This window comes from Anolis sagrei, chromosome 1 (assembly GCF_037176765.1).
Source record: "Anolis sagrei isolate rAnoSag1 chromosome 1, rAnoSag1.mat, whole genome shotgun sequence".
Classification (NCBI taxonomy): Eukaryota; Metazoa; Chordata; class Lepidosauria; order Squamata; family Dactyloidae; genus Anolis; species Anolis sagrei.
This window is the reverse complement of record NC_090021.1, coordinates 150158870-150413869: the sequence shown is the minus strand read 5'-3', so window position 1 is coordinate 150413869 and position 255000 is coordinate 150158870. Positions and strand designations below refer to the sequence as shown.

The following is a 255000-nucleotide window of genomic DNA, read 5'->3' as shown; positions in this document are numbered from 1 at the left end:
TTGTAGTTCACCTACAATCACAGAGCATTCTGAACCCGACCAACAATAGCATTGGGCTAAACCTCCCACACAGAACTGCCATGACCACCAGAGTGGGCCACAGCAACGCGTGGCAGGGGACAGCTAGTAATAATAATAATAATGTTATAGAGAATGAACACGCCAAACTTCTCTGGGACTTCCGGATTCAGATACACAGAGTTTTGGAGCATAATACTCCTGACCTCACGGTTGTGTTAAAAAACAAAGTTGATGTCGCAGTACCAGGATTGCAGAGAAACAACTGGAAAAGCTGACACGATATGAGGGTTTAAAAATCGAAATGCAAAGACTCTGGCACAAACCAGTAAAGGTGGTCCCAGTGGTGATCGGCACACTGGGTGCAGTGCCAAAGACCTTGGCCTATACTTAAACACAATCGGCGCTGACAAAATTACCATCTGCCAGCTGCAGAAGGCTACCCTACTGGGATGTGCATGTATGATTCGCCGAAACATCACACAGTCCTAGACACTTGGGAAGTGTCCGACGTGTGATCCAATTCAACAGCCAGCAGAGTGTCTGCTGTGGACTCAATGCCCGAATACAACAACACATCCATACTAACAAAATTCACATAACCCGACATATAAATACGAATTATAACTTAACAAACTAAAATTAAATAAAAAGCACAGCCTGTTATAACAGACATAAGGCAATCCCACTTGCTACTCACCCTGGCAATATCTGAGCTGATCTGGTCCTGACTGCGAAGAGAAGAATATTCCTGTGCTATGAAGGCAGCGGCTTCCTCAGTCAAGACAGGCTTGAGCATCTTGGCGAAATGTATATATTTCCTCATGAATGCCACGCTTACTATTTTCTCTCTGTGTGACAAAGCAATCCAAGTTTCATAAATAAATGAGCCCCACTTGCAAAGATACCAGGTTTAACACTTCTAAGAATCAAATACGCATAGCTCAAGGAGTGTCCCAATACGTAAGAACAACAAAGCAATAAATAAATAAATACACTTCCTTAGGATTACATGTAAAACATTCAACTTCCCTCCCTCATTCACTTTCTTCAACACTTATCAGTTTCATTTCAAGTTGAGAAAATTCTGAATTAGTACACGTGGTAGATCATTGACCAGCTGCCCTGGCCTCAGAGTGAGAGAAGAGGAGACAGGTACAGCTCCACCATGCCTTGGCCCAGAAGCAGATGAAAGTCCCTCCCTCCCCCCACCCCCAAGTGCCTGACTGTGGAGGGAGAAGAAGCAGGCTCAGCTCTATCAGGCCCAGAAGCAAATGATAGCTCCCTCTCCATCCAAGAGGCCACTACCGTAAAGCATACTGACTCCATCAAAGAGCTAGTATCTGCTGGGCTTAATCCTCTCCCTCAGTGCCATCCCATTTTCTTGTGTCCTATTTCAATTGTAAGCCAGAGGTCATGGAACTGTTAAATTAACGATCTGTAAAGCTCTGAGAGTCTACATGGTGACCGCATTTCTGTGTATGAACCACACGATCTCTTCGATCATCTGGAGAAGCCCTGCTTGCGCTCCTGCCTCCTTCGCAGGCGCAATTGGTGGGGACGAGGGAGAGGGCCTTCTCGGTGGTGGCCCCCCGATTCCGGAACTCACTTCCCAAGGACATCAGGCATGCCCCAACATTGGTAGTCTTTAAGAGGAACCTGAAAATGTGGCCGTTCCAGTGTGCCTTCCCAGAATAAGGAAAATTCCCAGCAATATGTCCTCAGAATGCACTTTACTACTGGTTTAGGATTGACTGCACTCCCTCATCTCTTTTAAAACCCTATACCAGATATATCCTACCTTGTTCATGCCCAGTGTTTATTTTTTAAAATTTTTGATTTTTTTTAACTATTACATTTGGCCTGGCCACAGGTTTTTAATTCTTTATGTGTTGTTGTTTATTGGTTATTGTTATATGTGATTTATATTAATTGTATTGTATTTATTATTTTGTGTTTATTGCCTTTTGTTTTATTGATGTGGTGTTTGGGCTTGGCCTCATGTAAGCCACTCCGAGTCCCTTGGGGAGATGGTGGCGGGGTATAAATAAAGTTTATTATTATTATTATTATTATTATTACATGGTGAAATATCTGAGTAATTAATATTCTTAACAAATAAATGCACACAGACTATCCTCAATGAAGAAGGCTACTGAAGAAAGTGCTTACTTCCGCCTCTTAGGCCCGTGCAGCAGGTCATCATGTTTCTCATACACTTGTACCTCCTGGTCCTCCTCTACAGCAAAAGCAGGATCGTCAGTAGCCAAAAGGTCTACTGTGCTTCCTAGCGGCATGGCTGCAAATATAAAGGAAGAGTTCCTGAATGATATCCAACTAGGCCACTGGACCACATGATAACATGCACAAGCTGCACTTTTCGCACACGAAAAACACATCGTTCTTTATTGCTATAGTAGGGAGAGAGCAATTGTTTTTAGTAAAAACAGTGAAAACATTTGGGATATACTGACATGTCTCTGCAAAGTCTGCTTTAAAATGAAGCACATCGTGCTGATAGGAAATAAACTTTGGGCCTAATTGTATAGTTCTCATGCCTCTAATAATTACATTTAACGTTTAGAGTTCTGCAGCTTGTCCTAGAGAGGAAAGAGCCCCACTTGTCTGAACTCATTCTAATAATCAAATATGTCTAACTGAAACAAGAATGTATCCACTTCTTTTTCCAATTATCGATACAGAAAATTCTGTTTCCCTGTGCCTGTTGTAGACTGTAAGCCTCTTAGGGCAACAAATCTATTTTGTCAACCATCACATACATTCATCACATGAAGGATCAGGGTCATCCTCAAGTTGTCCTCCTCAAATAAGGTCAGGGCTGCTCACCCCATCCTTATGCCAGGAGGAAAACAAGACATGCGGTGAGTCCCGATCCTCCTCCCTCAATCTTTAGGCTGTCCTCTTGGCATTATGCTGGGAGGAAGCAAAACAGGCAATGGCCGAGAACACTCGGAGGTCTCTTAGCCACTGTGTGCCTTCCTTAGGCCATCCTCTCGACATAAGAACGTCTTCTGTATTCTGTTCCACTCTGCTGTTGCTAATGGACCCTGAGACCTCTATTTTATAGAAGCTTTACCAGAGGTCTTCAAACCTTTTAAACAGAAGGCCAGGTCACAGTCCCTCAAAATGTTGGAAGGCCGGATTATAATTTGGAAAAAAAATGAATGAATTCCTTAGTTTGAGGACCCCTGAGCTTTACTAAAGCTTACAATTGATCCATCTAGTGTGAAACACAATTTTCATCATCTGCCCATGCAGTGAAGCTCCACTTCAGCTACAAGTCCTGCTTTTTATTCAGATCTTTTTATCAGAATCGGAAAGTTTATTGCAAGCACAGCTGTACTTCCATAGTTGCAGGGACTGTTCCCTTGCTTATAGCAGGGAGGAGTCTTCCATTTTTCTATGTATTCAATATCAATGTGACACACATAGGCAAAATCTGATTTCCCCTTTCCCTCCCAGGCTGGATTTTGGTTAGGTGGGGCTAAATTGTCCTTTGGGCTATTATGTTAAGGAAACCTTCCTTGACTGCACACAGGCAATATAACATCTATGACGATTGGGAAAACAAAATGAAGGGCCAGAAAATTATAACTTTGCGTAACATTTTGACATATTTGTCAACACAGAAAGGAACAGGGAACACTCACCATCCCCATCCTGTTCATCAGCCGCCCTGAAACGATGCATTCGCAAGACATGGTCTGAGATCTCTCTATCTCGTTCTGGATCCATTTGATCCAAAACGATGAACAGCAAGTCAAAGCGAGACAGTAAAGAGTCTTGAAGGCCAATATTCTCCATGGGAGTTTTGTACTGATCATACTGTAAGGAGGAATCAAAAACGGCAATTTTACTGCTTGACTCTTGGAAAGTAAAATAAAATGTGTAGTGTCAAAGATGTATGGCTTATATTCAGGTTGGCTTATACTAGAGTATATATGGTACTTACTCTGCCATACACTGGATTGGCAGCTGCCAGGACGCTGCAGCGTGCGTTGAGCTGAGCCTGAATGCCTGCTTTGGCAATGGTAACACGGCCTTGCTCCATAACCTCATGGATAGCTGTACGGTCAATATCAGACATTTTATCAAATTCGTCAATGCAAACCACACCCCGATCAGCCAGGACCATGGCACCTGCCTCAAGACAGCGCTCCCCTGAAGAGAGAATATTAAGACCATGTTTCTGTATACACACATGAACACAGGCATTTTTATTTGAGTGAATATGCATTCATTGTGAAAAGAAATGTAGAAGCTCCACTAGGTGGCAGAATTACAAGGCAGATAAGTCCCAATACTGTCACAAATGTTTATCATTCCAAGTCTATGACACAAAAACAAAGAGTGGCAGAACGTGTTGTTGTTATTGTTAGTTATTGTTGTTGTTATTATTATTATTATTGCTCTAGACCAGGGCTTATTAAACATTTTCTACTCATGACCCCTTTCCACTCAAGAAATTTGTGCATGACTCAAGGTTTATAGGTATCTATATAAATAAAAATGTAATGTTCGTTTGTGGGATTAACAGAACTCAAAAACCATTGGACGAATTGACACCAAATTTGGAGACAAGACACCTAACAACCCAATATAAGTCCTTCACTAAAAAAAAATGGTTTTGTCATTTGGGAGTTGTAGTTGCTGGGATTTATAGTTCACCTACAATCAAAGAGCATTCTGAACTCCACCAACGATGGAATTGAACCAAACTTGACACACAGAACTCCCATGACCAACAGAAAATACTAGAAGGTTTTGGTGGGCCTTGACCTTGAGTTTGGTAGTTGTAGTTCAAAGAGCACTGTGGACTCAAACAATGATGGATCTGGAACAAACTTGGCACGAATCCTCAATTTGCCCCAATGTGAATACTGGTGGAGTTTGGGTGAAACAGACCCTGACATTTGGGAGTTGTAGTTTCTGGGATTTATAGTTCACCTACAATCAAAGAGCATGCTGAATCACACCAACAACAGAATTGGGGCAAACTTCCCACACAGAACCACCATACTTAAAGCCATCCAGTCCAAATCCCTTCATCAGGGCAAGAAAACATAATCAAAGCCCTCCTGACCAAGAGCCATCCAGCCATATATATATATATATATATATATATATATATGTGTATGATTCACACACAGATATAGTATCATAGATTTGAAAAGGACCCTTAAAGAAGGACAACTATATGTTGCACGTTCCAGAGAAGGCAAACCAGACAATCTCCACATCAACATTGACACAGAAACAACAAGGAATACTGTTTACCCACAAGCATAAAGATATTACATATATTACAAACCATTACTTTATTTTCCAGATCACCAGACTGGGCCACAGCAATGCGTGGCAGGGGATGGCAAGTAAAACATAAGTATACAAACACTTGTCCACTTTCTCAAGCAGCAGCCCAATTCCTTCTCTTTGTCCACATGCTTTTTGGTGAAATGTTTTGCAACCCCCTACTACCCATTTACGTGACTCTGTTTGGGGTTAAGACCCCTACTTTAAGAAGCTTTTCTCTAAGACCAGTGGTTCTCAGCCCATGGGTCCCCAGATGTTTTGGTCTCCAACTCCCAGAAATCCCAGCCAGTTTACCTGCTGTTATTTATTTATTTATTTATTTACAGTATTTATATACCGCCTTTCTCACCCCTGGGGGGACTCAAAGTGGTTTACACACAAATAATGAAAAAATTCAATGCCTTACATACGGCAACGATACGATGCCAATACAATACAATTACAATAGTAAAACCATAATTAAACATAAATCATAATTAAAACAATATGTCCACAAGCATTAATAAAACAGTCTGTTAGGGAGGTTTCTGGGAGTTGAAGGCCAAAACATCTGGGCACCCCCAGGCTGAAACTACTGGTCTAGACAAAATAAAAACAAATCAGCCTAGATGCACTGAAATGCTCATTTATTGCAATCAATGAATATTTAAGCTCCATATTCATGGCAGAAACTAAGATGCCTCATGTTGACCAAAGAATATTCAATCAGACCAGTGCAAGGCCCACAGAGGCTTGATCAGCAAAAAACAAAAATTGCCCTAAAAGTCAATTTCCAACTGTAATAGATGCCAACATCCACTTGGTTTCTTGACATAACGGAGTATGTATTTCTGATATTCAATACAAACACTTTACTGAACCTTCATTTCTGCTTTTTTTAAAAAAAACATGAAAGGGTTCAAAAAGGAAAAAAGGAAAAATATGAAAACTGAAGTATAACAAAAACATCCAAATCACCATCTATTTATGACAAAAGGCAGTATGAGTCTAACAAGTGGCAGACCAAGAAATTGGCTGCTTCAGCATTAACAGTAGTCCACTGCAGGGCTTTGTAAATAGTATGTCTCAAACTCAAATTCATGTTGGGATTCCCAAAAAAAAAGGGGGGGGGGGACAGTAAAAGGTTTCTGAGTGCCATTCATTTACACTGTCAGCAACTCTGCAGAAAATATTTCAGATGAACTTCACAAAAAGGGAAATCTGCCTGCTTAGTACGCCTTGCAAATGCTAATGTGAGTAGATCAATAGGTACTGCTTCGGCGGGAAGGTAACGGCACTCCATGCAGTCATGCCGGCCACATGACCTTGGAGGTGTCTACAGACAATGGCGGCTCTTTGGCTTAGAAATGGAGATGAGCACCACAACACAGAGTCGGACACAACTGGACTTAAAGTCATGCTAATGTGATAAAGGAAAACCTTTACCTTTATCTATACACCCATATACGTAAATTCTTGTAAACACTCCTTGAGCAGATAGGGGTCATGAGTCGGAAAAAATTAAGAAGCCCTGTTCTAGTGCCCAAAAGCAAATCTTCTGCCACTAATTCCCTGTGAGCTCTACGCTCACTGCTATATTAAGTTCCCACCCAAGAAGCAAATCAAAAGAGAACTTGAGAGCCAAACACCAGTTATTTTTCCAGCTGCAGTCAATGTTTTGTCTTACAATCCAACATGCTTCTTACCAGTTTCTTGATCTGTGGTGACTGCAGCAGTCAGACCAACCCCGGAAGAGCCCCTGCCTGTCGTTGGGATGGCTCGGGGAGCTGTACACAATACGTAACGGAGCAACTGAGACTTTGCCACAGAAGGATCACCTGAAAAAGAGGATATGGTGGCTGGATGCTCTGAGAAAACCTTCCCATTAATCAGTCCCCAAAGATTCCCATCACTAGAAATGTTACCCAAAGTTTTTTCCCTCCAGTGCCCAGCCATACCAATGAGCAGGATGTTAATGTCTCCTCTGAGGCGGCTTCTGTTTTCCAGCACTTTCTCCACACCCCCCAGAAGCATGCACAGAATGGCCTTCTTGATATATTCATGCCCATGGATACTGGGAGCCAGAGACCTGGAGAGCTGGTCGAACACATCCTATGGCACAGGAAGGAAAGAGGAATCCGTGACTACAGAGTGAAAAATAATCATTTCAAGTAGCACCAAAAATCAATGTTTTTATTTCAAAGTATAAAGCAGCATATTCAGAGAAGGAGAATAATACCATTACTGTGCTGAGTAATTTGCCACAAAAAAATCCTGAACTAAATAAAATTAAGCTCTCAGGCTAAAAAACTTTTTGAATCAGGCAGGCTTTTTAAAAAGGAAATGTTTAAGATCACGTCAGGGGGTGCAGTGATTTTAGCAACGAATAGGTTTTTAATCGGTTCTAACTGTTTATTTTTAATACTGTTAATATTTAATTCTATTGTAATATTTGGTTGAATCTTTAAGTGTTAAATGGTATTGTATTGGTTTCACTATAAGTTGCTTTTGGCCTCTTTTTAGAGGGAAGAAGTGGGTACAAATAAACAAAATAATAACATTTTATTTATTGTGTTATTTTAAAAAAAATCTTTGATGTAGCTTTGTTTTTTTTTCGGATTTTTATTGTGAGCATTGTGGGCATTTTTGACTGCTCTGAAAGCTGCCTCAAGGAGAAAGGCGGCACATAAATGATATACATATAGATTGAAAACAGGAAGCATTACTCACAGGGGACTGTCATTCTGAGAGAATAATGTAGAAGTAAACATTGATTCAATATTCCTTTTATTTATTATAGGCCACCATCTTACAAAATTCTAGGAGCAGCTTCTGATTAAAAAAAATACTTTTATTTATTTATTTATTTATTTATTGCATTTATATACCGCCTTTCTCACCCCTGGGGTGAGAACCTGACATTGCTATCTTAAGAAAGTCAGATCTGCCATACTGTCAACTTAACAGTATTTTTTTTAACTGAAAACTGTTCCAAGAATGTTGTTAAATGCTGGCCTATGTGCTGTATTCCTAACACCATCGATCTCTAACATACCTTTGGGTGGCTTCTGCTGAATTTCTTAATCTTGTTAATATCACTGGAAGAAAATTCGGGCTGAACTTCCTTGTTCATTTGCTTCACCTGGCAAGCAATCAGAATGGTCCTGGGGATGGCAAAGGGAGAAAATGACATCCTATTACGACCTTTCTAGAGTCAGTCTTGCAGTGTAGTGGTAAATATCTTCCAATCCAGTCACTTCCAACACAACTTGCAAACAAATATATTAATTTTCAGACACTTTAGAGCAGTGGCTCTCAACCTGTGGGTCCCCAGGTGTTTTGGCCTACAATTTCTAGAAATCCCATCCAGTTTACCAGCTATTAGGATTTCTGGGAGTTGAAGGCCAAAACATCTGGGGACCCACAGGTTGAGAACCACTGCTTTAGAAGAAACTTTTGTTTTAATGCCACACTCCAGGTCTATCTCCAGTGAACGCTTCTGGACTTCAATTATTTATAAAAGTAGGAAAAGTATAACTAGACAAAAGGACTTTTTTCTGTGATACCTTTTACACTGATAATTGAATGCAGCTCAAAGCTAGCTTCCAACTACAATGGCCAGACAACAAAACCCCACACAAGTGTGTGACAGAAATACCTTAAAGGTCTGTGGTTTGTGCTTTACTGTTGCAGTTGGTTCAAGCTCTATCGTACTCCCCAACAGCCAGACTCAGCTATATGTCTTTATATATACAGTTGGAGCCTCTGGTGGCGCAATGGGTTAAATTCTTGTGCTAGGACAGCTGACCAATAGGTCAGTGGTTTGAATCCAAGGAGAGCGGGCTGAACTCCCTGTCAGCTCCAGCTCCCCATGCGGGAACATGAAAGAAGCCTCCCACAAGGAATGTAAAACATCCAGGCGTCTCCTTGGCAACATCCTTGCAGACGGCCAATTCCTTCACACCAGAAGCGACTTGTTTCTCAAGTCGCTCCTGACATGAATGTGTGTGTGCAACAACACAGAGAGAGAGAGGGAGAGAGGGAGAGTTGCTGTATATGGCAAGAATATAGTTTTGCTTTTTAAAGCTAATGCTTCACATTACTAGTAAGCCGCTCTAAGTCCCCTTCAGGGTGAGAAGGGCAGCATGTAAATGTCGTAAATAACTAAATAAAAACAAAACAGCCAGGTATTTGGGAACTTTTCAGGCCAAAAACAACACTGACATGAAAAGAAAAGAAATCATCATTTTATTGCTATCTAGTTTCCTACTAGATAGCAATGAGAAGTACACATTGCAGTGGTGCTCCACAGCAGTTATGCACTAAGCCAACAGCAAGCGACTGTCTCGGATCTTGCTGAGAAACTGAAATTTATGGTATCGAGTCAAGGGACCTCTGCACACAGCACAGTTTACCTAAATGTTCCTGAAGTGTAGCCCCCTTTCTTCCCAGGGAGGCAGCGAAATGTCCCAATGACCTGCACTCGATCCCCTGGTTTGACCATATCCACCAAGTCGTCATCTAAAATTATGTCTACGGAGCGAGGGAGCTGTCCAGCTGGTGCTTTTTCTGGCATCTCTTGAATTGTGATGGTTTGATGGTCCTTGTAGGTAGACAGGCCAAATTCTGTTTCAAGAGGATTGTTTTCTTCATCCTAAACAACACACATTTTTAAAGGGTTACTTTGCATTATTTGGGAATAAGAGCTCTGAAAACGTGTTCAGGGCATAAAGACAGAAGAGTGCTTTTCTTTTCCTGTGCCCAAGAATACAGTCATTGCAAGCACTATAAGGCAAAATATTTACATCTGGGAAAATGGAAGGTTAATGGCATCTATTCCTTCTAGCTATAAAATAAAGCAAGTGGAAGGGGGATCAAAGCTGGAAGCAACAACACACTGGATTTCAGTTCAGAGGAGGGCAGTTGCAGGTTTGGGGAGACTCCACAACTTCTATAAACTCATAGAATTTGTATATTAGTTCCAGGTGAAATGGAATGTGCTCCTAGACTCCATAGAAATTAGAATATTGAGGCATTCAAAACATTTAATGTCAGTGACATACTTTTTAGACATTTCATAACACAGCAATTCAGTGGGTAAAACAACTCCTTACAAGAGTGTTGTCAAAGGCTTCCATGGCTAGAATCACTGGGTTGCTGTGAGTTTCTGGACTATATGACCACGTTCCAGAAGCATTCTCTCCTACATCTATGGCAAGCATCCTCAGACGTTGTGAGAAGAACATATTGCAGTTGTGCTTTCAAGTCTCTTGAAAACTAAGCAAGTGGGGTTTATATATCTATGGAACAATATCCAGGGTGGGAGAAAGAACTGTCTGCTTGAGGCAAGTGTGAATGTTGCAATTGGTTAGCTTTTATTAGTATTGAAGGTGTCAGGAGAAAATACTTCTGGAACATCGCCATGCAGCCCAGAAAACTCCTTACAAGAGGTTTGGACGCATACATGAATTGCAATAATGAAATGTATGGGGACACAACTTATCAAATGAAAACCTTACATTTATATTTTCAAAAATATATTATTTGTAAGACATACATATATTTCCAAGATTTTTGTCATTTCTCATGATGTTTGTGAATGCAACTACACACTGCAGCTGACACACAAGAGTTTGGAAAGCTCTGGTATAGGATATAATATGATGTAATTAGGCCTATTTTAAAACAGTAATTCTCAAGCAACCAGAAACTACATTTATCTACCAATCCCCATGGGTGTTAGTTATCTGAGTCTACTTTATTTCAGTTTTCTGGATAACGGGTGTTCAACTCGTAGAAAGAATATAGCTCAATTAAGCATAATTGAATAAAAGACCCTACGAAGAACTTCTTTTTTAATTCAAAGGGATGATTTGAGAACATTAAATCAACTCAGTTCACCTTAGTGGGATAAGAAGCTGTGGAAGGAAACGCTTCCAGGGATGTCATGTCTGTATAACGACGCTCTATAGTTTTCTTTGTAGCAGGGCAGTAATGTACACTGCGGACTATCTTTGGGCGTATCAAGGAGCCTGTGTTTGGATGAGAAGGAAGCAAAGTCTGAAGTTTGTACAATTAACACCCATCCCAACTGAAGATGTCAGATAAGACAGTTCATGACGAAATTCTACTTCACAGTATATCATTTTGTATTCTGACATATTAATTCAGATTCCCTGAAAACTAAATCCCTCTAATTGTAGTGTAGTTTAACCTTAAGCAGAGATGCAAAGCATTACAGGACTCTCATACCTTAGCTTTTAAATAGAGGATAAGTGATATAAAATCTTCTGGACACAAAATCTTATGGCACCCACAGAGGAAATGGTTCCTACCTAATAACCAAATGATAGTGTCTCCCACATAAACACATGACCAATATACCCACCAGAACTGGGGACCATTCTCTCCCAGGATTCAAAATAATAATAATTAGAAGTAGTATTTTATTTCTTTCCTGTCTCTCCTCGTGGCTCGAGGGAAGCCACAACATAGCTATGCTTAGCTTTCTCTATCAAAGCTTGATCATCTACCTAGTCTTCGTCCCTAACGTTTGGAAAGTACAAAACACACTTTGGAAGGTGAATAAGGTAAAGAATGTATGATTAAAAAGGCAAAACTTTGGATATTATATTGAAGAAATGGGGGGGGGGGAAGCACCCTAAAAGATTGAAAGACATACTGTGCTATTATCCTGAAAAAAAACCTTCATAAAATGATGTGCAGTGTCTGAACCCCATAAGACTACCTAAGGTGCATAAATGGTCTAATACATGCTGGAAATGTAAACTACAGGACAGAATACAAAATATAAGCAGGAACTATCATACGTTGATGATATGTGATAACAGTAAGAAGTAATTCTTGGGCGAGTGGGCTTACTAGCAAAAGACCCTCCCCATGAATGTACAGCAGAGTAACTTATTAGCAGCAGAGTGACCCAGCACAATTAGCCCAAGTGATGAAAAAACAAAAACACAGAGACCAACGTTATCTCTTCCATAGGCGGCTTTTTTTCTTTGTAGTAAAATAATATGGTTGTACTATTTACAAGAATAAGGTTTCCATAACACAAAGTTCAATCTTCACCTGGAGCTTTACATAGTAACTTTACACACAGTGCCTTCAACCTGGGGCTTCTCTCACACAATGGCCTTCTCACAGAGGTTTACCTCACACTCTTCAAACACTAACTTTGGCCAACTGACTCTAACAGACTTTGGCCTACTAACACTTTCAGTGCTTGACTCACACTTTTGTAATCAAAATTACCCAGTTAATTTTTAATATTTCTGACAGTAATGGAAGCAGACTATGCAAAATATATTTAAAACAAGAATACAGTTGAGACCAGAGTTGTTTTAAATCGAGTTTCCAAATAAGAAGATCAGGGGCTTAGATTGTTCTATGCTCAAAAATAGAAAAACTAGACAGTACCAACAAAAGATGATACTGAAGATTTTTGAAGAGCTCCTTAAACAGAAGTCTTTAGATATTTTTTCATAAATATTATTTCACAGTATTTTATGACTGTTTTAATTGTTTTTTAATTGTTGTGGCATCAAATTGTTGCTGATTGTGAACCGCCTTGAGCTGCCTCCAGGCTGAGAATATGGTAAATAAATAAATAGATGAATAAATAAATATTGGGAAGTATTCTTATCTTTTATAAAGAAAGAACTCTTGTGGGTTTTGAATACTGGTTAATTAATATGCTAGTTAATTAATAAAGAGGAAGCAAACAATACCAAAGTGTCTTTGGTATGGATTGCAGAAGTCAATTCGTATACTGTTTTGTTTGTCGGTATGGATGGAGAGTAGATCAGTGTTTGTTTCTTTTATATTGCTCTTTCTGGTTTGTGTGTGTGTGTGTTATAATAAAGAAAACTGCAGAAGTCTAGGCGCGTTGAAGAAAATGCCTCCTTCTTGGAAAAATCAGTTCAAATCAATGGGACCATGCAATGTAGATCAGGCTTCTTCCCTTCCTCTCCTTTCCTTTTTAACTTTATTGTAAACATGTTAGCAAAGAGGGGAATACCCTACGATAAGGTCTCCAACAATGAGAGCCAGAAGTGAAAGATAAAACCAACTGAGGCCCCTTCTATGCTGCCATATAACCCAGATTATCAAATCAAATCATCCAAATCATCTGCTTTGAACTGGGTTATCTGAGTCTACACTGCCGTGTAATCCAGTTCAAAGCAGATAATATGGATTTTATATGGCAGTGTAGAAGGGGCCTGAGAAATTTTCAAAATGAACTATATCACAAGACCACCACTGGGCATTCCCCCCAACCCTTTTCACTCACATTTTGTAACAATGCCCTCCACACAGACGATGCAGCTGAGAAACTGTGATGTCAACGTCCGAGGTGTCACATGTTTGGAACCAAAACTGCCTTCAAGCCCAATGTAAAAATCTTCATACTGCTTCGAATAGGTTGCATCAATAGAAGCAACGAAGTCCTTCAGGGCACGCTGGAATGCCACCATCTCTTCAAAGGCACTGTTCAGCAAACTGAAAGAAATAGGAGTCAGAATTGGACCTCTTCTACTTTTCCATATAATCCGGGTTATCAAAGAAGATAATCCACATTCTCTGCTTCGAACTGGATACAGAATACAATTACATGTAATACAATTTTTGACAACACATGTATGTATGCATGTAGCAACGTGCAAATGACTTACCGCCTGGCTCTTTTTTCATTCTTTCTTCGGAGGTCATTGATATTCACAATCAGACGGTACTGATTGTCACTGATCATGTTGCGGACTTTACTCTGGTAAATTCCTCGATCCTCCTGCAATGGAGTAAGTATTATTAAGGTTTTTGCATCAGATCTCTCTGAAAGAAATTTCTTTAGGGCACAAATTAACACCGTTTCCCTGTTTTATTAAAGGTTATTCTTAAATACCACCTCCCCCCACCCACCCGACCACTGAAAATTGAATACAACCACCTCCCTTTTCTGCTGATGATAAACAGTTTAAAGAACTACACAAACTATTATATGAGAAATAGCAGGATACAATGGGCCCTCACAAGGCCTTCTTGAAGAGTGACGTCCACATTGTCCATTAGTTCTCAGAACACCTGGATTTCTTTATCAATGACTTGGGCGCTGTAATAGGCATGCTTATCAAATTTGCAGATAACAAATTGGGAAGGGGAGATAATACTCCAGAAAACAGGATCAAAAATCTCAAACAGCCTTAACAGATAAGAGCTGGGCCAATACTAACAAATTAATTTTGACAAGGAGAAATGTAAGATACTACATTTAGGTGGGAAACAATGAAATGAACAAATGTGACACCTAGTTCAGCAACAGTCTATGTGAAAGGCCACAATTCAAAGCCCTATACGGCTCCGGTCCAGCGTACCTGCCCAGCGTTCCTGGAAGAACTGATGAGTTTTACATACATTGTTTGGATCAGAATCCAATGGTAACAGTTCAAGTGGTCAGCTTTGGTGCCAGTGCTCGCTTGTCAGCAAAAAATGACATCATAAATTTAAGGGAATTTTAACTGTATTAAAAGGTATTGTTTTTGTATGATATAGTTATTTATAGTGTTTGTTTGGATCTACTTGTATTGTCTGATCTGTTGATTGCAATAAATTTCATTCAGCTAAAAAAGCCAATGGAATTCAAGTTTTCATCAATAAGAGTAGAGTGTTGTTTTCTGCTGCTCTAGAGACTAGGTAATGGGTTCAAATTTTGGGGAAAAAGGTTCCACCTAAGTGTTAGGAAGGACTTTCTGACAGGAAGGGCTATCTGCTGCCTGGGAAGTCTGGTGGAGTCCCCTTGAAATGTTTAAGCAGAGACTGGATTGCCATCTGTCAGGGGTCTTTTGATTGTATCCTCCCACATGGCAAAATGGGGCTGGAGTGAGTGGCCCTTGGAAGTCTCTGTCAATTTTGGCCCCTTTCACACAGCTGTATCAAATCCATATTGAACTGGATTATATGGCAGTGTGTACTCAGATAACCCAGTTCAAAGCAGATATTATGGGATTTATGCCTTGATTTTCTGCCTATTGAATATCAAGGCAAAAATATTTTGTATTGTTTTATTGCATTCTTATGTTTTCATTTATTTAATTGTGATGTTTGTTTTGATTTTATTTTGTTGTAATGTACTGTCGGGCTTGGCCTTATGTAAGCCGCCCCAAGTCCCCTTTGGGGAGATGGTGGCGGGCTATAAATAAAGATTATTATTATTATTATTATTATTATTATTATTATTATATGTCAGTGTGGATTCTAAGATTTTGATGCCAATGCTTTTATAGAAGTGGAAAAGGGAAACTGAGAACAGGATTCTCAAGACATTAGAAACCACCCTCCATCGAGTGCATTCCAAGCCCCTTCAACATTGCCTTATAACCCAGATTATCAAAACAGATAATCCACATTACGTGCTTTGAATTGGAATTAAGAGTCTACACTGCCACATAATTCAGTTCAAAGCAAATAATCTGAACTTTATATGGCCCCAGCCCCTTCCATACAGCTGAGTAAAATCCCAAATTATCTGCTTTGAACTGGAATATATGGCAGTGTGGACTCAGATAACCCAGTTCAAAGCAGATATTGTGGGATTTATGCCTTGATTTTCTGCCTATTGAACATCAAGGCAAAACAATATTTTGTATTGTTTCATTGCATTCTTATATTTTTATTTATTTAATTGTGATGTTTGTTTTAATTTTATTTTGTTGTAATGTACTGTCGGGTTTGGACTCATGTAAACCGCCCCGAGTCCCCTTTGGGGAGATGGTGGCGGGCTACAAATAAAGATTATTATTATTATTATTATTATTACATGTCAGTGTGGATTCTAAGATATTGATGCCAATGCTTTTATAAAAGTGGAAAAGGGAAACTGAGAACAGGAATAATTATAATGAAATAATAATAATAATAATAATAATAATAAAAAAGTTTATTTATACCCCGCTCCATCTCCCCCAGGGGGACTCGGTGAGGCTTACCTGTCCGAACGTATTCTCCCCTATGAACCATCTAGGTTGTTAAGATCGTCTGGAGGGGCCCTGCTCTCGGTCCCACTGGCCGCACAAGCGCGTCTGGTGGGGACGAGGGACAGGGCCTTCTCGGTGGTGGCCCCTCAACTCTGGAACTCTCTCCCACTGGAGATTAGGACTGCTCCCTCCATTCTGACGTTCAGAAAACGGGTGAAAACCTGGCTATGGAATTTGGCTTTTGACTAGTCAATCAATATTTCTGCGTTTGGTTGGATGACGACGAATGACGAACAACAAATTTATTATGACGACTGACCATTGTTATTATGTGATTGCATTTTGCTGTTTTAACGTTTTAATGTGAATATGTTATATGATGTTTTTAACTTTTGTTTTGTGATATTACTGTTGGAAACCGGCCCGAGTCCCCCGATGGAGGGGAGAAGACCGGTATACAAAATTGTTGCTAAATAATAAATAAATAAATTACATGAGGCCACGCCCATCAGTATAGGTAAAGGTAAAGATAGTCCCCTGACATTAAGTCCAGTCATGTCTGACTCTGGGGTGTGGTGCTCATCTCCATTTCTAAGCCGAAGAGCCAGCGTTGTCCGTAGACACCTCCAAGGTCATGTGGCCGGCATGACTGCATGGAGCGCCGTTACCTTCCCACCGGAGCGGTACCTATTGATCTACTCACATTTGCATGTTTTCGAACTGCTAGGTTGGCAGAAGCTAGGGCTGACAGCGGAAGCTCACGCCGCTCCCTGGAATCGAACCTGCGACCTTTTGGTCAACAAGCTCAGCAGCTCAGTGCTTTAACCCACTGCGCCATCAGTATAGTAAACACAATATAACACAAAAGCATAACAAAACCAAAACATAAAATGCAAAACCAATATAATAAGTAACACAGCAAAATCCAATCAAATTCTCAAAACATTAGAAACCACCCTCCATCGAGTGCATTTCAGGCCCCTTCGACATTGCCTTATAACCCAGATTATCAAAATACATAATCCACATTACGTGCTTTGAATTGGAATCAAGACTCTACACTGCCAGTTCAAAGTAAATAATCTGAATTTTATATGGCCCCTTCCACACAGCTGAATAAAATCCCACATTATCTGCTTTGAACTGGAATAGATGGCAGCGTGGACTCAAATAACCCAGTTCAAAGCAGATATTGTGGGATTTTCTGCCTTGAAATTCTGGGTTATAGGGCTGTGTAGAAGGGCCCCCAGTCTCCCTATGGGTGGCTCGACTACAAAGTAATGACGATGAAGCTTGCAGTATTAGAAATGGGTAAAGGAAGCCTGAGGAAGGCTGCATCAATGCCTCGGTCGCGCCAAACGCCCTCCTCCTTTGCCGGAAAGGACTGCTCTCTACATGGCGCTGGGAGGCTTCCTTTCCCGCCTTTTTCTCTGCGCTCACCTCGTCGTCCAAGAAATCCAGGTAGTCTCGTTGAGCCTCTCGCAGCTCCGCGTCATCCAGCGTGGCTGCCGTGGGGAGAGCCATGGCGACAGGAAACGATTATTCTTTCCTTGGGCGAGAAGTCACTTGTGCTCAGCTCCTCCAAGGCCCTTGGCGCGAAAACCCGAGACTTTTTCCCGCCAAGGGAGGAGCCCAGGCGCCGCCTCGAACGTCGCCGCCCCCCCATTGGTCTAGGCAACGGGACTGCCGGCCAATGGCGTGCCACAAATCGGAAACGCTCCCGCCTTTCGAAAGAGTAGCCAATTGGTGAATCTGTATCTTTAAGGTTAGCTGCTCTTTTAACTGTAGCTATGCCAAACTGGAGGTCCTCCCACACAGCTGTATAACATCCACATTGAACTGGGTTATATAGCAGACAACCCAGGGCCCTTCCACACAGCCCTATATCCCAGGATATCAAGACAGAAAATCCCACAATATCTGCTTTGAACTGGGTTTTCTGAGTCCACACTCAGATAATGTGGGTTTTTCTGCCTTGATATTCTGAGATATAGGGCTGTGTGGAAGGGCCCCCAGTTCAAAGCAGATATTGTGGGATTTTCTGCCTTGACATTCTGTGTTATAGGACTGTGTGGAAAGGCCCTGGGTTATCCACATAGCCCTATATCCCAGAATGTCAAGGCAGAGTAACCTACAATATCTACTTTGAATTGGATTATCTGAGTCCACACTGCCATATTGTTGTTGTTCATTCGTTCAGTCATTTCAGACTCTTCATGACCTCCTGGACCAGCTCACGCCAGAGCTCCCTGTGGGCCGTCACCACTCCAGCTCCTTCAAGGTCAATCTAGTTACTTCAAGGATGCCATCCATCCATCTTGCCCTTGGTCGGCCCCTCTTCCTTTTTCCTTCCATTTCCCCCAGCATCATTGTCTTCTCTAAGCTTTCCTGTCTCCTCATGATGTGGCCAAAGTACTTCATCTTTGCCTCTACTAGTATTTATTTATTATTTATTAACTTTATTTGTACCCTGCTAGCATCTCCCCAAGGGACTCGGTGCGGCTTACATGAGGCCAAGCCCAAACACAATAATACAAGCAATAAAACATCAATACAAGCAATTAAAAACATAGACAATAAAATACACAACATTATCAAAAAAGCAGCACATAATTAAAACAGTGGGAAGGCCAAATGTAGAGTTAAAATTGGAAATAATGCTGGGCAATGAACGAAAGGTGAGACTGGTGTTTGTGGGGGCATACAAGCAGACTCGGGGAAATGTAAAGTGCTTTGGAGGACAAAGTGCTATGGGATCATTATCCTTCCCTCCAATGAGCAGTCGGGCTCTATTTCCTGGAGTATGGACTGGTTGGATCTTCTCGTGGTCCAAGGCACTCTCAGCACTTTCCTCCAACACCACAGTTCAAAAGCATCTATCTTCCTTCGCTCAGCCTTCCCTAAGGTCCAGCTCTCACATCCGTAGGTTACTACAGGGAATACCATGGCTTTGACTAGGCGGATCTTTGTTGCCAGTCTGATGTCTCTACTCTTCACTATTTTATCGAGATTGGACATTGCTCTCCTCCCAAGAAGTGTCTCCTGATTTCCTGGCTGCAGTCTGCATTTGCAGTAATCTTTGCATCTAGAAATATAAACTCTGTCACTGACTCTATGTTTCCCCCCTCTATTTCCCAGTTGTCAATCATTCTTGTTGCCATAATCTTGTTTTTTTTTTTTAATGTTTAACTGCAACCCAGCTTTTGCACTTTCTTCTTTCACCTTGGTTAGAAGGCTCCCCAGCTCCTCCTCACTTTCGGCCATCAAAGTGGTGTCATCTGCATATCTAAGGTTGTTAATGTCTCTTCCAGCAATTTGACCCCAGCCTTGCATTTGTCAAGCCCTACATTGCCATATATCCCAGTTCTACACAGATAATGTGGGATTTGTGTGTTGTCTTATTGATAATGTTGTATATTTTATTGTCTATGTTTTGTTTTAATTGCTTGTATTGTTGTTTTGCTTGTACTGTTGTATTCGGGCTTGGCCTCATGTAAGCCGCACCGAGTCCCTTGGGGAGATGGTAGCGGGGTACAAATAAATATTATTATTATTATTATTATTATTATTATTATTATTTTATTCAGCTGTGTGGAAAGGGCCCCAGAATATCAAGGCAGAAAATCCCTCAATATCTGCCTTGAAGTGGATTGAGTCCACACTGCCATATGTCCCAGTTCAAAGCAGATAATGTGGGATTTTATTCACCTAGAAGGGACCTTTGAATATAGCAGAAATTGCTTAAGCAAATGGAGCTTCCGGGTGGTTGCAGGAAGTGTTGGCGGCGAGACAGGAAAACTGGCGAGGCGCGCGCTGTCTAGTCTAAGGGAGGGCGCATGCGCACTCAGGATGTGTATCGTTACCAAGGAAACGGGGGGAGCGCGTGGACATGGCAACCCGCAGCCGCCGCGCGACAGTCCCTCCGCTGCCGGCTGCCCGCCGCCATGAGTTCCCAGCCGGTGCAAGGGCTTCCCATCCTGCCAGGCTCGACGTTTCGAGACCCCACGGTGAGGATACCTAAAAGCCTAGCTCTCTGCCTCGCCGCCCCGTTTCCCGCGGCGGGGCGGCGTTTCTCCCTTCAGGAGCCGCCAGAAGGCCCAAAGGGAGGCGCGGCGAGAGAAGCCCCTCAGCTCTGTCTGAGCATGCGCAGTTTGAACATCCCTGGGACAGAAGGGGAAACCACTGAGGAAATACGGACAAGCTCGTTTGCGCGAGCTTGAAGGCACAGAACACACAGCTTTATGGCCGGGGACATGGTTTGTTCTTGTGTGCCTTGAGAGAGTCCTCCACTAGTGTCACTCCCCACTACTGCTGCATTCTAATAGCTCATTGGCATATGTAGTCTGACCTCTCAGCTGTGTAACATGAGGTACACTTACTTACCATGTATAAATATGTGAGAGGAAGTCACAGGGAGGAGGGAGCAAGCTTGTTTTCTGCTTCCTTGGAGACTAGGACGGGGAACAATGGCTTCAAACTACAAGAGAGGAGATTCCATCTGAACATTAGGAAGAACTTGTGAGACTGACTGTGAGAGCCGTTCAGCGGTGGAACTCTCTGCCCCGGAGTGTGGTGGAGGCTCCTTCTTTGGAAGCTTTTAAACAGAGGCTGGATGGCCATCTGTCAGAGGTGCTTTGAATGCAATATTCCTGCTTCTTTGCAGGGGGTTGGACTGGATGGCCCGTAAGGTCTCTTCCAACTCTAGGATTCTATGATTCTACTTAGGCAATCCCTCATAGTCTGTGGATGATGGTCCTCCAAGATTGGTGTGCTGGCGGTGGGTCCGTAGGTGGCTGTGGAGCCCTATTCTTGACCTGCATCGTCTCCCGCAGTGAGGGCATCGGTTTCCAGGTGGAAGGCGGTCCGAGTCAAAGTTGGCTTGATACCCTTTCTTCTTCGCACGTTTCTCCCTTTCGCCCTCCATCTGTGCCTCTTCAAATTCTGCAGCACAGCTGGTCACAGCTGACCTCCAGCAGGGGCACTCAAGGGCCAGGGCTTCCCAGTTCTTAGTGTCTATGCCAGAGTTTTAAAGGTTGGCTTTCAGCCCATCCTTAAATCTCTTTTCCTGCCCACCAACATTCCTTTATCCGTTCTTGAGTTCGGAGTAGAGCAACTGCTTTGGGAGACGGTGGTCGGGCATCTGGACAACGGATGTTGATGGCGGAGGACCATCACTTCAATGCTGGTGGTCTTTGCTTCTTTCAGCACGCTGACATTTGTCCACTTGTCTTCCCAAGAGATTTGCAGGATTTTCCGGAGGCAGCGCTGATGGAATCGTTCCAGGAGTTGCATGTGACGTCTGTAGACAGTCCATGTTTCACTAGCATATAGCAGGGTTGGGAGGACAATAGCTTTATAAACAAGCACCTTGGTATCCCTACAGATGTCCCAGTCCTCAAACACTCTCTGTTTCATTCGGGAAAATGCTGCACTCGCAGAGCTCAGGAAATGTTGAATTTCAGTGTCAGTGTTGACTTTGGTGGAGAGGTGCCTGTCAAGGTAGTGGAAATGGTCAACATTTTCTAATGTTACACCATTAAGTTGTATTTCTGGCATTGGAGAGGGATTAAGTTGTATTTATGGCATTAGAGAGGCATTTGGTGACTGCTGGAAAAGCACCTTGGTTTTCTCAATGTTTAATGACAAGCTGAGCTGCTCGTATGCTTCTGCAAAGGTGTTTAGAGTGGCTTGTAGGTCTTCTTCTGAATGCGCACATGAGGTACTCTACTAGCAACCTCAAAAAAGCACACAATCTCACCACCACAGATAGTTTCATGGTGGGGAAATTGTTATATCATAAGCCTATCTTCAAAAGTTATGACTCATTAGGACAGGCAATAATGTTTCGTAAAGTGTAAGCTAACAGGAAAAGAGACAGACTGCATTATAAATAGATTGACTCTATTAAAGAGACCATAGCGCTGAGTTTGGAAGACCTGAGCAGGACAGTCATGGATCTTGGGGCCTGTCATTCATAGGGTCACCATAAGTCAAAGTGAGCTTGATGGCTCACTATTTAACATACTTAGAGGTTCCTATTCATCGGAGGGCTTTCACCCTGGCCCGATGCCACGCTCTCCCATCAGCTGTACTCGAAGGCCGCTACCGGAAGATCCCTTTCCCAGAGAGACTCTGCCCCTGTGACTCGGGTCATGTAGAAACAATAGAACATGTGCTCCTTCAGTGCCCGTTCTACAGGGATACCCATGCCAGGCTTATCTTACCCCTGATAGACAAGCACCCAGGCCATTCAGGACAATTTTATACCTCCCTGCTACTTGCGGATACTAATTCAGCTACAACCTACAATGTCGCAAAGTTTTGTGCAGCAGCATACAAAATCCGCCAGGGAATGACTAGTTCCAAAAGTCAACTGTGTGTCCAGTAATCGTCTTCCCTGAATCTACAATTTGGTGATGGATCTGGACATTGTATGATTTTACCCTGTTTCCCCTTCTGCTCCCTCACCCATATTGTGTTTTTAGTAGTTGTATTTATATTTTTAATGTACCAAACATGCCAGGTTTGTAAGGAAACGTGACACTATTTCCTGTGCTGGTCAATGACCGAAATAAATGTTTTGATTGATTTGGTTTTGAGCTTGATGGCAATTAATAACAAACTCTTATCAAAAGGCAAAATATAACAAAGCTTACAGCGTAGTGTCGAAAGCTTTCATGGCCAGAATCACTGGGTAGTTGTAGGTTTTTTCAGGCTATATGTTCATGTTCTAGAAGCATTCTCTCCTAATGTTTTTCCTGTATCTATGGCAGCATCCTCAGAAGTTGTGACCTCTCTACCTCTGAGGATGCAGGCAAAACATCAGAAGAGAATGCCTCTAGAACATGGCCATATAGCCCGAAAAAACCTACAACAACCCAAAGCTTACAGCTTTACAATCAAATAGGATACTTTTTTTGAAAACCCTTGGAAGAATGAGAAGCCTTTGCCTTTTTGTAACTGAGCATATTTGCCTTGTCAATCATCTATATATCATATAACTTTTTTTTCTTTCCATAGAAAACTTCTTTTCATCGTTCTCAGACCCTAGGTTATAAAAATGGTTTTGCCTTTAAGCAAACTCCAACTGTGGGCATAGGTGGAACACGACTTTATGTAAATCAGCTGTCCCAAGCTGAACTGGATGAACTCGCCAACAAGAGACCCACATTAACGTATGGTCAACCGAAGCAAGCTCCGCCATCCGATTTCATTCCTGCACATGTGGCTTTTGACAAAAAGGTATTTCAGAATAACATTATTTTATTTATTTATTTATTTATGGTATTTATAGCCCGCCTTTCTCAATCATAAGACAACTCAAGGTGGCTTACAGACTTGGCAGCAATTCGATGCCATACATTCATAAAAATACAATTAAAATATACAACATAATATTATAAAACCATATAAAACCATTAAAAACATGATCACCAGTGTTTCCTGTTAAACTCATTGTCCAGTAGCATTGTCTTGCTGTTCCATGTTCATTCTTCATAGTTCATAATTATTTACTGCACTGCATTTCCAAACTTACTCGAAGAGCCAAGTTTTTACTCGTTTTCGGAAAGTCAAGAGGGAGGAGGCTGATCTAATATCCCTAAGGAGGGAATTCCAGAGCCGAGGGGCAACCACTGAGAAGGCCCCAACAGATGGTGGGGAGATGGTTATATCAGAAGCCTATCTTCAAATGTTATGATTGTAAGATGCACCCTAATTTCAGTCCCACTACCACCAACAAAAATACGCACCCCATTTTTAGAGATGTTCACATAGGAAAAAGGTGTGTCTTAGAACTGAAAAAATACAGTAATTGGTATCACTGAAACACGATTCCTGAGGTCCTCTGGGAAGGCCCTTCTCTCACTTCCGCCTCCAACACAAGCCCAGTTGGTGGGGACTAGAAAGAGGGCCTTTTCGGTTGTTGCCCCCTGGCCCTGGATTTCCGTTCCCAGGGAGATCAGACTAGCCCCCTCCCTATCCACTTTTTGGAAATAATTGAAGGCATGGATTTGGTTAAACATTTCCTTTGACAATTGTCCTTAGTCAGGACCCAAAAATTTGTCTATGCACTTTGCTACCATAGAATCCAGTTCAAAACAGATGATCTGGATTTTATTCAGTTGTATAGAAGGGGACAGGTTTATTTTAAAGTCAATGTGGGTTTTTCAAACATTAATCATGTCAGTGTTTCTCTTTACGAGCTTGATAGATGAAGGGAATTATATAGATGTAACATATCTTTATTTCAGTAAGACCTTTAACAAGGTTCCCCATGACATTCTCACAAAGAAACTAATAAAATATTACCTAAGTTTTCACTTCCCCAAAGCAATGTATATGGGACTCCAGACATATAGCTATATAAAGTAGGTATAAAAATCAAATATTTACTGATAATAAATAAGCATTTGCAAGGCTTGCTAAACAGGCTTGTTTTCCATTTTATGGAATATAGCTCAAGCATTTTCCACAAGGCCTACTGTAAACAGTACATGTTGTTGCTAACATTTGTGTAAATGGGTGTGTTCCAAAATCTTTTACAGTTTTCAATGTTTGTGTGTGTGTGACATTGAACTAAGAGGATTCCATTTGGGGCTCGGACCCATATTTTAAGAAGCAGTGAACTGAACAATGCTACAGTTAGGTGGACTGGGAATTGGTTGATTGGCCGAACTCAAAGGGGGCTTCCCAATGGCTTCTCTTCATCCTGGAGAATAGTGACCAGTGTTGTGCCACAGGGTTCTGACCTGGACTCAAGTGCTATTCAACATCTTTATCAGTGACTTCGACAGTGGAATAGAAGGGATGCTTATCAAATTTGCAGATGACACAACATTGGGATTCCCAAACTGTGTGCCATGGAACCCTCATAAGGTTTTCACAAAAGACAGCTTTAAAAAAATTAAATCCCATGCCAGAGAATAAAGGTTTTATTAAAATGTAATGTGCATCTGTTTTAAAAACAAAATTTGAATTTATGCCACAGAATGATCATTGGATAGGACTGATATATGTAAAGCATTCAGTAGCCTGAAAGGCTCTCTGAATATCCCCCTTCATGTCCCCTATCGATGTAATTCAGGATTTTTAGCTTATTCTTACACCAATGGATGCCTTTCCGATTTTACATATTCAGCTTCCAGACATAAAGCCCATTTTCAAAACTATTTTAAATACAAAAGTGAAACAATTTCATTTGTCCCATTAAGTGTGAATCCAGTATTTCTCTGTACCAAAATTTATGTTTAAGGGTATATTTAAAATGTGTTCTGTTTATTTCCAAGCCTACTATACTGTAGGTTTGGTATCCTTGAAGTGATTGGCTTGACCTTGAAGGTACTGGGGGTGGTGGTGGCCGACAGGGAGCTTTGGCGTGGGCTGGTCCATGGGGTCGCGAAGAGTTGGAAGCAACTGAACTATATTGTACAGAACATACACGCAATGGAAGCAGATGAAAGAAGGAAGAACTTTGTGGGTTCACAGTGCTTGCGGGTTGACAGTATTGTGAAATATATTTAGGAACATTAGGGGGAAAGATCTTCTGGAAGGGTTCCATGACAAAAAGTTTGGGAACTACTGCCCCAGAGGATTAGACAATTCTACTGTTAGGTGAATTAGGAACTGGTTGAACCCAAAGGATGCCTTCCAATGGCTCCTCTTCATCCTGAAGAGAAGTGACCAGTGGGGTGCTACAGGGTTCTGTACTGGGCCCAGTGCTATTCAACACCTCTATCAATGACTTGAACACTGGAATGGAAGGCATGCTTATCAACTTTATGGATGACCCAAATTGGTAGGGATAGCTAATAGCACAGAGGACAGGATCAGAATCTAAAATGGTCATAACAGATTAGAGAGCTGCGCCAAAAGTAGCAAAATTAATTTCAGTGGGAAGAATCTAAGGTACTACACTTAGACAGAAAAAATGAAATGCATAGGTATAGAAGTTTGACTCCTGGTTTTATAACAATATATATGAAAGTGATTTCGTAGACTTAATAAACCACAAGCTAAATATGAATCAGCAATATGATGCAGCACAATCTGAATCAATCTGATTCCAAATTGCATCAAAAGGAGTATAGTGTCGAGATCGAGGAAAGTCATGGTGGCCCTCTATTCTGCTATGGTCAGACCTTACCTGGACTACTCTGTCTAGTTCTGGGCACCAAAAAGAAAGATATTGACAAAATGGAGTGTGTCCAGAAAAGGGCAAGGATCTTTTATAATTGTATAATTCACATCCTGATTGAGGCTCCTTTTTTTCAGGTGCTGAAGTTTGATGGTTACTTTCAAGAAGATGTCCCTATATCTACAGAAGAGCATTTCCGCATCCGCCAAGTGGGCATATATTATTATCTGGAAGATGATAGTATGTCTGTCATGGAACCAATCGTGGAAAACTCTGGGATTCCTCAGGGCAAACTGATCAAACGGCAACGCCTACCCAAGAATGACTGTGGGGACCATTATCACTGGAAAGATCTGAACCGAGGAATCAACATTACTATCTATGGCAAGACTTTCCGGATAGTTGATTGTGATGCATTCACAGAGGTACTGTAAACTTGTACACAATTTACAGAATCAACTTGGCATGACATTGTTAAAAAAGATAATTAAACTAAAATACTTCGAAGGCTAGCTGTATCACAATACTTGTCCATCCATAATGTCAGAAAAGAGGTGGATGTGTTTTACAGGCTGTTAGGGGAATCATTGAATATTTGTTTCTGTTTTATGTTGTTGTTCACTATGTAAAAGGCATTGAATGTTTGCCTCACATGTATATTGTAATCTTCTCTGAGTCTCTCCAGCGATATAAAGGGGAACATAAATAAAGATTATTATTATTATTAAATGAATCTCTGTCAGTATGCTATTTAAAAATATATTTTACAGTTATTTTTTACATCTGAAAACATAATTGTGTAAAATATATCTAGGAATTTATCTAGATTAAAAAAGAATTATATAGACAAAAAAACTGCCTAGGAATAACTAAGGCATTGGTTAACGTTTTAAAATGCATCTTCATAACCAAAAATTACTTTACAGGGAGCTAAAAAAAAGATGAAGTAAAATCTGAAGTCCATTTCAGTCGTAAGATTCCAGCATTTCTATGGAACAGATAAATAAAAAATACGGTTTTATTTATTTGTTTATATCCCACTTTCATCTCCTAAAAGAAACTCAGAATGATTTTTAAAAAACCCCAAACAATATAATTTACAATTTTAACCCTATGACATTCAAATACTAAAATAGAATTAAACTATTTAAAATAAATAGTTACAAGAAAATATAAGCACTAAAAACTATCAAAATATTTAACCCACCATGTAGTGCCCTGTGGCTCATTTTTAAAAACCTCCTTCTTTAAAAGCTTCCCTGAATAAAAAGGTTTAGCCTGCTGCTGGAAAGACAGCAGGGAGGAAGCTATTCAGCTTCCATGGGCAGAGTTCCAGAACTGCGGCATCACCAATCCATTCAGATCTATCAACCTCCTGGAAGGGTCCATCCTAATAGGCTTCCCACTCCTACAAAAGACAAAGTATAGGTAATCAGAAATAGGTCTCATTTTTTTTCTCTTTACTCATGCCTCAATTTCTCCCTTTCTTTGTTGTGTCTATTATAGTGGATAAACAGTTGGCGTAAGGACATGCCATGCCTCTTTTCTGTTAAAAAAACCCAGATATTGCTATGTAAATTAGTATTATTGACATTATTGTCTTTCTCTAGACTTTTCTGCAGAGCCAAGGAATTGAGCTGAATCCTCCAGAGAAAATGATTTTTGACCCTTATACAGAACTCCGTAATATGCCTCTGCGCATGTATATCACACCTTCTGATTTTGACCAGCTCAAACAATTTTTAACTTTTGACAAAAAGGTGGGCCTGAGATTTGTTGCACTTGTTTTACACTGAATATTAAGCCAGAGTGTTCCAACTTGGCACCACGTCTTTTCTGGTGGGGAAACCTTAAAGGGATAGTTATATGTGTATGTTGGGGAATGGGAGAAGAATCTTCACCACTTATCAGATAGCAACAAAAGTTCACATGTAATCATTGCCCTGTCATTTCATAGCATTTGACATAGTTTTAATGTCATTAATGTTATATTGCTGCTTACCACTGTTTCAGGAAGATGACATTTTATTTGGTTTTTTTGTGCTGTTGTGTAAACTATTTTGATTATATATTTAATAGAAAGAGGTATAAATATTGACTACATTTTTCATGTGTGACATTTTTCCTTTCTTACCATGACCATGTATGAACTCTTTGAAAGTTTTTCAGCATATCCTCTTTTTATTGGTTTTTAATATGATTTCTGTCCAGAATGTGTCTTCAGCATAATGTCTCTAATCTATTTGGCGAGTCCCTGTCCCTAAAACATTTTATGACTGTTCTCAGTTTTAGTGTGATTGTGATAATAATTATTTTGGGATTCTACAGTCTGGCTATATAAAAAAGAAAATGTGACTGGTGAAGGGTACTGGTTAAAGGGAACAACTTGTTAAAAGCAAGTTTGGAGAACATTATTTGGTTGAAATACAAGTCCAATCTATCATTAAAATACATCTTCGAAAACTTTTCTGTTTGTAACACAGTTTGGGAAAAACTGAGTTTTTTTCCTCTTCTGTTTGGTTAAGGCCACTTGTTTTTTATTTGAATAACATGTTCTGAAGAGCTCTAGATCTTTTTCTGAGATCTATAGTAACAACAAACCCATGCCATAAACAAGCCAATAGACAATGGCATAGCAAAAGACATTGCAAGCCCCACCATTGTCATGGCAGAATTTTAGTATTCTGACAAAACACATACACCATGGAAATTACAAAGTGTACCATAATACATCACTAATAGATCACATTTCTTGGCAGATTCATTCTTGGCAAACTACGTAGGCACCCCAAAGGACCTTTTCACTGGCTGCACCAAGACTGCAGAATGACCAGCCAGAAGAGCTCCAGTAGTGAAGTCATCTGTTAGAATTTGAGGGCCCTTCTACTCAGGCCAATAATCCAAGAGGAATTGGGATTTTAAATCCCACTTCCTCTCTTGATGGAGGCAACACAGCTGGCCCAAACCCCCAGATTTTGCTGGGGGGGGGCTAGATGTTCTCCCATGCTGATCTCAGATCAGCACGGGTGGGCATTGGCACTTCCAGCCTCCCACACCCTGCCCTCCATTTCCCCCACCACTTAACAGGAAAAGCCTCTCCCCCCAGAGATGAAAAGGGGCTTTGGTTAGGGGAAGAGGGGATTTCTCCTTGAGTGTTTCAGGGCAAAGGGAGAGGGGGGAAAGGCTCCAGGCCTGCATCGGAGGCTTCCTCTAGTAAGTTGAGAGGAAAATAGGGCCACTGAAGGAGTCTGTGGGGGGAGGAAAAGAAAGCACATGTTTTCCATGCCTGAATGTCCAATTTAACCTGGGTTATAATGCATGTGTTGATTATAAAGAACTGCTTTGAACTCTGTCAAGTCATTTGATACAGTACTATCTCCTCTACTCTGTACCATCAAGATTTCTTTCTCAGTTTTGTTCCTCAAGTTTCTTTTAAATGAAGATGTTGCAGATTTATATTCATAACTTATATGACCAAAACATGCTGTGTCACACTATGCTCTGGTCTCACAGGTCCTTCGTTTCTATGCCATATGGGATGACACAGTGAACATGTTTGGCGAGAACCGTTGTTTCATCATCCACTATTATTTGGCGGATGATACAGTGGAGGTGCGGGAAGTCCATGAGCGGAACAACGGCAGAGATCCTTTCCCAGTCTTGATAAAACGCCAGCGCCTGCCCAAAAGAATTGTGGAAAACAAAGGTGATAAGGGCATTAATCCCTTCCATTTAAGGATTTTCAGGGTTAGGGCATATAATGATATGTAAATTGCAGTGCATGTAGATATAAGAATGCTGTTAAACATTGTCATGTCTGGAACATAGGAATCAAATTATATGATAGACATAGAATCGATTCAGATCAAATTATCAATTTTGCCACTAATACATTTAATGCTAATCTTAGTCTTTGACCTATATACTATACTATGTATCTATATAAATAAAAATGTAATGTTCGTTTGTGGTATTAACATAACTCAAAAACCACTGGACAAATTGACACCAAATTTGGACACAAGACACCTATCAGGCCAACGAGTGACCATCACTCATAAAAACACTGAAAAACACAGCGGAAGGGGCTTAAAGGAAAACAACAACAACAACAACATTACAATGCATGCACAAAACCACATATATATACGCAAACACACATGTACACACACATACACACACACAAAACACATATACACAGACTGGGCCACAGCAACGCGTGGCAGGGGATGACTAGTACTAAATAAAATGTACATACACACACTAGATATACTACATTTCATCCTACATCTAGTTTTCTCTAAATGTTATATGTTCTTTAGAATCTTGTTAAATATTGCCTTATTATATTTCATGCACCTGTTTGAATTACTTCCAGAATCAACATATGATGTGAACAGTTTCTTTCTTAATATGTCAAATTAAAGAAAGCTTAGTTATTTTCAGTTGTTTCTGGAAAAGGTCTGTCCTTCTTTCTGATATTTTTTTTCTGGAATTTACACAAGGCTAATCCATATATCTTCCTTTGAAAAGGAACCTTCCCATCCTGTGTCCTTGAGATCTCTGATCAAGAGGTCTTGGAATGGTTTACAGCTAAAGATTTTGCTGTAGGCAAATCTACTACTCTTCTTGGGCGCTCCTTTTTTATATACAATTGTGATGAATTCACTCGGCAATACTATCAAGATAAGTTTGGCATCACTGATTTCCAGCCAGTCGATATAAAGAAACAGCCTCCAGAAGAAATCAAACAGGTAACAGATAGATGGGAGAGCCATCACTTAAGGATAAAGCTTAGTTTCAAGCTTATTTTCTTGCAAAAAGATTTCAGTGGGTCATATTTCTAAATGGTGAGCTCTATCTAGTTTTAAAACTATTTTAAAAGTTTAAGCTAATCAGTTTTTAGTTTTTACCCAATTTGAGTCCCCAGATATTATTGCATGACAATTCTCCTCACTTTTGATGATCCTCCATGTGGTCTGGGGATGATGGGAATTGCAACCGAATAGTCTTTGTGGCTCTGAGTTTGGGAAAAGATTAAATGACAGTGTCAGACATCATATCCAGAAGCTTTGTATTTCAATTCATACCCCACTATCCTAACCAAACAGAACAAACTGCAACTTTCCAGGAGCCTTATCAGATGCAGTCTTCTCTGCGCCTCCCCAGAGTGCCTTTGGAGGAGTCTGGTGTTACCTCACTCCTAATTGGAGAACATGGCTCCTTTACTTCTACACCAAAGCCATTTTTTATTTACATATGCTTTCTAGAACTGGGTCTTTTACATTGGGGGTGCTATAATTTTTGTCAAGGGCTGCAGCGTTCCGAATGTAGTCAGTCCAGAATTTCAAGCCATATTCAATCCAATTAACAGGATCAAGCAAGTGAATTCCAATGTCCGTTCCACTAGGTCTAATACACAGATTTTCACCAACAAGTCCAAGTCCGATATCCAAAAACATAGTCCGAGGTTCAAGGCACAAGGCCACCAAAGATTACCAGCTGTTGCACTAACCCAACAATTGCTTCCAGCAGTCAACTGTTCCAAACACCAGCCTTTTATGCTGCTCCTGAAAAGTGTTTATAACTGTGAGATTCTCTTTGCGCCAGCTAACTGGACCTCTGCAACTGGATAGCTTCAACCCTGAGCTGGAGCCGGGTGGGGCGAGTTAATGCCTGCTCTTTTTCTTCCTGCTCCGACTCAGATGCTTCCATTCCTGAAAGGTCCTGCTCCTGCTCAGCCTTAGTAGTATAATGCTGTTCCTCTTCCAGGGGCTCCGATTCTGCTGCTGGGAGGAAACCCTCTTTTCCATTGTCCTCATCTTGCCCCATGGTTCTATAATTTTAATCTCAGCAGTTAAATGCTTTAAGCTGTTTTCAATTAATGTTTTAATAGTACAGCTTAATTGTTTTTTGACTTTTTAGTACAATATGTGGTTGTTACTAAGGTTTTTGTCAGAAGATATAAGTATCTGGGAATTAGAATTTTGCAATTCTGTAGTGTCCATATTCATTAAACAGCTGCTGTTATTTTACTACATAGAAAGCCAGCAAAATACTTCATTCCTGTTGTGCATCAGGGGCACTGACTAGATCAGTGGTTCCCAACCAGTGGTCCCCAAGAACTAAAATATGGTCCACGGCCTCACCATTACTACGAGAGCAACTGGTTTTGTGAAACCCTCTTATAGTGCTGAGGCAATGGGGATGTCGGGAGGGGAAAAGCTGACTACCCACAAAAAGCATGAGAAAAAACCTCCCGACTGCTGCTTCTCCCCTTCCTTTCTCCCCCTGAGCAGAGCTGTTCCATGTGGTGCCTGAAAGCAGAGGCGCCTTGGTGTCTTCATTTTTAGACCTGTACCTGGGGTTATTTGGGGTGCTGATTCAGAAAATTGCAGTGGATAGACTACAACATCTCTAGATTATTAAATACGGTTTTCTGTGGGCGAACAAATGGCAACTACTGAATGGCATATGTTCTATATCAGAGACTAGAGCTGATGTGATCTATCAAATGCAATTTTCTGAATCAGCACCCCAAATAACCAAAACAATTCTGAGGTTGACGAAAAACTGATTCGTAACCCTTTTGGTACTAATGTTGGAGAGTGGTCCCTCGTCAAAAAAAGGTTGGGAACCACTGGACTAGAGAATGGTTTGCTTTTACCAGTTTCCCATTATGCATCTTTCGACTTTACAAACAGTTTCTTAGTGCCTCAGCTATGTAACTAAATATATTGGAGTCTCTCCCTTTTTTAACCTATATTTTGGTTAAATCTATACTGTAAACCACATTTGATCTTATGTTGACAGAAATATGATATATATGTATTAAATATATAATAATAAAATATTATTCTTTCTCCTTGGCTTTTTAAAATCTGTAGGTAATCCCACCTTACAATGGTTATGGTTTCCTGGAGGACTCTCTCCAGAACTGCTTCAGCCTGGTTCCACAACCACCTAGGAAAAATATTATTAGGATGCTAGAGAATGACCGTAAAGTGTTGCGCTATGCTGTTAGATTGGTGAGACATTCTAATATGTGATGTGCTTTCTGGAAACCATCCAGTTTGCAAACTTCTCTGAATTTCAGCTCCTTAAACGCAGTGGGTTTTCAAGCAGTTGCTACTACCTATCTAATTCACGTCTTCTCTAAATTGCTACAGGAATCGCCACGCCCTGAGGATGAGAAACGTCAGTTTGTCCTCTCTTATTGCCTTGCTACTGACATGATCAGTATCTATGAACCCCCTGTGCGTAATTCAGGAATTATCGGGGGCAAATACCTAGGGAAGACCCGTGTTCCCAAGCCAGGGTCTTCTACAGAAAACCCTGTTTATTATGAACCATCTGACTTCGTAGTTGGAGCTATGGTTGAAGGTATGTAGAAAGTGGAAGGTAACTAAAAGATAGAGTGAATATTTCAAATTAAATATGGAATCGTTTTAGTTCATTCTTCATTATATCCCATTTATTTATCAGAACTGGAAGTCAACCTATGCATCATATATTTATAGGTTGTGCAGTTCACATACTTCAAATGCTATTTGTTGAAACATATATTACACATTTTTCAATTTTTTCATCATTGGTCAGGTAATTAAAACATTCCCACTCTGTTCCCACTCTCTCAACTTGCACTTGAGAAAGACCTTGGGTAGTTTCTTCTCCAAACAAAAACCACCAGTTAACCCAAACTTGATATGCCTGCATTCCTAGCTAATGAGATTTTGCTATTCCAGCTTCCAGAAAGCAATTGCTTTTCTAACAAGCTGTTTTCTCATATACCCCAATTCTCAATTACATATTTGAACATTAAATAATTTAGAGTGTATAAAGCTATAGCTGAATATATATGGTAATGCAGTAAAAAACCAAAGCATGTTTGACATAGCCTTAGTGGCCACTGTGGTTATACATAATAACAGCACATGGCAGAAAAATGAAGATCATGGCAGGATCTAAGGATAGGGTCCTGACATTTGCACCTTTGAAAATAAACATTCCCCTCCAAATAATTTTAGTGGCTTGGACTTCACAGTATATTTATCATGAATTTTCTAGTTAGGACTGGGGATTGAGCATTTTTGGAGTCACTCCACTCACATTCATCCGAGTGGAAATGTTTCTGTCGAAGGCTTTCATGGCCGGGATCACTGGGTTGTTGTAGGTTTTTCCGGGCTATATACAACAACCCAGGAAATGTTTCCCTTTAACAAAGTATTGTAGTTTTCCTTGATAGATATAAGAATCCAATATTAAGTATTGATCTCTGTCAGTCATCAATGATGGGGTGGAGTTTTGCTTGAATTCCACAGGTTTGACTCTAGCACAGGTTTCAACAAGCTGAAATGAATGACAGGATTCAAATGTTTATAGTTGTTTGGGAGATTTACTCAGCCAACACAGAATTAATTAATCTCTTGACCACAAAAGAGTCCACTTATTTCAAAGCTAGGTTTTTTGGACAGTTGCTGAATCTTTGAACACCTTGCAGATAAATAAGGAAAACTGTCCAGGTTTTAAACTCCAATTCACTCCCCATATTTTTAATCCATTTACAATTTTTTGTATATCTCTTTGGCAAGTTCCAATGCCTCTATGAAAGACCAGGCAGTGCACAGTCCAATAATGCCATAGGGCCAGACTGGATGATTTAAGGCAGGGGTCCACAAACTTTTTAAACAGAGGGCCAGGTCACAGTCCCTCAAACAGTTGGAGGGCCGGATTATAATTTGAAAAAAAAAAGAATTAATTCCTATGCACACTGCACATATCTTATTTGTAGTGCAAAAAAAACACTTTAAAGCAATATAATAGTTAAAATGAAGAACAATTTTAACAAATATAAGCTTATTAGTATTTCAGTGAGAAGTGTGGACCTACTTGTGACTGATAAGATAGGATTGTTGTTGTTATTGTGTGCTTTCAAGTCGTTTCAGACTTAGATTGACTCTGAGCGAGGGCCAGGTAAATTACCTTGGAGGGCCGTATCCAGCCCCCGGGCCTTAGTTTGAGGACCCCTGATTTAAGGATTTGGTAAAGCTGAAAGTTTCAATTTCAAATGGTGAGTGTCCAGTGCTAGAATGTACATAGTTATTTTAGGACATCTCAGCAAGAGATAACAACTCCAACCAATTGTCTTTTTGAAAGTTAATGAAGCAGTGCAAATATTATTCAAAAATCTGGTGTAGTCTTTCAATTTGGCCATAATTTCTAGGGTGATAAGCAATCCTCATAGCTTGCTCTATCCCCAACAGTCTTAAGAATAGTTTCCAAAATTGGGAGGTGAATTGTGGGCTCTGATCTGAAATGACCTTGTGTTTTGTGCCATGTGCTTGAATATGTTATCAATAAACAATTCTTTTCTGTTTTTGGAAGTATTGTGAACAGTATTCATGATAATTATTTATTGGTTCTCTTTCATCCAGTATTTGGCCACAGGTTCATCATTGTAGATGTTGATGAATATGTCATGAATTATATTGAAGAAAATTTGGAGAGCTTCCCAGCAGCTGTTGTGGAGTCTATGAGGAATCACTTTGCACCTCGCCGGGCAGCAAAAGAAGCACTAAAAAAGTGAGCTCCGAAAGAAAATATTGAGATTTTAGTCATTACTTTGTTTGGATTTCTTAGCATGACACAGTGACTGTGAGGCTTTCGTAGACATTATATAGACTCATTCCCTTCATTGTGGTGAAGGCAGGCCTCAAGCCATATGAGAGAAACATAGGCTATGGTTCCTTTACCTGTTTTGGGGCCACAAAAATACAAACCAGGAGAAGACTATTGTCTTATTTGTAAATCTGAAAGTATCTGTCTGGTACAATGGGAAACAGGATACTGGATGAGATTAATGTTGTTGCAGGAGGGCTCATCATCTGTTGTTTCTGTTTGTGTTTTAATTCTGCAACAGTTAGACTCATGTTTACTCAGACTTAACCAAGATAAACAATAACTAATCAATGTGTAAGACATTCCAAGCATCATGTCATGTCTGCATAATGTACTTTACTCAGAAAGGAGAAAGAAAAGCAGATAGTATGCCTGTTTTTTGTTATTAGAAAGAAATTGCTGAAGATGGAAATGGTATTGGTTATATTTAAAATGATTTCAGAGGCATAATGCTAAACTTTTCTCCCTGTTCTGCTCATTTTTACATGCATAGGAGTGTTTTCTGTTGGGGAGCACACAAATGCATTTTTCCAGCTATGCTGTACCGAGTCCATCTCCCATGTAGACCACCACACTAAAATATCTTGCTGCTAAAAAACCAGCAGTAAAATATAGTAGGGGAGAAATTATTGCAAACAAGCTTGCCCAGTTTGTTCCATTTAATCCATCTCAGGTATTGTGTGACAGATGTTGTTAATGGTTGTTAACAGATGTTAACAGTTGGTTAACAGTTTGTGTGACAGATGTTGTTATGACAATTCAATTTGAGGAATCATGTACTTTAACCAGAAAATGTTAATATCTATCAGAATGTAGCTTGAAAGTTTTGAAATTTAGTTGTTCATAGAATCATATAGTTGGAAGAGACCCTCAGGGCCATCCAGTCCAACCCATTCTGCAATACAGGAAGAATCAGTCAAAGCACTCCTGCCTGATAGCCATTCATCCTCTGTTTAAAAACCTCCAGAGGAGATTCCATCAGACTCTGAGACCGTGTGTTTAACTACTGCTCTTGTTGTTGATGATTTAAAGAGATTTGTGATTTGCAGGGTTGGAAAGTTTATTTTATAAGCTTGATTGATAAGATGATTACTTACAAATTTAGTAAACTCATATTTGGTGATGAATTTTAAGCTGGTATTTAGGGGAAATGTGTGAACTTCATGTTGCTTACATTAAAGCATTGAAAGTCCCTTGGGCCAGATTTGGTTTTTGGACCTTTTGTTTTAAATGTTTGCACTAGAGGATAGAAATAAAGGCCCCAGAAGGGAGAGAACATATTATTGCTTGTCAGAATGCAACCTACCACTATCACCATGTTTTAAAAAACTGTTCTCTTTACTTGAAAGATTGTAGATGCATTAAACAAACAATGTTTGCCCTGTATTTGTATGGTCAATAAATAGAATATGGTCAAGTTTTCTCTTATCCACATCAGCCACATATCTCCCCTTTTTCTTGGATCTTCTCACTTCCTTGTTGTTTCTTCTTAAGATTTTCACTCCCTGAAGGCAGGGAGGAAAGATTTTGCAGTTACACCATCAAATCAAAACTACCCATCTTTTACACATCCATAGTTCAATAACAGAATCTTTGTCTCCATACAGAATACCTTCACACGAGTCTTATACACAGGAGCTGGATGCATTAATTGAACAGATACAGGAACATATGAGGCGACATAATTACTTGCCAGACAGCAACATGCATGCAGCCTTTCTTGAGCTAGACAAAAATGGCACAGGCCTACTGAACAAAGGAGAGTTCTGTGCTCTCTGTGACCATTTTAAAGTGCCTATTGATGACCCCATTTTTCAACAGGTAAATAGTTATAGCAGTAATAATAGTTAGTGTATCTTAACTCTAGCAGAAAAGCTGTATCTTTTTTGTATACATGCTTCTTAAACCTGGCGACCCCTTTTTACCCAATATTTTTTTAATGTGAAACTGGGATATGTATGTACAGTAGAGTCTCGCTTATCCAACATAAACGGGCCAGCAGAACGTTGGATAAGCGAAAATGTTGGATAATAAAGTGGGATTAAGGAAAAGCCTATTAAATGTCAAATTATGTTATGATTTTACATATTAAGCACCAAAACATCATGTTTTACAACAAATTAATAGAAAAGGCAGTTCAATACATGGTAATGTTGTGTAGTAATTACTGTATTATGAATTTAGCATCAAAACATGTAATATAATAAATATAATAAATGTAATGTAATGGACTGGTTGCTCTGACACGACAAGCATCAAAACATCGCAATGTATTGAAACAACTGTGGATCCGGACAGAAGGCAGACTGTGTTGGATAATACAGAATGTTGGATGAGCGAAGGTTGGATAAGTGAGACTCTACTGTAGATAAAATAGGCATACAAATCAAACATATTTTGAATGTTGGAGGGTTAAATCTGTGGATATGGAGGACCAGTTGTACCACAGCAATAATATTTAGGGCATACCTAATTTCAAAGTATGTAAAAATAAACTCTTAAAATAAAACACAGTGGCTCTCAGCATCTGCTGGCATTTGGTTTCAGGACTTTCAGTGGATACTCTTGGATGTTCAAAAATGATGTCCTTTATATAAAATGGAAACGTCAAAAGTTTATATTGAAGTGGGAATGGTTGAAATTGTAGGTGCAGGGGGCTCATACTATTGCAAGCCAAACTCTGTACAAAAATCAAGGTGTATACAAAAAAAATCATATTTCCTTCAAGCAAGGGAGTGAGTTTGGGGAGAAGGAAGGGCAGTAAAATACCTGAAGAGAATGGCAGTATTCCATTGCCTCTTCTTCCTCCTCCCATGTTGCCCTGCCTACTTTTTTTCACTCTCCTCCATGTGGTTGGTTGCCTAGTTAGGCCTGTTTCCCTTCCCTTAGCAGTTTGAGCTGGGCTTTTTATTTCCTTCCTTCAAGAGAAGGAGCAGCTGCCACTCCTCTGTGGTGGTGGTGGTGGCGGTGGGGGACAGTGAAGCCTTTCACAACCCCTGTACTGAGCTAAGGAGACAACATTTGGGATCAGGACCCACAATTTAAGAAGCTCTGAGTTAGAAGAAAGGTAGAAAACTGCAGTTGAAAACCTTGTAGACTGGACTGAACTGCAGCCAGCATTTTGTAATTAGAAGGTAAAATGGGAGCCTTACTGGAATGAATGAAGTTCAGGAATGAAGCAAGGATTTAGCTGGGCCCCCTTGGAACAGGGCAAACCCCCTTCTGCGAGGGAAGAGGTCTTACTTTCTGCAGCTCATACACCGTTCTGCCATTTCAGTACTAAGCAGAAGCTTAAACTCCCGCTGCTGGAAAAGTAAAGTCCAGTTTCCCCAGTTGCTTTTTTTATTAATGGGGTGAAAGCTGCAGAAATGTTAGTATTTCAGGGAATGGAATAATGCTGAGTATGTTGATTCCTTAACCAACTTAATACTTCCCTCCAGTGTAGTCATTTTTTTGCTGTGTGAGTGTAGTAAAGAAAGTATCCAGTGTAGTGTTTTTTCCTTATATCGTACATACCCTTGGAATCTGCTCCTTGGGGAAACTATCCCTTACTTTTTGGCACCAGCTGAAGACTGCGGTCTGCTTTTTAAGGATGTTTAATTCAATGGATTTGGATTTATTAGAGGCTTTAAAATGTTCCTCCAGTACATTCTTCTTCAGTAATTATTATTTTGATACTGTATAATTTCATAATTTTGTAAAATAAAAGTTTGGTGCTTGTTTACTTTATAAGTCATGTATACATATTGGGGAAAAATTCAACAGTTTTACCCTGTACAAATCACACAGAAGAGCAAGCCAAACATGTCAAAATTCCGATCCACTGATTTATTCCCACCATGAAGTGAGAGGGGGAGATGTTTGTTGTATTTCTTTCAGTGCAGGAAACCTTTATATCTGAAGAGTTGTAACTGACCTAGTATTTCTGTTCATTGAACAACAATGTAAATAACGGAGACTGAAAGAAATGCATGTCTTATTGAGACCTAGCCAAGGATATTTATGTGCGTTGGTCATATTTTGGCCCTCAAACCCTGGTCTGTGATTTGGTAGGAGGAAGGTTGTTAGGTGATCTTAGAAATGTTCTTTTTGGGAAATAGAAGAGAACCCACCCATTATATTGGTCACTTGTAGATCCATCACAGAAATATCTGATGGGAGAAAACATGTGTTGCAATATATATAGCACTTTGGGTACATATGCTAGAAATCCAACATCTGTTCACAGAAAACTACTCACAGAAAGAAAAGAAGCAATCGGTTTCCACTAACTATGGGTAATCAGTTCTTCATCCATGGGGAAGCCATGCATATTTTTTTTCCTATAATGATAGCCAACACATTTTAAGCCTAATGAAACAATAGCATTTCCCATTTTTCAATCACTTGGCATCTCTTGCTTTTCTCTTCCAGCTTATCGAACTGTGTTCTCATGGGGAAGACCAGATAAAATATCCCAGCTTTCTGAAAGCTTTCCAGTGCCAATTGCCATGAAAAAATACAAGAAGCAGAAACCTTATAGATCAATGTGTATTAAAAGGTGATCATTCTTGAGTATTGGTCTAGTCTCTGTCATCCAACAGAACAGTTTTCAGGTTGAGAGCAGTTTGTAACATGGCTAGAACTCCCACTGGCCTACATACGTTTGGGTGCTTCAGATGTTAGCAGTTTCTGGGTCTATTTGATGTATTGATTCCAAAAATGGCACACGTTTCTCATATCCCTTATCTAGTTTTTGAGATAGAGAACATATGCCATCTACCAGTTGCCATCTGCTTGCCCATAGAAAATCATTATAACCATATCTAAGGAATTAGAGCTGATACAGTCTATCTAATGCAATTTTGTGAGAACACAAATAACCACAGGAACAGGCCCAAAAATCAAGACTCCAAGATATTTTTTGGTCGAGCTGTGCAAGTAAATCTATGTGACAGCCACCTCACGCTGGTAGTGTTGCAATTTTATTGACAGAAGGGAAGCATATGGGATTTTCTGTTTTGAGCACCAAAAAAATTGATCAGCATTTCTTCCTGTGGCTATGCACTTTGATTTGGAGAAGGTAGATGTGCCCTTTGCTCTGGCAGCCAAATTTTTGGAGTTGACCTTTGCAGGAAGCAGGACTTTTTATTATGAATGAGCACTCCACATCTTCTCAAGGGATATTTTCAAAATCCTGCTACTATTAGTGTCAGACAGTGTGAAGAAACATGGGATTCTCAAGTGCAGAATGGAACAGGCCTCTAGGCCTCTCCCGCTAAGCACCCTGTATGCCTCACTCTAGGAATGGAGTGTCCTTTGTAGGTTACGTTGCTTATCAAAGAAACATCCATATAAAATGATCTAAAATACCCTTTCCTTTAACCTCATTTTGTAGGCAAATACTGACAGAACATGTTTTTTCTGGCTAAAATGATCTCAGAAAGGAGGGTGATTTAGGGACTGAACCGGTAATCTCCATTCTATAGCCTTTACCAGTTCTAAAGCTGTTGCTCTATTTCAGGAAGAGAAACTGGAGATTAACCACAATGTCATAAGGGCACATTTACTATAGCAACCTTCAAGAAGAAGCCATGTTTTCTGAAGAGATGGATTTTTACCAGTGTCTGTGTAACAGTTCTTGAATTAACAATTTTGATCATTCTATGCTTTTTTATTTCAGAAAATATTGTGTCACAGATAGCTTTTATAAAAACTGGATTAACAACAATAAAAATCTATACACAAAAATACAACCTTGAATTGTCAGGGGCAGAATTGAAAGAATTGAAGTAAAATTGGAAAAGAACTGTTGCTTTTCCTTCCAGGAACCATTCAGATTAAACTTAAAAATAGAAAAGCAGGTTCCCAGTTTAAATCTGGACTAAAATTAGAGACATTTGTGACAGCCATGTACACACACGATTTTCAGGTATATCCCTCCCTGTTGTCATTTTGCATAAAAATGGTAACAGTATTGAAGATTAACAAAACATATTGAGCAATTAATAATCCTGATGTAGCTGTGTTTTTAGAATGACGCATGTTCCTTTGGAAGACACAAAATCATCTTCTACATACAGCCATAGAATAGCTGTTTTTCACCATTAGCAACAATTAGCAACAAAAAGTCAATCTGTACTGAAATCCTCACAACTCATTTTTTTTTATCCAGCTTCTGCATTTTGTTTCAGAAGTGTGCACTGAATACATTAAATTTCAGTGGGCAGGACAGTGAAAGGAAATTCACTTTTCTTAACCGTTTTACTAGATGAGTAGTTAAACACAAACTCCAGATTAAGCTGTTTTTAAAATAATGCCCTGCTGTGGATAGATCTATGTATTGAGCTTTGGAAAGTTTATTGCTGAACCTGAAAATGCTGCTACGGATCTTCTGAGACATCTAGGACAGGACAGACAGGAAGGACTACAACAGTGGTTCTCAACCAGGGGTCCCCGGTTGTTTTTGGCCTTCAACTCCCAGAAATCCTAACAGTTGGTAAACTGGCTGGGATTTTTGGGAGTTGTAGGCCAAAACACCTGGGGACCCACAGGTTGAGAACCACTGGACTATGAGATTCCCTTTCTCCATACAGAGAAGAGGAACATTGGTACGTTCAAAACAAATATGTCACCTCCCTCACAGAAACCTGATCACATTAAAGATGAACCATCCTAATTCCTTTCCCATAGTGACATTACTTCCAAGGCATATCAAACCTTGGCGAACTTTTAAATTAGCCAGCCTTAAAGGCCATTGCAATGCAACCCTGGTTCATTTCTATATGAACAAGGCTATGCCTGTTTTCCTCTCCGCATACAGAAGAATCTCAGGTGGAAACAGATGTACATAACATTATGTGATGCTTCTGGAAAGCAATTTTCACACATGTTTGCACACAGACATGTGGTGGCCAAGACAGACTACCTGTGCAGGTTTGGGAAGATTCTCCCAGATGTCTGTTCACAAGCTGCCTTTACTTCTACTGTAATAAGTCTGCATCTTTTCCCTTTGAAGTGTGAAAGCAGTGGATTTGTGGAAGGCAATTTTCAGTGGAAAAGTGAAACAAGGGGAGACAGCTATATGCACCTTCCCTTATAAATTGCAGCTTCCACAAACACAGACTATACAAAATGCATCCACAGCAAAATCGCAAAACTAGCTATAAAAGTTCGGTCAACAGCACTTTCTGCTAGAGGACCTCAGAACAGAAATTGGACTCTTGCGCTTTCTGCGATTTTAGAAATAGTTACCTGAAATTAAAAGCAGGAAACAAATTGCTCTGCAAAGGAAGTGAGAAATCATATGGCTTGTATGGTATTTTGCTATACCAGAACAAATAGTAATATATCTAGCAGTCCTCCAATGAGAAGAAAGCTTGTAGTTACCAAGAAGGATTGACTGACAAGTCAAAAAGGCATAGAAACTGAGGCAATTCTGTTTAGCAAAGACAGTCCCTTTTATAAAAAGCTAAACTAGTGTATATACGTGAAACATATCAAAACATACAAGAAAGGCATAAATGAAAGATAAAAAAGTACTAAAGGCAATGTAAGGCACTTTCAAAAACTGTAAATACACTATACTGTGGCATAATAACCTTGTGCATGTCAAAGGTAATTGAGCAAATTGAGCTAGTGGAAGACTATTTTCTGCCGGTTTTATTGCAATCCTCTGAAAAGCCTTGGAAGATGTTAGACTGGTGTTTGCTGCAAAACAGGCAAAACCCCTTTGATAAATGTGAGTTCAGTCACATTAGCTCAAGATCCAAATGAAATGGGAACAGCTCCCAATGTAGAAATGTGATCTCTGTCTTTGGAATAGTGTCCAATTCCTTGTAGCAAGGAGGGTGGCAGAAGGAAAGCAGGATTGTTTCCATCAGTATGCCAAGGGATCTTGTATCATGTTTCAGACCTAGGCTCCACCTACACTGTCATATAATGCAGATTGAACTGCATTGGATTATATAAGTCTACACTGCTATATAATCCAGCTGAATGCAAGTAATCTGTATTCTGAAACTTCATTATACGGCAGTGCTGATGGGACCTAACTGAAGTAAAAGAAGTTAGTAGCAAAAGCTTTCACACATTTAAGTTTTTCAGTTTCAAAAATGCTACAAAATCCCTTCACATACCGATTCAGCCTAACATGGCTATGTCTTTGGTTTCCAACAGGTTGTACTGACAGAACTGGTTCACTACTCCACCATACTAACTTGATCACACCCCACCTGACTTACATAGCACCATTCAGTTTAACCCCTTCACTCCTACATATAGAAATTAATACAGATGAGGTATATTTGGGACTCAACAAGAGCTTAGAGGTGACAGGCACAATGTGGGAAAATTTGCTTCAGCTCAAATATTCCAAGGATCTGAAGAGGAGAAAAAAAATCAGCATAATACTTTCCAAAAAGTGCAAGCAGAACTAGAATGTACAGGAAAAGGGCGAGGAAAGAGCTGCACACAGTGCCAGATCAGTCAAATGCAATAAGCAATTTAGGCAGTTTTGTTCATCTCATAATGTAGTTAACACTCCTTAGTGCAGCCCCGCGCCTGGGACCCATCAAGATGGCTTAACCTTACCAGCTACACATTATGGTTTAACAGCAATCTACAAGGTACGTATCTCCAGAGAAAAGTAATTGATGACTTGCAACACATGGCTGATGTTGTGAATCACAAGTTGCACTTAGTTTAGGAACATGAAATAGGAACGGAAAAACAACCTGAAAATGAAATCTTTATCATTTACTAACAGATTCCAATTTTGCTAAAATAATTAAAAACCTGTAAAATGGGTGCTTTTCATTGGCCTGAGGTTGTTGTTGTTTTGCATCAGCCAAAAGGCTAACTTTCAGTAAAATGAAGAAGTATTCACTACTGTGAATTAACAGTCCCATAATTCCATAACCCTGTTCTCTCATGAAAAACAAATTGTCCTTAATGTGTATCAGTCAGAACTGTATTGCGTCAAGGAATAAAAGGAGAGCTCTAAAGAAAAAAATCTGTTAAAAAGGTATGGCCAAGAAGAGAGAGAAAATGTCCTTTCTTTGGATTAAGTGATGATCTAAAATTCAGGGGAGCTTCACAGAGAAAACATTCATAATGTACCCAGTTGCATTTGATCTCAAGGTGGCCCTTAGGACAATCATAATACTCAGACCTAAATCTGCTGAATGAACCTCAACTAAGGATATTCCTTTTAAAAAAGGAAACACTACGGCAGTACAAATAACCCATCATTCCTGTGTCACTTCTAATTCTGTTTTAAGAGCAAGAAGCAATGAAAATAAAAACAGAAAGCAGTGGCCTTTGAGGTAGAGTTCATACTTAACACTAATCACCACCTTTTAGGAAATGATGGCCAAATAGCTGGAGAAATCCCCCCTTATTCAATAATATCCCTCTTATCATATACATAATTCAGGCAAATTATTAGGAAACAATCCATGCAAGTCTCATTAGCAGGGGAAGAATATGACTGACAGCCACAGATCCTCTTAGGCAAAAGTTATGAAGAGGGAGATGTGGAAATGATAAAAGCCAAAGGTTGCAATCCCGAAGGGCAATTTCTAGGATGGAAATTCATTTGAATATAGCGGGGCATATCTCTGAGTAAATGTGAATAGGGCCATACTACATGCACAACAATATTGCTATCCTGTGTTTGGTTGGGCTCAGGCGTGCAAATCACACCACCATTATGTTGAAGAACACTGCTACTTAGGAATAAATGATTTAAGGAAGCTGTCCCATTGTTCAATAAAAAAGCCAGAGGCTATATGTAAAGACCTATGTAGAGTATGAACCCTATCCAAGGGAGGATATATTTCTGAACTTACTGTGAAAATAGGAATCTGTGGATAAAAGCAAACCCTACTGAAATGGGCATTTTCTGCAAAAGTTACCACAGAAGCACCCTGAAGGACCTAAGACATTCTAGGATTTTTTTTTAGGTGTTCCAAGACAACTCCATGGAGTTGTCTTGGAACAACTTCCTTCATTGGAAGCATACCATAGAATCACCAGGAGGACCCAGAGAGGACACATTTGTCAGGTAGGTGAAACACTGGGTACTTGTATAGAGACCATGCTATATTGCCTGAATGGCTTTGAATTAATGATGACACTGCTCCCTTCACTAAGGCACTGTAGGTTAAGCAAAATTATCTGAGCGAGTGGAGATTGAAAGTGCTCCACACACATACTAAGAGTTAGGCCAGCAGGTCATCATTTTGGTGTTTTAAGAGGATTTCCATTCTTGCTAAGACATTAGCAAATCTATTTTATGTTAGCCAGAAGAAGCATACAAAAGATGCTTGAATCTGCCTAACTTTCCAGAATTCAACAGAAGTCACAGGTTAATGTTTCACTCTCTGAAATATGCACTGTACATTTTTCTCACTGTTGGTAGGACCTGCAGCACCCTAAATATTTGCTCTGTCTCCAGTAGAAAGTATTGCTAGATGCAATCAGAAAGGAAGAGTGGATGGAGTAAGGAATAGATTTCTGGAGAAAAGAAATGCCTGTCAAATGTTTCCAAGTAAAGGAAAACGAGGCAAAAAAGCATGTTGAAGGATAGAGGAAAAAATACACAATAAGGTAATACACCAAATGGAGTAAGTGTTCTTAAACCTCAATATAAAAGGAGAAGGTTTTTTTGGTTTTCGCAACTGATAAAGAGAAAATGAGATAATTCCATAATGTGTCTTCAAGCTACTTGAGGTGGAACTTGGTAAGGCCAAAAGAGAGGAATATGTTCCTCTTCCCAGAGTCCTCCATCTCACTTTTGCCACATCCTCGTCAAAATATCTCTTGCAAGCGGTGGTTTGGCTCTATGGAGACTTGAGTTTCTTGGTCCGCGGTGAGGTACCATTTTCTGCTTTTACAACTCCATTTTCATGGTAACCTATGATGGGTAAGGGGACAAAAAAGACAATTAGCTTTTAGCTTTTCAAAGAAAACAACGGGATGTTGAACCCTATATATCAGTGGTGTCAAACTTGTGACCCTCCAGGTATTTGGGCTTCATCTCCTACAATTACTGAACAAGCTGGATAAGCCTTCTGGGAGTTGGAGGCCCAAACACCTGGATGTCCACAAATTGAACACCTCTGCTCTATGTTGTCCTGGGACTTCATCCAATTTACAACAGCACATCAGCAACTTCCTGTGACTGTGAACTACTTTCTGAACTATCAGATCTGATCACTTGCCACAGAATCATGGTGACAAAAACTGCAGGGAAGTTGGTGGGCATATTTAGGCCACTGATATACCACAACAGAGTCCTGCAGCTAGCCCCACTGAAGTTGGCCCCATTTGCCATTAGCATCTATCTCACAGGGAAAAAAAACCTAAGCAACCAGAACAAGTCTAAAGTAGGATTGTCACCTTATTAAAATAATCATAATTAATTGTATGTCTTTCATATGGAAGGCTGGCACACAAATCAAGTAAATGTTTAAAAATATAAATAAAATCCACATATATTAACATGTTAATGAAAACAACAGTTTTGTTGCACTCCAGGCCGGGAAACACCTCTGTACTTAACCACCACGCTCCAGTCCAAGTTAAATCAGCAAAGATTATATAAAAAACACTTCAGCAAAAATAGTAAAAACTTCAACGTTTATATGTGTAAAATAGTCCACAAGGTTCAACATACAAAAGTAATTCAAAATCCTAACGCAACAGGACATCCAGCATAGGAATGCAAGGAAACCAGGAAATGCAAGGCAGCATAAAATCCAATATAAAAATCCAGGAACAATCCTTCAAACTTGGAAGCATGAAACAGGAGCAAAGACATGAAACTAGAAAGTTTGACTAGGACTTGGCAAGAGCTGTTGTCTCAATTACCAATGTTGACCAGACTGGCCAGGAAACAATCCCGGCCCCTCTAATGAAGACATGAAGTTGTGCCTCCTCCCATGAGTTTCTGCTACGGGTTTCTTCTGTAAGAAGCACTGTGACCTTAGGAGGTTCTGCTGAGCAGCCCAAAGTTTGTGAAAACTAACACTCCTATCTACCAGTTCATTATCTTGCAACTCATTTTCTGCTCCTGGGATTTCAGCCTCTGAACTCTTTTCCCTAGAGAACAGCTCCACTGCCCCATGTGGAATGTGACCTTCACTGACTGTTGGAAGCACAGACTGTTCATTTTCAGGACTTAAAATCTCATTATGGCTCACAAGCCCAGAATCCCCACATTAGTATGAGTACATAATCATGGGCTGCACTACAATAAGTTTGAAGAAGGTGCATATTCTTCTATATGCTCCAAACAATGGTAGAAGCACCTCTTAAGATTCCACCATCCAGTCCAACCCCCTGCCATGCAGGAGAATCAAAATCAAAGTATCCACAACAGATGACCATCCAGCCTGTTTAAAAGCCTCCAAAGAAGCTCCCACCACACTCCGAAGTGGAGAGTTCCACTGTGGAACAGCTCTTATGCTTTTGCAATTTTGATAAATATTTGTTTCAAAAAGATCATTTTTAAAAACAAAAATCTGCTATTTAATAAATCTGTTTAATTGATGGAAATATTTTTTCAGTGGTTTATATAACTAAGTTGACTGACTATGACACACACAGAATCGGGCATGATGCTCACCAGACTCCCTTTTCATGGCCTTCAATTGTTGTTTGGCATGGACAGTGGCTGCAGTTCTTTTTCTCGCACTCTGTTCATTCCAGTACTCCCGCCAGCGCCGTAGCTGGAAGTGGATGAAATGCCACATCATCCAGGCCTGCGAGAAGCACACCAGAAGCAACACACACATCCTGGGAGAAGACAAGAGAGGCAGGCTGGGAATGAACTATGGCCCACCCAATAACTTCTAAGGAGCTATCAAAGGGAAGCACCTTGAGCCTCCAAACCAATGAAATAATCCATATGGATGAATCTACTTCTGAGTCATCTTTCCAGTAACCCAAATCTTTTTCTGCCCAACAAACTAAAATATTGGTAGATAAAGACCTTTATTTTGATTTACAGCAAGCTATCCATAAAACCTTCAAAACAAGGCTTCTTCACACAAAAATAATTCATTTATTACTGTTGCTATTGTGAAGGCCAACTCTTTTTTAAAAACAAAGAATCTCATATTAAAGATATATCAATCCTGTGCATTACCACATAAAAGTAATAGGTCACAGTATTTAGTAGTGTTTTAAATGCCCACCCAATTTTGATGGTAATAATAGGATCAGGAAGGTTATCTGTGTAATGTACCTGATTATTTATCAGAAACATCATGCATTCCTAAGGTAAAGAAACTGAACTAAATGAGAGGCTGGAGATCCCTCCATCATCTTCTGGAAGAAATGTATACCATCTCTTCTTCAGGTAGCCTTAATCACTGGTAACCGCTATGTCAGAACAATCACAGAACAAGATTTGCTAATAGAACACTGATTTGAAATACTAACCAAAAAGGCTCTTTAATATGTAGCTGTGTTTAAAACAAGGATGGGAAATATGGAGACAGAACATCTAACCCTGCAGCCAGCTCCCAATCTAAATCACTGGAAAGGAGGACATATATTTGCACCAGCACTACTGTAAGTGCCAAATGGATGAATTCGAATCCCTAATCCCCTACGTGCTAAAACCATCCTTTCTTTGGCTGTTGGAATAAAAGTCTTACCTCAAAAGCAAAGTGTTGAAATTTCCTTTCTCAGGGTCAAACGCTTGGTTTTCTTCCCGAGCCAATCCAAAACCAATGACCAACACAGAAAGGGTAAGAGTGAAAAGCCGAGTGATGACAAACACCACTGCCCATGCATGGAACCTTATGAACAGAAACAGAAATTCATTTCACTACTAGCAACTGCAAGTGAAAATATACCATTCTTGTGTGGTCCTACAATCACCAACACGTACAGTCCAAATGTATTCAGAAGGTAACTATCGGCTTCTGCATCACAATATCATGCAGCTCAAGGTAATTAGCCTTGGCTGCTGATTATGGAGATCTACCAATAATAAGCACGGATATAGAATAGTTAGTTAGTTGCTTATTATAGTGAGCTCACTGAACCACCAGCTCTAGAAAGTAGAAGGAATATTTGGCTGGTGTTCTGCATGGATTGAGGTGTTGTTTACTTCCATCTGCTTTCCTGCCAATATATATGCCTTTCTTTGATATTAAGCACAGCCAAGTGAGCTTGTTTCTTATTTTTTTTAAATAGAAAAGTCTTAGGAAACTGCAAAAACATACTCTGATGAAAAAGCATTTGGGGAAAGGAAGGCTAATGATATTTAGGCCATAAAGAAAGCAGAGAATCCCATAATTCCAAGATTTGCATCAGATTTAACAGGTACATAAAATATACAATTCTTGTTGTGAGAAGCCTCTAGCTCAGTGGTATTCAACCTGGGGTCCCCAGATGTTTTGGGCCTACCACTCCCAGAAATTTATTTATTATTTATTTATTGTTCTTATACCCCGCTACCATCTCCCGCAGGACTCGGTGCGGCTTACAAGAGGCCAAGCCCAACAACATCATAAAAACAACATCAACGATAAATAACTCAAAAAAGCAAAACAATACAATAATGACACAACACATTTTAAAACATAAGGCAGGGCCAAATGTGGAAATTTTGAAAGATAAAAGCTGGGAAGTTTAAAGGGGATAGGAGGTATGTTTTGAGAAAGGTGGACGTGCAGACAGTTCTAAATCTCTCATAAAGTGCATTGAGGACATATTGCTAGGATTCCTTATTCTGGGAAGGCACACTGGAACATCCACGTTTTCAAGCTCCTTCTAAAGACTGCCAATGTTGGGGCTTGCCTGATGTCTTTGGGGAGGGAGTTCCAGAGTCGCGGGGCTACCACTGAGAAGGCCCTGTCCCTCGTCCCCACCAATCACGAGTTTACCAGCTGTTAGGATTTCTGGGAGTTGAAGGCCAAAAACATCTGGGGACCCCAGGTTGAGAACCACTGCTATTTAACAATTATATTAGCAGCTATCATTATGTGATTTTAAATCCAAAACGCAGCAGTTACTGGATTGAGGAATCTGCCCAAGGAATCAGTGAAAACTTTGCTAGTTGCCTTCAGAAGCTGTGCCCAACCATGAAAAGGAAAAGTGTATCTTCAGCTCAAGCACACTCCAAAGCACTTACAGCTTTTCATTGTTTTCATCTGTGAAATAGAAAAGGCGAGCCATGTGGAAGAGGAATTCAGCCACGTACTGCAGCAGTAGCAAGATTAGTCCCAGGCGTGTGAGGCTGGAAAAATGGAAGACAAATGCTTAGTCTGATAAAGCGACCAATATTTAATGAACTTTCTCTCCAGCCACATCACTCTGGACAGCCCCATTCCCAATGTTTGTCCCTATTGTCAAGATGTGTCTTGATCAACACAGTTTAACACACACTTTACAACTCTACAGTAACAAAAACACAAACAGTAAAATATTCAAAAATATGCATTTGTAATGTTTGCTAATTCTGTAGTGTGTGCTAGTTTCTCCAAAGTCACATCACATGAGCCTCCACAAGCCCTGCAAAAACACATAATGAAGCTACAGTTCTATAACGGTGTGCAGGAGCTTCTCGAGATGATGGGGCTACCTTGTTCCTGAAGAACATTTGGTATGCCCCCATGTTGGCTGCATAGCCTGATAGCGTAGCCAGGAACGAGGATGATGAAAAGACATTGTCATCCTGATTGTCCAGCTTCCCTGCTCTTTAATTATGGTGTTAAATGGACTTATAACCCAGTCAAGGCAGATGTCATCTTTCCCCCCCTTTCCTCCTCTTCTTTGATGATTCTTGTGGGTGAGAAGAGTAATGTTCGCATGAAGAAGAAAAATCCTGAGTGATGACAAGAGAGTCCAGGATCTGTGGTTTCCTTGTTAACAAGCAAGCCATCCAAGTTTCCAAAGGAAGAAAGTGCAAAAGTTTGGAAGGTTTCTTGTTCATATCCAACAAGATTAGAAGGTAATGGAACACAGAAAAGAGATGTTGGAAGTTCTAACAGGCTTATACAGGGTCTTACCCAAGGCCTGGACCCAAGGCATATAAGTTTCTGAATTGTGCCCAGAAACAGAAGTGTTTTCAGTGGGGCTTTACTACAAGGGGGTTATGTGCTTCCCTTAGCCAGCCCCAATCAACAATCTGGTAGCAATTCTTTATGCCAAGTGAAGTTTCTGAACATATTCTGGAAGATGTTTTGAATCTCCTTGTGAAGATAAAAAGCGGGGTATAAATAAACATAATAAAAGCAATTAATAATAATTTCAAATGCATATAAAGCACATTATAGTATTCTGAACAGGATGTAAACAAAGAGCTATTTTTCACAGCCAGATCAGACTTCTGCAAGAAACAGCCTTTTAAAGGGTAACTCACCTAGCAAAATTGAATTCAAAGAAATGTGAAGAAAAGGGGGGAAACGAAAATACTTTTTATAAATTTGCATATATGCCTTTTTGGAAAAATGTGAGCTCAGAAGCACTTACTTTAAGAGGTATGCTCCAGCTATATGCACCAAATAAAGGCTGATATATTGCAGCTGACGAGGAATCTCCTCCTGGAAAACAAGAAAAAAGACCCAATGATCATTCTAAGCCACAATAAATGGGTGCAGAGCCCTGGCTGCTCCCAATTAGATTTTGAGGCTAGATTCAGGACTTTTACAGCTCTCCCACCAAAACAATAGGTGCACCATTACATGAAAAGGTTGTAATTCTAGAAGGAGTCATTTCAATGTAGTACTGAGAATCTGAAGTTGCAAGAGCTAGGTAAACAAAGGCAACTAGATACATTTCATATCACATTAGAATCTGGATGAGAAGTTTGAAAGACATTTTCACAATCAGGCACATCTAATCACCTTTCAACAAAAAATTCCCCCAGGCACTGCCAAGCCATCAAATGCTAATTAAGGTGGTCAGTTGAAACATTCACACCTAGCTCCAGCAGACAATAGTCCTTTGTCTTACTCTGGTCATTCCACAGATATATAAACCCATTTTCCTACTTCCAACAGACCTCACTACCTCTGAGGATGCTTGCCATAGCTGCAGGCGAAACGTAAGGAGAAAATGCCTCCAGAACATGGCCATGTAACCCAGAAAAACCTACAACCCATTTTCAAAATACTTTCTGCAAAGGAGACAATTAATTTGTGGATTTTCTTGTCTCAAGTTCGACATTTATTTGAGACATAATTTCATTTGAAATACTGTTGATTTTTGTCAAATTTCTTTCCAAAGGCAATGAAGATTTCCATATATACAAATGAACTGGCTGATGACAGAGAAACACACTTCTTCTGTCTGTTTGCCTGGTTTCCAGACTGACTGAAGAGGAAGGGGAGCCACTCTCTCAGCTCAGTCAACATTTGTTATAGAACTCATTTCACTGCTTCCATTAGCCTACTAATAGCAGTTCCCTAGATAATTTTGGCCCCATCTATGATCTAAAACCCAGTCTTTGTACATTATCACTCTTCCCTCACCAGAGATATAGTGCTATTTTTCATTACCTTCCATTCCCTAGCCTTGGCATCTCACTCCAGCACTTTATCCATCAGCCCTGTCCTTGCAAATGATTTGCAACAGCCCGCTGCCTGAGCTCAAAAACTGTTTACCACTTAGACCAGTGGTGGTTTGTTTGAAAATTGTTTTATATTGTGTCATGTTTGGTTTGTTTTATATTGTTTCAGAAGTTTTTTTTAAAAAAAAAAACCATTGTGTTATATTTTAACCATGTTGATGGGGCTAGTCCCCATGTAAGCCACCCTAAGTCCCTTCGGGGAGATGGAGGCAGGGTACAAAAATGAAGTTGTTGTTGTTGGTATTATTATTATTATTATTATTATTATTATTATATTATTACAATCCGAATACCGTATTTTTCAGAAGGAAGACAGGGGTGCTTTCTGCAGCCAGCATTAAAAAGGAATTTTAGGCTTGGAACCTTGTGGGCTTCTTTACAATATTAATTTAAAATATTTATATCCTAACATACAGCTTTCTGAGTTACTCAAATAAAATGGGACAATAACAAACAAAAAACCTAAATAAGCTAAAGCAATGTGGTAGACAAAATATTCACTGCAGTTGGCCCTCCATAGTTGCAATTTCTGCATCCATGGCACAAAAATACTTTGGGGGGGGGGGGTCCAAAAACCAAACTTGCCATTACACTGATGTGTAGACATGTCCTGCAGAAGCCTCCCACCATCTCAAAGATCATTAGGAACTCTCTGGCACTTGTTTAAGTTGCTTGCCATTTCATATTAGAGACACCACATGACTTGGGACTTGAGCATCCATGGATTTTGGCATCCACAGGAGGTTCTGGAATCAAACCCCACTGGATATCAAGAGCCCACTGTATTATATATTTCTGTCAATTTAATTATAATGTACCTTCATCAGAAAAATCTACAAATAATACACAGCATTCCAGTCCTTCTCCTCAAACTCAGCTATATAACCCCTCAGTTCTGTAGACTAGTGGTTGCCAACACAGACCCAATTCCAAGATCCTCTAATGATGCCAGCCACAGAAACAGGCAAAACCTCAGGAGAAAATACTGCTAGAACACAGTCATACAGCCCAGAAACTACACAACACCACAGACCCAATTGAGTTAGTTCTTCATTCATTCTCAATGGGAGTCCTGCCTCTTTAAACTATGTGATTAGAGAAATGCCATGATCAAAACAAGCCCTCAAACAACTCAACCTTCAAATAATTCATTCTAATTATCAGCCTTGATCCTCAAAACACAATCTCATCCTCTTTTGCCTCTTCAAAACTGAGCTACAGAAACTCAGGCAGAAGCTCTTATCACTCTGAGATATCATTTTAGATCAGTGGTCCTCAACCGTTGGGTCCCCAGATGTTTTGGCCTTCAACTCCCAGAAATCTTAACAGCTGGTAAACTGGCTGGGATTTCTGGGAGTTGTAGGCCAAAACACGAGGGGACCCACAGGTTGTGAACCACTGCTTTAGATAAAGTGGTCTGTACATGAATTTAGTTAAATCATAAATATGTAACTCTAACTATGTAACAGGCTGGCACTCACCTTCCGCACCTTCTGGAAATATAGTTCAGGTAGTGCATGAAGCCAATAGGATAGCTGGCAAAGATAGAAAAACTTCACCTGGAACCTATTATTTAAGAATAACAAAGAGAAGCATGATTTATTTTACTCATTTACATCAATCAACACAACATCTCAGTTAAACATTTTAAATATTTTCTTACTTAAATGCAAGATGACTTGTCTCATGTTTCACAGCAACAAGCTAAATGAAATTATACAGCAGATAAAGACAAATACATTTCAATATAAATGAAAGCTTTCAGAAGAATTAAAGTAGTGCGCTCCTCAGTATTCTCAAGGAAAAAGACATAGTTCCTTAAGTATAAATGAGGGGTGATTTGGAGTGATCCTTTAGAGGAATCAACGTCTAGGTAAAGGGAACATGCCTACGTACTTCTCTCTTGTTTCAAGATTAAATCCTTGGATTTTCCTATGTGGTTATTCATGTTTTGAATATCAAGTGCTTTTTCATAGTTTCTTATATTGCTCCTAGAATCAAGTAGCTTCATGGACTCATGAACTTTTGGGATCTTTGCTAGACCTTTCATGTACCTTTGATCCTTAGGATTGTTATGTTCGTCAAAACTCCAGTTTAAAGATATCTCCTGTATCTTGGTCTTTTGGATTATTGCTTTCAAGTTTTCTAAGTGCCTGTTTTTACATGGACTATATTTTATATTACTTCTAATACTTTTATTCTTTTTGCTGAAGCCACATTTATTCTTTAATAAACTGCTTTGCTTATACATTGAACTCTGGAGTGTGAGATTGGTTCAGAAGTGCCTTTCCAGCCCTGGGGTGTGGCAATGAAAGGCACCATAGGCTACTTCAACCAGAGAAGTCAGCCATAGCACAGCACCTGATGAACCAACCTGGGACACAGCATATTATTTCAGAACACAGAAATGCTGGACCACTCGAACAACCACCATGTCAGTCTACACAGGGAAGCCATTAAAATCCACAAGCATGTAGACAATTTCAACAGAAAGGAGGAAACCATGAAAATTCCAACAGACCTCACAACCTCTGAGGATGTCTGCCATAGATGTGGACAAAATGTCAGGACAGAATGCTTCTGGAACATAGCCATACAGCCCAGAAAACTCACAGCAACCCAATTAAAGAGAGTCCCAAATTATTGTTTTAAACACTAGCATGCAGCTATTCATAATAAAATAAATTCTGTTCCGCCTTGAAAGGATTTTGTTTGCAATAAAGTACAGTTCACTGGAAGGGGCTTTGACATCATTTTTTGGGGTGTGAAGAAAATATAGAAGCATTTGATGAAGTATTATTGTAATCATTATCTTCTCACTAATATAGACAAACTAAACCAGGAGGAAGGAGTAGTGCTTCATAATATAAAGATTACTCTATGGCTACTTACGGGAGATGAACATGTGGGTAGCTCTCCCACAGACTCTTAGGATTTGATAAGTATCCTTCCTGAATCGAGAGGGAGGAGAGAGGGAAAGATATGTAAATTAAGTCAGCAGCCATGTTTTGGTTTAGTAACAGCCTTCCCAAGTTCTTCTGGGTCGTAATGAGGCAAACCAATGATAGGCAGGATCTCCAGACAGAACATCCCTAACAGGTAGATGTCGTGCCTCTTTCAGAAGGCATCAATAAAAGGAGACACCTACATCTCTCTAGGCATTGGTTCTGTTGCTGAACTGCTCTATAAAAAATCCTTCTAGGATTAATTTGAAATCCACCTTCCTGGAACTTAAAAACCATTGAATCAAGTTCTGCCCTCTGAAGGAGCAATGATTCAGAGGATCTTATGATCCTCTGAATACACCCCTACTTGTTTATACCCTTAAAATAAGGTATACAGAATTGAAAAGAGTACTCCAAATGAGGTGTGACCAGCACAGAATAGAGGGCAAATATGCTTCCTTAAAATCATAGAGCCGGAAGAGATCACAAGGGTCATTCAGTCCTATCTCATGCCATGCAGGAAAACACAATCAAAACACTCTTTATCAGATATTCATCCAGTCTCCATTTAAAAACCTCCAAAGGAGACTCCATGGCAATGTATTCCACTGTCAAACAGCTCTTACTGTGAGGAAAGTCTTCATAATTTTCAGATGGAATCTCTGTTGCTGTAGTTTGAATCCACTGACCCCAAATTTCTTAAGCATCAGAAAATAATCCTGCTCCATTTTCAAAATGTCATCTTTTAATATATTTAAACCAGGGATCCTCAGACTTTTTAAACAGAGGGCCAGGTCACAGTTCCTCAAACTGTTGGAGAGCCGGATTATAATTTGAAAAAAACATGAATGCACTTCACATATCTTATTTGTTGTGCAAAAACACTTGAAAACAATACAATAATTAAAATGAAAAAGAATTTTAACAAATATAAACTTATTAGTATTTCAGTGAGAAGTATGGACCTGCTTTTGGTGGATGAGATAAGATTGTTGTTGTTGTTGTTGTTGTTGTTGTGTGCTTTCAAGACATTTCAGACTTAGGTTGACCCTGAGCAACGGCCGGGTAAATGACCTTGGAGGGCCGTATCGGGCCCCCGGGCCTTAGTTTGGTACCCCTGCCTTGAATAGATTAGGAATGTGTATATTGAAATCCATAAGCTCTGCGTAATATTAAAGGAGACAAGGATGATAGTCATAGCGACTCATAGCAGACTTTGTTCTACTTTACTAACTTATTAATAGACTACCTTGAATTTTTAGATTCCTTAGGTCAGGGGTCTTCAAACTTTCTAAACAGAGGGCCAGGTCACAGTTCCTCAAAATATTGGAGGGCCGGATTATAATTTGGAAAAAAAAAAAACATGAATGAATTCCTATGCACACTGCACATATCTTATTTGTAGTGCAAAAAAACAACAATTCTAAAACAACACAATTAAAATGAAGAACAATTTTAACAAATATAAACTTATTAGTATTTCAATGGGAAGTGTGGGCCTGCATTTGGCTGATGAGATAGGATTGTTGTTGTTGTTATGTGCTTATAAGTCATTTCAGACTTAGGTTGACCCTGAGCGAGGGCCAGGTAAATGACCTTGGAGGGCAGTATTGGACCCTCGGCCCTTAGTTTGCGGACCCCTGATTTAAATGTTGTCATCATGTGTCCTCTCAACTCTCTCTTCCCCAGGCTAAAGATATGCAGATCTCTAAACCACTCCTAACAGAATTAACAATAATCCCAATATTTTATGTAGTACTGCTAAGCCGAGAGTTCCCCATTATATACCTGTGGATTTGGATTTTCTTGTTTAAATGGAAAATTTCACACTGTCTTCATTAAATTTTATTTTATTAATTTCAACCCGGCTTTTTAGTTTAGCAAGAACTTATTGCATTCTATTATTTCCTATGTGTTAGCCACCCTCTCAATTTTGTATCATCTGCAACTTTGATAAGAATTCCATCCACCTCATCATCTAAACAATTGAGAAAAAGAGTGAAGAGTGACAGCCCCAGGTCATTCTGAGAAGACAGGTGGAGTCCATTTCAATTTACCATAAACTCTTTTTCTTAAAATTAACTGTTTTGGAATAAAAGGAAGGAACTGTCAAACCAGCTCTGAGTATTCCCTGCTTAAGAAAAGGCCAGGCTGCTAACCTGTAACAGTAGTTCTTTGAGTGGTCATCTGTGTGGGCCTCCCATCTTTGCAGATCCATCCACAGAATGTTTCAGAGCTGAGTAGCTTCTGGCAGAAACCCCACCCATTTTAGGCGCCAGCTACTACCTCTCATTTGCACCTTTTGCTATGAGTAGACTAGACCTGCAGAAAGAAAGGAGAGGAGGAAGGGTTGTGTGAGGGCACTGATGACCACTAGAAGAACTATAGTTATAGGTAAGCAACATGCCCTCTTTCTTCAGGTTCTCTGTGCCTCATACATTTGGGTTTACCATTAAAGGTAGGGCAGATCAAACAAGAATAGACAACAGCACTTCCCTTTCTAAGCAAGACATCAGCTGAGCTTGAAATCTATTCAACAGAGCCAGATGAAAGTAGACAGATGAGTCCAAGTAGCTGCTCTGCCAACCTCTAACAGAGAGTCTTTCCTTAGATGTGTGTTAGGAATAGAGGCTGCTCAGCTGAATGGGATCTGAGGACTAATGGTTGAAGTTTATTGGCTAGTTGGTATGTCTAATTGATCATTTTGACAACCCATGTTGACAGTGTCTAGGCAGAAACAAGGAAGCTGGCTTTCCCTTCTCCGTAGCATATGAATAATCTGGGGAACTATAAATAGGCCAAGCAATACATCCAAGAAATGCAAAGTCTTTTTCAGGTAGGATGAAGGGCCCTGGTGGAAGGCCCTGAAATGTCTTGGTGAAAGTACAGTGAAGACATCACCTTAGGAAAAAAAAATACTAGGTCAAAGTGCAGCTTCACACTGTCCCTGTGAAACACTATAAAGGACTGGTTTATCCACAAGCCGCAGAGTTCCCCAAGCCACTTAATGAAGATGGAAGTCACTAGGAAGACTAGCTTGAGTGTAAGAATTTTATAATACACTGTAGCCATTGGTTTGAAGGGTTTCCAGATACGATTGTGAGAAGAAGAGTGAAGTCAACTATGGCAGAACAGGATCACTGACAAGTGGGTAGAGGTGAGATAAACCTGCGTAGAAACCTCTTGACAGTCACATTTTAAAGTCTGCCAACATGCTACTATGGCTGCCAAGTAAGTCCTCAGAGAAGAGACAAGAGAACCATCTCTTGAGGTATAGCAAGAACATCATTGCTGCCTTCATATTTATGTGACTGGCAATAGACTGACCTTGGACCTATGATTCTTAACTGATGGAACTTTTTAAAACTGAATGTTTATAACTGTTTTTATTTGCTGTTTTAATTGTAATTGTCTATTTTAATGTAATTGTTTGGCATTTAACAGCTGCCTGTTCTAAAGCCGCCCTGAGTCCCCCTCTGGGGGTGAGAAGGACAGGGCACAAATGCGCAAATTAAATAAATAAATAAATAAATATTAGTAGTGTCAAGAATCCTGAAGCCCAGGCCAAGTAGCAAAAGCATAGTCATTTGGGACTATAAAACTAATAAATGGAGGGTTTACATGAGGCCAGTAGTAAATGTACAGTTCTAGTACCCGTGAAGCCACCAACTGACCAGGAAAAAAGGTTTGAGATCCAGCTGCTTCACTTCCCTGCCTTGAGTGAGTAAAATGGAGTAAAAATTCGGGAGACAGAGTTACTCATGATAGGACACTTCCAAAAGTATCACAAGACCTTTGCCACCAATTAATAAAGACACAGAAATGTCCTCCTGAATCTTGATCACCATTCTCATGCTCAGGGGAAATAGTGGAAACAGGAATATTAGAGACCTCAGCTAATGTACAATAAAACAGGGACCATGCTAGGACAGGGACCATGATTGTCTGAAAGTACCTGCACCACGACTCCCAAGATGAAGCCTTCAAACACCCTGAAGGCTTTTGTGACTGCGATCTTCTCCAAGGTAGCAGATCTCCTTCCCATACCATTTTCCCTGCACTGTGAGGATGTACAGTAATGCCCTAAGTCAACCAGGAATCATCCAACATCATGAGGATTGTAGGCTGAGGGGATCAAAGGGCATGCATTTGGCTCAGATGACAGGCAGGAGCCATCAGCACAGTGTGTCAACCAGTAGAATTTATCTTTTACTGAGGTAATAATCAGTCAATATCCTAATATGGGAAAGTCCTTAGCCCCTCGATTTGGAAGTGAAAGGTGAACACTGTCATTACATTTGTGAAAACCTGGGAGTGGTAGCCAAACGGAAGGGAAGGAACTTGTACTGGTACAGCTTGTAACCAATCATGAAATCCAGTTAGTTCCAGTGCTGAGAGAAGATGTAAATATGGAAGTAGACTTCTTGTAGCTCCAGAGAGACAAACCAGTCTTCGTGTTTCAGGAAGGGAAGAATGATGGATAGCATGACCATTCACAGACTTTTGGCCCAAATGTAATGGTTTACAGACCTCCGCAAACCACATCTCTTTGGTATGGTGAAATACCGGGAGAAAGAAAAACTAGATACGAGTATATGGTGAGGAAACTGTTGGATAGCATCCTTTAGGAACAGTGGCATGATCTCTTGCCTGGTGATCTGTAAATGGCAGGTGTAGTGGAAGATGCTTGATGAAGACAGTAAGCACAGTCAACTGCATAGTTCAGGAGCAATTTGGGAGCAATGACAGATGACGAGGGGAGTTGTAGTTTACCCATATCCCTATATATTTTCTAATGAATCCATTCATAAAATCCAAAGCCAAACGATGACTACTTCTAATGTTTCTCCTTACCAGATACCTAACATGGGCATCGCGAGGTATGTAAGCTAGTCAACTAATAAATAAAATCCACATAACATTTAAAAATCAACATAATTAAAAACAAAAACAGCATAATAAAAAGACCAACTGAAAGCAGTACAAACAAGAACCATAGGTGACACAAGAATATCTGAAAAAGAAAAACCAGAGATGGTATGATCCATTCTGGTCATTTTTCTTATTTAGAAAGCTCCACTGAAAGTTACCAACTGCCATGAAATACACTGTACTTGGATTTTTTAAATAAAATTCATTTTTGCAATGAAGTTTTTGTACAAAACCAACTATTCACACAGAAATATTTTTCGCCGAAGTAATTTTTTTTGGCAAAAAAACTCTCAAGTGATTGTAACATGCATCAAAAATCTCCTGCAATGGGGATTTGTGTGTGTGTGTGTATCAGGAGCCACTTGGGAAACTGCAAGTCACTTCTGCTGTGATAATGTTTTGAAAATAATGGGGATAAACAGGGATAAAGTTTTTTTAAAAAAAAAAATCATTCCTGCATGTGGGAAGGAACTGTGGAAAGAACCCTGTTGAGTTCGACTCAATGGAAAGAAGGAAAGGAAAGGTGGACAGAATAAGCCTTTCTTCATGCTTCCTCTCTGCAGCAGCTCCTTGGCAAAGGTCTCCTCCTTCTAGTGAGCCTCATTTCTCTCCTGAACAGACAGAATCCATCCTCCATCGAAAAGAGGAAGCTGGTTGCACCCTTCTCCACTCCAGTAGGTCAGAGGGTCCTTCTTCCATTGAGTGAAGCATGAGATGTGGGTTAAGCTGGATGGGCTCCTCTCCTATTGGAGACACTTTCCTTGGCCAAGAAAACCAGGGGAAGCCTGCTGGGCCCTTCTCAGCCAAACATATAAAGATAACTGAGCTGCATTCAGTCAAACTCAGTTGAACAAATATAGGAGGCTGGCTGCATCCCTCTCCAGTGAAGTGTTGTACAGCAACAGCAGCAATGGAGACAACAGTGACAAGTCATTCCCAAATAATCAGTCTCTGCAAGTTAAACTCACAAGTGTTGAGGTCCAACTATACTTGTGTTGATGCAGACTATAATCTCATTGATTGCTTTTTTTTCTGCCACTGCAGATTCATTTTTAGCTTGTTAACTTTTGACCTTCCCTATCAGCTAAAACTTATTTAGAACTCGCAATAGCTTAAATGCCAAATTGACACTGGATGAAATCAATGGTGCAAGATCTATTAAAATACAAGCAACATCACTACAGTTGATGAATATCAGTCAACACATTGTGCTTTTTATTAGCATCAGTGCATGTATATATACCTACATACCTATACATATGAAGAATTATTATTCTTTTTTGAGATTAACATTTCAAAGTGATGAAGGGTCATATCAGGATAAATTGGCTTCCAAATGTCCAGGGGATGCATGTGCCTCCACCAGAGCTTGCAAAATGGCACTCTCTATTCCTGGGGGATGGGAAGCAATACTGCTGTTTTCCCCTCCCTCTTCCATTATTACAAGGCTGGAGGAGGCTTTTTTCAGAACTAGATTGGCAGTTGAAGAATAATAACAACAACCCACTTCTCCCCACCAATTTTTTGTTTGGAGAAACACATCACCATAGGGGGGACAACAACATAGGAAACATCAAATTAATTGCCCACATTTTAAAAAGGAAATTAAATATCCTACCGTTATTACCACATATAAGCACCAGGCCACGGAGGCAAGATGGAATGCTATTAGCTGTCCAGACTCATTGAACTTGCTGTGCTTGATCTTAGAGAGATGGAGCCTCCGGTTGATTTTCTAGAGGGGAAAAAAAGGAAATGAGAAAAAATAAAGGTAAGAAAAAATTACACCCCATCAAGTCTCTCATAAAAGTGCACAATCCTTCGGTCAATATGCCATCATAACAACTTTTGAAATATTACATCAGGTCACCATACAAGGCCTTTGCATTTTTGACATCACACTACCTGACAGCCATTATCTTGCCTGCTATTTCTTTTCCCATTTCCTGATGTAAAAAGGAAAGAACACAAATACACCAGAAAGGCAGTCAGTCTATGGGCATCTCTAGATGGAGAAAACTCTCTGAAAATCCCAGGTTTTGTTCCTGTACAAAACCATTTTATTCAGGTGATTTATATAATGTCTACCCCATTCTGAAGCATTTCATTCTGAACTTATTAACCTGATCCTTCCTAAAATTAATTATATCTGGATTTGTGTGTGTATCAAAACCTTTTTGGACTGTAAAAGGTGGTTGCAAAGTAAAAACGGCTATTATTTTCAGGACACAGATTCAGCGGACACCAAGCAAGGGAAAGACTAATGTTAGTACGAAAACAAAATTATCCTAATGCTTAATTAGTACAATAGTGTTAAAGCACTTTAGCAATTTGCTTATAACTCCCCAATTATAACAAAAATGGCTCAGTGGAAATGAGTGAAAATTTGTTCCTGAAATGCTGCATGAGACTACATTGGCACATGATCAATGGCAAGAGGAAGTGGGTGGAAAGAAAAAAAAATCAAGAAAGATGAAGGGACAAAAAAGAACGGAAAAGTCTTGCAACTTAGTGAGATTTTCTTACTCATCTGGAATCACCCTAAGCCTTCATTGAATCATAGAGTTGGAGGAGACCACAAGGGCCAATCAGTCCAATCCCCTGCCATGCAGAAGCATACAAAGCACTCACAACGAGTGCTATCTAGCCTCCATTGTGGGAGTGGTTCCAACACAGCTACTCTGTTATTTTCACTGGAAAAAATGAAGTTTGCACACATCTCCTGTACAACAGTCTTCACTTATCACCCATGCAAGGTTGCCTTTGACACCTGCCCTGGAACGGGAAGAAAAAAGTATTAAATATTCCTACAGACACTAACAGCATCCAATTATTCCTGCCAAAAGGGGGAGCATATTTTTAAATAAAGGAATATTTGATTGTGAGAGTAAGCAGAAGATGAAATGAGAAACTAAACTGTGCCACAGACAAGGAAAAACAGAAATAGGAATGACAGAAAAAGGTTATTAAAGCAGTTGCTAGCTCAAAAGGCAACACATTCAGGTCCATGCTTTAATTAACATCTAAACAAATCAATGGGAGATAAGGAGCCATCGGTAGCGCAGTGGGTTAAACCGCTGAGCTACTAAACTTGTTGACTGAAAGGTTGCAGGTTCGAATCCGGGGAGCGGCGTGAACTCTCACTGTCAGCCCCAGCTTCTGCCAACCTAGCAGTTCAAAAACATGCAAATGTGAGTAGATCAATAGGTACCACTCCAGTGGGAAGGTAACGGTGCTCCACGCAGTCATGCTGGCCGCATGACCTTGGAGGTGTCTACGGACAACGCTGGCTCTTCAGCTTAGAAATGGAGATGAGCACCAACCCCCAGAGTCGGACACGACTGGACTTAATGTCAGGGGAAAATCTTTACCTTAATGTGAAACAAAGACTGCCAGTTTCCTGCAACTTCATTCAACTAGAAAATGGAACCATTCTGGCTTTATAGGGACACTGTGAAAAACCAATACCACATTTTCAATAGCCCCCTAAGACAAGAAAAAAGTAGGTGTGTAGTAGCTTGTTTTGAAAGCAAAACTTACATCCAATATATATTCCTGCACCACAGCGTGCAAAATTATTGCTATGAAGATGTAGAAGAGTATTGTGACCAAATCCTTTAGCCCATAGTGATAAAGAACAAGTTCACCATCTAAAGAAAATGAATTGAAATGAAATTAATATTAACATTTAAGTTCAGAAGCCTCAACTGTTGAGACTTAAAATTGTTATGATTGATGCAGAAAGCAAAAACAAAGTAAAACAAAATTGACAAGCTTGTATTTTTCTTTGCAAATAGTTGTGGTTTGGGGCATAAGGGAAAAAAGAGTATCATGCAGAAACTGATATTGTACCATTCATTAGTGTGTAGATTTCAACATTTTAGTCCAAAATACAAATGTGAATACCCAGGAAGCACATCCAAAACTGCATATGTTCCATAATTGGAAAGCCCAGTCAAAGCTAGAAGTGATACAGCTCAGGTACAAATAAGACTTCCTTCACTGTCCACTCATATTGGCTGGAAATCAAGGGAACAATTGGCATAGCTATGAGATATGGCTAAGAAGCAGTACCAAAATTACTATTGTGCTGATGAGACCCTTATCTTATGGTATCAACAGTTTTTTGTAAGATTCAGCTGGGTTTTACAATTTAGCAAGAATGAGAAGGAATGTCAGCATCTAGAAGTCAATGTCATCAAAGAACTTTCATAATAATCCTTAATTTCTGCTTTGCAGAAATGTATCTTACCTGTGAGATTATCCTTTCCTGTGAAGAGTGACTGAACATCCTAAATGTGGGGTAGTCCCCCAGTTCCATATAGGCAGGAACAACTGAACCCTTTGAAAGTGACCACTAGGAAGAACCCCATGTGGCAGTTCAATGATCTGGTGCAGAAGAAAATTGTGAGCCTCTCTCATAGATAAGAATGAACCTCACACTACCAATTTATTATCTTTCTCTCTATTTTTTAGAGTAGGGAGCTATCATAATGTAACAAAAAGAGACAGAGACTGAAGAATGCAAACAGAAGAAAAACCAGACCGACACAATAGGTAAGAAATGGTCAAGAGGATAACTACCCCCGTCTCTGTCCCCATGAGAACTATGTACAAAATCTACTCAAATTCCAGGCCTGTGAAAAGGGAGGAAGGCGCCTTTCACAGGAAAATACTATCTCACGGGCAAGACAAACAGTCCTGTTCCCTGTGGAGGGGAGCTGAATATCCTTAAATGTCTGAAGCAGCAAAGTATCTAGCTGGGTGAGAAGACTGGAGCTCAATTCGAATTACTGATCTGCTATGTGCTGGAAAACCCACCTTCCTAAGCCCTCTTGGCTGATGCAATCACATCATGTTTGTAGTATCTTACTAAGATAGAGAGTGATTTCCAAATCGTCAAAGATCTGAACTAGTGATGACTTGGTTCTAAAAGCAGCCAAAGTTGCTGCACCACCACTCCTCCCCCTCCTCCTCCTCCTCCTCCTCCTCCTCCTCCTCCTCCTCCTCCTCCTCGGTGCACCAGCACAGGTCTTAGTAATGGCACATCCATGGAAGCGTGAAAACCTTCTTTTCTAGTGAATGCTGACTGTGAGAGATGACGACGAAGTCCATCATCTTTAAGTACACTTTAATGGTATGAAGCATATGCAGCATGTGCCAAATCCTCTCCAATTTTTGGAAGGCAAAAGAAATGCAGTAAGACCTCCGGTTCCTCAGGGAATGGGGAGTTCACTTTCAGAATGAAGATAGGATCCTACCTCAGGAGAATAGAGTCGGGCCTTATGATGCTTTAACTCCCCCCAGTGGCTCCCCAGTATAGAAACTCAGGGTGCTGAAGGAAATGCTGTTAACAGGAGATACTTCTAGTTGAGATACTGTAGTGATATCTTTATGACAGGCACAAACAATGACACAGTGAGTACTTTCGAAACAGTATGGTGATCCCAAGAAGAAAATCTGTGAGTTGTTGTGTGAGCCAGAAATTTTAGCCCCTGGACAAAATGATGTGATTGAGATGAAATTCGAAGACCCTTCTGAGGAAAATGGATCGATGTGATAGCAACAGCCTATATCTTGATTGTATTGGGTCTCAACCCTCTTTCTACTCCCCCTTAAATAAACTTCAGGAGCAAGGAAACTGAAACTTCAGGGAAATCCCGCTTCTTATATTTTTACTAATGTCTGAATATTCAAAAGGTGTATCCATATACTCTGTTCTCAATGCCAAAATAGTTTCTGCAACGTATTGTCAAAGGCTTTCATGGCCAGAATCAGTGGGTTGTTGTAGGTTTTTCGGGCTATATGGCCATGTTCTAGAGGCATTCTCTCCGGACGTTTCACCTGCATCTATGGCAAGCATCCTCAGATGTAGTGAGGTCTGTTGGAACTAGGAAAAAGGGTTTATATATCTGTGGAATGACCAGGGTGGGACAAAGGACTCTTGTCTGTTGGAGCTAGGTGTGAATGTTTCAACTGACCACCTTGATTAGCATTTCTAGTGGGACCCTCAAAAGTTTCCATGTTCCTGCCTATAGAAAACTGCAAGATCAATTCCCACATTAGATTATTCCCCCTTTGCAGGAAAATATCAATTGAGAGAATCTGAATCTGAAATATGAATTGAGAGGATCTGAATAGCAAATCTTTTCCTCTTATTCTTCCAAAACGAAGTTAACACTAGCTCATCTTTTCAAATTGAGTTCTCACCAATATATCTTGCCCGTACCATTCCAGACTGAAAATTTATTTTTACAGATTTTTTTAAAAAGACAGTCAGGTGGAAGATAGCAGAGGAATTATCTTGGATAAGTAGTTGTATTGTACGGAATAGTCCAAAGTTTGTTGTGGAGTTTAAACTTAATTTCCTCATATGCAACTATCACCTCAGGGTTTTCCTGTACCTGTGTCTGTTGCACAAAAATGAATGATTTGATAGAAAAGTAATTCAATTGCACTGATATATGGTATGAGGTAATCCCAGAATTAGGGGGGAGGGAAAATGTAGGTCTTTATATATAAATTAAAACAGATGGTTCTGTTTCAAATGTTTACACAAATAAAAACAATGGTTTATTAAAGTAAATCATCTGGAACTGGCAACAAGGGTCAGCATCACATGTTAATAAAAATATGCATAGGTACTCTTACCTGTTGTAGGCACACTAACATTATACTGAGGTAAGATAAACAAGAAGGCAGTCTTGGCTGTAGCCTGTAAAGATAAATATTCCACATTAGTTTGAGTCCCTTAATACCAAAAAGTAAACATTTTTACTGCCAGCATATTGCCAGCATGGTGTCAAAGGTTTGGGTAGCCATTGGATCAGAAATGACTTAAATCACACATCATCATCAACAATAACAACTCAAACTGCTAAGTCAACCCTTCAAACATCTTTGATATGAAACTTTGAAAATCTTAAGAAAAGAGAGCACCACCAAAAATGTGTCCCCAAAATCAGGAAATTTGTTATTTTTCTCTTTTAACCATTTCAGAAATATAATCAACATAAATTCAAAGAATTACATTTTCCCAGTTTACAGATTTCATTTCATTTCAACCTTTAGAATAAATAAAATTCTCTCAAAGGACAAATAGTTGTTTTTTCTTTGCTTTCAGGTGATTTCAGTTTAACTGGAAATGCTAGAGATTGAAGTACTGAACCATTTCCTCAATGTTAATCCATACAAATGTACATCAGGTGTCCATGGAGGAAAGAAGCAACAGCCAAGACTCCACTAGCTGGAGACAAGCTCTGGTCAGCAATTTAATTTCATGAATGAATGAAGGAAGGACCTAAGGGAATATCCAAAAAGGGCTTTCTTCCCCTCCTCCCCCCTAGGATAAAAGAGTTTTAAAAAAGAAAAAACAAAACAAAAAAATTGCAAATATCATATCTAAAGTGCACAATATTTTGAAGCCCCTTAAATGAGAAAAAGTGTGCCTGATATACAGTAATAAATACAGAAAACAAAATAGAGGCCCTCATTTCCTTTAAGTACCAAGAGAACTGGAGATTCTCAGATTCACCAGCATAGACATAAAATTATATTCTCCATCAGACACTACACTTCTGTGAAACATCTGCCTGGGTTATGTGAATCACAATTTATTCTCATGCTGGAAGTTTATATTGCTGCCTAAGCAGTAACTCATATGATCAGATGTTAATTTGTTATTCTGAATAAGCCAAGGTTAAACAAGAAAAATCACAGCTTTGCATTCATGATGGGATTTTGTCCATTATGAAACCTCTGGTCATTTAAAAAGGAGTCCTTGTTCCTTCCAAGAAATTCGAGAAAACCACCATAAGAAAACTCCCCACACCCTAACACTCACTTCTTTGAAAAGCAAAAGGATTTATCATTCTTACAGATATACCCAAAATAGGTTAGACCCAACAGCACTCTTGACTTGAATGTTCTGAACGCTACAATCTGGTTGGGTGACCAGAAGGGTGGGGCAGGGGTTGAGAATATAAAGTTATATATTGTACCTCTTCTTCCACAAAAGCAATATGCCCACTTACAAATAAAAATGAAAAACTCAGCAAAACTAAATGAATAACACTATACACCCATAATATAAATCAACTTCAAATGCCTTAGCAAAGTCATTTACCAGCCATCAAAGGTATGAGTGAAAGTGCAGAATATAGTCAAGCTTCAACTTTTGCAGACTTAACTTTTGCAGATTTCATTATGCGCAAGTTTACCATTAATAATAGGGTTTTTAAAATGTGGTCTACCGTGGAAAATCACCAACTACAGATGCAGACTAAAAATGTTTAAAAAATCAAGTTTAATAAGTCATAAATACATATGATACACATAATGTACTTTCTTTGTGTTTGTTAAATACAGTCGACAGTATTCAGAGTAAAGGTTTGAGGATAAGACTAATATTTGCAGAGTTTCAACTTTTGCAAGAGTCCTGCACTTTTAAATTCTAGTAATGTGGAGGGTTAACTGTACACAATCCTTTATAACTGTGGCAAAGACAAAGGAACCTTTTTAAATGAATCCACAGTTCCAGAAAATGAAATGCAAGCTACTCTCAAAGTACAGTAGTCTTGCTTATCCAACATAAATGGACCAAGAGAACATTGGATAAGCAAAAATGTTGGATATTAAGGAGAGATCAAGAAAAAGCCTATTAAACATCAAATTGCATTATGATTTTACAAATTAAGCACCAAAACATCATGTTTTACAACAAATCAACAGAAAAGGCTGTTCAATCCACGGTAATGTTATGTAATAATTACTATATTTACAAAATTAGCACCAAAACATCGCAATGTATTAAAACAGCTGTGGATCTGGGTGGGAGGCAGACTGCGTTGGATAATACAGAACGTTGGATGAACAAAGGTTGGATAAGCGAGACTCCACTGTACATGGAAAATCTAACCCACCAGGAATAGATAGCATGCCAATAGAGTTGTTTCAAGCTACAAAGGCATAATCCATTAAACTTAGTCAGTCCTCCACATTCGCAAGTTTAGTCATTAAACTTAGATAATTTAGTTAGTTCTCCACATTCGCAAGTTTGACATTTGTGGATTTGATTATTCACAGCTTTTCAATCCCTTCCAGAGACAGCTAGGAAGTAAGTTTCAGTGGCAGTTGGGATGCTCTTCATTCCTTCCCCCACTCTCTCTATGTCCCAGGAAAGCCCTCCAAAGTCTCAAACCAGCAGACTTCAGGAGCAAGGAGGGGTGAAGCCACCACAACACCACAACTGAAGCCACAGGAAGCAGTGGTGCAGTGATTTCAATCACCATCCACCCCCCACCCCACCGATTTGTAGACTTGTTTGGGTGGAGGGGTGAATGGCAACTTCACTACTCTGCTCCCTTAAGACCATAATATGAGATATACTCTAGTCCTGCCAATGTCTGCTAGTTCATAGACTTCTGAGGTAAGGGTGCTGCTGAGAGGTGTAAGGGTGCTGCTGTGCTTCCCCCAAAAGTCATAACGAACAGAGTATCAGTCATATCAGTCACCAAACACCCCTATCCACAAAAACACAGAGCATTCGCAAATTCTGTTTCAGCTCTTGGAGGAATCTGTTTGATACATTTTTACCTTGTCTTTTATTCAATGACTGCAAAACAGTATACACTGACATCTTCACATCAGTCCTAAGAAGTACTGTACAAGCATCTCCTGCTAGACTGAAAGATTTTCCAAGAAGTCTTAACTGATCAAACTGTATCCCCCTTCTAGTTCTGCAACATCTCTATAATGGCATCAAAGTAATCTCCAGAATAAAGCACAATATGGTGATATGTTCAATTCCTTGTCATTTTAGCTCACTCACATCAAGAATGACTACCTCTATATGTGCCATTTCTTATTTCACGAGTTCCGCATTTCTCTGATTTATGCTTTCCACATTCCATGTTCTGGCTGCATGCACTGTGCATTGTTATACTTTTTTTCACCGCTGAGTACATCAGCAGCTGAAGGCCTTTTAACTTAAAGCCAAGTGTATCAGCTCTGCTCATACTTTTCCTATGCTCTTCATTTTGGAGTTTTCAAGGTAACACACATTCAGGAATGGTTTATCGCTGACTGCTTTTAGAGTTATTTTATATTATTAATTTATTGTTGTGTTTTTATGACACTGAATGTTTGCCTTTTATGCTGTGAGCCGCCCTGAGTCCACATAGGGAGACAGGACGGGACAGAAATAAAGTTTTATTTACTTACTTATGTAAAGTGCTACTGACTTCACGTCTGAAAGATTGTCTGTCCATTTCATAGAATCACGGAGTTGGAAGAGACCAGGCCCTCTCACACTGGAAATCGCAATAAAAAGAACCTATGCTTCCAAGTTATTGAAAAGTCCATTCATGACAGTTCCTCCTAACATTTCTAAAAAGAGTTAAAGCCTGGCTTTTTGAGCAAGCATTTGCAAATGCAGTGTAACAGACTAATCGAGATGAACGGGATGATTGGACGATGAGACTCTGAGGACTTGTGTTTTATGGCTTTTATTGTTTCTACTGCTTTTATATGGTCTATCTATAAATGCTCTGTGCATAATGAGTACCTTAAAAACAAAAGAACCAATGAACAAAATCACACCAAATTTGGCAACAAAACGTCTCACAACACAAGGAGTGACCATCACTCCAAAAAATATGATTTTGTCATTTGGGAGTTGTAGTTGCTGAGATTTATAGTTCACCTACAATCAAAGAGCATTCTGAACTCCATCAACGATAGAATTGAACCAAACTTGGCACACAGAACTCCCAAATACCAACAGAAAATATTGGAAGGGTTTGGTGGGCATTGACCTTGAGTTTGGGAGTTGTAGTTCACTTACATCCAGAGAACACTGTGGACTCAAACAATGATGGATCTGGACCAAACTTGACACAAGCACTCAATACGCCCAAATATGAACACAGATGGAGTTTGGGGGAAATAGACCTTGACATTTGGGAGTTGTAGTCACTGGGACCCCACGAATGACAGAATCGGGGCAAACTTCCCACACAGAACCCCCATGACCAATAGAAAATACTTAAGGCCATTCAATCCAACTCCCTTCATCAGGGCAAGAAAACGTAATCAAAGTCCTCCTGACAAAGAGCCATCCAGCCATAGATATAGATAGAGAGATAGATATGATTCACACAGAGAGATATAGTATCATAGATTTGAAAGGGACCCTTAAAGAAGGACAATGATACGTTGCATGTTCCAGGGAGGGCAAACCAGACACTCTCCACATCAAGACTGACAAAGAAACAGCAAGAAATACTGTTTAGCCACAAGCATCAAGACATTACATATATTAGAAACCAACACTTTCTCATTACTTTATTTTCCAAATCAACAGACTGGGCCACAGCAACGCGTAGCAGGGGACAGCTAGTATTATATGTTAATGTTTTTAATTATATTTTATGTTGTTGGTGGCATTGATTGCCGATTGTAAACCGCCTTGATTCGCCTTCAAGCTGAGAGAGGTGGTATATAAATATGGTAAATAAATGGGTCATCAAGTCCAACCCCCTGCCATGCATGAAAAGCAGAAGCAAAGTACCCCCGACAGATGGGCATTCATCTGTTGGGGGTACTTTGTGGACATACAGATGGCCATCCATCTGTATGTCTATGATACATACAGTGGCTACAGTCCAATAGCTGCTTGGTACATTTAGTATGAATCAGGAAGAGTCTCTTTAGCTTGGAAGAGCCTACCAACAGCAATCCTCCCGCCAACTTGCGTCTTACTTGACTGGAGCATGCAAACCCAACACTACAGGAAGGTGGTGCCAAGCTCGGAAGCCTTTGGCATGGTTATTGCAAACCAGAGAGCTGGCATATTGTGCTATTTTAAGGTTGAATCCAGTGACTCCTGCTCTCTCCTCAGAGACCCTCTTGAACTGTGAGTCTCTGAACTGGACATAGGATTCCACATCTGGTCTGACCAGATAAGAATAGAGAATTACTTCCCATGATCTAGAACACTATACTCCTATTATTGCAACCCAGAATTGCATTGGCTTTTTTCCTGCTGCTTCACACTCATGTTTAACTTGTGGTCTACCAAGAGCACAAGATCTTATGTACTGCTTTCAAGCCAGGGGCCATCCATCATATATTTGTTGACTTCCTGCCTAAATGTAGTGCTTTGCTGAAATTCATTTTGTTAGTTTGGAGCCAGCTCTTCTGTATTTCAAATTCATTTTAAATTCTGATTTCTTGCTCCCCCCTTATGTTGTATTATCTGCAAATTTGATAAGAAGTGTTCTGTTACACCACCTAAGTAATTTATAAAGATGCTCAACAATGCCAGATCCGTCCCTGGCTGAATCCTTATGCCCAGATCCACCTTTCAAATGTTTGTAAGCATCTGTGTCCTTTTTGGATTAAGCTTCAGCTAGTTCCCCTGATCCAATCCCTAACAGATGCTCTAGACCAGTGGTCCTCAACCTGTGGGTCCCAGATGTTTTGGCCTTCAACTCCCAGAAATCCTAACAGCTGGTAAACTGGAGGAGATTTCTGGGAGTTGTAGGCCAAAACACATGGGGACCCAGAGGTTGAGAACCACTGCTCTAGGCAATCCCACCCAGTGGCTGCATGTATAAATGCAGGACTGAACCAAGCAGGGAGGGACCCAGGAATCAACAGCCCAGTGAATAGGAGTCTTTCTGCACTGCATCTAAATTTGCTTCTCCACCACAATACAGTATGTCCAGGTCCCATCCCTATAAGGCAGCAGCCCTAAAGGATATTATGGCATATATTATTTATTTATTTCATATACTTGTACCCCGAGGGGGGACTCAGGGTGGCCTCACAGCAAACACCATTTGGTGCCATCATAATGACAAGAACAATCAACAAATTCATTAAAACAAAACTTTAAATAAACAGTTGTTAAAACACACCAATTAAAATCCAGTTCCAGGTCAATTCGTTGTCACTTCGAAATTGCTTATGTCTTCTTCATACAAGTCACTATTCAATGGTCAAATGCAAGGTCCCACAACCAAGTCTTGAGTTTCCTTTTAAAGGAGAGGAGGGAGGTGGCCAATCTGATGTCTTTGGGGAGAGAATTCCACAGACGGGGAGCCACTGTTGAGAAGGCCCTGTCTCTCGTCTCGACTAATCGTGTTTGTGACGGTGGTGGGATCAAGAGCAGGGCTTCTCCAGATGATCTTAAATTTTGTGATAATTTGTAGTAGGAGATACATTCAGACATGTAGTCTGGGCCAAAACCATTTAGAACTTTAAAGATTAAAACCAGCACTTTGAATTGTGCTCGGTAGCACATTGGCAACCAGTGGAGCTGGCATAACAGAGGAGTTGTATGCTCCCTGTACGCCGCTCCAGTGAGCAACCTGGCTGTTGACCGTTGGACTAATTGAAGCTTCTGGGCAGTCTTCAAAGGCAACCCCACGTAGAGCGCATTGCAGTAGTCTAATCAGGATGTAACAAGAGCGTGGACCACCGTGGCCAAGTCAGACTTCCCATGGTACGGGCGCAGCTGGTGCACAAGTTTTAATTGTGCAAAAGCTCCCCTGGCTGCTGCTGAGACCTGGGGTTTGAGGCTCAACGATGGATCCAGGATCACTCCCAAGCTGCGAACCTCCGTTTTCAGGAGGAGTGTTACCCCGTCAAGTACAGGCTGTAACTCTATGCCCTGTTCGGCCTTTCGACTGACCAGGATGACCTCTGTCTTGTGTGTGTGTGTGTGTATGTGTGTGTGTGTGTATTTGTGCATCTACCTATAATGTTAGACCCAATAGTACCCTAAAGCTATGGGCATGGTCCAAAACCTGAGGATCTTGTTCTAGGTTTATAATTTTCTTAGCTCTATCAGGCTAATAGGGAAGAGTTATTTCATGTAGAATAGGACATACCACAGTTTCAACTCTTACCTGAATTTTCATGAAAATCCAGTTTTTGTGAAGTAAATATGTTTTAATAGCCATTTAAATTAATCTTATGAATATGGGCTTGTTCCTACAATAAACCTTTTGACTGAGATTTATTTTCTCATGGAAGAAAATCTATCATCAAGGTCCAGCTCATCTCTCATGCTCTAAATAAAAAAAAATGACCAAATGGTACAGTCTTTATACCAAATTTAAAAAACTGTATGGAGAAACACCTAATGTATTTTACTTTAATAGCTCTCTTCATTGGTCAACCATATGAAACTGAGATCATCTCCAAGTGAAAACTATCATTTCTTACCTTATACAGAGGTCAACTCCAATCATGTTGTATCATATTTGTTTATCCCTGAATATTTCACCTGAAGGTTGAGTCAAACTTCCCTTCCAGGCTAATAAGATTCACAGCATTCACAAAATACAAAGTTTTGAAATATTTCATTTTTTTAATGTAGCTACAAAACTTGGAGCCAATATTTGCATGTGGTTTTGAAATTCATGTCCCTGCCAGCTGGATTTCTGGCTAATTAAATCAGCTCCCTTCAACCTCTCTCCCTCAGACCATTAAAGTTTCTGTGTATATGTTCATCCAAATGAATGGAAATCAGGAAGGCTAGAAATGTGCTAGGCAAAGCAGTTAAAATTTCCTTTCCTTTAATTTGCTAGTTCAAAACTCCCAGCTTTGCCTCCCCTTCCCTCCCCTCCCGACACCAGTTTGCTTTGAAACGTGGCACTGAGCTGGAAAATAGAAGGTGCCTTTTTAATTCTGAATGCCTAAATCAGTCAACAGAGCTAGACATGGGTGTACACTTATACACACACACACACACCATTGCTATTGGCAAGGCTACCCTACAATTCATGTCAGGAGAATATGATAGATCAAGTTCGCAAGAAATGTTACTCTGCCTAGAAAGGCAGAAAGAGGAGACATGAGAGGGGGAGGGAGCTAGAAAGATGGAAGGAAGAGCTCAGCATTCCTGGCATTTCTATGCAAAGTGCCAGGACTGCTGAGGCAAAAAGCATACAGTTACACAAGAGAAAGAACTTGAAAGGAACCACAAGAGGGAGGGAGAGAAAGTCTCCATTCACAACTACCCAAGTCTAACTATATGGCTGCAGTTTGGGACTGTATAAAGATCAGAAAGGAAGCTTTCTGCTGCATGCCACAAAAAAGCAAGTCTGCACAGTAATCTTACAGAGAATATTCTCATATCAATTTAGCAGTAAAATGTCCAAAAGAGTCCACCAGGAAGGAGATGAGACATCAGAGGATAAGAAACCCATAGGAAATGTGGCATTGGATCCCAGGCATCCGTTACAGAGAAATGCTGTTGAAGAAACTGAGAAAAGAGTAAAGCAAGAAAGCCAGGATTCTACCAAGTAGCAAATCCTCACAACAAACGGCATCAAAGGGAAAAAAGAGAAAAAAATATTTTATTACTGTAGTTTGGTACTGCTTTAACTGGGTTTCAGATCTACTCTATTTGGTTTTGAGACTATTGTAGAATTTATTGTTAGTACTTGGTTTTTGTTATTTTATGGTTATGGTACACTTTGGTAAACCTCTTGTTATACTAGAACGTGCCTTGAGAGGTTTTTATTCAGAAAGAAAGTAATATTTTAAAGCTTGCTCAGGAACTCTTCTGATTGTAGGTGATCACTGCTACATGTGGAACCTATAGTGTGCATGCAGCCTTACATGGAAGGTATGCTTTATTTCAGCTTACACAGAAGCCCCTAAAAAGCTTCTGAGGCTTAGTTTTATAAACAATGACACATACAGAGGTTGTTAATCACAGTACACTCCTTAAATCAATGGGAGTTACCTGTTTGTTAACTTACCATTCAACAATTGATTGAATGGATCTACTCTAGTTGTAAGTAACCAACAGGATGCCAGTCATAGATGACAAAACTTCATGACCCATTGACTAAAGACAGCTGCATCAGTGTGGCAACTTCAATAGGGCTACTCTGTTTTATGACAAAATAAGAAATGCAGCAAACATGGAAGACCACACAAACTAAAGAAGTTATAAAGCCAACAGAGCCTCCTCCTTAAGTATGGACAATATCCTTATAACGATACAGAATATAGATTAATAAACCCCAGAAATTCACCCATGGACCAGGAGAGTATTGAGAAGGAATTCAGAATTAACATTCCACAGATACACCAAATAGGGGACAGAGAGCAAAACGAATGTCTTCATGGAAAGCTTTTACACTTTAAAAACAAAGCAAAAGAACAACTGCTCTTTGCCCCCAGGTTAAAGTGCTCTGTTTCTATTTTGGTCCTTGGGTATTTTGGAAAAGACTTCAGAATTAAGTGAAAAGGAAAACAGATAGGACAGTAATAATAGAAGGTGAGACTTTGTCTAACTGCAGAGAACTGTTAGGACAGGACAGAATAGCACAATTGTACAAAGGTGAACATAGGATGCATCCTGAAAAGGGCATCATCTGTAGCTGTGAAGTAAACATGGGAGGAAGGGCAACTTGTGGAATTCCATCCTCCTCACTCCTCTTCTGTCTCCCGTACCCTGCTTTGGAAAACTAGGCACTTATAACTTGTACCTGCTGTGCCACAGAGAAGGAACAGCACAACAAGCAAAGGCAACATCTTTTCCCTGCAAAATTCTTTTTGCATGAAAAAGTAGCAAAAGGATGAGCTGACAGATCAAGAAAACAGCTATTTGGGAGTGGTAATGAGCAGATGCTACTGGTAACCTGGCTGGGATTTCTGGGAGTTGTAGACCAAAACACCTGGGGACCCACAGGTTGAGAACCACTGATTTATTGTAAGGTCCTGGCCTGCTGAACCCTGCCTTAACAGGTGCACCTTTCCTAAAACACAGACGCCACTGCTGCTTCGCTTCACAGCCACCTGTAGAGCCCCCAGTGGTACAATGGATTAAACCCTTGTGCCAGCAGGACTGAAGACCAACCAGTCAGAGAGCGCGGATGAGTTCCCCCTGTCAGTTCCAGCTCCCCATGCAGGGACATGAGAGAAGCCTCCCATAAGGATGGTAAAAAATCCCGGTGTCCCCTGGGCAACATCCTTGCAGACAGTCAATTCTCTCACACCAGAAGCAACTTGCAGTTTCTCAAGTCGCTCCTGACATGAAAAAACAAAACAAAAACAAAACCAGCCAGCTGTATTACTTTATTCACATGGACACCAGCAAGGAGCAGTACCTGTAAGATTCTCTGCTTGTTTACTCTCACTCAGCAGCATTTTAGGTAAAATTAGGTCCAAGTCTATCAGTTCCACAAGCAACAGAGAAGAATAAATCGACAAGAGTGAGTAGAAGCAGTTCCTTTTGCTTGTCCACTTGCTTTGCCTCTGCAAGTGACCAGGCAACAGACCATCAGCAGCCAGGCACTCATTTCCCCTTTCTCTGGGCAACACAATAGAAGAATCAGTACCAGTAGATCTACACTGTACAGACCAACCCAAAGTCTTGGGATTTGATGAAGGGAGGGAAATAGCTGTATTGATCAGAGTTTTTTCTATATCTACACAAAGTTCTTCCTTTATCATTGTTTTTCTCATGAAATTCCACTCTCTTTTTTCCCCTTCTCTTCCCCCTTTTCCCCCATATCACTAGGAAGTAGTAATTAGGAATTGGTATTTCTATCTATCTCTCTATATCATTTTCCCCTTTTTTCTTATATTGTACATTTCTATACTAATCCCCCCCTTAGAAGTGTTAGGGCTACCTACTTCTGCCCTTAAACTCTTCCTTAACCCCCATTTTTATGATATTGTATTAAATTTGTTCATTAATAACAATTTTTTAAAATTCCACTCATAGCCCCATCCTTTTATGTACATAGCAGAAGGTACAGATTTTTGTTGCGGGTTTTTTTTCTGTCTCTGAAGTTCTGATACAGCCAAAGATAATTTTCACATGGCCCTTGTGGCATATTTCTAGGGTGCTCCACTGATGGCCTTTTAAATGGGATGTGAGCTTCACTACTGACCTGCATTCCCTCATTACATTTCAAGTTACAGATCAATCTGTCTTTCTCCCCAACCACCACACTTTGCAGATATATAGTGCTAATGTGGTACAGTATTACTATAGAATTATCATTTTTCCAAAAAAAAAAAAAAAAACCCTGAACAAATAGAAAATTAAAAATAATGTATGATGTTCATATCTGCACAATCCAGTCACCGGACAAAACTTTTCTTTTCAGAGTCGCAATACCACTTTATGTGCAGGACTAGGGGTGCAGAATACTGGGGAGAGAAAGAAGTATTTGGGAGAAGGTGATGAATTTCCAGTGGGAATGGCAAAGTTGTCAGGAAACAAATCAGAGCTTAGACATACCTCAAAGAGAAAATTGCCATGTTTACATCAGGAATAACAATAAACCCCAGCAGCAACAAGCAAGGGTCAAAGCCCTGGGATTTGTAAGTCATTACTGGTTTGTGGGAGCACAAATAAGTATTGCAAAGAATTACAATCAGTGAAATCCCACACCTGAACACCCCACTACCTGCCAGAACCACTGGGAAGTCTAGAAAAAGCCCTAAAGCACATGTATCAAACTTAAGGCCTGTGGGCCAAATTTGGCCCTCCGTGTCATCTTAGGTGGACCTCCAGATGCTGGGCAACAACTCAATACGGCATTTAACAAAGTCCCCCATGATATTCTTGCAAAAAAGTCAAATATGGTCTAGTAGCCAATGCTATTGTTAGGTGGACCTGTGATTGGTTAAGCAACCAAACCCAAAGAGTTCCTCTGCATCCTGGAAAGGAGTACTGGGCTCAGGTTCTCTCCTGAGCCCAGTCCTATTCAATATTTCTATTAACGACTTAGTTTAGAGGGCATGCTTATCAAGTTTACAGATGACACCAAATTAGAAGGGACAGCTAATACCCTAGAAGACAGGCACAGAATTCAAAATGATCTCAAAAGATTAGAGAGATGGGTCCAAACTAACAAAATGAATTTCAACAAGGAGAAATGTAGGCTACTACACTTAGGCAAAAAAATAATAATTAAATGCACAGATACAGGTTGGGAGACACTTGTCTCGACAAATGTGAAAAAGATCTTGGAGTCTTAGCGGCCAAGAAGTTGAACATCAGCCAATAATGTGATGCAGCAGTTTAAAAATCCAATGGGATTTTGGGCTGCATCAAAAGGAATTTAGTGTCTATATGGAGGGAAATCATGGTGGATCTCTATTCTGCTTTGGTTAGACCTCATCTGGAATACTGTGTCCAATTTAATAATTTAAGAGAGATCATGACAAGCTGGAATGTGTCCTCAGAAGGGCAACTAAAATGAGAGCATGAATCTCTATGAAGAGCGACTTAAAGAGCTGGGGATGTTTAGCATGCAGAAGGGAAGGTTGAGAGGAGACATGATATTAAAGGTAAAGCTTTCCCATAAAATTAAATCTAGTCATGTCCGAATCTGAGGGTGGTGCTCATGTCCATTTCTAAACCAAAGAGCGGGCTTTGTCCATAGATGCCCCCAAGGTCATGTGGCTAGCATGACTGCATCAAGTGCTGTTACCTTCCCACAGAAGTGGTACCTATTGACTACTCATATTTGCATGTTTTCAGATTACTAGCTTGGCAGAAGCTGGGGCTAACAGCGGGAGCTCACCCCCGCTCCCCCGATTCGAAACGCCAACCTTTCAGTCAGCAAGGTCAGCAGGTTTAACCCGCTGCGCCACTGATATCATGATACATGATAGTCATGTTTTAATATGTGAATGGCTGTCATAAGGCAAAGGGAACAGGATTGCTTTCTGCAGCCCTGGAAACTAGGACTCAAGCAATGGATTCAAATGACAGGAAAGGAGATTCCACCTTCACTGTGAGAGCTGTTCAGCAGTAGAGTTCTCTGCCTCTGAGTCTGATGGAAGCTCCATTCTTGAAAGCTTTTAAACAGAGACTGGATAGCAATCTGTCGGGGGTGCTTTGATTGTTCTTTTCCTGCCTGGAGGGAGTTGGACTGGATGCCCATGTGGTTATGCTGGTGACTTTCTACCACTGTGATATGGAGAGTGTTCTAACCTACTACATCTGCACATGGTTTGGTAGCTGCACATAGTTTGGTAGTGGCAGAAAGGAAGGCGCTTCAATGGGTCACCACTTCTGAACAGAAAATCACTGGTTGCCCTCTCCCTCTTTGAAATAACTTTTTAATTCCCGCTGCCTTAAAAAAGCTCAGAGCATTCTTGGGGATCCATCTCACCTGGCATATATTTTTTAAAAAATTATTGCCATCTGGCAGACAGTACAGGGTGACAAAGACAAGGACAAAGAGATTGAAATATTTATCCTAGAGCTGTGGTTATGTTGAATGCAATATTGAATGCAATGTTTAGATGTTTTAATGTGCATTTAATTTTAACGTTTAGCTTAAATGTTTGCTATCCAAAGGCAGTGAATAGTTGCCATATGTAATGCTGACTTTTCAGGGTAGAGAAAGGCAGGATACAAATAGAGTACAACAACCCAAATAGAGCCCCCGGTGGAGGAGTGGGTTAAACCCCTGTGCCGGCAGGACTGAAGACCAACAGGTCGCAGGTTCGAATCCGGGGAGAGGCGGATGAGCTCCCTCCATCAGCTCCAGCTCCTCATATGGGGACATGAGAGAAGCCTCCCACAAGGATGATAAAAACATTAAATCATCCGGGCATCCCCCTGGGCAACGTCCTTGCAGATGGCCAATTCTCTCACACCAGAAGCGATTTGCAGTTTCTCAAGTCACTCCTGACACCGCAATGAGTCGCCCTTGGGCTGAGAATTGCGGTATATAAGAGCAGTAAATAAATAAATAAATAAATAACAACAACAACAGAAAGCAACCCAAATAGAGGGTTGCTGTAAGTTTTTCGGGCTGTATGGCCATGGTCTAGAGACATTCCCTCCTGACATTTCGCCTGCAACTATGGCAAGCATCCCCAGAGGTTGTGAAGTCTGTTGTAAACTAGGAAGATGGCCACTTGAAGTCCCATAAGCACTTTATCAGAACCAATGATCGCTGCACATCGCACTTGCCCTGGAAGCCCTATATACACCTCCTGTCACATCAGCACTTTTAATCTTGTACCCATTACTCTGGCCCGGCCCGGCCCAGTTTTATTGTGTTTAGTGTATTGTGCCTGTTGTTTATTTTGCTTTATTCTGTATTTAATTGTTTGATTTGCTTAGATTGTATTGTTGTGTTGTGTGTTGAGGCCTCGGCCTGTGTAAGCCGCATCGAATCCTTCGGGAGATGCTAGCGGGGTACAAATAAAGTTTAATAATAATAATAACTTGAAACATTCACACCTGCCTCCCACAGACAAGAGTTCTTTATCCCACCCTGGACATTCCACAGATATATAAAGCCGATTTTCCTAGTTTCCAACAGACCTCACAACCTCTGAGGATGCCTGCCACAGATGCAGGCGAAACGTCAGGAGAGAATGCTTCTGGAACATGGCCATACAGCCCGGAAAATTCACAGTAACCCAGCCATGAAAAGCTTCGACCAAACAGAGTAAACTCTGTGGAACTCCATGGTTTCACGTTGATGTGGTGTTGGGAGTGTGGCAGTGTCACATCGGAAGGCAGGCTGCGGCCCTGAGTGGGCGGCCTTGGCCTTCCCTGAGGGGAGCCTCTCACCTCAAACATGAGCGAGACCAGGACGCAGAGCACCAGGCAGAAGCCGATGTCGGCGTGGTTGTGGATGAGGAACTCCTGGCTGAAGAGTGGGTGGCTCTTGGTCCGCCTCCGGAACGCCATAGCGGGCGACCGTGCGGGCAGACCGCGGCCCCGGCGCCGCCAACTTCTCCCTGGCCGCCCCGGGGCAACTTCGCCAGCGGCTCAGACCGCGCCTCAAGCACCAGCCACTCTGCGCAGGCGCGGCGGGCGGGCGCCTGGTTGGCTGGCCGTCTGGCCAGAGGCCCCGCCCACTTCCGCTTAACCCCTGCCCTGCCAGAACGGGCCCAGGAGGCAGCCCGGCAGCTCCGACGGAACGCCGCGTGGCAGGAGCAGCCCCTCCCTCCTTCTCCCTCTCTCGCTCTCCCCCTCCATCGCGGCAGGAAGTCTCGCGCGGACGACGCCCGGCTCACGAGCTCTAGATCCCTTGCTCTGCGCTCATGTCTCCAGCGCTGCTTTCGAACCCGGCTCTTTTGCGGCCTGTGTCCTTCCTTGGGCCTTTCCACGTAGTCATATAACATAGAATATCGAGGCAGATACTCGACAGTATTTGCTCTGAACTGGGTTGTTAGAACAAATCAAGAACTTTGACCCAAAAGCAAGGCACTGGCTGCTGGAGCTGATGAACAACTGGACTGCATCCTGTCAGATCCCCAAAATCTGGAGGAAAGCAAGAGTCATTGCCATCTTGAAGCCAGGCAAAGACCGCAATGACCCAAAAAGCTACAGACCAATCTCCCTGCTGTGCCACCTCTACAAAGTTCTGGAGAGACTTACAAGAAGCATTGCCTGAACATCAAGCAAAAAGTGGGTGCTAGAAACAATATCATATGAAGGCTGACTGGCACAACTTGGGGTTCACAACCAGATACAGTGCAGACATCTGCCCTTGCGCGATGCTACTCTGCTGCTGAGTATGCATGCCCAGTGTGGAACACATCTCACCACACTAAAACAGTGGATGTGGCTCTTAATGAGACATGCCGCATTATCACGGGGTGTCTGCGCCCTACACCACTGGAGAAATTACACTGCTTAGCCGGTATTGCACCACCTGACATCCGCCGGGAAGTAGCAGCCAATAGTGAAAGGACCAAGGCAGAGACATCTCCTGCTCATCCCCTGTTTGGGTATCAGCCAACACATCAACGACTTAAATCAGCAAATAGTTTTCTAAGATCTACAGAGACACTCGCTGGAACACCCCAGCAACGAGAGTCCAAAAGTGGCAGGCTCAAACCCAGAACCTCAACCAACGGCTGATACCAAATGAGAGACTCCCCCCTGGGCACACAGAGGACTGGGCAACTTGGAAGGCGATGAACAGACTGCGCTCTGGCACCACGAGATGCAGAGCCAACCTCAAGAAATGGGGCTACAAAGTGGAATCCACAACATGCGAGTGTGGAGAGGAGCAAACCACGGACCACCTGCTGCAATGCAACCTGAGCCCAGCCACATGCACAATGGAGGACCTTCTTGCAGCAACACCAAAAGCACTCCAAGTGGCCAGATACTGGTCAAAGGACATTTAATCAACTACCAAACTCACAAATTTTGTATTTTGTCTGCTTGTTTGCTTTGTTCTGTTAGAAATGTAATATAATTGACTGGTTGCCCTGACACGACAAATAAATAGAGGTCCCTTCCACACAGCTGAATAAAATCCCACATTATCTGCTTTGAACTGGCTTATATGGCAGTGTGGACTCAAGATAACCCAGTTCAAAGCACGTATTGTGGGTTATTCTGCCTTGATCTTCTGAGTTTTATTTATTTATTTGCCACCATTCTATCCCGCCCTTCTCACCCCGAAGGGGACTCAGAGCAGCTTACAAGTTGTATGTACATACAATATATTATATTATTATCACTAGCTGTCCCTGCCACGCGTTGCTGTGGCCCAGTCTGTTGATCTGGAAAATAAAATAATGAGAAAGTGTTGGTTTCTAATATATGTAATTGCTTTATGCTTGTGGGTAAACAGTATTTCTTGCTGTTTCTTTGCCAGTGTTGATGTGGAGAGTGTGTGGTTTGCCTACTCTGAAATATGCAACATATCATAGTCCTTCTTTAAGGGTACCTTTCAAATCTATGATACTATATCTCTGTGTGTGTGAAACATATCTATCTATCTATATCTGTGGCTGGATGGCTCTTTGTCAGGACAACTTTGATTACATTTTCTTGTCCTGATGAAGGGAGTTGGATTGGATGGCCTTAAGTATTTTCTGTTGGTCATGGGGGTTCTGTGTGGGGAGTTTGCCCCGATTCTGTTGTTCGTGGGATTCAGAATGCTCTTTGATTGTAGGTGAACTGTGAATCCCAGTGACTACAACTCCCAAATGCCAAAGTCTATTTCCCCCAAACTCCATCTGTGTTCATATTTGGGTGCATTGAGTGCTTGTGCCAAGTTTGGTCCAGATCCATGATTGTTTGAGTCCACAGTGCTCTCGATGTAGGTGAACTATAACTCCCAAACTTAAGGTCAGTGTCCACCAAACACTTCCAGTATTTTCTGTTGGCCAAGGGAGTTCTGTGCACCAAGTTTGGCTCTATTCCATCGTTGGTTGAGTTCAGAATGCTCTTTGATTGTAGGTGAACTATAAATCCCAGAAACTACAACTCCCAAATGACAAAACCATAATTTTTTGAGTGATGGTCACTCCTTGTGTTGTGAGGCATTTTGTTGCCAAATTTGGTGTGATTTCGTTCATTGGATCTTTTGTTTTCAAGGTACTCATTATGCACAGAGCATTTATATATATATAGATAGCATAATACTACTATTATTATATTGTACTATACCACTATGCTGTAATATTATTAGTAATATTACATGTAATCTGTTGTTCATTTGTTCGGTCATGTCCAACTTTTAGTGACCTCATGGACCAGCCACGTGAGAGCTCCCTGTTGGCCGTCACCACCCCCAGCTTCTTCAAGGTCAATCCAGTCACTTCAAGGATGCCATCCATCCAACTTTCCCTTGGTCAGCCCCTCTTCCTCTTTCCTGCCATTTTCCCTAGCATTGTTGTCTTCTCCATCGTCTTCTCCTCATGATGTGACCAAAGTACTTGAGATGTGTTTCAAATTTCAACAGCGCATTTAGATGCAAAAGCTCCACAGGAAGGTTGTTCCACAATCGTGGAGCAGCCAATGAAAAGGTCTCCTGTGGTTGCCAGTCAGGTTTTCGCTAGTTGGAGTAACTGCCCCCTGAGGACCTAAGTGTGTGGGGCAGATTGTACAGGAGAAGGTGATCCTTTAGGTAACCTGGATCCAAACCATGTAGGGCTTTAAAGGTCAAAACCAACACCCTGTACTTTGCCTGGAAACTAATTGGCAGCCAGTGGAGTGACTGTAGGACAAATGTAATATGCTCACTCCTAGCTGTTCCCGTAATCAGTCTGGCTGGTGTATTTTGAAAAAGCTGAAGTTCCCAAACTTGGTACAAGGGTAGCCCATAGTATGAAATGTATACATACATTATACATGATATGTAAGATCTCATATATATATTTAGAAGAGTTTCATACAATTTTATATATATATATATATATATATATATATATATATATTAGGCTTGGGTAACAACGCAAAAATTTGTTTCTAAAATCGATTTGTAATTGGGGTGTTTTTTTGTTTCGATATTTAAAATAATTACAAAATTTTCCTTTTTAAAAGTTCGGTATTTACGAAATTTCGTTATTATTAACGAATCAATTCGTTAAAATGGCGGACGCGGTTGTGCAACATGAAAATATTAGTTTTAAATAATAGTTTTAATAATAATAGTTTTTAATAATAGTTTTAGTCCGCCCCCTCTCTATCCCTCCCTCCCACCCGCGCGGTCGCCTCCGTCTTGCGCACGCAGCGCGCGCACAGCCAGAGATAGAGGCGGCACACATACACACACTTTAGAGAGAGGGAGAGAGAAGAATCGGGTGGTTGCTCCGCTGCTGTTGCTGCGCCTCCTCCTGCGTTTCCTTTTCCCGGCGGGGGAGGCGATCGGGGGAGTCAGCGGCCTTGCCGCTGCTGCTGGGCGGGGGTCTTTCTCTTTCCCAGGGCGGCAGATGCCAGGGCCCCGCTGAGTGGGCACGCCGGACCACCCCTGCGCCGGGCCGGGCATGTGTGGGGTGTGCATGCCCAGGTGAGCCGGGAAAAGGGGGAAGAAGGGGGCGGGGGGAGCCAGGGGAGCCAGGGGAGGAAGCCAGGCCGGGAAGGGAGCTTGTTCGCTCAGTCTCTCTCTCGCCTGCCTTCCCTTCTCCTTGCCCCTGCTCGGGCCCCTTTGCAGCCAGGAGCTGAAATAATAACGAAACAATTACAAAACAATTACAAAATAGCTTTAAAAATTCGTTTTTTAAAAAAGTTGCTCCAGACTGATTCGTTATCGTTTTGTAATTTAAAAATTAATGAATTTTTTAACGAATTACGAATTAACGAAACGAATTGCCCAGCCCTAATAGCCAGTGTGGTGTAGTAGGTTGGCCATGGGATTACAACTCTGGAGACCAGGGTTTGAATCCTGGCTATGGAAACTCACTAGTTGACTTTGGACAAATCACATTATCTCAGCCTTAGAGAGAGGAAAAGGCAAAATCTCTTCGAACAAATCCTGCCATTTTTTTATTTATCGTGTCAGGGCAACCAGTCAATTATATTACATTTCTAACAGAACAAAGCAAGAAAAACAGGCAAAATACAAAGTTTGTGAGTTTGGTAGTTGATTAAATGTCCTTTGACCAGTATCTGGCCACTTGGAGTGCTTCTGGTGTTGCTGCAAGAAGGTCCTCCATGGTGCATGTGGCAGGGCTCAGGTTGCATTGCAGCAGGTGGTCAGTGGTTCGCTCTTCTCCACACTCGCATGTCCAGGATTCCACTTTGTAGCCCCATTTCTGAAGGTTGGCTCTGCATCTCATGGTGCCAGAGCGCAGTCTGTTCAGCGCCTTCCAAGTCGCCCAGTCCTCTGTGTGCCCAGGAGGGATTTTCTCATTTGGTATCAGCCATTGGTTGAGGTTCTGGGTTTGGGCCTGCCACTTTTGGGCTCTCACTTGCTGAGGTGTTCCGGCGAGTGTCTCTGTAGATCTTAGAAAACTATTTCTAGATTTAAGTCGTTGACGTGCTAGTTGATACCCAAACAGGGGATGAGCTGGAGATGTCTCTGCCTTGGTCCTTTCACTATTGGCTGCTACTTCCCGGTGGATGTCAGGTGGTGCAATACCGGCTAAGCAGTGTAATTTCTCCAGTGGTGTAGGGCGCAGACACCCCGTGATAATGCAGCATGTCTCATTAAGAGCCACATCCACTGTTTTAGTGTGGTGAGATGTGTTCCACACTGGGCATGCATACTAGCACAGCGCAAGGGAAGATGTCTTCACTGTATCTGGTTTTGATCCCCAGGTTGTGCCAGTCAGCTTTCGTATGATATTGTTTCTAGCACCCACTTTTTGCTTGATGTTCAGGCAGTGCTTCTTGTAGGTAAAAGCTCTTACCTACAATCCTGCCATGAAAAGCCTGGCAGGATTGTCACTTAGAGTCACCATAAGTTAGGAACAATTTGCAGGCTCATAACAATAGGAATACTTTATTTAAAAGAAAAATAGTCAGATAATGGAAATAAAAAAGACGTCTTGGTAGATGTGTAATTGTGACAACAAGAATAGGCGAGGAAATGATCTGCAGTTTGTTTTAACTATGCCAAATTTTCCATTTTGCCACTTTTCTGCCTTCCACCCTATCCATTACCGCCAATCTTTCAAACACTCATTACTGGGCCCTCTGTTTGCAGTTTTTTGGTGTTCCTTTGCTGCCACCCAGTGGTTGTCCACAAGATGATCTGAAGAAGCATTACCGTACACACAAAATTCCACAAAAGCAAAACTAGAGTTGTGATTAGTTTTTACCAGGCTTGATGTTCACATCAAAATTTGTTCTTCGAAGGGAGCAGGTTTGATTCCTTATAATAGAGTCATGAGCTTTCTTAAATCGGTTTTACAAACAAAATGTGCATGCCATTCCTATTTGTGCTCACTGACAGTTACAACTCAAAGCAAAAATGAGAGCCACATGTGGAGAGAGGAAGGAGTGCATATTATCCTTATTATTGCTTGTGCCATTCCCAGTACAAGTGCCACAAAGGGAAATGCATGAAGCAAAGCTGATTGTACATTACACATGTGTACAAATATACAGGGGAAACTCAGAGCTTGGTAAACTCCCTTATGAACTTCTTTTTTTTTTATCATGTCAGGAGCGACTTGAGAAACTGCAAGTCGCTTCTGGTCAGGCCCGTAGCCAGGATTTCGTTTCGGGGGGGGGGGGCTAAAAAAATTTCAGGGGGGGTTTCGGGGGGGGGGCTGAGTTTTGGGGGGGGCTGAGTCTGAGTGAAAGAGGGTCTAGCCTAGCAAACCTTTTGTATCATTACCCGAATATCCCCATGCATATGGGATATATTGAGTATGGTGATCAGATCATGATATGAATAAACATAACAGTTTAAATAGTGCACCAGTAAGGCCTTTTCGCGAACCACCATGAGAATTTCGGGGGGGGCTGAAGCCCCCCGAGCCCCCCCCCCCCCCGGCTACATGCCTGCTTCTGGTATGAGAGAATTGGCCGTCTGCAAGGACGTTGCCTAGGGGACGCCCGGATGATTTTGATGTTTTTATCGTCCTTGTGGGAGGCTTCTCACATGTCCCCGCATGAGGAGCTGGAGCTGATAGAGGGAGCTCATCCGCCTCTCCCCGGATTCGAACCTGTGACCTGTCGGTCTTCAGTCCTGCCGGCACAGGGGTTTAACCCACTGTGTCACCGGGGGCTCCTCCTTATGAACCAGAACATCGTGAATCCCACCAGGAAAGCCATGCTGGGGATTTTGGAAGCTGCAGGTCAAAATGTAATTTCTCCATGCTTTGAATAATCCTTCCTTCCTTCCTCTCTCTTTCTCCTTCCCTCCCTTTCTCTAAAGATGCATCTGTTATGTAGAATGAGTGCAGTTTGACACCAATTCTACAAAACTCCATTGGACAACTCTGCTGAACCAGCCATGTTGTCTAGATGCCCAACCACCGTCTCCCAAAGCAGTTGCTCTACTCCGAACTCAAGAACGGAAAACGGAATGTTGGAGGACAGGAAAAGAGATTTAAAGATGGGCTCAAAGCCAACCTTAAAAACTCTGGCATAGACACTGAGAACTGGGAAGCCCTGGCCCTTGAGCACTCCAGCTGGAGGTCAGCAGTGCTGTAGAATTTGAAGATGCGCGAATGGAGGGCGAAAGAGAGAAACGTGCCAAGAGGAAGGCGTGTCAAGTCCACTCCAACTGGGACCGCCTTCCACCTGGAAACCAATGCCCTCACTGCGGGAGAAGATGCAGATCAAGAATAATGCTCCACAGTCACCTACGGACCCACCGCCAGTGCACCGATCTTGGAAGACAATCCTACTCGGACAACGAGGGATTGCCTAAGTAAGTAAGTAAGCAGTTTGACACCTCTTTAACTCTATGCAATGGAATGTTGGGAGTTGTAGTTTGGTGAAGCCTGAGCATTATTTGATAAAGAAGGCTAAAGACTTTATAAAACTATAACTCCCTTGATTCCATAGCATTGAGCCATGGCAGTTAAAGTGGTGTCAAACTCCATTAATTCTACAGTGTAGTTGCACCCTAGGTGGTTTGTTGTGGGCAGATAACTTTTGCATATTTTAAAAAAGCTCTATGAGTGAAGTTTTTCTAATGTTCAGTTGTAAATTTGCCTTTGCACTTTTCTTCCTTGACTTCTTCAGTAATCATTTTTTCTATTTTCTGGTAGTTGTAGAAGTAGTATGGTGTCATCTGCATATCGTAAATGGTTGATGTTCCCTCCTCCAGTTCTGCATCTAATCCTGCTTTACGTATAAATATAAATATGTGAGAGGAAGCCACAGAGAGGAGGGAGCAAGCTTGTTTTCTGCTTCCCTGGAGACTAGGACGAGGAACAGTGACTTCAAACTACAAGAAAGGAGATTCCATCTGAACATTAGGAAGAACTTCCTGACTGTGAGAGCCGTTCAGCAGTGGAACTCTCTGCCCCGGAGTGTGGTGGAGGCTCCTTCTTTGGAAGCTTTTAAACAGAGGCTGGATGGCCATCTGTCAGGGGTGATTTGAATGCAATATTCCTGCTTCTTGGCAGGGGGTTGGACTGGATGGCCCATGAGGTCTCTTCCAACTCTTTGAGTCTATGATTCCATGAGCTATTCTGTGTAAACGTTAAGCAAATAGGGTGATGAAATGCATACTTTCCTGCCTCTTTTCTGATAGGAAACCATTCCTTTTCTTCATATTCTGCCCCAAGTACAGGTTACACTTAAAACAATTATATGTGGCATTCTCATTTCTTTAATCCATAGTTTCCCATGATCTGTAACATCAAAGGCTTTCCTATAATCTATAAAGAAGAAGCTGATTTTAATTCTAAAATTCTTTGGTGATTATTTTGTCAAGAATGAGGGCAAGTGGTTTTGAGAGTATGCCAGCAAGTTTCTTTGATACTCTGGGGTTCAGTTCATATTGTGCTATAGATTTGAATTTATTTAGCTAACTCCTTATCTATCCTGATTCCTTACCAATGTTTTTGCACACAGTCCTCCTTTTTTGAGAAGGAAACTGAAGTGAAATAGGTATTGAGCACTTCTGTCTTTTCATTGTGATCTGTTAGCATTTTACCATCTTTGGGGAGCATTTCTTTCATCACTCTCTTACTCCAAACATACTTGAAAACAAATATTTTGGCTGCTTTTTGATTGCCTTTCCTATCACAGCTCATGTTGAGCTTTCCTTACACTTTTCCTGCAAGCTTGGGCTGCACATATCTGTATTCTTTCTTGATGGTTCCTCTTTCCTTTCATTGAGGAATTATATATGCTCTTTCTTGAGTTTACTGTGCAGGCAAGTTGGGATTTTCTAAGATGTTTCTAAGATGATGTGTGCTGGAGCTAGGTGTGAATGTTTCAGCTGACCACCTTAATTAGCATTTGATGGCCTGGCTGTGCCTGGGGGAATCTTTTGTTGAGAGGTGATTAGTAGGGCTGGGTAACCACGGAAAAATTTGTTACTAAACTCGATTCGTTTTTAAGGGGTCCATCACGTTTCATTTCTTTAAAGAATTCCGAAATTTTCCTTTTAAAAATTTCGAAATATACGAAATTTCGTAAATTTCAAATCGATTCGTTAATGGCGGTTGCGCAATATGCTAAAAAAAACCTCCAAATATGCTACAAATATGCTGAAAAAACCTCCAAATGGGACAGGAGGAACTTCTGAAGCTTCCCTCTCCCTCTGTTGTTGACTGTTGGTGTGATAAAACAAACAACAACTATAAAACTTGCACCAGGCATGCGAAAATAATTACGAAACAATTTCGAAACAATTTCGAAACAATTTCGAAATAGTTACGAAATAAATTATAAAATTGTTTCGAATCTATTTAACTCCTCACACTATTCCAAAATGGCTCAATATCGGATCGTAAGCTAATTTAAATACGAATTAATAATGAATTACGAAATTAACGAACGAAACCGCCCAGCCCTAGTGATTAGATGTGCCTGATTCTTTCCCCTCTGCTGTTTTGCTGTTGTAATTTTAGAGTTTTTTTAATACTGGTAGCCAAATTTTGTTCATTTTCATGGTCTCCTCCTTTCTGTTGAAATTGTCCAGCAGACAAAAGTCCTTTCTCCCACCCTGGTCATTCCACAGATATATAAACCCACTTTCCTAGTTCCAACAGACCTCGCTACCTCTGAGGATGCTTGCCATAGATGCAGGCGAAACGTCAGGAGAAAATGCCTCTAGAACATGGCCATATAGCCCGAAAAAGCCTACAACAACCTAGTGATTCCAGCCATGAAAGCCTTCGACAATATTTGTCATCTGTTTCCAAAAAGGAAGAGAAGGACAGGTGGAGAGATCTTCAGCCTTCTCTGCCAAAGGAGTTCTCAAGAAATATGTGTTTTCTGATGCTCTTTGGTGACCCCCTCTGAAATCCCCTCATCCCGACCCCGAGATTGAGAAACACTGTTCTATGAATCCTTGCACCACCTGGCACAAATTCAACAAAAAAAGACAGGAACATTATACTACTTTTAATTTTTTTATTTAAAAAATAAATAAAATATTATTATTATTTGTCTCTTATTACCATTACTGTAATGTAAAAAGTTACCTTTTGAAGAGATTTAAAATCAGCATTGTATGAGAGTTTTCCTACAGCATCTATACAGTTGATTCAGACATTTACATCAATCCCTTAACAATTAAATATCACAAACCTACATGTAAACATAAAACATTTTTAAAATTCAGAATTTATAGCTCAGCATCCAAATTGAGAGTGTTGAAGGCTCCACGTTAAATGCCACGTCTGGATTACCAGACTGAACCATCAGGACCAATTCAGAAATACATCTATAGAATCTGCTATGTTGAATACAAGAAACCGACTTTTGAACGATTACCAGTAACTATAATTCCACTTCAGTTCATCTTATCATTTATAAATACACAATGTTCACATCTTTGTTCAATAAAAATCTAACAAATCTTAAACCTAAACTCTGTTATAAATCTTTAATGTAAGTAAAACGACCAGTAACTATAATTCCACTTCAGTTTATCTTATCATTTAGCCCTAGTGCTTTTGGCACAGGAAACAAACTCTTGCAGTTCTGCAGTTTCAAAGTATAAACACACAACGTTCAATAAAAATCTGATAAATCTTAAACCTAAACTCTGTTACAAATGTTTAATGTAAGTAAAACTGCTTAAATATGATACACAGATATACGTAGATTACCACCAAAGGCATCCCAGTCAGATATGACACAGTCTCTTTGGGGTTTTTTTCCCATCAGGTGACTTTTCATCAGTCTTCATGGTGAGCAAGACATTTTTTCCTGCCCAATTCCAATTAAGCCGATCACACTCCAGTATACAAAGAAAAAATAAATAAATGTACAATAGAAAGATGGGGTAGATCAAGAGGGGCTTCATCGTTTTGAATTCTTCTCCAACTAATAAGGAAGCAGCACTGTCCGCAGCCCAAAAAACTCCCAAAAGTTTTGTTAGAGTAGAAACAACTTCAGATGATCCGACCACCAGAAACACAGGTGCTATTACAATAAGAGGGAGTAAAGAATATCCAATCACTCCAAGAACCCGACCGTAAGCGACCTCTCCTCCAAGAACTCTGGCTGGTAGGAAGATGGTCAAGGATCCGAATATCCAAATAGTTATAATCCACCTTGAGGTGTCCATATAACGAAATCATCCAAATATCCAAATAGTTATAATCCACGATACAACCTCGAACTGTCCATATAACGAGATCATTGAGAAGAACAGAACAACTGCTAGAGGACTCCAAAAGTCAGGATTATCTCTTAATACTTGTCTATTAAATCCAAAGGAAGTCATAGGCATCAAGACACACCGAATTTTGTAGTAGATGTCCTTCAGATCAATGTCTAACTCCTCCAAGAGAGGTTTATTATCTTCAGGGTTGTCATCTTCTACTTCCAAATGCCAGCCATATCCTCTCAGGAATGTAGTTGCTGTAGATTCGTTACCAAATTCACCATTTCCTCCTCCAAGATTGAGCTTCACATCTGGAGATGCGATTGAACCACTCAGATCTGCAGCCTCGGCTGAAGAGACGAAAGTGAAGTCCCCGTTGCCTGGGGCGTAGAGCGGAGGTTGCTGCTGCTGGAGTTAAGCCTGTTGGGATATAAACATTTACATGAATCTTGGGTAAGGAACGTAAGTATTATACTACTTTTTACATTTTCAATTAGAAATAAAGAAACTATAGAAATCACTCACAATATAAAACAGCTCTGTTGCTGTAACATTTCTGTATGGTATCAGCGCCGCAGCCAAGCCGGGAGGCAAGGAGTGAGGACCCCGTTCCAGAGGAGTCCAATGAGTCCTGGGTGGGGAGCGATGGACAGACGATGGAGCCAGCTGTCCCAGGGGTTCTTTATTCCAGATCTTCGATAATGATATCTGTTGCTGGTCTAAGAGAAAGAAAAAGACATGTAAGAACATAATACCCAAATACTCCTCCAACTCAACAAAGGACCCAACCCCCACCCAAACAGTTACTTCTCTCCCTGGGGCAGCGGGCTCCATGGTCCGTCCATGCTCCCGTCATCCGATAGATTGGTAATGGTGACCTGTGAAAGAAAGAGAAGATCAAAGTGATTATTCAGAGACTTTCTCTGAAAGCTTGCCCCCCCCCCTTCCCCTTGCCAGAAAGACAGTACTCCTGCCTCTCACTCCTTACCCAGGACTCAAAGGACTCCATGCGAAGGGGGTCCTCAGGCCTGTCATCCGGGCGTGGCTGCGGCGCCGATACCATACAGAAATGCTGTAGAGAAAAAAGAAGAGACATCATTCAAATCCCGATCCCCTCCTCTTTGCAGAAGTACAATCCTCCTGCCTTCCCCTCCTTACCCAAGTCTCCAAATCCAGATCATCGGAGGAGGACTCCTCAATTTGTTCTGGGGTGCTAGAGAAGGAGAGAAAACAGCACAATGTTAGCAACAGATCAAAGGTGCTCACTAAAACACCCGTGAATTAAATTATAACAAGCAGAAGAAAAGAAGGAAGGGGGATACCTGATAGGGTACACCCTGATTGATGTCCTCCTCCTACAACAAGAAAAAAATTCTTGGCAGATGTTCCTAATGTTCTGCAAAGGAGAGAAGAGGACAAGGTCAGAGGGAAGAGGACGGAGATGCTTTGGGAGAGCGGCTGTTTTAGGGCCATTGCTCTTCCCATAGCAGCTTCGTTTTTGTGACATACATGATTTTTGAAACTATTTAGCTTACTAACAACAACAATAATAAAATAATAAAGTTTATTTATACCCCGCCAGGCCCAAAATTACAGCAAATAAAATACAAGTAAACAAAATACATTCAAAATAAATACATTATGACCCTAACCCTAACCCTAAAGATCCCAACCAGGCATGTAGCCGAGGGGGGGGGGGGTTCGGGGGGCTTCAGCACCCCCCCCCCCCAAATTCTCATGGTGGTTCGCAAAAGGCCTTACTGGTGCATTATTTAAACTGTTATGTTTATTCATATTTATTTATTTATTTACTTTACTTTACTTGTATACCGCAGTTTCTCAGCCCAACAGGCGACTCAACGCGGTTTACAACAAGGATAAAAACCAATCAGTGATATACAATTTAAAACCATAAGAGCTTAGTATACAATATTGACACAACAATAAACAACACAATACATCTCATAACTAGAGTCGTGATCCAATTCGTCGTCCATATTTCCATTCCTGTAATCATCACATTCATTGCACTGTTGATCCGAATGCCCGTTCAAACATCCAAGTTTTTAATCTTCTACAAAACACCATTAGCGAGGGGGCTGATCTAACCTCCATAGGAAGGGCGTTCCACAGCGGAGGGGCCACCACAGAAAAGGCCCTGTCTCTCGTCCCTGCCAGCTGCACCTGTGAAGCAGGCGGGATAGAGAGCAGGGCCTCCCCAGAAGATCTTAGGGTCCTGACGGGCTGATAGGCAGAGATACGTTCGGATAGGTAGCTTGGGCCAGAACCGTTTAGGGCTGATCTGATCACCATACTCAATATATCCCATATATATATCCCATATCATGATCTGATCACCATACTCAATATATCCCATATATATATCCCATATCATGATCTGATCACCATACTCAATATATCCCATATGCATGGGGGTATTGGGGTAACAATACAAAATGTTTGCTAGGTTAGACCCTCTTTCACTCAGACTCAGCCCACCCCAAAACTCAGCCCCCCCCGAAACCCCCCCTGAAATTTTTTTACCGCCCCCCCCCCCCCCGAAAAGAAATCCTGGCTATGAGCCTGTCCCAACACTTACATTAATAAGCCTTCGGAAAGACATCTTTGATGATTGCAGGTTAAACACAAAGCCAAAACCTGCCTTCGGCTTAGAAATCAGCAACGGATCTGGTTTGAACATTCTTATTCTTATGGCAACGGTGGAACACGAAGCTCCAGGGAAGCCATGGGCCCTTTCCATTGAATCCATAGAAATAGGGGAGTTGCCCAACAAAATTTGAAATTAGTAATATTAGAATCCATAGAAATAGGGGAGTTGCCCAACAAAATTTGAAATTAGTAATATTTATTTCCTGCATTTATATACTGCCTTCCTCACCCCTGGAGGACTCAAAGTAATGGCATCAAGTAATGGCAAGATTCAATGCCAACATATATACAAAACCAAGCATAATAACTAAAACGATAACATATGACTATAAATTAAACCAGTTGAGATCATATTAAACATCCAATACATTATATATTGTCTGCAAAATCAAGATCCAAAGATTTCTTGGAAGAAAAAAGCCTCCTCCCATTTGTGGGAAAACATTAAAGGGATGCCTGGATCCCCTTAATGTTTGGGAAGCCACTGGGAAGGCCCTCTCCCATGTTCCCACCAAATGGGCCCATCAGGTACAAGTACATGTTTAGTTATTAGGCTTGGGTAACAACGCAAAAATTTGTTTCTAAAATCGATTTGTAATTGGGGTGTTTTTTTGTTTCGATATTTAAAATAATTACAAAATTTTCCTTTTTAAAAGTTCGGTATTTACGAAATCAATTCGTTAAAATGGCGGACGCGGTTGTGCAACATGAAAATATTAGTTTTAAATAATAGTTTTAATAATAATAGTTTTTAATAATAGTTTTAGTCCGCCCCCTCTCTATCCCTCCCTCCCACCCGCGCGGTCGCCTCCGTCTCGCGCACGCAGCACGCGCACAGCCAGAGATAGAGGCGGCACACATACACACACTTTAGAGAGAGGGAGAGAGAAGAATCGGGTGGTTGCTCCGCTGCTGTTGCTGCGCCTCCTCCTGCATTTCTTTTTCCCGGCGGGGGAGGCGATCGGGGGAGTCAGCGGCCTTGCCGCTGCTGCTGGGCGGGGGTCTTTCTCTTTCCCAGGACCTGGCATGTGTGGGGTGTGCATGCCCAGGTGAGCCGGGAAAAGGGGGAAGAAGGGGGCGGGGGGAGCCAGGGGAGCGAGGGGAGGAAGCCAGGCCGGGAAGGGAGCTTGCTCACTCAGTCTCTCTCTCTCGCCTGCCTTCCCTTCTCCTTGCCCCTGCTCGGGCCCCTTTGCAGCAGGAGCTGAAATAATAACGAAACAATTACAAAACAATTACAAAATAGCTTTAAAAATTCGTTTTTTTAAAAAATTGCTCCAGACTGATTCGTTATCGTTTTGTAATTTAAAAATTAACGAATTTTTTAACGAATTACGAATTAACGAAATGAATTGCCCAGCCCTATTAGTTATATCACGCAAAAGTGAGTGGAGTGGTCTAACCTACCGTTGTCTCTGTTGGGCAGACTCACCATTCCCCAAGGCCAGCTTTCACCTAGATTTGTGTTCTTGTTTCAGGCCATTCCAGGGTCAATCCTGGAGTCAAATTTGGCAGGATGACAAAAACTCACAGAAAAGTTGGTAAAAGCTTCATAAATAGTACAAGTACAGTCAAACTTCACAGGGAAGTTAAACTCTACCCAATTTAAAGCAATATTAGAATATCTTTGAATTGGTCCCCAAGGTTTAATTCTTAAAGCCAAAAACCATCCAGAGAATAAAGGTCCAAAGCCTTCATACCACTACCATTGTCCCTTTGCTATTTCTTAGGAATCACTTCTTTTAAACCAAAAAGTGAATACAATCAATTTTGGGGATGGGGAAAGAAAGGAAAAGCCAAGATAAAGGTTCTGCTACTTTAAATAGTGCCCCACTAACTTGGTTTTTGAGAGATGACATAGATTGCAGCTCAGAATTGGACCCTATGAGATAGAGATAGTTTGGCTATAGAACCAAATGAGAAATAGAAAGATATGGAATTGATGGGCACTGACTAACTGGAATGGCTAGAGTACGCTTAATGGATCATGTGATTAACTCTGAATGTATTGTTTTATATTTTTTTTATACTGTTTCAGTGTATTTTATACCTCTATTTATATATTTGTAATTGTATATACCCCATTGACAGCCTTTGACTGTGTGGATCATAATAAATTGTGGCAAGTTCTTGGTGGGATGGACATCCCAAGCCACCTTGTCTCTCTCCTGAGGAATCTGTACAAGGACCAAGTCGCAACAGTCAGAACTGACCACGGAACAACAGACTGGTTCAAGATTGGGAAAGGCGTACGGCAAGGCTGCATACTCTCACCCAACCTTTTTAACTTGTATGCAGAACACATCATGCGATGTGCGGGGCTGGATGAATGCAAAGCTGGGATGAAAATTGCTGGAAGAAACATTAACAACCTCAGATATGCAGATTACACCACTCTGATGGCCGAAAGCGAGAAGGAGCTGAGGAGCCTTCTAATCAAGGTGAAAGAAGAAAGCTAAACGTCAAAAAAACCAAGATTATGGCAACAAGAATGATTGACAACTGGGAAATAGAGGGAGAAAATGTGGAGGCCGTGACAGACTTTGTATTTCTAGGCGCAAAGATTACTGCAGATGGAGACTGTGGCCAGGAAATCAGAAGACGCTTACTTCATGGGAGAAGAGTAATGTCCAATCTCGATCAAATAGTAAAGAGTAGAGACATCAGACTGGCAACAAAGATCCGCCTAGTCAAAGCCATGGTATTCCCTGTAGTCACCTACGGATGTGAGAGCTGGACCTTAGGGAAGGCTGAGCGAAGGAAGATCGATGCTTTTGAACTGTGGTGTTCTGAAAGTGCCTTGGACTGCGAGAAGAAAGTTCTGAGAGTGCCTTGGACTGCGAGAAGATCCAACCAGTCCATCCTTCAGGAAATAAAGCCCGGCTGCTCACTGGAGGGAAGGATACTAGAGGCAAAATTGAAGTACTTTGGCCACATCATGAGGAGACAGCAAAGCCTAGAGAAGACAATTATGCTGGGGAAAGTGGAAGGCAAAAGGAAGAGGGGCCGACCAAGGGCAAGATGGATGGATGGCATCCTTGAAGTGACTGGACTGACCTTGAAGGAGCTGGGGGTGGTGACGGCTGACAGGGAGCTCTGGCGTGGACTGGTCCATGAGGTCACGAAGAGTCGGAGACGACTGAACGAATGAACAACAACAACAACATATCCTATGTCTTCATATGGTTGCCAACTTGTAAGCCGCCTGGAGTCCCCTCTGGGGTAGAGAAAAGCGGGGTAGAAACACCGTCAATAAGTCAATAAATAAATAAACCAAAGTGCTTCTGTCATTTTGTACAAGTGTCTTTTTATTATCCTCTCTTTAAGATAACTGTGAAGAGCACAGACACATGCACTGAGGTCTGTGTTTACATGTCTGTTCCTCCTCACTTTTACACATAGAAAACGTAACTACTGAAGTAAAGAATTGAATCGCCTTGTAGCCAGGGACCATTTCAACCTCCGTCCTTTTCTTTTCCTTTGATGGCATCACTTTATCTACGAGGACTGCACTAATCTTTATCCGCACACGCACCGAACGTTGTATGGTGGCACTGTGAACTCAAAAAACCCCTTGTGAATGTCCGTAAACTGTTTCTCTAGTCATTATAAAAAAAAACCCCACTCTGATTTCTTGTTCTAGAAGTGAGCGTCTTAATCAAAGTTTAGTTAACTTTCAAAATTGGTTTATAGCATTTACATTTGTATGAAAGTGCCAGGAGAGATCATCTGGAGGCATGGGGCAGGGTGCTATCAGTACACTAATGACACCAAAATATATTTCTCCATGCCTTGAAAAATAGTTTTAGCTAAGGAAATGTACTTTACTTACTTAGGCAATCTCTCATACCTCGAACATGATTATCTTCCGGATGTGGTGTCTTGGCGGTGGGTCCGTAGGTGGCTGTGGAGCCCTATTCTTGATCCGCATGTTCTCCTGCAGTAAGGACATCGGTTTCCAGATGGAAGGCGGTCCCAGTAAGGGTTGGCTTGTCATGCCTTCCTCTTGGCACGTTTCTCCCTTTCACCCTCCATTCATGCCTCTTTGAATTCTGCAGCACTGCTGGTCATAGCTGTCCTCCAGCTAGAAAGCTCAAGGACCAGGGCTTCCAAGTTATCAGTGTCTATGCCACGGTTTTTAAGGTTGCTTTGAGTCCATCTTTAAATCTCTTTTCCTGTCCTCCAACGTTCCGTTTTCCATTCTTGAGTTCGGAGTAGAGCAACTGCTTTGGGAGACGGTGGTCGGGAACAGGGGTGGCTCAACCCATTACGCTAAGTAAGCATTTGCAGTATAGTTGATTTTGCCCAGGGGCACTCTTGAGGCACTCTTGGGGGGAAATAGACCTTGACATATGCGAGTTGTAGTTACTGGGATGTATAGTTCACCTACAATCAAAGAGCATTCTGAACTCTACAATGATGGAATTGAACCAAATATGGCACACAGAACTCCCATGACAAACAGAATATATATATCAGTGATTGGTTGGAGCGGGGGAGGCAAAGTACTGTTTGCTTACCATTGAAAATTACTTAGGTCCACCTCTGGTCGGGAATTCGGACAATGCAGCGGAGTTGATGGCAGAGGACCATCGCTTCAATGCTGGTGGTCTTTACTTCTTCTAGCATGCTGACTTTTGACCACTTGTCTTCCCAAGAGATTTGCAGGATTTTTTGGAGGCAACGCTGATGGAATCATTCCAGAAGTTGTGTATGACGTCTGTAGACTGTCCATGTTTCACAGGCGTATAGCAGGGTTGGGAGGACAATAGCTTTATAAACAAGCACCTTGGTCTCCCTACGGATGTCCCAATCCTCAAACACTCTGTGCTTCATTTGTAAAAATGCTGCACTTGCAGAGCTCGGGTAGTGTTGTATTTCAGTGTCAATGTCGACTTTTGTGGAATGGTGGCTGCCAAGTTAGCGGAAATAGTCAACAGTTTCTAATGTTACACCATTAAGCAGTATTTCTGACATTGCAGAGGAATTGGCTGGTGACTGCTGGAAGAGCACTTTGGTTTTCTCGATGTTCCATGACAGGCCGAGCTTCTCGTATGCTTCTGCGAAGGTGTTTAGAGTGGCTTACAAGACTTCTTCTGAATGCGCACAGACGATGTTGTCACCAGCATATTGGAGTTCTATAATAGATGTTGTTGTGACCTTGGTTTTGGCTTTCAGTCTGCTGAGGTTAAATATCTTACCATCTGTCCGATAGATGATTTCCACTCCAGTGGGAATAATCAATAAGATGAAGTATCATAGCAATGAAGATGGAAAATAAGGTTGGGCCAATAACACATCCCTATTTGACACCTGATTCCACCTTAAATGGGTCACCTTGAGAGCCTTTGCTGTCCAAGACTGTTGCCATCATGTCATCATGGAGAAGCCACAGGATGTTCACAATTTTGTCAGAGCACCCCATTTTTTGGAGGATGGTCCAGGCACCACTGCGATTCACTGTGCCAGATGTCTTTGCAAGGTCGATGAATGCCATGTACAGAGGTTGATTTTGTTCCTTGCATTTTTCTTGGAGCTGTCGTGCAATGAATATCATGTCCACGGTTCCTCTGGAGGGGTGGAGGCCGTTCTGGGATTCTGGGGGGGGTGTCTTCTGAGATGGGCAGAAAGCGGTTTGCAAGGATTCTTGCGAGGATTTTCCCAGCAGAGGTTAGAAGGGAGATACCTTGATAGTTTCTGCAGTCTGTTCATTTCCCTTTTTTGAAGAGGGTGATGATGCTGGCATCCTTGAAGTCTGTTGGGATTTTCTCAGTCACTCACCCTTTTTTTAATGAACTTGTTCTGTCACTGCTGGGCTCGAAATGAAGAGCCTTTAAAACAGGACGTGCACCTTTTGGCCCAACAGGAAGCCAAAGGGCCCGAAGAGAAATTTTAAAGGATTTTCACCATAAACAGGCTTTAGAAGGCTTGTGAAATAACAAAGTTTTTATTGGTGAACAATCAACAGAAACTCCTTTTGTCTTCAAAGGGTTGAACAAATACTTTCAGGCTTCAAACAACTGGTGGCTTCTAACTGATTCTTTGCTTTACTTTAAAGGAAAACCCCTTTCTAAATTTCTCCCAGGCTAACTATGAACTTAAACCTTATGGATGTGGATTCACTACCGGGCTGAACTGCGTCTCAACACCGAGCGAACCTATCAAAAGGCTTGTAATCACTTAGCTGGAGATCTTGATGTTTAAAGCTGTTATTCCCTCTGGAATTCTTCAGGGCTGTAAAGCTGTTTCCCTGGAACCTTCAAGAATCTTTAGATGATCTTAAGACTGGTTCTTCCTCGGGAGGTCTTAAGGGTCGAAGCCTTTTTACAGGAGGAAATCTGTTCACATCCTGTACATTGACTTCCCCGTAGAAAACTAATTGAAATGATTCCTCCCTCTTCCCAAAACCCAGAAAAAGGGGCGGAACCAAAGCTAAATGAAGATGGACAGGGGGCTTGCCCTATGACTGCAAAGTGTAACAGGAAGCCACGCTGCTGCAAAATCTCAAGCCTGAAATGGCAAACAAACCTTTAGTTCCAAGCAAATAAAATTGGAGCTCCTGGAATGGCTGTTCCAGAACAAACTGGTGGAGTTGTTTGTCAGCTCAGGTTAAAGCGTCCTAGCTCCTTTGCAATGATAGCAGCCCTGCATTTGGGGCATTCACTGTCAGTGTTGTCCAACAGCGTCCATGACCGCATCTCCACAGTCTCCACAGTCACTTACGGACCCAACACCAGCACACCAATCTTGGAGGACCATCATCCTCAGACAACGAGGGATCACCTAAGTAAGTAAGTAAGCAGTTTGATAACTCTTTAACTGCCATGGCCCTATGCAATGGAATCCTGGGAGTTGTAGTTTGGTGAGGCATGAGCATTATTTGGTAAAGAAGGATAAAGACTTTATAAAACTATAACTCCCCTGATTCCATAGTATTGAGCAGTTAAAGTGGTGTCAAACTCCATTAATTCTACAGTGTAGTTGCACCCTAGGTGGTTTATTGTGGGCAGATAACTCTTGCATATTTTAAATAAGCTCTGTGAGTGGAGTTTTTCTAATGTTCAGTTGTAAATTTGCCTTTACACTTTTCTTCCTTGACTTCTTCAGTAATCATTTTTTCTATTTTCTGGTAGTTGCAAAAGTAGTATGGTGTCATCTGCATATCTTAAATGGTCGATGTTCCTTCCTCCAGTTCTGCATCTAATCCTGATTTATGTATAAATACGTGGAACACCCTTCCCGTGGACATCAGGCTAGCCCCCTCCCTGTTGATATTCCGCAGGAAGTTAAAGACCTGGCTGTTTAAGAAGGCATTTGATTAAGAAGTGCAATGACTGGTAATTTGACCATAGGAATGGAACAACGGAAATGATATCGGATTGTGGGTTTGACGATGAGACGACTCGGAATGGCTTTTGTAGTAATGTGATGTTTTGATAAGATGTTTTTCTGATAATGATGAATTGTGGATTATTTTACACTATGTTTTGTAATTTGCACTTGTTTTTCCATGTTGTACACCGCAATGAGTCGCCCTAGGGGTGAGAATTGCGGTTTATAAGCGCAGTAAATAAATAAATAAATATAAATATGTGAGAGGAAGTCATAGGGAGGAGGAAGCAAGCTTGTTTTCTGCTTCCATGGAGACTAGGACGCGAAACAATGGCTTCAAACTACAAGAGAGGAAATTCCATCTGAACATGAGGAAGAACATCCTGACTGTGAGAGCCGTTCAGCAGTGGAACTCTCTGCCCCAGAGTGTGGTGGAGGCTCCTTCTTTGGAAGCTTTTAAACAGAGGCTGGATGGCCATCTGTCAGGGGTGATTTAAATGCAACATTCCTGCTTCTTGGCAGGGGGTTGGACTGGATGGCCCATGAGGATGGCCCAACTCTTTGATTCTATGATTCTATGAGCCATTCTGTGTAAACGTTAAGCAAATAGGGTGATGAAATGCATACTTTCCTGCCTCTTTTCTGATAGGAAACCATTCCTTTTCCTCATATTCTGCCCTGAGTACAGGTTACACTTAAAACAATTATATGTGGCATTCTCATTTCTTTAAGAACAATCCATAGTTTCCCATGATCTGTAACATCAAAGGCTTTCCTATAATCTATGAAGAAGAAGCTGATTTTAATTCTAATTTTTTTTGGTGATTATTTTGTCAAGAATGAGGGCAAGTGGTTTTGAGAGTATGCCAGCTAATTTCTTTGCTACTCTGGGGTTCAGTTCATATTGTGCTATAGATTTGAATTTATTTAGCTAACTGTGATTCCTAGCTAACGCCTTATCAGTCCTGATTCCTTATCAATGTCTTTGCACACAGTCCTCTTTTTTGAGAGGGAAACTGAAGTAAAATAGGTATTGATCACTTCTGTCTTTTCATTGTGATCTGTTAGCATTTTACCATCTTTGGGGAGCATTTCTTTCATCACTCTCTTACTCCAAACATACTTGAAAACAAATATTTGGGCTGCTTTTTGATTGCCTTTCCTATCACAGCTCATGTTGAGCTTTCCTTACACTTTTCCTGCAAGCTTGGGCTGCACATATCTGTATTCTTTCTTAATGGTTCATCTTTCCTTTCATTGATGAATTATATATGCTCTTTCTTGAGTTTACTGTGCAGGCAAGTTGGGATTTTTTAAGATGTTTCTAAGATGATGTCTGCTGGAGCTAGGTGTGAATGTTTCAGCTGACCACCTTAATTAGCATTTGATGACCTGGCTGTGCCTGGGGGAATCTTTTGTTGAGAGGTGATTAGTAGGGCTGGGTAACCACGGAAAAATTTGTTTCTAAACTCGCTTCGTTTTTAAGGGGTGCATCACGTTTCGTTTCTTTAAAGAATTCCGAAATTTTCCTTTTAAAAATTTTGAAATATACAAAATTTCATAAATTTCAAATCGATTCGTTAATGGCGGACGTGATTGCGCAATATGCTAAAAAAACCCTCCAAATATGCTAAAAATATGCTGAAAAAACCTCCAAATGGGACAGGAGGAACTTCTGAAGCTTCCCTCTCCCTCTGTTGTTGACTGTTGGTGTGATAAAACAAACAACTATAAAACTTGCACCAGGCATGCGAAAATAATTACGAAAAAATTTTGAAACAATTTCGAAATAGTTACGAAATAAATTGAAAAATTGTTTCAAATCTATTTAACTCCTCACACTATTCCAAAATGGCTCAATATCGGATCGTAAGCTAATTTAAATACGAATTAATAATGAATTACGAAATTAACGAACGAAACCGCCCAGCCCTAGTGATTAGATGTGCCTGATTCTTTCCCCTCTGCTGTTTTGCTGTTGTAATTTTAGAGTTTTTTAATACTGGTAGCCAGATTTTGTTCATGTTCATGGTCTCCTCCTTTCTGTTGAAATTGTCCAGCAGACAAGAGTTCTTTGCCCCACCCTAGTCATTCCACAGATATATAAACCCACTTTCCTAGTTCCAACAGACCTCACTACCTCCGAGGATGCTTGCCATAGATGCAGGCGAAACGTCAGGAGAAAATGCCTCTAGAACATGGCCATATAGCCCGAAAAAGCCTACAACAACCTTGTGATTCCAGCCATGAAAACCTTCGACAATATTTGTCATCTGTTTCCAAAAAGGAAGAGAAGGACAGGTGGAGAGATCTTCAGCCTTCTCTGCCAAAGGAGTTCCTAAGAAATATGTGTTTTCTGATGCTCTTTGACGACCCCCTCTGAAATCCCCTCATCCCGACCCCGAGATTGAGAAACGCTGTTCTATGAATCCTTGCACCACCTGGCACAAATTCAACAAAAAAGACAGGAACATTATACTACTTTTAATTTTTTTATTTAAAAAATAAATAAAATATTATTATTATTATTATTTCTCTCTTATTACCATTACTGTAATGTAAAAAGTTACCTTTTGAAGAGATTTAAAATCAGCGTTGTATGAGAGTTTTCCTACAGTACCTACACAGTTGATTCAGACATTAACATCAATCCCTTAACAATTAAATATCATAAACCTACATGTAAACATAAAACATTTTTAAAATTCAGAACTTATAACTCAGCATCCAAATTGAGAGTGTTGAAGGCTCCGCGTTAAATGCCATGTCTGGATTACCAGACTGAACCATCAGGACCAATTCAGAAATACATCTAGAGAATCTGCTATGTTGAATACAAGAAACCGACTTTTGAACTATTACCAGTAACTATAATTCCACTTCCGTTCATCTTATCATTTATAAATACACAATGTTCACATCTTTGTTCAATAAAAATTTAACAAATCTTAAACCTAAACTCTGTTATAAATCTTTAATGTAAGTAAAACTACCAGTAACTATAATTCCACTTCAGTTTATCTTATCATTTAGCCCTAGTGCTTTTGGCACAGGAAACAAACTCTTGCAGTTCTGCAGTTTCAAAGTATAAACACACAACGTTCGATAAAAATCTGATAAATCTTAAACCTAAACTCTGTTATAAATGTTTAATGTAAGTAAAACTGCTTAAATATGATACACAGATATACGTAGATTACCACCAAAGGCATCCCAGTCAGATATGACACAGTCTCTTTGGGGTTTTTTCTCCATCAGGTGACTTCTCATCAGTCTTCATGGTGAGCAAGACATTTTTTCCTGCCCAATTCCAATTAAGCCGATCACACTCCAGTATACAAAGAAAAAATAAATAAATGTACTATAGAAAGATGGGGTAGATCAAGAGGGGCTTCATCGTTTTGAATTCTTCTCCAACTAATAAGGAAGCAGCACTGTCCGCAGCCCAAAAAACTCCCAAAAGTTTTGTTAGAGTAGAAACAACTTCAAATGATCCGACCACCAGAAGCACAGGTGCTATTACAATAAGAGGGAGTAAAAATTATCCAATCTCTCCAAGAACCTGACCGTAAGCGACCTCTCCTCCAAGAACTCTGGCCGGTAGGAAGATGGTCAAGGATCCGAATATCCAAATAGTTATAATCCACCTTGAAGTGTCCATATAGTCCACCTTGAAGTGTCCAAATAGTTATAATCTACCTTGAGGTGTCCATATAACGAAATCATTGAGAAGAACAGGAGAACTGCTAGAGGACTCCAAAAGTCAGGATTATCTCTTAATACTTGTCTATTAAATCCAAAGGAAGGCATAGGCATCAAGACACACCGAATTTTGTAGTATATGTCCTTCAGATCAGACACAGTCTCTTTGAGGTTTTTTCTCCATCAGGTGACTTCTCATCAGTCTTCATGGTGAGCAAGACATTTTTTCCTGCCCGATTCCAATAAAGCTGATCATACTCTAGTATACAAAGACAAAAAATAAATATACAATAGAAAGATGGGGTAGATCAAGAGGGGCTTCTTAGTTTTAAATTCTTCTCCAACTAATAAGGAAGCAGCACTGTCCGCAGCCCAAAAAACTCCCAAAAGTTTTGTTAGAGTAGAAACAACTTCAAAAGATCCGACCACCAGAAGCACAGGTGCTATTACAATAAGAGGGAGTAAAGAATATCCAATCACTCCAAGAACCTGACCGTAAGCGACCTCTCCTCCAAGAACTCTGGCCGGTAGGAAGATGATCAAGGATCCAAATATCCAAATAGTTATAATCCACCTTGAGGTGTCCATATAAGGAGATCATTGAGAAGAACAGGACAACTGCTAGAGGACTCCAAAAGTCAGGATTATCTCTAAATACTTGTCTATTAAATCCAAAGGAAGGCATAGGCATCAAGACACACCGAATTTTGTAGTAGATGTCCTTCAGATCAATGTCTAACTCCTCCAAGAGAGGTTTATTATCTTCAGGGTCATCATCTTCTACTTCCAAAAGCCAGCCATATCCTCTCTGTCTCAGGAATGTAGTTGCTGTAGATTCGTTACCAAATTCACCATTTCCTCCTCCAAGATTGAGCTGGAGATGCGATTGAACCACTCAGATCTGCAGCCTCGGCTGAAGAGACGAAAGTGAAGTCCCCGTTGCCTGGGGCGTAGAGCAGAGGCTGCTGCTGCTGCTGGAGTTAAGCCTGTTGGGATGGAAACATTTACATGAATCTTGGGTAAGGAACGTAAGTATTATACTACTTTTTACATTTTCAATTAGAAATAAAGAAACTATAGAAATCACTCACAATATAAAACAGCTCTGTTGCTGTAACATTTCTGTATGGTATCAGCGCTGCAGCCAAGCCGGGAGGCAAGGAGTGAGGACCCCGTTCCAGAGGAGTCCAATGAGTCCTGGGTGGGGAGCGATGGACAGACGATGGAGCCAGCTGTCCCAGGGGTTCTTCATTCCAGGTCTTCAATCACGATATCTGTTGTTGGTCTAAGAGAAACAAAAAGACATGTAAGAACATAAAACCCAAATACTCCTCCAACTCAACAAAGGACCCAACCCCCACCCAAACAGTTACTTCTCTCCCTGGGGCAGCGGGCTCCATGGTCCGTCCATGCTCCCGTCATCCGATAGATACTCAATGGTGACCTGTGAAAGAAAGAGAAGATCAAAGTGATTATTCAGAGACTTTCTCTGAAAGCTTGGCCTCCCCTTCCCCTTGCCAGAAAGACAGTACTCCTGCCTCTCACTCCTTACCCAGGACTCAAAGGACTCCACCTGAAGGGGGTCCTCAGGCCTGTCATCCGGGCGTGGCTGCGGCGCCGATACCATACAGAAATGCTGTAAAGAAAAAAGAAGAGACATTATTCAAATCCCGATCCCCTCCTCTTCGCAGAAGTACAATCCTCCTGCCTTCCCCTACTTACCCAAGTCTCCAAATCCAGATCATCGGAGGAGGACTCCTCAATTTGTTCTGGGGGGCTAGAGAAGGAGGGAAAACAGCACAATGTTATCAACAGATCAAAGGTGCTCACTAAAACACCCGTGAATTAAATTATAACAAGCAGAAGAAAAGAAGGAAGGGGGATACCTGATAGGGTACACCCTGATTGATGTCCTCCTCCTACAACAAGAAAAAATTTCTTGGCAGATGTTCCTGATGTTCTGCAAAGGAGAGAAGAGGACAAGGTCAGAGGGAAGAGGACGGAGATGCTTTGGGAGAGCGGCTGTTTTAGGGCCATTGCTCTTCCCATAGCAGCTTCGTTTTTGTGACATACATGATTTTTGAAACTATTTAGCTTACTAACAACAACAATAATAAAATAATAAAGTTTATTTATACCCCGCCAGGCCCAAAATTACAGCAAATAAAATACAAGTAAAGAAAATACATTCAAAATAAATACATTATGACGCTAACCCTAACCCTAAACCGATCCAAAAAGACATGGAAAGAAATAAGACACAGAGGGTGGGCCAGATGTGTTAGAAATAAAATTGGAAAAAAAATGATAAAACCCTGGATGAGATACTTAGAATATGTGGAATATGTTTTTGAAGGAGATGTGTTTCTAAGGGGGGGGGGGGGGGGACTCAGAAGGACCAAAAAACCGTTTAGTTTAAACCTTCAATAACTCTCCCCTTTTTCGTTATTTTGTTAATTTCTTCTCTCTTTCCTGCTTTCCCTTCCCCCCCTCCTGTCCCACCAGTGCCAAAGATCCCAACCAGGCATGTAGCCGGGGGGGGGGGGGGGGCTCGGGGGGCTTCAGCAGACCCCCCCCCCAAATTCTCATGGTGGTTCGCAAAAAGGCCTTACTGGTGCATTATTTAAACTGTTATGTTTATTCATATTTATTTATTTATTTACTTTACTTGTATACCGCAGTTTCTCAGCCCAACAGGCGACTCAACGCGGTTTACAACAAGGATAAAAATCAATCAGTGATATACAATTTAAAACCATAAGAGCATAGTATACAATATTGACACAACAATAAACAACACAATACATCTCATAACTAGAGTCGTGATCCAATTCGTCGTCCATATTTCCATTCCTGTAATCATCACATTCATTGCACTGTTGATCCGAATGCCCGTTCAAACATCCAAGTTTTTAATCTTCTTCAAAACACCATTAGCGAGGGGGCTGATCTAACCTCCATAGAAAGGGCGTTCCACAGCCGAGGGGCCACCACAGAAAAGGGCCTGTCTCTTGTCCCCGCCAGCCGCCCCTGTGAAGCAGGCGGGATAGAGAGCAGGGCCTCCCCAGAAGATCTTAGGATCCTGGCGGGCTGATAGGCAGAGATACGTTCGGATAGGTATCTTGGGCCAGAACCGTTTAGGGCTGATCTGATCACCGTACTCAATATATCCCATATATATATCCCATATCATGGTCTGATCACCATACTCAATATATCCCATATGCATGGGGGTATTGGGGTAACGATACAAAAGGTTTGCTAGGCTAGACCCTCTTTCACTCAGACTCAGCCCCCCCCCCCCCGAAACTCAGCCCCCCCCCGAAGCCCCCCCTGAAAATCTTTTAGCCCCCCCTCCCCAAAACGAAATCCTGGCTACGAGCCTGTCCCAACACTTACATTGATGAGCCTTCGGAAAGACATCTTTGATGATTGCAGGTTAAACACAAAGCAAAAACCTGCCTTCGGCTTAGAAAACAGCAACGGATCTGGTTTGAACATTCTTATTCTTATGGCAACGGTGGAACACGAAGCTCCAGGGAAGCCATGGGCCCTTTCCATTGGATCCATAGAAATAGGGGAGTTGCCCAACAAAATTTGAAATTAGTAATATTAGAATCCATAGAAATAGGGTAGTTGCCCAACAAAATTTGAAATTAGTAATATTTATTTCCTGCATTTATATACTGCCTTCCTCACCCCTGGAGGACTCAAAGTAATGGCATCAAGTAATGGCAAGATTCAATGCCAACATATATACAAAACCAAGCATTATAACTAAAACGATAACATATGACTATAAATTAAACCATTTGAGATCATATTAAACATCCAATACATTATATATTGTCTGCAAAATCAAGATCCAAAGATTTCTTGGAAGAAAAAAGTCTCCTCCCATTTGTTGGAAAACATTAAAGGAATGCCTAGATCCCCTTAATGTTCGGGAAGCCACTGGGAAGGCCCTCTCCCATGTTCCCACCAAATGGGCCCATCAGGTACAAGATTGCTTATTATCCTTGTTGCTCTTCTCTGGAAGAAAGCTTTAAAAATACTTTTTGAAGTACAGCTTCCAGCATCCATCAATAAGTGGGGTGGGGGATATCAAAAACTAACTTTTACAAGCTCTTGAGAAGTTATGTTACTTTCTCATATGTCTGTGAGTAAGCAAGAAACCACTCTCCACCAAAATATTAACTCATCCATGTTATAAAGGTAAAGTACCATTTTCCTCCTTGCATCCCCAATCCCTTTCTTCTTTCCTTGGCTTCTCATTTTAAAATGTAAAGCCCTAGGGTCAAGGACTGGACTTGTCCTGCCAATGCTTCCCCTGTCAGTGTTCCCTTGGACCAAAACTAACAAAATGAAGTTCAACAGTGACAAATGCAAGGTACTCCACTTAGGCAGGAAAAACGAAATGCAAAGATACAGAATGGGGGACGCCTGGCTCGAGAGCAGTACGTGTGAAAAAGATCTTGGAGTCCTTGTGGACAACAAGTTAAACGTGAGCCAACAATGTGATGCAGTAGCAAAAAAATGGAATTTTGGCCTGCATCAATAAGAGTATAGTGTCTAGACCCAGGGAAATCATGCTACCCCTTTATTCTGCCTTGGTTAGACCACACCTGGAATATTGTGTCCAGTTCTGGTCACCACAATTGAAGAGAGATATTGACAAGTTGAAATGTGTCCACAGGAAAGCGACTAAAATGATCAAGGGTCTGGAGAACAAGCCCTATGAGGAGTGGCTTAAAGAACTAGTCATGTTTAGCCTAAAGGAGAGAAGGCTGAGAGGAGACATGATAGCCATGTATAAGTATGTGAGAGGAGGTCATAAGGAAGAGGGAGCAAGCTTGTTTTCTGCTGCCCTGGAGACTAGGATGCAGAACAATGATTTCAAATTACAAGAAAGGAGATTCCATCTGAACATTAGGAAGGACTTCCTGACTGTCAGAGCTGTTCAGCAGTGGAACTCCCTACCCCAGAGTGTGATGGAGGCTCCTTCTTTGGAGGCTTTTAAGCAGAGGCTGGGTGGCCATTTGTCGGGGGTGTTTTGAATACAATTTTCCTGCTTCTTGGCAGGGGGTTGGACTGGATGGCCCATGAGGTCTCTTCCAATTCTATGATTCCATGACATTCATGGAATTGGAACCACAAAAGTCAACTATTATAACCCTCTCGAAGGCGAGAAGACACCTCTAAAGCAGAGAGATGGTATCCAACCTCTGTTCAAAGATGTCAAAAGTCCACCAAACTTTGAGGCAAATAATTCCACAATTAAACATTTCTTCTGGTACTGTTCTATTATCCAGATGGAGGCCACAAGGGGGCACTAGGGAGAGAAGGATGGGGAAAATGGTTTTACTCCTTCAACTCCCCCTGCCCATTAAATGGACCATTCTTCTATCTCTAGCACCCCCTTGTGGCCTCCCCCCAGATAATAGGATAGTACTGTTCTTTCTAACATTTAGGTAGAATCTCTTTTCTTGTAATTTGAATTCATCCATAGGTTTTTGTTTTTTTTCCCCCATTTGGAGCAGTAGAAAGCAAGCACTATTTTTCAAAGCACAAATCGTTTAAATATTTAAAGATTGCTATCATGTGACCTCTCAGTCTTCTCTTTTCTCTACACATATCCAGCTCCCTATGCTGTATCATCTAAAGCATGTTATGTTACTGCAATTCCCAGAATCTTTTACCACTAGCTTTCCTGGCAAGAGCTTGGAGAGTTGCAAGCCAATGACATCTGGAGGGCTATGCTTGTGTAGTTTCTGCTGCAAGGGAAGGCATAATTTGATGTTGCTATTTGATATTTGAGGAGTCCCCAGTGGCGCAGTGGGTTAAAGCACTGAGCTGCTGAGCTTGTTGACTGAAAGGTCACAGGTTCGAATCCGGGGAGCGGCGTGAGCTTCCACTGTCAGCCCCAGCTTCTGCCAACCTAGCAGTTCGAAAACATGCAAATGTGAGTAGATCAATAAGTACCGCTTGGGCAGGAAGGTAACGGCATTCCATGCAGTCATGACCTTGGAGGTGTCTACGGACAACGCCGGCTCTTCGGCTCAGAAATGGAGATGAGCACCAACCCCCAGAGTCGGACACAACTGGACTTCATGTCAGGGGAAAACCTTCACCTTATTTGATGTCAACTTCTGGAGATCTGGTAAACAAAACCATCATGCATTACAAAGTACATGAATAGATATATTAAAAGTATATAATGTTTTTATTTTATTTTTTTAAAGAAATGAATAGAGTGCATGGCATCAAATTTGAATAAGTTATTTTTGCATATTGTCATACTCTATTGATAGTATATATATATATATATGATATTATGTAATATATACATTTTATGAAACTCTTCTAAAGAGTTGATTTAATCTCCGGTTTGCTAATAAAACTGAATAACTGTGTCATGAAAAGATGCCTGACTAAAAAGCATGACAGCAACACAAAAAAACTGGAAAGCTCTGAATTAGGGGGTCCGCTGTATAGTCTTTCAAATAACATGGACCTCAGCATGATTGGGCTTTAGATGGCTATCCAGTCCAACCCCCTGCCAAGAAGCAGTAATGTTGCATTCAAAGCACCCCTGACAGATGCCCATCCGGCCTTTGTTTAAAAGCTTCCAAAGAAGGAGCCTCCACCACACCACAGCTTCCAAATAGTTTTTAAAGACAGTTCCACCTACAGTGCATTACAAGACGTGACTAAAATATTTGCTTCCAGGGCTAGATCTGATGTCAGTATGACAGAGCCCCAATGTACTGAAACCCGAGCTTCCCAAGTTTAGGCCTGGAACAAGGAGGACACTCAGCCTGTTAGCCTGCCTCTTCAGGCTGCATCCCTCTCCTGGGCCTGCCTCCTCCTTCCCTGGAGCACAGAAGTACCAGCCTCCACATCCACTGCCCAAGACACAAGGAGTCAGACAAGGTGGGCTCTGCAGTGGCAGGATCCCTGGCCTCTTCCCCACTCGTCTTGGGCTTGGAGAGAGACAACGGAGGGACCACCCACCCAAAACACAGCATGCATCTCTCCCACACTTCCCAGTGCACACGCTATGCTCTTGTGGTTTGCTGGGTGGACAGGATGGACGTATTTGGTATTTGGATCGGAGGGAAACTCAGTCTGCCCATCTTCCTTTGAATGAAAAGCTCTGCTGGGATGAATAGATCACCCACCAACTATGAAAGGAACTCAGAACATTCCTTTGTTCTCTATCAGCCTCTGGTGGCAATTTGGAAAATTGCATTGAATGTGCACAGATTAAAAACAAATGAAGGCCTAATATTTTGTAAGACAATGATGCTGGGGAAAATGGAAGGAAAAAAGAAGAGGGGCTGACCAAGGGCAAGATGGATGGATGGGATCTTTGAAGTGACTGGCTTGACTCTGAAGGAGCTGGGGGTGGTGACGGTCGACAGGGAGCTGTGGGGTGACTGGTCCATGAGGTCACAAAGAGTCGGAAGCGACTTACGGAATAAACAGCAGCAACATCCAATTAAGAACGAAGTTGAAGTTTATGAAAAACTACAGGATTTTTGGCACCTATAAGAATTAAGAAATACGTTCAACTGAATGCCTCAAATATTAAGAACCAATCAGATTTCAGAAGGCGATGTGGGAACGGTGCCTCACTACCTTAGGAACCAAAGAACCAAGACATAATTAAGAGCAGCTAAAGAAGGAAGACTCCAACATTTGGCAAGGGATAGGGAGTGGGGAGATTCAGTGTTGGATCCTTCCTTCCCTGCTTTTGAGGATGCTGTCAGTTCCCCATTTGCAGTCTCCTCCTTTACACACACCCCCCCCCCCCGGTCTCCTTTTTCCCTTCCGTTTTCCCCAGCATCATTCTCTTCTCCAAGCTTTCCTGTCTTCTTATTATATGGCCAAAGTACTTCATCTTTGCCTCTAATACCCTTCCCTCCAGTGAGCAGTCGGGCTTTATTTCCTGAAGTATGGACTCGTTGGATCTTCTTGCGGTCCAGGGCATTCTCCTCCAGCACCTGATTTAATTCCTTCTTCCTATCTTAATTAAACAGGCTGATTCCCAACAGGAGCCACGAGTTTCCTCCTCACCTGACGACTGGGACATCCGTAGGGATGCCAAGGTGCTTGTTTATAACGCTATTGTCCTCCCAACCCTGCTATATGCCTGCGAGACGTGGACTGTCTACAGACGTCACATGCAACTCCTGGAACGATTCCAACCGGATAATCCTGCAAATCTCTTGGGTAGACAAGCAGACAAATGTAGGCGTGCTGGAAGAAGCAAAGACCAACAGCACTGAAGCAATGGTCCTCCGCCATCAACCCTGGACTGGCCACGTTGTCTGGATGGCCGTCCACCATCTCCAAAGCAGTTGCTCTACTCCGAACTCAAGAACGGAAAATTGAATGTTGGAGGACAGTAAAAGAGATTTAAAGATAGGCTCAAAGCCAATCTTAAAAACTCTGGCATAGACACTGAAAATTGGGAAGCCTGTGAGTGCTCCAGCTGGAGGTCAGCTGTGACCAGCAGTGCTGCAGAATTTGAAGAGGCACCAATGGAGGGCGAAAGAGAGAAACGTGTCAAGAGGAAGGCGCATCAAGCCAACCCCGACTGGGACCACCTTCCACCTGGAAACCAATGTCCTCACTGGGGAGAAGATGCAGATCAAGAATAGGGCTCCACAGTCACCCAGGGATCCACCCTGGAGGATTATCCTACTCGGACAAGGAGGGATCGCCTAAGTAAGTAAGTAAGTAAGCTAGGTTTGGCACTTTCAGAACAATAAATGCGCATGCTCCCTTGGCGGGGGGGGGGGATATTTCCTCATAGACATAGAAAGGTGCCTGTCCCTTTAAGAGACTGCTGGGCCAAGCCCCTTCCAAGGCCCTCCCTGACTGAGCGCTTCTTAAATACAAACGGAGAAGCCCCGCCCACTTTGCGCTCAGGAAGCTCCGCCCCTTCTTCCTGAAGGGCGGCGCGGCGCATGCGCAGCAATACTTTCCCTCCCCTGGCGGGAAGAGGAGGAGGCTGAAGGTAGGCCTGTGAGGGGAGCGCACAGAGGCGCTGCCAGATTCAGCTTTGGGTGAGGAGGGAGAGCGGGGTGGCTTCCCTTCACGACGGGCCACTTCACCCCTTCTTGAGGTCACGCAGAGCCCTCCCGCCTGAACCATTGAGCCAGGGAGGGAGGAAAGGTTTGTGAAGGCCAACCAGTCTGACACAAAGATCAGCAGCAGCTAACTGCAGGGCTTCCTTCCAATGGACTCTGCAGGAGATGCTTCAGCTGCACTCCACAAAAAGGGAAACTCAGCAAGCTGTGCCAATGCTGGTCCATTTTCAGGAAATGTTTGGTTTTTATACCTGTTTATATAGCTATATAGCTGGGTCTTATAGAAGGTTCTCTGGTGGGAAAGTTTAAGAAGCAAGCAGGCATGGGCAGACTCTGGCCTTCCAGGTGTTTTGGACTTCAACTCCCACAATTCCTAACAGCCTATCGGCTGTTAGGAATTGTGGGAGTTGAAGTCCAAAACACCTGGAAGGCCAGAGTCTGCCCATGCCTGCTCTAAAGTCATGGCCCAAGCTGCCAATTTCTCCTTTCTTTTGTCATTGCAATAATTTTTCAATGTGTTTTCTGTTCACTTTATGCTGTGGAAGATGCCTAGCTGTTACAAGAACCAAGGGCCCTTCCACACAGCCATCTAACCCAAAAGATCAAGGCAGAAAATCCCACAATATATTCCCTGAATTGAGTTATCTGAGTCCACACTCCCATATATCCCAATTCGAAGCAGATAATGTGGGATTTTATTCAGCTTTGTGGAAGGAGCCCTAGAAGGGCTTTTAAACAGAGGCTGGATGGCCATCTGTCAGGGGTGCTTTGATTGTGCTTTTCCTGCACGGACTAAATGGACTAAATGGCCCTTGGAGTCACTTCCAATGCTATGATTCCTAACAATGGCTGCCCAGTCTGCTTTGTATTCTGTCTCTAGATCTGTCTCTGTCAAGTCTCCCAGGGAGGACCGATGTGTTGGTTGGTAGATTCCTCTCCTTTCTGTCATCAGCTGTACCTGAGTTAAAAATATAACTTGCTAACAAAAATATAACTTGCTAAAAATATAACTTGCTAGGAGAAAACATATTAATTGTTCTTAATGAGGAGGGGGTAGCAGAAGTTGAAGTTATTGTATTAATCATTAATTTGTTAGTCTTAAAAAAATTCTAAATTCCATTGCTTCCTAATTGGACTTCTTGTTGTCACTTCTTTCTAAAGTACATTTTGTCAAACAGGCAGTCCCCAAATTGTAAACAGGATAGGTTCTGTTAAATTGGTATGTAAGTTGGAACAGATACTCCAGCTCTGTATGTATGTGTGTATGTGCATTCTCTCTCTCTCTCTCTCTCTCTCTCACACACACACACACACACACTCACTCACACACAAAGAGCTTTGGGTATTATAGGGAAGGGTGAACACCCCCTGTGGTGTTTGTTTTCCTTCCTGTTCCTCTGTTCAGAAGATTTCATCTCACTTTCTGTCCTTGTGATAATTGGATTTTTTTTAAAATGGCTTGTTGTGTAAACAAGGATTGGTGATAAAACTTCAGGGGGACACCTTTCCCCCATGATAATAATTCCTTCAGGAGTTAATTTCCCTTCAACGGGTAGATTTCTCTCATTTCCTGTTGTCTCACTTTTGTTCCTAACTAAGAACATAAGAACCCACACGATCTCTTCGTTCATCTGGAGAGGCCCTGCTCACGATCCCACCTGCATCGCAAGCACGATTGGTGGGGACGAGGGACAGGGCCTTTTCGGTGGTGGCCCTACGACTCTGGAACTCCCTCTCAAGGACATCAGGCAGGCCCCAATGCTGGCAGTTTTTAGAAGGAGCTTGAAGATGTGGATGTTCCAGTGTGCCTGTCCAGAATAAAGACTCCCAAGCAATATGTCCCAAATGCACTTTACGAGAGAGTTAGTATTGTCTGCACGCCCACCTATCTTTAAAATATCCAACCCTGGACATGCCCAGCATTTTAAAATTTTAATTCTTACATTTGAGCCTGCCACAGGTTTTTAATTGCGTCATGTCATTATTGTATTGTTCTGCTTTGTTATGAATTATTTATTGTTGTATTGTTGTTGTTATGTTTTATGATGTATTTGGGCTCAGCCTTTTGTAAGCTGCACCGAGTCCTGCAGGAGATGGTAGCGGGGTATAAATAAAGGTTTATTATTATTATTATTATTATTATTATTATTATTATTTGTATGTCAGATGTTTATAACTTCCTGTATTTAGGTTACCTTCCCCAAACTGGCACGTTTTGGTTCATTGGCCAACAAATCACGCTATTCGATTGGTGGGATTTAAATTGCAGCAGTACTTTTGGAAATTGCCAGATTGAAGATTGCTTCCCTAAAAGCTTGGGCACTCATTCTAATGAGTTAGAAAAAAGAGGAAAAAATGTGGGGGTGGGAAGGATACATAAGACATAAATTCTGGCCTGGGCAGTTACATTTACAAGTGCAATTATTATATTAACAGACACTGGCCAAGTGTCTAAAAAAATTACTTGCCATTTACATCATTATAAATACACTTTTTATGTGGATGATGACTGGGTTTTTTTTTTACACCCAGAGCACGCAGTCTCTAACCAAAGTCTCTGTAACAAGAACATAGTCTAAAAGTACATAATGTGTACCAATATCAACATTTTTTCTGATACAAAATTAACACACTTCAGTACAATCCAGAAAAAAAGGCACAGCTGAAAGAAAGCATTTCCTGCAACATTGAAATTGATACTTTTCCCCCTAAAAAGATGAAGTGATGTATAATATGCATGCAACAGCAGTTTATTGCTGAACCAAATGTACTTTCAAATCTAAAGAAGTTGATGGGGATCCTGTTTGGGAAGTAATCCCAGAGATCAGCTTTTTTAAACTCCTGAATTTGATTTGTGAATATCAATCTCTGAAACTGACAGCTAGCGATCAATTTAATCATTTAATGATGCTCCTCTTTCCAGAGTTTGAAAAAGCCTGTCTTTATAATCTGAAGACTTCTTACTGTTTGTACTTCCACTTCAGAAAAATTTGTTATCCCCACAGTTTAAATCTCTGTGGTGTTATTGATAGTGGCGAGTACTGGTTGCCTTACTTCACCAGCATACAAGACTTGTAACTTGAACAGGGTAATGTCATTTTCTCCCTTCGTCCCACCAGAGTTGTTGGCTTAGAGCAGGGGTCCTCAAACTAAGGCCCGGGGGCCGGATACGGCCCTCCAAGGTCATTTACCCGGCCCTCGCTCAGGGTCAATCTAAGTCTGAAATGACTTGAAAGCACACAACAACAACAACAACAACAACAACAACAACAATCCTATCTCATCAGCCAAGACCAGACCCACACTTCCCATTGAAATACTAATACATTTATATTTGTTAAAATTGTTCTTCATTTTAATTATTGTATTGTTTTAAAGTGGTTTTTTTGCACTACAAATAAAATATGTGCAGTGTGCATAGGAATTCATTCATTTTTTTCAAATTATAATCCAGCGCTCCAACAGTTTGAGAGACTGTGACCTGGCCCTCTGTTCAAAAAGTTTGAGGACCCCTGGCTTAGAGGGTTGGGAAGGGTTGCAATGTCCTTGTAGCAGAACATAGAATGCAATAAGGAAATGCACCAGTACAGGATGGATGACACTTGGCTCAAGAATGGTCCATGTGAAAATTATCTTGGGAGTCTTTGTGGACAACAAGTTGAACATGAGCCAACAGGGTGATACAGCAGCTTAAAAGCCAGTGGGATTTTGTTCTGCATCAAAAGGAATTTATGTCTAGATTCAGGGAAGTCACAGTGCCTCTATTCTGCTTTGGTCAGACCTCACTTGGAAGACTGTGTCCAATTCTGGGCATCACAGTTTAAAAGAGATATTGACAAGCTGGAAGGTATCCAGAGGAGGGCAACTGAAATGATCAAAGATAAAGTTGGGAAGAGACATGACAGCCATGTTTAAATATCTGAAAGTCTGTCATAAGAAAGAGGGAGCAGGCTTGTTTTCTGCTACCCTGGAGACTGGGAACAATGGGTTCAAATGACAGGAAAGGAGATTCTACCTGAACATTAGGAATTGCAAGAGTTGTTCAACAGTGGGACTCACTGCCTCAGAGTCTGGTGGAAGCTCTTCCTTTTGAGGCTTTTAAACAGAGGCTGGATGACCTTTGCTTTTCTTGCATGGCATGGAGTTGGACTGGATGGCCCATGTGGCCTCTTCCAGTTCACTGAAATGAGAGAGAGGCTTGGGTGTCTATAGCGTTCTGCTTCTTAAGGCAAACCCTGGAGTGTTCTTACTAAGGGCAGAGGTGGAGAGAAGCTTATATTTTCTGGTCATAAACACCAAGAGGAATCCAGCAGAGTCATTACTCCTCTTATGCCTGAATACAGCAGCCATCTTTAACTTAGTGTTATTGGAAGATACTCAGAAACACAAAAGTATTAATAAAGAGGTAGGGGTTTTTTTGTATTGTTTAATGTGCAAGGATATGATTACAGCCAGGTGAAGGGGTGGGAATAGGGTTCAAGAATAACTGAGAAGCCCTGTGCTTCCCACTTTCCTGCTGATATACCCAAACTATGGATAGTACTTTTGAAAAATGCCTCAGTCCTGTGCAGATCTTTTCAGATGTTAGCCGTATCCATTAAAATGTCATTCTCTCGCTCTCTGAACTGAAATGTATTTGTTTTTACTTGCGTTTTCAGCAGATACTCACTCCCTTTTGAAAGTCTTTGAAGATGTTGGGAAGAAAAGGAGAGGAAGAAGCTCCTTCATCTATCCCCTAGGTATGAAGATAAATCTTAGAGGTTCTTTTTAGTTCTCTTATACAGGGTGAGGCAGCATAACTTCCTTTTTTCAAAACTTAATAAAACCCATTGTATAAATCAGATTTTTTCTATAATGTAGGTGCATACCTAAAGTTTTGTTTTACGTAGTTTTGAAGATCAAATTAGGTAGGTGACGTCCCCCATTCTCCATACACTGAGTAAACTGATTTCTGGCATTTGTCATGACTCTTGCCAGCATAGCAGGCGTTATGTTGGCAATTTCTTCCTGGATGTTGGTGTTCAAATCTTGTAGGGTCTTTGGACGGTTCACATAAACACAGGATTTCAAAAAAACCCATAGAAAAAAACCACAAGGGGCCAAATCTGGAGAGCGGGCTGGCCACTCCAAATCTGCTTGAAAAGTAGGCCTCAACGGCAAAAGCACGCTCCTCACTGTTCCAACGCATGATGATGACTGAACTGTGTCAGGACAAAACTTTATACTCCCGCCTCTTGAACAAGACCACTAGCGCTCCGCTACGTCTTCAACTGACTGAATGGCGCACATTTTTAAAAAGGAAGTTATGCTGCCTCACCCTGTATAACTTCAAAACAGCAGTTTAAGCAAAGAAATTATTGAAGGTTCACTTTTCCGATAGTTTCCAAGATTGATGTTATTTCTCCAAATTGCACTGAATTATGATGTGGGACTCTTACTCCATTTTGTAGGTTCGAGGCAAAACTTACCTGTGACAATTTTAATTTCTCACTATACTGCAGAACAATAGACAGTATTTTAGCATCGAGGTTATTTACCAGGTTCAGTACCTCTCAAAGAGTAATCCTCAAGCGTTTGTTCCATTTAAGAGTAAACGGTTACACGGAATTCCCCAGGCCAGGAGTGGAATAACCTTTGCGTAGCTTCTTGAGCAGAGACTGCAATGGAGAGACCTAGTCCTTTCTGATTCTTGGGTTTAAGATCCATTGACGGAGAAAAGTACTCTTGGGTCATCCGAAAGGGGAACTCCGTCATTGTAGATATTATCATCATGTTTTCCTGCTGAGGAAGTTCCAGAGGAGGCAAATGTTATTTATACAGCTGCCTTCCATTTCAAGCTGCATCTGTACTGAGAGCTTTCTCTAAGGCAACAACTACACTGCCATATAATCCAGTTTCTGAATGCAGATTGTCTGCATTGAACTGTATTATATTGCAGTGTAGATCCAGCTTGATAGGGTTATCTGTGTTTCCTTAATCATTGCATATGGTCCTGTCCTGTCCCATCCTAACCCGTCACTTGCCTCCACTATCATACCCTGCAATATAGCACTCAGAGTCTCAGCTAAAGCACTAAAATATTTGTTGTCTTCTTGTCCCGTTGACAGAAAAAGAGGTCTACATTACCTTCAAAAGAGTGCAACTTACATAGTTAGTACAGCCGCATGGTGCCATGTGAACCTGCCTAATAATATCCTGTGTTCGCTAGACCACTTTTCATTCACATTGACAGGAGTGCATTTCAAGACTGGTAAGGGAGTTCCAAGATTACGTCAATGTAGTTTCAGCCTTTGTTGTCTACCATAATTCACCATGTAATCGTTGCAATTCTAATCCCTTTTTTCTTTCTGAAAAAAGGGGGGACTATTATGTGAAAAAAATGTGTGGAGCTGGCTGGGTCTGAGGCTTTCCAACTCTTACAGGAAAGAGAAAGGATAACCCTACCCAGCCTTCTCCTCAGTATGATAGTTTTAAAAAAGAAATACAAAGGGAGCTGGAAAGGTCTTCTCCCTCCTGCCTCCTTGGAAGTAAGAGGCGGAGTGCCCTGATGCAGCCACTCCATTTGTATTTCCTTTTAAAAACTATCTTACTAGGAAGAAAGGAGAGCCCCAGCCCTTCCAGCTTTAATGCAAGGATTAAGAGAGGAAAGGCGAGAAACCAATTTTGAGACCTCAAAAATGGGGTGTAACAATTATACAGTTGTGGCTACAGTGCGGTGAAATACAGTAATAGCCAAATAATATTGTTCTTGTTTCTAAAATGTACACTTTTCTTGTGTTGATGAGTTTGCTTTTGAGAAATGACCCTTTGGCAAGCAAACGTAAGAATATTGATTGATGAGGTAAGCAAAATTGGTTTTCCTTACCACAGATCTTGGCAACCTTTAGAGCTGCAAAGGCCACAGTGATAGGAGCTGCAAACGTGCCCAAATGCATATAGATGTGCAGACAATTTTTTGTGTGATTCGGAGCAGGATTACTGCTTCTTGGTGACCAGTAGTAGTATGGAAACAGCAGTCTCATCTGCTTCAAGGCCATCGAAGAAGGGAGAGACTAGAGTTTGTGTTCTTTGAGTTGAAACCTGATTGGAGTTTGAATTAATGGAAGCATTAATCCCATCTGCAAAGTATGCCAAGAATGTTTTTGATCTACACAAATATTACTTGTCTATCTTTATACAGGCTATGCAATATACCTTTTTACTGAAGCAAAAGATGCTGGATGTTGGGAAGTGGCCAATATTTGCTTTTCGCTCACCAGAGGAATTAAAGCTGATTCGCCAGGCCTGCATTTTTGGCAGCGCAGGCAATGAAGTAATCTATGTTACTGGAAATAATGAGGTAATTTCTGGAGACAAGGTTGTGAAATGTAATTTGTCTGTATACTATATATCAGATTGTGGGTACAGAGAGTCCCTGAGTTACAAACATCCGACTTACAAAGGACTCTTAGTTAAAAACGGGGGTGAGACAACAGGAAGTATGAGAAATCTACTCCTCGGAAGGGAAATTCACCCCTGAATGAGTTACCATGGGGAAAGGTGTCTCCACTGAAGTGTTTTCATCAATCCTTGTTTCCACAATAAGCCATTTTTTTAATCCAATGATTGCAGGAACAGAAAGTGAGGTGAAATCCTCTGAACAGGGGCGCAGACAGCAAAACAAGCACCACAAGGGTGTTCACCCTTCCCTATACTATCCAGTCTCTCTCTCTGTGTGTGTGTATACATACATACAAATTCAAATTAAAAACAAACCTAGAGAACCTATCTTTGTAACTTCAGGACTACCTATCTTCTTCTATATTAAAATATATTGTTCATTTGTGGGATTACCATAACTCAAAAACCACTAGACGAATTGACAACAAATTTGGACACTTCACCCCTAACAGACCAACAAGTGACCAGCACTCATAAAAACACTGAAAAACACAGCAGAAGAGACTTTAAAAACCAAAAACCAAAAAATATATAACAATGCATGCGCAAAATCACATATATACACAAACAAACATATACACACGTATACACAAATATATACACACACATATATGCATATATACACACAAAAAACACATACAGACTGGGCCATAGCAACGCATGACAGGGGACAGCTAGTATTCCATAAATCTATGCAATTTGTGAGACTAGTGCCTTCATAATGCCTAGCTTTTTTATCTGAGTGGAAGACAGTACATGAGAATAAGTGATACTGAGTAAATGTTCTTAATATGAACATAATTTTATTTGATGTCAAACTTTTCTTCAAGCTAAATATGTTTTTTCTGTTTTTTCAGAATATAGAGTTAAGATAGAACTGAGATGGCAAATTTTCAACCATGTTTATTGAGAAATTATTATACATGCAGGCTGGATCTATGCTGCCTTGTAATTAATGCAGTTTCAGAATGCAGAATAACTGCATTGAACTGCGTTATATGGCAGTGTAGACTCAAATGAGATCATTCCATGCGGATAGTCTGCATTCTGAAATGGCATTATATTGCAGTGTAGATCCAGGCGAAGTTAATGGTAAATTTTCTACTTGCTAAGGTAAATGCTAGTATAATAATATATATATTTATGTATTTTATAAATCCGTACTGATGGTGTCACTATGTGACAGGTTTTTGCCCTTGGCACTAACTGCAGTGGCTGTTTGGGAATTGGTGACACACAAAGCAGCATTGAACCCCGGAGATTAGATATTTTATGTGGCAAAAAAATAACTTGCCTCAGCTATGGAAGTGGGCCTCATGTTGTTGTAGCAACTGCTGGTAAGTTGTGTACTTAAATGTGATTGTCCTGTTAGAATAATCCCTGACAGTGAGATTTTAAATTGTAAAAAAAGAACAGTTATCCAAGTTTTTATTGCTTCTACAAATATTTGTGGTGCGTCTCCCTTCCCACCTAATGCTGTGTAGTTCCAAAGAGATCGCTCTTATTGGTAGGGTTAGAACAGAAAGACTGTTCTATAGAAAAAGCTAGAAAATGTGCTACATCTTACTCTTATCTGTTCAGTCCACCGTACCAGTTAAAATGCGATTATTTCAGGATCCACTTTGTTAGGAGAAACATCTGTTCCTTTCGAATGTAGTTCTGTTGGAATCTAAATGACATTCCATGTGTTTTAATTTTTGAATACACATGAGATCTTACATTTTAATAGTTTGAGGGGGAAATGGCAGTGCCTGTTGTGGTTCTGAGTACTCTAAAACAACTCAGTTCATTTTTTTTCTGATAAGAGCTGCTCAGAAATCCCGCAGGGAGAGTAAATGAAATGTGACTGATTTCTTGAGACATAAACAGAGAAAAACAGCATTTGGGGCTGCCTCATGATGAGGAAGGAGTGCCAGCAGGCCTACTACTCCAATGGATTCAATATAGCAAACATGGATGACAAGTTGGATAAATATCCGAATAAGTGGGGTTAAGGAACAGCGAGATTGGAATGGCTACCCTGTTTTTTTTTTAAGGAAAAGGGAGGTGATGTCATAAAACCTAAAAGATTAGCCTTTTTAGCTTTTGCTCTTCATTACACCCCTTGTGGCAGAAATCTTCAACTAGATAAAATGCTATTCCTTAAATTACATGATTAGGATAAGTGTAATTTTTTAACCAGTGAGAAAAGGGCCACATACCTTTATATTTCCCTATATCCATGTTTGTTTCAGCCATTCTTCCTTCTATGAAAGTATACACATGACAGAATTGAAATATTAATATCAGTTGTGATCTGTGTAAGCATTAAGTCATACAAGAGAAAGTTTATAAACAACTCTTTGTGGCAGAAAATGATTTAATCTTCATGTACACATGAGAAATTATATTTTCTGATTTTGTCTTTCGGACTAAGTGAATAGCTGTGTGATGTAGCCATTTGTTGGTACTCCCTTTTAATATTCTTTCCTTATGTTACAGAAGGGGAAGTATATACCTGGGGCCATAATGCTTACAGTCAGCTGGGAAATGGAACAACCAATCATAGTTTACTGCCTTGTCAAATCTCTACCAACTTGGTAAACAAGAAAGTCACTGAAGTAGCCTGTGGCTCCCATCATTCTATGATCCTAACTTCTGATGGAGAGGTGAGACAAGCTGTCATTACTTTATGCAAGTTGCTTTTGAACTTTGTCTAATATAGAAAGAAGCAATATATATATATATATCTGATGAAGTTAGGGTGAAACTTGTGTACTAATAGATATTAGACTTGTTACTAGGAACTACTAGCATTTACAACAGGTGTTGCTCAGGTGTCGTTAGGACCACTGATACTTTTTATAAAACATTAGTGTCTGTACCCAGCATTGCTCAGATATGCATTTCTCAGAGGTTAAGATCATCTGGGGAGGCCCTGCTCTTGGTCCCACCTCCTTCGCAGATGCAGTTGGTAGGGACAAGGGACAGGGCCTTCTCAGTGGTGGCCCCTCATCTATGGAACTCCCCAGAGAAATCAGGTCATCCCTCTCCTTCATGGCCTTCAGAAAGAAAGTAATAACATGGCTCTGGGACCAAGCCTTTGGCCAATAATGTAGTGCAATAAGTGAAGTGGAATTATGCACAGTAATCACCGGAACAGCTTTTGACTATGTCTTCGGATGGCGTGATTTTATTAATGCATTTTAATGTTTATATTGCTTTTAATTTTTGTTCTAATGTATTTGTTTATTTTCTTATATGTTTGTTAATATGGCATTGAATTGCTGCCAATTGTAAGGCTGTTCTGAGTCCCCTTCAATGTGAGGGCGGGATATAAATATAGTATAAATAATAAATACATTTTCTAGTACGGATATTCATAAAATCATAAAGTTTACAATGGGAATTTGTAATAAACAGCATTAGAAAATGCATACACAGTCAACATTGGATACATAGGCTAGTACAATTATAAAATTAGGGAGAAAATATTACAAAAAAATGCAGTGGTGGCAAATTGGAGTGTTTATTACTGGGGACTTTAAAAAAAATAAGATAGGCCAATTAGATTTTTTTGCAAAATATTTTATAATTTGGCATTATAACATTGTGATACAATTTCAGTCTCTTCTTAACAGGTGTATACATGGGGCTATAATAACTCGGGGCAAGTTGGATCTGGGTCAACGGCAAATCAGGCAATCCCTAGAAGAGTTACTAGCTGCTTACAGAATAAGATAGCAATCAACATTGCTTGTGGCCAGATGTGTTCGATGGCCGTGGTGGACAATGGAGAGGTAAAATTATTCTTTAGCATTACCAAGTCAGTTGCTTTGTCTTGTGAGTTATGTAATTCTTCTCTATTGTATAATGTTGTAGACCAAATGGTTGACATTGTTCCCTTTGGATATTACCATAGGCAGTGCTCGTAATTGAGATGCGTGTTTATATTGTTAGAGTTTTTTTAAAGATGCATAATTGTGTGGAGTTAAGGGTGCAGGATCCCCGCAAAAGTGGGAAAATGCAAATATGAATTAAAATTGTGAATCGGAATTATATACATAACAAATAACTAGTATAGGAGGCTTGTAGAAGGTTGTCAGTTCCAACAGGCATTGGCTGTCTTAATTCTAATGAATAGACATTCCTTAAGATTACTCCATAGGCACTGTAGTGAATTTTGCATGCCTGTTCCTTACACTTGAATATTGATTGTAATGGTCTTCTTTTTGAAGGTTTATGTGTGGGGTTACAATGGCAATGGGCAGCTTGGACTGGGCAATAGTGGAAATCAACCAACCCCTTGTAGAATAGCAGCTTTACAAGGCATCCGTGTGCAACGGGTATGTATTCTTCATCTTCCTATCCAGGCCTTTCTAAAAACACTGTTCATTAGCTCTGTATTGGGTTAAACCAGGGCTCCTCAAACTTTTTAAACAGAGGGCCAGGTCACAATCCCTCAAACTGCTGGAGGGCCGGATTATAATTTGAAAAAAGCATGAATGAATTCCTATGCACAGTGCACATATCTTATTTGTAGTGCAAAAAACACTTATAAACAATACAATAATTAAAATGAAAAATAATTTTAACAAATATAAACTTATTAGTATTTCAATGGGAAGTGTGGGCCTGGTTTTGGTTTATGAGATGGGGTTGTTGTTGTTGGTGCTTTCAAGTCGTTTCAGACTTAGGTTGACCCTGAGTGAGGGCCGAGTAAATGACCTTGGAGGGCCGTATCCAGCTCCCGGGCCATAGTTTGAGGACCCCTGGGTTAAACCTTTGTGCCAGCAGGACTGCTGACCAAAAGGTTGGCGGTTCGAATCTGGGGAGTGGGGTGAGTTCCTGTCTGTCAGCTCCAGCTTCCCATGTGGGCACATGAGAGAAGCCTCCCACAGGATGGTGACACATCCGGGCGTGTCCTGGGCACCATACTTGCAGATGGCCAATTCTCTCACACCAGAAGCGACTTGCAGTTTCTTAAATTGCTCCTGACACGAAAAAAGCTCTCTAATTCATCCTGTATAACATTACCAAACTCACTCTCAAAGTGTGCTTTGTCTTAGCCAAATTGGCCTTAGCCGCGCACACGAGAGAAGTGTCAGGCAAGCATTATAGTCTTTTTCCAATGAGTAATGCCATTTCAGGTGGAACTAGCAACTTATCCGTTTTCTTCTTACATGCATTTTTCTTTTAAAGTTTTTGTTTATCAATAAAAAAAATCCTACAGACCATGTTTGATAGTTTTTACAGGAAAAAAAGGAACCCTGCCTACTCTTTTCTTGCTCCTCATGTCTCTAAGCTCAGCCACAAATGTCTGCCTGTGGTACTGGCATGGAAGGCAAGGCCTGGCTCAGACAAGGCGGTGGTCAGACATTATTTGAGTTTCTTTTCTTTCCTAGGTTGCCTGTGGCTATGCACACACCCTAGTGCTAACAGATGAAGGTCAGATGTATGCCTGGGGAGCCAATTCCTATGGCCAATTGGGCACTGGAAACAGAAGCAACCAGTCATACCCCGTGCCAATCACTGTGGATAAAGACAGGTAATAATCCATTCATATTTAATCAACAATTTACTTAGACATAAATATATGAGAATATAAGAAAAAGTACACCTGTTGTATTGCCTGAATCAAAAGTAGGTAGGCCCGCATAAAAATGCTTTAGAAAGTCAGAAGAGGGCGACTTAGCACTGGAGGATCGTTCAGTTTTTCCTTATTTCCTCTGCAATTTTACCTTCCTCTTCATTATATTGTAAGGTTATAGATTTTCATTTTGCAAGTTAGAACTGTGAGCTGTGATCATAGTTATTTTTCTTTAAAGACCTAAATCATGCAGTCCACTTGCATTTCCGGACATCCAACTGCTGTTTTTCCACTGCAGTTCTAAACTGGTCAGAATTGTGAAGGGTGATCTCAGGGAGAGAAGATCTCTGGGTGGGACAACTAGTTAATTTCCCCTCTTGCTACTTCTCTTATCTACCTGTAAACAATAATAATAGTAATAGTAAATTTATTTATACCATCTCCCCAAGGGGACTCGGAGCAGCTGAATCCTGAGCGGTTGAGAAACAAAATCAAACAGTTCAAAATCTTGATTTGTCTGTTGTGCTTTTGGATACTCAAAACTGGAAAGGATAGAGCATCCTCCTCAGGAGGGAGGACAAGGCATCACATGGACATTAAATTTTGAGGTCCTGAGAGGTCTATAGCAGGGGTCCTCAAACTAAGGCCTGGGGGCCGGATACGGCCCTCCAAAGTCATTTACCCGCCCCTCGCTCAGGGTCAACCTAAGTCTGTAATGACTTGAGAGCACACAACAACAACAACAACAACAACAACAACCATCCTATCTCATCAGCCAAAAGCAGGCCCACACTTCCCATTAAAATACTAATAAGTTTATATTTGTTAAAATTGTTCTTCATTTTAATTATTGTATTTTAAAAATGTTTTTGCACTACAAATAAGATGTGTGCAGTGTGCATAGGAATTCATTCATGCTTTTTTCAAATTATAATCCGGCTCTCCCAACAGTTTGAGGGATTGTGACCTGGTCCTCTGTTTAAAAAGTTGGAAAGACTGCAATTCATTCTTCTGTGTCTGAAAATAGAAAGCAGAAGCAGAGATCAGACACCACCACTCCCAAAACGCAAATCATCTTATTTTTTCAAAGTGACATGGCCCTTTATAATGAGGGATCAGAGAAAGAGACTGTTTTACACATACGTACTAGTTTTGTAGTAGACCTGATGCTTGGGCACCGACCAACTGTATCCAGGCTTTGTCACTGCATGTTATTCTCACACGACTGTTTCTTCTGTTTGCTTTTACATGTAGAGTCATAGAGATTGCTGCATGCCACTCTGCTCATACTTCTGCTGCTAAAACCCAGGGTAGCCAGGTGTACATGTGGGGTCAGTGCCGGGGACAGTCTATCAGTCTTCCATACCTCACCCACTTCGCCTGCACTGATGACGTGTTTGCTTGTTTTGCTACTCCTGCGGTGACTTGGCGTCTTCTTTCAGTAGGTGAGCTTCAAATGGGTGTTGTCTGCATTACTGCATCTTATTTTGTTCTTGAAGTTATCTAAATATTTGGTGTGCCTTGGGTCTCAATTTGGTGAAGAAGCAAGTCGCAATCCGTAGATTTATTTAAGTCTACTTCTGTTTCCTATTTACAATAAAAAAAAAACAGGTCCTTTGTGTACTTAAGAATGACTCCCTGGTCTAATCTGTCAGGAAATCCTTTCAGTCTAGTGTACTCTGGATATACTAAAAGTTAATTAACAGTTGGATAAAATATCAAATGCTGCTTTTGCAGTTGGGAAGAAAAAGAGCAGAAGGGTGCATTTCCTTCTACCTTTTTGGGTGGGTCTCTATCCCAAATAATAATTAGAAGGTTTTCAGTATTAATCTGTTCAAATCTGTACGATTTCATGGAGATTACCAGATTTCAGGTACTTTTGAATTAGTGTCCAATTTGCCCTGGGATTACTTAGGCGATCCGCCGTTGGCCGAGTAGAATAGTCTTCCAGGATCAGAATTCTTGTGAGTCTGTAGGTGGCTGTGGAGCCCTATTATTGATCTGCATCTTCTCCCACAGTGAGGGCATCTGTTTCAAAGTGGAAGGCGGTCCCCGTCGGGGTTGGGTTGAAGCGCCTTCCTCTTGGCACGTTTCTCTCTTTCACCCTCCATTCGTGCCTCTTCAAATTGTGCAGCACTGCTGGTCACAGCTGACCTCCAACTGGATCACTCAAAGGCCAGGGCTTCCCAGTTCTCAGTGTCTATGCCAGAGATTTTAAGGTTGGCTTTGAGCCCATCTTTAAACCTCTTTTCCTGCCCACCAACATTCTGTTTTCTGTTCTTGAGTTCGGAGTAGAGCAACTGCTTTGGGAGACGGTGGTCGGGCATCTGGTCCAGCGGTGTTGATGGCCCATCGCTTCAGTGCTGGTGGTCTTTGTTTCTTCCAGCACGCTGACGTTTGTCCACCTCTTCCCAAGAGATTTGCAGGATTTTCCGGAGGCAGCACTGATGGAATCGTTCCAGGAGTTGCATGTGACATCTGTAGACAGTCCACGTTTCACAGGCATATAGCAGGGTTGGGAGGACAATAGCTTTATAGACAAGCACCTTGGTCTCCCTACGGATGTCCCGGTCCCCAAACACTTTCTGCTTCATTTGGAAAAATGCTGCGCTCGCAGAGCTCAGGCAGTGTTGTATTTCGGTGTCGATGTTGACTTTGGTAGAGAGGTGGCTGCCAAGGTAGTGGAAATGGTCAACATTTTCTAATGTTACATCATTAAGCTGTATCTCTGGCATTACAAAGGGGTTGGCTGGTGACTGCTGGAACAGCACTTTGGTTTTCTCGATATTCAATGACAGGCTTCTGATATTACTGGCATGATTGTCCTTGTTTGACACATTTCCATGCATCTTCCAGGCGTACCTGTGAACAAATCTACATACTGTTTCACAATGTTTAAGGGATCAACCTTTTAGGTACATGAAAAATTGGGGGTAATTATTTCAAATATGTTAATGGAGCCACTAATGGCCCCTGAACCCTAGCTATCCCCAGCTACTGGGGGTAAAGCTACTGCCTTCCCGGAAGCTGCGTTTAGTCCTATTCAGAAGCAGAGCAGGGTATAAAATAAATGTAAGTAAATATACTGAAAATTCACATCAAAAAATGCAAGCAAGCCAAGAATTTAAAAATCTATTTTTTATGCAGTTTAGTAGCACATCTCACATAGGATACCCAAGCAAGCAACAGAGAAAAAATTAGAGCTTTTCTAGAAGCAGAATTCAGTTGAGAAGCTGCCACAAAATAATGGTGTAGCTATTTAAAGCTGTTCTAGAAACAGAAGGGAGGAAAACGGGAAATGAAAAGTGATGACGGTGAGATTGTAGTGGCTTGCTTTTGTTTACAGGACAGGAAACCAATTGCTAGTAGAATCAAGAAGTTGAAGATGACAAACAAATGTAAAGTACGAATAGAAAAAAATGCTCTAGCTTTCCTTAAGCATTGCTGAAATACAAGAATTGGGCAAGGAGGATCATTGGCATCTGGTTAAAACTTAAAAGGAAGTGCGGGGAGGGGGGAGGCCTAGGCCATTGAGTGGCTTTGCTGACGAGGTGAGCAAATTGTGACTGCATGCTGCATGTCTCTCCAAGGCCTTTTTCAGTAGTCTCCCCTTGCAGTGCAGTATCACAGAAATAGACATCTGCCAGATCTGCCAAATGTGTCCCATCTCCCTCCCTCTCTATGTTTTTTACTGGAAGTAATTTGATTTGGTAGAGTGCAAGAGTAGGGTCTTCATTGGGAGCTGCTGAGATTTAATAGGTAAGTAGCTGCCAGCAGGTTTGCATCTGAAATTAGTTTGATCTGAATGTCTCACTGTCTGTGGGCCTCTCTACATCAACACTGTCAAAGGGACAACAAGAAATACTGTTTACCCACAAGTAGAAAGAAATTACATATATTAGAGACCAACACTTTCTCATTTCTTTATTTTCTATATCACCAGACTGGGCCACAGCAACGCGTGGCAGGGGACAGCTAGTATATAAATAAAAATATAATGTGCATTTGTGGGATTAACATAACTCAAAAACCACTGAATGAATTGAGACCAAATTTGGACACAATATACCTATCAGTCTAATGAGTGACCATCACTCATTAAAATACTAAAAAAAACACATAAGAAGAGACGTTAAAAGCCAAAAAACAAAAATACATTACAACGCATGCGCAAACACACATATATACACATATACAGAAATATACACACATATGTGCACACACAAAACATATACACAGACTGGGCCACAGCAGCGCGTGGCAGGGGATGGCTAGTGCTAAAATAAAAACCAGTTAACCTTAAAGGTGATGTCACACTTATTTTTTACACCCCCCTCCCTTCTTCCTTTCTATACCACAAGACACTAACATGACTACTTCTTTGAAAACTTCCACAATTCTATAAACTGTGAGAACTTCTGTTTTCATACTGGATTACAGGGGATGTGGTTAAGTCAGACAAGGCAATTCTTGTCACGTAAAGAGATGCGGATGTGGCAAGTGCAAATATCAGACTGTGCAGAAGAAGTGCTGAAGTGCTGTTCCTAAGTCCTCCTCCTCCTCCTTTTGTTCTATGCTCCTGCTAATTCATTTGCACAGTGTTTCTCTTATCCTGTACTGGTTGAAATACTGTGCCTCGCTTGATTTTCTTTTGTTTGTTATGTTCATGTCATATTAGCAGAGTGTATGCGAGTGCCAGCGTTTACAATGTGTGTTCATTGATGTCTTTCTTTCAGAACCTGATGATCATTTAACAGTAGCTCAGTCACTAAAGAAGGAGTTTGACAACCCCGATAATGCAGATTTGAGGTTCCAAGTGGATGGAAAATACATTCATGTTCACAAAGTCCTTCTCAAAATTAGGTACATAATTAACCCTGTACTTCCACCCTTTTATCTGTCTTTCTGATAGCCCCTTTTACCTGTTTCGCTACCGAGATTCATACACGTTTTCTTATTAATTGTTGTATCGTTTCTCCATCTTTCTAAAATATGAATACTTTTCCATAGCCAAAACTGCACCATTTTGCTTGCAGTTCTCACTCAGACCAGGTTGCCAAGAATGAATATTTTGTTAAAGGTTTATGGCATTCCAACTTCTTTGTGTTACAACGGTCCCATTTCTTATATTGGCCAGAAGTGTTTATAGTGCTAAAGTGCCATGGCATGGCTACCAGAGGGAAACCATTCCTTTGAATGGTTAGGCAGGAGAGGTGTTGTTCATAACAACCTACATTTCTTGGCAATCCTTTTCTATATAGCCATTAAAGGGAGAAGCGCTTACCAGTTTTCACTCTAAAAACCCAAGGTGGGAGATACAGCAGCATGTTCAGTTTCCCTTAAGTTGACAGGGGACCTGATGAACAAGCCTTACAAATGAGAGACTGGCATGAAACCTGTTACATGGGGCTGTGTATAGTTGTGTGCAAGTGTAAAACATGTGTTCTGCTCCCCCTCTGCAGTTTAGAATTGGATTCATAAGTTTCTTGCTAGGAAGGCCCTACTAAATTTGATAATATGAACCAAGGGTCTCCAAATGATATGAACCAAGGGTCTCCAAACCCAGCCCGTGCCCTACACTTTAGTCTGAAATGACTTGAAGGCATATAACAACAACAATCCTAATCGACTTGACAAGCCCACACTTCCTATTGAAATACTGGTAGTTTGAAATTATTCTTCATTTTGAATCCAGACTTGTCCTTTTGATGCACTTTCTCTCATCCCTTAGTGAAGCTCAACCCCATTGTTTGCCCCATCTGAGTTCTCCCCCTAGACACACATTACTCCATTTACTCACCCAGGATTTTATCTTGTGCATTTGGCCCGCCCACTGTGGTTTTTATTCCTCTGCCATTTTTATTTTTCATCTGCTTATTGTATATTTGTTATTCTTTGTATTTTACTTTGCTGTATTATAATTTTGGGGCTTGGCCTCATGTTAGCCGCCCTGAGTCATAGAATCATAGAATCAAAGAGTTGGAAGAGACCTCATGGGCCATCCAGTCCAACCCCCTGCCAAGAAGCAGGAATATTGCATTCAAATCACCCCTGATAGATGGCCATCCAGCCTCTGTTTAAAAGCTTCCAAAGAAGGAGCCTCCACCACACTCCAGGGCAGAGAGTTCCACTGCTGAACGGCTCTCACAGTCAGGAAGTTCTTCCTCATGTTCAGATGGAATCTTCTTTCTTGTAGTTTGAAGCCATTGTTCCACGTCCTAGTCTCCAGGGCAGCAGAAAACAAGCTTGTTCCCTCCTCCCTGTGGCTTCCTCTCACATATTTATACATGGCTATGATATCTCCTCTCAGCCTTCTCTTCTTCAGGCTAAACATGCCCAGCTCCTTAAGCCACTCCTCATAGGGCTTGTTCTCCAGACCCTTGATCATTTTCGTCGCTCTCCTCTGGACACATTCCAGCTTGTCAGTATCTCTCTTGAATTGAGTCCCCTTTGGGGAGATGGTGGTAGGGTATAAATAAAGATTATTATTATCATCATCATCATCATCATCTTGTGTTGTTCTTTCATGGTTTTTTTGCACTACAAATAAGATGTCTGCAGTGTGCATAGGAATTTATGTTTTTTTCAGACTATATTCTGGCCCCCTAACAGTCTGAGGGACTGTGAACCAGCCCTTGGCTTAAAAATTGTGAGGGCTCCTCATATGAATCATCCCATTAGTTGGGATAGTTCTTTGTCTAGCCCAGAGGACAACTCCCTACCGGTTTCCAAACTTGCACAATATACAAGTTTCAGCTGGAGACCGGTTTCATTTCCCCTTCTCCTAATTTGATAGAGACAAAAGTTTCACCAACTACACATGTAAGAGACTACATGGTAATCATATTAATAACTTAGAATCAGAGTTGGAAGAGACCTCATGGGCCATCCAGTCCAACCCCATTCTGTCAAGATGCAGGAAAATCGCATTCAAAGCACCCCTGATAGATGGCCATCCAGCCTCTGCTTAAAACCCTCCAAAGAAGGAGCCTCCACCACACTCTGGGGCAGAGGGTTCCACTGCTGAACAGCTCTCACAGTTAGGAAGTTCTTCCTCATGTTTATGTGGAATCTTCTTTCCTGTAGTTTGAAGCCATTGCTTTACGTCCTAGTTTCCAGAGCAGCAGAAATCAAGTCTTTCTATAACTTCCACTCACATATTTATATATGACCATCATGTCTCCTCTCAGTCTTCTCTTCTGCAGGATAAACATGCCCAGCTTTTTAAGCCTCTCCTCATAGGGCTTGTTCTCCAGACCCTTGATCATTTTAGTTGCCCTCCTCTGGACACATTCCAGCTTGTCAACATCTCCCTTCAATTGCAGTGCCCAGAATTGGACACAGTAATCCAGGTTATAACAAGTCACTTATAACAAGTCACGTACAGAATATTGAGTTGATATCTTGTAGATTGTGGTTAAATGGATTTGGCTGTGAGTGAGGACTGAGTTAAAACCCTCTATTCTATGCTTCCATTTTTTTCATTCTAAAAGAGAGATGTGATTTGTTCAGCAGCACAAAACATAACACAGAGTAAATAAAGACTAGAGATGATAATTTTTATTTCTGATTTCATTTTTGTATGCATGCATTCATTCTTGACATATTGTTTTCTTAATCTGCAACAAAATTTGCATATACACATTTTATTATATTTTTGTCAATCGATTTCTGTGTCGGAATTTTGAAGTGAAATGTCCCACTCTAAGATTTAAAGTCCAAAATTCTCCTTTTCCTTTATTTTTCCCACTGCCCTCTTGTCATGCATCAAGCCTGGTCAGTATCACAATTTTATATTCTTTTGTCTGAATTTCAGATGTGACCACTTTCGATCAGTGCTCAGCAACAATAATGATGAAATCATAGAAATAAGTGAATTTTCATATCCTGTTTACCGAGCCTTTCTGGAATATCTTTACACAGACAGCATCAGTCTGCCTCCTGAAGCTGCAATAGGTATTTTGTTTGTTTTCGTTCATTTATTGAATATATACCTTACTTGGATTTTAGGTCCACTTCAGCAGACTTGTATTTGACATTTTACATCATGTGAAGTCATTGTTTCCCGTCATGATCACCTTCTGAACACAGCCCCTTTTGAATGTGCTTTTGTACAAATGCCAAAAGGAAATATGCCTCATTCTGGTCTGTTTCTGGACATGTGGCATCCTTAATGTTGATGTATAATAATCTTTGGGCAGGCATATCCGTGGAATTATGTATTTATCCCACTCACGGCAGAGGAGAGGAATATTATCAAACCAGCTCTGGGTATAGCTTAAGAATACCCTATGAAATCCATGAGGATGCCATGAGTTGACAGGTGACGTGAAGGTACAAATGAAAGTGATTTTTTTAAAAAAACTGCCAAAATGTAATGGTACACTGAGATGGACAGACTTGCATAAGATATTAAAAGAGTATTATCTTGCTTGATCACACCTAGTTGGATCTGTGAGTGTCAAAGAAGCACCCGCCTGGTTGGTGGAAAACGGAGTGATGAACAGAGCTGGCGCTTGCATCTGATAATTACTGTAATTGTAATGTTATATTCTTAATGTATTCATATGTTTTTATGTACTTATGATGTCATTGCTTATGTTTTGGTCTTATTTTGCTGCAATATGTTGTCTGGGCTTGGCCTCATGTAAGCCGCCCTGAGTCCCCATTGGGGAGATGGTGGCGGGGTATAAATAAAGATTATTATTATTATTAGCATTAGCATTAGCATTAGCATCCTGCTGTCTATGAGTGGATATACAACCTTTTTTTAAAAAAAATCTTATTTGTAATTTTGTTTTAAAGTTCTTTAGTGATTTGGTTGGTGTGGAGGTTTGAATGTTGGACTATACCTCTGGAGACTAGGGTCTGAACCCCCAGTGAAGGCCCACTGGATGACACGGACAGGTCGTAGTCTGCTCCAGAAAATCCTGTGATAGGGTTGCCTTATAATCATTGCAAGTCAGAAACTACTTAAAGGCACACACCTAAGGTGGCCATTTCCATTCCTTGTGACTGCAAAAACATGGGGAAAGAGAAGGTCCCCTCACACAATAGATCCCCCACCCATTGACCTCATTTCTTATCAGGAGATCACTTTGTTGTTGAAGGCTTTCATGGCCAGAATCACTGGGTTGCTGTGAGCATTTTCCAGAAGCATTCTCTCCTGACATTTTGCCCACATCTATGGCAGGCATCCTCAAAGGTCTGTTGGAAACTAGGTGTGGTGAAATGTGAGTTTTAATCTACAGTTATGTATAATAATAGGTGTTTAAAAGGGTAAGTAATTAAACTAGTATAACTGGGGGGATGGTAGCCAGCTTAGCTCACTCTGAGCTGGGTTGCCAGGGAAAAAGGAGCGGAGCCAACTGCCACTTGGCAGGGCAGCCATTTTAAAACAGTTAGTCTGTAATCAGCGAACTACAGGGAAGGCTGGTTCTGTTGTGTGTTGCGAACCAGTAAGGTAGTCTGTAGTCTAAGAACTACAGGGAAAGGCTGATTCTACTGTGTTGAGAATCAGGAAGGTTTGGCTTTTAGCCTGTGTAGTTTAGATAGGTCGAGTTGACTTATTTATATTATTAGTCAGTGTATGAGCAAAAGGGGGAGAGAACCCCAATAAGAATCTTTACTGCAACAGTAATAACATAAGGAAAGAATAAGCTTGTACCTGAAATAATTGGTTAAGGAAAGAAATACATTTTGAAGGAAAATTAGTTCAAAACCTGTTTAGTGAAAGGAATAGTCCTTTCACTATTTAAGCGTTGTTTTATGAAAGTTATTAAATGTAACCTCTGAAGAAATGTGCCTCTAAGAGCTAAGAAACATTGAAACCATCAAGCTTCTTCTATACCTCAATAAAGTTGTTACAGTTTCTTCTAAAGCTAAGGAACTACAAATACTTTCAAGTTAAGCCACGCTACACAATGAAGAAAGACCAATTCAATATTACAAGCTATTAGTTGTGTTATCAATTTAGTAAGTCCTTACAGTTGTGGCTCCTTTACAAATCGTTACAAACTGGTGGCATCGTTATAAATTGGTGGCCTCTTCATACTAGGCAAGTGAGGTTTATGTACCTGTGGAATGTCCAGGGTGGGAGAAAGAACTCTTGTCTGGAACATGGCCTGGAAAACTCACCTCAACCCACTTGATAATTTTTCCCTAGTTATTTTTGTATTGATTTATTACTGTGGGGAAAAGTCTTAGGTTTTTCCCCCTTCTAGCCTGCCTATCAACTGTTTTTCCCCCCTCTGGCAGGTTTGCTAGACCTTGCAACCTTCTATCAGGAAAAACGACTGAAACGACTTTGCCAGCAAACAATCAAGCAGGGTATTTCTGAGGAAAATGCCATTGCCCTTCTTTCAGCTGCAGTCAAGTATGAGGCTAAGGTATGAAGAATATGTATGTGTTACCTCCTTCAACTTCTTTTAAGATATTTGAGAACTATTTATATTGGAAAGAATGTGTAATGAGCTGGTGACTAAAAGACTGGGCAGCAAATCAGGAAGGTGCTCTTTTATTTTTCTAATGAACTCAAGATTGTCTTAGGCAGGCCATGGTTTTTGTAGCCTCAGACGCCCATTGACAATGTGGATATGAAATTAATTATTACTGAAAAACCATGGCAGGGGATTTAAACCGCCAACTTCTCTCTACATTACTGCCCTTTCCTTCCTTTTTCTCCACGTTAGATTTGATGACCAAGGTTGTGTGTGTTTAAGACAAAGCCTGCCAACTGTTTCTGTGACATTTCCTCACGATGTACAATAAAACAAGGGTATTTTCCCCATCTGTTTGCCTGCTCCAATCTGTACTTTACACCATGTAGTTTATGATGATTGAATGTTTAGAGACAGGTGCTCAGTGATTGCTTTTGAATTAATATGTCAGCCCCAGCTATTGAAGCAGGGCTTGGCACATGGTTTTAGCTTGCCGCTCCATGATGTGCATGCCCACTTTTAAGAACATATATTGACATAACACTTTTTTTATTCCCAGGAGTTAGAGGAGTTTTGCTTCCGATTTTGCATAAACCACCTGACTGTAGTTACTCAGTCTCCAGGCTTTGCAGAAATGGACCATGACCTCTTGAAGAACTTCATTAGCAAAGCCAGTCGAGTTGGAGCATTTAAAAACTAAAGGAAGGACTTCTGCACCAACATGAAAGGCGTGTTCTTCTGGCACGGATGCTTGAAATGTCAAGATGCTGCCTGGACGCAGGGTGTGCTTCTTGTTGAAACTAACATGCTTGCAGTGTGGGTTGCAAGCACAGCCATTACCTTTGTGGGTTGAAAGGGTAAGGAGCTGGACGCAAAATTACATATAAGATAATGTTTCCACTTAATATTACAGAAGGATGTGAAGACTTTTTCCCCCTTAACGTTTGGAAACTGCTGCTTGGTGAAACTAACATTTATTTGGAAACTTTTGGAAACTGCTGCTTGGTGCATTCACATTAGAAACAGTGGTGTTAGTAGTCCAGAGAGGTGATGTAAAAATGCTGCCAAACACCTACTAAGTGAACAACTCCTATTTAGGTGTGGGAAGGGGAACTGCTACATGATTTCTCCTTTTCTGCTGCTTTCCTTGTGGAATTGCCTAAGTCTTAGTTCCTAAGACTTAGGAACTTAGGAACTAAGTTCCTAAGTCTTAGGAACTAAGTCTTGCCTAAGTCTTAGTTCAAGCATGGCGCAAAACCTGTCATTTTGGGGAGTGGAGCCTTTTCTGTGATCAGAATCATGTAGGTTACCTTTTAAATAAGTTTTCAGGCTATTTCAAATGTACTACTTGCTTGTTGAAACTCTGAGAAAAAGAGGGAGCAGGGCACCTGTAATTAAAAATGGAAAGTAGTAGTTGTGTTGGCTTTGGTTTGCTGTTGGGATTAAATCTTTTGTTAGGCAGAATCCTCTTTGCTGAAGACGTTGCAAAATTATAGAATCTATCCTGAGTTACTTTTTCCTTCATCACTCATCATGACAAACTTACTTGTAAGGCAACGAGCCTACTATGAAATCCTTGACTTCATGTTTACTTCAAGGACAGGCTTTGGGGCCAGAATTACAGATTTTGATATGACAAGTGGCTAAGTCAAAGATCATTGTACTAAAGGGCAAAGTACTAGCAATGCCTGAGGGACAGCTGGCTGTGATCACTGTCATTTTCCCTTCCAGGCATTAAAAAAGTCTAGAAGTGGCACACAATGGAGTGCAAGAGGGGTTGGTGCTTATTTCAAATTTTCAGTTCACACCAATCAGAAAAGGGAATGTATGTGGTTTTTTAAAAAATAAGAGTTAAAGTACTTATGTTGATCCACAAATTAGTTAATCCAGTTTTTTGCGGGGTCAGTTTTTTGGCTGAAAATTTGAGACATACAGAAGTATATGTAGACAGTAAGAGTTTGGGCAAAACAATAGCCTGTCTTAAAACCTTATTATTAAGGGGGAAGCCAGGGTGCACTTGCTCTGTCCTCTTACAAGGCTTAGGTTAGTAACAATAGATGTTGACTACTTATATGTAATAATCTCTGTACATGAACAGTGACTGTAAGGAAGGTAAGCTCTTGGTAATTTAGATTATAGATTAACATCACTAATCAGCTGTTTGAATTTATTGTGTTCTGGTTGATCAGTCCTTTTGCCACTTAACTGCTGTAATCCATTATGTTACGAGAATGACATATGCCAGTCTGTTAGGATTATAAATTTGAACTTCTCTACAGCCCTACCTCTTGCAAGTCCCGTTCTGCTTTGGAAAGTGAATATAGAACCCACTGCTTACCAAGCAAGGCAGTGGCTGTTCTACCCTTATGAAAGGGAAACCTTCCACCGATAATGGCTAGGATCTCTCCATCTTGTGTAATTAGTCTAATTTATACTGATAATCATGCAGAAGATGGGAGAGCTCTAGAGCAGTGCTTCCCAATGTTTTTTTGACCAGGGACCACTCTCCAACATTAGTATCAAAAGGGTTACGAATCAGATTTTAGTCAATTTTAGGTTTGGTTATTTGGGGTGCTGATTCCGAAAAACTGCATTGGATAGACCACATCAGCTCTAGTTTCTGATACAGAACATATGCCATCCTGTCGTCACCATCTGCTCACCCACAGAAAACCATATTTAATAATCTAGAACTGATGTTTTTTTTTATTTGAATCAAAGAGTTGGAAGAGACCTCATGGACCATCCAGTCCAACCCACTGCCAAGAAGCAGGAATATTGCATTCAAATCACCCCTGACAGATGGCCATCCAGCCTCTGTTTAAAAGCTTCCAAAGAAGGAGCCTCCACCACACTCCGGGGCAGAGAGTTCCACTGTTGAACGGCTCTCACAGTCAGGAAGTTCTTCTTCATGTTCAGATGGATGATGTGTTCTATCCAATGCAATTTTCTGAATCAGCATCCCAAATAACCCCAGGAACAGGCCTAAAAACAAAGACACCAAGGTTCCCCGCTTTCAGGCGCCACATGGAATGGCTCCGCTCAGGGGGAGGGAGGAGGAGGAAAAGCAGCAGTCAGGAGGCTTGTTGTTGCGCCTTTTGTGGGTAGTCAGCCTCTCCCCTCCCAACAACAACAATAAAATTTTATTTATATACCGCTCTATCTCCCGAAGGGGACTCAGAGCGGTTTCCAAGTAACATAATCAATACATACAAAGAAAACAGCATCAACATAAAATTAACAAGACAATATGAGCATTAAAAATGACAATAACAGTATCAGAGGGTTTCGCGAGAACAGTTGCTCTCGTTGCAACAGTGAGGCTGTGGACCATATGTTAAGTTATTGCGGACCATTGGTGGTCCACAGACCACAGGTTGGGAACCACTGCTCTAGAGGGAATTGAGTTGGTCCATACCTACTAGAAATTCCTTCACTACCTATCCTCTTCCTATCTGACATTATTCACTGTGTTGTACTCCACCCCAAGCCATGAGGAAAGGTGGGTAACAAATAAAATTTATTATTAATAATAATATTAATATGTATACTGCCTTTCTCCCAACATGGGGCCTATGATGGAGCTGGAGAGCCTGTGCCTCTACCTGCCAAATGCCAAAGCAAACTCCAAGTCATGCCTTACCATTGGGCAGTTTAGCTGAGGTCAATGGGAAACGACTGTGCTTCTTCAACATTTACTCCCACATGCATTTTTCACAAGAGATGACTTGCAGAGAACCTCCAAACCAGTTCTAAATAAAACAGCTTCAAGAATAGTTTTGAAGTACTGTAAAGATCCATTTAAAGGGAAATTGCTATGAGAGCATTTTTATTTCTAGCCAAGTGGCCCTTTAGACAAGACTGTAAACTGCATAGTGAGAATACTTTGGCTACTGCTTTTTAAAACATCAGTGAATGTTTGCATGTGTCTGCACCACTACATAGATCTAAAATGAACTGGCTTTATTTAGATAGATGCACAGAGAGTACTTGGTTTTCTTTACTAATTATAAGAGATTTTCAAATAAAATGATTTTGTCCATTCTTGTGGGTATATCAACAAGACTGCAGGGTTAAAAATGGGCAATATTCTGTAGTATGTAAGCCTGAACTTTCATAATCATTGATCTAAATCCCAGTTAGCCTTGACTAGAATGCATCCATTGAATATATGGGAACTTACTAAGAGCCGGCATGCAGAGAGGTTTCATCACTGATTCAATAGATCTACTCTGTTGGAGGCTAAACATTGGACATTTAGTGATCAAAATGGGACTTCCACCTATCCCTTGCAATAAGCCTGTGCCACAGATAAAGTACTGATCATGGAGTCAGCCATTACTTAGGATCAATATCCTCTATATAGACACCCAAATTAAATTATTGTTTGCAGCTTTTAAGTACTTTTTGTGATTATACTACACCTTGAGAATTATAGTGAGCATTTAAGAATAAAATACCCATACAAATGTGTCTGGTTGCTCCTGACACGATAAATAAAATAAAATCCTTACAACAGCCTTACAACACAAGTAGAAGTAACTCAAAAAGCTTTCCTTCAGCACAATAATGATAAAATGCAACCAGCAATAAAGGAAACAGAAGGTAAATTCCAAAAGCAATGCAAGGTCTTACAGCAGACATGAAACAAAAGTCTTTGGCAACAAGACTTCACAGCAGACAGGAGCAATGGTCTTTGGAAAAAGGCTTACAGTAATAATAAAAATAATAAACTTTCTTTATATCCTGCTACCATCTCCCAAGGGACTCGGTGCGGCTTACATGAGGCCGAGCCCACAATACATCAATACAAGCAATAACAATTACAATACAAAGCAAAATACAAATACTAATACGAAGCAATTACAGTATACAGGAATGAGTCCTTGGCAAGAAGTCTGGTGCAAAGCCAACGTTGGAGCTTTAGCATAAAGACTAGAACACAAACACACCAAGTAGGTCAGTTGCTGCCAGTGCTAACTTCTGGCTTCACTGCTAATTTATAGCCCTGAGCTCCCAGCACAGATGTTCCTAGGGCGAGGTCTGATTGTTCAACATTTTTACAGTGACTCTTTTTCTTTCTTGTTTTGCCCTTCACCATTCTTGAAATGTAGGGACTTGTAGTATGTCTTTCTCACCTTCTCCTTCTTCAGCACTTGTCCCCAAATCCCTAAGTGTTACCTCTTCAGCCTCCAGTTCTACCACCTAGAATCATAGAATCAAAGAGTTGGAAGAGACCTCATGGGCCATCCAGTCCAACCCCCTGCCAAGAAGCAGGAATATTGCATTCAAATCACCCCTGACAGATGGCCATCCAGCCTCTGCTTAAAAGCTTCCAAAGAAGGAGCCTCCACCACACTCCGGGGCAGAGAGTTCCATTGCTGAACGGCTCTCACAGTCAGGAAGTTCTTCCTAATGTTCAGATGGAATCTCCTCTCTTGTAGTTTGAAGCCATTGTTCCGCGTCCTAGTCTCCAAGGAAGCAGAAAACAAGCTTGCTCCCTCCTCCCTGTGGCTTCCTCTCACATATTTATACATGGCTATCATATCTCCTCTCAGCCTTCTCTTCTTCAGGCTAAACATGCCCAGTTCCCTAAGCCGCTCCTCATAGGGCTTGTTCTCTAGACCCTTGATCATTTTAGTCGCCCTCCTCTGGACACATTCCAGCTTGTCAATATCTCTCTTGAATTGTGGTGCCCAGAATTGGACACAATATTCCAGATGTGGTCTAACCAAAGCAGAATAGAGGGGTAGCATTACTTCCTTAGATCTAGACACTATGCTCCTATTGATGCAGGCCAAAATCCCATTGGCTTTTTTTGCCGCCACATCACATTGTTGGCTCATGTTTAACTTGTTGTCCATGAGGACTCCAAGATCTTTTTCACACGTACTGCTCTCGAGCCAGGCTTCCCCCATTCTGTATCTTTGCATTTCATTTTTTCTGCCAAAGTGGAGTATCTTGCATTTGTCACTGTTGAACTTCATTTTGTTAGTTTTGGCCCATCTCTCTAATCTGTCAAGATCGTTTTGAATTCTGCTCCTGTTCTCTGGACTATTGGCTATCCCTCCCAATTTGGTGTCGTCTGCAAACTTGATGATCATGCCTTCTAGCCCTTCATCTAAGTCTTTAATAAAGATGTTGAACAGGACCGGGCCCAGGACGGAACCCTGCGGCACTCCGCTCGTCACTTCTTTCCAAGATGAAGAGGAAGCATTAGTGAGCACTCTCTGTGTTCGTCCACTTAACCAATTACAGATCCACCTCACCGTAGTTTTGCCTAGCCCACATTGGACTAGTTTCCTTGCCAGAAGGTCATGGGGGACCTTGTCGAAGGCCTTACTGAAATCCAGGTACGCTACATCCACGGCATTCCCCGCATACCTCCTCAGAAGCAGAAGAGTAGTCGACAACACATGTCCCCCTTCAACCTTCTCTTCTCAAAGCTAAGCATACCCAGCTTCGTAAGCTGCTTCTCACAGGGATCCATGGTTTCCAGACATTTGGTCATTTTGGTCACCCTTCTCTGATCACTTTCTAACTTGACCTAAATAGCATAAGAGCCCCCAGTGGAGAGAGGGTTAAACCCCTGTGCCGGCAAGACTGAAGACCGACAGGTCACAGGTTCGAATCCGGGGAGAGTCGGATGAGCTCCCTCTATCAGCTCCAGCTCCTCATGCAGGGACATGAGAGAAGCTTCCCACAAGGATGATAAAAACATCAAAACATCCAGGCGTCCCCTAGGCAACGTCCTTGCAGACGGCCAATTCTCTCACACCAGAAGCAACTTGCAGGTTCTCAAGTCGCTCCTGACATGGCAAAAAAAAATCCTTTTAAGTCATTACTTAAATGGTAAATTATTATAAATCACTGTAATGGGATTGCCAAAGATGGAACTGCTATTCTAATCGCCTCTGAAAAAAAGATGTATGAAACATGGAACAGATCACCCTTTGAGATAACATGGAAAAAGCAGAGCTTTTCTTTCTCCATGCTAAATCATGCCACCACCACATTCAGCAATGTCACCAATGTCATTTCTACAACTGAGTTGGACGTCAAATACTACCCACACTTATTTTTGAAAATATTTTTGAAAATATTTTATTGATCCTTAAAGGAGGAATATTTATTCCATATTGGAATAATAAACAGAGCTATATTTCCATATTGAACAATACTGGATCATCATCAGTTTGCCTGAATACACAGTTATAATGAGATCAGTAAAGTTTATCAAGCCAAAGTCGCAAACTATTAAAATTCTGGGCTTTCTTTTCCATAGCAGTCTACTTATTTGCACAAAATCAACACACTTAGACAGCTCTGGCATTTAGTGTCTTTCCTTGTTCATGATACGGACAGAATAAAAATCATACCGACTGTTTTGTACCTCAGCTATTCTGCTTAGAAAGCATACTGCTGAAATTCAAGCAAGGGAACAAACTGTATGTATATGCTTTAATAGAGAGAAACAACATATTAAGAATGTGTAAAAAATATTTCAGTAGCGTGACAGGACAGCGAGTTGGGCTCAAATGAGATCATCTGTGCAGTTGTGCTTTGGGAGGGAGGAGGGGAGCGGGGCGCCACATGCAAAGTGTAAGTAAATAGTGCATCAAGTCTAATATTAATGTTAATGTCATTTCTTAACAAAACACTAGTGCATTTAAACTAATTCTACTTAAACTTAAAATGTCTGCTTTAGACAAGAGAGATAAGTGTAAGTAGAATAAAACAGTATCAAAAGGAACAGTGCTGCACTGGGAAGGAAACAAATACATTTACTTTTTAAAAAAATTATTGTATAAATTAACTTGCTAATATTACATACAAGCTGCATCACATAATATTAAAACACTGAGAACACGAATGAATCCAAATGGAAGGTCACTTCTGTTCAGCAGTTGAAGCATCAGCTCCGTCATTCTGATTTTGCATTCTGGTTCGAGTAGATGCTACAAAAACAAGAATGACATTTCTTTTAAAAGGGGGGGGGGGGGGGGATTGTCTACATTATAGCAAGGAAAACCTTTATTTTTCAAATGCCAAAGAGAAACAAGGAGCTGATCTGCCGTTCGTTTTAAGAAACTGGTGCTTTTCACAGACAAAGGCATGTGAACAAGATCACAGAGTGAAAAATGAGAGCTATTAAGGATGACAATGGAGTCTCGGCACAAAAAAGTCTGGCATCTCAACAGTTATTAAAACTTACATGCCTTACATACTACATTAAGCAGTTAGTACACACATTAAAATGGCAAAGTTGTAATGATATCCCATTACATAACAAAGGTCTTTTTTTCTGAAAGCTTTTCTATTTGAATATCATAAAGTCACCCAGTGACTGTGTGCTGGCACGGCAGTGCCAGGAGATTTAAATTTCTTTTTCTTGATCTGCTAGTTTGTATGAATTTATTTAAGCCATGCTTTTTGCATTCAGGTAGCTTCCCCAAGTTGCAGTCATAGGGCCAGCAACCTGGCAATCATTGTTAGAGTCTTTAGACCCGCCCTTTTCCCAGGGTTTTGGAGGCAAAGGAGGACTTTTGTTCAGTCTCACTGTTTGAAGCCTAACAGCAGGATGTGTGGGTTTCTCTATCCCATCTGCACAAAGGCTTCACTATTCACAGCTCTGCTGGGGGAGTAAAGGGACAGACCCACAGCTTTTGCTGGGGGAATACAGCCAGCCTTTGTTGGGGCAACAAGACAGTTTCTACAGCCTTCGTGGAGTAAAACTAAAGGACACCTTTCGGCTCGGCAGATCTACAGCAACCTTGTCTAGTAAGGGACCACTTGGGCTATCCATAAAGCAGCTTGGAGCCGGGAGTAGGGGCCTCACACCAGCAAGGTAAAGAAAGATTGCCCAGGGAGGGATCAGAAGATTTCCCTAAGGAAGAAACAGTTTACTACCAGTTGCTGCCCTTGATAGCAGATTGGGGAAGCTACCGGTTTTCCAAGGTTATAAAGCATTTAATTCATTTGTTTGAAGATTTAAGCCCAAATAAAGAACTTTGTTGAACTTATTTTGAGCCTCAATGGAACTTTGTGTTGGGAAATCTAAGGGGCCTTTCAGCTGAGGCACCCCGGAATTACACGTCCTGTAAACAGACATTATTTCAGGCCCAGCGTGCAACAGCACAGACTGGCATCTTAGTGAGCAACGAAGGCATGAAACCAAGCTGCATCATATTAATTCAGGTTTTTTGTAAGGGAGTGAGGTAGCCAGTCAAGATTTTGCGCTGAGAGTGCAACAACCAAGCTCATCAATCTATACTGTCTCTACTGCAGAGCTCCCTTTCAAATCAAATCAAATCAAATCATTTATTTCGGTCATTGACCAGCACAGGAAATAGAGCTCCCTTTCTGTCCAGCTATTTTTCTACAGATGCAGAAACAGCAAATATGGTTCTCCAGAGGCCCCTGAGGATAACAGCCAGATGTTTCTCTGCTTTTCCTTCTCTGAACTGGATAGACAATGGCCATGCTTTTTTTGGAGGGGGGGGGTCAGCTTATGTGGACACCTTCCAATCCAAGAGCTCATCTTATATTGAATTTTCGAATTGTTTACAATGTTGAATATTGACTGGGGTCCAAAAAGAAAATTTAAAACACATTATTTAAAAATAAATATTTTCCCTGAAAACTATCTTTACCACCAGCTGCTTTTAAAAATCTCTTCAGAGGTTCAGAACAAATGTCCAGGTGAATCTTGGGCCAATCTTCAAGCAATTTGCTGGACAGATGCTTTCACTACTTAACAGGGAATATTTTGCACAAGTACTTACTCATTTCTGCCAACTTCTGTTGGAATTTAGACTCTCCAGAGACATGATCCCTATAGATGACAGGAAAGAAAAGTAATTGCAGTTACAAATATCCAACTTACAAACAACTCATAAATAAGGATGGGGGTGACAATGGAAACTGACAGAAATCTACCCCTCAGAAGAGAAATTCACTCTTGGCAGAGTTATTTTGAAAAGATGTTTCCTCAACAAGCCAAATTTATCAAAATCCAATTATTGCAGGTACAGAAAGTGACGTTAAATCTTCTGACCGGGGCACAGACAGCAAAACAAACATTACAGGGATGTTAACCCTTCCCTATGCCTGTACTAAACTATATAAAACTGATGCAAACCTGGGTTGCACATGACTTGTAGCTCAGGACAGCAAATGTGTATTTCCATTTGTGAGCATAGATACCATCTCTGTAAGGCAGTGCAGTTCAGAATTGCACTGGGTTAGTCTCCTTTGGATGTGTATCTGCAGATATGGAAGATGACTTTTTAATTAATGCATCCTTTGGAGGGTCAGAGCTGTGTGCATTACATTTTTCATACGGATGTAATTAGGTTACTTAATTTAAGCTTTTAAGTTTGACATGGTGCTTCATTGTGTTTTATGAGGGCCCAAATCCTTTGTTAGTTTTACAAAGATAATGACATTTTATATTAATGCAAAAAGAACCTTGTTGCATCCCAGACTCTGCAAACCAACACACATCAAGTAGCTGTGTTAGGTGTAAATCCAGTAAACTAATTCCTCAGAACTTGCTTTCTCTAGTTGCACACCCATGTAGGCTCTCCTTAATTGAAGGTGTGATTCATTAGTAATACAATACAAATTTTAACAAAGGAAATGACCAGAGAATACAAAGTATTCATCAGACATTAACTATGTTCATTATGATTATAAAGTAGTTGCAGTTTACACAATTGGATTAATACACACACACACACAACCCTTCTACATTGCCTTTTGAGAATATACTCAATTTCATCTACAGCACTGGTTCCCAACTTTTTTTTTTTTTTTTTTACCAGGGACCACTCTCCAACATTAGTACCAAAAAGGTTACGAATCAGTTTTTGGTCAACGTTAGATTCAGTTTTGTTATTTGGGGTGCTGATTCAGAAAATTGCACTGGATAGACCACATCAGCTCTAGTTTCTGATACAGAACATATACCATCCAGTCACCGCCATCTGCTTGCCCACAGAAAATCATCTATGTATGTATATAATAAAAGTCAGTGTTTGTATGCGGAGGTGTATGTGGCAGTGTTCTGATTGGCTGCCACTGTGGTACAATTTGCATATGGTCTCTGATTGGCCACCAGAACATTCTGAGGTAGCAGAGGGAAAAGGAAACAGGCCTGAGGCTGGCAGGAATGGGTGAAGTCCAAAACACCTTGTGGCCCCCATCAATGACAGAACAAGACCAAACCTGGCACACAGACACCCCCCCCCCCAAGACCCACTCAACATCCTGGTGCAGTTTGAGCGAGGATTGACCATGGATGATGGGACTTGCAGTACTTTAACTCACTTCCTTAGAGCATTGTGGCCCACACCAAGGACGGATCAGGACCAAACTTGGCACACAGAGGCCCAATGGTCCACTTTACAATCTGGTGCAGTTTAGGGCAGGATGGGCCAAGAATGATGGGATTTGCAGCACTTTCACCCAATTCACTTCCCACAGAACATTGTAGCCCATACAAATCACAGACCAGGTCCAAACTTGGCACACAGAGTACTCATGACCCACTCTACATCCTGATGCAGTTCTAAGGAGGATGCACCATGGATGATGGGACTTGCAGTACCTTTATTCACTTACTGAAACCATTGTGACCCTCATCTATTGACTGATCAAGACCAAATTGGCACAAAGAGCCCCCATGACCCACTCTACATCCTGCTGCAGTTTGGAGGAGGGTGGACCATGGATGATGGGACTTGCAGTACCTTCACTCAATTACTGAAACCGCTGCGACCTTCATCCAATGACTGATCAAGACCAAACTTGGCACACAGAGCCCCCATGACCCACTCTATATCCTGCTGCAGTTTGGAGGAGGGTGGATCATGGATGATGGGACTTCAAGTACCTTCACTCACTTGCTGAAAACAATGCAACTGTCATTCAATGACCAATAAAGACAAAACTTGACATACAAAACCTCTATTACCCACTTTCTCTAATAACCCGAGCAGCGCCGGGTCCCCAAGCTAGTATTTAATAATCTAGAGCTGATGTGTTCTATCAAATGCAATTTTCTGAATCAGCAACCTAAATAACCCCAGGAACAGGCCTAAAAACGAAGACACCAAAATTCCCTGCTTCCAGGCACCACATGGAATGGCTCTGCTCAGCGGGAGGGGGGAGGAGAAGCAGCAGTCAGGAGGCTTGTTTTTGTGGGTAGTCAGCCTCCCCCCTCCCAACATCCTTGTTGCCTTAGCACTATAAGAGGATTTTGCGAAACCAGTTGCTCTCATTGCAACAGTAGAGTAACGGTGAGGCTGTGGACCATAATTTAGATCTTATGGACCACTGGTGGTCCACGGACGACAAGCTGGGAACCACAAATCTATAGGCTGCTGTATAGTGAAACTCTAACATGCTAACGAGAGGAGAGAATCCACATGTAGTTTACGTGTAGAGAACCCATATGTATTTCATGAAATATCCCATGAGATTTTCTGGTATTACAGAAAATTCAACAACTACTTTTAAAAATTTAGACAGTAGAAAATATCTATGCAGAAATCAATATATTACATTGCTCCTTTTTCAAAAAATAGCTAGAAGAGGACCAGAGATGACAAGATAAACCTGCAGGCAAAAAGAACTGGTTTAAAATAAAACTCACCTCCCATCAGCTTCATCCTGTCCTTCTATATCAAAACGCAGCCTTTTCAAAGGTTTGGGAGCTGTGCTTCCTTCAGCACCATGTTTTAGGGGACGATCACTGTTACACACCATCTGGTTTATCTTCTGCAGCTTTTCTGACGTCTAGAAAGACCCACCACGAGAGGAAGAGTTAGATGCATAAGGAATAGTTGTTTCAAAATATTCTTGATATGCCTTTGAATAATCTTTATCACCATTACTACACATTATGAGCAATTTCATTTAGCTTTCTTTAGAAAAACAAAAAGGGCCCTGTGTCAAAACATTTATACTGGATACTACTACTCTACCTATGGGCCTTGTTCAGGGTGCCGTTTATCCAGAGACCCAGTCCGCTTCTGGGGAAGAGAGAAAATGGATGTCTTTTTCTCTGTTCCCCCAATAAAGGCTTTCCTTTGCTGTGTTGCCTAGTGCTAGGCGCTTCAGGTTTCAGGGGAGGACATCACTGCCAAATCCAAAAATGACTACCGTATATTCCGGCATACAAGACAACTGGGCGTATAAGACGAACCCCAACTTTTCCAGTTAAAATATAGAGTTTGAGATATACTTGCTGTATAAGACTACCCCTCTTCCAACACACACCGAATAAAATTTTTATAACCATCAGATTTGATTTCAATATGGAAATTTTCCTATTATTGTACCTCCTTCTCTGCCTCTCAGATCTCACACATGCGCACCTGGACCGCTTCACTGCAGTCTTAAGGAGCGAGATCTGAGAGGCAGAGGAGGAGGTACGGTAATAGGATACAAGGGCGGGCCAGACAGGCAAAAGAGGTGTGTTTTTCTGGGCCCAGAGCCACTCTATCTCTTTTTTCCATACCCCAGGCCCTTCACTTACACTTTCCCAGTGAGGCATCCCTTCACCTCACCATTGGGACCGCATTAAGTCCACGAATCCTGATGAATTGATTTTTTCTACTGTACTTGTACAGCGTCGCCCTTAATGCTTTTATACAGTTGCTGCATACGGCAAGGACACGGTCACTGGACATGGATTTATTAACATACTATCTTAAAGACCCAGAGGGCAAGCCAATAAACCCAACAGACTGGACCCTCTTCAAAAATTACATGGAATCACAACGAAACCCACGAAGACTTGCTACCCCCGAGTGAGTACAAGTGACAGAAATGAAAACAAGAAATCAGAGACCTGGAAAGTCCAAAAAAGAAGTGACCAATATTAAACAAAAATGCAGCACCAGAGTGATGACCAAGACTACCCAGGGAAGATAAAGGCGGAAGTCAACAAAAAGAAACAGTTTCTAAACTATTTTTTCAGCTGTCATATATCTGTTCCTTTTACGCCTTTTTTCTCTCCCACTACTTCCCCCCCTTGCTTCTCATCCTTCCCCCCCCCTTTTTCCCCTCGCCATCCCCCTGCTTCTTCACTGCCCCCTATTCTTGACGCTCGAATGCGTCCATCCCCTACCCCCAAGCCTACCCTTGCCTACCCCCACACCTATCCACTATCTTCCCTTTCCTCTTTCTAAGAATTCTAGTGTTTTTAAATGTTTGTAAACAAAACTACAATAAACATATTTTTAAAAAAAGAAGTACTAAGATCACAACATGAAGGGGTGGGATCTGTTTTCTAGAAGTCAATCAGGTCATATATCTTGTTAACAGGGTGGAGCCATAGCCAATAGAAGGTATGTCATTCCTCCTTTCCCTCCTTCCACAATCTCTTTTTCTTTCCCCTCTTTCCAGGCAGTGTCAACAGGTGTGCTAGCCAAGTTGTGGTGTCTTTTGAAAGCACAGTCCCAACTAGATCAAGTATTGTCGAAAGCTTTCATGGCTAGAATCACTGGGTTGTTGTAGGTTTTTTCGGGCTATATGGCCATGTTCTAGAGGCATTCTCTCCTGACGTTTCACCTGCATCTATGGCAAGCATCCTCAGAGGTACCTCACTGCCTCTGAGGATGCTTGCCATAGATGCAGGTGAAATGTCAGGAGAGAATGCCTCTAGAACATGGCCATACAGCCCGAAAAAACCTACAACAACCCAGATCAAGTATTGCTTGTTCCCAGACAGCCTTGTCTTCTCCAAAGAAAAGCCCTTCTACATTGCCATATAAAATCCAGATTATTTGCTTTGAACTGGATTATATGGCAGTGCAGACTAATATAATAATAATAATCATCATCATCATCATTTCATAACTTATTAATCGCCCTCCATCCGAGAATGCTCCAGGCGATTTACAGCTAAATTACAAAAGATAAAATACATACATACAAAAATTAAAAATCAACAGAGATCGAATGCTCTAGTAAAAAGCCAGGTCTTAAGTGCGAGAGTAAAAGGCCCTAAGTCACGCATGGCTCTCATGTAGGGCGGCAAGGAATTCCACAAGGCAGGGGCAGAAATAGAAAAAGCCCTGCGTCTGGTCCTTTCCCAGTGCACTTCTCTAGGACCCGGTATATGGAGTATCTGCTTTGATAATCTGGATTATACAGCAGTGCAGAAGGAGCCTATCTGACACTGTCACCTCAGTTCACTCGAAATCAAGTTCGCCTTGCAGTTGGAAAAGGAGATTGCAAAGGAAAAGGCAGTTCACAGACTCCCAGAGCTTATTCTTCCTTGATACTGATACCAGAGCATCTTCCCATCTTAAAAAAATTGACAAGAATCTGAAATGCATAGCCTGGCATTAATACTATACTTATTTCAGCCAAATTATTCAGAACAAAACTCACCCCAAAGGATTCACCAATTGAAACCAATATTCTGTACAAGCAAAAACAAAAAGACAATTTAGTATATTCCAGATGTGAAACATAACCATTTTTGTAACCCCAAAGTCTCAATGATTACAATATTATTCATACAACCAACTTGTATTCTTTAATCTTTTGAAAATGCCAACATGTCTGCTGTCAAAGGACAGATGAAAGCCTATTACGTTAACATCTATATAAATCAGTTGGAGGGAAGCAGAGGGAAACTACCCCAGATGCAGCTCCTCCAGGTAATGTTTTTGGCTCCCTGATGTTTCTAAATGAAATCTAGAGACAGGCTTCTTCCAGCCAGACAGGTATTTTATGGGGCAGAGTGAGTCATAGTGACCATACATGAAGGAAAAACTGAAAGATAAACTGTACATCTGATCCAGTGGATGTCATTTTGTCAACAGAATGGGGTGGGGAATGATTCCCATTACACTAGTATAGAGCTTTCCAGACATTTCATGTTGGTGACACACTTTTTAAATATACCTCATTTCCTCACATTCAGTTTTACTAGCAAAGCAGAGGTTAAACCAGGCATGGGAAACTTTGGTCCTCCAGGTGTTTGGAACTTCAACTCCCACAATTCCTACCTTTATAAGAGATAGGGGGACACATACCTCATGAAAACCTTTCGTTTATATATTTATTAAATATATGATTTAGTGCTTATTTTACAGACTTTGAGGTTTCTTGTTAAGTTTACGCGACACAGCTACACATTACAGCTGACATGCAAACGTGTTGTGACAAACAGTTTGAAAAGCTCCGCAGTTTGAAAAAAACCTGCATACTCTTGGGTTTAAATCTAAATTAGTGTCCATTAGTCATTCTTTTCTTCTATAGCCTAGTCAGCTCTTTAAAAACAAAAACAAACACAGTGGTCCCTCGCTACTTCACGGTTTGCTTTTTGTGGACTTGGTGTTTTGCGTTTTTTCAATAAATATTATGTAAAATATTTATTGCTGTCAAATACCCACTGTTTTGCGGGTTTTTTCAGTACTCTGTAAAACAACAATCTCGTGTATCGACTGGTTTTCCCACCAAATCAGGCAAATTCACTGCCAGCATGGGGTGGTTTGATGAATTTCAGAAGCGCTATGGACTTAAGAGCGTTTGTCTGTATGGAGAGGCTGCCTCTGCGGATAAAGCCGGAGCCAAGGATTACGTGAACACATTCAAGGAGGGTTATGCAGTATAAAGGGTTTATAAAGACTTAAAATAGTGTATATTAAAATAATGTATAAATATTAAAATAAATATAGCGTCCCTACTTCGCGGATTTTCACTTTTCGCGGGTGGTCCTGGAACATAGGTAAAGGTAGTCCCCTGACATTAAGTCCAGTCATGTCTGACTCTGGGGTGTGGTGCTCATCTCCATTTCTAAGCCGAAGAGCCAGCATTGTCCGTAGACACCTCCAAGGTCATGTGGCCGGCATGACTTCATGGAGCGCCGTTACCTTTCCGCCGGAGCGGTACCTATTGATCTACTCACATTTGCATGTTTTCGAACTGCTAGGTTGGCAGAAGCTAGGGCTGACTGCGGAAACTCTTGCCGCTCCCCAGAATCAAACCTGCGACCTTTCGATCAACAAGCTCAGCAGTAAGTGAGGGAACACTGTTATACTGGATCCTTGTGTTTTAATCAATTATTTGATTAAAGAAAGAGATCACCAACCTTGTTCTTGGCGTCATTTTGGTGGGTGACAGCAATCCTTCGGAAAATTTATAGGAACTCTTCAAAGGTGAGATATATATATTGTTTCCCGCAGAAACCCGTAAAGGAGAATTAGATAACTTGTAAGGGCTCTTAGGAATGTGTGGTATGGGCGATAATGTTGGCGGCTGTGAAGAGACAATGATAAATCAGTGCTATGCAGCTCTGTGAACTTCAGTTAAACTGTGCCAAAGAAAGGACAGAAGCATCATTACTTACCCTACTGGAAGCATATTGCAAAATATTGGTTTTCAGTCTTTGCATGAACACCAAATTGTAAAAGACTATAATGGAATCATACTGTCCTTCCCTGATCAAAACACACTTGAATGTCTAGAGAGAATCAGAAAGTTCTCCATTAGTCATTTTGAATATGCTGATCTGGCTAGCAATTGTTATGCAGGTAGATTAGTTTCCAAGGTAGTAGTAGTAGTAATAATAATAATAATAATAATAATAATACACTTTATTTATAACCTGCTACCATCTCCCCAAAGGGGACTCGGTGCGGCTAACATGAGGCCAAGCCCAAAATAAAACAACATAATAAACACACAGTAACAAAATGCATCATAATAAGATATAAAATAACAAAATCAACAATATAAAACAGCATATTGAAACCAGACATGGAGGGCGGGCCAAGTGTGTGAGGGAAAATGTTAAAAAAGTGGGTGAGATAGGGATAAAAGGGCATTTGTAGGAAAGGAAGCCCAATAGGGAGGAACTATGGGATTTAGCTATTTTAGGGGGCAGGGAGATGCTTTATTCTGAGGGCAGCTGTAGACTAAGACAACCAGATGGGTTGAATAGTCATTCTCTAAAAGCACAAAAGAAGAGCCAGGTTTTTAGGTCTTTCTTAAAACCAGCTAGGGTGGGGGCTTTTTGATAAGACACTTATTTGAACCTAATAATAGAACATGTGCTCCTTCAGTGCCCGTTCTACAGGGATATCCGTGCCAGGCTTATCTTACCTCTAATATACAAGCACCCAGGCCATTCAGGATAATTTTATACCTCCATGCTACTTGCAGATATTAATTCAGCTACAACCTACAATGTTGCAAAGTTCTGTGCAGCAGCATACAAAATCCGTCAGGGAATGACTAGTCCCAAAAGTTAATTGTGTGTCTAGTATTCTTCTTCCCTAAATCTACAATTTGGCGATGGATCTGGACATTGTATGTTTTTACCCTGTTTCCCCTTCCGCTCCCTCACCCAAATTGTGCTTCAGTAGTTATATTTATATTTTTAATGTACCAAACATACCAAGTTTGTATGAAAATGTGACTCTATTTCCTGTGCTGGTCAATGACCGAAATAAATGATTTTGAACCTAATTCAGCAACAATGGACCAAGAAAGCCTCTAAAAAGAGCACAAATGTCACCAGGCCACCTGTACAAACATACTACGAAGGTATTGCCACATTTTGTAGCCAAACGTAATATTTTAGCCAGCAATGCAGAATGCACAAAAGGTTTGTTTCCAAAGACTGCCCATCAGAGAAACTTTTCCTTTGAATATAATATAATATAATATAATATAATATAATATAATATAATATAATATGAGAGCTGTTACTCCGGCTGGTCCGAAATCTGAAATTATAAAGCATACAGAGACATGCCTGGAAAGAAAGCCAATGGCTGGAGGGATTTCTTGACGCCTGCACAGAGATTAGTAAAAGGACATCATGTCCGCACTAGTCTCAGGGAGTTGGAAAGGAGTGTCACCAGGAACGATGATGGATTTGGAATAATACATTTTTAAAGGATGGATTTAAAACCAATTTTGCATATTGGAATAATGCAAGGCCTTCCTTGCATTATTCCGGTCTGAGTCTCTCTACGGAGGTTGAGAAGATCGGGATATAAAAGTTCTAAATAAATAAATAAACAAACAAACAAATAAATAATTTAAGTAACTGGGCAACCCTTTTCTGATTACTGTGTTCAAATGCTATAGGCAAAAAGCAACATAATGTGGGGAATAGAAGTAATTCTTTCATGCCTATATTTCTCTTGCTGCGAAGGTACAATGGAAGTTTAATGCTTTTCGTCGTGTCTGCTGTTGTGGGGTAGAAATATCTTTCTTTTGGGGAGATGCATCAGCTGGTGAAGCCACACCTGGCTGGCCAAGTGAAATTCCATTCTATCCCTTCATTAGCTTGTCCAGACAATTTTAATTTAAACAGTCAGAAAAATAAAGAGTTTCCATACCTCTTGATTAGCATTAGTGAGTTCTTTGTACGCCTTCACAATTGTTTTAAACCTGAGATCAATGTTCTTCACCTTGCATATGCCATACATGGAACACATCATAATCTGTCAAAAGGTAGAGGGAGGCCATCAGAACTGATAGTCAAAAATGAACCCAGCTTTCTATTATTCCTTCTCTGAGGTTACAACTGAGCAACTAGTCACAGAATAAGACTACCTTCCCATCCTGTCCCTTCAATCCCTACAACCCCACTTCAGGAAAGAAAGAAAAAAAACCAAACAAACCATCAAAATTTGCCTTGTATGGCTGAAGATTTAAATGTATATTGCAGAAATGGTGCCTTTAACCATTATTATTATTATTATTATTATTATTATTATTGAATAGTGGGCATGGAAAGTGCGTGGAACACATTTCAATAAGACATCCAACTCTATCAATCCTTCCCAGCAACATGAGTGGGATAGAGAGAAGGAACTTTTCTCTGGCATCTCCAATGTAATATTTAAGGCAGAGCAATTCTATCTAGTACCAGCAAAATATGTGGAATTAGCCCACTACCATCTGGCTACTGATGGTTACTCCTTGTTTGTCCTTCATCCAGCTCATCACCAGTTCTGAAAAAATTTCTTTCTTCACATTCTGATATGACATAGAAACAATACCTTCATCACCTCTAAGTGATCTAACCCAGCACCTTCTAACAGATCTAGGCTGGGCAAAGTGCAGTCCGCTAGAGGTAGTTTCCTCACCATCGGCTGTATGAGGGCAGATGAGAATTACAGTCCAACAACACCTGAAGGACTGCATTTCCTGCCCATCCCTGCCATATAGCAGGAAAGCTAAAAAGGGACCCAGGTAAAACACATAACAGAAATGTCTCAAAGGTGAAATACAGGTTCTTGAGTTTCCCTTTTATACAACAGTGCAATTGCCACAAAACAGCCATGACTACAGACAGGGAAACGGAAGGATATCCTGTCTCTTCTTCTTCAAACCAACAAGATAAATCTGTGTAGCTTTAGGGATAACCCTACATTGAAATGGGACAGATTTTCTTCAACAGTGTCTTGTGTTGTGCTGCCACTATCTCCTCAAGTATTTCACCCAGAAAATGGGAAATTTGGACCCTGAATGTAATTTACTGGTTGCATATCGCTAACCAAAATACTTGAGACCCAAAGTGTTTTTAATTTTGGATTTCTTTAAATTTTGGAATCCTTGTATTTATATATAAGTACATAATGAGGTATCTTAGGCAGCAGACCCAAATGTTAACACAAAATTCATCTATATTTCGTATGACCAGTATACCCTTAGTTTGAAGATAATTTTATTCAATCTTTTATTAATTTTGTGCTTCAAACTCTCAGAAAACAACCGTCATAATCTCAACCACCCATGTGGACAATTTTGGATTTTTGAATTCTGGATAAGGGATAACCTATCTATATATAAAAAAATGCTCTCTGTGTAATGAGTACCTTAAAAACAAAAGAACCAATGAACGAAATCACATCAAATTTGGTAACAAAACGTCTCACAACACAAGGAGTGGCCATCACTCAAAACATTATGATTTTGTCATCTGGGAGTTGTAGTTGCTGGGATTTATAGTTCACCTATAATCAAATAGCATACTGAACTCCACCAACGATGGAATTGAACCAAACTTGGCACACAGGACTTCCATAACAGACAGAAAACACTAGAAGGGTTTAGTGGGCATTGACCTTGAGTTTTGGAGTTGTAGTTCACCTACATCCAGAGAGAAATGTGGACTCAAACAATGATGGATCTGGACCAAACTTGGCATGAATACTCGATATGCCCAAATATGAACACAGATGGAGTTTGAGGAAAATATACCTTGACATTTCGGAATTGTAGTTACTGGGATTTATAGTTCACCTACAATCAAAGAGCATTCCGAACCCCACCAACGACAGAATTGGGCCAAACTTCCCACACAGAATCCCCATACTTAAGGCCATCCAATCCAACTCCCTTCATCAGGGCAAGAAAACATAATCAAAGTCCTCCTGACAAAGAGCCATCCGGCCTTAGATATAGGTAGATATATATGATTCACACACACACAGATATAGTATCATAGATTTAAAAGGGACCCCTAAAGAAGGACAATTATATGTTGCATGGTCCAGAGTAGGCAAACCAGATAATCTCCACATCAACACTGACAAATAAAAGCAAGAAATACTGTTTAACCACAAGCACAAAGAAATTGCATATATTAGAAACGAACACTTTCCAATTACTTTATTTTCCAGATCACCACAGCAACTGGGCCACAGCAACGCGTGGCAGGGGATGGCTAGTCTGTTATAATCACAGCACTCAGATATTTAAGAAGACATATGACAATCTCATTTAAGATAACCGGGATCACATCCCCTTGTAGAAAATTCAGCAGGATCCCTGTAAAGCAGGCATGGGGAAAGTGCACCCTTTTGGTCACATTGTGGCAATCTTGAAATGCTCTGCCAAACCCTTATAATCCTCCCATTGGAGACAAGGTTTTCTTTGTAGTTAGATGTTACCAACAAGGCCTCGTTTTTCTAAGCAGATCCACAGTTGCAACAGACAACAACTAAATGCATCCCTAGTAACATCCTCCATCTGTACCATGCTCAACACAGCGTCTAAATTGCAATAGATGCAAGCACTTTTGTCAGTAAAGTGATATGTTTGATAATAATCACAGCAGACTGCTACTCTGATCTTTCAGGAAGTCCACATGCCATACCGTGTTCATAGTTTAAAAGGGAAACACTGTATTGACACAAAGGTAGGGCATTTAGAAGAAAACAGAATGAACTCTTACCAGTGCTCCATCAATAATGGCAGCCATGTCAACAAGAAATGCCATCCCAATCCAGATCAACACATCTTTGGGAATAGACTTCTATACTAGTTCACCACCACTTTTTCCATTGAAATAAACATTATTTATACAGAGCTGATATATTCCACAGTTCAGGGTGGGCAGAAGAGTGGCCATGATCTACTGGATACCGTTAGTCAATTTATACTGGGCTACCTGTGTAGTTCCTGCTGATTGCTGGGACGTTTTCAGGGGGGACAACAAATGAAGTGCTTTAGAAATCCCAACAAAATCCAGCAAGACAATCCTGATATTCTTAAGAAAGAATAAATATTCATGGAATTCAAGATAGATCAGTTATGGATTAACTAGTTCAGAGATCATGAGGCTACACTCTCGTTCTGTAATACAACAACGTACTGGTGGACCATGGAGATTCTAGTTAAAAACAAAAAACAATCTAAGTTACATCCAACAGAGATCAGCCCACCCCTACCAAAGTTATTATTACCTGGTCTAAGTGCCTGTCTTTCATAAGTTCATATTCATTTTGCAAGGTATGGTGGAAAAGGGTCCATATCAAGTGTTTGAGTTCAGGGTGCTCAGAAAGAAGACGGGAACATAAATTGCTCAATCGTTTATAAGCCAACCAATACACTAGAGAAGAGAAAACATTAGATATTAGAATCATTCTCAAATATTTGCTTAATGAAGATAAAATGTAGTAAGATTACAGGAAAGTAACAAATGTGTTGTGATTTGAAATACCACAAAGTCAGGATTCTGCTCCTAGGGTATGAGCATTTTGGCAAGAGTACCTCATCTCCAAGTGAGGGATGGTCACCTTGAAGAACAGCATTTGGGAGTAGGGGCAAAAAGACAGCCTTAATATGGAACTGGTTTTTATATCTGTTGTTAATTCAGGAAACTCTCAAATCATTGCACATATTGCATATCCTCCTACTGCACTTCTCCAAAGGCTTGGTCCCAAAGCCACGTTTTCACTCTCTTTCTGAAGGCCAGGAGAGTGGGGGCTGATCTAAAATCACTGGGGAGGGAGTTTCACAGCCGAGGGGCCACCACTGAGAAGGACCTGTTTCCTGTTCCTACCAATAGTGCCTGTGAAGGAGGTAAGACCAGGAGCAGGGCCTCTCCAGATGATCTTAGTCTCCAAAGTGGCTTATAGGGGGAGATACGTTCAGACAGATAAGCTGGGCCAGAACCATTTAGGACTTTATAGGCTAAAGCCAGCACTTTCCAGATGACCTCATAACTAGGAAGTAAAATGTTCTATAGCAGGGGAAAAAAACCTCTATCAAGCAGAGAACAGATCATTATATACAATTATTGGGATCCAAATCATAGTACAAGCTTTGCCGGATACTTATGATTATCTGTTATCAAATACAGGGAAGGAAACTGGAAATGCAACTTTTAAAATGGAAAAGAAATCTTTTCTCACCTTTTTTGTAGAACAGTGACAGGGAGGTAGATTTGTACAGTTTTTGAGACTGATTCACCATGGGTGGCTGAGAATCTGGAGGGGAACACACTGAATTGGAAAAAGCTTTTCTTTTAGGAGATTTTGTAGGGGATAGATACCTAGAAAAAGGATACAAATAAAACAAGCAACAATGACTTACTAAAATATGTTTGGATTAACTAAAGGGACGATTCTCATTTAGAGTGGCTATTGTAAGCATTTTAGGAATACACTCAGGTTGATGACGAGCTCTGCTTGGACTGCTGTTCTTTCAAATGTTAAAGCGGGAAAAAATAAGGTTAAATATTTGGGTGTCAACATCATGAAGAACAAGACTTCTATATAAATAAAAATGTAATGTTTGTTTGTGGGATTAACAGAACTCAAAAACCACTGGATGAATTGACACCAAATTTGGACACAAGGCACCTAACAACACAATGTATGTCCTTCACTCCAAAAAATTGCTTTTGTCATTTGGGAGTTGTAGTTTCTGGGATTTATAGTTCACCTACAATCAAAGAGCATTCTGAACCCCACCAACAATGGAATTGAACCAAACTTGACACACAGTTCTCCCATGACCAACAGAAAATACTGGAAAGGTTTGGTGGGCAGTGTCCTTTGGTTTTGGAGTTGTAGTTCACCTACATCCAGAGAGCACTGTGGACTCAAATAATGATGGATCTGGACCAAACTCTACAAGAATACTCAGTATGCCCAAATGTGAACACTGGTGGAGTTTGGGGGAAATAGAATCTTAACATTTGGGAGTTGTAGTTGCTGGGATTTGTAGTTCACCTGCAATCACAGAGCTTTCTGAACCCAACCAACGATCGAATTGGGCCAAACCTCCCACACAGAACCCCCATGACCACCAGAGTGGGCCACAGCAATGCGTGGCAGGGGACAGCTAGTTATTATGCAAAATCTTTCCCCAAAATTGGAAAGAAATGAAAAAAGAGTTAGAAGAAAAGGGAAAGTTACATTTATATATTTTGGGCAGAACTTCAATAATATAAACAAATACTTTGGGCTTTTATTTCTGTTTCAAATGATCCTTATCAAAATAAATGGAATATTATTTATTTATTTATTTATTTATTTATTTGCCTCATTTATATATCACCATTCTCTACCTCGAGGGGGACTCAAGCCGGCTTTCTCCTTTTGTGCAATGGAGAAGGGGATTTATAGTTTTGTCTCACAGGCAAAGAAACCCTGAATACGACTTCAGACAATGCACAATATTAAGAAAAAGAGACTTGGGAGTACCCAACTGTATTGTGTGTTGTTCTGCATATTGGAAAAAATGGATGAGAAACATTTGGAACTTGAAGGCCGTGATTCAAGATTTGGATGGAATAGTTGTCTCTAATATGATAAAAACACATGCTCAATTTAAAAACCATTGTATTAGAAAGCCTTATTAAAGAGTTTGGTATAAATATAAGCAGATATTTTCCCCTAGGATGAAAAGACAAAATAGTTTTGTTTTTTTTAATTGGAGCTAGCTGCTATGATGATCTTTTGTACTTCAAACAACATAACTGGAGGTTTACATCAAGAGACATACTTCTAAGAAAGGCACAGATCTTAAGTGGCTTGTTTCTTCTCATCTGTGCTTGCTTCTGTCCTCACAGCAGAGATCACTCACTGGAGAAGTAGGATAGTCAACCTGATCAACAAGGGAACAGACCCCTGCCATTCGCAATAGCTGCTGCCCAGTAAGTGGGGACTAGGATGGCAGTCACTGCATTGAACCACAAATGATGTATTTATAACGATCCAACAAAATTTAATGTTTCAATTTTCTTTTCTTTTGTACATTTCTTTCAGAATTGTATTTTTAAAAAGTAACCAATAAGGATACCATTAAAAGAAAGGAATGTCATGTGCCACTTTGAACAGAGACTGGTTTGTCAGTTTACAAAGAGGAGGGTGGATGAGAAGGGAAAAGGAAGCAATCTTGACACTTTGAATGTAATTTTTCAGTATATACCTGCCAGAGCAAAAAGAACATCTCAAGGAGTATTTTTCTGTGCCCCACAATTGTGTTGTACTATAACCTACATTATACAGAAATCTAATTGAAGGTCTTTTCTGCTGCAGCACCTACTTATGGAATATCTGGATCTCCAGAAGGTCTGGCAAGCACTAACACTGGCTTCATGAGAGCACAAACTATCATTAGCCATAGCTTGGCTTAAATTTACCTTTACTCCTGCACTAGTACTGTTTTTACTGACAATACAGAAATCAAATGTTACACTTCTAGATTAAAAATACTAGAAATACAAGCATACATTTATACATAAACGCATTCTGTTTCTTCCCCCTTCGTGTCTTAATAATTTGTCACCAGCCTCCTCAGGAACTAAGTATGCTTGTTATGCACCAAGTTATAAGTAGCCCACTCATCTCTTTATGCTTAGTCCCCATCAAGTCCTAGATCATCCACTCATTTCAATAATTTATCACATTGATATGAATTTGCTCACATCTTTACTTACAGATCAGCAGCAGTGTGATTATGCTGAAGGGGCTGAGTGATATAGCTGGGTGGTTCAGGCTCATCGGGTTGTCCATCCCGTTCCTTTGACTGTTTTATAAGTTCAAATAATGGCGAATCCTTCAGGAAAAAATACCAAATAAGAATTACATTACATTTTGAAACACTGTTTATGTTTTAACAGTGTTTCATAAACACTGAACATAAATTAGTACCAGGGGAAGGAACAGATCACAATAGAACTAACCACTTTGCATGTCTTTAGATTGGATAACTGAATTTTGGCTAAATTCGTCCCGCCAAGCATGAAAATACAGATCTTGTATGGGGTAGTTACTGAACTCACACACTACTATATGTGCCCTATATGTCACCTCCCAGGCAGCAACCACTGCAAGCAACATGGAGCTGTGCCCCAGATGAAATAAGATACTAGCACTAAATTCTAAAAGAAACGGACAACAGATGAAGATATATGAAAAGTAGAGTAACATGTTTAAAACAACAGGTCTAAAAGATAATCTTAGCAGCAGAACGTTGAATGGAAACCAGAGGGCTAAGATGGGATAATTAAAGGCTGGTCAAAAGAAGATTACAGTAATCAAGATGGGAAATGATGAAGGAATAATCTAAATAGAGTCTTTGTAGAGAGAGCGGATAGAAAAGTTCTGATTTTGGCAACATGGTAAAGAAAAAAGTAGCATCACTTTACTATAGTCTCAATGCAAAGAACAAAATATAAAGAACAAAAAATAAAACCAAGTCTATGTGCCTGCTTCAAGGGACAAATGGCAATTGAAAATGCTGTAAACAAGGTTTTAAAGGGGAAAATAAGTAGTCCCTTCTTTATCATATTAGGTTTCAGACAATGAGAAAGCATCTATACCGGGATAACTGAAAGGCATGCTATAATATCAAGCTAAATATAAGTTTTAGGGTGGTGAAGTACAGCTGAGTATCATCAGCATACATGATACTGAAAAACATACAAATAAAATTAGCCAAAATTAACGTATGACAAGAAAACATCAGAAGAGACCTTGCATCAGAAGAGACCTTCAGAAGGGAATAGTAAGAAATCAAGACTGGCCAGGTGACAAGCCAGGTATCACCTAGTCCACCTAAATGAGTTGAAATCTGCAGAGACAAATGGATTACATTCCAAAATACTGAAGTAACTTGCTGGTGAACTATGTGAACCACTTGCCAACTGTTTGTAAAATTCCCGGGAAACAAATGAAGCGCCAGAGGCCTGAAGAAGAACCAACACCATCCCTTTCTTCAGAAAAGGCACTAAAGAAGATTAGTCTACCTGATCTAAACACTAGGGAAATATTCTAAATGGTAATAAAGGAGTCCACCTGCAAGTATCTAAATGAAAGTGCAGTGATTACTAGGACAAGGTACATGGTAGTTCAGCCCCTCCCCTATCCCTATGGTGCAGACTTGCCTGATAAGAGAATTTCCTTCAAGCAGGTTAACAATTAACTTCAATTACGGTATCTGCAAGGAAGACTTACTCAGTTCTCAGAAAAGCATTCACTGGCTTGCTTTTTCTCAAAAAACACATTTACAAACAAGTTTTCTTTGAAACTTGCTCAGGATAGAAGCCTTGAAGACACAGAAGAGGTGACAGCTATGCTAGACTCCTTGTCTACGATTCTATGGATTCAATATTTTTCAGTAAACTCCATTGACAGACAACTTTCTTATTAATAATGCATAGGATTTCAAGGCATGCCTTCTGAAGCAGTTACATTTTGTGAAGCATGGAAATAAGATTGTCATTTAGTTTAAATCAGGGATAGATGGCCTTTTTTCAGCTTAAGATCTGCCTTAAGGTAATTTTAACATCAGCAATGGCTACGGGCAAGACAACGTACTCCCCCCATTCATTTACAAGCAGTCCCGAACTTAAAAAAAGATACAGTAAGTTCTGTAGGTGTGTTCTTAAGTTGAATTTGTATGCAAGTTGGAACAGGTACTTTTCAAAAGTGTAACTTCAGTCATATATATAACTACTAGCCGTACCCTGCCACGCGTAGCTGTGGCCCACTCTGGTGGTCATGGGGGTTCTGTGTGGGAGGTTTGGCCCAATTATATCGTTGGTGGGGTTCAGAGTGATCTGTTATTGTAGGTGAACTATAAATCCCAGCAACTACAACTCCCAAATGTCAAGATTCTATTTTCCACAAATTCCATCAGTGTTCACATTTGGGCATATTGAGTATTTTTGTAGAGTTTGGTCCAGATCCATCATTGTTTGAGTTCACAGTGATCTCTGGATGTAGGTGAACTACAACTCCAAAACCAAAGGACACTGCCCACCAAACCCTTCCAGTATTTTCTGTCGGTCATGAGAGAACTGTGTGCCAAGTTTGGTTCAATTCCATTGTTGGTGGGGTTCAGAATGCTCTTTGATTGTAGGTGAACTATAAATCCCAGCAATTACAACTCCCGAATGACAAAATCAATTTTTTTGAGTAAAGGACATACATTGGGTTGTTAAGTGTCTTATGTCCAAATTTGGTGCCAATTTGTCCAGTGGTTTTTTAGTTCTGTTAATCAACAGTTTGAGGGACTGTGGCCTGGCCCTCTGTTTAAAAAGTTTGAGGACCCCTGATCTAGGCTAATATTTACAATGAGTCATAATATTCACTGGGTGACTTTGAACCAGGCATTTTCATTCTGATCTTCCATACAGGATTGTTGTCAGTATTATGTGGATAGGACCGTGATGGTGAACCTATGACACGCGTGTCAGCTCTGACATGCTTGGCTATTTTTGATGACACGCGGCCACATGCGGCCGCATAAAGAGAAGTACACCTTATAAGAGCCAATCTAATTCCATCCTTAAATTTGTAAAAGGCTCTACAAATTTAACATCTGCACATTTGAGCATTGTTCACTCCATAACTCAGCGTGCAATATACATTTTTCTCATTTAAACTATAAATATTGCAAAATTATGTTTTTTCTCTCTCAAAGTTGACACCCCACCCAAGTTATGCTCAGGTTTTTGGCAAATTTTGACACACCAAGCTCAAAAGGTTGCCCATCACTGGGATAGGACAACAGTCACATGTTCTGCTTTATGTTTACTAGAGGAAAAGTAGGTTTTAAATATGACAAGTAAATACACAAAATCATATTTAGAGGAAGTAGTACTGAAATTGCTATTGAACTGGCTTTCACTGATTGGCAACAGGCTAAGAACATTCTAGCTCCAATTAATAGACTCTACCTAAAAATAATTAAAATTTTAGAAACCTAAACTTTCAATCTAGCTACAACCGTAAGGGTTTTTTTATAGGTGAAATACTTAAAATTATCCAAAATACACCAGCACAACTGGCACATATTATAGTACTAAAAGCTGCAAAGAGCGATGCTTGCTGTCATTTAGTTTCAAGAAGACTGGAAAAGCTGTAAAGGTCAGGAAGCTATCCCAATTCAATCTGTCCTCTGTCTAGTTCTAGCCTGTGGCCAACTATGAGGGTTTTTAATTTTAATGGGAAAGGTAAAGGTAGGCTTTCTCCCCCTCCACAAGATGCACAGACAAACAGATGGAAGGAGGATGGAAAGGATACTTAAAGGCTATACCAGGACACTTACATTTAATTAGCATTATTGGGTGTTGAAATATGTCTGAATATGAGAAAACACATCATAGAGGCTGTTTGTGTTTTACATGTCAGGAGCAACTTGAGAAACTGCAAGTCGCTTCTGTTGTGAGAGAATTGGCCATCTGCAAGGATGTTGCCCAGGGGACGCCCAGATGTTTGATGTTTTACCATCCTTGTGGGAGGCTACTCTCATGTCCCCGCACGAGGAGCTGGAACTGACAGACGGGAACTCATCCCGCTTCTCAGATTTGAACCAATGACCTTTCAGTCAGCAGTCGTGCCGGCACAAGGGTTTAACCCATTGTGCAACTTGGGGCTCCATGAAATCATGGTAATGTGCATGGCATTCATAGTTCAAGATCTATATATCTTCCACTGTAATTCATTTTATGAGAGCACCACCCTACTCAAGCGCCATTCTCGGGACAAATCTAAAGTCAGGGCAGGATATATGTTATAGTCATGACACACTTGCACTTCAAGAAAGACCAGTAACTTAATAAATCACCTGTGTATCCCTTCTGGCCAGATCTGTTTCAAAAAAGGGGTTTTGAAATGCTTTGTCATTTAGACTGTTAAGAAACATTCTGAATTCATTCTCTAATTCGAAATGTTGAGTACCATCTAGAAAACATGTCTGTGCTGTGTATTAAATGTAAAAATTCATTTTAAAGCTTCTTTTCATTTTACTTCATTCACAAAACAAAACATACCTTGTTTATAAGATTACATGCAGTAAGTACAAGCTGGTTCTACAAAAACATCTCAGAATCCAACTGTTTTTGCAGAGAAGGAGGATGTGGAACAGATAACTTTTTGTGTGAAAAAAACACCACGTCACATCAGAAAAAAGCTCTCTAAAAAGTCATCAATTAATCTCCTGTGTACAAACCAACTCAAATGCCTCTAGTATGTTATTCAATCATAGATCAGAAGGTGAGTTTAGCTTCAATGCTGTGAATAAAGTTTTGACTAGCACTCTGTTGATCTTTTTTCATGCTTCTCAAAAAGATTTCTGAGAAATGCACTGCTTTGCCTTTAACATGAAGTGAAAGTTGAAACCTATTCTTTACTCCAACCCCTTTTCCTGTGATGTCAGCTTACTAACTGAGTAAGCATAGGTGGGGCTTTTTTTCAGTAGGCTTCCCTGAAAACGCAAACGCATACAGTATAATTGGTGTGTGTGTGTGTGTGAGAAGAAAGCTCAAATTCAGCAAGAACAGACACGCTTTGGAATTTTATTCCTCTGCCTACTCCCTACGTTGTTGCGGGCTCAAGGTTTGAACTGTCTAAACGTTTATTTAGCAGCACAAAGACAAAGCCACAGGAAAAAACCCAGCAAGGTTGGGAAATGAGGTCGTCTGTTCACAAAGCAACTTCAGTTCTGTTACTCGCATGCAACTGTGGAAATGATGTGGAGTGTGTTCTACAGAACAACAGGAAGAATCGATTTCTACATCAATAAGTGGAGCAACCGGATCAAAGCTTTAACCTGAGAGACGTTCTTTGTGTACAATGAGACGGTTAGTCTTGGCTTGGTCTGGCTACGTGACTTGCTTGCTACAATACTTGGACGAAAATAATTCTTCGATATCTACCGACAAAATGCCTTTTAATAATGGGGCCATCGAGGTTTAAAGCCAGGCACAGATGAAAGCACCCAAAGACTGGATTTACAAAGCACCTGAAAGTGTGGCTGCGACTACAATACAATAAAAGAAGGTACAGCTTTACTTTTGAAACTCTATGAGTGGAAATAAAACTGCTATCATAATGCTAAAAAGCATCAATTGTTCTACGGAAGACTCTTTTAAATACACTCTGTATGGATATATGTTTAGCATGGTATTTGTCCTTGGCTTAATTTCCAATTGTGCTGCTATATACATTTTCACCTGCACATTAAAAGTACGGAATGAAACAACAACCTACATGCTGAATTTAGCCATATCAGACCTACTTTTTGTGTTTACATTACCCTTCAGAGTTTACTACTTTGCTTCCAAAGACTGGCCATTTGGAGACGTACTCTGCAAGATTTCTGTCACACTGTTTTATATAAACATGTATGGAAGCATTTTCTTTTTGACCAGCATAAGCGTTGACCGCTTTTTAGCAATTGTATATCCGTTTCGGTCCAAGACCATTCGAACAAAAAGAAATGCAAAGATCGCCTGCATTGCAATCTGGACAATTGTGATAGTGGGAAGTATACCAGCAAGCTTATTTCAATCCACCAACTCTCATGTCAACACAAAAGGACAAACACACAATGCGTGCTTTGAAAATTTTTCTGAAGCAACTTGGAAAACCTATATTTCAAGGATTGTTATCTTCATTGAAATTGTAGGATTTTTCATTCCACTTATACTAAATGTGACTTGTTCCACATTGGTTCTAAGGACTTTGAACAAACCGCTCACACTCAGTCGGAATACATTAAGCAAAAAGAAGGTTCTTAGGATGATTTTTGTTCATTTGTTGATATTCTGTTTCTGCTTTGTGCCGTACAACATTACTCTAATCCTTTATTCTCTCATGAGGACACAAACATGGGCTAATTGTTCAGTAATTGCTGCTGTGAGAACTATGTACCCGATCACGCTATGTATTGCAATATCAAACTGTTGTTTTGACCCTATAGTTTACTATTTCACTTCGGACACAATTCAAAATTCAATCAAAATAAAGAGCTGGTCAACCAGAAAACATGGTTACAGATCATCCAAACCACAAGCTTCAGATAAATTCATTCAACATGGACTCCAGACCTTACAAGCAAGAACTGAGAATGAATCTACAATATAAATGGAAGTGAAAGAATCTGGGAACAAAAACAGAACATTTAAGGAATATTTTTGTATAAAAATATGCTTTTTATAAAGATACACAAATTAGAATGAGTAAAGCCATTTTAACAGTAACAAATGTTTCTATGTTTTCAGTAGATAAAATCTGTTTTTCTTGGAATACAGCCTTTGAAACATTAATATTTTATCATATGGGGAATAATGAACACATGAAAGGGAAATTGTCTCTTTTTAACAATTTACAATATCAGAAAAGACAAAGAGAGCATGATTTTTGACCTAAAGGAATTGATTCATTTACAAAGGGAAATATGACTCCCTCTCTGAGTTGAAAGATGAAAGTATATGCATATTAGGCCTGTGCACTCAATGAAAACAATGTTTAATATTCATTACAAAATTGGGGGGAGAGGGGAATCGTTTCTAGAATTTTTCCGAAACTACATGGGGTGTGTATCGTAACTATAATGAGTTAACTACTTTTTTGTTACTTTTTGTTAAGTAATTAATTGTGCCAATGGGGAAACTTCGGGGGGGGGGGGGCTTCTCATTGTTAGAGCTATTGGCATGAAAGTTGCTACAATTATAGAACACATTTACCACTGTTAGCCTATCAAGTTTCAGAACTTTTTACTCATCCACGGATTTTTGGGGAATTTTCAAAGTGTTTACAAAACATTTTTTTAAAATCTACAAGAGCTATCTCCTTGAATTTTCTGTACAATATCACAAGTTAATAGGGAATCGTTCCCATCAAGTTTCAGAAATATTTGTACATCTACTGATTTTTGAGAAGTTTTGACAAAAGTTTTTTTTAAAGCTATAACAGTTATCTCATGGAATGTCTCCCATGTTAACCAATATAACTTCAATTTAGAGATTTCTTCCTAGTCCCACACTGATTTAATTACTTGTATTGAAGTATCATCAGTTCTCCTCCTTGAAGGTTTAACAATTTATTGGACCTCTGGCTATTGCTAGGAGGAAAAATTCTCTTCCCTATCCTTATTGGAGCTTTCAGATGCTGAACAGAATTCTGGGAAATGTAGATTATTGCAGAGCCTTCTGCATTCTCTGCCTTAGGGCTCCTTGCCTTCCCAAACTACATTTCCCAGAATTCTGAGCTCTTAGTCTCTTTCCCAGCTCACTCAGCTTGTCTCACCCTGCTGCTTTCCTCTTCTCATGGTGAGTGGTCATTAAGGCCACCATTTTGGCTTTGCCTCACTTATAATCAAAAAGGAAACTGACTTTAATAGGATCCCAAGCATTACAGAAGTATTGGGTTTTTAAGTTTTGATTCTTAAATTTTTGCATGGGTGCACACACCCCCCCCCCCCCCCCCCGGTGTTTCTTAATATCTGTTCGTATATGCAAAACTTACAAATGAGATACGACTTGCTAATTAAAAATGAAGTTTTGCATACCCCTAATGCATATTCAAGGAATCCGTTTTGATGAAACTCTATCAAGTTTCAATATTCAACATTCATGTCTTCAGTTGCATTGCTTTTCCACAGAGCATCAACCTTTGAATAGATAGACCAGTGGTTCTCAACCTGTGGGTCCCCAGGTGTTTTGGCTTACAACTCCCAGAAATCCCAGCCAGTTTACCAGCAGTTAGGATTTCTGGGAGTTGAAGGCCAAAACATCTGGGGACCGATAGATTGAGAACCACTGAGATAGACTTTAACCCAATAGACTTCAGCACATTATTTGATATTTGTAATTCGAAATTTGTAGAGGGGATTTAAAAAAAAACTGTTGATGTAGCTCATGCTATTGTAATTTTTCATTCAAAAGCTGTTAATATTTGAAAGGCTTTCAACTTGGCTGACAACATTTATGAGTAAAGAGGGAAGGGCAATACTTCTAGGCATGAGCCATCAAATATAAACAACAATTACTCCTGTTTACATTAATGTCAGAGCATTAAGCACACCATTACAGTAGGTCTTCCTAGGAAATAAAACATCTCCATACACTTGAGATTATAATGTCAAATAATTAACTCAGTTTCTAGTTAAAAGGTTTCTGAATGTATGTAAATTTTAAAAACCTCGTTGTGAACAGAACAAAAGAAGGGAGATGGACTTCTAGTAGGGACTCTCACATGCAAAGATTAGTTTCACAATTGGGGAAGGGGGAGGATACAGTCAGCCTTCCACATTTGTGGGTTTGACTTTGCAGTTTTGATTAGATTAAAACATTCTTTCTAGGAATCTCTAGGTCTTCCAATGCGACTCTATGGTCAAGGTCCACCAGAAGATGACCATAAAGCCACAATGGAAGACCCAGAGATTCCTAAAAAGAACATCTCTCTAGGAACTTCTAGGGGCTTCCAGTGCAATTGTATGGTCAACTAACAGAAGCTGACCACAGAATCATGCTGGAGGACTTAGACATTTCTAAAAAGATGCCCCCTTGGGTAAAAAATATTCTTTTTTAAAAAAAATAATGCAATTTTTTACTTTTGCAGGAGTCTTGTATTCTGACTCCACTTTGTGATCTCGTGCTATCCCGAAATTCCCAGATATCTGATTGTAATAGCAATTGGTGCTTTCACACAACTTTTTTATTTATTATCTGCACCTTCTGTTATGAGGACATGACTTGGACTTAGTTACATTGCATAGAAACTACTGCAATGTGCTCAGCTCTTGGTGAATGTCTGGAACCTTAATACAAAATGCAACACACTGGCTGCTGGTACAGAGTTCATACTGCAAGTTAGCAGCTGCTTTCATGATCAATTCAAAATGTTATTAATCTTGGGACCTGGTTATTTAAGGCAGTGCTTCTCAAACTAGCTGATAAAGGTGAAGAACTATCTTCCTCCCCAATGGAATAGGGACTAGTGGCATTCTTGTGCCACATTAGCACCAGTTGTTTGTTCTGTTCTAGGCATTCTATGTAGTCCACAGAAACCCATTTTGAATAACATTGACCTAAATGATTTCCTATCTTGTTTTGATCCTATCTGAATGCTAAGAACTTGAGAAGAGACCAATGATATCACCATAAAATAATTGCATTTTTTTAAAGCCGGTCTGAGTCCCTCTATGGAGGTAGAGAAAATCGGGATATAAAAGTTTTAAATAAATAAATAAATAAAATAATGTATATATTTTACTGACAATGCAGTAAAATATAGTAAAATCTTTTAAGAAACACATTGTAGTAATACTTTTATTATGACAACTAAAAGGTTCAAAACACATTATACAAGCTTTTGAAGTTCACAGGCTAACCCTGGAAAGATATCTTAAGGATGTGAAGATAGAACATTTAGTCACATCAGGGGAAATCCTGAACTGGAGTCACTCTTGAGTTTTTCATCTCCAAATAAGGCAAAAACATTAAAAATGGGCTATAATGTATAATGACTTGGTAATGAACTCAACTAAATGCTGTCTACAAAAAGTTTGCAGATACAGACTGCCACGGACTGTCCAGAAGAGGCAGTGTATAAATATAATAAACAATACAAACAAAAATAGAGGAAAGATTTAGAAAACCAATTAATGATGTATACTACACTAGCTGTCCCCTGCCACGTGTTGTGTGGCCCAGTTTGGTGAGCTGGAAAATAATGAGAAAGTGTTGGTTTCTAATATATGAAATTTCTTTATGCTTATGGGTAAACATAAGCATAAGTACTTCTTGTTGTTTCTTTGTCAGTGTTGATGTGGAGATTGTCTGGTTTGTCTACTCTGGAACATGGAACATATTATTGTCATTCAGGGGTCCCTTTCAAATCTATGATATTATATCTATCATATACATGTGTGTGTGAATCATATATATCTATCTATATCTATGGCTGGATGGCTCTTTGTCAGGAGGGCTTTGATTATGTTTTCTTGTCCTGGTGAAGGGAGTTGGACTGGCAGCACTTCTCAACCTGGGCATCGGGACCCCTGGGTGGAGGTCATAAGGGGGTGTCAGAAGGGTTGCCAAAGACCACCGGAAAATACAGTATTTTCTGTTGGTTGTGGGGGTTCTGTGTGGGAGGTTTGGCCCAATTCTATCGTTGGTGGGGTTCACAAAGCTCCTTGATTGTTGGTGAACTATAAATCCCAGCAACTACAACTCCCAAATGTCAAGGTCTATTTCTCCCAAACTCCACCAGTGTTCACATTTGGCCATATGGAGTATTTGTGCCAAGTTTGGTCTAGGTCCTTCATTGTTTGAGTCCACAGTGCTCTGTGGATGTAAGTGAACTACAACTCCCAAACTCAAGGTCTATGTCCACCAAACCCTTCCAGAATTTTCTGTTCGTTGTGGGAGTCCTATGTGCCAGGTTTGGTTCAATTCCATTGTTGGTGGGGTTCAGAATGTAGGTGAACTGTAAATCCCAGCAACTACAACTCCCAAATGACAAAATCAAATTTTTGAGTGATGGTCACTCCTTGGGGTAGTAGGTGTATTGTGTCCAAATTTGATGGCAATTCATCCAGTGATTTTTGAGTTATGTTAATACCACAAATGAACATTACATTTTTATTTATATAGATAAGGTAAAAACAACATTGCATAAAATTTGTGGATGGAATAAAATACATAATATTCTAACAAAATATACTACATACTGACCAAAAGGACATTGCTATAAAAAGGTTTTTTTCATAAGGGCTCTATTATGTGGAAGAAAGCTTTACCAGTTGAACTTAAGAGGTTCAGAGATTCATTTGGGAGGAGATAACCCTTCAAGTAACCTTGCTCCTAGCTTTAGGTCTTTCAAGATAACAATCAGCACTTTGAACAGCATCAGGAAATGAAATGACAGCCAGTTCACTTGATAACAAGAAAGGAATTCCATGGTTTGGCCACATAATCTGCTCAAAATCTGGGCTGCAACATTCCACATAGGTTTAGAACTCCATGTAAACATGTTACAAACAGTTCATGTCACTAATGCATATTGCAACATGGTCAAATCCAATTGTACCAGAAACTAGCATGGCTGGAACCATTCTAACCTAAGGGACCACCATTGCAGGCACAAGTGTCTCCTGAGCACCTAACGTAAAAGCTAGATCTGTGAGTCCTAAACATGTGAAAGTTAAAGGCACAGAAACAGAATTATGAGATTTCTTCAATCTAGTACAATTCCCAGCATTCTTGACCATTAGCTATACTGGCTGGGGCTGATGTAATTAGTCAAAAACCTATTGAAGGGATCAGATTGGGGAAGGGTACCTTATAATGTGTATAATCTGCTCTTAACCTGGTGAAGTTGAAAATATACTCATGAGAATAGCTGTGATGTCCAGCTGAGAATATGTTTTTATATCTACACTCTGATTTTCTTCCAACTGTGGTATGAATTCTGTAATGAAAAAACTTTATGGGAAAAAGATTATGCTGAAGATGTACTACAGAATAGGATATGTGTGTGAGAGTGTATTACATTTTATGAGAGACAGAGTGTGTGCAAGCACAGTGTAATCGTTTGGAGTGTTAGATCTGGACTTCAGAGACCAAGGTTCCAATCCCTACTCCTGCATGGAAACCCACTGCATGGAAAGGTCACTCTTTCATCCTCGGGGGAAGACAATGCAAACATCTCTGAGGAAATCTTGCCAAGAAAACCTTGTGATAAGCTTGCTGTCAATCACATATAACTTATAGACATACAACAACAAAGCAGCAGGATGGGACATTTAGTTCCTCAGAGACATGCAAATGTTCTATTACACAACTGTTCAAAGTGAAGGTCCACCAACCACAAACTACTGTACTAGCTAATATGCTGTAAAATACACACACATTATCCTGAACCACAAATCTGCTATTCTGACTAGGAAGCTAGAGTAACCAATACCCAGACATTTCAACTCAAAACATCTGGTTTTTCCATTTGGTCTCAAAGTGAAGTTTCCTTTTGAAATTTTGTACTAAAGAGGGAATTTCTGGACTCACAAAATTAAAACCCTAATATCACATGGTCTCAACCTAGAAGATAATCCATGGAAGAATGTTGCAAATGGTTCCAAATTGTCACCTTGGATGTGGTACAGGTAGAAGGCAAAATCTTCTTCTCTCATATAGATAGATAGATACACGCACATACACACACACACACACACACACAGGATGAGGCAGCATAACTTCCTTTTTTCACAACTTCATAAAACCCATTGTATAAATCAGAATTTTTAATTTTTTTATGATGTAGGCTCATACCTAAAGTTTTGTTTTATGTAGTTTTGAAGATCAAATTAGGTAAGTTCTCCATTCTCCATACACTGAGTAAACCGATTTCTGGTGTTTGTCATGCCTCTTGCCAGCATAGCAGGAATTATGTAGGCAATTTCTCCCTGGATGTTGGTCTTCAAATCTTGTAGGGTCCTTGGACGGTTCACATAAACACAGGATTTCAAAAAATCCCATAGAAAAAAATCACCAGGGGCCAAATCTGGAGAGTGGGCCAGCCACTATAATCCGCTCAAAAAGTAGGCCTCAACAGCAAAAGCACGCTCCTCACTGTTCCAACGCATGATGGCGACTGAACTGTGTCAGGACAAAACGTTATACTCCCGCCTCTCAAACGAGACCACTAGTGCTCTGCTACGTCTTCAACTGACTGAATAGCGCGCATTTTAAAAAAGGAAGTTATGCTGCCTCACCCTGTATATTAGTTCTGCTTATCTACACACACACACACACAAAGTGTTGTAATGTGTATGTGTATATTAATTCAAATACCCAACTGTATAGAATCAATTCTTGACCAGATTCTTCACTACTCAACATTTTCCCATTTTCTAGAGACAGCCATTTTGACATTTTACTCTTTGTATTACTATACATAGATTATCAGAAACACAAAATCATCAGCTGCTTTGTTGTTTTGTTCTACAACTCATACACAGACACAAATGTAGTATATAAATATTTATCTTTCTATTACATTAAAAATTATTATTTATTCACATTATTTATTTACATTATTTATATCCCGCCCACATCAGCCCGCATGCGACTCAGGGCGGTCTACATATCGGCACAATTCGATGCCATCAATACATACATTCAAAAAGCAAAAACAATTAAGTGCATTTAGACAAAAAAGAGAGTACAATAACCATTTAAAAAGAGCTATATCTTCTCAACCAATAAGAGATATCTGGAGGACCTGAGTTCCACTTCTTTCAGCCTATCATACATTAACCTTGGCCTTGGTATTACTTCTGAACACTTTCATTCAGTGTTGCAGATAGACACCCGAATCAAGGATATACACAGAGCAAGTCTTTGACAAAAAACGTAGTTGCTCTCAGCAAGTGTACCCATTTGGCTTCCATGGCATACTGTATCATGTGACCAAGCCATATAGAAACACAAAGGGCAACATGTAATACTTCTTAAATACATGTCATACATGCACATGCCAACATAAAAACTCCATTCCTCCTAACAAAATATGTGAAATGACTTGGGAAGGGGCTGTCCAACAAAGAATATATATTCTGAAAGACAACTTACTGATTGCCACGCAAGGGATTCCATAATTTGGTGTTCACAGCATTCTAGGTGTTTGATCATCTCTCTTGTCAAGCTTGGCTCAGCCTTAATGAAGCTCTCAATAACTTTGTACAAGTCAAAGGCTTTTAAGCCAAGTATATTGATGATCCATGGGAAAGACAAGTTGGTTTCCATATTCACGCTATCACCTTGTGAAGCATTTGTAGAAGCTAAAGAGAACAGAGCTAATTACTTTCATAACAAAGTAACCTTTAATCCTGTGTAGATTATTATTTAATGCATTGAGATGGGGCCATTTGTATTTAACGTGATATAATCATTTCCTGTAATGATGGAGAACATCTTTCTGATGGATTATGTATCGTACTCTACAGATAATGTTTCAATCAATAAGAGATATCTGGAGGTACTGTGATGTATACAAGCAATCTATGCTGAACCAGCCTTGTGAAAGAAAACGCTGTTAGAACAAATTATTAACTACACCAGCAGGGCTGACAACAAGATCAAAAAGAAGCCAACCCAGAGATTTCTCTTTCCACTTGATCATCATACTGCAGGGTAATATCAAAGAGGGTAAAAAAACCATCAGAAGCTCTTTTTAAACTTAAATAGAGCTGCATAGAAACTGAAGCTCATGAAATGATAACCTAGTTGGATGTGGGGCAGAAAACATACTTATCTTGAATAGGCTGAAGTCCTACATCTTTGCTAAATTAAAAAGTAATCCATCAAAAAAGAGAACCTCTGCCACTACAGGAAAAAAAATCATCTTTTGAACAATGTGTTGTCGAAGGCTGGAATCACTGGGTTGCTGTGATTTTTCCGGATTATATGGCCATGTTCCAGAAGCATTCTCTTCTGACATTTCGCCCACATTTATAGCAGGTATACTCAGAAGTCTTTTGAACATTTTACATCTATCTTGATAAAGTTCCCAGCCTCAAAAAAAGTTGCAACTCAAAATTGTACAGAGAACAAATTCTAATGTAGCACTAAGAACCAAAAGCAAATATTATTAACTAGCTTGGGTACCCGGCAGTGCCCAGGATATTTGAAAAAGGCATTGTTTATTTTGGGATATCAGGTAATATAATTTAGTTAATTGGTAACAATATTTATTAGGAAAAAGCCAGAATGAGATTCCATTTTTTATCAATGCTCCCATTAGAAAATACGTAACAATGTGGGTAAACTACAATTCCCAGAATCGTGGTTCAATCCTCCCCAAACCAGACCTGTATGCACAGTTGGGCATGTTGGGTGTATGTGCCAAGTTTGATCCAGATCTGTGGTCCCCCAGACCGCTCCAGTTGCTGATCAATTTCTCTTTATTTGTGTGTGCCGTAGAAAAGAGTAGGAAAGGGTTAAGGGATAAGCAGTGGGCGGGGTCATGCAAATTCCACACAAGGAACCCTGGGATGTCTGCTTTTGGTGGAGGAAACACATCAAATCTAGGATGAAATTCTCTCTGAATGAAAGCATTCCTTGGGTGGTGGGCCATAGTGTGTGGGGAGGACATTGGCAGGGTTGGGCTACATATTCATGGCACTCACTGTAACCTACAATGTCAGTGGAGGGATGCCTTTGGAGGCTTCTCAGCACTTGGAACTATCGCCTGTTTGTGGAGGTGGGAGGCTATCTGTATAAGTGGACACCTCTGCCACATTCACATTTAGATAATAGAGAATGATATTTAAGTTATACTTACTGCCATATGTAGCCAAAACAACTTCCAGGGAACAGGCCAGCAGAGATGCATGAAAGATGTTGTTATTCAAAAGTTTGCTGTAAGAAAATAAGTCTCAATAATTATTTCAAGATTTAAAATAACCTATAGGTATTAAAATATGTTTAATCAACATACCTAAAATTATGAATTGATAGCCTTTTTTCTTCCTAGAACAAAAGCAAAAAAGGTAGACTTTAGTATATTTTTAAAACTCCATTTGTAAGAACTGAATGTCATGAAGACATACCGACTTTAAGATGGATTCCATCACTCTGTAGTATAGCCGTACTCCAAGCCTGTATCTCTGGAAATACAAAAATTTAAACTCTTTTAACACAATACTATTTAATAAATAACACAAAAAGACAAAATAAAGCCTTGAGGGACACCACAGGCCAACAGCCTTTCAGCATTCAGCAAATGATGGCACAGTGAAAAGAAATCATGACCAAACACAAATCCCATAGAACCACTTTTTGAATTTGTCCGTACAGAATAGACCAAAACCTCTTGACTGTCATGCAGAATATGACATATTGAGCCACTTCTTCCAATGCAATATATGCATGGTTATTGAAGTCCGCAAGCACTGCATATTGAGTTGACTCCAGCACAACTCTTGGACTTACTCAGCTAGCTCAGAAAGGGAGGACTCTTAAGGTGGCATACCAACAAAATCCCTTCAGGTTCAAATTCAGCAAATGATGGCACAGTGAAAAGAAATCATGACAGATTCTTGCTACTGCGCAAGAATGAGTAAAAGTTCTACCCAATGAGTAAAAGATAAAGATTACCCATGCTTCAACAAGATTTTTGTAATACAGTGCAGATTAACATGCTTGTCAGGACCCCACAAGATCAAAGTTTGCACTTTTCCCAATGATTGACCTGGCAACCAGCAGCAGCTGCAGCTTTTATGTAGGGGAACTATTGCCAGGGCTGTCCACGTTGTTTGAAATAATAATAATAATAGTAGTAGGAATAATAATAATAATAATAATAATGTTGAACTCACTATCCCGCACTGCTCTGGCTCCCACACATTCTATATTCTCCTCCTCTTTTAGTTCTACTAAGCATTGTTTCCCTTTACCCCATCTGCCTTCTGTAAAAACACCAATTCAGCAGCAGGTAGCAACCTCAACTTATAGCAGTACTGAAAGGACAGGTTGTTTTCTTCAAGTGGGCATCTGTGAAGTCACACAAATGTGTTGCTGTAAGTTTTTTGTAAGGTCACAACCTCTGAGGATGCCTGCCACAGATGCAGATGAAACGTCCGGAAATAATGCTTCTGAAACATACACATAAACATAATCACTGGGTCGTTGTGGATTTTTTCGGGCTATATGGCCAGGTTCTAGAGGCATTCTCTTCTGACATTTCGCCTGCATCTATGGCAAGCATCCTCAGAAGTTGTGAGGTCTGTTGAAACTAGGAAAATTGGGTTTATATATCTGTGAAATGACCAGGGTGGGACAAAGAACTCTTGTCTATTGGAGCTAGGTGTGAATGTTTCAACATAAACATACTTCTGAAAAAACTTACAACAACCCAGTGATTCCAGCCATGAAAGCCTTCGACAACACATCACACAAATGTCTTTCCTGCATCTACACAGTGTATCTTTTGGATGCTTGTAGAGGTCTTATATGAGCATTTGGGTGGTGAGCCTGACCACTCCTCAAGCAATACATCTGTGTGCTTCCTGCCTAAACTTTCAGTTTCCTGACAAGGATGTAAGGATAAGCAGGACTCAATGATGAGAGGATGACTGGGGTGGGTTTATAGATGATCACTCAAAGAATTACAGTTACTCGTAACTGTGACTCACACAAGGATAATTTAGCATGCGAGACTAGCAGTACAAGGAGGATGAGTCATGACACATAGATAAAAAGCACAGCCCTACCAACTGCAGCCTCTGTCTGAGACCTGTTGTGACATTTGATACTACAGGCCATAGTATGCTTTTGGTACACCTGGCAGCTTTGAGACTTGGATTCATTGTGCTTCAGGGTTCTGGTTCTATCTCTCAAGTAGATTCCAGGTGGTGGTGCTTGGGAGAAAAGGAACCATTCTAGAGCATACCACAAGTGCCATACTATCCCTAATTATTTTTCAACATCTCCATCAGAGATCATCCAGAGTCATGGGGCAGGGTGCTATCAGCTAGTTTTAACTATAGATAGTCTGTGTTTTAAACTGTGTTTTTATTTTATTTTATGACTTGATCATTTAAAAAACTTTTATGTGATATTGTTTTTATACTCATATACCGTTTGTGTCCAACCTGGACACAGCATTTTATTTGAGAACACAGAAATGCTGGACCACTCTCACAACCACCATGTCAGACTACACAGAGAAGCCATTGAAAAACACAAGCATGAGGACAATTTCAACAGAAAGGAGGAAACCATGAAAATGAACAAAATCTGGCTACCAGTATTAAAAAACTCTAAAATTACAACAGCAAAACAACAGGCACATCTAATCACCTCTCAACAAAAGATTCCCCCCAGGCACTTCCAAGCCATTAAATGCTAATCAAGGTGGTCAGTTAAAACATTCACACCTAGCTCCAGCAGACAAGAGTCATTCCCCAGATATATAACCCCTTTTTCCTAGTTCCAACAGACCTCACTACCTCTGAGGATGCTTGCCATAGATGCAGGCGAAACGTCAGGAGAGAATGCCTCTAGACATACAGCCTGAAAAAACCTACAACAACCCAGTGATTCCAGCCATGAAAGCCTTCGACAATACATTATACCGTTTATGTTATATGCTACACTTGTCATGCCTTGTAAGCCGCCCCGAATCCCTTTTGGGAGAAGGTGGTGGGATATAAAGTGTATTATTATTCTTATTAAACTGGTGTTACGTGCCTTAGATGGTTTGTATGTTTTTAACTAATTTTGTATGTTGTATTTTAATCTGTTGTTGTTCCCTCAAATCATGGGGGGTTGGATTAGATGGCCCTTGTGGTTTCTTCCACCTATTTGCTTCTGATTCTAAGAAATAAAAACAGCAGCAACACCAACATTAAAAAACAACAATATCTTTGCTTTCATAGTTACAAATTGAAGAACAAATCTCAGCCATGAGATCTTTTCAATTGACACTAATTACAACTGCAGATAAACCAAAATATGGTTTGACTTTTAATTCCCATTGGCCCAGTACATCTCAAGCATTTGACATATGCTCTACTTCCAAATTCATGCATTTCTATAGCCTGAAGCAGAAGGTATGCCCTCCTACCTCACCTTACATTTATTTATTTATTTTTAATTACAAAGAGAAATCTACCTGTGATCCAATTTCAGCACATCTTTGTCCAACTGCTTCAGCAAACCTTTCTTTGAAGACACGACCCAGATTTTCTATTCTTTCCACTACATCATGTGTAGGATTTACTGTGCAGTTCTGCAAAGGTCAAGGGAAACGGTTTCTCAGATGAATAGATGTATAATATCTAAGAAACAAAAACATCTTCCACATGAGTCCCAGCTTCACAGGAAGTCAGTATTTACTGAAAAAGGGAATGGAAAACTGCAAATTTCAGACACACCTACTCTGCTAAAAAAACAGACCTCTGAAAGCCCTAAAGACAGAACACACTCAAATGTATTTATTTATTTATTTACAGTTTTTATATTCTGCCCTTCTCACCCCGCAGGGGACTCAGAGCGGATTACAGTGTACACATATGGCAAACATTCAATGCCAATTTTTGACATACAAACATATACAGACATACACAGAGGCTATTTTTTAACTTTTTCTGGCCACCAGGGGAGCTTTTATCGTCTATCTGCGACGCTGATGAAGCACTTCCGCATTCCCCGCATGCTTCCCCGCTGGAATGCTTTGCTGGAGTCTTCTTTATGGCCTCATAAATCATTTAATTTAGCCTCCCCACACTTTAAGGTGGTACCTTATTTTCCTACTTGACAGATGCAACCGTCTTTCGGGTTGCAAAGGTCGACAACAGGCTACACACAATTGGTTGGAAACCCACTCCAACCCGGGCTGGCTTCGAACTCATGACCTTTTTGGTCAGAGTGATCTTAATGCAGCTGACACTCAGCCAGCTGCGCCACAATCCCAGTGCATTGGCAAAACGATGGCCAACAGGCTGGCATTTTATTGTATTTTTATTGTATTAATGTAATGTTTTAATGTTATAATTTATTGTTACTATGTATTTTACTGTGTGAATTGTAGACATCAACGTATGCTGGTTGGAAGCCGCCCTGAGTTCCCCTTCGGGGGTTGAGAAGGGCGGGGTAGAAATACCCGAAATAAATAAATAATAAATTAATTCAGATACTCAAGTTTTTTTTAAAGTTCATCATTTGAGGGTGTCCTGCAGCATTATTCTATACCACAGAATGGTTTTACCAGCTTTGTATGCTATCCCCGCTATTGGTCTAACAACTTCTGGAATCCATGTTTTTGTTGTTGTTTATTCAGTTGCGTCCAACTCTTTCTGATCTCATGGACCAGCCCACGCCAGAGCTCCCTGTCAGCCATTGCCACCCCCACCGCCTTCAAGATCAAGCCAGTCACTTCAAGGATAACATACATCCATCTTGCCTTTGGTCGGCCCCTCTTCCTGTTTCCTTCCATTTTCCCCAGCATCATTATCTTCTCCAAGCTTTCCTGTCTTCTCATTATGTGGCCAAAGGACTTCAGCTTTGCCACTAACATCCTTCCCTCCAGTGAGCAGTCGGGCTTAATTTCCTGGAGTATGAACTGGTTAGATCTTCTCATGGTCCAAGGCACTCTCAGAATTTTCCTCCAGTATCACAGTTCAAAAGCATCTATCTTCCTTTGCTCAGCCTTCCTCATGGTCTAGCTCTCACATCCATAGTTTACTATGGGGAATACCACTGCTTTGACTATGCGGATCTTCACTGCCAGTGTGATGTTTATAATCTTAACTATTTTATGGAGGTGGTCACTTTTCTCCTCCCAAGAAGTAAGCGTCTTCTGATTTGTATTATTTCAGCACAAATATACAGAGGGATCTTTCAGTTCAGGAGCCACACAGACTATAGCTAATATTTCTAACTAGGCATTATGTATTTATTAAAGTACCTTCCTCTCATATGAAGTGGTCTCTAGGCCCAATCCAAATTACAGATTTACACAACTGCAGACAACTGAAAAAGGTGTACACAACTTGGGGATAAAATACTGGAAGGTATACTTATATGTTCTGATTGTGCTTTGAAACCACCAATAAAGGTCCTGGTGTGCACAGGGGTTAACTACAAGGAGCTGGGCCTTCTTTCTAGGAGCTCCATAGCAGTAGAACACTCTCCCTAAATATACACACTGAGTCTTATGCTTTAAAAATGACACAACCCTTAAAAATATCCAGGCTAGAAAAGGACATAAAGCAGTGTTTCTCAACCTGGGGGTCGGGACCCCTGGGGGGTCACGAAGGGATGTCAGAGGGGTCGCCAAAGACCATCAGAAAACACAGTATTTTCTGTTGGTCATGGGGGTTCTGTGTGGGAAGTTTGGCCCAATTCTATCATTGTTGGAGTTCAGAACACTCCTTGATTGTAGGTGAACTATAAATCCCAGCAAGTACAACTCCCAAATGTCAAAGTCTATTTCCCCAAACCCCATCAGTGTTCACATTTGGGCATATTGCGTATTCGTGCCAAGTTTGGTCCAGATCCATCATTGTTTGAGTCCATGGTAGTCTCTGGATGTAGGTGAACTACAACTCCCAAAATCAAGGTCAATGCCCACCAAACCCTTCCACTATTTTCTGTTTGTCATGGGAGTTCTGTGTGCCAACTTTGGTTCAATTCCATTGTTGGTGGAGTTCAGAATGCTCTTTGTTTGCAGGTTAACTGTAAATCCCAGCAACTACAACTCCCAAATGACAAAATCAATCCCCCCACCAACCCCACCAGTATTCAAATTTGGGCATACTGGATATTTGTGCCAAATTTGCTCCAGTGAATGAAAATACCTCCTGCAGATCATTATTTACATGGCGATTCATAATGTTAGGGTTATGGTTGGGGGTCACCACAACATGAGGAACTGTATTAAGGGATCGCGGCCTTAGGAAGGTTGAGAACCACTGACATAAAGAGTGTCAGACCGAGCTATATTACATTAAAACAGTGAAAACAAATGCATGTTTGATCACTTTATAAAATAGAATAGAACATAAAACTCTGTATTTCTATCCTGTACACAATTAGTGTTTTCATTAGTTAAAATGTTGCTGCTTACATTAAAATAAGAGATAAGATTCTCTGATGGTTTATCACTTGCAGAGTTTAAAATCATCACTAGCTGCTGAATGGTGTTCATTGCAGTCCTGCAGAAAAGAAAAGCATTGTTACAATTTCCTGAAATATATAAAGTTGTTTTGAACAAAACAAAATCCAATGAAATGATCCTTTACAAAGAACATTACTGGATATCATTACAAGAAAAATGTTACTTCTCTTCATTAACATATTTGGCCTTTTAGACTATTTATGAACATAGTTAGTATTTCACAATTTTCAGACAATTCTAGCTGAATTGACATAGTATCACAGAATTTTAACCAGAATTATATTTGCTTTAAAAAGCTGACAGCAGTAAAATATCTACCATTAATTGCTTCTGTTAACTAAATTCTGAAAGCCACTTTGGTCAAAGTTACCAACCATATTGTTTTTTTTATCCACAGGGACTCTGTGAATGAATACTTTTTTAATGCAAAAGTATCAAATAACAAGAACTGAAGGTTTATAATACTTGAGAACTGAAATGCGGATATGGTAAGTTCTTTATACCTTTAAACATAAATTTCTACATTTTTGAAGCAGTCTTTTTTAAAGATCACCTTAAATATACTTACCGTACTGGAGTCTGTGGAAGTACAATAAGAAGATCTTCACCTGAGTTTTTCGTTGGTGTCCTCTCTAACTGTAAACTTAATATGAGAAAAAATACTATTTGTTGCAAACAAAGGCTTGATGTGTTCCTGCTGTGACACATGATAGCTCTGTGAGGCTCATTCTTCTCCCTTTCACCATTCACTCATTTCACCTGTGTGCATCATTCATTAGTATTTCTTTTTTTCTGGCAAAGCCTCCATGTTTTTCAAGAATATTTGTTTATTATCTTTAATTTTATTTTTAAGAAGGCTCCTCAGCTCATGCAGCTGATTCCTCTCCTACTTCTTTAACTCAGATCTCAAATATGGCATAATTCTATAATCTGCAGCAACACTTTTTATCACATTTACAAATAAAGAAATCAAACAATTCCACTCAAAGGTAATTCATTCAGTTCCTTGCTCATGCAGGAAATACCACTCTAAACTAAGAAATACCTAGTTTTTAAGAGACCTCACATCCTCTGAGGAAGCCTGCCATAGATGTGGGCAAAACGTCAGGAGAGAATGCTTCTGGAAAATGGCCATACAGCCCGGAAAACTCACAGCAACCCACTGATTCTGTCTATGAAAACCACTGACAACACAGGAAATACACTATTGCAATATCCCTGATACAAGTTTTGAATCAACAATTAAGGCCCCTTCCACGCAGCACCTATTTCCTAGTATCTGATACCAGATCATCTGCTTATCCCAGATTATCTGGCAGTGGAGACTCATATAATCCAGTTTAAAGCAGATAACCTAGGATCAGATCCTGGGACAGAGGACAGTGCAGAGGGGCCTAAAACAACTGAGTCAAACCCCTTCCAAGACTGTACATATGTTTTACCCACAGAACAGTGCATACTGTCATAGATGATGTTTTCTAATGCTTATTTTTCATCTAGTTTATCACTTAAAATATTGTGACAGACATGGGAGACATTAAGAAGTAGTCATGGCCTCAATTTGCTCCATAGGCAGAGACATTTAAAAAATTCAAGAGGAAAGGTTAGTTACCATTCTGTGTGTTCATATTGTAAAATCCCATCTCTATCCAGAAATAACCTGGCATCGATATCCTTGTTTTTCAGATACATTTCTTCATACATGCTTGACAAATTCTCGACCTTGGTTTTCAAAAGATTCAAAGAATAAGAAAGCTTATACTAACAGTATGCTAATAAATCATATGAAGATATTGAACTGCAATTTAATTCATTTCTTCAAGTATACTTCAATTACTGTACCATCTTTCTACTGCTACAATGCTGAGAAATGCTAACCATTATTTAAAAAGAACAGAACCATTAAAACACCATAAATAGAACAATTTTAAAGGCCAAATAGAAGATGCGTGATTTTATCCTTTTTTAAATGCAGTAAGAATGGAAACCTAAGCCCATTTATTCATTTTCAATAAAAGCCTATTGTTGTTGTTCATTCGTTCAGTCGTCTCCGACTCTTCGTGACCTCATGGACCAGCCTACGCCAGAGCTCCCTGTCGGCCGTTACCACCCCCAGCTCCCTCAAGGTCAGTCCAGTCACTTCAAGGATGCCATCCATCCATCTTGCCCTTGGTCGGCCCCTCTTCCTTTTGCCTTCCACTTTCCCCAGCATAATTGTCTTCTCTAGGCTTTCCTGTCTCCTCATGATGTGGCCAAAGTACTTCAACTTTGTCTCTAGTATCTTTCCCTCCAGTGAGCAGTTGGGCTTTATTTCCTGGAGGATGGACTGGTTGGATCTTCTCGCAGTCCAAGGCACTCTCAGCACTTTCCTCCAACACCACAGCTCAAAAGCATCGATCTTCCTTCGCTCAGCCTTCCCTAAGGTCCAGCTCTCACATCCGTAGGTTACTACAGGGAATACCATGGCTTTGACTAGGCGGATCTTTGTTGCCAGTCTGATGTCTCTACTCTTCACTATTTTATCGAGACTGGACATTGCTCTCCTCCCAAGAAGTAAGCGTCTTCTGATTTCCTGGCTACAGTCTGCATCTGCAGTAATCTTTGCACCTAGAAATACAAAGTCTGTCACGGCCTCCACGGTTTCTCCCTCTATTTTCCAGTTGTCAATCATTCTTGTTGCCATAATCTTGGTTTTTTTGACGTTTAGCTGCAACCCGGCTTTTGCGCTTTCTTCTTTCACCTTGATTAGAAGGCTCCTCAGCTCCTCCTCGCTTTCGGCCATCAGAGTGGTGTCATCTGCATATCTGAGGTTGTTAATGTTTCTTCCAGCAATTTTCACCCCAGCTTTGCATTCATCCAGCCCCGCACATCGCATGATGTGTTTTGCATACAAGTTAAAAAGGTTGGGTGAGAGTATGCAGCCTTGCCGTACGCCTTTCCCAATCTTGAACCAGTCTGTTGTTCCGTGGTCAGTTCTGACTGTTGCTACTTGGTCCTTGTACAGATTCCTCAGGAGAGAGACAAGGTGGCTTGGTATGCCCATCCCACCAAGAACTTGCCACAATTTATGATGATCCACACAGTCAAAGGCTTTAGAATAGTCAATGAAGCAGAAGTAGATGTTTTTCTGAAACTCCCTGCCTTTCTCCATTATCCAGCAGATATTGGCAATCTGGTCTCTCGTTCCTCTGCCTTTTCTAAACCCAGCTTGAACATCTGGCAACTCTCGCTCCATGTATTGCTGGAGTCTTCCTTGCAGGATCTTGAGCATTACCTTACTGGCATGAGAAATAAGGGCCACTGTACGGAAGTTTGAGCAGTCTTTCGCATTTCCCTTTTTTGGTATGGGGATATAAGTTGATTTTTTCCAGTCTGATGGCCATTCTTGTGTTTTCCATATTTGCTGGCAAATGGCATGCATCACCTATTAGGTAAAGATAAATGTTTACCCTTGATATTAAGTCTAGTTGTGTCTGACTCTGGGGTGTGGTGCTCATCTCCATTTCTAAGCCAAAGAGCTGGCACTATCCATAGACACCTCTAAAGTCATGTGGCCAGCATGACTGCATTATGACCATTACCTTCCAGCATGACCATTACCTTCCTGCAGAAGCAGTACCTATTGATCTACTCACATTTACATGTTTTCAAACTGCTACATTGGCAGAAGCTGGGGCTAACAATGGGAGTTCACCCTGCTCCCTGGATTCAAACCACCGACCTTTTAGTTGGCAAGTTCAGCAGCTCAGCAGTTTAACCCGCTGCACTGCCATATAAAACCCAGAATTTTTATTTATTTATTTATTTATTTATTTCGAACATTTCTACCCTGCCCTTTTCAACCCCTAAGGGGACTCAGGGCGGCTTACAATTGGCAATAATTTAATGCCGCATCAATAATTCAATGCCGTATCTGCTTTGAACAAGTACTAAAGCCTTATAGTGCAGTTACTTTTATTTGTCCCTTTTATAACATGCTTACAATCTCAACAGTTAATGAGATAAACGACTTTAAAACAAAATACTGGTCAGGAATTTAAGATGGCAAATAATTATAAGAAGCATAGCTACAATATACTAAGATTATTCTTAAATTTATTCCAGTCTTACCTCTGGAAGTTTGCCGAAAGCTGTAATACCCATGGAATTGAGGAATGGAATGAAACTAGTAAAATACACATTTTTCACCTAAAAAGAAAGAAAATATTCTAACTACTGAGAAATCAGTTGCCATGCATAATACCGCAGCACAACCCAGTTACACTTGTTTACATAACCCCACATCTTACAGACTGGTTTCTCAGACCTAAACATAAGGACTAGCATAAAATGCTTATAATACATGGCAATGATTTAAAAAATATTCTATTTGCTTGCCTGGATAGAACCATACTCAAACAATAGATTGAGCAGGCTGTAAAATGTCTTTCTTTGCTTTATCATTTGAAAGACAAATTTTAAAAGGGATTATACTCACTTATTCTATTACACAATATGAAAGGCAAAGGTTTCAGACTCTCCTCAGTTTTATTATGTCATTAAGGTAACAAGAACATAAAGCAAATCTAGGCTACAGCATAGGAATTACAACAATCTTTCATGTGTCAGCTGCCCTTTGCAAATATTAAGTCACCAAGATGGAGGAAGAAGAAAGAACACTAGGAAATCCTTAAACTATACTGAACTGGTTGAGACTCTATGAGATATTAATTGAAAAAAATAGAGCAAAATGTGCTGCGGAGTGCCCCACAAAAGCAAAGTTTTTGCAGTTTAATCATCATTTTCCATATTTTTATGATAGAACCATTTAGGTAATGATATTTATAATCTGGGGGAAAAAATCATGTTACATAGTGTAATACATTTCAAAAGGTAAATTTAGTTTGCAGTTCTTGTCTCAATTAACTATAACTTTAGTTTATTAAGAATGATAATGTGCCACGCCAAATTACACACAATTATTAATGTTTCTTAAGTAACAAAGTTCTATCTGTGAAAGATATTAATACTGTTCCAAAAATTTTCCCAATTTTTCCAGACTTTTATTTTTTTAGGTTCTTGTGGGTTTTTTCGGGCTATAGGGCCATGTTCTAGAGGCATTTCTCCTAACGTTTCGGCTGCATCTATGGCAAGCATCCTCAGAGGTAGTGAAAAATTTGAGGGATTTTTTAAACCCAGAATTTCAAAATGGCCAAACATTGTATAATGAAAGAGTATCTACCTGGCTTTTCTCCTTAAATATTGTTTAACCCAAATCTCCTCAAACTAAGGCCCAGGGGCCGGATACGGCCTTCCGAGATCATTTACCCAGCCCTTGCTCAACCAAAGTCTGAAACGACTTGAAAGCACACACAACAACAACAATCCTATCTCTTCAGCCAAAAGCAGGCCCACATTCCCCACTGAAATAAGTTTATACTTGTTAAAATTGTTCTTCATTTTAATTATTGTATTGTTTTTAAGTGGGTTTTTTTGCACTATAAATAAGATATGTGCAGTGTGCGTGGGAATTTATTCATGTTTTTTCAAATTATAATTTGGCTCTCCTATAGTTTGAGGGACTGTAACCTGGCCTTCTGTTTAAAAAGTTTGAGGACCCCTGGTTTAACCTATTGACAGAACTCAGGACAATAACAGAAGATGAGTCCAGAATATCCTTCTCAGGCATTGTGTTAACCACATATGCTCTGGCCTCAAACAACTGATGTCCCCTAACAGTTGCTGGAAGCCATATTTCTACTGCTACTACCTTGCTACTATGGGGTCTAATTAGTGAGTCTGTCAAGTTGAGCAAAGGGGATTACTTGAACAAGTGGCTTTAGCCCATTAAGCAGCCATCTACTTGTCTGTTTCCATCCTTCAGGTACCTCAGCAACTGCTTGGGATGCTCTGGAGTTATATGAAAAACCTGAGTTGGCTTTCTCTATAAGTGAGCCATGCACTGTGGTGGCTATGCTGAGAACCTATTTCTCTTCATTCCAGAAAAAGGGAAATGTTGAAAGGTAATTTTCAGTAATCTGTCCCAATGCTGGGAAGAAGTGAAAGCAAAAGAAAGCTGCTTGTGTAGGGTTCTCCAAAAGAAAATCAGCATTGGAGAACATTTTTGAGAAGAGTAATAAAGGATTAATTTCCAGATTATATAAATATATCTTAGAATACAACTTTGAGGAAACCAAATAAAAACAGCTATGATTTTGTGGAATAAAGATCTAGCAAAAATATTATTTTGGAGAATTGGAAACATCTATAGAAAAGACTAATTATGACTAAGCAAGCACAAAAAAAGGACAAAGAAAAAGTCATTACAAATAGATGAAAGGTCTACTTCAACTGGGTGAAAAATGGAGGAGCCAACGATCACATCGAAGAAAAAATAGAAACATTTTATTAGTGGCGGATCTGCAAAATTAGTAGAAATATACTGTGGTTGAGGAGGGAGGCAGAGGGAGAGAGGGTAGGTGAGAAAAAATGTAATCTACACCAGTGTAAATTACCACAATGTCTTTAATATTTGTTGAATTACTCAGGATTTATATGTGTAACACTTGGAATTTGGATTGTTGATTTGTGTTTATAGCATAATAAAAAGTTTTTAAAAATCTATGGAAAAGAGGATTTAAATTTTCAATAGTGGGATCTATTAGAGAAAATATGTACAAACTGTTTTACAGATGCTACGTAACACCATAGATTATAGCTAAAATAGATAAATCTTATTGAAGGGAATGCTGGAGATGCAAGATAAAGAAAGGTACTTTTTTTCTATGTTTGGTGAGCCTGTAGGTTGGTACAATTTTTTGGAAAAAGGCATTTAAAGAAACAAACAAAATGATTACTGAAAAGGTTTCTTTAAAAAAAACAGAAACATATCTTTTAGGATTATTTAGACAGAGAATCTGCAAAGGAATTGAAGAAATATGCCAATATAGCTTTGTTGCTTGCTGAGAGATTAACAATAGTGAAATCTTGTAAAGGGGAAAAAGTTACTTATAAAGAACTGGAGAGAAAAATTATTAGAATGTATTCAAATGGCCAAGCTAACAAATGCTATTCGGTTAGTAAACAATGGGCAATTTGCTAGAAACAGAAGCTGGCATTTGGATATTTGGAGAGGAAGACAAATGTAGACTTTAAAGCAACTGCAAGGGGAATTTATTAAAACTGATATAAGGGTGGGCTTTAATGGTTATAAGAGTCATACTGAGTAGTGTCAGAAGTCATAGGTGGTGGGTTTACAGATGTGGAGAAGCAGGGTAAGGGTTTGATAACATGTTATAATTGTCTAGTTTCTGTTCATTACTGTACTATTTGTATTTGGTTTTTGCTTTTGGTTTATTATTCACACACAATATTTTTAATTACAGAAAAAATAAGCTCTTTAAGTAGGTTGTGTACTTCAAGGCTCATAAACACTTTGCTGTCATAGTTTAATAATAATAATAATAGTAGTAGTAGTAGTAGTAAATTGGTCTAGCAGCTCATCCAAGTATATTCTCCTCTGGTAAATCCAATATCCACTCACAGTGTTCTTCTCTAAGCAAAATGAAAAATCAGCTTTGCTGGAACCAACACAATTTACGCAAACAAGAAGAACTGAACACATTGGCAGCACAGTGGGAATACATCACAATGCAAGCTGGGGAAACTATGTGGCAACAGGACACAAGAAACATTATTGATAAGGAAAGGAGACAGTTATTTTGTGGGAAATGAATATTTCAAACAAATCCCCAACCCATCTTACCTCATCCAAATTACAATCATGTGTTTTACAAAGTTCTTCAATGACCTTTATTGTATCTGTATCTGGTTTTGACGCTCGTGTGTTCCGATTCTGACTTCGCCTGCCAGTTCGAATTGAACTATTACTACAACCTGCATTCAAGGATTCTAGAAGAAAGCAATTGTTTGTTCATTATATATCCTTATTTCAAAACAAAATATAAGTTTAAAAATAGTAATTTAAGCATACAAAAATGTTCTACAAAGTAGGTAGTGAATTAGAAAAGGAAACGAGAATGACAATGAAGTTATCTACTTGAGTGCATAACCTAAAAATAATTCTTTCTCCCTGAACACAACCTTATCCTTTATGTTTGAAATTCAGTTTTGGAAGACTAATATTAGGGACAAGAAGCTTGTAGCTCTGTTGATTCTACTGCTGAGAGCTGCAACAACACTTGGTGTCTGTCATGGGAAACGTGCTACTACATGCTAATAACAATAATAATCCATTGCATTCTTTGCCCTGCATATATACACAAAAATTAAAAGCTTGAAAGACAGGGTAGACTTTTTCCCTTGCTAAGCAAGATTTGTCTGGAAAACCAGCCAAGAAGCACAATTGGGTGAGATTAAGAAAACCCAAGAACGGGGAGCCAGTTCTGCAAATGGAAGCCAGCTATGTATTTATTTATTTACTAGATTTGTATACCGCCCTTCTCAGCCCTCAGGCGACTCAAGGCGGTTTACAATGGCAACTAATCGAATGTTGCTTCCTTAAAACTGACTCTAAAGAGAAGCCATATTCTTGGCTTCCCAAATCTTAACTGATTGGGAAGCAGATGCAGTAAGCACATTTGGCAGCCATAAAGGCAGAGAGAGCCCAGACATCCAGTGCTCAGTTCTCTGCTAATGCCTGGCATGGAAAGAAAGATCAATTTCTCAACACATGATGCATCTCTATTGCCACCATAATGTCATCAATACTTGTGAAACTTTGGTACACAAATTAGGATAAATTTATGTTAAAGGCGTGAAGACCCATACATTACAGATTAATGTCTTTAGAACATTATGGCAAATATATTAACTGGAAGTGTACCAATACGGCATAATGACAGCATTTTGCTGGAAGAAGCAAAGACCACCAACATTGAAGCGATGGCCATCAACTCCGCTGAACCGGCCACGTTGTCCGGATGCCCAACCACCATCTCCCAAAGCAGTTGCTCTACTCTGAACTTAAGAACGGAAAACGAAATGTTGGTGGACAGGAAAAGAGATTTAAAAATGGGCTCAAAGCCAAGCTTAAAAACTCTGGCATAGACACTGGGAACTGGGAAGCCCTGGCCCTTGACCGCTCCAGCTAGAGGTCAGCTGTGACCAGCAGTGCTGCAGAATTTGAAGAGGCACGAATGGAGGGCGAAAGGGAGAAGCGTGCCAAGAGGAAGGCGCGTCAAGCCAACCTCGACCGAGACCGCCTTCCACCTGGAAACCAATGCCCTCACTGTGGAAGAAGATGCAGAGCAAGAATAGGGCTCCACAGCCACATACGGACCCACAAGAACAATGGAAGACAATCATCCTTGGAAAACGAGGGATCGCTTAAGTAAGTAAGTAAATAAGCATTTTGAAACCACATTAGCTGACACCCTATGAAAACAGAGTATCTATAGTTTGGTGAGGTGGCCAGAATTCTCTGCACGTGATCTCTAGTGCTGGAACTAGAGCTCTCAGGCATTTGAAGTAACCACCAAACTACAAATCCCACGATTACATACAATGACAGTGCCACTGATGTGAAAGAGCTCACTATAGGTATACCCACGATGAATCACTATCTCTTAAAGAAGAAACAAGGAACTTTTGGCCCTCTTGATGTTGTTGTACTCCCTTTCATCAATCACATTCAGTGTAATGAAAGGACCAAGGCATTGACATCTCCGACCCATCCTCTATTTGGGTATCAGCCAGCAAGCCAATGCCTTAAATCAAGAAACAGTTTCCTAAGATCTACAGAGATACTTGCAGGAACACCTCAGCAGCAAGAGCCCAAAAGTGGCAGGCTAAAACCCAGAAGCTCAATCAATGGCTGATACCAGATAAGAGACGCCCTCCTGGGCACACAGAAAACTGGATGACTTGGAAGGCACTGAACAGACTGCGCTCTGACACCATGAGATGCAAAACCAACCTTAGGAAATGGGGCTACAAAATGGAATCCACAACATGTGAGTGTGGAGAAGAGCAAATCACAGACCACCTACTACAAAGTAGTCTGAGCCCTGCCACATATACAATGGAGGACCTTTTCACAGCAACACCTGAGGCACTCAAGTAGTCAGCTTCTAATCAAAAGAAATCTAGCATAATGCCAAGTCTTTAACTTTGTTTGTGGGTTTAATACATTATAACTGTATTCTCAATTTACTTCTGACACGATAAATAAATAAATAAATAAATAATGTAGCTACCAGACAGGAATTATGAAAACTATCATCATCACTGAGCTGGCTGCCTATTTTAAGGTCACAACATAACATAAGTAACACAAGTTCAAGGCTTCAAAACTCGAGCGAATATAAATGCTTCTACAACATTCCAAGTAAATACTGCATATTTTAATTGTGTCAGAAAACATTTACAGTTTACAGTTTATTGCTATTAGAAAATCTTAGGATTTTATGCTAATCTTATATCTCCCACTATCAATTGCTGGTACAGTATAAACCCCATATCCACTGGCAATACATTAAAAAAAACCTCCATGGATACCCGAAACCAAGGAGAGATTCAAACGATTGGCTTCCTGGACTGAGCCCTCTGAGTTATTATTAAACCCTATATTTTGACCATAAGTATGCAGAAACATATCATAGAAACCCACTGGAGGGACCAAGAGAGGATCATAAACACTTCTCAGGGGGTGGGATATTTTTGGAGCATGTGTAGGTGAAACCATGCATATAGAATCTATGGATAAGGGAGCCATACTGTATATGCAAAGAAGAGAATGATTTTGTGAGGAGAGAACAAAGCAACTTCAGAATTCTTTCAGACAGAGAAGGATGAGCCAATATAAAATATTACTGCAATTTTCTTAGTCTTCCCCATATGATTACTTTTTATGATTTTCCATTTTTGCCCAGTCTTTAACAACAGCATGTAACAGAACATGCTACATGACCAGAAGAAAAAATGTACCAACTTAAATTAAAGCTGTGCCAATTTAAGCATCATGCCAAATTTCTGAAGACATATAATTACTGTATAAGGTGAGAAGATACACTTCTATACTGGCAGTTTTTATGCTAAGTAGACATATAGTTTCTGACAATTATTTTTAGACAATTATGTTAAAAACTAAAGATTAAATTCTTACTGTAAGGTTCCTTGAGGATTGCAGGGGGCAACAGTTTAATAAAATAGTCAAGCGTGCACAGTAGTAACTGGAAGGAGATAACCAAGTCCTCTTCCATCTGCAGTATTTTTCCTAATAAAGTCAAATAAGTTTGGTTTGGAGTGAAAACCTCTTTATTTAATACATAAAACATACATCACGTTCCACAAGCAGGAAAGCTATCCTACAAAAACAAAGTATCTTATGCTTCTTGGCAAACCACATAGAAAGCAACCTCTTACAGAATTAATACTGAGAAATCAGAAATATTTTCTACAGAACATGAGATTAATGAGTCTTTGAAGGAAAAATGTTTGACATCCTTCTTTGCTTTCAAACTGAGGAGTTTCTTGCCTTACAATCAACAACTATTTTCAATGTTCAGCACTCAAGGCTTCATCTGAGTGAATGCCCAGAATAATCAGCAATCCTTGAGATAACTTGAACAAATGCAAATAATAATAATAATAACAACAACAATAATAATAATAATAATAATAATAATAATAATAATCTTAATAACAGGGACTCGAAGTGGCTTACATGGGGCCAAGCCTGGACAACATATTACAACAAAAATAAAATCAAAACATAAGCAACAGGCAACAGCATCAAATTACATTAACAAAAAAACAAAAAACATATGAATGCAGTAACAAAATAACATACAATAACATAATAATAATAATAATAATAATAATAATAATAATATAGCATTAGCCAATTTATTTAAGCTATAATTCAATGCATCTTGGCAAAAAAAACCCCTCAGGAACTATGTGCTATAGGCTAGCAAAGTTCTCGAAACTGTAGGAACAAATGACAAAGATTTTAAATATCTTCCTCTGTTTTTTCTCAGCTAAAATACTAAAAGAGGCCTTAATGTAATTGGTTAGGTATCATTCATTTTTTCTAAGGAAGAAAGCAATACTTGTTAAAGAGAAAGGAGTGTCTTCTCGAATTTCAAAATACGAATATGGCAAAGCAGCTATACATATTATCTCAAACCAAATGGACACACCTTAAGTATACCACTATTGTTACTTACTACTTACCTTTTGCCAAAAGAAACATGATCCAGCATAGTTTTAGAATTAATGGAGAATTTAGTTCTGCACAGGTTCTACAAATATGAAATAAAATACTGTAACATTTCACATTTGCTGCTTCAAAACAATTATAAAACTGTACAGCTAAAGGTTACAACAAACTGTTTTGTCTGAGAATGAGATTGCAAGTAAAAATAAACACTTTAATCAGATTAACAGTTTGCTGTTTTGAACAGAAGAAGGTTATGAAATTTAAGAGCCGTCGCAAACTAGGTTCCTGAGGGAGAAAACCTTGCTAGCAAGTCCCTGACGTCATGAGCCTGCGCCTCTCTCCCCGCCCCTTTCTCCGCCCCTTTCTCTTTGCCAGCGTGGTTTTTCCTTTGCTAGGGCAGCATTGCCCGCATTTTCTCTCAGTTGAATTCTGCCAACTGAGAGAAAATGCGGGCAATGCTGCCCTAGCAAAGGAAAAACCACGCTGGCAAGGAGAAAGGGGCGGGGCGAGAGGCGGAGTCTCGTGACGTCAGGGACATGCTAGCAAGGTTTTCTCCCGCAGGAACAGAGTTTGCGACGGGCCTAAGGCAGCCCTTCAGAGGACCAAGCATTTAAGCCAATCAAGACACAGATCCAGGTTAGGAACAAAATCTGTACATCTGGTAGCAACTACAATGGAGTCTTTTCCCACATACAATAATTTATGATTTGTCTCTTAATGCACTTTCTTAACTTAAAAAGATCCAAGTTAATTGCCCTAGATTGAAAAAGCTGCTGTTTAATGCCAGGTGGAAAAACAAATGCCAATTTAGGATTTGATTCCAGAGCGTGTCCAGAGGAGGGCAACTAAAATGATCAAAAGTCTGGAAACCATGCCCTATGAGGAGTGGCTTAGAGATGGGGATGTTTAGACCACAGAAGACATGATAGCCAGGTATAAATATCTGAGAGGATGTCATAAGGAAGAGGGGGCAGGCTTGGTTTCTGTTGCCCTAGAAACTAGGACTCGGAGCAAAAGGTCCATATTACAGAAAAGGAGATATCATTGAATATTATAAAGAACTTTCTGACCGTAAGAGCTGTTCAACCGTGGAACTCTCTGCCTCAGTGTGTGGTAGAAGTTCCTTCATTGGAGGCTTTTAAAGAGAGGCTGGATAGCCATCTGTTTAAAAGATGGATGCTCTGATGGTGCTTTTGTTGGACTGGATGGCCCATGTGGTCTCTTCCAACTTTACAATTATATGGTAATTTTTTTTTTTAAGTTTTAGACTAAAGGCAGGGGAGATAACAAGAGCTCTTCCAGTAGGCAAAGCAGGGGAAATTAAACTGAGGGGAGAGAGTAAGAGTCAAAAGCTTCATCAGTTTAAAATTGGGGGAGTCCTGCCTCAATTAGGTTGCTCAAAGTATTAATCTATACGTTGTGGATCGCTCCTTCAGCCTCCCCTAAACCAATATTTTATGTAGACAGCATGCACAGTTGTTAAAGCCCTCGCAACAGGCAGACCCGTAGCCAGGATTGTTTTTTGAGGGGGGGGGGCTGAGTTTGGTTCAGGGGGCTGAGTCTGAGTGAAAGAGGGTCTGCCCTAGCAAACCTTTTGTATCGTTACCCCAATACCCCCATGCATATGGGATATATTGAGCATGGTGATCAGATCATGATATGAATAAACATAACAGTTTAAATAATGCACCAGTAAGGCCTTCTCGCGGACCACCATGAGAATTTGGGGGGGGGGGGCTGAAGCCCCCCGAGCCCCTCCCCTGGCTACATGCCTGCCAACAGGTCATTTCACAATTTGCGGGTGGGTGATGAAAAATTAATATCTGGTTAATAGTTTCCCCAGAAGAACTGGATGTGTGAATACAGCAGTATCCAATCTAGATGCCACATTTTGAACTAATTGAAGTGTCTGAACTTGGTACAGAGGTTGTCCAATGTACAGCACATTTCAAAACAGTCAAGTCTTGCTGTTACCAATGCCTGTATTTTCCACAGCTTAACCAACTCCCACCAGATCCTGAGGAAAGATAAAAGTTTATTCCTTCTCCCGGTGGAAAGGAGCACGACCAAAAAAGAATCTGGTAGATTTGTTAGAGAATCGCCATGGGCCATATTCAAGAGACTGCTCACACATAATTTAAAGCAGGGGTTCTCAAACTTTTTAAACAGAGGGCCAGGTCACAGTCCCTCAAACTGCTGGAGGGCTGGATTATAATTTGAAAAAAACATGAATGAATTCCTATGCACACTGCACATATCGTATTTGTAGTGCCAAAAAACACTTAACAATACAATAATTAAAATGAAAAACAATTTTAACAAATATAAACTTATTAGTATTTCAATGGGAAGTGTGGGCCTGTTTTTGGCTGATGAGATAGGATTTTTGTTCAATGTATTGTCAAAGGCTTTCATGGCCAGAATGACTGGGTTGTTGTAGGTTTTTCGGGCTGTATGACCATGTTCTAGAAGCATTCTCTCCTGACGTTTTGCTTGCATCTGTGTTAAGCATCCTCAGAGATTGTGAGGTTTGTCCCATCCTCTGAACCTTCCCCAACAATCTTAACCTCTGAAGTGGGTCACAACCTCACAACCTCTGAGGATGCTTGCCACAGATGCAGGCAAAACTTCAGGAGAGAATGCTTCTAGAGCATGACCATAACGCTCGAAAAACCTACAACAACCAGATTGTTGTTATTCTGTGCTTTCAAGTCGTTTCAGACTTAGATTGACCCTGAGTAAGGGCCAAGTAAATTACCTTGGAGGGCCGTATCCAGCCCCCGGGCCTTAGTTTGAGGACCCCTGGTTTAAAGCCCCAACACAGCCCCACAAAGGACATGACACACATCAATTTCCATTTTGCCTACTTTCTATCCCACAACAATTACCCATTCTTTTTTATTTATGTAAGAAATCAGACTTACTGATCATTAGGCTGGTCAATATAGATGAGTTCACAAGTCCTAAAAACAAAAATAACATACTGCTTAATGTATTCATGTTATGTTAATCTTAGTTGTTTTGAATATGATTTTCGCTTGACCTACATGATTAGTTAACTAGCAGACAAAGAACTGCTGCCTTACAAAAATTATACAGCTGGAAGACGCCAGGGATATTTCAAATTACGTATAATTAATTCCTGTTCCAAAAAAGGCAGGATGGCAATCATTACTCTCCTTCCTCCATAATGGAGAGCATCAGGCCCAGCTGAAGCAGAAAGAGATTAGCACTGACAGAGGTGCATTTTAAGGGCTCTTCCACACAGTCCTATTTCCCAGAATATCAAGGCAGAAAATCCCACTATATCTGCTTTGAACTGGGTTATCTGAGCCTGCATTCAGATAATGCGGGATTTTCTGCCTTGATATTCTGGGATACAGGGCTGTGTGGAAGGGACCTCAGTTACATAAAATCTTGCCTAGCCTAGACAGTGACAAAAATTAATCCATGAATAGGTGGCCCCTTCTCCACTGGCAAACCAAGCACAAATTCTTAACTTTTTGTGAATTTAACTGTCACAGTTGGGAAGCTTATTGGGAAGGAAAAAGAAATTATCTTTGTTCTACAGTACAGAAGCATCCCTCACCTGTAACAATACAGTATTCTTATCTAATAAAATGTGGAGCCCCCGGTGGCGCAATGGATTAAACCCTTGTGCCAGCAGGAGTGCTGACTGATCTGTCAGAAATTCAAATCCGGGGGAGAGCGGGTTGAGCTCCCTCCGGCTCCCAATGTGGGGACATGAGAGAAGCCTCCCATAAGGATGCTAAAATATCTGGGCTTCCCCTGAGCAACGTCTGTGCAGATGGCTAATTCTCTCATACCAGAAGCAACTTGCACTTTCTCAAATTGCTCCTGACACAAAAAAACCCTAATAAAGTTCCTTATTGCCCATGAGTACTAACACACAAGGCCAATTTATGAACTTCTCTTTTTTTAAATCCGTATTAGGTCTGCAGATGAGGTCTACATATAAAAATAATTTATTCTATAAAGACTTTAAAGCCTGTTTTAGCACACATACAGACCTGTTCTTTTGGTTTTCCCCAAATCTCCCCTTGACCTCACATTTATTTATACAAAATGATTAGGGCACATCTTACAGAAATCAAGAGGTGATATTTATGACATATATGTGCATATATACTATTCTTTGAAATAGCATAGAATATTGTATGGAAGCTACTCAGAAAACATGATGCAATTTTAAGCAAAGTAGTCGTAACAACAATTCAAAACTATTATTTATAAGACTTTGCTTCTGAATTGTTCCACAACATTTAGGCAATGTTGTGCCAGTTTAATAAAGGTATCTTTGGGAAGCAGAACTATAAGTCTATATTTGTAGACCACCCTATCTCCTCGAAGGGACTCAGGGTGGTTTCCAACATATATGTCAATCATTCAAAGCCGAAAAGGGAAAACATACAAACAAACTGCAACAAAACCAAATCACATCCAGTAATACAAAGGCAACCTAACTTAAAAATAATAACAAACAAAAATAACCAAAGAATAAAAGTAACCAAAGACTTCACCCATAACCTCTAGACATAGGTTAAAAGGACTGAGCCTCTCAAAACAGAAAACAGGGTTATTGAAGCCAAGATCTTAAAACCGTGGCAAAGCAAACAATGTAAATGTTAACATGCAAATAAGTAACAAATCAATACCTTTCAAACTTCTGGTATAGTGCTAAGAGCACATCGTATTTTTTCTTGAGGCGAGATACAGCACTATCCACTTTAGTACTAACGGTGTCCATATTGACATCTATTTCTTTAATCAAGTATACAAATTTGCACACACTGTAAGAAAAAGATTCCCAAAAATAATTTCTAAATAATTTCTAAACATAAAACTTATAAAAGCATATTTTGCATATTCTTCAAGACACAGAAAACTTTGTAACAATAGTCTATACCCAAAACTTTACATTTCTGGCTGAAGTTGCTAGTCAGATATAAAATGAACTTTCAAATATGTTTTAGTTTCATCAGAATGAAGAATCATTAAGTTCTTCTCTAGCTTTAATTAATTAATTCTTCAGTTCCTTTCTCAATTCTAATCCAAATGCTTTTTCTGATGCAAGTATATAATTTTAATGAAGCCACGAATGTTGTATGTCACTTATACTTTTAAATACTCAACTAATAGTTTGAGTCTGTATTTAAAAACAACAACTCACTGTCCAAGGAATACTTTCCAAAAGACCTTTTAAATTACAGGTTAAGCTTTTAAGCTTCTAGTTCTTTTTATGATAATGACAGCATAAATATTCTATTATTTCTCTCCAAGAGAGTTATGGGCTAATTTAATCTCATTTCAGTGATTTCAAATACCATTTTTGGTTTTGTTTCCTCTTTTTATGGTTGAGGATTTTTAATTGATATATCCATACTTAATCACATAATAGTCACCATCATATAATAGTTGGGACCTCCTTTCGGGGTAGACCAAACTGGTATTTTGCCATTCTCCACATAATAGTCGCCCCCTTCATTAACTCACCCACATGAGTGAATTAAGAGAGTGACCTCTTGTTTGGTGCTATGGGGTTTGACTCAGCTGGGAGTCAAACTCCACAAAGACAAGGAAAGGGAACAAACAGGTGGGGGAGTTTGCTTGCCCACCTTTCCCTTCCAAGCTACCTGAAGACCCTTTGTATCTTAGAAGGAAAAGCCTAGTGGGGAGGCAATTCCACTAAATGCTAATCAAACTTTCATTAAAGCATAGTCACAGGAGAGAGAGAAAAACATTCACAACAAAATACTTGTGTATGTTAGTTTGTTATACAATTAATGCACTTTTATTTAACTGCATAGGTCTTTCTACAGCCAACCTACCTAATATTTAAACACTTGAGAAGATCTGTAAATGTAAATGTCATCTCATCCAAGTCAACTGCTGCTATAAAAATGCAGATCCCCCATAATACTTTACGATGGCCCTCCTAGGAAAAAGAAATAGCAACTGTCACAAACTTGGGAAGTTAGAAGTAGAGTAAATCAGTCAACATTTATCTAATTGAGAGAATTATCAAATGGCCAACTTAAAATGTATTTAGGCCACATTCTACTATCATTTCCCCCCAGTTACTTGTATTTAAGAAATAAAGAGATCAGTGCATTCTACATTCTACAAAACTCTGAGTGCATTTAAGCCACAGAATATTAAGATTTAGGCAATCAACATGAGCCCATAACAGCTTACATCACACCAGTAATGATGAGTTAAAACATGTGTATCATTGGAACACCGATATTTTCCCATGCTGGTCCCCATAGACTGTTGCCTACCTATATTACACAATGAAGTCCCCTAACTAATTCTGTTTATCAGTCTCTTCACTCAACCCACTCAGAGCAACAGAGGGCTTGGATTCAAGGTCTCACATGTGAACCTTTTGTCAGCAAATATTTAGCTGGGTACTACAGAAAGAAAGGTAATAATTTCTGAAGAATGGCAAGAGAAAATAGGTATTCCAGCTTAGCGGTTTTCTAATCCATGTACCTAGAATTAAGGACACTCAGATATATCTAATATAGGCTGGAAAGATACAGGAATATTTTTGTTGAAACCCACTTTAGACATACTTAATACAATATTTGGTGTCACAACTATTAACAATAAATCAAGAACTATAAAATGTTCAGAATTAGCATAAATCACTGCTAATAGGTATCAAGGCATGTCAGAAACCAGGTTTCTCACAAAAGATGGGGGGTTTTGTGGTTGTGTGTCAAAAAGGGCTTCCCCCTAGGCCAGGCTGACTGACTATAGAGAATTTCATTTCCTTGAAATGTCTCATGTTCTTCAAATTAACATTCTCCATTTATATATTTTTGCTTTCCACAGTCTATTTGTGAAATTAAAGGGTATTTATTGATGATAGATTGGAAGGTCCGGTCCAAGTACAAGAAAATTATAAACTTCATGTCCCTTTATGCCCAACTCATAAATTTTCAATGTGAAGGCAACCTTAACAATCTCAACTGAGAAATCATATGTATGAATGTATAGAATACTGAACAAAAAGAACCATCCATGATACACATTAAACTTCCATTTTAAATAATGTGTCTGAGAAAGAAATAATCTCTACACTAAAACAGTTTAAGAAGCATAAACAGTGTTTATAATAAATTATATCAGAACCTGGTTAATCAGGTTATTATAATTTCATTTTGAGGTTACCTTCATTTTGAGGTTACCTGTCCATCTATCCCAGGCATCCTCAACCTGTAGTCCTCCAACTGTTTGAGCTTCCTACTCCCAGAAGCCCTAGCACAGTGGTTTTCAACCTGTGGGTCCCAGATGTTTTGGCCTTCAACTCCCAGAAATCCCAACAGCTGGTAAACTGGCTGAGATTTCTGGGAGTTGTAGGCCAAAACACCTGGGGACCCATAGGTTGAGAACCACTGCCCTAGCAACTTGTTCAATGGTCAAGAATTCTGGGAATTGGAGGCCCAAACAGATGGAGAGCCGAAGATTGAGGATACCTGATCTATCCCAAGGACTAAGAAGTAGAAAGAAAGAAAGAAAGAAAGACAGATGAAAGAATGTAGCAAGAACCACATAGAAACTAATTCAGAACAACTCATGAAGGAATTGAAACTGTGGAAGAAACTTGGCAATGACAACTGAATTATGAGTTACAGGACTTCATGGTATAACAAGGGTAGGCAACATCCAATTGGAGACCTGCATAGGGAGGAAACTGCTCTTCCTGTGATATTTCTCCCTATTTTGGTGCAGATGTGCATACACATCTGCAGTCCCAATCCTCACACCACACAAACCTCAGGGTCAAATAAAGGTTTCAACACTAGCTGTACAGCAACTGACATATTCAAAATCCTATTCCAGATCATTTCATCCAGTCTTTTAGAAATTCAATAAAAGGGTTATTTTGCTACCTAAAGCCTTTAGAAAATAAAACATTTGTATTTACATTGCCCAGTAACATGATTCAGTAACTGAACTGCATTAATAAATAAGAGAAATGATGGTAACATCACATGGTTTGAGATTTCTCACTGGATACTAGATCTCTCAAAAAGTGAGCAGCTGGTGTTGTTCTAGTTTTTGCTAGTCTGTAGTATTGTAGTTGAATCTCAAAACAGACTTAACATAACCTACATGCTCTGCTTTGGAGGAAAACAACTTGGGATGATCAAAACCATGGTAGGCATGATGAACAGTAAGACAAGATTAGTCTTTTGAGTACAGGCTCAGTGTGAGTTCTTCTATGTACTTGTATGATTAATTTTTCATTCATGTTTTATCATCTTATGAGTTGTTTTCTGAAGACAAAGCACTCTAAAATATCATAAACATTATTTTAAGTAGCACTTCTTCTAAGGACCTCTGTATTACAATTTAGGAAGTTAAGAGGGGATGGAGAAAAGTTCAACAAGCTCTGCAAGAAACCACAGGAGTCCTTCTCTTTGCTGTGGCTAAAAAGTATTGTTCGGTCTGTAAGGTGCATGCAACAACTACCCGTCTTGGAGTATTTTTACGGAATCTGCTGGCAAAATTAACTAGAGTTAAGCAGTATGACTAATTTCTTATCATACTTTATATCCTGCCTTTCTTTCAATATGGAGGCCAAGCCAGCTTACAGCAGAAGTTCCAAATTTAGTATATTTACATAACAGTAACAAATGCATACTTCATTTTCTGTTGTTATTCATTAAGTATAAAATATACACACATCTCAGATATTTGCTCCCAATAGCTTTCGGGGTATATGTGATTCTAGTAAGTTAAAAAAGTAATGACAAAATTACAATTATTTTAGAAGTCCTTAATAGAACAATCTGAAGAGTTTATATATCCTACAATGATCAGGCATGTGTCAAAAATCAAAATGTAAGACCAGTGTAATAGATTTAAAAAAAAAAAACTGGAGAGCTCCTCTCCTCAGAACCAGTGGAATCAATTTCTGGAAAGAAAAGACAGCGGCCCCAAAGTCAAAACAACTTAAATTTTATTTGAGTACATTGAGAAGCCAGCAACTGTTTTTATTTGTTTTATTAAATGAAAACTAATCTAGTTTTTCTGCTGCCAGAATATTAAGAAGCTAGCCATATACTCACTGCAATTCCATTCACAGGCATTTTTTCAAAGGCTTCCCATGCAGTTATTCTCACGTTATCTGATACTTGAAAAACATCACATAAGGCAATGAAGTCGGTTTCAGCAAACAAAGGCCTGGCAAAGAGAAATATATTATTTATCAAACTGAAATAAATACAGCACTTCTTGAGAATATGTATTTATAATGAGCTATAGAAGGTTGTAATTGTGAGAGAACAACAACTGTTAAGAGAAAGAAGCATGGGGGGGGGGGGTTAAAAACCAAAAAGCAAAGCAAATGAAAGACGAAACGCTGATCACGAGAATAGTATTATATGATGTTTTATATGATGTGTTATGTACTGGTTGTTTGATTGTTTTAACTGTGATAACTGCTTTTAACTATGGTTTTGTATATTATGTGTAATTTGTATAGGCATCGAATTGTGCCTTTTTTGTAAGCTGCCCTGAGTCCTCCTTCGGGGGTTGAGAAGGGCGGGGTAAAAGTACCCGGAATAAAAAAAAAAAAATGTCAGAAATACAGTAAACCAAAAAAAACTTTCCGTCAGTATCACCAACCCGAAATGTTTTAAAAGTTCTATTTTACACAAATATTTCTAGTTGGTGACACACTCTTTAGGGATCCGTCATTTCATGACACAAGACTTCAGTTATACTAGCAAACCAGAGATTAAGCCAGCCCTTTATAAGAGATATATAATATTGTAATATGGAATGTATGTGGTCACAATATATCTCATGAAACTCTTTAATTTATATATTTAAAAATACATGATTTGTAAAATAGCATAAGTGCACATTTCCAAAATGGTTTATATTTTTTGAAATATTTGTGCAACACACCTAGAGCGGTTGCAGTTTGCTGTTGTGTGTCTTCAAATTATTTCTTACAGTAACTTTAAGGTGAAACTATGAGAAGATTTTTCTGGGGCTGAGAGTATGTGACATCCCTGGAGTGACCTAGTGAGTTTCTGCAGCCAAGCAGGGAAACAAACACTGGCTTCTGGAGTTGTTTACATCAAGCTGGATCACTGAAGTTTACCTGGCTTTATTCAGTACAAACCAATCTGCACTCACTGAATGCAAAAACCATAGGAACCAGTCAGTACAAACGCTACACACAAACACAGTTACAGATTATGGAAAGAAAAAGAGGTAACTGAAAAGTTGGGTAAATCACAGACAACAACTGAAAAGTTAAGAATCTTCATACAAACAATCACAAAGAAAAAAGATTCCTATAAATGGGGAAAAAAACTGTAGCTATAAAAAAATCCCCAACCCCCTACTGGTGTGATTTCGGCAAAGCCATCAGCCATCCAATTTATTTGTTATCATCATTATTATTTGCTGCCATCCATTTGTTTCACATTAAATCTAACTCCCCTGCCCCCCGCCCCAAAAAACCCCACTTTATAATGACAGAATCGTCTTAATAGGAATAGGAATACAACACTTTGCAAAAAAAAAAATCAACACACAATTCATCCACCCTTAGTAATCAATGCCAAATCAGCTGTCTCATTCATGATTAGATCATGAATAAGTAAGTCTAACTGTGAAAATGACTGGTATCTGCACACCCTTTGATAATGTCATGCGCTGGGTGCACTTCCATTGCCCTCTCTCCTACAATCTCACTTTCTTCAGGCACAAGTAGCTGAGAGATGTGCAGGACAGGATCACAGAGAAGCATTTGCCACATTGGAAGAGCATCTCCATAAAGAACACAAGGGGACAGATGGCTGAGAGCTATACTTCTCCATGCTACTTTAGACAAAAAATAAACAATGCCAAGACTGTTATATACACTTAATTTGTCTCACCTCCAGCAGAATCTCTGAAGATGCCGTCCACAGATGCAGATGAAATGTCAGGAGAGAATGATACAGGAACATGGCCATACAGCCCAAAAAAATCACAGCAACCCAATACCAGTAAGAAATTGTAACAGGGACACTTGCGAAGAGCAAGTTATGCACACTCAGCAAATTCCTTTATTACACAGAAAACACCAGGGTGTTTTAAAAAGAGGGGCCTGATTTGAAATTGCAGTATCTCTGCAACCACACAGCGCCCTGACCATATTTGAAAGGGTGAAGCATCGAGTTTCAAAAGATTACAGGACAAATAACACACAAATAGCCCCCGGCCTCACTGCTGAGCAAGATGGCAATGTCAGAAACAAATAATGTGGTCCCCAAAAAAGTTAAGAAAAAACAGGAAATGTGCCTTTTAGCATTATTCAGAAAGAATACTAGTGTAGGGATGAAGAAATTTACCAATATAGTTTTGGGTTGCTGTGAGTTTTCAGGGTTGTTTGGCCATGTTCCAGAAACATTCTCTACTGATGTTTCGCCCAAATCTATGGCAGGCATCCTCAAAGGTTGTGAGCTCTGCTGGAAACCAGGCAAGTAAGATTTATATATATGTAGAATGTCCAGGGTGGGAGAAAGAACTCTTGCCTGTTTGGGCCAAATGTGAATGTTGCAATTGGCCACTTTGATTAGCACTGAATGGCTTTGCAGCTTCAAAGCCTGGCTGCTTCCTGCCTGGGGGGAATCCTTTGTTGAATGGTGTCAACTGGCTTTTTATTTTTATTTACTGTCCTCACTCAGCAACACTCAGAAAACAGGAATTCGAGGCATGAAACAATCCAGGCCAGCTAGCATCTCCCAACAAAGGAGTCCCCCAGGTAGGAAGGAGCCAGGCTTTGAAGCTGCAATGCCATTCAATGCTAATCAAGGTGGCCAATTGCAACATTCACACTTGCCTCAAACAGACAATGGTTCTTTCTCCCACCCTGGGCATTCCACAGATATATAAACCTTACTTGCCTAGTTTCTAACAGATCTCACAACCTCTGAGGATGCCTGTCCTACATGTGGGGAAAACATCAGGAGAGAATGCTTCTGGAACATGGGCATACAGCCCGGAAAACTCACAGAAATTCCAGGCATGAAAGTGCTGGACAGCGCAATACAGCTTTGTTGCAGCAGGACTAGCAATAACAAAATCTTAGAAGGGATAAAAAGAGTTCACTGTTAAAGATTGGAGAGAGAAAGTACTAGAGTATGTCCAAATGGCCAAGTGAACTAGTAGTAATAAAGGAGAGGAAATAGGAAGAATCTATATAAATAAAAATGTAATGTTTGTTGGTGGGATTAACATAACTCAAAAACCACTGGACGAATTGCCGCCAATTTGGACACAAGACACCTACTAACCCATGGAGTGATCATCACTAAAAAAATGATTTGCCATTGGTGAGTTGTAGTTGCCAAGATTTATAGTTCAACTACAATCAAAGAGCATTCTGAACCCCACCAACGATGGAATTGAAGCAAACGTGGCACACAGAACTCCCATGACCAACAGAAAACACTAGAAGAGTTTGGTGGGCATTGACCTTGAGTTTGGGAGTTGTAGTTCACCTACATCCAGAGAGCACTGTGGACTCAAACAATGATGGATCTGGACCAAACTTGGCACAAATATTCCATATGCCCAAATATGAACACAGATGGAGTTTGGGGGAAACAGACCTTGACATTTGGGAGTTGTAGTTACTGGGATTTATAGTTCACCTACAATCACAGAGCATTCTGAACCACACAAACGACAGAATTGGGCCAAACTTCCCACACAGAACTCCCATGACCAACAGAAAATACTTAAAGCCATCCAGTCCAACTCCCTTCACTAGAGCAAGAAAACGTAATCAAAGCCCTCCTGACAAAGAGCCATCCAGCCCTAGATATAGCTAGATATATATGATTCACACAGAGAGAGATATAGTATCATAGAGTTGAAAAGGATCCCTAAAAAATGACATGTTGCATGTTCCAGAGTAAGCAAACCAGACAATCTTTACATCAACACTGACAAAGAAACTGCAATAAATACTGTTTACCCACAAACATAAAGGAATTACATATATTAGAATCCAACACTTTCTCATTACTTTATTTTCCAGATCAACTGACTGGGCCACAGCAACACGTGGCAGGGGACAGCTAGTCTATATAAATAAAAATGTAATGTTCGTTTGTGGGATTAACAGAACTCAAAAACCACTGGACGAATTGACACCAAATTTGGACACGAGACACCTAACAACTCAATGTATGTCCTTCACTCGAAAAAAATGATTTTGTCATTTGGGAGTTGTAGTTGCTGGAATTTATAGTTCACCTACAATCAAAGAGCATTCTGAACCCCACCAACAATGGAATTGAACCAAACTTGACACACAGTTCTCCCATGACCAACAGAAAATACTGGAAGGGTTTGGTGGGCAGTGTCCTTTGGTTTTGGAGTTGTAGTTCACCTACATCCAGAGATTGCTGTGGACTTAAACAATGATGGATATGGTTCAAACTCTACACGAATACTCAATATGCCCAAATATGAACACTGGTGGAGTTTGGAGAAAATAGAATCTTGACATTTGGGAGTTGTAATTGCTGGGATTGATAGTTCACCTACAATCACAGAGCATTCAGAACCGCACCAACGACAGAATTGGGACAAACTTCCCACACAGAACCCCCATATTATTAAGGCCATCCAGTCCAACTCCCTTCACCAGGGCAAGAAAACGTAATCAAACGTAATCATGACAAAGAGCCATCCAGCCTTAGATATAGATAGATATATATGATTCACACAGAGTATCACACATATAGTATCATAGAGTTGAAGAGGACCCCTAAAGAAGGACAATTTGCATGTTGCACGTTCCAGACAATCTCCACATCAACATTGACAAAGAAACACTGTTTACTCACAAGCATAAAAATTACATATATTAGAATCCAACACTTTCTCATTACTTTGTTTTCCAGATCACCAGACTGGGCCACAGCAACGCCTGGCAGGGGACGGCTAGTTTGTAAATAAACGGAGGCTGGCATTTGGAAAGGAAGACAAAGTTGATTTGAAAGTAGCCACAAAGGGAACTTCTTAAGACAAGATGGCAATGGCAGCGACTGTCAAAAGGGGAACTTCAGATCTGGATCTTTTCCAACAACAGCAGCAGCAGAGCAACAACTTTTGAAACTTTTCCTGTCATTGTAACACAGGCATGGTCCAACTCCGGCCCTCCTGGTGTTTTGGACTTCAACTCCCACAATTCCTAACAGCCGCTAGCGGCTGTTAGGAATTGTGGGAGTTGAAGTCCAAAACACCAGGAGGGCCAGAGTTGGCCCATGCCTGTTGTAAGGTCTTTGAGGAGAAGACCCCTTCCCCTCCTACTTGGGCTTCCCTTGGGATGAACAAAAGCCCAGTGGGGTGGCAGCCGCTCTCCTTCTATGGGGGAAAAGGCCAAAAGAGAGGGGGACGGAGGGCACTGACCTGGCTGTGGCCGCGGGCTCCGGCTCCGCCTTCCTCGGGGGCCTCGTGGGCGCCATCTTGGGCGCCTCCAAGCCCCTCAGCGGCGGCGCCCCCTCCCTCTCCTGCGCGCGACAGCCAGCAGCCAACCGGCAGCAGGCCTCGCGAACCGCGGGAAAGGGCCTCGCGCCCGCCGCAGACGTCACTTCCTGCTCTGGAGGGCGCGCGGAGCTTCCCTTCACTGGTGGCCAAGAGAGGAGAGAAGCAGGTGCTGAAGGCGGGCTTGGTTTGGACTCTTCATAGTTCCCCCTTCCACCTGGACAGAAGTGTCAAGCTGCATATCCTATCACTATAAGCAAACCTTGTTTTGTTTTTGTTTTTTGCCCTCCCATTTTCTCACGGTGTTCCCAATGGCAAGGGTATTGTCCAATTCCATTACGTTTTCAAGGGCAGCCCCATGTAGAGCGCATTACAGTAGTCCAATCTGGAGGTGACTAAGGCATGGACCACCCTGGCCAGATCCGCCTTCCCGAGGTACGGTCACAGTTGGCGCACAAGTCTTAATTGTGCAAAGGCCCAGTGTATCTATCCGAACGGATCTCCCTCTACGTCCCACCCCAGAGTCTAAGATCTTCTGGGGAGGCCCTGCTCTCGACCCCGCCTCTATCACAAGTGAGATTGGCAGGGACGAGGAGCAGGGCCTTCTCGGTGGTGGCCCCCCACCTTTGGAATTCACTCCCCAGGGAAATTAGATCTGCAACACCGCTCCTTTACTTTAGGAAAAAACTGAAAACATGGATTTGGGACCAGGCATTCGGATAATCGGGCAGATAAAAGGACTTGACAATGATTAGGAAATGATTAATGGAATAGAATTATGGAACTCTGAAAGACGAAGCGCTGAGCATGAGAATAGTTTTTTTTATAGTTTTTATATATGACATGTTATGTACTGATTGTTTTTATTGTTTTTAACTGCAATAATTGTTTTAGCCATGGTTTTGTATATTATGTGTAATTTGTATAGGCATCACATTGTGCCTTCTTTGTAACCCTGAGTCCCTCCTTGGGGGTTGAGAAGGGCGGGGTAAAAGTAACCTAAATAAATAAATAATAAATAAAGGCCCTCCCGGCCACCGCCGACGCCTGAGCTTCAAGCATAAGTGATGAGTCCAGGAGGACACCCAAACTGTGGACCTGTGACTTCAGGGGGAGTGTAACCCCGTCCAGCACAGGTTGCCACCCTATACCCCAATCTGGTTTACAATCTACCAGGAGGACCTCTGTCTTGTCGGGATTAATCTTCAGCTTGTTCTTCCTCATCCTGGATTCACAGCTGACAATGGAAGCTCAGGTCGCTGCTGCCAGCAAACAGGCCTTTTTCCATCTACGACAAGCGAGGCAACTGGCACCCTACCTATCTGACGAGGCACTGGCAACTGTCATCCATGCCACGGTAACGTCTAGGCTGGACTATTGCAACGCCCTGTATGTGGGCCTTCTGATGTCTACGACCCGAAAGCTTCGTATTGTTCAGAATGCGGCAGCCAGGTTACTCACAAGAACGCCCATGAAATGCCATATAACACCAGTGCTGCAACATTTACATTGGCTTCCAACTGAGTACCGTGGCCTGTATAAGATGTTAGTTCTGACCTTTAAAATTCTTTACGGCCAGGGTCCATCGTACCTTAGGGACCGCCTCTCCTCCCATCATCGGAGATCGCAACAACCAGCCCAACGTGACTTACTCCATATACTGGGTCCTAGAGAAGTGCACTTGGAAAGGATCAGATGCAGGGCTTTTTCTATTTCTGCCCCTGCCTTGTGGAATTCCTTGTTGCCCTACATGAGAGCCATGCGTGACTTAGGGCCTTTTACTCTCACACTTAAGACCTGACTTTTTACTAGAGCATTCGATGAGACTGCTGTCAGTTGGGCAACGAAACAAGACGGGAAACTTGGTGGTTCCCATCCCACCTGTTTTTCAGTTGTAAACTTGTTTGTAAAGTGTAATAAGAGGTGGGAACTCTGAACATGATTGAAGGCCCGTGTTCAGAGTTCCCTCCTTTCAAGACACTTGTACCTCTTTTCAACCACTGAGGACTATGCATGCCAGACTGCTGCAAAATTTATTCTTGAGACTAGTAACGTTTAAGTATGTTTTCCTTTTTATCTGTGACTTTTTGTTGTATGGGCCTGTGTTGTGATTTTGTTGTTGTATGCCAATAAAGGCTGTATGTGTGATTTTGCCATTGTATATCCTGATTTTGTTATCCAGTGGGGTCCTGGAACCAAATCCCAGTGGATACCGAGGGCCCGCTGTACTCCGTCTCACTGCTTCTTAAACTGGGTCCTGGCCTCAAATGGGATCCCACTAAAGACACAGGTTCACAGCTTGGGAGTGATCCTGAACTCGTCGCCGAGCCTGATTAGTTCTCAATACATGTTCAATTTTTATACCTATTTCATATACCCTACATACCTAGGGTCATGTCAAGCATTGTTGAAAAGGTTTAAGAAGCCCTGTACTGTCCTGTTTAGATGTCCCCTCCCATCTGCCAAAGGAAGAACATTCCCTATTATCCAGAGAAATATCTTTCTCATCTTGGTATCTAACAAACCTGCCAGATACTTTGGAAATTACAATCACGGAGGAATGAAAGAAGCATAAAAAGTAGTAGATTCATAAATCTGAATGGTGGAAATCCCATTGCTATCTCCTTGAGCTTCTGTAGTCGGATTAGTTTAGCTCTATCATATCTTAGACCCATAGAATCGTAAGAGTTGGAAGAGACTGCAAGGGCCATCTCGTCCAACCTCATTCTGCCATGCAGGAACACACAAAGCAGTCTCAGCAGATGGGCTTTCTTTCAGCCTCTATTTAGAATTATAGTATCATAGAGTTGGAAGAGACTGCATGGGCCATCTAGTCAAACTCTGTGCCATGCAGGAAAAGCACAATCAAATCAGCCCAGACATATGTACCCATTGCTCTGGCCCGGCCCAGTTTTATTGTTTCCGGGTGCACTGTTTATTGCTTGTTGTTTAATATTGCTTCAACTGTTTTTAATTTGCTTTAGGTTGTGTATTGTTATGTTGTGTTTGAGGCCTTGACCTTTGTAAGCCGCATCGATGCTAGCGGGGTACAAATAAAGATAATAATAATAATAATAATAATAATATGGCCTCCACAGAAGGATTCCCCCAGGCAGGAAGCAGCCAGGCTATGAAGCTGCAAGGCTATTTGGTGCTAATTAAGGTGACCAATTGCAACATTCACACTTGCCTCCAAAAGACAAGATTCATACTCGTAAATAATAGAGCTGGAAGAGACCTCATGGGCCATCCAGTCCAACCCTCTGCCAAGAAGCAGGAAAATTGCATTCAAAGCACCCCCGACAGACGGCCATCCAGCTTCTGTTACAAAACTTCCAAAGGAGCCCCCACCAGACTCCGAGGCGGAGAGTTCTACTGCTGAACAGCTCTTACAGTCAGGAAGTTCTTCCTAATGTTCAGGTGGAATCTCCTTTCCTGCAATTTGAGCCCATTCCTCCATTGAGTCCTAGTTTCCAGGGCAGCAGAAAACAAGCCTGCTCCCTCTTATGACATTCTTTCACATCTTTATACATGGCTACTAACTGCCCCCTGCCACACGTTGCTGTGGCCCAGTTTCTGTATATGTGCTTTGTGTGTATATAAGTGTGTTTGCATGTATGTGTGTGGTTTGCGCATGCGCTGTAGCATCTTTTTGGCTTTTTTAGTCCTTTCCGCTGTGTTTCACAGTGTTTTTATGAGTGATGGTCACTCGCTGGCCTGATAGGTATATTGTGTCCAAATTTGATGTCAATTCGTCCAGTGGTTTTTCAATTATATTAATCCCACAAACGAACATTACATTTTTATTTATATAGATTGTGTCTATTCTCAACCTTTACTTCGGCAGGCTAAACATCCCTGGCTCTTTAAGTCACTCTCATAGGGATTCATGGTTTCCAGACCTTTGATCCTTTCAGTCGCCCTCCTCTGAACACCTTCTAGCTTGTCAATATCCCTTTTGATGGAAACACAAACAATCCCACCAAAGCAGGTAATAGCTCTGTTTTTCATCCATGGACCTGAGCCCAGGTTCTCCAATACAAACAAAATGTATTCTGAAATCTGCTACAAATACTTTTTAAAAATGTATCAGTGGAAGTGGTATCATGGGAATATTCAGTCATGATGGTGAAAGAGATACAGAATCCAACAGGTACATGACCTTATTTTTTATTTAAAATTGTATTATTTGCTTCAACTAATAGCCATATGACATATTTTATAACATCTAATCTCAATTCTAATCTAAAATATTATTAAGGTTAAAATTCAGTAGTCCTATGTTAAGCATCCTAGAGAAATTCGCCATGTAAAAGAAAATGTGAAAAGAAAATGGACAAACTTTTAGACAAACAGGTTTGTAATATTTATTTTCCATTGCACATACATAGCTTATATACATCTCAATAACACAAAGTTACTGCTCAATTTTGTTACAGCAGACACCTATATTAGAACAGCCGTTTGGAAATCAAATGTAAAAGTAATTGCATTAAAAAAAATAAGAAATTGCACTTTTATTATAAATCATTTTCTGAATATGCTGTAATCAACCACATCACTAGTAATATGCTGCTAAAAATCTAAAGTGTCATAGTCTGTTTATTTTTTTTTTAATCAGAAGATATTATTCTATCAAATTTTATTTTAAGATGAGATGCACTATTGACCTGGTATTTTTTCTAGGTCCGTTTCTTGTAATGCACTAACTAAGATTTTATACAGCTGCTATTCAAACATATAAAAAGGACACTATACTTCAAAATATGAAAAAGAGGGTGTGTCTTAAGATGAAAAATGTTGAGGTTCAGCCATATAGCCTTGTCTACTACTTCTATAAATGATTTAAAATCAAAATCACTGCACATAATATAAAGAGTAAGATCAATGTGGTTTTTTTCTTCCAATCTTCTGTTATGGTTATATTCTTTACTATTCTTCACAAATGGCTGTTTCTACTACAAACCTGTTCTCAAAGTGCCGAATTTTTCGGCAGTTTGTTGCTTCCCGCTTTTGGATTCCTGTTGAGGAAAAATAAACAAGGCATTTAAATTAGTATATCTTAAGTTGTTCTGATTTGTGAAAGTACATCTGCCTTAATGATTTATTTAAAATATATCCTACCTTTCTCCCAACATAGCACACCAAGGCAGCTCAGAACATTTTTTTAAAAAAATTAAAAAACTGAAATACCTGCCACTGTTATCTGTATAAGTTCTTATTGAGCATCACAATCATAACACGAGTGAAAATAATTTATTTCAAATATCTGTTTTTTCATGTTTTCTAGTTCCTAGATTCATCCAGAACAACAAGCCAATGCAAGAAAGACTGCCTTATTATTAATACTTCCTCTCAAGTTAGCTTTCTGACATTCTGATAGATAAGAAAGTAGTGCATGAGAATTATACCTATCTCTCATTCTGTTAAATAACAGAACTTTTAAGAAACACTGCCAATGAAAAATTGAAATTGATTATTTCCATTGTCAGCCACATTGGGTTTTTTTAAAAGTATGGTTGTGGAACCCTTCAGGTGATTTTGGGGAGGGGGGTGAAGAGACAGTTAGAAGAGAAGGGTGATGTGTAAAATCAGAAGTAAGAGTATGAAGGATGAAAAAGATGATCAGACTATAAAGGAGAATGAGGGTAAAAACAACTAGCAAAAAGCATAAGGCAGGTGTAACATCACTTGAAAGCAAGTATGAAGTATTTTAAAAGCAAAAAATAACTCAAACTTCCTGTCTTAATTAATAATGAGCACTATTTGGCTGAGAGGCCCCCTGATAGCGCAATGGGTTAAACCACTGAGCTGTTGAACTTGCTGACCAAAAGGTTGGTAGTTCGAATCCAGGGAGTGGAGTGAGCTCCCATTTTTAGCCCTAGCTTTTGCCAGCATAGCAGTTCGAAAACATGCAAATGTGAGTAGATCAAGAGGTACCGCTTCGACGGGAAGGTAATGGTGCGCCATGAAGTCATGCTGGCCACATGGCCTTGGAGGTGTCTATGGACAACACCGGCTCTTCGGCTGAGAAATAGAGATGAGCACCACCTCACAGAGTCAGACACAACTAGACTTGATGTCAAGGGGAGACCTTTACTTTTACCTTTACAGTGTTATTGGAAAGGGTGCAATTAACCAGTGTAGACTTAATTTAATGTCGGGAGTAGCAATCAGATTCAGGACCATAGCAATATAGCAGATGAAGCAAATCAGGAGTCCTCAAACTAAGGCCCAGGGGCCAGATTCAGCCCCCCAAGGTCATTTACCCAGCCCTCACTCAGGGTCAACCTAAGTCTGAAACTACCCAAAAGCACACAACATCAGCCAAAATCAGGCCCACACTTCTCATTGAAATACTGAGAAGTTTATATTTGTTAAAATTGTTCTCAATTTTAATTATTGCATTGTTTAAAGTGTTTTTTGTACTACAAATAAGATATGTGAAGTGTGCATTGGAATTCATTCATGCTTTTTTCAAATTCTAATCCGGCCCTCCAACAGTTTGCGGGACTGTGACCTGGCCCTCTGTTTAAAATGTTTAAAATAATGACAAATAAAACAAGTAGCAAACTTTTTCAAAAAATATTATTTTGAAAATTCTGAGAGAGTAAAAAGGTCATTGACAAAATCAGGAAAGTAAAGTTCTGACAGAAATCTACACAGAAAAAGTCCCACTGCTAAGAATGAGAAAGAATACCACAACCTTTTCAACATAAATAAAGAAGCCTGAGACAGTAAGCACAGCATCCAAAAAAGAATTATAATTAGAAAGACAATATAGTATTTTTAATTCATCTAATTATACCTTTAAGAGTTTCTTTACGCTGCAACTTGTAGGTCTCTTTACCATGACAGAGGCGATAAATAAAGAAACCCAGCTGATCCACATTTTCTATGCGGTCAGTGACGATCATCTGTTCATGTATCAAATATGACTGAGGCAAGTATGTTCCAGCCTAGAGTAATGAAAATAGTAATGCAACAATTTAGTGTCAAAACATTGATGTTACCATAACAATTGTTTTAGGTCCACAGAAAAGAATTTTTATTTCTGAAGAATGTGTCAGTCGAGGAGAACTTTTGAAAATATATGACACTGGTTTGGAATTAAGAGTTGAAATCGTAAGGCAGGGGACCACAACTGGCATCCTTTCTCTAACACAACACTAAGGTTCATTAAAAAGATTCCACAGAACAGTGAATAGAGCCTGCTTCACAAGGAGTTATTTTCAACAGTATATTGACAAATGGGGAGTAAAAATTACAAAGTGAAATGGAGAGAGAACTTTCCTCTCCCCTATTTATTATTTATCCTGGAAAATAACTGGGTGTATTGCATGTGTACAGCAGTGGAAGAACATATTTATGTGTCTAAAAATGCAATAGATAAGTTATCTTTGTGATGGTGTTCTGCACTTGTGTAGTTAATATTGTGTCTGTGTACACAGAAGAGAAGTACAATAATAGGCCTAAGTACCCCTAAAGGCATCAGATCCCGCTTTATATTGGAAGCTAGGCAGGATCAGCCCTGGTGATTACTTTGCGGGAGAATGACAAAGAATACCAAGTGCTGTGGGCTCTATTTCAGGGGAAGAAAATGGCAAAGCCACCTCTTGAGTATAAGAGAACCATATGAAATTCACAGAGCTGGGTAAATTGACAGACAACTTGAAACCACAAACGTACAGAAGAGGGATTGCAACTTCAGAACTTTGGGGCCCTGGTAAAGTGTAACCCAATACGATTTTTAAAAGTCTTCCCCATTAAACAGAATAAAATCTCTCTTGGTTTGCCACACATTGGTGGAATGGAACTGTTTTCAAGCCAATACAGAGCAGAAGTGGAGAAAATGTTTGCAGCTTGTAATCGGGAAACACCCTGAAGTGCTGCTGTGTTGGAATACATTTATATACAAAAAATTGAAATCTTGGCAGGCCTAGGAGCCAAATTCTTAATGCTGTCTTAGGTATACTGCAAGCAATATCAACACTTACAAAGATTTCTCTCCCATGTTATACTTGTATGCTTAAATTTGATTTGAAATTGTAATAAAAGGATACAGATTACTGAATGTTTTTAAAACAACTCCTAATAATTTAACCTAGAAATAATATCATACGAAAACTGACTGGCACAACCTGGGGATCACAACCAGACACAGTGAAGACATCTGCCCTTGCACTATGCTACTCTGCTACTAAGTATGCATGCCCAGTGAGGAACACATCTCACCACGCCAAAACAGTGGATGTGGCTCTTAATGAGACATGCCGCATTATCACGGGGTGTCTGCGCCCTACACCACAGGAGAAATTACACTGCTTAGCTGGTATTACACCACCTGACATCTGCTGGGAAGTAGCAACCAATAGTGAAAGGACCAAGGCAGTGACATCTCCAGCTCATCCCTTGTTTGGATATCAGCAAGCATGTCAACGACTTAAATCTAGAAATAGTTTTCTAAGATCTACAGAGACACCTACTGGAACACCTCAGCAAGCGAGAGTCCAAAAGTGGCAGGCTCAAACCCAGAATCTCAATCAATGGCTGATACCAAAAGAGAGACTCCCCCCTGGGCACACAGAAAACTGGGCAACTTGGAAGGCGCTGAACAGACTGCGCTCTGGCACCATGAGATGCAGAGCCAACCTTAAGAAATGGGGCTACAAAGTGGAATCCATGACATGCGAGGGTGGAGAAGAGCAAACTACACACCACTTCCTGCAATGCAACCTGAGCCCTGCTACATGCACAATGGAGGACCTTCTATAGTAACACCAGGTAAAGGACCTGGTCAAAGGACATTTAATCAACTACCAAGCTTGCAAACTTTGTGTTCTGTTTGTTTGTTTGTTTGTTTGTTTGTTTGTTTGTTTGTTTAAAAATGCAATACAACTGTTTGGTTTGCTCCTGACATGATAAATAAATAACCATACCTTGATGTTAATCAGCAACTCCAAAAAGTTTTTGGGAGGCATAACAACTGACATGTTTAATGGAATGACATAGCACTTGTCCAGACTGAGGTCAAGGTAAGCTGTAAGTCTCTGTTGCAAAAAATAATAATATAAATATCATGTTAAAAGAGTATGCCAACCAATTCCTGCTTCAATTCCAAGCTGATTTTCAAAGGTTCCTTACCCTGTGAAAGTCATGAACAATGTCAGCTGGATCACTGTCAGCAAATTCTGGAACAGGCACACTGATAAACTCTACGTCTTCCTCCTGAAGGATCTTAATGTTTTCTTCAATTATGTGATAGCGTGGAGCTGGGGCATCTGCTTCTGCCTCCGTAAGGCTCAAGCCATCCTCAATATATTTAATTCCACAGAAGTAAACACCACTTTCCTTAAAAAAAAAAAGTTAAAATGTATAAGTAAAATTGTACAAGCTTTCAGACATTTTTTGTTTACGTACCTTTAAGCCCCAACATATATCAGTTTGGGGAAAATCTCTCAAAAATGTACAAGACTGGCTCTGAGAAATAGACTCACCACAAGATGCCTTTACAGTAAACCTAACACCTAGAATGAAAGGAAAATTCAAGTCATTTCCCCTATCTTCTTCCTTGCTTCTGAGGGCCCTTCCTCACAGCCATAAACCAGAATACCTGCTTTGAACAGGATTATCTGAGTCCACGCTGCCATATATCCCAGTTCAAAACAGAATGTGGGATTTTATTCAGCTGTGTGAAAGGGGCCTTTGTCTTAGAGGAAATGCTAGATATTATGAAAAACTAAGAAAATAATTATCTGTAACAAAAATAATTTTTAAACATTGTACTAACTAGTCAACACTTTGTATAGTATCTGCAGGAATTAAAATATAATAGAGGCAAGTCTAGAAAAGGAACAGTAAATAACTAGAGCAGGTTCTCAAGAAATGATATGAGTAGAACTTCTTGAACAGTGCCTTGCTCACAGGCCAGAGGCTTAGACCAAAAGTAATCCAATCTCTTCCTTGCTTCAAAAAGGACTGAACACAAAACCCATTAGGAGTGAGAACAGCCAATATGTGCAGTGAGAGATGATTATTTTCTTGAGTTAATATTTCTGTGCGACATATTCCCATCTTGAATTCCCAGGGAAGACATCTGATTTGTTACAGAAATGAAGTAACATCATATCCAATGTTATTTTTCTGCCTTTCGATAAAATTTATTCTGTAAGACAGAATGGGGGGAAAGGTATGCATATGCTTATTTAAGAGTACAAGTCAAGATAGAGAGTTGAGTATGTTTAGTCTGGAGAATCATGGGCCATCCAGTCCAACCCCTTGCCAAGAAGCAGTAAAATTGAGTTCAAAGCACCCCTGACAGATGGCTATCCAGCCTCTGCTTAAAAGTGCCTTGGACCACAAAAAGATCAAACCAGTCAATACTCCAGGAAATAATACTCAACTGCTCACTGGAAGGAAGGATATTAGAGGCAAAGATGAAGTACTTTGGCCACATCATGAGAAGACAGGAAAGCTTGGAGAAGATAATGATGCTGGAAAAAAGGAAGGAAAAAGGAAGAGAGGCCAACCAAGGACAAGATGGATGGATGTTATCCTTGAAGTGATTGGCTTGACCTTGCACTCTGGCGTGGGTTGGTACATGAGGTCACAAAGAGTCGGAAGCAACTGAACAAATAAACAACAATGAAGTCTGGAGAAGAGAATAAAGTCCTCCATTTCTCCCACGGCTTCCCAGCCATCCTTCCAAAATTTGTACAAAAATTGACACTACAATTTGCTGCTTTAATTAAGTGGCAAACCACTACATGTAGTGCAGTCAATGGGAAAACAATGTTGACTATCCCAATTATTGTAGCCAATTGACTAGTCAATAAAATAAGTCAGTAAATCATGGCAAATGTCACACATAAGTATATTTAAGGTTCATAAACAGGTTTCCTGCACAGCCATGGAAACCCTCAAGGTGGGCTAGTCATATTTTCTCAGCAGTAGGCCTCTCTGAACAAATCTTGCCAAGAAAACACTGTGATAGGTTCACCTTAAGAGTTAAGGAGCCCTTGGTGGTGCAGTAGGTTAAACCCCTGTGCCGGCAGGACTGAAGACCGATAGGTCGCAAGTTCGAATCTGGGGACAGGTGGATGAGCTCCCTCTATCAGCTCCAGCTCCTCATGCGGGGACATGAGAGAAGCCTCCCACAGGGATGATAAAAACATCAAATCATCCGGGCGTCCCCTGGGCAACGTCCTTGCAGACGGCCAATTCTCTCACACCAGAAGCGACTTGCAGTTTCTCAAGTCGCTCCTGACACGACAAAAAAAAACCCAAAACCTTAAGAGTTGCCACATGTTGAAAATGACTTGAAGGCAGACAACTATAAAATCAAAATTGAGAGGAAGGAATTTTATCTGTGGATGAATGAGGGGGATTTTTGTAGATAATGTTTATATGTATATATAAAGAAATGTATATAAATGTGTGTGTGTGTGTGTCTGTGTATCCTATCCAATTTGTCATCAATCCACTCCTTTGGGCTTCACGTACATCTACCATTTGCCAAAATATATGATTCTTTTCTTTTCCATTCTTGGCTGAGTAGCTTAACCATTGGTTTGTCCCATCAAGTACGTTTGCCCAAGGGCTGCTTCTGGTCTCTTGGTATCCAGTTCGTTAGTCGACATGTCAACTTTTACTTATATGTATATTCTTTTTCATACAAAGGGGTACTTTGACTATGCTTTTACTGCATGGCAGGGGGTTGGACTAGATGTGGTCTCTTCCAACTCTAGGATTCTATATAAAATAGTAGTTTATTTAAAGTTATTTTATTTGTATTTCATTCAAAATCCCACTAAGCCCCACATCTTCCTCTTGAGCATATGTCCCTCAAGCTGTTACCCAGAATAAAAGGTTATTCTGGGCCCATCAAAGTTGTACATCTATTATCTAAAGATTACTAAAGACCCTTAAATTTTAAGGCAGGATAGACAGTCAACCAGGCTTATTAGCAAATGAAAATACACTGTTTCTGAGTTAGTTTTGTTACGTATTTTTCAAACCAAATCGATAATGCAATTTGATGCACTTGTTTTCATACAAAGATTTGAGGCAGGGGATTAAAAACTGATCAACTCAAAGTAAAATATCAAAACAACACAAATGTATTGACTCATGTAAGCAAAAAAATTAACCTACCTGAGATGCAAAATACTTGTACAGATAGGCACCACCAAGAATCACAACAGCAAGCATAAAAGCTAATCCAAAACACATACACCAACACCATGCCCTTCTTTGTCCAACAGGTACCACTTCCCCTGGATCCTATAGAGAAATGAGAAATGGGAAAATAATTAATTCTGGGCTACTTATGGGTGCTTTCTGATAACAAAAGGTTACACTGATGCCTCCAGAGTTTTGTATGTATGGGCATGTGGCTCCTTTTCAAAGGCAGTTTTTGCAGTCATTATTAAATATGAATTTAATCTTGACAGGAACAAAACACATGAGCAGAAGTATCAACTGTAGTGCTGATATTCTGAACCTGTAATGTGGCTGTGTTCTTGAAGTAGCAGACTAGAATACGACTTAAGATTATCCTGAACTAATCAGCCAATGAAAAATTACATAGCCTCGCTATCTAAAACTTTTGTTTGGTTCAGCAAAAATTGATATTGCAAGTATACTGAACACTACACCTTTCTAGAAATAAACCAAGAACTTCAGCTAAATATTACCAATGAAATATAGATGACACTTGTTTCTATGATAAAGGCATACTGCTCTTTTTCTGGCTGGATGTTTTGCAGTATAGTAATTTTATGTTAGAAAAAAAATGCTATTTGTAGATATATTTACACTATATTCTGACAATTGGGAATTTAACTAAGAGCCAAAGCGCTTGAGCCTCAGTGCTCCTATTTATAAACAAAAGACTCGTATTCCAAAGTTGGAAAGAAATATGTAATGGCGACAAAATCTTAGAACAGATATAGCTCAGTTAATGAAGCAGATATGTACCTAGACATGATTTCTTTCATAGAAACTTTGGGACCAGAAATAGAAACAAACATGGATAGGTTCCTGAACCACAAAGGGAGTAGTCAACATATTTTATTTAACCAATAAGCAAATTTGCATAAGTAAACAAAAATATTTCAAACTTTTTTTCAAAATGCATCGAGGGTGATTTTATTTCTTTCACAACCTCCAAAATAATTTCATTTTGGTAGCAAAATCCACAGTTTGGCAGGCAGAGGGGTTAGCTCAGGCATGGACACACTTCGGTCCTCCAGGTGTTTTGGACTTCCAATTCCCACAATTCCTAACAGCCAATCTGTTAGGAATTGTGGGAGTTGAAGGCTGAGAGGAGATATGATAGCCATGTATAAATATGTGAGAGGAAGTCATAGGGAGGAGGGAGAAAGCTTGTTTTCTGCTTCCCTGGAGACTAGGACGCAATGGAACAATGGCTTCAAACTACAAGAAAGGAGATTCCATCTGAACATGAGGAAGAACTTCCTGACTGTGAGAACCGTTCAGCAGTGGAACTCTCTGCCCCGGAGTGTGGTGGAGGCTCCTTATTTGGAAGCTTTTAAACAGAGGTTGGATGGCCATCTGTCGGGTGATTTGAATGCAATATTCCTGCTTCTTGGCAGGGGGTTGGACTGGATGGCCCATGAGGTCTCTTCCAACTCTTTGATTCTATGATTCTAAGTCCAAAACACCTGGAGGACAGTAGTTTGCTCATGCCTGGGTTAGCTGCTGAAGTAGTTTGATCTGTTTTTTTCTTTTCTCTCTGCTTTGCTCTTTATGTATGTTCAATGAGAGATTCTGGAGCCAGCTACTACCTACCATGCACCCCCTGAAAGTTTCGTCTCACCTCTTCGCTGTAGGTAAGAACAAACAGGACTTTACCCAAGATGCAGGGCAACCTACCCCAATAAGGCTTGTCAAGTAACAGCTCTATGCTCTGATCTTACTTCTCTTTTGGAGGAGGGGGTGTTAAGCAGGAGGCATTATCCACCAGGAAGAGAGGAACAAATACCAAAGACAACAAGATCAAGTAGGTAAAGGGTAAACAGAGGAACTCACGCCGACAGGAAGACAAATGCTAGTTACCTAGCATGCTGATATACTTCTGAATACATCAGTTGAGGTAGAAGAAGAAGTCCTTCTTCCTCTGGGGGTGCTGGCATTACATTAGGAAATAAAGAGCATGTTTGAAAGCCTCAAAATGCTCATCTTCTTCAAGTATATTTTGGTAACTTGACACACATCCAAAATAAATCATATCTTTGGAATGGAGAGCCTAAGACAGAAGGACAATAGGGTGACTTCCTGGTCCTTGTGAAAAGCAAGGTTCACCTTTCGAAGAAAGGTCAAGTTGAGTCCAGAAAACTGTCTGATGTGATCATGCAGAGATCAAAGACAGAGCACAGAATTCAGGCACTCTTCATGCTGGTGTGGTTGCTGTCAGCAGTAGCATCTTCCAAGTGATATAAGATTGATTCCATGAGAAGCACAGTGAGCATAGTCAACATAAAATACCGATTATGCAAAGTGGCGAGCTGTGATGTATTGATGCAGTCAACAGTATCACATCCCTAACAACCTTGTAGGCATAAAAATGTATCAGTATCCTATTATCTTCCCAAAGCAGGTGGTAGGAGATGATGGTAGCAACCTGTCTTTTGATAGGTGTCAGTCTTTGTTCCACTCCTTCCTGGAGGAACTCTATGTACTTCAGATCCAACCCATCTTCAAGACCACATCTCCTTCTATGAACCAGCGCAGGCACTAAGATCTAACAGAGAGGCCCTCCTCTCGGTCCCACCTCCATCTCAAGTGCAGTTGGTGAAAACAAGAGAGGGAGCCTTCTCGGTGGTGGCTCCCCAGCTTTAGAATGCCTTCCCAAGGGAGATTAGGCTATTCCCCACTTTTCAAGCCTTTCGTATACAACTGAAGGCAGGGTTTTAGACAAGTCTTTGACTATGTATAGAAATTCGAGGATCTAGAGATTTTTCACCATGCACTTTATGAGACTGATATTGATGGCAGTTTGTTTTGTATTCTGCTATTGTTGCATTTTATTGATCTTAATTGGGGGGGGGGGGGTTGTGATGTTTATGTTGATTGTTGTTGCTTTGTGTTGTTGTCTTTGCACTTTTTGTATATTGCATGTTTGCACCTTTGAGTGCTTTGTGAGCCACGCCGAGTCCTTCCGGGAGATGGTAGCGGGATATAAATAAAGTTTTTTATTATTATTATTATTATTATTATTATTATTATTATTATTTTAAGTGGAAAAGCTACCATAATTTTGCCAAACACCTGCTTCTTTCATGTACACCTTTCCAGAAGTTGAGAGTAATGTTTGTAGACAGTCCATGTTTTGCAGATGTACAACAGAGGTGGAAGGACCATAAATTTATAAACAAGCATCTTGGTATCCCTACAAATGTCCCAACCCTCACTCTCTGCTTCATTTGAAAAAATGTTGCACTCAAAGAGCTCATACGGTGTTGTATTTTGGGGAGAGATGGCTGCCTATGTAGCAGAAATGGTCAACATTTTCTAGCGCTACCTTGTTAAGCATTATTTCTGGCATTGCAGAAGGATTGGTTGGTGTGGTGTGGTAGAAGACTTCGGTTTTCTTGATGTTCAGTAAGAAGACAAGCTTTTCATGTGCTTCTTTGAAGGTGTTTAAAGTGGCTTTTACCCATGGGTATTCAGAAAGCATAATGAAGATCATTTAAGTATCAAGGGGACCCTCCTCAAGCAGGGTCTATGAGTACACTTTTTGGGTATACTGGCAGTGATGTACTCCAAATGAGCACAGGCTACATTATCATCAGCATATTGGAGTTCAATAACAGAAATTGTTGTGACCTTACTTATAGCTTTCCGCCTGCTAAAGTTAAAGAGCTTGCCATCTATCCGACAGGTGATTTCCACACCAATCAACAAAATGTAGAATCATAGCTATGATAACACACCTGATCCCAGCTTAAAGGGTCACTTTGGGTGCCATTGCTGTCCAAGACTGATGTCATCATGGAGGAGTCACAGGATGTTCACAAATTTACCAGAGCATAAGAGGATGGACCAGAGAGCACATTCAGTGTTGAAGACCTTTGCCAGGTTGATGAATGCCATGTACAAAGGTTGATTTTGTTCCCTGCGTTTTTCTTGGAGCTGTTGTGCAGTGAAAATAATATTCACTCTTCCTCTGAAGTTGAAGGAGGCAGGCTGAATTCTACTCACGCTAGCAAGATTTTACCACCCAGTTTTACATAGTTTGGCATGCTTCCATCATCGCTATCTGGAGAAGGGCACGATTGGTTTGAATCACTTCTATCAGTTCTACAATCACAAAATCGCTACATGTTTTGCATATTAGCATTGTTGTTGGGTTAGAATTACTGTGGCGGTCAGTATTGGTTTGTTAATTTTAAAAATCTCTAAATATGTATGATAACCTGATCTAAAAATCTGGCCAAGTGTCAAATGTATTTCTGCTGACACCTCCAATTTTTTTCTTTTAGTCAGCAAAATATAAATTATGAGTTACTGCATGTTAATGTAAACAGTCAAATATATTTATATTCTAACTGATTGCAAAATGCTTTTTACAGCTTGCATATTAGCAACCAGACAAAGCCTGTCTAATCAGCACAACAATGTTTCGCTGCAGTGCATCAATATCAGAGCAGAAAAAGCAAGAAAAACCTGTTGCTTCTTGCAAGAAACACAGTGAAGCCATTCAGAATTCAGGTTGCCCTCCACTAAAACAAGTTTTTGTTTGAAATTGCAATTATGCAGGCTATGTCAGGCACAGGAGAAGGAGAGGAATTCACAATGAGAAGGGTTTTTGTTTTGTTTTTTGCAATATCCATATTAATTATTTTTAAAGCACTACCCAAAGCAGAAATTAAAAATGAAATGCTCTGTAATTTTGTTTCTCTATGCACCATATTAAAAATAAGCCAACTGGTGTACACTTTAAGAGCTGCAAAAGTCTGGGATTGCAAAGAAACTGAAGCTAAACCCCATATAGACCTAATAAGGTGAAAGAAGAAAGTGCAAAAGCTGTGTTGCAGTTAAACATTAAAAAAAAAACAAGATTATGGCAACAAGAATGACTGACAACTGGGAAATAGAGGGAGAAAATGTGGAGGCCGTGACAGACTTTGTATTTCTAGGTGCAAAGATTACTGCAGACGCAGACTGCAGCCAGGAAATCAGGAGACGCTTACTTCTTGGGAGGAGAGCAATGTCCAATCTCGATAGAATAGTCAAGAGTAGAGACATCACACTGGCAACGAAGATCCACATAGTTAAAGCAATGGTATTCCCCATAGTCACCTACGGATGGCAGAGCTGGACCATAGGGAAGGCTGAGTGAAGGAAGATAGCTGCTTTTGAACTGTGGTTCTGGAGGAAAGTGCTGAGAGTGCCTTGGATCGCAAGAAGATCCAACCAGTCCATACTTCAGGAAATAAAGCCCGACTGCTCATTGGAGGGAAGGATAGTAGAGGCCAAGATGAAGTACTTTGGCCACAGAACGAGAAGACAGGAAAGCTTAGAGAAGACAATGATGCTGGGGAAAATGGAAGGAAAAGGGAAGAGGGACTGACCAAGGGCAAGATGGATGGATGGGATCCTTGAAGTGACTGGCTAGACTCTGAAGGAGCTGGGGGAAGTGACGGCCGGCAGGGAGCCCTGGCGTGGGCTGGTCCATGAGGTCACGAAGAGTCGGAAATGACTGAACGAATGAACAACAACAGCAAAGGCTACCACAGACTGAAGTATCACTAAAAGCATTCAAAGAAGTCTGTTTCTTAAGTACATGCTGTAGCAATACATATTTTTTTCAGAAATTGTTTTTTGTGAGATTCAACCATCTGTTCTTGAAAATCTCCCTCTCCCCACCCAAATTCCAATAAGCAAACCTTGATTTTGCCATTTTATATAAGGGATACCATTTTACTACGTATATATTGGGACTTGAGCATCCACATATTTTGATATCCATGAGAATCCTGGAACCAAACCCCAATACAGTAGATACTAAAGGCTTACTTTCAGAGGAGAAAGTTGGCACAAGGCGACCTGAGTTCCATTTTTTAGGACTTTGACATTCACTGCTCTGTGTCTCTATGTCTAACTTTCCTGCCAGATTTGCTGAGGTAGTGGCAGAAATGCCAGATAGTCTCCTCTTAGAGTGTAAACAAAAAACTGCTAAAAACCTTGAATTTTGTTGTTTTTGTATCCCTATTTAGTAAAAGACACACTTTTATGCAATCAACATTTGGAAGTGAGTTTATTTCACATTTACAGATTTTTTTTTTCATGTCAGAAGCAACGTGAGAAACTGCAAGTCGCTTCTGGTGTGAGAGAATTGGCCATCTACAAGGACGTTGCCCAGGGGATGACCGGATGTTTGCATTTAACAGGTATTGTAACAAGGGGAGCCCTAAAAAGCCATGCCTGATATTTTATGGATAAGGCCCACTTCACGAGAATAGTATTTTTATTTTTATCGTGTCAGGAGCGGCCTGAGAAACTGCAAGTCGCTTCTGGTGTGAGAGAATTGGCCGTCTGCAAGGACGTTGCCCAGGGGACGCACGGATGATTTGATTTTTATCATCCTTGTGGGAGGCTTCTCTCATGTCCCTGCAAGAGGAGCTGGAGCTGATAGAGGGAGCTCATCCGCCTCTCCCCGAATTTGAACCTGCGACCTGTCGGTCTTCAGTCCTGCCGGCACAGGGGTTTAACCCACTGGGCCACCGGGGGCTCCTACGAGAATAGTATGTAAATTATTGACATGCAGGTCATTTGAATTCTTATTCAAAGTCACTAATTCTGACATCACTTCAAAAGGAGTCAGTACAAAACTACTGAGTTAATATAAGTCAGTAAAGTATGCCAGGATAAAATTATATGCCATCTAAACAACCAAAGTGTGCTGCAATCTAATGTGTTCTTGGGTTGCTGAACATCATGCTGTTGCTGAATTAACTACTTCAAAATATTTAGGGCAAAGAAAGGAAGCATTTTTCTATCAAAATCTCAGTCTCCCCAGGGACAATCTCACAAGCAGCCCACACACCAAGTTGGGGTTGCGTTCCCCCTATTCAGTCCACAAATCACTACTGAATAGTATCTTGTCAATGATTTAGTTTATTTTATTTTTGCAGTCTGGCAATGACAGAGAAGGAAAGAGAGAGCCAAAAAAGGGTTTGCAACACTGCAGGATTTTATATAGCATGCCTGCACTCACTTGCTCTCTCTGCACCACCCCTTTTTGCAGCACACACCGAAAGTGGCTTCTGATCACTCCTATATCATTTTGTAGATGTAATCTATATGCAAATTTAACCTACCAGGCAGATAAATTCTTCTTAATTTTTACTTTCCTCCATCTAAAAAAATAAAAATGTAATGTTTGTTTGTGGGATTAACAGAACTCAAAAACCAGTGGGCCAATTGACACCAAATTTGGGCAGCATACACCTAACAACCCAATGTATGTCCTTCACTAAAAAATTTAGATTTTGTCATTTGGGAGTTGTAGTTGCTGGGATTTATAGTTCACCTACAATCAAAGAGCATTCTGAACTCCACCAATAATGGAATTGAACCAGACATGGCACACAGGACTCCCATGACCAACAGAAAACACTAGAAGGGTTTGGTGGGCATTGACCTTGAGTTTGGGAGTTTGGGAGTTGTAGTTCACCTACATCCAGAGAGCATTGTGGACTCAAACAATGATGGATCTGGACCAAACTTGGAATGAATATTCCATATGCCCAAATATGAACACAGATAGAGTTTGGGGGGGGGGGGGGAAACAGACCTTGACATTTGGGAGTTGTAGTTACTGGGATTTATAGTTCATCTATAATCAATGAGCATTCTGAAACCCATGAACGAGAGAATTGAGGCAGACTTCCCACACAGAACCTCCATGACCAACAGAAAATACTTAAGGCCATCCAGTCCAACTCCCTTCACCAGGGCAAGAAAACGTAATCAAAGCCCTCCTGACAAAGAGCCATCCAGCCATAGATATGGATAGATATATATATGATTCACACACATATATAGTATCCTAGACTTGAAAGGGACCCCTAAAGAAGGACAATTATATGCTGCATGTTCCAGAGTAGGCAAACCAGACAATCTCCACATCAACACTGACAAAGAAACAACAAGAAATACTGTTTACCTACAAGAATAAAGAAATTACATATATTAGAAACCAACACTTTCTCATTACTTTATTTTCCAGATCACCAGACTGGGCCACAGCAACACGTGGCAGGGGACAGCTAGTCTTAAATAGAAACAATGGTTCATCTACGAAACAATTAAGCCAAAACTTATTTTAAAATAAGTATGCAATGCCTTATAGACACAGAAACATAGTCCGCTTCCACACCGCTGTATAAAATCAACATTGAGCTGTATTATATGGCAATGTGGACTCAGATAATCCAGTTCAAAGCAGATATTGTGGATTATGTGCCTTGATATTCTGGATTACATGGCCATGTGGAAGGGCCCATAGTTTTGAATTAAAAGCATGATGTTTGTGCATTCAGTGTTGATCTTGCCATGGCAGTTGCAATGCATAATCTTTAGCTTGAAAAGAGAGAATCACAGAACAGAAGACAATGCCAGAATATTTCTACCTTGTTGTCAATGTTATAGATGTAAGCAGTTTAACCAGTTTATCGGCATGTTGCAAGACAGTTCATGGGCCAGGAATCAAGTTGCAAACTGCAATCTTGGCATCAGTGCAATTTACTTTTGAGATTATGGGGGAATTGCACTGTAAAATTTCATTCACTACCTTATTACCTTATTACTTGATTGCTATCTCAATCAAGTAAATAGACAGTGTAATATGAGCCATTAGAATTTGAGACAAATTAAACCGCAAGAGCATCTTAAACTGTAATTACAGTAGTCTTGCTTATCCGACATTCCATCTTATCCTATGACCCCCTTTTCCTCCAGCATTTCCCCTTCAATTAAAGAAGCGCTCTCCAACTCTCTCTCCATTCCCAATAAGTGAAAGAGGCAAGACAAGGAGGAGGAGGGAGGAAAGGGGGAAAGAAGGAAGAGTGGAAGCAGAGTGTCCTGGGGTGAAATCCCTCTGTGATTTCCAAGCTCCTCTTCCGCATCCAGGCACTTCTTGCTAGACCGCTCAAGCCCTGAGGTGTTAACCTTGCCTTAACCTTTTTGAGTTCTTGGTGTTAGTATTCTAGATGTCTAGCACCGTGTCGGATGGGTAACAGTAGGAGACTCCGTATTATCTGACATTTATTGTTTATCCGACATTCTGCCAGCCCATTTATGTCGGATAAGCAAGACTCTACTGTAAGACAAATATCTCTCACTGTTCTTTTCCTGCATGATTTTTACATCTTTACCTGAGAAAAAAAGCTCATTAGTGTCAAATATTTACCTAATACATTTTGTGCCTTCAGGCCAGCCTAATCAAAGCATTTCTCGACTTTGAAAAAGCATTGACTTTGAAAAATCCTGCAAATCTCTTGGGAAGACAGGTGGACAAATGTCAGCATCCTGGAAGGCGCAAAGATCACCAGCATTGAAGCAATGATCCTCCGCCATTAACTGCACTGCACCAGCCACGTTGTCTGAATGCCCGATCACCATCTCCCAAAGTAGTTACTCTACTCTCAACTCAAGAATGGAAAATTGAATGTTGGTGGGTAGGAAAAGAGATTTAAAGATGGACTAATCTTTAAAAATGTGGAGTAAACACCAAAAACTGGGAATCCCTGGCACTAGAGGATTGTAACAGGAGGTCAGCTATTACCAACAGTGCTGTGGAATTCAAAGAGGCACAAACGGATGGTGAAAAGGAAAAATGTGTCAAGAGGAAGGCACATCAAGCAAACCCTGGACGGGACCACCTTCCATCTGGAAATTATGTCCTGATTGTGAAAGACCATGCAGATCCAGAATAGGTCTCTACAATCACTTATGGACCCACCACCAAGACTATACTCTTGGAAAGCAATCATACCCAGACCCAAGCCTATAGAGAACCAAAGCATCTCCGCTATGCATATTTTTCTGTATGACCAACACACCTTGAATATATTTGTTTCGTATTTCCAACTCTGGCCCTGTGGTAAAAGTCATATTTACCCACAGTGTGGCTCCTTTACATTTAAACTTGGCTATTATATTACTTCAAGGATCCTTGAAGTGACTGGATTGACCTTGAAGGAGCTGGGGGTGGTGATGGCCAACAGGGAGCTCTGGCATGGGCTGGTCCATGAGGTCAAGAAGAGTCAGAAGCGACTGAACGAATGAACAACAACAAATTATCTTACATTTCGAGATGATCAAGCTCTATAGAGCAGCACTTTCCGAGCTGAATGTGGTTGACCCATGAATGTGTCGGCTGCAGCTTGTAGGCATGTTTTGCAAACCTCGTGAGAAGCAATTTTTGAAATGTATTTTATTATCTTACAAATATTATATTATACTTTAAAAATGAAAGGATTTCATGAGATACATTATGCCCTCATACACCCCACTATTAGAGTTGATATACTATATATCTTAATGGGTATTTGTTTAAATCTTCGCTTTGCTGGTCAAACTGAATGACTGTGTGGCAAAATGGTGCATAGAACAAGAGTGAAATGTTTGGAAAACCCTGCCACTGAGGCTGGATCTACATCGCCCTATATTCCAGCATCTCATCCCAGATTACACTATGTAACAAAATTCGAAAAACACTCTGTTCCTGGTTTGAAAGTGTTATTTCCTGTTTAACTGTGCAGCACTCACTTTGAAAGTAGTTGTTATACTCCAGAAACTTTTGTTTTTGTGGCTGCCATAAACTCTGTTGAATTGGCTGAGACTCTAGGGGTCCTTTCACCCAGCTGTATAAAATTCACATTGAAATTCACATTAGATGGCAGTGTGGACTGAGATAAATTGTGGATTGTCTGCCTTGATATTCTGGGTTATATGGTTGTGTGGAAGGGCTCTGAGAGATATTTATTGAAAAACTATAGCAAAATGTGCTGCAGGATGTCCCTCCTGCCAAAACAAAGTTTTTGCAGTTTAATAAACCTTTCCCATGATAGAACCAATCAGGAAATGACATTTATAATCCAGGAACAAAAATTGTGTCACATAGTGTTATCTGCTTTGAAATTGGTTATATGAGGCCTCTTTTAGGCCCCTTCTACACTGCCATATAAAATCCAGATTATCTGCTTTGAATTGGATTTTACGGCAGTGTAGACTCACATAATCCTGTTCAAAGCAGATAGTGTGGATTCTGTTCTGTTACACTGTTCAACGGAGAAAAAGTTGCGGGCCTGAAAATAGTTGTTCTTTTATGATTTTGGGGTGCTGAAAATGAAAATGACATTTAAAAATGTATATTGGCTCTAGTTTTTATGATATAAGCAATCACGTGATCACGTATGGTTGAAAAAATGCATGTTGCGACTTACACTATGGAAGATTCTAGAAAGTTTGATGACGCAGTATTAGTGCCGTGTGCAAAAGCCAGAAAGCCCTATATAAGGCCAGACTTTTGAACGGTGAGGGTCAGTCAGTTGAAGACTGAGACAGTATCGTTAAACATCGTTCTCTTTACTGTAGTTATGCCTCGCACGTGTGTAAATAAAGCACTATGGAAAAAAGAGATCAAGGCAAATGGACTCCGTCAATGCTGTCAGACTACTGCTGGAGCATTGTAAGAGACAATCCTTTCCTTGAATACAAAAGAAAAGTCAAGAGAAGCAAACAGGATATAAACTAAAGTCACGATTAAAGCGACATTTAAACTTTCAGACTTTTCAACTGCATTAGGCCTACTAATATAGTTTCTTGCCGCACAAACATAAACAATAGACTAATTAAATAAATATTTCTCATGTATAAACTATTGGCAATATAATTTGACTAAAATGTAGTAAATATTCACGGTTTATATACATGCAGTAAGGTTAGGCGCATTATCATAATATTAACGAATTACCTATTGCGGAGAAAATTGAAATAGCTGTTGCATAAAAACCAGAGCCAATTAACACATTTAATTATTATATTTGAATTCAGCATGATAAATTTATTAAGAAACGGCACATTTCGTTTCCGCAACTGAGAAAAACTGAAAATTTGTAGAACAGTGTTATCTGGGCGGAGGCCAAAAGGGGGCCTAGACAGAGAAGAATAGTCTATTTTATGGGGAGGAGGGAGGAAGTTGAAGGAGGAAAACAATTTTCCCCATTTTTGTCGGTTATCCCCCCTCTCCACTTCATAAACAAGGGTTGTTTCCATGAAAGAGACATGGGTGGGGGAATAACGGGAAAACAGGGAGAAATGTTTTGATTCCTTCAGACCCCCCCCCCCCATAAAATGGACTATACTTCTCTGTCTAGCGCCCCCTTTTGGCCTCCACTGAGATCACAGTACCCGTTTCTATGATAGAACCAATTAGGAAATGACATTTATAACCCAGAAATAACTTGTCACATAGTGTTATCTTCTTTGAACTGAGGGCCCTTCCACACAACCATATAACCCAGAAAATCCCACAATATCTGCTTTGAACTGGATTATCTGAGTCCACCCTGCCATATATTCCAGTTCAAAGCAGAGAATGTGGGATTTTACTCAGCAGCGTGGAAGGGAGCTGATTTATATGAGGACCCCTTTAGGTCCCTTCTACACTGCCATATAAAATCCAGTTTATCTGCTTTGAACTGGATTATACAGCAGTGCAAATTTGCATAATCCAGTTCAAAGCAGACAATGTGGATTATCTGCTTTTATAATCTGGATTATATGGTAGTTTAGACGAGGCCCTGGTCTACAGCACCATCCACACAGCTGCAAAAAATCCACATTGAACTGGAATATATGGCAGTTTGAACTCAGATAATGCAGTTCAAAGCAGATTATCTGCTTTGATATTCTGGGTTATATGGCTGTGTGGAAGGGCCCTGGGGCAGGTTTAGACCAGAAGTCTTGGGGGGGGGGGGGGGCTTCCACACAGCCATCTATCCAGAATATCAAGGAAGAAATCCCACAGTATCTGCTTTGAACTGAATTATCTGCTTTGAACTGGCTTATCTGAATCCCTACTGCCATATATTCCAGTTCAAAGCAGATAATGTGGAATTTTATTCAGCTGTGTGGAAGGGGCCTCAGATAAGCCAGTCTAAATCAGATATTGTGGATTATATGCCTTGATATTCTGGGTTCCATTCTCTTCTAACTCTTTGATTCTATGATTCTAATGCAGCTGACAATCAGCCAGCTGCGCCACAATCCCCAATCAAGGGAGAGAACCCCACATTGTCTGAGTGTGGACTCGGGGCCCTTCCACACAGCCCTATACCAGAATATCAAGGCAGAGAACCCTACATTGTCTGAGTGTGGACTCGGGGCCCTTCCACACAGCCCTATACCAGAATATCAAGGCAGAGAACCCCACATTGTCAGAGTGTGGACTCAGGGCCCTTCCACACAGCCCCATATCTCAGAATTATCAAGGGAGAGGACCCCACATTATCAGAGTGTGGACTCAGGGCCCTTCCACACAGCCCTATATCCCAGAATATCAATAGAGAACCCCATATTGTCCGAGTGTGGACTCAGGGCCCTTCCACACGGCCCTATAACCCAGAATATCAAGGGAGAGAACCCCACATTGTCAGAGTGTGGACTCAGGGCCCTTCCACACAGCCCTATATCCCAGAATATCAATAGAGAACCCCATATTGTCCGAGTGTGGACTCAGGGCCCTTCCACACGGCCCTATAACCCAGAATATCAAGGGAGAGAACCCCACATTATCAGAGTGTGGACTCAGGGCCCTTCCACACAGCCCTATATCCCAGAATATCAATAGAGAACCCCATATTGTCCGAGTGTGGACTCAGGGCCCTTCCACACGGCCCTATAACCCAGAATATCAAGGGAGAGAACCCCACATTGTCAGAGTGTGGACTCGGGGCCCTTCCAGACACTGCTATATTCCAGAATATCAAGGCAAAGAACCACACATTGTCTTGAGTGTGGACTCTGGGCCCTTCCACACGGCCCTATAACCCAGAATATCAAGGGAGAGAACCCCATATTGTCCGAGTGTGGACTCAGGCCCCTTCCACACAGCCCTATATCCCAGTATATCAAGGCAGAGAACCCCACATTGTCTTGAGTGTGGACTCAGGCCCCTTCCACACAGCCCTATATCCCAGAATATCAAGGCAGAGAACCCCACATTGTCTGAGTGTGGACTCAGTTCAAAGCAGATATTGTGGGGTTTTCTGCCTTGATATCCTGGGATATAGGGCTGTGTGGAAGGGCCCTGGGGTAATCAGATTATCTGGGATCAGATCCTGGGTTATAGGGTAGTGTAGATCCAGCCTCCCAGGTCTGGGAAAGGCAACCCCCCTGCCTCCACCTATCACCAGGCAGCCATTTTGGAGGCGCGCGCCCGACTGCAGAGAGGCCAGGCCTCGCGCCCCTCGGGCTCCGTCGCCTTGGAAACCAGGGCCCCTCGCGCGCCCGGCGGGCCTTTGGGCGCAGTGTCCAGGCCGCAGCCTCTGAGGGAGGAGGGAGGAGTGTGGACTCGCCGTCCCTCCCCGAAGGCCTCCCCCCTCCGTCCCTGAGCTCACCTTGGCGCCGGGGGGCAGGATGAGCACCTGGCTGCTGTACCCATGGCCCTTCCCTCCGCGCTCCTCGTCCTGCTCCTCCTCGTCCTTCGCGGCGCCGGCGTCCTTCTGGGCCAAGGCCGCGTTGAACGACACCTTCACCATGGCTGCTGCTCCTACTGCTGCTGCTGCTGTGTCGGGGGCTGCTGCGGGGACAAAGCAGAAGGCGGAGGGCAGGCGGGGAGGCGCTCCGCAGTCGGGCCGGCCCCCTTCGCCGCCCAGGTGCCAAAAGGAGGGGAAGACAGGCGGAGGGCCAAGACAGCAGCACAGCCAGCCATCAAGGCTCTCCAACAACAACAAAACAAGACCAAGAACAAGCCACGAGAGTGAGGATGAAAAGTGGAAAAGTGTTCCTGCCATACATCAAGGGAACCACTGACCGCATAGGGAAGCTGATGAGGAAACATAACATACAAACAATCTACAAACCCACCAAGAAAATCTAACAAATGCTACGTTTCAGCAAAGGACAAGAGGGATCCTCTCACCTCTGCAGGAGTCTACCGGACACCATGCAGCTGTGGACAAGTCTACATAGGGACCACCAAACGCAGCATTGCCCAAACACAAATCAAGGAACATGAAAGGCACTCCAGACTACTTCAACCAGAGAAGTCGGCCATAGCAGAGCACCTGATGAACCAGTCTGGACGCAGCATATTATTTGAGAACAAAGAAATGCTGGACCACACCAACAACCACCATGTCAGACTACACAGAGAAGCCATTGAAATACACAAGCATGTGGACAATTTCAACAGAAAGGAAGAAACCACGAAAATGAACAAAATCTGGCTACCAGTGTAGGGGCAACAAAACCAAAATATTTCCCAAAAGGCAGAAGCCCCCTTTCCAATATGGAGGGCAAGGATGGACACCACGAAAGTTGAATCCTTTAAACTGCTACCAGTATTAAAAAAAACTCTAAAATTACAACAGCAAAACAGCAGAGAGGAAACAACCAGGCACAGCTTAACACCTCTCAACAAAAGATTTTCCCAGGCCCAGCCAGGCTTTCAAATGCTAATGAAGGTGATCAGTTGAAACATTCACACCTAATAATAATAATAATAATTGAAACATTCACACCTAGCTCCAGCAGAGAAGAGCTCTTTGCCCCACCCCAGCCATTCCACAGATATATAAACCCATTGTCCTAATTCCAACAGACCTCACTACCTCTGAGGATGCTTGCCATAGATGCAGGCAAAACGTCAGGAGAAATGCCTCTCTAAAACATGGCCATATAGCCCGGAAAAACCCACAAGAACCTAGTGATTCCAGCCATGAAAGCCTTCGACAATACATCATCAATACATACAAGAAAAAAGGCATAAACATAAAATTAACAAAACAGGATAAGCCTTAAAACCACAATAGCACATATATCTATATAAATAAAAAAATAATGTTCGTTTGTGGGATTAACAGAACTCAAAAACCACTGGACGAATTGACACCAAATTTGGACACAAGACGCCTCTCAGGCCAACAAGTGACCATCACTCATAAAAACATCGAGAAACATAGCAGAAGGGACTTAAAAAGCAACAAAAAAAAACCCCAAAAATATTCAGCCTTTAAACTCAATCAGTCAAAAACCTGCACACCAAGGTGTTTTTTTCCAGTGCCATTATTTTTGATAAACAAGAAAATCCTTATTGCATACAATATTGCTCCAAAGCAATGACACTTTGCTTTTAGAGATATGCTTCTCTGTACAGCAAGACAGACATACTCAGAGGTTGAGGGGGTCTATTGGATAATAGGAAAATTAGGTGGGAGAAAGAACTCTTGTCTGTTGGAGCTAGTTGTGGATGTCTCAATTGGCCACTTTGCTTAGCATTTGATGGCCTGACAGTTTTTAGGTGTGGCTTGTTCCTACCTGGGGGAATTCTTTGTTGAGAGGTGATTAGCTGTTCCAGATTGTTTCTTCTCTGGAATTCCCCTGTGCTTGAGTTTTGTTCTTTATTTACTGTTATAATTTTAGAGGTTTTTTTTTCCCCAGGGGAAAGCAATTTTTATTGAACACAGATTTTAAGGGCAATCTTTGCAGGATCTGTTTTCGTGCAATGGACGCTTGGGCATCCAGCGCACTATTTCCATGTCCATTTCGGGAGAATTGTCAGCGAGAACTTGATGTCAGTGGTGAATTCCTCTCATAGAAACGGCTATGTCATGTTTGCAATTAGGCACTAAAAAGACAGGACTTTTTTTCTGAATTATCCCAGGAAGTCTGGCAGCCAGGGAATGCCAGATACTCCTCTGTGGAACAAGATGGCATGTTCTTCCTGTTCTTTCTAGATTTGGTTGTCCTTCCTGCTCCACTTTCCTCAGAAATAGTCCTGCTGGGGTATTTTAATATTTTAGAGTTTTTTAATACTGGTAGCCAGATTTTGTTCATTTTCATGTTTCTTCCTTTCTGTTGAAATTGTGGACAATACAGCCTGAAAAACCTACAACAACCCAGTGATTCTGGCCATGAAAGCCTTTGACGATATACTGCATCGTTTCTGGTGTGAGAGAATAGTCTGTTTACAGAGATGTTGCCCAGGGGGCGCCCAGATGTGTTACCATCCTGCTGGGAGGCTTCTCTCATGTCCCCACAAGATAGAGTTGACAGATGGGAGCTCACTCAGTCTCGAGGATTCAAACTGGCATCCTTCAGGTCAGTCCAGCAGGCACAAGGATTTAACCCATTGCGCCACCAAGGCTTTTTTAGCTAACAAACTGAATTTCAACAAGGACAAATGTAAGATACTAAACTTAGGCAGAAACAAAAAAATGCAAAGGTACAGAATGGATGTTGCCTGGCTCAACAACAATCCATGTGAGAAAGATCTTGGAGTCTTCTTGGACAACAAGTTAAACATGAGCCAACAATGTGATGCAGCAGCTAAAAAAGCCGATGGGATTTTGGGCTGCTGCAAAAGGAGTCTAGTGTCTAGATCAAGGGAAGTCATGGTGACTCTCTGTTCTGCCTTAGTCAGACCTCGCTTGTAATACTGTGTCCAATTCTGGGCCCAGTTCAAAGGAGAGGTTGACAAATTGGAAGGTGTCCAGAGGAGGGCAACTAAAATGATCAAAGATCTGGAGACCATGAATCTCTATGAGGAGCAAAAGTGCTGGACATCTTTAGCCTGCAGAAGAGAAGGCTGAAAGGAGACATGATAGCCATGTATAAAAGGATGCCATAAAGAAGAGGGAACAGGCTTGTTTTCTGCTGCCCTGGAGTCTAGGGGCCCAGAATAATTAGCCAGAAAGTTCTGCTCTAAGTTGTTCCAAGATCCCTTTGCATCCTGATATTATGAATCTAGAATAAGACAGCAATGTATTTGGCTCCTACTCACATAGCTAACACAACTGAGTTCAAAGTGTGGACGTAGTTGGAGGAGGAGGAAGACAGAATCTTGCCTTTCCCAGCAGCCTTTTCCTGTCTTGCATGTTTTTCCTTGTCACTAACTTTTGACGTCTTGATCCCACTCAGATATTTCTTCCCCACATAGGGCTTACTTTTCATCTGTGAAATGTTGGAGGGCATAAGCAAAGGATTAGAGAATCCAGCCTAACCTGTCTTGAGAGAAGGTAGACAAGCTAGAAGTGAGTGACTCCTTTTATACCACAATCTCAGGTCAGCTATCCTTCTGGAAAAGAGTTATTAGGAATCTTGTTTAATTATGAGGCTATAAAAGAGTATAAAGCTGAGGGCCTGCAGGTCAAATGCGACCCTTCAAGGCCATTTACCCAGGCCTCACCCTACACTTTAGACTGAGGCCCCTTCTACAGTGCCATATAATCCAGATTATCAAAGCAGATCATCCACATCTGTTTTAAACTAAATTATCTGAGTCTACACTGCAACATAATCCTGTTCAACGCAGATCATCTGGATTTCATATGGCAGTGTAGAAGGGGCCTTAGTCTGAAATGACTTGAAGGCACACAACAACAAAAGCAATCCTAATTAACTTGACTCCCTCATCAGCCAAAAATGAAGCCCCGATGGCGCAGTGGGTTAAACCCTTGTGTTGGTAGGACTGAAGATTGACAGGTCACAGGTTTGAATCAGGGGAGAGTGCAGATGAGCTCCCTCTGTCAGTTCTGCCTCCTATTGCAGAGACATGAGAGAAGCCTCCCTCAAGGATGGTAAAACATCAAACATCCGGGCGTCCCCTGGGCAACGTCCTTGCAGACGACCAATTCTCTCACACCAGAAGTGACTTGCAGTTTCTCAAGTCGCTCCTGACACACACAAAATCAGCCAAAAGCAGGCCAATGCTTCCCATTGAAACGCTGGTAAATTTATGTTGGTTAAAATTGTTCTTCGTTTTAAATATTGTATGATTTCATGTGAATAGAAATCCACTGACTTTTTTCAAACTATAGTTCCCTCCTCCCTTACAACCTGAGGGACAGTGGACTGGCCCTCTGCTTAAATAGTTTGAGGATTCCCGGTCTAAATGTACCAGATCCTGTCTGATTTTGGAGATTTAAGGAGCAGAGTCAAGAAGGAACCGGCAAACCCTCTTTTCTGTATTCCTTGCCTAAGAAATCTCTACAGACTTGATGGAGTCACCAGAAATCAGCTTGAAGGCACAAACACATAACACTTTCAAGTATTTTATTATGTCCCATCGGAATCAGGTTGTATTTTCTGGAAATACAAAGGTTGGCTGTTAATCATTCCCAAATCCCAGTTTAATGAGCAGAGCCATAGGTACCGGGAGAATTTGTCACAGGAAGCTGTGCAATAAACAGCTTGTGTGGTGTAATCCCAAATAGGCATGAAAGCGCTATTTTGCACTTTTACACTATTGCATCTAGGGTGAATTGAACTTTTTATGCCAGGATGGCATTTCAATAGGTAAGAACACAGTTTTCCATTGAGAGCCAACTGGGCCTCTATGCCCTTGCCTTTCCGCCTAGCCATGAGAGGCAGTTCGGGAGGAATTATACTATATCTCTTGGTTTCTTGGTCCTTGGCATCTAGAAGAGATAACTTGCTTCAACATAGTACAAATGCCATTGTTCTACTTTTTACATTTCTTTTAAAAGGTTCTAGCATTTGGCTTGACTTTTGGCTTCATTTCAAGTCAAAATTGAATCCAAAAGGTGGGAATGTGCAGACACATACTTGAAAAATATTGTGGGTTTCTCTGTCCACAGCAATGGGCCTTCTTTACTCTAAAATATATGTTGCATCTATTAAACATTAATATATATTTTGTATCAACAGCCTTGTCTTGACCATCTTTGCATCTGCTGTTGCACCTCAGAATAGATTCACCTTGCTGAAATCACCAGAACTGCACACAGGATGAAGTCTTTGTAGTTTATTGAAAAGGAAAAGATGAAAAGTTTAAAATGCAAATAATGTTCCAAAGATTTTGTTTATATAAGAATTTTCAAAATATAACTGGGTGCTACTTAGCATATCTATTATTTTTGTCCTCTCTAAATTTAGTAAAAACCACAGAAGTACTATTACCTTTGATTTAATGAAAGAAGCCTGAAGAAGAGAATTTTGTTCTTGAAACAAGGACACAAAAGCACCCGGGGAACCTTGTTGTGGACTCCCGAGTTGGCTGAAAGAACCACGAACTGTTTCCAGTTTTGATACTCTCAAGTTTGTGGAATACAACGTGAACTTTTGTTGTAACATCATGGACATACTCTCAAATGGACTAAACACAATGTGAACTGCCTTTAAGTTTGATATATTCATTGATGTATATGTCCTATGAAATTATGTTGTAAACTGTATATATATTGTGTATGTTTCACTATTGAAGTTACTTAAACTTGTACCTATGGTGAAGCTTATTTAAATAGGACAATTGCTTATTTACCAAAGATCAATAAAACATAGCACTGAAAAGCAGAATTCCAAATGGCACAGGAAAACGAGCACAATCTGCTTGGTTGAGCAAGAAGTTGCTCTGACAAAGGTTTGTTTTCAAACACTCTGCTTAATACCCTTTGCAGTACATGAAAGCATTTATTTGGCCTCTGACCTCCTTCTTGTTGGCTATTCTCACACTCCTTCGAACTCTAAATTCCAAACTGTCAGCCCGATCTAAGATTCCCGTTTCATCAAGGTCAGGCTGCTCGTTAGTGTCAGCCTGGTTGCCTTCCTGCCTACTATCAGGCTGAGAACTGTCCTCCTTTTCTGAGTCAATTTGCACCTGGCTAGTTTTAGTATCAAAAACATGATTCCCTGCTGTGGGAAACTGAACTTGCACACCCTGTTCCTCATTGTCTACAACAGGAACATTTTGAACGTGATTGTGAACCTGAAGCCCATCCTCCTCCTCAGAGTCACTCTGAGACCCCATCTGAGTCACAACACTATCAGTCTGTGTCTGTGGTTCCAGCTGAGTCACAACATCTGCATTTATATGATACCAAGCCTCAGAAGCTGAGATTTCCCTTTCTTCTTGGTGTCATTCTATGGCTGAATCAGCTCTTAATGGAGGTTGTGTACAGAGTGGTCATTGTCCTCACAGCCTGAGAACAAGGACAAGGACTCCATTAGCAGCACTACATTAACTGAAGGATGGCCAAACACTACATTAGCAGAGCTTTGGCCCAAAAGAAAACTGAATTTCAGTCTTCAGAGTCTTGACATTTGCTGATTCATCTTCAGTAGGCTGGTCTCTTCAAATCGAACTTTCCTCCCAAGTTTGCTGTAAAGATAATAGGGTAGTAAGGAAAGATATGATGTATGGCCCTCCCAGGCTGCTTCAAGTAAATGCAAGTTACAGGTAAGGTGAGTGTGCTAATATTTACGAGAAAATTACGTCACAGTGCGAAGGAAATCTTATCTTCTGAAAGGTGGATACATTCCAAGCCCTAGATTGTGGGAGGAGATGGAGATAGGTATATCCTTTTTATGTTTGACATTTGAAAATAATTCATGCACCAGAGCTGTGAGTTTGAGAAGACGCGAAGTAAGTAGGAGCTGCCCGATCAATCATCGTCTCACATTTCTACACAGATATATAATTACAATATTGCTAGCCTTAATCAATAACCTAGGAAGCTACCTTATCTCAATTTAAATTCAGGTTACTGACCCAATTACTTCAGTACACTGACTTACCGTATATTTTAGCGTTTCCAACAAAAGAGTTTTCCTAGCTGGAGATGACAGGTACCGAAACTTCACTAACTTTTTAAAAACAGAGTATAAGACTTCAGAGTTCAACTTGTTCTCCATAAACCCTACTAGCAGTTAAACCTCTGTAGTATCTATGCAACCTTGTATCTGTTGCACTGGAATGTAAATGAACATTCATAAATGTCAAGGTGTCATATAGTTCACACCCTGTCATTTCACATGCTTGCAAGGTGAATTTTAAATTGCTGGCAATGACAACTCGTAGACAATTATGTTTCTTTAGCATATATTTAACCTGATGAATACATTCCTTCTTGTATTGTCGAAGGCTTTCATGGCTGGAATCACTGAGTTGTTGTAGGTTTTTTCTGGTTATATGGCCATGTTCTAGAAGCATTCTCTCCTGTCAGCCATCACCACCCCCAGCTTCTTCAAGGTCAGTCTAGTCACTTCAAGGATGCCATCCATCCATCTTGCCCTTGGTCGGCCCCTCTTCCTTTTTCCTTCCATTTTCCTCAGCATCACTGTCTTCTCTAAGCTTTCCTTTCTTCTCATGATGTTAAAGTCATTTTATACAATTCCTCAGTAAGGTTACTTTGCATCCTGATTTCTCTTTCTTGCCAAATATTATATTGTTCATCACAAGACATTATGCTACCAGCGTTTTAAATGTCTCCAGTCTCAAATGAGGAACATGGGGGAAAGACCTGGCTTTTTACATTGGCATGGCTTTTATGTGTTAGTGTATGACAGAAACATGCATAAAAGCTCCGTGTTTGACCCTGTAGATTAGTAGTTCCAAACCTGTGGTCCATGGACCACCAGCGGTCCGCAAGTACTAAAATATGGTCCGCGGCCTCACCATTACCACACTGTTGCAATGAGAGCAACTGACCTTGCAGAGCTCTCGTATAGTGCCGAGGCTTATTAAAATATTGTTTTCTGTGGGCGAGCAGATGGTGACTACTGGATGGCATATGTTCTGTATCAGAAACTAGAGCTGATGTGGTCTATCCAAATTCAATTTTCTGAATCAGCACCCCAAATAACCAAACCAAATCTAAAGTTGACAAAAAAAAATGATTCGTAAGGTACTAATGTTAGAAAGTGGTCCCTGTTCAAGTGGTCTCTGTTCAAATGGTCCCTGGTCAAAAAACAAAAAAAAAAGGTTGGGAACCACTGCTGTACACTGAGGCCCTTCTACATTGCCATATAATCCATATTATCAAAGCAAATAATCCACATTATCTGCTTTGAATTGGACTCTACACTGCGATATAATCCAGTTCAAAGCAGATAATCTGGATTTTATATGGCAGTGTAGAAGGGGCCTGAGTGCATGTTAAAACAAGACAGTATGCAGTGGTACTTTCCTCTGTGTGGAAGCGGCCTCTCCTTCCTGCCCCCATACATTAGCTTGTCAAACTCCCATTAGTCTGAGCCACAAAATCCATGAAGAAGAACAGGTTGCTTAACTGAAGCTGTGGTTTGTCAAGTGGTAATCTAAATTCACACGATCTCCCTTTCTACCTTCTGTGGTTGTCTCTCTGTACCTATCATTGATTGATCTGCACCACAGCATATGGGAGCTGAGTAGAAAGACTGGAACATATGAAGCAGAGAGAAGGCAGTGCTCCCACCAAAACAATCAACTTAATTATGGTGCAAAGCAAACCTACATGTGTGAATTCAACATGTCAATTTAAAAAGCCGCAATTAACAACTGGCCTGCTCTTTTAAAGTACTTTCTCCATATATGTGTGAATATTTGGAGGGGGGAATCACAGATATTCAGAGTCAGAATGTTGCAATGGTGGAACAGAAATGCTGGACCGGGCTGTGACACAGTTAGTTAGTAGCCAGCTGCATTAGATCACTACTGACTGAGAGGGCATGAGGTTGAAGCCAGCCCGGGTTGGAGTGAGAGCCCGACCATGAATAGTCTAGCCTGTAGTTGACCTATGCAGCCCAAAAGACAGTTGCATCTGTTAAGTGGGAAATGTATTTATTTATTTATTTATTTATTTATTTAGAGCTTTTATAACCTGGTCTTCTCGACCTCCAAAGAGGCTGGTTCACAACAGGAGATTCATAGACAATTAGTATAAAAACATAACACATCATAATACATTAATACATTAAATACATTAAAATACAGATCATACAATTACATAAGGCCAGGTCATCAGAGTAAAATCACAAATTCATCACCATCCGTCAGTGTGGTCAGCAGTTATTAACTCAGTCATCATTCTGCAAATGCTATACTCCAAAGCCACGATTTAACCAGCTTTCTGAAAGTCAGGAGGGAAGGGGCAGATCTAATCTCCAGCGGGGGGAGTTTATGTGGGGAGGCTAATTTTACTAATTTACGACACCATAAAACCTCCCAGCAGCATGCGTAAGAATGAGGAAGTACTCCATCAAGGACTCGGTGTCACAAGTGGACGGTGAAGCGGCAGATACCCCTGTGGCTGGCATCGAGCATACCCTCATGAAGCCGGAAAGCTGGAATGTTAAATTGCCTCTGTGTCTGTCTATATATGTTGTATGTCTAATGGCATTGAATGTTTGCCATGTATATGTGCATTGTAATTGGCCCTGAGTCACCTGAAGGGGGAGAAGGGTGGAATATAAATACTGTAAATAAATAAATAAATAAAATTACAGAGAAGTATGCAATACATGGAAGAACTCACATAGCGCCAACTAGTTCAAACTAATATCAAATGTAAAGAAAATAGGATCAAGTAGATTTCTTCAACATGTTCTGGAGATTCCACAACATTTATCTAATGGGAGGTTTAATGTTTGCTTACTGATACATGATGAGAACCAAAGCAGCAGCATACACGTCTGTGTGTGTTAGAAAATGTAGGTCAAATGGGAGGAAAATATAATACCGCTTACTCCCTAAACTGCATTGTGGCTGCTCCATTAATAATGCTATTATTTTCTATTATATTTACAGAGGGACATTCCAGGCAACGAAGGTCAATACAATGCAATATGTCATGACAATGTGTAACTGTAATAAACAGGAAAGACACATACACTCATACACATAGATTTAAAAGAGCTTTTATATTGCTTTGATAGGACAATTTCAGGGTGATATTCAGGAGCGAAGTTTCTTGTAAAATAGTGTACAATAATGTTGCCGAGAATTAAAAGTGAAAGCAAAATTAAGTATACAAGTGGTGGTAGAAGCTGGATGAAACCTGAAAGTGGAAGTTGAATTGAAACTGGGGAAATTGTGTGTAAGTACAAACTTGAAGAGGAAGTTATGGCCAAATGTACACAAACAAAATAACCCAATTTTTTGGAGGGAGCAGGACATAGGGGAGGGAGGAGAGAGCTGCCAAAGTCCCATAGCACATGCACCATTCACCCACTCAGCACCCCCCCTTTTAGTGTCTAAACTGTCTATGTTTGTGTTGTCAGAAGAATTAAATGCCTCAGTCAAATCTAAATTTTAAATTCCTGTGCTCACTCATTCACTCAGTCATTGGCTGAGACGGAGAATTGGATAGGGGAGCTATTCAACTTGAGCACAAAGTGGGTGACAAGAGTGACAAGAAAACAAGATAGGTTTATGCATACTTTTTTTTCAATGATTTTTTTTATTGATAAGTAACATAAAAGACATTAGAGAAAAAAAATTGGACACACGAATAATTAAAATATCTTATACATACCTAAGATACTGATTTTAATACAGTGAAAGTAGGAGAATATCATAAAGAGAAAGTATAGAGACTAGAATGATTCTGTTTTCCAGAATCGTGCTATGCATGTTCTAGCTGCTGTGGTAAGGTTTATGCATACTTGATGGGAGGAAAAACTTGTAACTCCTGCAGTCGCATGACCTAAAAAAATGTGACACAGGGGGATATGGACATGCTAGATACCTCCTTTTATTTCAGACTGGCTTCAAGAAGAGGGGACAGTGTGCCTTTCAAGACCAGTTATTGTTTGGATTTAAACAGGTGAGTGTGATGTTAACAAGGTCAAACCAGGACAGCAAAATGTTCAATGTGATGCTGAAAATGTCAGCTTTCAAAGACCCGAGGAGTTCCGCTAACCACGAATGTTCCAAGACAAAAATCAGGATCTCACCAGTTTGAAAGCAAACAACAGAAGGTGTACAGCAACGGGTACTCAAAACCGGGATAACAACAAACCGGAAATTTAGGATGGTAACAGTGTATGCTGACCACCTGATGAACCAACCTGGACACAGCATTTTATTTGAGAACACAGAAATGATGGACCACTCTCATAACCACCATGTCAGACTACACAGAGAAGCCATTGAAATACATAAGCATGTGGACAATTTCAACAGAAAGGAGGAAACCATGAAAATGAACAAAATCTGGCTACCAGTATTAAGAAACTCTAAAATTACAACAGCAAAACAACAGAGGGGAAACAAACAGGCACATAAAATCACTCTCAACAAAAGATTCCCCCAGGCACTTCCAGGCCATTAAATACTAATCAAGGTGGTCAGTTGAAACATTCACACCTAGCTCCAGTAGACAAGAGTCCTTTGTCCCACCCTGGTCATTCCCCAGATATATAAACCCTTTTTCCTAGTTCCAACAGACCTCACTACCTCTGAGGATGCTTGCCATAGATGCAGGCGAAACGTCGACCATGGCCATATAGCCCGAAAAAACCTACAACAACCCAGTGTGTGTGTCTCTTTAAAAGGCGGTGCTGACAACAGCACCACGAGCGGAGGGTGGGCGGGGCCTTTCGGGCCTGCCGCCCATTGGAGCATGTGGCCCTATAGAGGGAAGAAGCATTAAAGAACGGCGCTGCGTCCTCGCGCTCCCTGCAACATGGATCGCGGCACGCGCCCGGGGGTCGGGGTGGGCGTGGTCGTGACCAGCCCCGCCCACCCAGGCTGCGTCTTATTAGGCAAGCGGAGGAGCCGCGTCGGTCGAGGAGCTTTTCAGCTTCCTGGAGGACACTTGGAATTCGGGTGAGCCTACTGTCATGGAGTGACGTCACTCTTCAAGCCAAACGGGAAGCAGTGCGCGTGCGCAGTGGGCTTCTCGCGGGTTTCTAAGGAAGCGGTCCCTTTAAAAGGATCAAGAGGAGCCTGCTTCTCTGTCCTCTTGTTTGCATAGTAGAATTAATGCAGTTTGACATATGGGTCCATGCTATGGAATTTTGCGGGGTAGTTTCATAAGATATTTAACCTTCTCTGCCAAGATTGCATAGCATTGAGCCATGACAGTTAAACCGATGTCGAACTGCATTAATTCTACAGAGTAGGTGCACTCTGAATCACTGTCTGCACATGTTCCTTGATTCGTGTTTGGGCAATGCTGCGTTTGGTGGTCCCTGTGTGGACTTCTTGTCCACAGCTGCATGGTATACAGAGGTGAGAGGATCCCTCTTGTCCTTGCTGTTTGCAAAATTTGTTGGATTTTCATAGTGGGTCTGTAGATAGTTTGTAGGTTGTGTTTCAAAGAACATGAAAGGCACTGCAGACTAATCCAACCAGAAAAGTCAGCCAC

General features: G+C 40.6%; 8 protein-coding genes, 5 long non-coding RNA genes and 1 pseudogene across 22 annotated transcripts in view; 5 read left to right on the top strand and 9 right to left on the bottom strand.

Moving 5' to 3' along the window:
* MCM3 (minichromosome maintenance complex component 3) overlaps nt 1-17949 on the bottom strand; it is a 32960-nt gene extending 15011 nt beyond the window's left edge. The window contains exons 1-12 of the mRNA XM_060784736.2: nt 17760-17949; nt 14025-14137; nt 13643-13851; nt 11233-11363; nt 9747-9985; nt 8387-8495; nt 7290-7443; nt 7038-7169; nt 3992-4200; nt 3690-3864; nt 2191-2317; nt 719-869 (exon numbers count right to left, since the gene is read on the bottom strand). Of these exons, the coding sequence (XP_060640719.2) occupies nt 719-869; nt 2191-2317; nt 3690-3864; nt 3992-4200; nt 7038-7169; nt 7290-7443; nt 8387-8495; nt 9747-9985; nt 11233-11363; nt 13643-13851; nt 14025-14137; nt 17760-17843 (1833 nt within the window). The 5' untranslated portion in view covers nt 17844-17949. The remainder of the gene's footprint in view (nt 1-718; nt 870-2190; nt 2318-3689; nt 3865-3991; nt 4201-7037; nt 7170-7289; nt 7444-8386; nt 8496-9746; nt 9986-11232; nt 11364-13642; nt 13852-14024; nt 14138-17759) is intronic.
* A 2233-nt stretch (nt 17950-20182) lies between these two features.
* Nucleotides 20183-41669, top strand: EFHC1 (EF-hand domain containing 1). 3 transcript variants are annotated; one of them, XM_060784748.2, is made up of 11 exons: nt 20183-20326; nt 23340-23561; nt 26592-26879; nt 28065-28214; nt 29968-30160; nt 30988-31208; nt 33342-33482; nt 33624-33837; nt 35889-36036; nt 37740-37953; nt 40546-41669. In XM_060784748.2, the coding sequence occupies exons 1-11, from the start codon at nt 20264-20266 to the stop codon at nt 40624-40626; spliced, it is 1935 nt and encodes a 644-aa protein (XP_060640731.2). In that variant the 5' UTR covers nt 20183-20263; the 3' UTR covers nt 40627-41669. The 3 variants fall into 3 exon arrangements, with proteins under 3 accessions (XP_060640731.2, XP_060640738.2, XP_060640746.2); XM_060784755.2 differs by lacking the exon at nt 28065-28214; XM_060784763.2 differs by lacking the exon at nt 37740-37953.
* Nucleotides 41670-41764: 95 nt separating this feature from the next.
* TRAM2 (translocation associated membrane protein 2) lies at nt 41765-83395 on the bottom strand. Its single transcript, XM_060784776.2, has 11 exons — nt 83156-83395; nt 68230-68293; nt 65119-65228; nt 63197-63313; nt 56594-56652; nt 55183-55267; nt 52603-52673; nt 51263-51367; nt 49779-49922; nt 48743-48912; nt 41765-47029 (listed from the first exon to the last, which is right to left on the bottom strand). Exons 1-11 carry the CDS (start codon nt 83273-83275, stop codon nt 46956-46958), a joined length of 1119 nt encoding a protein of 372 aa, XP_060640759.2. The 5' UTR covers nt 83276-83395; the 3' UTR covers nt 41765-46955.
* An 11103-nt stretch (nt 83396-94498) lies between these two features.
* Nucleotides 94499-95907, bottom strand: LOC137095916 (uncharacterized). Its single transcript, XR_010909063.1, has 5 exons — nt 95843-95907; nt 95679-95733; nt 95509-95592; nt 95046-95398; nt 94499-94940 (listed from the first exon to the last, which is right to left on the bottom strand). It is a non-coding gene; the product is annotated as an uncharacterized lncRNA (long non-coding RNA).
* An 11154-nt stretch (nt 95908-107061) lies between these two features.
* Nucleotides 107062-109201, bottom strand: LOC137096044 (protein YIPF4 pseudogene; annotated as a pseudogene).
* Nucleotides 109202-109299: 98 nt separating this feature from the next.
* LOC137095915 (uncharacterized) lies at nt 109300-110000 on the bottom strand. Of its 2 annotated transcripts, XR_010909062.1 has the most exons (4): nt 109944-110000; nt 109774-109857; nt 109595-109665; nt 109300-109506 (listed from the first exon to the last, which is right to left on the bottom strand). It is a non-coding gene; the product is annotated as an uncharacterized lncRNA (long non-coding RNA). The 2 variants fall into 2 exon arrangements; XR_010909061.1 differs by having other exon boundaries at nt 109300-109665.
* Nucleotides 110001-110113: 113 nt separating this feature from the next.
* On the bottom strand, nt 110114-115389 carry LOC137097215 (uncharacterized). Its single transcript, XR_010910071.1, has 3 exons — nt 114913-115389; nt 114204-114378; nt 110114-110181 (listed from the first exon to the last, which is right to left on the bottom strand). It is a non-coding gene; the product is annotated as an uncharacterized lncRNA (long non-coding RNA).
* Nucleotides 115390-117157: 1768 nt separating this feature from the next.
* RCBTB2 (RCC1 and BTB domain containing protein 2) lies at nt 117158-144743 on the top strand. 7 transcript variants are annotated; one of them, XM_060784814.2, is made up of 14 exons: nt 117158-117246; nt 121978-122058; nt 123427-123569; nt 124500-124658; nt 125946-126096; nt 127241-127407; nt 128380-128538; nt 128977-129084; nt 130144-130286; nt 131583-131773; nt 135065-135191; nt 138145-138284; nt 140586-140716; nt 141327-144743. In XM_060784814.2, the coding sequence occupies exons 4-14, from the start codon at nt 124503-124505 to the stop codon at nt 141465-141467; spliced, it is 1614 nt and encodes a 537-aa protein (XP_060640797.2). In that variant the 5' UTR covers nt 117158-117246; nt 121978-122058; nt 123427-123569; nt 124500-124502; the 3' UTR covers nt 141468-144743. The 7 variants fall into 7 exon arrangements, with proteins under 7 accessions (XP_060640797.2, XP_060640770.2, XP_067325511.1 ...); XM_060784787.2 differs by lacking the exon at nt 123427-123569; XM_060784805.2 differs by lacking the exon at nt 123427-123569 and having other exon boundaries at nt 117175-117246; nt 121981-122058.
* Nucleotides 144744-145240: 497 nt separating this feature from the next.
* LOC137097214 (uncharacterized) lies at nt 145241-147329 on the bottom strand. The gene is made up of 2 exons (XR_010910068.1): nt 147152-147329; nt 145241-145972 (listed from the first exon to the last, which is right to left on the bottom strand). It is a non-coding gene; the product is annotated as an uncharacterized lncRNA (long non-coding RNA).
* Nucleotides 147330-147855: 526 nt separating this feature from the next.
* Nucleotides 147856-215723, bottom strand: RB1 (RB transcriptional corepressor 1). The gene is made up of 27 exons (XM_060784844.2): nt 215582-215723; nt 210226-210340; nt 206971-207077; nt 205798-205932; nt 204046-204084; nt 201136-201203; nt 200063-200173; nt 196703-196848; nt 193069-193146; nt 190571-190680; nt 189527-189601; nt 188908-188995; nt 185953-186069; nt 182888-182944; nt 182776-182807; nt 182620-182696; nt 180909-181117; nt 166983-167101; nt 164449-164588; nt 163498-163643; nt 160141-160245; nt 158139-158252; nt 157881-158047; nt 156173-156203; nt 153426-153568; nt 150553-150602; nt 147856-148725 (listed from the first exon to the last, which is right to left on the bottom strand). The coding sequence occupies exons 1-27, from the start codon at nt 215635-215637 to the stop codon at nt 148658-148660; spliced, it is 2703 nt and encodes a 900-aa protein (XP_060640827.2). The 5' UTR covers nt 215638-215723; the 3' UTR covers nt 147856-148657.
* Nucleotides 171707-173538, top strand: LPAR6 (lysophosphatidic acid receptor 6). Its single transcript, XM_060784833.2, has one exon. It carries the CDS (start codon nt 172357-172359, stop codon nt 173416-173418), a length of 1062 nt encoding a protein of 353 aa, XP_060640816.2. The 5' UTR covers nt 171707-172356; the 3' UTR covers nt 173419-173538.
* Nucleotides 215724-215760: 37 nt separating the features above from the next.
* LOC132780971 (uncharacterized) lies at nt 215761-221116 on the top strand. Its single transcript, XR_009631957.2, has 3 exons — nt 215761-215825; nt 219504-219647; nt 220947-221116. It is a non-coding gene; the product is annotated as an uncharacterized lncRNA (long non-coding RNA).
* ITM2B (integral membrane protein 2B) lies at nt 219999-242553 on the bottom strand. Its single transcript, XM_060784856.2, has 6 exons — nt 242311-242553; nt 227810-227938; nt 224801-225007; nt 224596-224706; nt 222465-222615; nt 219999-220677 (listed from the first exon to the last, which is right to left on the bottom strand). Exons 1-6 carry the CDS (start codon nt 242449-242451, stop codon nt 220589-220591), a joined length of 828 nt encoding a protein of 275 aa, XP_060640839.2. The 5' UTR covers nt 242452-242553; the 3' UTR covers nt 219999-220588.
* An 11679-nt stretch (nt 242554-254232) lies between these two features.
* NUDT15 (nudix hydrolase 15) overlaps nt 254233-255000 on the top strand; it is a 9272-nt gene continuing 8504 nt past the window's right edge. The window contains exon 1 of the mRNA XM_060784887.2: nt 254233-254459. Within this exon, the coding sequence (XP_060640870.1) occupies nt 254317-254459 (143 nt within the window). The 5' untranslated portion in view covers nt 254233-254316. The remainder of the gene's footprint in view (nt 254460-255000) is intronic.

What these genes read in the sequence shown, in the direction of transcription:
- LPAR6 (XM_060784833.2), top strand. Translation starts at nt 172,357, where the DNA reads ATGAGTGGAAATAAAACTGCTATCATAATGCTAAAAAGCATCAATTGT.
- TRAM2 (XM_060784776.2), bottom strand. Translation starts at nt 83,275, where the DNA reads ATGGCGTTCCGGAGGCGGACCAAGAGCCACCCACTCTTCAGCCAGGAG. An exon ending in GCTGGAGCATACCTCTTAAA is followed by an intron (nt 51,368 to 52,602) that starts GTAAGTGCTTCT and finishes CCATTTTTCCAG; the next exon opens with CCTCACACGCCTGGGACTAA. An exon ending in GGCCATGAAAAGGGAGTCTG is followed by an intron (nt 47,030 to 48,742) that starts GTGAGCATCATG and finishes TACCCATCATAG; the next exon opens with GTTACCATGAAAATGGAGTT.
- RB1 (XM_060784844.2), bottom strand. Translation starts at nt 215,637, where the DNA reads ATGGCGCCCACGAGGCCCCCGAGGAAGGCGGAGCCGGAGCCCGCGGCC. An exon ending in CTATACCAGAAGTTTGAAAG is followed by an intron (nt 204,085 to 205,797) that starts GTATTGATTTGT and finishes TTTTGTTTTTAG; the next exon opens with GACTTGTGAACTCATCTATA. An exon ending in TGCAATATGCTTCCAGTAGG is followed by an intron (nt 158,048 to 158,138) that starts GTAAGTAATGAT and finishes GTCTCTTCACAG; the next exon opens with CCGCCAACATTATCGCCCAT.
- RCBTB2 (XM_060784787.2), top strand. Translation starts at nt 124,503, where the DNA reads ATGCAATATACCTTTTTACTGAAGCAAAAGATGCTGGATGTTGGGAAG. An exon ending in AAAGTCCTTCTCAAAATTAG is followed by an intron (nt 135,192 to 138,144) that starts GTACATAATTAA and finishes TCTGAATTTCAG; the next exon opens with ATGTGACCACTTTCGATCAG. An exon ending in GCCTCCTGAAGCTGCAATAG is followed by an intron (nt 138,285 to 140,585) that starts GTATTTTGTTTG and finishes CCCCTCTGGCAG; the next exon opens with GTTTGCTAGACCTTGCAACC.
- EFHC1 (XM_060784748.2), top strand. Translation starts at nt 20,264, where the DNA reads ATGAGTTCCCAGCCGGTGCAAGGGCTTCCCATCCTGCCAGGCTCGACG. An exon ending in AAGAATTGTGGAAAACAAAG is followed by an intron (nt 30,161 to 30,987) that starts GTGATAAGGGCA and finishes TCCTTTGAAAAG; the next exon opens with GAACCTTCCCATCCTGTGTC. An exon ending in GCAAAAGAAGCACTAAAAAA is followed by an intron (nt 36,037 to 37,739) that starts GTGAGCTCCGAA and finishes GTCTCCATACAG; the next exon opens with AATACCTTCACACGAGTCTT.
- ITM2B (XM_060784856.2), bottom strand. Translation starts at nt 242,451, where the DNA reads ATGGTGAAGGTGTCGTTCAACGCGGCCTTGGCCCAGAAGGACGCCGGC. An exon ending in AGTTGCTGATTAACATCAAG is followed by an intron (nt 222,616 to 224,595) that starts GTATGGTTATTT and finishes TCATTACTCTAG; the next exon opens with GCTGGAACATACTTGCCTCA. An exon ending in GCGTAAAGAAACTCTTAAAG is followed by an intron (nt 220,678 to 222,464) that starts GTATAATTAGAT and finishes TTTCCTCAACAG; the next exon opens with GAATCCAAAAGCGGGAAGCA.